The sequence below is a fragment of the Artemia franciscana genome, chromosome 4 (assembly GCF_032884065.1).
Source record: "Artemia franciscana chromosome 4, ASM3288406v1, whole genome shotgun sequence".
NCBI classification, from domain to species: domain Eukaryota; kingdom Metazoa; phylum Arthropoda; class Branchiopoda; order Anostraca; family Artemiidae; genus Artemia; species Artemia franciscana.
In genome coordinates this window covers 22,954,826-23,177,953 of record NC_088866.1, presented here as the reverse complement: position 1 = coordinate 23,177,953, position 223,128 = coordinate 22,954,826, and the positions used below count along the sequence as shown (strand labels likewise).

At 34.6% G+C, this 223,128-nt stretch overlaps 3 protein-coding genes across 11 annotated transcripts in view; 1 reads left to right on the top strand and 2 right to left on the bottom strand.

The window, feature by feature from the left end:
• LOC136026169 (RING-type E3 ubiquitin-protein ligase PPIL2-like) overlaps positions 1–33,959 on the bottom strand; it is a 90,467-nt gene extending 56,508 nt beyond the window's left edge. For all 3 annotated transcript variants that reach the window (XR_010617223.1, XM_065702486.1, XM_065702487.1), the window contains exon 1: positions 33,857–33,959. Coding sequence is in view for 2 of the 3 variants with exons in the window: in XM_065702486.1 (XP_065558558.1) it covers positions 33,857–33,888 (32 nt within the window). In the remaining variant the exon portion in view is untranslated. The remainder of the gene's footprint in view (positions 1–33,856) is intronic.
• A 9,432-nt stretch (positions 33,960–43,391) lies between these two features.
• Positions 43,392–93,445, top strand: LOC136026166 (transport and Golgi organization 2 homolog). Its single transcript, XM_065702482.1, has 7 exons — positions 43,392–43,415; positions 58,253–58,530; positions 61,553–61,695; positions 77,861–77,975; positions 86,194–86,294; positions 89,547–89,657; positions 91,172–93,445. The coding sequence occupies exons 2-7, from the start codon at positions 58,258–58,260 to the stop codon at positions 91,308–91,310; spliced, it is 882 nt and encodes a 293-aa protein (XP_065558554.1). The 5' UTR covers positions 43,392–43,415; positions 58,253–58,257; the 3' UTR covers positions 91,311–93,445.
• Positions 93,446–93,650: 205 nt separating this feature from the next.
• On the bottom strand, positions 93,651–216,578 carry LOC136026164 (uncharacterized). Of its 7 annotated transcripts, none has more exons than XM_065702476.1 (16): positions 216,457–216,578; positions 207,663–207,839; positions 193,013–193,174; positions 190,440–190,617; positions 187,381–187,617; positions 146,038–146,641; positions 143,648–143,828; positions 136,670–136,743; positions 135,269–135,462; positions 131,189–131,392; positions 128,905–129,046; positions 126,322–126,462; positions 123,851–124,024; positions 104,670–104,909; positions 94,964–95,134; positions 93,651–93,853 (listed from the first exon to the last, which is right to left on the bottom strand). In XM_065702476.1, exons 1-16 carry the CDS (start codon positions 216,561–216,563, stop codon positions 93,753–93,755), a joined length of 3,087 nt encoding a protein of 1,028 aa, XP_065558548.1. In that variant the 5' UTR covers positions 216,564–216,578; the 3' UTR covers positions 93,651–93,752. The 7 variants fall into 7 exon arrangements, with proteins under 7 accessions (XP_065558548.1, XP_065558547.1, XP_065558550.1 ...); XM_065702475.1 differs by lacking the exon at positions 128,905–129,046 and adding an exon at positions 128,713–128,857; XM_065702478.1 differs by having other exon boundaries at positions 190,455–190,617.
• Positions 216,579–223,128: the final 6,550 nt, after the last annotated feature.

Sequence of the window (223,128 nt, the reverse complement as noted above, 5' to 3'; positions counted from 1 at the left end):
GGATGAAAAAAGCTTCAGGATCATGTAAGTAAGTTTCAAATCATTTGAAAACAATTGTTCTTTAGCATACAACTAATATTTAGTATTTGTCTCTTTCAGGTTCCCTTTTGAGTCAACACGGATGAAAAAAGCTTCAGGATCATGTAAGTAAGTTTCAAATCATTTGAAAACAATTGTTCTTTAGCATAAAACTAATATTTAGTATTTGTCTCTTTCAGGTTCCCTTTTGAGTCAACACGGATGAAAAAAGCTTCAGGATCATGTAAGTAAGTTTCAAATCATTTGAAAACAATTGTTCTTTAGCATAAAACTAATATTTAGTATTTGTCTCTTTCAGGTTCCCTTTTGAGTCAACACGGATGAAAAAAGCTTCAGGATCATGTAAGTAAGTTTCAAATCATTTGAAAACAATTGTTCTTTAGCATAAAACTAATATTTAGTATTTGTCTCTTTCAGGTTCCCTTTTGAGTCAACACGGATGAAAAAAGCTTCAGGATCATGTAAGTAAGTTTCAAATCATTTGAAAACAATTGTTCTTTAGCATAAAACTAATATTTAATATTTGTCTCTTTCAGGTTCCCTTTTGAGTCAACACGGATGAAAAAAGCTTCAGGATCATGTAAGTAAGTTTCAAATCATTTGAAAACAATTGTTCTTTAGCATAAAACTAATAGTAATATTTGTCTCTTTCAGGTTCCCTTTTGAGTCAACACGGATGAAAAAAGCTTCAGGATCATGTAAGTAAGTTTCAAATCATTTGAAAACAATTGTTCTTTAGCATAAAACTAATATTTAATATTTGTCTCTTTCAGGTTCCCTTTTGAGTCAACACGGATGAAAAAAGCTTCAGGATCATGTAAGTAAGTTTCAAATCATTTGAAAACAATTGTTCTTTAGCATAAAACTAATATTTAGTATTTGTCTCTTTCAGGTTCCCTTTTGAGTCAACACGGATGAAAAAAGCTTCAGGATCATGTAAGTAAGTTTCAAATCATTTGAAAACAATTGTTCTTTAGCATAAAACTAATATTTAGTATTTGTCTCTTTCAGGTTCCCTTTTGAGTCAACACGGATGAAAAAAGCTTCAGGATCATGTAAGTAAGTTTCAAATCATTTGAAAACAATTGTTCTTTAGCATAAAACTAATATTTAGTATTTGTCTCTTTCAGGTTCCCTTTTGAGTCAACACGGATGAAAAAAGCTTCAGGATCATGTAAGTAAGTTTCAAATCATTTGAAAACAATTGTTCTTTAGCATAAAACTAATATTTAATATTTGTCTCTTTCAGGTTCCCTTTTGAGTCAACACGGATGAAAAAAGCTTCAGGATCATGTAAGTAAGTTTCAAATCATTTGAAAACAATTGTTCTTTAGCATAAAACTAATATTTAATATTTGTCTCTTTCAGGTTCCCTTTTGAGTCAACACGGATGAAAAAAGCTTCAGGATCATGTAAGTAAGTTTCAAATCATTTGAAAACAATTGTTCTTTAGCATAAAACTAATATTTAGTATTTGTCTCTTTCAGGTTCCCTTTTGAGTCAACACGGATGAAAAAAGCTTCAGGATCATGTAAGTAAGTTTCAAATCATTTGAAAACAATTGTTCTTTAGCATAAAACTAATATTTAGTATTTGTCTCTTTCAGGTTCCCTTTTGAGTCAACACGGATGAAAAAAGCTTCAGGATCATGTAAGTAAGTTTCAAATCATTTGAAAACAATTGTTCTTTAGCATAAAACTAATATTTAGTATTTGTCTCTTTCAGGTTCCCATTTTAGTCACTACGGATGTAAAAAGCTTCAGGATCATGTAAGTAAGTTTCAAATCATTTGAAAACAATTGTTCTTTAGCATAAAACTAATATTTAATATTTGTCTCTTTCAGGTTCCCTTTTGAGTCAACACGGATGAAAAAAGCTTCAGGATCATGTAAGTAAGTTTCAAATCATTTGAAAACAATTGTTCTTTAGCATAAAACTAATATTTAGTATTTGTCTCTTTCAGGTTCCCTTTTGAGTCAACACGGATGAAAAAAGCTTCAGGATCATGTAAGTAAGTTTCAAATCATTTGAAAACAATTGTTCTTTAGCATAAAACTAATATTTAGTATTTGTCTCTTTCAGGTTCCCTTTTGAGTCAACACGGATGAAAAAAGCTTCAGGATCATGTAAGTAAGTTTCAAATCATTTGAAAACAATTTTCATTAGCATAAAACTAATATTTAATATTTGTCTCTTTCAGGTTCCCTTTTGAGTCAACACGGATGAAAAAAGCTTCAGGATCATGTAAGTAAGTTTCAAATCATTTGAAAACAATTGTTCTTTAGCATAAAACTAATATTTAGTATTTGTCTCTTTCAGGTTCCCTTTTGAGTCAACACGGATGAAAAAAGCTTCAGGATCATGTAAGTTTCAAATAATTTGAAAACAATTGTTCTTTAGCATAAAACTAATATTTAATATTTGTCTCTATCAGGTTCCCTTTTGAGTCAACACGGATGAAAAAAGCTTCAGGATCATGTAAGTAAGTTTCAAATCATTTGAAAACAATTGTTCTTTAGCATAAAACTAATATTTAATATTTGTCTCTTTCAGGTTCCCTTTTGAGTCAACACGGATGAAAAAAGCTTCAGGATCATGTAAGTAAGTTTCAAATCATTTGAAAACAATTGTTCTTTAGCATAAAACTAATATTTAGTATTTGTCTCTTTCAGGTTCCCTTTTGAGTCAACACGGATGAAAAAAGCTTCAGGATCATTTGAGTAAGTTTCAAATAATTTGAAAACAATTGTTCTTTAGCATAAAACTAATATTTAGTATTTGTCTCTTTCAGGTTCCCTTTTGAGTCAACACGATGAAAAAAGCTTCAGGATCATGTAAGTAAGTTTCAAATCATTTGAAAACAATTGTTCTTTAGCATAAAACTAATATTTAGTATTTGTCTCTTTGAGGTTCCCTTTTGAGTCACTACGGATGTAAAAAGCTTCAGGATCATGTAAGTAAGTTTCAAATCATTTGAAAACAATTGTTCTTTAGCATAAAACTAATATTTAATATTTGTCTCTTTCAGGTTCCCTTTTGAGTCAACACGGATGAAAAAAGCTTCAGGATCATGTAAGTAAGTTTCAAATCATTTGAAAACAATTGTTCTTTAGCATAAAACTAATATTTAGTATTTGTCTCTTTCAGGTTCCCTTTTGAGTCAACACGGATGAAAAAAGCTTCAAGGATCATGTAAGTAAGTTTCAAATCATTTGAAAACAATTGTTCTTTAGCATAAAACTAATATTTAGTATTTGTCTCTTTCAGGTTCCCTTTTGAGTCAACACGGATGAAAAAAGCTTCAGGATCATGTAAGTAAGTTTCAAATCATTTGAAAACAATTGTTCTTTAGCATAAAACTAATATTTAGTATTTGTCTCTTTCAGGTTCCCTTTTGAGTCAACACGGATGAAAAAAGCTTCAGGATCATGTAAGTAAGTTTCAAATCATTTGAAAACAATTGTTCTTTAGCATAAAACTAATATTTAGTATTTGTCTCTTTCAGGTTCCCTTTTGAGTCAACACGGATGAAAAAAGCTTCAGGATCATGTAAGTAAGTTTCAAATCATTTGAAAACAATTGTTCTTTAGCATATGACTAATATTTAATATTTGTCTCTTTCAGGTTCCCTTTTGAGTCAACACGGATGAAAAAAGCTTCAGGATCATGTAAGTAAGTTTTAAATAATTTGAAAACAATTGTTCTTTAGCATAAAACTAATATTTAATATTTGTCTCTTTCAGGTTCCCTTTTGAGTCAACACGGATGAAAAAAGCTTCAGGATCATGTAAGTAAGTTTTAAATCATTTGAAAACAATTGTTCTTTAGCATAAAACTAATATTTAATATTTGTCTCTTTCAGGTTCCTTTTTGAGTCAACACGGATGAAAAAAGCTTCAGGATCATGTAAGTAAGTTTCAAATCATTTGAAAACAATTGTTCTTTAGCATAAACTAATATTTAATACTTGTCTCTTTCAGGTTCCCTTTTGAGTCAACACGGATGAAAAAAGCTTCAGGATCATTTGAGTAAGTTTCAAATCATTTGAAAACAATTGTTCTTTAGCATAAAACTAATATTTAATATTTGTCTCTTTCAGGTTCCCTTTTGAGTCAACACGGATGAAAAAAGCTTCAGGATCATGTAAGTAAGTTTCAAATCATTTGAAAACAATTGTTCTTTAGCATAAAACTAATATTTAGTATTTGTCTCTTTCAGGTTCCCTTTTGAGTCAACACGGATGAAAAAAGCTTCAGGATCATGTAAGTAAGTTTCAAATCATTTGAAAACAATTGTTCTTTAGCATAAAACTAATATTTAATATTTGTCTCTTTCAGGTTCCCTTTTGAGTCAACACGGATGAAAAAAGCTTCAGGATCATGTAAGTAAGTTTCAAATCATTTGAAAACAATTGTTCTTTAGCATAAAACTAATATTTAGTATTTGTCTCTTTCAGGTTCCCTTTTGAGTCAACACGGATGAAAAAAGCTTCAGGATCATGTAAGTAAGTTTCAAATCATTTGAAAACAATTGTTCTTTAGCATAAAACTAATATTTAGTATTTGTCTCTTTTCAGGTTCCCTTTTGAGTCAACACGGATGAAAAAAGCTTCAGGATCATGTAAGTAAGTTTCAAATCATTTCAAAACAATTGTTCTTTAGCATAAAACTAGTATTTGTCTCTTTCAGGTTCCCTTTTGAGTCAACACGAATGAAAAAAGCTTCAGGATCATGTAAGTAAGTTTCAAATCATTTGAAAACAATTGTTCTTTAGCATAAAACAAATATTTAGTATTTGTCTCTTTCAGGTTCCCTTTTGAGTCAAAACGGATGAAAAAAGCTTCAGGATCATGTAAGTAAGTTTCAAATCATTTGAAAACAATTGTTCTTTAGCATAAAACTAATATTTAATATTTGTCTTTTTCAGGTTCCTTTTGAGTCAACACGGATGAAAAAAGCTTCAGGATCATGTAAGTAAGTTTCAAATCATTTGAAAACAATTGTTCTTTAGCATAAAACTAATATTTAATATTTGTCTCTTTCAGGTTCCCTTTTGAGTCAACACGGATGAAAAAAGCTTCAGGATCATGTAAGTAAGTTTCAAATCATTTGAAAACAATTGTTCTTTAGCATAAAACTAATATTTAGTATTTGTCTCTTTCAGGTTCCCTTTTGAGTCAACACGGATGAAAAAAGCTTCAGGATCATGTAAGTAAGTTTCAAATCATTTGAAAACAATTGTTCTTTAGCATAAAACTAATATTTAGTATTTGTCTCTTTCAGGTTCCCTTTTGAGTCAACACAGATGAAAAAAGCTTCAGGATCATGTAAGTAAGTTTCAAATCCTATGAAAACAATTGTTCTTTAGCATAAAACTAATATTTAGTATTTTGTCTCTTTCAGGTTCCCATTTTAGTCACTACGGATGTAAAAATTTTCAGGATCATGTAAGTAAGTTTCAAATCATTTGAAAACAATTGTTCTTTAGCATAAAACTAATATTTAATATTTGTCTCTTTCAGGTTCCCTTTTGAGTCAACACGGATGAAAAAAGCTTCAGGATCATGTAAGTAAGTTTCAAATCATTTGAAAACAATTGTTCTTTAGCATAAAACTAATATTTAATATTTGTCTTTTTCAGGTTTCCTTTTGAGTCAACACGGATGAAAAAAGCTTCAGGATCATGTAAGTAAGTTTCAAATCATTTGAAAACAATTGTTCTTTAGCATAAAACTAAAATTTAGTATTTGTCTCTTTCAGGTTCCCTTTTGAGTCAACACGGATGAAAAAAGCTTCAGGATCATGTAAGTAAGTTTCAAATCATTTGAAAACAATTGTTCTTTAGCATAAAACTAATATTTAGTATTTGTCTCTTTCAGGTTCCCTTTTGAGTCAACACGGATGAAAAAAGCTTCAGGATCATGTAAGTAAGTTTCAAATCATTTGAAAACAATTGTTCTTTAGCATAAAGCTAATATTTAGTATTTGTCTCTTTCAGGTTCCCATTTTAGTCACTACGGATGTAAAAAGCTTCAGGATCATGTAAGTAAGTTTCAAATCAATTGAAAACAATTTTTCATTAGCATAAAACTAATATTTAATATTTGTCTCTTTCAGGTTCCCTTTTGAGTCAACACCGATGAAAAAAGCTTCAGGATCATGTAAGTAAGTTTCAAATAATTTGAAAACAATTGTTCTTTAGCATTGAACTAATATTTAGTATTTGTCTCTATCAGGTTCCCTTTTGAGTCAACATGGATGAAAAAAGCTTCAAGATCATTTGAGCAAGTTTCAAATAATTTGAAAACAATTGTTCTTTAGCATAAAACTAATATTTAGTATTTGTCTCTTTCAGGTTCCCTTTTGAGTCAACACGGATGAAAAAAGCTTCAGGATCATGTAAGTAAGTTTCAAATCATTTGAAAACAATTTTTCATTAGCATAAAACTAATATTTAATATTTGTCTCTTTCAGGTTCCCTTTTGAGTCAACACGGATGAAAAAAGCTTCAGGATCATGTAAGTAAGTTTCAAATCATTTGAAAACAATTGTTCTTTAACATAAAACTAATATTTAGTATTTGTCTCTTTCAGGTTCCCTTTTGAGTCAACACGGATGAAAAAAGCTTCAGGATCATGTAAGTTTCAAATAATTTGAAAACAATTGTTCTTTAGCATAAAACTAATATTTAATATTTGTCTCTATCAGGTTCCCTTTTGAGTCAACACGGATGAAAAAAAGCTTCAGGATCATGTAAGTAAGTTTCAAATCATTTGAAAACAATTGTTCTTTAGCATAAAACTAATATTTAATATTTGTCTCTTTCAGGTTCCCTTTTGAGTCAACACGGATGAAAAAAGCTTCAGGATCATGTAAGTAAGTTTCAAATAATTTGAAAACAATTGTTCTTTAGCATAGAACTAATATTTAGTATTTGTCTCTATCAGGTTCCCTTTTGAGTCAACACGGATGAAAAAAGCTTCAAGATCATTTGAGCAAGTTTCAAATAATTTGAAAACAATTGTTCTTTAGCATAAAACTAATATTTAGTATTTGTCTCTTTCAGGTTCCCTTTTGAGTCAACACGAATGAAAAAAGCTTCAGGATCATGTAAGTAAGTTTCAAATCATTTGAAAACAATTGTTCTTTAGCATAAAACTAATATTTAGTATTTGTCTCTTTCAGGTTCCCATTTTAGTCACTACGGATGTAAAAAGCTTCAGGATCATGTAAGTAAGTTTCAAATCATTTGAAAACAATTGTTCATTAGCATAAAACTAATATTTAATATTTGTCTCTTTCAGGTTCCCTTTTGAGTCAACACGGATGAAAAAAGCTTCAGGATCATGTAAGTAAGTTTCAAATCATTTGAAAACAATTGTTCTTTAACATAAAACTAATATTTAGTATTTGTCTCTTTCAGGTTCCCTTTTGAGTCAACACGGATGAAAAAAGCTTAAGGATCATGTAAGTAAGTTTCAAATCATTTGAAAACAATTGTTCTTTAGCATAAAACTAATATTTAATATTTGTCTCTTTTAGGTTCCCTTTTGAGTCAACACGGATGAAAAAAGCTTCAGGATTATGTAAGTAAGTTTCAAATCATTTGAAAACAATTGTTCTTTAGCATAAAACTAGTATTTGTCTCTTTCAGGTTCCCTTTTGAGTCAACACGAATGAAAAAAGCTTCAGGATCATGTAAGTAAGTTTCAAATCATTTGAAAACAATTGTTCTTTAGCATAAAACTAATATTTAGTATTTGTCTCTTTCAGGTTCCCTTTTGAGTCAACACGGATGAAAAAAGCTTCAGGATCATGTAAGTAAGTTTCAAATCATTTGAAAACAATTGTTCTTTAGCATAAAACTAATATTTAGTATTTGTCTCTTTCAGGTTCCCTTTTGAGTCAACACGGATGAAAAAAGCTTCAGGATCATGTAAGTAAGTTTCAAATCATTTGAAAACAATTGTTCTTTAGCATAAAACTAATATTTAATATTTGTCTCTTTCAGGTTCCCTTTTGAGTCAACACGGATGAAAAAAGCTTCAGGATCATGTAAGTAAGTTTCAAATCATTTGAAAACAATTGTTCTTTAGCATAAAACTAATATTTAATATTTGTCTCTTTCAGGTTCCCTTTTGAGTCAACACGGATGAAAAAAGCTTCAGGATCATGTAAGTAAGTTTCAAATCATTTGAAAACAATTGTTCTTTAGCATAAAACTAATATTTAGTATTTGTCTCTTTCAGGTTCCCTTTTGAGTCAACACGGATGAAAAAAGCTTCAGGATCATGTAAGTAAGTTTCAAATAATTTGAAAACAATTGTTCTTTAGCATAAAACTAATATTTAGTATTTGTCTCTTTCAGGTTCCCTTTTGAGTCAACACGGATGAAAAAAGCTTCAGGATCATGTAAGTAAGTTTCAAATCATTTGAAAACAATTGTTCTTTAGCATAAAACTAATATTTAGTATTTGTCTCTTTGAGGTTCCCTTTTGAGTCACACGGATGAAAAAAGCTTCAGGATCATGTAAGTAAGTTTCAAATCATTTGAAAACAATTGTTCTTTAGCATAAAACTAATATTTAATATTTGTCTCTTTCAGGTTCCCTTTTGAGTCAACACGGATGAAAAAAGCTTCAGGATCATGTAAGTAAGTTTCAAATCATTTGAAAACAATTGTTCTTTAGCATAAAACTAATATTTAGTATTTGTCTCTTTCAGGTTCCCTTTTGAGTCAACACGGATGAAAAAAGCTTCAGGATCATGTAAGTAAGTTTCAAATCATTTGAAAACAATTGTTCTTTAGCATAAAACTAATATTTAGTATTTGTCTCTTTCAGGTTCCCTTTTGAGTCAACACGGATGAAAAAAGCTTCAGGATCATGTAAGTAAGTTTCAAATCATTTGAAAACAATTGTTCTTTAGCATAAAACTAATATTTAGTATTTGTCTCTTTCAGGTTCCCTTTTGAGTCAACACGGATGAAAAAAGCTTCAGGATCATGTAAGTAAGTTTCAAATCATTTGAAAACAATTGTTCTTTAGCATAAAACTAATATTTAGTATTTGTCTCTTTCAGGTTCCCTTTTGAGTCAACACGGATGAAAAAAGCTTCAGGATCATGTAAGTAAGTTTCAAATCATTTGAAAACAATTGTTCTTTAGCATAAAACTAATATTTAATATTTGTCTCTTTCAGGTTCCCTTTTGAGTCAACACGGATGAAAAAAGCTTCAGGATCATGTAAGTAAGTTTCAAATCATTTGAAAACAATTGTTCTTTAGCATAAAACTAATATTTAGTATTTGTCTCTTTCAGGTTCCCTTTTGAGTCAACACGGATGAAAAAAGCTTCAGGATCATGTAAGTAAGTTTCAAATCATTTGAAAACAATTGTTCTTTAGCATAAAACTAATATTTAGTATTTGTCTCTTTCAGGTTCCCTTTTGAGTCAACACGGATGAAAAAAGCTTCAGGATCATGTAAGTAAGTTTCAAATCATTTGAAAACAATTGTTCTTTAGCATAAAACTAATATTTAGTATTTGTCTCTTTCAGGTTCCCTTTTGAGTCAACACGGATGAAAAAAGCTTCAGGATCATGTAAGTAAGTTTCAAATCATTTGAAAACAATTGTTCTTTAGCATAAAACTAATATTTAGTATTTGTCTCTTTCAGGTTCCCTTTTGAGTCAACACGGATGAAAAAAGCTTCAGGATCATGTAAGTAAGTTTCAAATCATTTGAAAACAATTGTTCTTTAGCATAAAACTAATATTTAGTATTTGTCTCTTTCAGGTTCCCTTTTGAGTCAACACGGATGAAAAAAGCTTCAGGATCATGTAAGTAAGTTTCAAATCATTTGAAAACAATTGTTCTTTAGCATAAAACTAATATTTAGTATTTGTCTCTTTCAGGTTCCCTTTTGAGTCAACACGGATGAAAAAAGCTTCAGGATCATGTAAGTAAGTTTCAAATCATTTGAAAACAATTGTTCTTTAGCATAAAACTAATATTTAATATTTGTCTCTTTCAGGTTCCCTTTTGAGTCAACACGGATGAAAAAAGCTTCAGGATCATGTAAGTAAGTTTCAAATCATTTGAAAACAATTGTTCTTTAGCATAAAACTAATATTTAGTATTTGTCTCTTTCAGGTTCCCTTTTGAGTCAACACGGATGAAAAAAGCTTCAGGATCATGTAAGTAAGTTTCAAATCATTTGAAAACAATTGTTCTTTAGCATAAAACTAATATTTAGTATTTGTCTCTTTCAGGTTCCCTTTTGAGTCAACACGGATGAAAAAAGCTTCAGGATCATGTAAGTAAGTTTCAAATCATTTGAAAACAATTGTTCTTTAGCATAAAACTAATATTTAGTATTTGTCTCTTTCAGGTTCCCTTTTGAGTCAACACGGATGAAAAAAGCTTCAGGATCATGTAAGTAAGTTTCAAATAATTTGAAAACAATTGTTCTTTAGCATAAAACTAATATTTAGTATTTGTCTCTTTCAGGTTCCCTTTTGAGTCAACACGGATGAAAAAAGCTTCAGGATCATGTAAGTAAGTTTCAAATCATTTGAAAACAATTGTTCTTTAGCATAAAACTAATATTTAGTATTTGTCTCTTTCAGGTTCCCTTTTGAGTCAACACGGATGAAAAAAGCTTCAGGATCATGTAAGTAAGTTTCAAATCATTTGAAAACAATTGTTCTTTAGCATAAAACTAATATTTAATATTTGTCTCTTTCAGGTTCCCTTTTGAGTCAACACGGATGAAAAAAGCTTCAGGATCATGTAAGTAAGTTTCAAATCATTTGAAAACAATTGTTCTTTAGCATAAAACTAATATTTAGTATTTGTCTCTTTCAGGTTCCCTTTTGAGTCAACACGGATGAAAAAAGCTTCAGGATCATGTAAGTAAGTTTCAAATCATTTGAAAACAATTGTTCTTTAGCATAAAACTAATATTTAATATTTGTCTCTTTCAGGTTCCCTTTTGAGTCAACACGGATGAAAAAAGCTTCAGGATCATGTAAGTAAGTTTCAAATCATTTGAAAACAATTGTTCTTTAGCATAAAACTAATATTTATATTTGTCTCTTTCAGGTTCCCTTTTGAGTCAACACGGATGAAAAAAGCTTCAGGATCATGTAAGTAAGTTTCAAATAATTTGAAAACAATTGTTCTTTAGCATAAAACTAATATTTAGTATTTGTCTCTTTCAGGTTCCCTTTTGAGTCAACACGGATGAAAAAAGCTTCAGGATCATGTAAGTAAGTTTCAAATCATTTGAAAACAATTGTTCTTTAGCATAAAACTAATATTTAGTATTTGTCTCTTTCAGGTTCCCTTTTGAGTCAACATAGAAGAGAAAAGTTTCAGGATCATGTAAGTAAGTTTCAATTCATTTGAAAACAATTGTTCTTTAGCATAAAACTAATATTTATATTTGTCTCTTTCAGGTTCCCTTTTGAGTCAAAACGGATGAAAAAAGCTTCAGGATCATGTAAGTAAGTTTCAAATCATTTGAAAACAATTGTTCTTTAGCATAAAACTAATATTTAATATTTGTCTCTTTCAGGTTCCCTTTTGAGTCAACACGGATGAAAAAAGCTTCAGGATCATGTAAGTAAGTTTCAAATCATTTGAAAACAATTGTTCTTTAGCATAAAACTAATATTTAGTATTTGTCTCTTTCAGGTTCCCTTTTGAGTCAACACGGATGAAAAAAGCTTCAGGATCATGTAAGTAAGTTTCAAATCATTTGAAAACAATTGTTCTTTAGCATAAAACTAATATTTAATATTTGTCTCTTTCAGGTTCCCTTTTGAGTCAACACGGATGAAAAAAGCTTCAGGATCATGTAAGTAAGTTTCAAATCATTTGAAAACAATTGTTCTTTAGCATAAAACTAATATTTAATATTTGTCTCTTTCAGGTTCCCTTTTGAGTCAACACGGATGAAAAAAGCTTCAGGATCATGTAAGTAAGTTTCAAATCATTTGAAAACAATTGTTCTTTAGCATAAAACTAATATTTAGTATTTGTCTCTTTCAGGTTCCCTTTTGAGTCAACACGGATGAAAAAAGCTTCAGGATCATGTAAGTAAGTTTCAAATAATTTGAAAACAATTGTTCTTTAGCATATAACTAATATTTAAAATTTGTCTCTTTCAGGTTCCCTTTTGAGACAACACGGATAAAAAAAGCTTCAGGATCATGAGTAAGTTTTAAATCATTTGAAAACAATTGTTCTTTAGCATAAAACTAATATTTAGTATTTGTCTCTTTCAGGTTCCCTTTTGAGTCAACACGGATGAAAAAAGCTTCAGGATCATGTAAGTAAGTTTCAAATCATTTGAAAACAATTGTTCTTTAGCATAAAACTAATATTTAATATTTGTCTCTTTCAGGTTCCCTTTTGAGTCAACACGGATGAAAAAAGCTTCAGGATCATGTAAGTAAGTTTCAAATCATTTGAAAACAATTGTTCTTTAGCATAAAACTAATATTTAGTATTTGTCTCTTTCAGGTTCCCTTTTGAGTCAACACGGATGAAAAAAGCTTCAGGATCATGTAAGTAAGTTTCAAAATTTGAAAACAATTGTTCTTTAGCATAAAACTAATATTTAGTATTTGTCTCTTTCAGGTTCCCTTTTGAGTCAACACGGATGAAAAAAGCTTCAGGATCATGTAAGTAAGTTTCAAATCATTTGAAAACAATTGTTCTTTAGCATAAAACTAATATTTAATATTTGTCTCTTTCAGGTTCCCTTTTGAGTCAACACGGATGAAAAAAGCTTCAGGATCATGTAAGTAAGTTTCAAATCATTTGAAAACAATTGTTCTTTAGCATAAAACTAATATTTAATATTTGTCTCTTTCAGGTTCCCTTTTGAGTCAACACGGATGAAAAAAGCTTCAGGATCATGTAAGTAAGTTTCAAATAATTTGAAAACAATTGTTCTTTAGCATAAAACTAATATTTAGTATTTGTCTCTTTCAGGTTCCCTTTTGAGTCAACACGGATGAAAAAAGCTTCAGGATCATGTAAGTAAGTTTCAAATCATTTGAAAACAATTGTTCTTTAGCATAAAACTAATATTTAGTATTTGTCTCTTTCAGGTTCCCTTTTGAGTCAACACGGATGAAAAAAGCTTCAGGATCATGTAAGTAAGTTTCAAATAATTTGAAAACAATTGTTCTTTAGCATAAAACTAATATTTAGTATTTGTCTCTTTCAGGTTCCCTTTTGAGTCAACACGGATGAAAAAAGCTTCAGGATCATGTAAGTAAGTTTCAAATCATTTGAAAACAATTGTTCTTTAGCATAAAACTAATATTTAGTATTTGTCTCTTTCAGGTTCCCTTTTGAGTCAACACGGATGAAAAAAGCTTCAGGATCATGTAAGTAAGTTTCAAATCATTTGAAAACAATTGTTCTTTAGCATAAAACTAATATTTAATATTTGTCTCTTTCAGGTTCCCTTTTGAGTCAACACGGATGAAAAAAGCTTCAGGATCATGTAAGTAAGTTTCAAATCATTTGAAAACAATTGTTCTTTAGCATAAAACTAATATTTAGTATTTGTCTCTTTCAGGTTCCCTTTTGAGTCAACACGGATGAAAAAAGCTTCAGGATCATGTAAGTAAGTTTCAAATCATTTGAAAACAATTGTTCTTTAGCATAAAACTAATATTTAGTATTTGTCTCTTTCAGGTTCCCTTTTGAGTCAACACAGATGAAAAAAGCTTCAGATCATGTAAGTAAGTTTCAAATAATTTGAAAACAATTGTTCTTTAGCATAAAACTAATATTTAGTATTTGTCTCTTCAGGTTCCCTTTTGAGTCAACACGGATGAAAAAAGCTTCAGGATCATGTAAGTAAGTTTCAAATAATTTGAAAACAATTGTTCTTTAGCATAAAACTAATATTTAGTATTTGTCTCTTTCAGGTTCCCTTTTGAGTCAACACGGATGAAAAAAGCTTCAGGATCATGTAAGTAAGTTTCAAATCATTTGAAAACAATTGTTCTTTAGCATAAAACTAATATTTAGTTTTTGTCTCTTCAGGTTCCCTTTTGAGTCTACACGGATGAAAAAAGCTTCAGGATCATGTAAGTAAGTTTCAAATCATTTGAAAACAATTGTTCTTTAGCATAAAACTAATATTTAATATTTGTCTCTTTCAGGTTCCCTTTTGAGTCAACACGGATGAAAAAAGCTTCAGGATCATGTAAGTAAGTTTCAAATCATTTGAAAACAATTGTTCTTTAGCATAAAACTAGTATTTGTCTCTTTCAGGTTCCCTTTTGAGTCAACACGAATGAAAAAAGCTTCAGGATCATGTAAGTAAGTTTCAAATCATTTGAAAACAATTGTTCTTTAGCATAAAACTAATATTTAGTATTTGTCTCTTTCAGGTTCCCTTTTGAGTCAACACGGATGAAAAAAGCTTCAGGATCATGTAAGTAAGTTTCAAATCATTTGAAAACAATTGTTCTTTAGCATAAAACTAATATTTAATATTTGTCTCTTTCAGGTTCCCTTTTGAGTCAACACGGATGAAAAAAGCTTCAGGATCATGTAAGTTTCAAATAATTTGAAAACAATTGTTCTTTAGCATAAAACTAATATTTAATATTTGTCTCTTTCAGGTTCCCTTTTGAGTCAACACGGATGAAAAAAGCTTCAGGATCATGTAATTAAGTTTCAAATAATTTGAAAACAATTGTTCTTTAGCATAGAACTAATATTTAGTATTTGTCTCTATCAGGTTCCCTTTTGAGTCAACACGGATGAAAAAAGCTTCAAGATCATTTGAGCAAGTTTCAAATAATTTGAAAACAATTGTTCTTTAGCATAAAACTAATATTTAGTATTTGTCTCTTTCAGGTTCCCTTTTGAGTCAACACGGATGAAAAAAGCTTCAGGATCATGTAAGCAAGTTTCAAATCATTTGAAAACAATTGTTCTTTAGCATAAAACTAATATTTAGTATTTGTCTCTTTCAGGTTCCCTTTTGAGTCAACACGGATGAAAAAAGCTTCAGGATCATGTAAGTAAGTTTCAAATCATTTGAAAACAATTGTTCTTTAGCATAAAACTAATATTTAATATTTGTCTCTTTCAGGTTCCCTTTTGAGTCAACACGGATGAAAAAAGCTTCAGGATCATGTAAGTAAGTTTCAAGCATTTGAAAACAATTGTTCTTTAGCATAAAACTAATATTTAGTATTTGTCTCTTTCAGGTTCCCTTTTGAGTCACCACGAATGAAAAAAGCTTCAGGATCATGTAAGTAAGTTTCAAATCATTTGAAAACAATTGTTCATTAGCATAAAACTAATATTTAATATTTGTCTCTTTCAGGTTCCCTTTTGAGTCAACACGGATGAAAAAAGCTTCAGGATCATGTAAGTTTCAAATAATTTGAAAACAATTGTTCTTTAGCATAAAACAAATATTTAATATTTGTCTCTTTCAGGTTCCCTTCTGAGTCAACACGGATGAAAAAAGCTTCAGGATCATGTAAGTAGTTTCAAATAATTTGAAAACAATTGTTCTTTAGCATAAAACTAATATTTAGTATTTGTCTCTATCAGGTTCCCTTTTGAGTCAACACGGATGAAAAAAGCTTCAGGATCATGTAAGTAAGTTTCAAATCATTTGGAAACAATTGTTCTTTAGCATAAAACTAGTATTTGTCTCTTTCAGGTTCCCTTTTGAGTCAACACGAATGAAAAAAGCTTCAGGATCATGTAAGTAAGTTTCAAATCATTTGAAAACAATTGTTCATTAGCATAAAACTAATATTTAATATTTGTCTCTTTCAGGTTCCCTTTTGAGTCAACACGGATGAAAAAAGCTTCAGGATCATGTAAGTTTCAAATAATTTGAAAACAATTGTTCTTTAGCATAAAACTAATATTTAATATTTGTCTCTTTCAGGTTCTCTTCCGAGTCAACACGGATTAAAAAAGCTTCAGCATCATGTAAGTAAGTTATAAATCATTTGAAAACAATTGTCCTTAAGCATATGACTAATATTTAATATTTGTCTCTTTCAGGTTCCCTTTTGAGTCAACACGGATGAAAAAAGCTTCAGAATCATGTAAGTAAGTTTCAAATCATTTGAAAACAATTGTTCTTTAGCATAAAACTAATATTTAGTTTTTGTCTCCTTCAGGTTCCCTTTTGAGTCAACACGGATGAAAAAAGCTTCAGGATCATGTAAGTAAGTTTCAAATCATTTGAAAACAACTGTTATTTAGCATAAAACTAATATTTAATATTTGTCTCTTTCAGGTTCCCTTTTGAGTCAACACGGATGAAAAAAGCTTCAGGATCATGTAAGTAAGTTTCAAATCATTTGGAAACAATTGTTCTTTAGCATAAAACTAGTATTTGTCTCTTTCAGGTTCCCTTTTGAGTCAACACGAATGAAAAAACCTTCAGGATCATGTAAGTAAGTTTCAAATCATTTGAAAACAATTGTTCTTTAGCATAAAACTAATATTTAGTATTTGTCTCTTTCAGGTTCCCTTTTGAGTCAACACGGATGAAAAAAGCTTCAGGATCATGTAAGTAAGTTTCAAATCATTTGAAAACAATTGTTCTTTAGCATAAAACTAATATTTAATATTTGTCTCTTTCAGGTTCCCTTTTGAGTCAACACGGATGAAAAAAGCTTCAGGATCATGTAAGTTTCAAATAATTTGAAAACAATTGTTCTTTAGCATAAAACTAATATTTAATATTTGTCTCTTTCAGGTTCCCTTTTGAGTCAACACGGATGAAAAAAGCTTCAGGATCATGTAATTAAGTTTCAAATAATTTGAAAACAATTGTTCTTTAGCATAGAACTAATATTTAGTATTTGTCTCTATCAGGTTCCCTTTTGAGTCAACACGGATGAAAAAAGCTTCAAGATCATTTGAGCAAGTTTCAAATAATTTGAAAACAATTGTTCTTTAGCATAAAACTAATATTTAGTATTTGTCTCTTTCAGGTTCCCTTTTGAGTCAACACGAATGAAAAAAGCTTCAGGATCATGTAAGCAAGTTTCAAATCATTTGAAAACAATTGTTCTTTAGCATAAAACTAATATTTAGTATTTGTCTCTTTCAGGTTCCCTTTTGAGTCAACACGGATGAAAAAAGCTTCAGGATCATGTAAGTAAGTTTCAAATCATTTGAAAACAATTGTTCTTTAGCATAAAACTAATATTTAATATTTGTCTCTTTCAGGTTCCCTTTTGAGTCAACACGGATGAAAAAAGCTTCAGGATCATGTAAGTAAGTTTCAAGCATTTGAAAACAATTGTTCTTTAGCATAAAACTAATATTTAGTATTTGTCTCTTTCAGGTTCCCTTTTGAGTCACCACGAATGAAAAAATCTTCAGGATCATGTAAGTAAGTTTCAAATCATTTGAAAACAATTGTTCATTAGCATAAAACTAATATTTAATATTTGTCTCTTTCAGGTTCCCTTTTGAGTCAACACGGATGAAAAAAGCTTCAGGATCATGTAAGTTTCAAATAATTTGAAAACAATTGTTCTTTAGCATAAAACAAATATTTAATATTTGTCTCTTTCAGGTTCCCTTCTGAGTCAACACGGATGAAAAAAGCTTCAGGATCATGTAAGTAAGTTTCAAATAATTTGAAAACAATTGTTCTTTAGCATAAAACTAATATTTAGTATTTGTCTCTATCAGGTTCCCTTTTGAGTCAACACGGATGAAAAAAGCTTCAGGATCATGTAAGTAAGTTTCAAATCATTTGGAAACAATTGTTCTTTAGCATAAAACTAGTATTTGTCTCTTTCAGGTTCCCTTTTGAGTCAACACGAATGAAAAAAGCTTCAGGATCATGTAAGTAAGTTTCAAATCATTTGAAAACAATTGTTCATTAGCATAAAACTAATATTTAATATTTGTCTCTTTCAGGTTCCCTTTTGAGTCAACACGGATGAAAAAAGCTTCAGGATCATGTAAGTTTCAAATAATTTGAAAACAATTGTTCTTTAGCATAAAACTAATATTTAATATTTGTCTCTTTCAGGTTCCCTTCTGAGTCAACACGGATGAAAAAAGCTTCAGGATCATGTAAGTTTCAAATAATTTGAAAACAATTGTTCTTTAGCATAAAACTAATATTTAGTATTTGTCTCTATCAGGTTCCCTTTTGAGTCAACACGGATGAAAAAAGCTTCAAGATCATGTGAGCAAGTTTCAAATAATTTGAAAACAATTGTTCTTTAGCGTAAAACTAATATTTAGTATTTGTCTCTTTCAGGTTCCCTTTTGAGTCAACACGGATGAAAAAAGCTTCAGGATCATGTAAGTAAGTTTCAAATAATTTGAAAACAATTGTTCTTTAGCATAAAACTAATATTTAGTATTTGTCTCTTTCAGGTTCCCTTTTGAGTCAACACGAATGAAAAAAGCTTCAGGATCATGTAAGTAAGTTTCAAATCATTTGAAAACAATTGTTCTTTAGCATAAAACTAATATTTAGTATTTGTCTCTTTCAGGTTCCCTTTTGAGTCAACACGGATGAAAAAAGCTTCAGGATCATGTAAGTAAGTTTCAAATCATTTGAAAACAATTGTTCTTCAGCATAAAACTAATATTTAATATTTGTCTCTTTCAGGTTCCCTTTTGAGTCAACACGGATGAAAAAAGCTTCAGAATCATGTAAGTAAGTTTCAAATAATTTGAAAACAATTGTTCTTTAGCATAGAACTAATATTTAGTATTTGTCTCTATCAGGTTCCCTTTTGAGTCAACACGGATGAAAAAAGCTTCAAGATCATTTGAGCAAGTTTCAAATAATTTGAAAACAATTGTTCTTTAGCATAAAACTAATATTTAGTATTTGTTTCTTTCAGGTTCCCTTTTGAGTCAACACGAATGAAAAAAGCTTCAGGATCATGTAAGTAAGTTTCAAATCATTTGAAAACAATTGTTCTTTAGCATAAAACTAATATTTAGTATTTGTCTCTTTCAGGTTCCCTTTTGAGTCAACACGGATGAAAAAAGCTTCAGGATCATGTAAGTAAGTTTCAAATTATTTGAAAACAATTGTTCTTTAGCATAAAACTAATATTTAGTATTTGTCTCTTTCAGGTTCCCTTTTGAGTCAACACGAATGAAAAAAGCTTCAGGATCATGTAAGTAAGTTTCAAAGCATTTGAAAACAATTGTTCTTTAGCATAAAACTAATATTTAGTATTTGTCTCTTTCAGGTTCCCTTTTGAGTCAACACGGATGAAAAAAGCTTCAGGATCATGTAAGTAAGTTTCAAATCATTTGAAAACAATTCTTCTTTAGCATAAAATTAATATTTAATATTTGTCTCTTTCAGGTTCCCTTTTGAGTCAACACGGATGAAAAAAGCTTCAGGATCATGTAAGTTTCAAATAATTTGAAAACAATTGTTCTTTAGCATAAAACTAATATTTAATATTTGTCTCTTTCAGGTTCCCTTTTGAGTCAACACGGATGAAAAAAGCTTCATGATCATGTAAGTAAGTTTCAAATCATTTGAAAAAAATTGTTCTTTAGCATAAAACTAATATTTAGTATTTGTCTCTTTGGGTTCTCTTTTGAGTGAACACGGATGAAAAAAGCTTCAGGATCATGTAAGTAAGTTTCAAATCATTTGAAAACAATTGTTCTTTAGCATAAAACTAATATTTAATATTTGTCTCTTTCAGGATACCTTTTGAGTCAACAAGGATGAATAAACCTTCAGGATCATGTAAGTAAGTTTCAAATCATTTGAAAACAATCGTTCTTTAGCATAAAACTACTATTTAATATTTGTCTCTTTCAGGTTCCCTTTTGAGTCAACACGAATGAAAAAAGCTTCAGGATCATGTAAGTAAGTTTCAAATCATTTGAAAACAATTGTTCTTTAGCATAAAACTAATATTTAGTATTTGTCTCTTTGGGTTCTCTTTTGAGTGAACACGGATGAAAAAAGCTTCAGGATCATGTAACTAAGTTTCAAATCATTTGAAAACAATTGTTCTTTAAGCATAAAACTAATATTTAGTATTTGTCTCTTTCATGTTCCCTTTTGAGTCAACACGGATGAAAAAAGGTTCAGGATCATGTAAGTAAGTTTCAAATCATTTGAAAACAATCGTTCTTTAGCATAAAACTAATATTTAATATTTGTCTCTTTCAGGTTCCCTTTTGAGTCAACACGGATGAAAAAAGCTTCAGGATCATGTAAGTAAGTTTCAAATCATTTGAAAACAATTGTTTTTTAGCATAAAATTAATATTTGATATTTGTCTCTTTCAGGTTCCCTTTTGAATCAACATGGAAGACAAAAGCTTCAGGAGCATGTAAGTAAGTTTCAAATCATTTGAAAACAATTGTTATTTAGCAGAAAACTAATATTCAATATTTGTCTCTTTCAGGTTCCCTTTTGAGTCGCATAAAACTAATACTAATATTGTCTCTTTCAAGGTCCTTTTTGAGTCAACATGGAAGACAAAAGCTTCAGGATCATGTAAGTAAGTTTCAAATCATTTGAAAATAATTGTTCTTTAGCATAAAACTAATATTTAGTATTTGTCTCTTTCAGGTTCCCTTTTGAGTCAACACGGATGAAAAAAGCTTCAGGATCATGCAAGTAAGTTTTAAATCATTTGAAAACAATTGTTCTTTAGCATAAAACTAATATTTAGTATTTGTCTCTTTGGGTTCTCTTTTGAGTGAACACGGATGAAAAAAGCTTCAGGATCATGTAAGTAAGTTTTAAATCATTTGAAAACAATTGTTCTTTAAGCATAAAACTAATATTTAGTATTTGTCTCTTTCAGGTTCCCTTTTGAGTCAACACGGATGAAAAAAGCTTCAGGATCATGTAAGTAAGTTTCAAATCATTTGAAAACAATTGTTCTTTAGCATAAAACTAATATTTAATATTTGTCTCTTTGAGGTTCCCTTTTGAATCAACATGGAAGACAATAGCTTCAGGAGCATGTAAGTAAGTGTCAAATCATTTGAAAACAATAGTTATTTAGCATAAAACTAATATTTAATATTTGTCTCTTTCAGGTTCCTTTTTGAGTCAACATGGAAGACAAAAGCTTCAGGATCATGTAAGTAAGTTTCAAATCATTTTAAAATAATTGTTCTTTAGTATAAAACTAATATTTAGTATTTGTCTCTTTCAGGTTCCCTTTTGAGTCAACATGGATGAAAAAAGCTTCAGGATCATGTAAGTAAGTTTCAAATCATTTGAAAACAATTGTTCTTAGCATAAAACTAATATTTAGTATTTGTCTCTTTCAGGTTCCCATTTTAGTCACTACGGATGTAAAAAGCTTCAGGATCATGTAAGTAAGTTTCAAATCATTTGAAAACAATTGTTCATTAGCATAAAACTAATATTTAATATTTGTCTCTTTCAGGTTCCCTTTTGAGTCAACACGGATGAAAAAAGCTTCAGGATCATGTAAGTAAGTTTCAAATCATTTGAAAACAATTGTTCTTTAACATAAAACTAATATTTAGTATTTGTCTCTTTCAGGTTCCCTTTTGAGTCAACACGGATGAAAAAAGCTTCAGGATCATGTAAAGTTTCAAATCATTTGAAAACAATTGTTCTTTAGCATAAAACTAATATTTAGTATTTGTCTCTTTGGGTTCTCTTTTGAGTGAACACGGATGAAAAAAGCTTCAGGATCATGTAAGTAAGTTTCAAATCATTTGAAAACAATTGTTCTTTAGCATAAAACTAATATTTAATATTCGTCTCTTGCAGGTTCCCTTTTGAGTCAACACAGATGAAAAAAGCTTCAGGATTATGTAAGTAAGTTTCAAATCATTTGAAAACAATTGTTCTTTAGCATAAAACTAATATTTAGTATTTGTCTCTTTCAGGTTCCCTTTTGAGTCAACACGGATGAAAAAAGCTTCAGGATCATGTAAGTAAGTTTCAAATCATTTGAAAACAATTGTTCTTCAGCATAAAACTAATATTTAATATATTAGTTCTTTAGCATAAAACTAATATTTAATATTTGTCTCTTTCAGGTTCCCTTTTGAGTCAACACGGATGAAAAAAGCTTCAGGATCATGTAAGTAAGTTTCAAATAATTTGAAAACAATTGTTCTTTAGCATAAAACTAATATTTAGTATTTGTTTCTATCAGGTTCCCTTTTGAGTCAACACGGATGAAAAAAGCTTCAAGATCATGTGAGCAAGTTTCAAATAATTTGAAAACAATTGTTCTTTAGCATAAAACTAATATTTAATATTTGTCTCTTTCAGGTTCCTTTTTGAGTCAACACGGATGAAAAAAGCTTCAGGATCATGTAAGTAAGTTTCAAATCATTTGAAAACAATTGTTCTTTAGCATAAAACTAATATTTAATATTTGTCTCTTTCAGGTTCCCTTTTGAGTCAACACGAATGAAAAAAGCTTCAGGATCATGTAAGTAAGTTTAAAATCATTTGAAAACAATTGTTCTTTAGCATAAAACTAATATTTAGTATTTGTCTCTTTCAGGTTCCCTTTTGAGTCAACATGGATGAAAAAAGCTTCAGGATCATGTAAGTAAGTTTCAAATCATTTGAAAACAATTGTTCTTCAGCATAAAACTAATATTTAATATTTGTCTCTTTCAGGTTCCCTTTTGAGTCAACACGGATGAAAAAAGCTTCGAGATCATGTAAGTAAATTTCAAATCACATGAAAACAATTGTTCTTTAGCATAAAACTAATATTTAATATTTGTCTCTTTCAGGTTCCCTTTTGAGTAAACACGGATGAAAAAAGCTTCAGGATCATGTAAGTAAGTTTCAAATCATTTGAAAACAATTGTTCTTCAGTATAAAACTAATATTTAGTATTTGTCTCTTTCAGGTTCTCTTTTGAGTCAACACGGATGAAAAAAGCTTCAGGATCATGTAAGTAAGTTTCAAATCATTTGAAAACAATTGTTCTTTAGCATAAAACTAGTATTTGTCTCTTTCAGGTTCCCTTTTGAGTCAACACGAATGAAAAAAGCTTCAGGATCATGTAAGTAAGTTTCAAATCATTTGAAAACAATTGTTCTTTAGCATAAAACTAATATTTAGAATTTGTCTCTTTCAGGTTCCCTTTTGAGTCAACACGGATGAAAAAAGCTTCAGGATCATGTAAGTAAGTTTCAAATCATTCGAAAACAATTGTTCTTTAGCATAAAACTAATATTTAACATTTGTCTCTTTCAGGTTCCCTTTTGAGTCACCACGGATGAAAAAAGCTTCAAGATCATGTAAGTAAATTTCAAATCACATGAAAACAATTGTTCTTTAGCATAAAACTAATATTTAATATTTGTCTCTTTCAGGTTCTCTTTTGAGTCAACACGGATGAAAAAAGCTTCAGGATCATGTAAGTAAGTTTCAAATCATTTGAAAACAATTGTTCTTTAGCATAAAACTAGTATTTGTCTCTTTCAGGTTCCCTTTTGAGTCAACACGAATGAAAAAAGCTTCAGGATCATGTAAGTAAGTTTCAAATCATTTGAAAACAATTGTTCTTTAGCATAAAACTAATATTTAGAATTTGTCTCTTTCAGGTTCCCTTTTGAGTCAACACGGATGAAAAAAGCTTCAGGATCATTTAAGTAAGTTTCAAATCATTTGAAAACAATTGTTCTTTAGTATAAGACTAATATTTAATATATTAGTTCTTTAGCATAAAACTAATATTTAATATTAGTCTCTTTCAGGTTCCCTTTTGAGTCAACACGGATGAAAAAAGCTGCAGGACCATGTAAGTAAGTTTCAAATAATTTGAAAACAATTGTTCTTTAGCATAAAACTAATATTTAGTATTTGTCTCTATCAGGTTCCCTTTTGAGTCAACACGGATGAAAAAAGCTTCAAGATCATGTGAGCAAGTTTCAAATAATTTGAAAACAATTGTTCTTTAGCATAAAACTAATATTTAGTATCTGTCTCTTTCAGGTTCCCTTTTGAGTCAACACGGATGAAAAAAGCTTCAGGATCATGTAAGTAAGTTTCAAATCATTTGAAAACAATTGTTCTTTAGCATAAAACTAATATTTAGTATTTGTCTCTTTCAGGTTCCCTTTTGAGTCAACACGAATGAAAAAAGCTTCAGGATCATGTAAGTAAGTTTCAAATCATTTGAAAACAATTGTTCTTTAGCATAAAACTAATATTTAGTATTTGTCTCTTTCAGGTTCCCTTTTGAGTCAACACGGATGAAAAAAGCTTCAGGATCATGTAAGTAAGTTTCAAATCATTTGAAAACAATTGTTCTTCAGCATAAAACTAATATTTAATATTTGTCTCTTTCAGGTTCCCTTTTGAGTCAACACGAATGAAAAAAGCTTCAGGATCATGTAAGTAAGTTTCAAATCATTTGAAAACAATTGTTCTTTAGCATAAAACTAATATTTAGTATTTGTCTCTTTCAGGTTCCCTTTTGAGTCAACACGGATGAAAAAAGCTTCAGGATCATGTAAGTAAGTTTCAAATCATTTGAAAACAATTGTTCTTCAGCATAAAACTAATATTTAGTATTTGTCTCTTTCAGGTTCCCTTTTGAGTCAACACAGATGAAAAAACTTCAGGATCATGTAAGTAAGTTTCAAATAATTTGAAAACAATTGTTCTTCAGCATAAAACTAATATTTAGTATTTGTCTCTTTCAGGTTCCCTTTTGAGTCAACACGGATGAAAAAAGCTTCAAGATCATTTAAGTAAGTTTCAAATCATTTGTAAACAATTGTTCTTTAGCATAAAACTAATATTTAATATTTGTCTCTTTCAGGTTCCATATTGAGTCAACACGGATGAAAAAAGCTTCAGGATCATGTAAGTAAGTTTCAAATCATTCGAAAACAATTGTTCTTTAGCATAAAACTAATATTTAGTATTAGTCTCTTTCAGGTTCCCTTTTGAGTCACCACGGATGAAAAAAGCTTCAAGATCATGTAAGTAAGTTTCAAATCACATGAAAACAATTGTTCTTTAGCATAAAACTAATATTTAATATTTGTCTCTTCAGGTTCCCTTTTGAGTCAACACGGATAAAAAAAGCTTCAGGATCATGTAAGTAAGTTTCAAATCATTTGAAAACAATTGTTCTTTAGCATAAAACTAATATTTAATATTTGTCTCTTTCAGGTTCCCTTTTGAGTCAACACGAATGAAAAAAGCTTCAGGATCATGTAAGTAAGTTTCAAATCATTTGAAAACAATTGTTCTTTAGCATAAAACTAATATTTAGTATTTGTCTCTTTCAGGTTCCCTTTTGAGTCAACACGAATGAAAAAAGCTTCAGGATCATGTAAGTAAGTTTCAAACCATTTGAAAACAATTATTCTTTAGCATAAAACTAATATTTAGTATTTGTCTCTTTCACGTTCCCTTTTGAGTCAACACGGATGAAAAAAGCTTCAGGATCATGTAAGTAAGTTTCAAATCATTTGAAAACAATTGTTCTTTAGCATAAAACCAATATTTAATATTTGTCTCTTTCAGGTTCCCTTTTGAGTCAACACGGATGAAAAAAGCTTCAGGATCATGTAAGTTTCAAATAATTTGAAAACAATTGTTCTTTAGCATAAAACTAATATTTACTATTTGTCTCTTTCAGGTTCCCTTTTGAGTCAACACGGATGAAAAAAGCTTCAGGATCATGTAAGTAAGTTTCAAATAATTTGAAAACAATTGTTCTTTAGCATAAAACTAATATTTAGTATTTGTCTCTTTCAGGTTCCCTTTTGAGTCAACACGAATGAAAAAAGCTTCAGGATCATGTAAGTAAGTTTCAAATCATTTGAAAACAATTGTTCTTTAGCATAAAACTAATATTTAGTATTTGTCTCTTTCAGGTTCCCTTTTGAGTCAACACGGATGAAAAAAGCTTCAGGATCATGTAAGTAAGTTTCAAATCATTTGAAAACAATTGTTCTTCAGCATAAAACTAATATTTAGTATTTGTCTCTTTCAGGTTCCCTTTTGAGTCAACACAGATGAAAAAACTTCAGGATCATGTAAGTAAGTTTCAAATAATTTGAAAACAATTGTTCTTCAGCATAAAACTAATATTTAGTATTTGTCTCTTTCAGGTTCCCTTTTGAGTCAACACGGATGAAAAAAGCTTCAAGATCATTTAAGTAAGTTTCAAATCATTTGTAAACAATTGTTCTTTAGCATAAAACTAATATTTAATATTTGTCTCTTTCAGGTTCCATATTGAGTCAACACGGATGAAAAAAGCTTCAGGATCATGTAAGTAAGTTTCAAATCATTCGAAAACAATTGTTCTTTAGCATAAAACTAATATTTAGTATTAGTCTCTTTCAGGTTCCCTTTTGAGTCACCACGGATGAAAAAAGCTTCAAGATCATGTAAGTAAGTTTCAAATCACATGAAAACAATTGTTCTTTAGCATAAAACTAATATTTAATATTTGTCTCTTCAGGTTCCCTTTTGAGTCAACACGGATAAAAAAAGCTTCAGGATCATGTAAGTAAGTTTCAAATCATTTGAAAACAATTGTTCTTTAGCATAAAACTAATATTTAATATTTGTCTCTTTCAGGTTCCCTTTTGAGTCAACACGAATGAAAAAAGCTTCAGGATCATGTAAGTAAGTTTCAAATCATTTGAAAACAATTGTTCTTTAGCATAAAACTAATATTTAGTATTTGTCTCTTTCAGGTTCCCTTTTGAGTCAACACGAATGAAAAAAGCTTCAGGATCATGTAAGTAAGTTTCAAACCATTTGAAAACAATTATTCTTTAGCATAAAACTAATATTTAGTATTTGTCTCTTTCACGTTCCCTTTTGAGTCAACACGGATGAAAAAAGCTTCAGGATCATGTAAGTAAGTTTCAAATCATTTGAAAACAATTGTTCTTTAGCATAAAACCAATATTTAATATTTGTCTCTTTCAGGTTCCCTTTTGAGTCAACACGGATGAAAAAAGCTTCAGGATCATGTAAGTTTCAAATAATTTGAAAACAATTGTTCTTTAGCATAAAACTAATATTTACTATTTGTCTCTTTCAGGTTCCCTTTTGAGTCAACACGGATGAAAAAAGCTTCAGGATCATGTAAGTAAGTTTCAAATAATTTGAAAACAATTGTTCTTTAGCATAAAACTAATATTTAGTATTTGTCTCTATCAGGTTCCCTTTTGAGTCAACACGGATGAAAAAAGCTTCAAGATCATTTGAGCAAGTTTCAAATAATTTGAAAACAATTGTTCTTTAGCATAAAACTAATATTTAGTATTTGTCTCTTTCAGGTTCCCTTTTGAGTCAACACGAATGAAAAAAGCTTCAGGATCATGTAAGTAAGTTTCAGATCATTTGAAAACAATTGTTCTTTAGCATAAAACTAATATTTAGTATTTGTCTCTTTCAGGTTCCCTTTTGAGTCAACACGGATGAAGAAAGCTTCAGGATCATGTAAGTAAGTTTCAAATCATTTGAAAACAATTGTTCTTTAGCATAAAACTAATATTTAATATTTGTCTCTTTCAGGTTCCCTTTTGAGTCAACACGGATGAAAAAAAGCTTCAGGATCATGTAAGTAAGTTTCAAATCATTTGAAAACAATTGTTCTTTAGCATAAAACTAATATTTAGTATTTGTCTCTATCAGGTTCCCTTTTGAGTCAACACGGATGAAAAAAGCTTCAAGATCATGTGAGCAAGTTTCAAATAATTTGAAAACAATTGTTCTTTAGCGTAAAACTAATATTTAGTATTTGTCTCTTTCAGGTTCCCTTTTGAGTCAACACGGATGAAAAAATCTTCAGGATCATGTAAGTAAGTTTCAAATAATTTGAAAACAATTGTTCTTTAGCATAAAACTAATATTTAGTATTTGTCTCTTTCAGGTTCCCTTTTGAGTCAACACGAATGAAAAAAGCTTCAGGATCATGTAAGTAAGTTTCAAATCATTTGAAAACAATTGTTCTTTAGCATAAAACTAATATTTAGTATTTGTCTCTTTCAGGTTCCCTTTTGAGTCAACACGGATGAAAAAAGCTTCAGGATCATGTAAGTAAGTTTCAAATCATTTGAAAACAATTGTTCTTCAGCATAAAACTAATATTTAATATTTGTCTCTTTCAGGTTCCCTTTTGAGTCAACACAGATGAAAAAACTTCAGGATCATGTAAGTAAGTTTAAAATAATTTGAAAATAATTGTACTTTAGCATAAAACTAATATTTAGTATTTGTCTCTTTCAGGTTCCCTTTTGAGTCAACACGGATGAAAAAAGCTTCAAGATCATGTAAGTAAGTTTCAAATCATTTGAAAACAATTGTTCTTTAGCATAAAACTAATATTTAATATTTGTCTCTTTCAGGTTCCATATTGGGTCACACGGATGAAAAAAGCTTCAGGATCATGTAAGTAAGTTTCAAATCATTCAAAAACAATTGTTCTTTAGCACAAAACTAATATTTAGTATTTGTCTCTTTCAGGTTCCCTTTTGAGCCACCACGGATGAAAAAAGCTTCAAGATCATGTAAGTAAGTTTCAAATCACTTGAAAACAATTGTTCTTTAGCATAAAACTAATATTTAATATTTGTCTCTTTCAGGTTCCCTTTTGAGTCAACATGGAAGAGAAAAGCTTCAGGATCTTGTAAGTAAGTTTTAAATCATTTGAATACAATTGTTCTTTAGCATATGACTAATATTTAATATTTGTCCCTTTCCGGTTCCCTTTTGAGTCAACATGGAAGACAAAAGCTTCAGGATCATGTAAGTTAGTTTTAAATCCTTTGAAAACAATTGTTTTTAAGCATATGACTAATATTTAATATTTGTCTCTTTCAGGTTCCCTTTTAAGTCAACATGGAAGACAAAAGTTTCAGGATCAAGGAAGTAATTTATGAATTATTTGAAAACAATCATTCTTTAGCATATGACTAATATTTGTCTCTTTCAGGTACCCTTTTGAGTCAACATGGAAGACAAAAGCTTCAGGAACATGTAAGTTTTAAATCATTTGAATACAATTGTTCTTTAGCATATGACTAATATTTAATATTTGTCTCTTTCAGGTACCCTTTTGAGTCAACATGGATGAAAAAAACTTCAGGATCATGTAAGTAAGTTTCAAATCATTCAAAAACAGTTGTTCTTTAGCACAAAACTAATATTTAGTATTTGTCTCTTTCACGTTCCCTTTTGAGCCACCACGGATGAAAAAAGCTTCAAGATCATGTAAGTAAGTTTCAAATCACTTGAAAACAATTGTTCTTTAGCATAAAACTAATATTTAATATTTGTCTCTTTCAGGTTCCCTTTTGAGTCAACATGGAAGAGAAAAGCTTCAGGATCTTGTAAGTAAGTTTTAAATCATTTGAATACAATTGTTCTTTAGCATATGACTAATATTTAATATTTGTCCCTTTCTGGTTCCCTTTTGAGTCAACATGGAAGACAAAAGCTTCAGGATCATGTAAGTTAGTTTTAAATCATTTGAAAACAATTGTTCTTAAGCATATGACTAATATTTAATATTTGTTTCTTTAAGGCTCCCTTTTGAGTCAAGATGGAAGAAAAAAGCTTCAGGATCATGTAAGTAAGCTTTAAATCATTTGAACACAATTGCTCTTTAGTATATGACTAATATTTAATATTTGTCTCTTTCAGGTACCCTTTTGAGTCAACACGGATGAGAAAAGCTTCAGGATCATGTAAGTAAGTTTTAAATCATTTGAATACAATTGTTCTTTAGCATGTGACTGATATTTAATATTTGTCTCTTTCAGGTTCCCTTTTAAGTCAACATGGAAGACAAAAGTTTCAGGATCAAGGAAGTAATTTATGAATTATTTGAAAACAATCATTCTTTAGCATATGACTAATATTTGTCTCTTTCAGGTACCCTTTTGAGTCAACATGGAAGACAAAAGCTTCAGGATCATGTAAGTTTTAAATCATTTGAATACAATTGTTCTTTAGCATATGACTAATATTTAATATTTGTCTCTTTCAGGTACCCTTTTGAGTCAACATGGATGAAAAAAGCTTCAGGATCATGTAAGTAAGTTTAAAATCATTTGAATACAATTGTTCTTTAGCATATGACTAATATTTAATATTTGTCTCTTTCAGGTTCCCTTTTAAGTCAACATGGAAGACAAAAGTTTCAGGATCAAGTAAGTAATTTATGAATTATTTGAAAACAATTGTTCTTTAGCATATGACTAATATTTAATATTTGTCTCTTTCAGGTACCCTTTTGAGTCAACATGGATGAAAAAAGCTTCAGGATCATGTAAGTAAGTTTTAAATCATTTGAATACAATTGTTCTTTAGCATATGACTAATATTTGATATTTGTCTCTTTCAGGTTCCCTTTTAAGTCAACATGGAAGACAAAAGTTTCAGGATCAAGTAAGTAATTTATGAATTATATGAAAACAATTGATCTTAAGCATATGACTAATATTTAATATTTTTCTCTTTCAGGTTCCCTTTTGAGTCAACACTGATGAAAAAAGCTTCAGGATCATGTAAGTAAGTTTCAAATCATTTGAATACAATTGTTCTTTAGCATATGACTAATATTTAATATTTGTCTCTTTCAGGTTCCCTTTTAAGTCAACATGGAAGACAAAAGTTTCAGGATCAAGTAAGTAATTTATGAATTATTTGAAAACAATTGTTCTTTAGCATATGACTAATATTTAATATTTGTCTCTTTCAGGTACCCTTTTGAGTCAACATGGATGAAAAAAGCTTCAGGATCATGTAAGTAAGTTTAAAATCATTTGAATACAATTGTTCTTTAGCATATGACTAATATTTAATATTTGTCTCTTTCAGGTTCCCTTTTAAGTCAACATGGAAGACAAAAGTTTCAGGATCAAGTAAGTAATTTATGAATTATTTGAAAACAATTGTTCTTTAGCATATGACTAATATTTAATATTTGTCTCTTTCAGGTACCCTTTTGAGTCAACATGGATGAAAAAAGCTTCAGGATCATGTAAGTAAGTTTTAAATCATTTGAATACAATTGTTCTTTAGCATATGACTAATATTTGATATTTGTCTCTTTCAGGTTCCCTTTTAAGTCAACATGGAAGACAAAAGTTTCAGGATCAAGTAAGTAATTTATGAATTATATGAAAACAATTGATCTTAAGCATATGACTAATATTTAATATTTTTCTCTTTCAGGTTCCCTTTTGAGTCAACACTGATGAAAAAAGCTTCAGGATCATGTAAGTAAGTTTCAAATCATTTGAAAACAATTGTTCTTTAGCATAAAACTAATATTTAATATTTGTCTCTTTCAGGTACCCTTTTGAGTCAACATGGAAGAAAAAAGCTTCAGGATCATGTAAGTAAGTTTAAAATCATTTGAATACAATTGTTCTTTAGCATATGACTAATATTTAATATTTGTCTCTTTCAGGTTCCCTTTTAAGTCAACATGGAAGACAAAAGTTTCAGGATCAAGTAAGTAATTTATGAATTATTTGAAAACAATTGTTCTTTAGCATATGACTAATATTTAATATTTGTCTCTTTCAGGTTCCCTTTTGAGTCAACATGGATGAAAAAAGCTTCAGGATCATGTAAGTAAGTTTTAAATCATTTGAATACAATTGTTCTTTAGCATATGACTAATATTTGATATTTGTCTCTTTCAGGTTCCCTTTTAAGTCAACATGGAAGACAAAAGTTTCAGGATCAAGTAAGTAATTTATGAATTATATGAAAACAATTGATCTTAAGCATATGACTAATATTTAATATTTTTCTCTTTCAGGTTCCCTTTTGAGTCAACACTGATGAAAAAAGCTTCAGGATCATGTAAGTAAGTTTCAAATCATTTGAATACAATTGTTCTTTAGCATATGACTAATATTTAATATTTGTCTCTTTCAGGTTCCCTTTTAAGTCAACATGGAAGACAAAAGTTTCAGGATCAAGTAAGTAATTTATGAATTATTTGAAAACAATTGTTCTTTAGCATATGACTAATATTTAATATTTGTCTCTTTTAGGTTCCCTTTTGAGTCAACATGGAAGACAAAGGCTTCAGGATCATGTAAGTAAATTTCAAATCATTTGAATACAATTGTTCTTTAGCATATGACTAATATTTAATATTTGTCTCTTTCAGGTTCCCTTTTAAGTCAACATGGAAGACAAAAGTTTCAGGATCAAGTAAGTAATTTATGAATTATTTGAAAACAATTGTTCTTTAGCATATGACTAATATTTAATATTTGTCTCTTTCAGGTACCCTTTTGAGTCAACATGGGAGACAAAAGCTTCAGGATCATGTAAGTAAGTTTTAAATCATTTGAATACAATTGTTCTTTAGCATATGACTAATATTTGATATTTGTCTCTTTCAGGTTCCCTTTTAAGTCAACATGGAAGACAAAAGTTTCAGGATCAAGTAAGTAATTTATGAATTATATGAAAACAATTGATCTTAAGCATATGACTAATATTTAATATTTTTCTCTTTCAGGTTCCCTTTTGAGTCAACACTGATGAAAAAAGCTTCAGGATCATGTAAGTAAGTTTCAAATCATTTGAAAACAATTGTTCTTTAGCATAAAACTAATATTTAATATTTGTCTCTTTCAGGTTCCCTTTTGAGTCAACACAGACGAAAAAAGCTTCAGGGTCATAAAATTATATTTCTGATTGTTTTTAAATAATACCTGGAAATCTGACACTCTCCATGGGAATTCCTTCCCTCACTAAAAATTTCTCTATAGAAAGTTCTTCTTACTTAAAATACCTCCTACACCAGGAAAATTCCCCCAAACAATTCTGTTCTAACTAAAATTCCCTAAGGAAAATTTCTTTGCAGAGGATTTCAGGTAAAAAATTGTTCTTGGCATGCTTTCATTTGAGAAAGCATCACAATTTCATGGAAATTTATCATGCAAATACCTGCCTCTAAATATAACATTACTTCCATAACTTTTTAGGGTAATCAGTTTGGCAATTTTTCAAAAAAAATTGAGTATTCTAATGGAACATTTCTTTAAAAGATGTTTTTAGACTGTAGCTTCTTGTTTTATGTCTAATAGCCAACTACAAAAATAAAATTCTTATATGAAGCAAAATCTAAGCTTCATTAAGTTACAACTGCTATGCAAACATTAAACCTGATATATATCTGTTTAATAGGTCTTCTTTTGACCTAAAACTTGGCATCTCAGTACACTTGGCATAGGCCTAACATGTGAAACAATTTTTTGACTGTAGAAACAAGAATTGTTATAAAACATTCAAATTTGGCAACTTTAGCTCTTTAGAAGCAGACCCTAGGGTACCTGGAGAAATCTGGGGAAGGTAAACAGGAAGGGTGTGCGAAAGCACAGGATGGTTGGCCCCCAACCCCCCATTGCACTTCCTGGCTGAAGGGCCAAGAAACGGAGATCAGCACCGCCGGTAGGGACTGTAAAGTCTAATGCCGTATCCTTTACCTTTTTTTTTTTTTTTTACCTTGATATATAGTTTAGACCCTGTATTTGACCATTAAAGGGGTAAGTAAAGGCATACATTTGATCTCTAGGGAGTAAATTGAAATGCATTTAGGAAAAATAAATGTAAGTAAGATACCCCTGGGCAATGCGTACCCAACAATTGTGAGTTCAAAGGCTTGAAATGGAATTTGCAAGGGTAAAAACAGCAATGAGTTGCCTAGGCTTTTGGAAATATTACTAGGCAAATGAAGTAATATATTCTTCTTTGAGCAGCAACTTCATTGAAAAATTTTATCTGATTATTTTTAAAGAAAGATGTCATCTATGATTCTCACAGTTTGTCCTTTTGATGTTGCTTCTTTCCCATTTTTGTTTAGAAACAAATAAGCTGTTAAAATTGTCTTATGCAAATACTAATTGTCAAAAACTGCCATCTTTAATTAAAAATTAATTTCTTTAGGTAGCGATAAATACCTTGAATTTCAGAGGACGAGGTCCGAACAACCCTTCATGCGTCGGATAAGGTTTGAAAGTCGAAAGTAAGCTTACATGTCAGTAAAGCAATTATCGGGCTATCACGAATAATTCCTATATAAACTCAAATTAAGTCTTTTTTAATTGCCCTAGACTACTTTGTCAAAAATAGTTAAATCCGAAAACAAATTCCCAACATTGTTTGGTGACTATGCGCTAACTCTACTCAGTGAAGTGAGTTAAGGATATTCAACTAGTGTTCGATGGTCAAACCATCATCAAGCTTAAAGACCTAGGCGTTGAGGAGGGAACAATTTCTTTCATTTACGGAGCAATTTCTGTTAGTTTTAAGTTTTATGTTGCTCCTTAACTTCAGTAAAAAAAACTTGTTCAATTATTTAATTTCTGAACGTTTTTCGACCAATTTCGAATTTCACTTCCCGTACGTAAAAAATTAAAAGGAAACTTGCATATTAACTTTGACATAGGCTATTTATTCTTCCTGTGAATGGTCGCTCCCTTCTCAATATTTTACTATTTACGTTAAAGCTGTTAGCACTTTAAAAAAGCTTTTAATTAAACGGTCCCGTGTCTCAGTAGCCGCAACCACTCTTAAGAAATTGAGACAAACAGCCAAACTTTAGCGTAAAGAGCAAGGTATTGAAGAGGCGGCAACCCTTCTTATTTGGAATAATTTATGTTTGTTTTTACTTTTAATTTTTCTCCTTATATTCAGTTAAAAAATATGTGTATTTTTTAATTTAATTTCTGACCGTTTTTCAAATAATGTTTGTAAATCTGGTTCGTCCTCTATGAAATATACCACCTACACCCCCCTCAAGGAAAACACCTGTGGAAATTTCATCCAACTTAAAGTTCAGCCCCCCCCCACCGTCAAATCCTTCCAGATAGTCCCAACATCACTAACCTCGCTGAAAATCCTCTTTCCCAAAAAATTGCTTGTGGATGATTCAGCCTGAAAATTCTGCTTAGCGCTCTTTCATTTCGATAAGACTTCATGTTTTAATGTCTAATCGATCTCTTGATCACACCAGAAATGCCCTCTTCCGTGGAAATTATTTTCCCACAATCAAAACACGGAGGAAATAGACCCGAATAAAGCCCCCGGAACAACTCCGCATAAAAGATTTGGAAAAGAGAATGTAAGACAATTACAGTTTTTTTTTCAAAAAATAATTTCAACAAAGAAAGAATCGTTAACAAAGACAATTAAAAAGAATTTCATAATTTTGTCAAATCACACCCCATTGTAACATTGCCCCTGAAAATTAATCCCCCGGGAGTTTCCTTTCAAAAGGAAATACTCCCTATAGAAATCCACCCCACGCACATCCTCCCCCACCCCGAAAATGTCTATATACTTCCCAATAATAAATACTAGACGTAAAAAATTGGTAGATTTCATATTATACTAGTCTCTCCCCATGGACTCAGGGGTGTCATTTTACACGTAAAGACATAGTCACTTGATTTCTCAACTGCTCTGAACAAAATGGTTGTCTCAAAATTTTGATCAGATAGCTTTTGGAAAAAATGGACGTAGGAGGGGGCACAGATGCCCTCCAATCTTTTTGATCTTTTTACAAGTGAATTAGAACTTTAACTTCTGTTCAAATGCAACCTCTCCCGATGTTTAAGGACCATTATTTCAGTGCGTTTATCCATGGGAATAACACACATATATATAAAAAAAATAAACACGCACCAGATCTTCTTCTGGCAAAAATATCAAAATTCCACCGTTTTTTTATTCAGGAGCTTAAAAACTTCTACAGCTGGGTTCTCTGGTATGCTGAATACAATGGCGTGATTTTCATTAAAATTCTGTAGATTTTAAGGGGTTTTCCTCCTATTTTAAAAAACAGGAAAATTTTCCAGGCCTCGTAACTTTTCATGGGTAACACTATACTTGATAAAGCTTATATATTTGGAATTAGCATTATACGCTGCTTATTTTGATTAGATTCTTTGAGAGTTTCGATTACTATGGAGCCAAGTTGCTCCTTACTTACAGTTCGTTACCACGAGCTGTTTGATTATTGTTTTTATACTTTGTTTTTGTTTTCTTTCTGAAAATAAGTGACACAAAGGTCTCGTTTTCGAGCTAACAGAATAAAGCAACAAAGGTAATGTAAGACCTAAGCCAATAGAGTTCCTGAGAGTCATTCAGCCATTTTTTTTTGTTTGAAAATAAATTTGAAGCTTTTGCCGCAATATCAGCTATAGATTCCAATCCCATGCTATGGCTCTATAACATACTCTGTAAAAGGCTTGACTTACAACGCTAATCAAAGCCCTTCTTGAGCCAAGAAAACAACGCTAAAAACAATTTTGGCTCCCAGATTTTCGCAACGAAATTCCATTTTATTTTTCCCTCAAAAATTCCCAAAATCTTCAAGACTTGTCCCCGAAAACTCCCAGAATTTTTAAGACTTGTCCTCGAAGCTTAAAGTCGAGAGTTGAAGCATTGTTTATGTCTCACAAATGCAGTGTTTCCACTTCTGCTGATTTATCGGTAGATCTACCGATTTCGGACCTTTCTACCGAATAAATTTCAAGCCTACCGAAATTCCGATTTTCTACTGAATTTAGGCGGTTTTTCGCCGGATTTTTTTCTTTAATTGAACGTAGTAGGTGTGACTGCGAACAGCGCCATTTAGCGAAACTTCAGAACCATTCATATCCACTTTAGTCAATGTGCAAAACGAGTGAACTCATTGAAAGCTTACCAAGACTTCTTAGAAAATGACAGTCACTATATATTGTCCTCTGGACAAACTAAATGGTTATCTGTACAAAGCTGCGTCAAAAGCATTCTTGAGCAATGATCTGCTCTGACATTATAATTTACTGAGGCTGTGCTTGATGATCCTACGCATGGAAACGATTTAGAACTTGGTGGCTTGAAAAACCCTTTTATGAGAATAATGATGATATTCTTGTCCTATAGTTTGGCCATGTTGGCTGACTTCAATGCTCTTTTCCAATCACAGTCCCCCCTTTTCCATACATTTAAATTTAAAACAAAAATACTTGTTGTAACTCCCTCCAAGAACTTTCTTGACGTAGAGTATGTAAATGGTTTGAAGAATCCACTAGATGTTGATGTAAATGATGACAATTAATATGTTGCTATCCAAAATATTTATCTTGGACTGAATGGCCAGCTCGCTATTTCAGAGCTTGTAGAGCGTGACCCTAAGGTGGACCATAATAAAGAGATGAAGGTATACCTCACAGCAAGAGAATTTTACAAGGAAGCTGTTGCAAAGATCAAAACCGGGCTCGTAATTGATGATGATTTGTATGAGATGTCCAGTCTTGTAGAGCCTTCAAATGCTGCTAAGCTCAATCTTTCTAGTCTTGCACCACTTCCAGTTAAGTATTTTCCTCCTTCATGTTCTAGAGCTGCCATTTACTCGGAATGGCGTGAACAAAGCTCTGTTGATATTCCGAAGGTAGAATATTGTAGATTCGTTTTTTCCATTGTTACCCCAAGTGGTCGACAAAGGTTTATAAATCTAAGGCAGGTTATTTACTTTTTCTTTTTGCTGCCTTTTTCGAATGTTGTTGCAGAACGTCTTTTCAGCACTTTAAAAGAGGTGAAGACTGATAAACAAAATAAATTGTCGACACTGACCGTATCTGCCATCTTGCGTACTAAATGCGGGACGATGAGGATGAATATGCATTCTTCATCGCTTCATCCCCCTTGCGAGTAAGTCTCGTTTCATGTCATTCTAAGCAAATTCAACAGCTATTATAGCAAGAATGGTGGTAACAGAGGCATTCGTGGAAAAGATTTTGAAGGAGGCCGTCGCTAAACTTGATTCCAGGCTATCTGCAATCTCAGTGAGTCAGACAGCAACAAAAGATCAGTTATCTGCGGAAATTGCGTCGCAATTCAATCAGCTAAAATCGGAAATCGTAAAACTGAAGTCTGAGATTGAAGAAAAGGACACAATAATCGCTGCGCTTCAATCTACACTAGATGTTCAAATAAAAGCGACTGACTCGACCAACCAGAGACTTTTGGAGCTAGAAGTACGAGATCGGAGGCTGAACCTGATATTACACGGACTAACGAAAGAAAAACATGGCGAAACTCTACAAGCTAATTTCGAAGAAGTCATGAAAAATAACCTTGGTCTCGAAAACAGCCCCAAGATAACAAGGCTATTCCGAATTAAACAAAGGTTCGACAATGTGTCTGTTCGTGCATCGAATTCCACCAAAAAGGCAGCACCGCCTGTTATGTTCTCGTGCCTGAATGAATGTGAGGTTCAAACTGTACTAAAATCTGTTGGGAAACTAAAAGGATCGGGCATGCGGATATGCACTGACCTGCCTCCTGAACTCAACGCGCGAAGAAACCTGTTACTGGCAAAAACAAAAGAAATACGCGAGTCGAAGTCTTTTGCATTCGTTCGACTTAAGCAAAATGGTTCGTCTTTAAAGTTGGAAGTGAGAAATGCTAGCAATGATCAATGGATTGCATACGATGATGTTGCTGTATCTTAAAGGATAACAAAAGCTGTTGAATTGAAGTAAACGCACTGAGTTAAACACTGTGATGGGTGTTTCTGTTGAACGTTCTTTGTGCTTTTTTCTAGACCTAGTAGTAGTAGTAGAAATAATCAAGTTCCGTTTCTGTCCTGGTTCTTATTCTTCAGTGTCATCACATGTCTTTCTGTTTGGTACACAGTCTCGTGTAAGTAACCATCCATCCAGATTCAAACCCCCGGATTCTCTGGTAAGTCATTATATTTAGTAATTTAAATGAGTTGGGAAATACCGCTAAAAAACTACTCCGTCTCCAAAAAAGTCCCCTGGATCTTGCAAAGCATTTTTCAAAGCTGGGAATCCATAGTAAAGATGATCGTGATTTTTTTATTGATAACCTCCCTGAAAATAATTATTTGTTACCGGAAAAAGTCCCTAAATACCGACCTACGCCTGGAAGTTTAAGAATCGCTTCCCTTAACTGTAGGGGATTGTTAAAAAGCCTTGACCAATTGTCGTTGTTCCTTGCTAATCACGGAGTTGATATTTTTGGGGCTTGTGAGACATTCCTTTCTGAGTCGTCTGCCCCCCTCGCTCGTATAGATGGGTATAAACATTTATTTAAGAAAAGAGAAACACGGAAACACGGTGGTATTAGTATGTTTGTTAAACATGAACTGGCAACTAAAATTATTACGGATTTTGATAACCTTTATGAAGAAATGCTTTTTGAATTTATCCTTGTGGAAATTGGAACTAAGAGTGAAACTCTGCTTTGCTGTGTGTTATATAGACCGCCTTGTGGGTCACCAGCCAAATTTTTGGATTCTCTTGATAAACTGTTATCTTCCATGCTAAGTCGGTATAAAAAACTACTATTTATGGGGGATTTTAACATCGACCTCCTTGCTCCGTCTAAACTCAAACAAGCTCAAAATAATTCTAGCTTAGCAAATGAATTTATTTCTTCATTCCTTAGTACTGGAATGCTTCCTGCATGCCGTATCCCTACTCGCGTCACAGACACTACCGCGTCTTTAATTGATAACCTATTCACCAACCTGGATCTGAAAACATGTGATGTGATTATTTATGATGATTCTGATCATTTTTTAATCCTTTCAGAAGTTACACTTCATAAGCCAAAAGTAGAACATCCTGAACGGAAAACTCGAAAGCTTGATGGAGAATCGATTGAATCTCTTAGAAACCAATTAAATAATATTAACCGTAGTCCGTGTTTGGATAATCAGGGTGTTGATCAAGCAACTAATTATTTTATACAAGAATTTGAAAAGGCTTTTGATCGTGCGTGTCCTGCGAAAACAAGTAAATCCAGACGCCAAGAGCCAAGAAAACCTTGGATCTCTAAAGGGATTGTCCGATCAATTAAAATAAAAAATCAACTTTATAAAATCCGAATAGAGAACCCAAGTGAAGATAACAAGGAAAAATTCAGATTATATAAAAATAATTTAACTAAAGTGATCCGTGCAGCAAAAGCGTCACATTATACGAAACTTTTTGCAGAAGCTTCGGGTTCCCCCAAAAAATCTTGGGAGATTATCCATGGAATTATTGGAAAGAAAAAAATGTCTAAATTTCCTGAATCTATAAATCATGGTCCTGAACTGGTGTCTGATAGACCTGGTATAGCAAATGTGTTTAATAAGCATTTTGCCAATGTTGGTGTACGTACGGTAAAGGAGTCTTTAGCTGCTAATAATTCCGAACAAAGAAATAAGTTTGAAGATTACCTACCTCCATCTTCTTTGTCTTCGCTATTTTTAACGCCGACTTCAAAAGAAGAGCTGATAAACATAGTTAATCTTCTAAAACCTGGTGGAGCTGAAGGGATAGACGGTTCATCTACCCGACTGTTAAAACTAATTATTGCTAATGTAGCTGACCTCCTTGTGCATATTGTGAATATTTGTTTCAGGAGCGGGAAGTTCCCATCATGTTTGAAATCTGCACGTGTTATTGTTCTGCACAAAGGAGGAGACCCTAAAGACCCATCTAATTATAGACCTATTTCAATCCTTTCCGCGTTTGAGAAAGTTATTGAATGATGCATTTACAAGAGAGTAAATAATTTCCTAGATAAACACAAATACTTTAGTAAGTCACAGTTCGGTTTTCGGAAAAGCCATTCAACGGAATAAGCTATCCTAGCGGTCACGCAATATATTCATGATGCTCTTGATCGAGGTGAAATTCCAGCATCTATATTTATTGACATAAAAAAGGCATTCGATACAATCTGTCATAAGATTTTACGGAGAAAGCTTGAGAATTGCGGTATTCGAGGACCTGCTAATAACCTGATCATGTCATTTCTGTCTGAGAGAAGCCAGTATGTTGATGCTGATACTACGAGATCTGAACTGATCTCTTTGGATGGACAAGTCGGAGTTCCCCAAGGGTCAATCCTTGGTCCCCTTTTATTTTTAATTTATATTAACGATATTGATAATTCTATGAAAGATCTCGGCCTCACGGTTCTATTCGCGGATGACACAGCCCTCAATATTAGTGGTCCTACTGAACTTGTACTACGTTTAAAAATGAAAGAAGTTTTTACATATCTGCTTGAATGGTTCGCTGCGAATAATTTATGTATTAATACATCTAAAACCAAATTCCTGATTTTCTCTCGGATTTCAAAAGCATTGCCAACTTTTAATTCCCTAACAATTGAAAAATGTGATACTACGATCAGCAGAGTCCACCATCTTCGGTATCTAGGAGTGATAGTTGATTCGAATTTAAGTTGGAAGGAGCACATAAATTGCCTGAGGGTAAAGGTTGCAAGGAACGTCGGTATGATCAGGTTTCTTAAACCTTTTCTCCCTTATGATGCCCTGCGGTGTATTTATTTTTCGCTAATTCATTCTTACTTAAATTACTGTCCTCTTGTATATTTGAATACTTTTCGATCGAATATATTACCATTGATAAGGCAGCAGAATAAAGCTCTCCGAATTCTTAAGCTTTTTGTACCATCTCCTGATTCTTGCCCTAATAAGTCGTCAACTAAAAGTCTTCCTCTTTTTTTGAACATTTTGCCCCTTGAATCTTTTATTGTTTTTCATTCTATTTTATTTAAGAAAAAACATCATTCAAATTCCCTACCTGAATATTTTTATGAACCTGATCTATTTTCTGGAACTAATTCCGATCACGACCATAACACGCGTAATCTTTGTAAAGCCCGGCAACCCTTGATAATTTCAGAAAGATCAAGATTTTCATTGAGAAACACAATATTGAGGGTATGGCAAAGTTATCATAATGTAATCAAACTTGAACTTTCTATTAATATGCTGAAAAACAAAATAAAATCAATGCTCATAGAAAATGTTTAAAGTAAAATGAAAAAAATTAAATAATAAATGTGTGGTTTATAGCGGTAAATCCCAACTCAGTCTGGTGGTTTGAATCTGGAACCTGGATGGATTATGGTTAATTTATGATATTATTTTATGTTGATGTAGTTATAGCATACAGTTTATTTAATTGTCTGCCATTTGGCCTCGAGCCCTCTCTCTGCCAAATTGGCTTTTTATATTGAAATTATGTAGTAATAAACAGAACTTGAAATTGAACTTGAACATGAACTAGAGAAATGGCTAAAGGAAATATGGGCATCTGCGACCGTTGAAGAGTGTATATGAGTGAATAAAGTTAGTCTATAATAGCAAAAGTTTCTGTTTTGTGTTGCATTAGAAATGTGAAACATCACTGTTCCAAAGTGTGCTTTATTGATTTATTATGATGAAAAGTGCCTAATTAAGTAGATTAGAATTCAATTAACGTATTTATTGATACGATTCTAGGCTAAGGCTTCAAAATGTTAATGATATATATCTACGGTGGAAGAGCAAAAGTTTCTGTTTGGAGTTGCATTAGATGTTTGAAACTGCCACTGTTCCTGAATTGTTCATTGAAAACCAAAGTGTGCTTTGATGAAAAGTACCTAATTAAGTAGATTAGAATCCAATCAACGTATTCTACTGATGCCATCCTAGGCTTGATTCCTTCGTTTGCTGTTGCGTATCAGTAGCTTTAATCATTTGAATCCAGTGTCTCATTTGTTGTTTGATGTCCAATTTTAAATGCTTTACTATGATGAACAGTACCTGATTAAGTAGAATAGGATTCTATTACTAATAACTAAGGATATTGAAAGTGCATTGTTTAAGCCTCGTTCTCATGCATTTCTAGCTAAGCATCTGTGTTTACACGCGTGCCGGGCAATATATTCGTGTCTAAACATATCTTGTTCCCACGTAGGCATAAACACCAAATTCCAATTTAATTAATACCCGAAAATCGTTCTTTCCTTATGTGAGAATTCGGATTCACAGGGGCTGCAGATTTGCGGCAACTACTGCAAATACCGCGTTTGCAACATTTTAGAATCGCCACTAGCTCAAGAGTATACCATATTAGTATACTAGCGATTTACAAGAACCACTGTAAACGCTGCATTTGTAACGACTGCAACATTTCGTAACCGTCGTTATTACAACGAGATCAAACAACGCCCCATTACTCTTTTGCGGTTTTAAAGAAAACATTGCTTTGAATCGTCGTATGATCAGTCGTAAGTCGATACACCGTTGTAGAGTGGTTTAATTCTGAATTTATCTAGGACTTCAGCAGAAAATTGAGCATTTTTGCGAATTTAACGTGCACTTAGAGGGTTTTGACATGTCTTGAAATTCCCTACGGATTTTTCCACCGTATTTTAGGCACGCCGTACCGATTTTCGAAGCACACTGATTTGAAACACTGCGCAAATGGCATAAAACTTAAAAACTAAGTTTCTGGTCCTGGAAATGACCAAAGTGAAAAAAATCTAAAAGGTAGTCAGATCTTCTCAGTATACAGGTCTGGTAATGGTGTGAATTGGTGTTCTATCACAAGAAATTGTATAGGCCTAACATTGATTAAAACTGCACAATCAAAAAGCCTCATGTTGGGCTATTGTGGTTTCATTAACTTTTACCTCATTGAGTTTATAGCCATTTTTGTTATAGCCGGCCTCTTGGCCTTAAACTCCTGGGGACAAGCAGCTCAAGTATTCGCATTCCCCCAAACCAAACAAAAGAGAATAGAGGATGAAAAAGAAGGATTGCTAGTGCCATCTTGAAGTCAAAGGGGTGAAAGGACTGTATGCAGTCTGTATACCCTTTTACAAATTCTGGAAATTGGAATTGGGAATGAGCAAAGTGAGCAAGATCTAAAATGTAGTCAGATCTTCTCAGTATACAGGCCTGGTAATGGTGTGAATTGGTATTCTATAACAAGAAATTGTATAGGCCTAACAATGATTAAAACTGCACAATCAAAAAGCCTCATGTTGGGCTACTGTGGTTTCATTAACTTTTACCTCATTGAGTTTATAGCCATTTTTGTTGCAAATAATTTGAATTAGTCAGCTATTGAGCCAAGGAATCTAAATTTCTTACCATTCTCTCCTTTTTTTGTATTTACTGTATTTACTAATTGTATATACTCAAACATAAATAAAAAAACAGCCACAGTGCCCCTCCCCCAGCCATGGTGCCTGGGTAGCTTGTCCTAGTTGCCCCCCTCCTATGAATTTTCTTGCTCCCAGTAAAATATCCAGTGCCTTAAATGACAATAAAAATGAATTCTGATTTAGTAAAATTCTAGTTATTGACTTCTTGCTATATCAGAAAAGGTTTAGGTTAGGAAAATGAAACTTTCAGGGATGAACCTACAGACTAAAGTATGTCCCAGGAAGGTATTTTGAAGCAACTACCTCCACTTTGTCTCCCTCTAGAGGGCCCTGACCTTTGATGACCTTTAAAAAAACATATGTTATAAAAGTGAAACCTTGCAAAATAGATCTTCTGCTTCATTAAAGTACAACAAAATTGTTTTCAGCTATGGCCCTTGTGATTCAAGGGTCATTCTTAAAGAATTGGAACGAAATTTAAGCTTTAGTGTAAAGAGCAAGGTATTAACAAGGGGGAAAACCCTCTCATATACGTAATAAAAATAAATGAATATAGAATTTTGTTATGTAGGTTACATATATTTTTTACTAATAAAAACGTTCGTAAAAAATTATAAGTTCTAGTTGCCTTTTTAAGTAACAAATGGAATGGAGGGCAACTAGGCCTCCTCCCCCACCCCTCTTTTTATCAAAATCGTCTGATCAAAACTAAGGGAAAGTCATTGAGAAAAAAAAAAAAAATATGCAAGTTTCGCTTTAATTATTTATGTGTGGAGAGCCAAAATCAAAAATGCATTAATTTGAAAATGTTCTGAAATTAAATGAAAAAAAGTTTTTTTTTTTTTTTTTAACTGAGTAAGGAGAGAAATTACAACTTCAAACGAACAGAAATTACTCCATATATGAAGGGGGCTATTCCCTCCTCAATGCCCCCCTCTCTATGCTAAAGTGTTTTACTGTTTTAAAAAGTAGAGTTGAAAGAAAGAATCAAACTTTAGCGTAAAGAGCGGGGTGTTGAGTAGGGAAGAGCCCCTTTCATATACAGAGTAATTTCTGTTCGTTTTAGGTTTTAATGTTGCCTCTTACTTTCAGTTAAAAAACCTTTTTTTTAAAATTTAATCCCCCAATAGGATTGAAATTGTGCCCGACAGTTGCCCATCAGTTCTTTTATTGGCTGTATGGTCACCTACACCAAGCTGGCATAGGAGCACCTGCCTGATGATGTGGTCATTGGGTCTTCTCATAGTGCACAATACCATTGTGCATGCTAATACAACACAAGTGACTCCATGGATAATGTTCCAGTGGGATTTTGTAATGATTCAACAAGTAAAACTATAATAATATGTGAGAAGAAAACTTTCACATTCAAATTATTTAGGTGTTTAATTAAAAAAAAAAAAAATAACGTAATTTCTAGTGTGCTGGTGCTGTTTTGGGCCTATAGTAATATCTAACGTTATGGCTTGTACCAAAAGTACATATAATAATAACTTTATTATTGCAGCAATAACTAAGTGCTCAACATTCACTTTGAACCCCATTTGATAGCTATAAATTTAGGGAAACATCTTTTCCGATCTTCTTCTTCTTCTTGAAATGGCAAACCTTCAGGAGTCCACATCAGTCTCCTTTTGGCTTCACGACAGTTTTCAATATGCACGTGATGATAGGTAAGGAATAAGTCTTGCTACCATCTTTGTGATCTACTCGCAAATATCATTTTGTCTTAGGAAATAAAAAATACTTTTATATAGAGGTCTTTCAGTTTTAGCTGGTAGGCTTGAGAGTAGCAACACGTTGATATCAGGCTGGAGGTATGCCTCCCTGAAGATTCTCCTAATGTTGCTTACTTCCTTCTGGATTCATTGACATTCAAAAATCAGGTGGTTCAAGGATTCTGAAATAGAGTTGCAAAACCTGCAATATGGATTGGCTTGTTTGTGCCAAGTAAACTCGTCTTTTTTATGCTAAGTAAACTTGTCTTTTCTCAAGATCAAAGATTTGCTTTTAATTCTGTAATAAAGAATATTATCCACCTTAGAATGAAATAAAGATGGAATAGGCGTTTTAGTTTTGGAAGGAACTTTTCTTCTGACTATGTCTCTGAAGGTCTGGGCTTCAAATTGGGGTTTTTTGGATTATACAAGGAGCCACCTGCTAGCTGGTCTGTAATCTCATTATATTTTAATGCCTTGGTGGCCGGGGATATGCTGGAACTTGACTATAATAAGGCTATTTTGAAGACTGATTAAATGATCTCTGATAGTCCTCAGGTCTGTATCCTTGGTACTCCAATGGATATTATCAATGAACTGAAGGGCGCCTTTGGAGTCGGAGAACAATAGTACTCTTTTGGAAACTGACTGGTTAATATTGATGTCCTTTAAAGCCTCTTTTATTACCGATAGCTCTGCTGTAAGGATGGAAGTATTATCAGTAAGTCTTGTTTTTGCATTCAGTGAGTAACTTGGGATAACAGATGCAGAGCCGCATTTTCTGCCTTTAACTGAGCCATCAGTGTAAATTTGGAGAGAATCTGGATACAGAGTGGTCATTTTCTCATGAAAAAGTGCCTGAATTTGGATTGGCAAGTAATTTATCTTTTGCAAGGGTATTAACTCCAGTGAAACACTTGGCGGTGACATTAGCCATCCTGGGGGGACAAGAAAATGACTGAAACAGGGTGAGTCAAGTTTCCAAGATGGGACAAGCTCGTTCAAAGTTTTCCATGATTCTATAGATGCCAACTATGCGAGATACCGTCTTTGGCAAAAGTGAGCTTAAAAATATCGTGCTCGTGACCTATAGCTTGTATCCTGCTGTAATATTCAATGATCAGCGTATTCCGTTATTCTATAATAGAGGGCATATCGGTTATGTGCTTCACTTTATTAGAGGGGCACTGAGCATGAAGCCCTAGGGCAATTTTGCTAGCCATGTTTTGGATTGTTTCTAATTTGGCAAGATTAGTCTTACTATATTTTCCATATGATTCAATGGGATACTCAATCTTCGAACAAGTAAATCTCTTTTAAAAGTCAAAGAGTATGACTTGGGAATTAACCCACTTTGAACCCGCCAGTCGCTAAAGGATGAGCTACCTTTGCAGACATGAATTTTTTACACTGTTGATTTGATTTTGCCAAGTCAGTCTTGGATCAATGTATACTCCTAGAAATTTAGGTGCTACAGCATATCATATTTCCTCATTGTTGACTAATTGTTTTGATGGTGAGATGGACTTTTTGTTGTGGAATATGATTGCATTTGTCTTATTCTTGGAGACTAGTAGGGAGAATGCAGCAGAAAAGGTTGATAACTCCTCTAGAGCTAAACTAATATTGTTGGCAATAATATTTATACCTCTACCTGTGGACCAAATAACTAGGTCGTCTGCAAGTTCAAGCTTGGATACTAACTCGCTGCTGAACTGAAGCTCACTTAAAACTAATAAGAATAGTAGGGGACTGAGTATGGACCCCTGTGGGAGACCAGCATGCAATGCTGAAATACTGGATAGCTCATTTTGCACCCTCACTTTGTAGCTTCTATCACATAGATACTTGAAGAGGAACTTAATGACTTCATCTGGGAAGTCCATTCCTTTTAGAACTTGACAAACGAGATTCTTGCAAACCTGGTCAAAAGCCAATTCTAAGTCTACAAGGACCGCTATCATGATATCACCTCTGTTTATGGCATTTCTTGCGGCTACTTCAAGCTGGATTATATTATTTACAGTGTTACGCCCCTTACGAAAGCCAGCCTGGAAATTAGGTAGAATTCTATTAGTTTCCGTAAACCATTCTAATCTCCTATGGAGCAATTTTTTCAAAAAGTTTACCAAATACTGGTAGTAGTGAGATAGGTTTGTAAGAATTGATTTGATCTTGAGGTTTACCTTGTTTTCTAATTGGGATTATAATGACCTGTTTCCATATCCTTGGAAATATTTTTGTAGTCCATATGTAGTTATATTCATAGAGTAAGGTGTCATGGAAAATATCTCCAGCATTTATGATACATTGGATGTTTATTTTGTCTTTCTCCTGATGTTGAAAAAGAATTGGACGACCTTAAAGCCGCCTTTAGCTCGGATTTGGTAAATACACATACAAATTCCTTCTTGAAATCTGTCTTCTCATGCAACTTTAACACTCTAGGCCTTCCTCTATGTACTGTGGGAACTTCTTTTTGGAAATGAACGGCAAAAGCTTCGGAAATGTCGTTGTCGGTCTTTAAAGTGGTTTTCGTTGTTGTAAAACTAGGGATCCTTGAGTTTTATGTTTTATTATTTCCCGCCATTCGATTTATAAACGAATGTAGTTTACTTGAAGGAACATTATGGTTAATCTCGGCTGAGAAATCATTCCAGACTGAGCGTTTGGCCTTCAAAGCTGTTTCCTTCACTGAAGTTTTAGCCATCCTGAGAGCAATGAAATTTTCTTGGCTTGGATGCCTCTGGAAGGTATTTCTTGCTTTCTTTTTACATAAGTCTGCATTTATGCAGCCTTTACTCCACCAGTTTCTGTTAGATTTCTTTAACGATGAAAGGGGCATTTGGCCAGAAAATTTCTTGATTGAGTTTTCTGCTGCTGTTAAGAGAGTGTCACTTAGTTTTTTGGCTTTAATTTCAATATCTTCCTCTAGGTTGACAATAAAGTAATCAGTGTTATCTAATTGGTTTTTGAAGAGGGTCCAGTTTGCTGTCTTTAGATTGAATCTCATTGTTTGGGGAACAGGAGTGGATTTTGCTGCATGGATTTCGATAAGGGTTGCAGTCTGGTTGGTCAGAAGATCTAGAACAAGAGAGATTTGGATTTCAGACTCAAGTCAGGTTGAACCAATCTGCAAATCAGTCGTTAATGAGGTATTATTCCTGATATTGTAGTAGGCGGGGAGACCATGCAGAGTTAGAATTGTGAAATTTTTAGAGGTGAGGATAAATTCTTCTATGTTCTTAGCTGCAATTTTGGAGTGTACAATATTTTCCTATGTAGGGCTATGAGCATTAAAGTCACCAACAATTACAGTGTTTTGTATCTGTTGTTATATCTTCAAGCATGGTTTTAATATCATTGCTGCCTTTAGGATTGTAAAAGGATTAGGCTTTTAAGGGATGTCTATCTTGGAGATTTAAATTCACACTGACCACATTGATCTTATTCGGGTACTCTCCTGGGGCTATTGCCGAATGTGGTATTTCCTTTTTCATGAAAATTGCTACTCCCCCTTCTTTCCTTCCGGTTGATCTGTCCTTTCTATAAAGATGGTATCCAGGTATGCCTGAGACTACGTAAATTTGTTTCCTGTAGGCAGACAAGATGGATAGTAATGGCTTTTTATGTTTTTGGTCAGTTCATTTACTTTTAAACTATTTAGAGACACAATGTTCCATTGAAAAATCGTGAAACTATCCATGGCTGGTAAATATTTCCTCTGTGTTTTCTTCTGAAGACATAAATTTCGTATTATCATCACTTGTCATGGAGGGAACATAGTCCTTCTGTAGTTTGTTTGTATTTTTGGATGTTTCTTCCTTATGACCAGAGTAATGATGACTTGAGAAGGTTTGGTTCTTTGTCCTGTCTGGACTTGTACTATTTTTTCAGAACCAGGGGGAAAGGCCACTTCATTCCTAAGTTTTTCAAATTCGGTGTTGGCTTGTCTTCAAACTTCTTGGTCTAAAACTGGGGTAATTGCTTTCCTGGTTAGAATAGCTTCGACTTGCTCAGATTGCCCAGAGGTCGTCGGGATGAGATGATTTAGGGTCAAAAATGTGCCCAACTTTTGGAATTCAGAGGTATTCATCCGATCAGTAACTTCAAATGTGGGAGCTGAGTTTTTTTCATTTCTCTAGGTCTTACTTTTGGCCAAATGGGTGACTCCTAGAACATCTGCGTTATTGTTTTTACCTGTGAGGGCGTTTTCATAGGAAGTGATTGCATAATGATGAGCTTGGATTTTGGTTTTTTTTTGCACCTCTTTAATTTGGGAGGGGACGGCACTTGGCTTTGGAGTCTTAGGTATTTTAGCTCAACGATTGAAAAAGGAATGTTGTGCTCAGTTGAGATTATCAAAATGTCTGCACCTTGATGGTGGGTGGGGCATAGATCTTTTTCAAAAGGACTGTGTCCTTTGGTCTTACAGTTTTTGTAATATGGCTCAGGAGCAGGACAGGATGTCGAGTTGTGGTTGTCTTTTCTGCGTTTGTAGCAGGAGGGATTTATTTGCTGGTAATTGTTTTTAGTCTGGCCATGTGCATGACGTTTGATGCACTATAAGGGCTTGGCCTTGTAGGACTTGAAAGATATTTTTTGCCCATATAGGTATAAATCATGATTGAGCTCAGTTTTCATTGCAACCAAAACTGACTTACTTGGCGTCAGGCTTTCTCGATTTCTTTTGTTTAGCCTAGTCATATTTGTGATGGAAAGAGTTCTTCCTGAAGAGTCTAATAACTCAGATTTGATTTCTTGTGTCTCCAGAGAAAGATCAATCCCATAAAACACATATTGGAATTCTTTTCTCTGATGAGTTTTGCAGCTTCAATTCCTGAGTTATTGAGCTGAATTAAGCTACAATTTTGAATTACTTTATCAGCTCCTAGTGCATCTTGGAAATAAAGTTCTGCTGTACCTGATTTTTGGACACTAAAATCAAAGTTGACTCTGACTACTTTAAAAATAGATTTTCTGAGTTATACATGATCATCTACTACAAAATGCGTTCCCTTTTTCTTTCTAATTGATACAATATGATAATTTGGAACGATTGTGGATGGAGGAAGCTATGAAATTTTTGGTTTTCTTGATGGTGGCTCAGTTTGTTGATTTATAACATTTCCTGGGATTGATTTTATGGATCCATTTCCTTGGTTTTTTTGCTTCTTTTGGGGCTTGCTGGTGCTTTTGGTTTGATTTTGGAGGCGAGTTCCGATCACATCCTTGAAGTACGAATTTAAAGTATAACAAATAAATAACATAGACAGTTATGTTTTGGAAAAATAATAATAAACAAAACTGCAAAGAAGGATCATTCATTATTAGTGTTTATTTCTGTATTTTTCTTTTGAAGGAGCCGAGAGACTAATTCTATATTGATCTGAAGGCTTAATGAGTGCTAGGATGTTTCGCCTGAAAATGCACTCTTTGAGGCATGTGGCCCCTCTCCCACCTTCAAAATGATCCACCATCCCTCATTCATGATAGCTGATGCGCACTTACACATTATTGCATATAGTTTTATGAAATATGAAGCATATTAATTTAGTTACATAAAGCTTAAAAATAAACATCAAAAAATTCTTCTCCAATAAGAAGGGAAGTATCATCCTGCAGGACCCTTATTCAGATCTGGTCTAAATAAAGGGAGATGAGAAATAAATGCTTACCAGCCCCATACACCATCCTGTATTCATCTGAATGCTGGTGGAGGTTGAGACAATTCTGGCATTGAAATGAGCTCGATTGGGCACCTGACACCCCTACCTTTCTGCCTTACCATAATTAATCACCGCTTCTCCTTCATAATAGCTGATGTACACTTATAACCTTTTATTGTTTCTTTTTTATTTGTCTTAATTTATGTTTTGCTGCTCAATTTTACATGTGGGCATAGTTTACCAGAAAATTTTCAGGGGAAGGAGGGGGGAGATGAGCCAGACCCCACGAGGGTAATTTGATAAATCCTGCTACAATGATACAAGCTATGCTCTAACACAAATTTTATTTGAGAAATAATTCCAATAGCTAAGTTAAGTATTTTTTGGCATTTAGGAGAAAGATTTCTCACATGTTCAATTCCATAAGGATCAAAAACTGTAAGAGAAATTTACCATAAAGTTGTTTTGAGAAAGATAAAAACCGCTATAATTAAATCAAATGATTATCGTAGCCGTTGCAGGAGTATATCTCATACTATTCCACGTGTGCCATTGAGGGGGGGCGTGTTGGAAAAAAATGCTCCTCTCCCTTGATTTTGGAAAATACATTTTTTTCTGCATCTTCCTAAAAAAAGAAATACCCTCAACCCTGTTAGTTTCCAACCTATTAGTGTTTCAACTCATCACGGTTTGGATAGGAATAAAAGAGACGAAAAATAAAGTAGATTGAAAGTAGAAATACTTATAAAAATGAGTAGAAAATTGAAAGCTAGATAAACAATATTTAGTTAAAGAAGAACAGGTTAGAATAGCCTCATGGTACTCCTTCCAAAGCTTCATTCTTGATTGACAAACTTATAGATGGCGGGACTCTTCAAATTCATTCTGACTCCTGCTCTGGTAATGGGTTTCTGGTACTGACGACAGAGTAAAACGGATACACGGAGCGAAACGAAAAACCGAAACGAATCTATATACTAAAGAGGAATAACACATGTGTTTGCTTGTTTGAAGTTGACGCTACCAAGCGAGGAAAGAAAATCTTTCAATTTTGAGAAAGGTATCTATCTTTGTCCCCATCATTTTGCCGATTTTAGATGGTTTATAGAATGTGAATATGGCAACTATAAAAAATAAATTCTTAAAACTTGGAAGTAGGAGTGTCGAAAAGTAAGCATTCTGCTTGGTGAATAAGTAGAAACGGAAACACTCCAGCTTATAAAGGAAACATTTCAGGCTTTTGTCATTGGTGGTCTTTGTACTTGAATCACGCATCACGCTCTGGAGAAGTGTATTTTCCACGCAGTTCTGTTGCATATGATTTTGTTATGAGACAAAGTATTTGGTACAAAGTGCATGATCACGGTGTAAAATTTTGTTGCTGTCTAACGTCAAAAATGTTACAAAAAATATGTTAAAATGTTAAAAAATGTTCTAAAGTGTTAAAATGTTGAAGGTTGTTAAAAAATGTTAATCTGTTAAAAAAAAAAATGTTAGAAAACGTCAATGTCAAAAAGTTGCTATGTAATGTTGCCGACTCGCAAGCAAGGAGCGGAGTAAGGCGAAAGAAAAAGAAATTAACTGAAAAATATACAGGAAAAAATCAACTTCTAAACATGGAAAATACAAAATTAAAATAAACAACACTCGTAAACTAAATGGCATAAAATGAAAAAAATGAGTTATATTTATATCAAACACATCGCACTCTACGTAATTAATGATATCCAAAGGATGAGGAATAGAATACTCTGAAAACTAGAATTTACCTCACCCTCACCCGTTGGTGCATTACCTGCTATCTTAATCGATTCTACCACTCTGTTGTCCCAATTTGATTGGCTGGGGGTTTCTGATTGTTGACATGTTTATTTCCATATCTGCTCTTTGTTTCAGGAACTTAATAACCTTTGCTCACTAAAAGCTACAAAAACGAAAGTCGTTACCTAAAACATACTTACAGGAGGGGAGAACTTTAGCCCCCCCCCCCCCCCAAAAAAAAACAACAACAACAAGAAACAAAAATCATGATATGTTGAGGATTCTCTGTACATCAACTATTTTGTGGGTACTTGTATGATATACCCACTACCTCTCAAGAAGTGAAGTTAGGTTAATCCTAATAAAATATACCTAAGTGTGGTAAAATTAATACTTTAGAGACAAATTTGAGCTGTATATTTGCACATTAGGGGGGAGGGGTAAAGTACAGCGGATGTGCATGCAAAATGTTTTACCTACAATTATTATGTACATAATGAAGTAAGAATTGTTTCTCAGGATTCACACTATCCAAATACTTTACCCAATCCCCCCTAATGTGCAAATATATATCCCAAACTATATATTTCCCATCTATTCTGTCACTTCTTTTTGTTTTTTGCTCACGCTAAGGTGAAAGAAATTAGTGAAAGAAACCGGTTACAGTGCGTAAATGCATGAACAACTGAAGCGGTAGTGCGTATGTCATACAAGTACCTTTTTGTGTTTTTCAAACTTGCTCCTTCTCCCCCCTCTCTTTTTGATTTGTATGTCCCGTTAAAAGAAATTACCGTTTATTAATCTGTCTGCAAGAAATACATTTTTATAATTTATCACTGGTATTGGTAAATATTTCTAGATGTTGGAGTGTACACGATTTTCAAACAGTTCGTGATAACGAAATGTAGTAAGGAGCAACCCGGCTCAATAGTAACCGAAACTCTTAAAAACAGAATTTTGATACCAGTAGTTACATCAAAAGAATCGCATTTTAATGCTGATTTTAAATATATAAGTTTATCAAGTTTAATTTTACCCATCAAAAGTTACAAGCCTGAGAAAATTTTCCTAATTTTAGAATATAGGGGGAAACACCCCCTAAAAGTAATACAATCTTAACGAAAATCACACCATCAGATTCACTGTATAAGAGAACCCTTTTGTAGAAGTTTTAAGCTCCTTTCTACAAAAATGTGGAATTTCGCACTTTTTGCCAGAAGACAAATCACGGATGCGTGTATTTGTTGTTGTTTTTTGTTTTTTTTTTCCAGGGGTGATCATATCGACCCAGTGATTCTAGAATGTCGCGAGAGGGCTCATTCTAACGGAAATTAAAAGTTCTAGTGCCCTTTTTAAGTGACGCTCATTGTTTTCTCAAAGTCCACGGATCAAAACTCTGAGATAGCCATTTTGTTCAGCATAGTAAAAAACTATGTCTTTGGGGACGACTTACTCCCCCCACAGTCCCCGTGGGAGGGGCTACAAGTTACTAACTTCCACCATTGTTTACACATAGTCACGGTGATTGTGAAGTGTACATACACTTTCAAGGTTTTTTTTGGATGGAGGGGGGTTGAGAGGAGGGGTCTTGCGGGAGGAAATTTCCATGGAGGAATTTTGAAAGGGGGAAGAGAATTTCCATGAAGGGGGTGCAGGATTTTTTAGTATTTTTAGGAGCAATTAAAAAAAAATACGAAAAAGTTTCTTCAACTGAAACTAAGGAGCAGCATTAAAACTTAAAACGAACAGAAATTATTACGCATATGAGGGGTTCACCTCCTCCTAATACCCTGCTCTTTACGCTAAAGTAATTTTATTAATTTCAGATATTTATTCTACGGCCTTTGTTATTCAGGGGTCATTCTTAAGGAATTGGGACACGATTTAAGCTTTAGTGTAAAGAGCAAGGTATTAACGAGAGGGCGAACCCCCTTATATATGTAATAAAAACATACGAATTTAGAAGTTCGTTACTTAAGTTATTTTCGTAAGTTAAGTTAATTTTAATTAATAAATATTCGTAAAATTAAAAGTTCTAGTTGCCTTTATAAGTAACCAAAAAATTCGAGGGTAACTAGGCCTACTCCCCGGCTCCTTTTTTTTTATCAAAATCGTCCTATCAAAACCATGAGAAAGCTATTTAGCCAAAAAATGAACTAATGTGCAAAGTTCATTTTAATTATTCATGTGCGGAGAGCCAAAATCAAAACATGCATTAATTCAAAAATTAATGAAATGAAATAAAAAAAAATAGTTTTTTGTAACTGAAAGTAAGGAGCGACATTAAAACTTAAAACGAACAGGAATTACTCCGTATATGAAAGGAGCTGTTCCCTCCTCAACGCCCCGCTCTTTACGCTAAAGTGCTTTACTGTTTTAAAAAGTAGAGTTGAGAGAAAGAGTCAAACTTTTTTTTTGAGAAGTTCCAGGATTCGGATATTTTTATCCTCGTTTTTGTCTGGGTCCTGCCACTTAGAATTTGTCATCTAAGCCTTTTTGTAGTCAACTAGATGCAGTTTTGTCGAAGGGTTTTAAATTCGTTTTCCAACACCAATTTCTTATTCAAAAATAATTTCTATGGTAAAGTCAGGAATTTATGGCTTCTATTGATAAAGTCGATGCTCCTCAGGAGCTTAGAGCCGAGATTGTAAGGAAACTAAATACTTTTAACATGAGAAAAATTGAAAATGATATCACAAAAAGTGACATTAAAATACTTTCTGATTTGAAAAAGGATAACGTCCCTACTATCACTAGGGTAGACAAAGGCAACACTATTGTAATTATGGACACGGATGATTATGATCGTAAAATGAATACAATTATTTCTGATACCACTACTTACAAAAAACTGGATTTCGATCCTACGGATAAATATGTAAAGTCGATAAGAAAGGAATTGAAGTCGCTGAAAAACAATTTACACATTGCCCCTAAATTTTATCATAAATTTTATCCTAGAGGTTGTCCCGCATTCAAGATCTATGGTCTACCCAAAATTCGTAAGACGGGAGTCCCCCTCCGTCCTATTTTATCAACTTTCTCGTCACCTGTTTCAAAATTAGGAAAGTGGTTGTCGATGGCTTTGCATCTACTCTTAGGAGCACAAAAATCATATTTAAAAAATTCCACTGATCTTAGTAGTAAGTTGAAAAATTTCAAATTGGAGGACAATTCAATTCTCGGCAGTTTTGATGTGGTTTCCATGTATTCGAATTGTAATGTGAAAAAGTGCGAGGATATATTAAGGATTAAATTACAAAATCACTTTGATTTGATACAAGATGTGACCATGGCTAGTTTGGAGATTGAAGTCGTTGTGAGGTTAGTTATCCTTTCAAATGAATATTCTCTTTATTTTGGTTTTAGAGGTGAATTTTACAAACAGGTGTTTGGTTTGGCTGTGGGGGCATCTCTCTCTCCTTTGTTAGCTAATCTCTTCATGGAATCTATTAAAACCTCCGCTATACATAGTTTTAGGCTCCTTGTTTCTGGTGCAGATTCATGGACGATGTAGTTTCCATTTGGAAACACGGTTTATAGTCCTTAGATCTTTTCCATAAACATTTAAATAGTTTTGATAAAAATGTAAAATTTACAGTGGAGTTTGAAGAAAATGACAAACTACCTTTTCTGGATATCCTATTAATAAAAAAATGATTTCCATTTACTGTTCTCAATATATAGAAAGTCTACACACAGTGATAGGTATTTGAACTTTCATTCATGCCACACTATTTCAGTGAAACGAGAGTTGTGATTGCACTGGCGAATATAGATTTCAGAATTTATTCCCAGGAGTTTTTAGATTCTGAATTGTTGTATTTGAGGGATATTTTATTTTGTAATAGTTATCTGATTAAATTCATTGATAAAATAATAAAAAAATAGACGGATTAAACATAACAATGGGGTTATTGGAGTTTCAGAGTGTACATAATTAAATATGCCGAAAAGTTTCATTTCTTTGCCTTATGTACTTATTTTGGGGGAGAGGCTTTAACGAATTTTTCGTTAACATAATATTGATACATGTTTCCAATCAGTGAGACCATTAGGTAGTTTCCTTAATTCCGGGAAGGATTTAACCCGGGGAGATTTATTTAGTGGAGTGTATAAAATTCCTTGTTCTTGTGGAAAGTTTTATATTGGTAGAACTCAACAACAATTTATTGAAAGTTATATCGAGCATCGCAACTCAATAGAAAAAACCCTACAATTAAGAAAGCCTCCTGAAACTTTTGTTTCGGCTCTGGCTGAACCTAAATTCTTTCATCCTGAACATTTTATACAATTTGATGAGGCCACAGCTATTTCTAATGACAGGATTTTCTCCGTGGGTGAGGGAGGCTACAGAAATTAAAAAAAAAACATATGTTTGTCAATCTTTCAATAAATAGAGACACGGGGAATCCAATATTGACCCAATTTATGATTGTCTTTTGAAAAATGAGCTAATAGTCAATAAGGGAATTAAAATTTTACATAATCACCAGGGGACAAGGTTACCTACTGGACCAAAAAAGAGTTGCTTCAATATTAGCTAACAAGAGGATTATTTCGCAACAGAATAGTTAAATTAGTTTCAGTTTTGATAATTTTCCCTCAGTTGCTTTGATGTTCTCATTCAAATAACCCTAATAGCTTCTTTTCCCTACGTGGATCAGTAGCGACAGTTGTATTTATTATTATTGGTGGTGGTTTTATTTGTTTTTAGTGTAGTGTTTTGTCTTGTTCTGAGGGCGCCTAGTTTAGATAGAGGCGAAATAACGGCGTTATTTTAGTCTTTTCTCTCTACTGGCCACAGTCTCGTTTGAGGTGTTGTTGTTGTTGAGTTTTATCTCTCTTTGTTGTTATTTTAACATACTTCTCTTACTCACTTAGCTTACTTTCCGACCTTTTATCTATCTATGATCTTGTAACCTTAATCAAAGAGACTTACGATAAAGGCCCCTTTCTTTATTTCTGTTTACGCGCTTGTTCCAAGATAGGAGATTCTTTTGTAGATTCTCTTTGAATTGAACTTTGATTCTGTCTTATCTTGGTTTCAATCTCGATCTCAGTTTGACGGAAATTCTGTTTCTTTTCTTGTAGATACGATGTGTATAGTATTTTTCTCAGCTGGATCCAAAGCTAAACAGCATGGCTATAGATTAATACTTGTCTCAAATCGTGATGAGTTTTATTCCAGAAAAACTGCAATCTCTTCATGGAATGAAATACACAAGCTGGAGGTTACAGGTCGATGTCTTCAAATGATATCTGGAACAGATCAACAAGAAGGCAAAGAAGGGGGAACATGGTTAGGGATGACCAAACAAGGGAGGATAGGAATACTGTTGAACGTGTTTCAAGGGAATAAAAAATTACAGGTACTGTCTCTTTATAAAGAATATATATATATATATATATATATATATATATATATATATATATATATATATATATATATATATATATATATATATATATATATATATATATATATATATATATATATATATATATATATACATATATATATATATATATATATATATATATATATATATATATATATATATATATATATATATATATATATATATATATATATATATATATATATATGTACAACGTGTTAAAAGATATATATGGTTAGAAAAAAACTGAAGAGAAATAAAAAGGATGAAGAAAAGAACTTTTTTCCTACTTTAGCATTTGAGGTAAATAAGCACTTGAACAAGGTCTTGACCTTACTGACCTATCCAATCACCTAGGAAAAATAGCACAACCCAACAATTAACTGAATAGAATTCCCCAAATAAGCATAAGCATCTCAAATCTAATGAAATATTCCTAGGGCTCCTCAGGGGAATACACATCTGCCTATAGGCCTATGGGTTTTGGCGCATTAAATTCCTTACCTAGGCCAACTGGAGCGCCTGCCATAAGATATGTATTGTATCCCTTTGTTTAGTCCCAGTTGGGAATTATATGCAAGTTATTAAAATTATAAAAACTATACATACCGAATTTGATTCCAACCGTCCCTATTCGAGTCTAGCAAACAGCTGATTAAAAGTAGCACTGAACCTATCCAAACACTCACAGCCTGGAAATTTACCCTATTTATTTGCATATTCAAAATCAGTATGTCAAATTCCGCCAGAAATTCCCGACTCCCTTCAGTGAAAACCCTTCCCAGAATTTAATTAAATCTACACACACCTAACTAAAAGCTTACTTAGGCCGAAAAATTCCCTATTTTATTAGTTTTTGGAAATAATTATAAAAAAAGAAGAATTACAACAAAATGTGCTTCAATATTTTTAGATAACTTTTTCTATATTTAGCTAAAGCTAAATTACTTGGGCAGTACATTGGATAAACGGGAAATGTTGCACTGCTTTCTAGTAAACTTCACAGATAGAAAGGTTAATCGTAATCTGGTGACGGACACTGTACACTAAGTTTTAGTACGTATGCCTAAAAGAGAGGTCGTACTTATTGGAGGTTACTTTTAATTATTTACATAGAAAATTGGCACATAATCTGATCCCTTTAACTGACTACAAAAGTACTGAAAGCCCTGATTTCAGGCAATTTTATGTATATGCCCGTGCTCTTTGAAATACAAATGGTTTTCAGTAAAGTTCAAATGACACTACCCTTTAAAGGATTTTTAGAAGCAGTATTCCTAGCCATATTTTGGTAATTTTAGTCCGTCTATGGTTTGACTTGAATGCTCATTTTAGTTTATGTCCTTTTAGGTTTCATTTACTCATCCTTAGTAATATCTATTATTTTTAAGTTTGGCTTAATCATTCATTTTAACTTCTGTTCGTTTTAAGTTTTAATTATTCATTCATAGTAATTTCTGTCCGTCCTGAAGTTCACTGCTATATGATTTTATTTCTGCTCCTTTTAGATTTTAGTGTTTCTCTTTAGTTTAAGTTTTTGAAAATCAATTTTAGAAAAAGTTGAAAAAAAAAAGAGTGTGTGATCTTAATGGAAACCATTAATCAAATCATATCTATGTAACAGACCCCCCCCCCCCTGTATATAGTGTTATATGCGTTTGTTTCTAGTTTTAACATCGCTATTTCTGTCTTGAAATTTTTTTTTAAGTCGAGTTATATGTTAACTCGTCTGATTCAAATGAGCAATTCAAGTCGTGAAGGTTCAATAAAGAATGTGTTCTTTCTTTTTTCTATTTTTTGATTTTCTGACTTTTTTGAAAAGTCTCATTTTGTACCTTATGTCATTGGTAAAAAGATTGGTCTAAATTAAATGTACTTATTTTTTTTCCAATTTTTTTCCATTGAGTTTCTAATGACCTGTTGTAGCCTCATGCATGCATATCTATACTCTTTTTACTGGTTATTTTCTGATGAGTTTTAATGGCCCGTTATGACTTCAAAGATTCATATCGCTTTTTTAGCGACTATTTTCTAATGAGTTTCTAATGGCTCGTTATGGCTTCGTAGATACGTATCTTTTTTTTTTACCGGCACATTATCTAATAAGTTTCTAATGGTACGTTATGGTCTTGTAGATAAATATTTTTTTTTTACCGGTCACTTTCGAACACCCCGTTATGACCTCATAGATACCTATCTGGCTTTTCTTACCAGTTATTTTCTAATGAGTTTTTAAAGGCCTGTTATTGTCTTATAGATACATATCTGTTTTATTTTTATCGGTAAATTTTCTCATAAGTTTCTAATGGTCCGCTATGTACTTATAGATTCATATCTGTTTTTTCTTACCGATTGTTTTCTAATAAGTTTCTAATGGCCCGTTATAGCTTAATAGATAAATTATCTGGGTTTTTTTAAGGGTAAATTTTCTGATAAGTTTCTAATGTTCCGTTATAGCCTTATAGATACATATCTCTTTTTTTTACCGGTTACTTTTGAATGGCCTGTTATGACCTCATAGATACCTCTGGTTTCTCTTACCAGTTATTTTCTAATGAGTTTCGGATGGTCCGTTATGGCCTCGTAGATACATTTCTGTTTTTTTACCGGTAGATTTTCTTATAAGTCTCTAATGGTTTATTATGGCCTTATAGATAGGCCTACATATATTTTTTTACCGATATTTTCTTATGATTTTCTAATGTCGCGTTATAGCCTCATAGATTCATATCTATCTTTTTTTTTGACTGGTTATTTTCTGATGAGTTTCTAGTGGCCCATTATGGCCTCATAGATACATATCTGTTTTTTGCCAGTTAATCTTTTAGTGAGTTTCTAAAGGCCCGTTACGGCCTCATAAATACATATTTTTTTGTTAACGGCTATTTTTTAATGAGTTTCTGATGGCCTATTTGTATCTGGTTTCTATTCTGTTTGTCACTGTAGCGTGTTATTATCTATTTATTGATTCTATGTATTTTCTAATTTGTAGGAAGGATCTTGCAATGTTGGGGGAAGGGGCTTTATCATTTCAGACTTTCTTAAATGGAATGGAAGTCCAGAAAGCTTCTTGATGCAACTAAACGAGGAAAAAGATTCTTATCAGCCTTTCCATTTAGTCACTATATCTTTGAGGTAATATCTTATTCATTGGTGTATATATATATATATATATATATATATATATATATATATATATATATATATATATATATATATATATATATATATATATATACTAGCCCAACACCTAGTTGGTGGGGGCGCTTCGCGCCCCCCAAGCCCCCCGCTCGCGTAAGTCGTTACGCGCCATATTAGTTACGCGCCATTGTAGTTGTGTCCCTATGTCCCACCTGTGATATATATATATATATATATATATATATATATATATATATATATATATATATATATATATATATATATATATATATATATATATATATATGTTTTTAACTACGTAAAACTTGCGAATATACAACATTCTATGCTGTCCCATTGTCTGTGCATATAAATAGAATATCAGGTTTAACGACTCTTGAACATGCAACATATAATGGTCCATGGGAAAACAATCCGTATTCAGATCTATACCTCATGATTCTAATGATTGCCCTTGAGCTTTGTTGATGGTGATTGCTAATCGACGATTCCCTGTGTCGCCATCGTCATTTATATATCCCCCTGAGCCCCCCGGCGTCCCTGTTGTAGTTGTGTCCCTGTGTCCCGGTCGTCATGTCCCGGTGTCCCGGTCGTCATTTGTGTCCCGGTCTGTATATACATTCGTTTTTGAATTGGTCTTTTTTTTAGGTTTTAGTTTTTTACCTTTTTTTAGTTTTTTTTTTTTTAGTTTTGTTTTTCTCCTTTATTTTTCATTTTTTTTCCTTTTTCATTTTATTTTCTTTTTTAGTTTTTTTAGCTTTTTAGCTTTTTTAGTTTTTTATTAGTTTTTAGTTTTTTTTCTTTTTAGTTTTTTTGTAGTTTTTACCTTTTTTTTAGTTTTTAATTTTTTTTTACTTATGTCCTGGTCGTCATTTATACTCCCTGTGTCCCGGTCGTCATTTGTGTCCCGGTGCTTTGTTGATGGTGATTGCTAATCGAACATTCCTTGTGTCCCGGTCGTCATTTATATTCCCTAAGTGCCGGTGTCCCGGTCGTCATTTGTGTCCCGATGTCCCGGTCTGTAATTTCGTCAGTCGAAAACATGACGTCAGTCGACACAGAAACATGACGTCACCAGACAGATCCACAGACAGACAACTTATTTTTATATATATAGATATATATATATATATATGTTTTTAACGACGTAAAACTTGTGAATATACAACATTCTTCGCTGCCCCATTGTCTGTGCATAAAAATAGATTGTCAGGTTTACCGACTCTTGAACATGCAACATATAATTGTCCATGGGAAAAACAATCCATATTCAGATCTATACCTCATGATTCTAATGATTGCCCTTGAGCTTTGTTAATGGTGATTGCTAATCGAACATTGCCTGTGTCCCCGTCGTCATTTATATATCCCCCTGTGCCTCCCGGCATCACCGTTGTAGTTGTGTCCCTGTGTCCTGGTCGTCATTTATATTCCCTGTGTCCCGGTCGTCATCCCGGTGTCTCGGTCGTCATTTGTGCCCCGATGTCCCGGTCTTTATATACATTCGTTTTTGAATTGGTATATGATGAAATAATTTTTTAGTTTTTTTCCTTTTTTTTCTTTTTAGTTTTTATGGCACTTGGTATTAACCAAGTGACATATAGCAGTCGCCAATTCTGTCGGTCTGTCGGTCTGTCTGTCTGTCGGTCCCGGTTTTGCTACTTTAGGCACTTCCAGGTAAGCTAGGACGATGAAATTTGGCAGGCGTATCAGGGACCGGACCAGATTAAATTAGAAATAGTCGTTTTCCCGATTTGACCATCTGGGGGGGGGGAGTGGGGTCCCGGTTAATTCGCAAAAAATAGAAAAAATGAAGTATTTTTAACTTATCAGCGGGTATTTGGATCTTAATGAAATTTGATGTTTGGAATGATATTGTGTCTTAGAGCTCTTATTTTAAATCCCGACCGGATCTGATGACATTGGGGGGAGTTGGAGGGGGAAAACCTAAAGTCCCGGTTTTGCTACTTTAGGCACTTTCAGGCAAGCTAGGACGATGAAATTTGGCAAGCGTATCAGGGACCGGACCAGATTAAATTAGAAATAGTCGTTTTCCCGATTTGACCATCTGGGGGGGGAGTAGGGGCCGGTTAATTCGGAAAAATAGAAAAAATGAAGTATTTATAACTTATGAGCGGGTGATTGGATCTTAATGAAATTTGATGTTTGGAATGATATTGTGTCTCAGAGCTCTTATTTTAAATCCCGACCGGGTCTGATGACATTGGGGGGAGTTGGAGGGGGAAACCTAAAATCTTGGAAAACACTTAGAGTAGAGGGATCGGGATGAAACTTGATGGGAAAAATAAGCGCAAGTCCCAGATACATGATTGACATAATCGGAACTTATTTGTTCTCTTTGGGGTAGTTGGGGGGGGGAGTAAGTCTTAAAAATCAGAAAAATGAGGTATTTTCAACTTACGAACGGGTGATCGGATCTCAATGAAATTTGATGTTTAGAAGGATATCGTGTCTTAGAGCTCTTATTTTAAATCCCGACCAGTTCTGGTGATGGGGGCGGGGAGTTGGGAGGGGGAACCTAAAACTTGGAAAACACTTAGAGTGGAGGGATCGGGATGAAACATGGTGGGAAAAATAAACACAAGTCCTAGATAGATGATTGACATAAACGGAACGGATCCGCTCTCTTTTGGGTAGTTGGGGGGGGGGGGTTAATTCTGAAAAATTAGAAAAAAGAGGTATTTTTAACTTACGAACGGGTGATTGGATCTCCATGAAATTTGATTTTTAGAAGGATATCGTGGCTCAAAGCTCTTATTTTAAATCCTGACCGGATCTGGTGACATTGGGGGAAGTTTGGGGTGGGGAGACCTAAAATGATGGGAAACGCTTAGATTGGAGGGATTGGGATGAAACTTGGTTGGAAAAATAAGCAAAAGTCTTGCATACGTAATTTACATAATTGGAACGGATCCGCTCAATTGCGGGGGGGGGGGGGGTAATTCTGAAAAATAAGAAAAATAACGTATTTTTAACTTACGAAGGAGTGATCGGATCTTCATGAAACTTCATATTTAGAAGGACCTCGTAACTCTGATATCGTATTTTAAATCTCAACCGGATCAAACGTAATTGGGGGGGGGGCAGTTGGGGGGGACCGGAAATCTTAGAAAATACTTAAAGCGGTGAGATCAGGATGAAACTGGATGGGAAGAATAGAAACCTGTCTAAGATACGTGACTGACATAACTGGACCGGATCTGCTCTCTTTGGTGGAATTGGGAGGGGGGGAGGTAATTTTGAAAATTGAGGTATTTGTAACTTACGAAAGGGTGACCAGATCTTAATGAAATTTGATATTTAGAAGGATCTTGTGCTATAAAGTTTAACTTTAGGTTCTGACCTTCTAACAAGTGCCAAATGAGCTCTTGGCTCTTGGCTCTTCCGACCTCGTACCATATGAGCTCTCGGCTCTTCCGACCTCGTCCAAATGAGCTCTTGGCTCTTGGCTCTTCCGACCTCGTACCATATGAGCTCTCGGCTCTTCCGACCTCGTCACAAGTGCCATATGAGCTCTTAGCTCTTGTTTTATTGGTTTTTACCTTTTTTTTTTGGCTTTTTTCGTTTTTTCCTTATTTTTTAGTTTTTTTGAAGTTTTTTTATATTTAGTTTTTTTTTAGTTTTTTTATTTATATTTTTTTAGTTTTCTTTTTCTCCTTTATTTTTCAGTTTTTCCTTTTTTTAGTTTTTTTACTTTTTTAGTTCTTTTAGTTTTTACCTTTTTTTAGTTTTTTATAGTTTTTTTAGTTTTTTAGCTTTTTTTAGTTTTTCTTATTAGTTTTTAGTTTATTTTATGGTTTTTTCCTTTTTTTTAGTTTTTTACCTGTTTGTTAGTTTTTAAACTTTTTTAGTTTTTTTAGTTTTTTTTTAGTTTTTTCTGTAGTTTTTACCTTTTTTAGTTTTTTTCTTCTTTTATTTTAATGCTAAAGCCAAGGTTCGAACCTGCAACCTCTTGAACCTTGAACCTGGAACATAACGCCTTATCAACTCAGCTACATCGGCTTGAATACATTCGTTTTTGAATTGGTATATGATGAAATAATTCAGACGTCATATTATATGATGAAATAAATTTTTAGTTTTTTTCCTTTTTTTCTTTTTAGTTTTTTTATTGGTTTTTACCCTTTTTTTTAGCTTTTTTAGTTTTTTTTCGTTTTTCTTTTTAGTTTTTTTTATAGTTTTTATCTTTTTTAGTTTTTTTAATTTTTATTTATATTTTTTTAGTTTTCTTTTTCTCTTTTATTTTTCAGTTTTTTCCTTTTTTTAGTTTTTTTCTTTTTTAGTTTTTAGTTTTTTTAATTTTTAACCTTTTTTTAGTTTTTTTATTTTTTTTTTTAGTTTTTTAGCTTTTTTAGTTTTTTATTGGTTTTTAGTTTTTTTTGTAGTTTTTGCCTTTTTTTTTAGTTTTTTCAGTTTTTTTTTGTAGTTTTTACCTTTTTTTAGTTTCTTTTCTTCTTTTGTATTAATGTGAACTAATTCAGACGTCATATGCGGACAAACACGACGTCACTCGACAGACAGACATAACCCACAAACAACTTATTTTTATATATATATATATATATATATATATATATATATATATATATATATATATATATATATATATGTATATATATATATATATATATATATATATATATATATATATATATATATATATATATATATATATATATATATATATATATATATATATATATATATATATATATATATATATATACTAGCTGTTGGGGTGGCGCTTCGCGCCACCCCAACACCTAGTTGGTGGGGGCGCTTCGCGCCCCCCCCAAGCCCCCCCGCGCGCGTAAGTCGTTACGCGCCATAATAGTTACGCGCCATTGTAGTTGTGTCCCTATGTCCCACCTGTGAATATAGATATATATATATATATATGGTTTTAACTACGTAAAACTTGCGAATATACAACATTCTTTGCTGTCCCATTGTCTTTGCATATAAATAGATTGTCAGGTTATCCCCCTGTTTCCCCCGGTGTCCCCGTTGTAGTTGTGTCCCTGTGTCCCGGTCGTCATTTATATTCCCTGTGTCCCGGGTCCCGGTCATCATTTGTATCCCGGTGTCCCGGTCTGTATATACATTCGTTTTTTAGTTTTGTTTTTCTCCTTTATTTTTTTCCTTTTTTTTTCTTTTTTAGCTTATTTAGATTTTTAGATTTTTTAGTTTTTTTTATTAGTTTTTAGTTTTTATTTCTTTTTAGTTTTTTTGTCCCGGTCGTCATTTATATCCCCCTGTTTCCCCCGGTGTCCCCGTTGTAGTTGTGTCCCTGTGTCCCGGTCGTTATTTATATTCCCTGTGTCCCGGTCGTCATTTGTATCCCGGTGTACCGGTCTGTATATACATTCGTTTTTTAGTTTTGTTTTTCTCCTTTATTTTTTTCCTTTTTTTTTCTTTTTTAGTTTATTTAGATTTTTAGATTTTTTAGTTTTTTTATTAGTTTTTAGTTTTTTTTTCTTTTTAGTTTTTTTGTAGTTTTTACCTTCTTTTTAGTTTTGTTAATTTTTTTTTTTACTTGTGTCCTGGTCGTCATTTATACTCCCTGTGTCCCGGTGCTTTGTTGATTGCTAATCGAACATTCCTTTTGTCCTGGTCGCTTTCTCTTTGAGTGTCGTCATTTATTTTTTTCTTTTTTAGTTCTTTTAGTTTTTACCTTTTTTAGTTTTTTTTTAGTTTTTAGTTTTTTTAGTTTTTTACCTTTTTTTAGTTTTTTTAGTTTTTTAGCTTTTTTATTTTTTTTATTAGTTTTTAGTTTTTTTGTAGTTTTTGCCTTTTTTTTTAGTTTTTTGTCCTGGTCGCTTTCTCTTTGAGTGTCGTCATTTATTAGTTTTTTCCTTTTTTTTTTTAGTTTTTTATTGGTTTTTACCTTTATTTTAGCTTATTTTTCAGTTTTTTCCTTTTTTTTAGTTTTTTTTTATTTTTTATTTTTTTTAGTTTTTTACCTTTTTTTAGTTTTTTTAGTTTTTTTAGTTTTTTAGCTTTTTTACTTTTTTTATTAGTTTTTAGTTTTTTTTTGTAGTTTTTGCCTTTTTTTAGTTTTTTCAGTTTTTTTTTTAGTTTTTTATTGGTTTTTACCTTTATAGTTTTTTTAGTTTTTTAGCTTTTTTATTTTTTTTATTAGTTTTTAGTTTTTTTTGTAGTTTTTGCCTTTTTTTAGTTTTTTCAGTTTTGACGTCACCTAATCCAGTTTTTTCAGGTGACGTCACCTGACACATCCATCCACACATCCATCCACACATCCACAGACAGACAACTTATTTTTATATATATAGATATATATATATATATATACTAGCTGTTGGGGTGGCGCTTCGCGCCACCCCAACACCTAGTTGGTGGGGGCGCTTCGCGCCCCCCCCAAGCCCCCCCGCGCGCGTAAGTCGTTACGCGCCATAATAGTTACGCGCCATTGTAGTTGTGTCCCTATGTCCCACCTGTGAATATAGATATATATATATATATATGGTTTTAACTACGTAAAACTTGCGAATATACAACATTCTTTGCTGTCCCATTGTCTTTGCATATAAATAGATTGTCAGGTTATCCCCCTGTTTCCCCCGGTGTCCCCGTTGTAGTTGTGTCCCTGTGTCCCGGTCGTCATTTATATTCCCTGTGTCCCGGGTCCCGGTCATCATTTGTATCCCGGTGTCCCGGTCTGTATATACATTCGTTTTTTAGTTTTGTTTTTCTCCTTTATTTTTTTCCTTTTTTTTTCTTTTTTAGCTTATTTAGATTTTTAGATTTTTTAGTTTTTTTTATTAGTTTTTAGTTTTTATTTCTTTTTAGTTTTTTTGTCCCGGTCGTCATTTATATCCCCCTGTTTCCCCCGGTGTCCCCGTTGTAGTTGTGTCCCTGTGTCCCGGTCGTTATTTATATTCCCTGTGTCCCGGTCGTCATTTGTATCCTGGTGTACCGGTCTGTATATACATTCGTTTTTTAGTTTTGTTTTTCTCCTTTATTTTTTTCCTTTTTTTTTCTTTTTTAGTTTATTTAGATTTTTAGATTTTTTAGTTTTTTTATTAGTTTTTAGTTTTTTTTTCTTTTTAGTTTTTTTGTAGTTTTTACCTTCTTTTTAGTTTTGTTAATTTTTTTTTTTACTTGTGTCCTGGTCGTCATTTATACTCCCTGTGTCCCGGTGCTTTGTTGATTGCTAATCGAACATTCCTTTTGTCCTGGTCGCTTTCTCTTTGAGTGTCGTCATTTATTTTTTTCTTTTTTAGTTCTTTTAGTTTTTACCTTTTTTAGTTTTTTTTTAGTTTTTAGTTTTTTTAGTTTTTTACCTTTTTTTAGTTTTTTTAGTTTTTTAGCTTTTTTATTTTTTTTATTAGTTTTTAGTTTTTTTGTAGTTTTTGCCTTTTTTTTTAGTTTTTTGTCCTGGTCGCTTTCTCTTTGAGTGTCGTCATTTATTAGTTTTTCCCTTTTTTTTTTAGTTTTTTATTGGTTTTTACCTTTATTTTAGCTTATTTTTCAGTTTTTTCCTTTTTTTTAGTTTTTTTTTATTTTTTATTTTTTTTAGTTTTTTACCTTTTTTTAGTTTTTTTAGTTTTTTTAGTTTTTTAGCTTTTTTACTTTTTTTATTAGTTTTTAGTTTTTTTTTGTAGTTTTTGCCTTTTTTTAGTTTTTTTCAGTTTTTTTTTTAGTTTTTTATTGGTTTTTACCTTTATAGTTTTTTTAGTTTTTTAGCTTTTTTATTTTTTTTATTAGTTTTTAGTTTTTTTTGTAGTTTTTGCCTTTTTTTAGTTTTTTCAGTTTTGACGTCACCTAATCCAGTTTTTTCAGGTGACGTCACCTGACACATCCATCCACACATCCATCCACACATCCACAGACAGACAACTTATTTTTATATATATAGATATATATATATATACTAGCTGTTGGGGTGGCGCTTCGCGCCACCCCAACACCTAGTTGGTGGGGGCGCTTCGCGCCCCCCCCAAGCCCCCCCGCGCGCGTAAGTCGTTACGCGCCATAATAGTTACGCGCCATTGTAGTTGTGTCCCTATGTCCCACCTGTGAATATAGATATATATATATATATATGGTTTTAACTACGTAAAACTTGCGAATATACAACATTCTTTGCTGTCCCATTGTCTTTGCATATAAATAGATTGTCAGGTTATCCCCCTGTTTCCCCCGGTGTCCCCGTTGTAGTTGTGTCCCTGTGTCCCGGTCGTCATTTATATTCCCTGTGTCCCGGGTCCCGGTCATCATTTGTATCCCGGTGTCCCGGTCTGTATATACATTCGTTTTTTAGTTTTGTTTTTCTCCTTTATTTTTTTCCTTTTTTTTTCTTTTTTAGCTTATTTAGATTTTTAGATTTTTTAGTTTTTTTTATTAGTTTTTAGTTTTTATTTCTTTTTAGTTTTTTTGTCCCGGTCGTCATTTATATCCCCCTGTTTCCCCCGGTGTCCCCGTTGTAGTTGTGTCCCTGTGTCCCGGTCGTTATTTATATTCCCTGTGTCCCGGTCGTCATTTGTATCCCGGTGTACCGGTCTGTATATACATTCGTTTTTTAGTTTTGTTTTTCTCCTTTATTTTTTTCCTTTTTTTTTCTTTTTTAGTTTATTTAGATTTTTAGATTTTTTAGTTTTTTTATTAGTTTTTAGTTTTTTTTTCTTTTTAGTTTTTTTGTAGTTTTTACCTTCTTTTTAGTTTTGTTAATTTTTTTTTTTACTTGTGTCCTGGTCGTCATTTATACTCCCTGTGTCCCGGTGCTTTGTTGATTGCTAATCGAACATTCCTTTTGTCCTGGTCGCTTTCTCTTTGAGTGTCGTCATTTATTTTTTTCTTTTTTAGTTCTTTTAGTTTTTACCTTTTTTAGTTTTTTTTTAGTTTTTAGTTTTTTTAGTTTTTTACCTTTTTTTAGTTTTTTTAGTTTTTTAGCTTTTTTATTTTTTTTATTAGTTTTTAGTTTTTTTGTAGTTTTTGCCTTTTTTTTTAGTTTTTTGTCCTGGTCGCTTTCTCTTTGAGTGTCGTCATTTATTAGTTTTTTCCTTTTTTTTTTTAGTTTTTTATTGGTTTTTACCTTTATTTTAGCTTATTTTTCAGTTTTTTCCTTTTTTTTAGTTTTTTTTTATTTTTTATTTTTTTTAGTTTTTTACCTTTTTTTAGTTTTTTTAGTTTTTTTAGTTTTTTAGCTTTTTTACTTTTTTTATTAGTTTTTAGTTTTTTTTTGTAGTTTTTGCCTTTTTTTAGTTTTTTCAGTTTTTTTTTTAGTTTTTTATTGGTTTTTACCTTTATAGTTTTTTTAGTTTTTTAGCTTTTTTATTTTTTTTATTAGTTTTTAGTTTTTTTTGTAGTTTTTGCCTTTTTTTAGTTTTTTCAGTTTTGACGTCACCTAATCCAGTTTTTTCAGGTGACGTCACCTGACACATCCATCCACACATCCATCCACACATCCATCCACAGACAACTTATTTTTATATATATAGATATATATATATATATATATATATATATATATATATATCTATCTATCTATATATATAAAAATAAGTTGTCTGTGGATGGATGGATGGATGGATGTGTCAGGTGACGTCACCTGAAAAAACTGGATCAGGTGACGTCAAAACTGAAAAAACTAAAAAAAGGCAAAAACTACAAAAAAAAACTAAAAACTAATAAAAAAATAAAAAAGCTAAAAAACTAAAAAAAACTATAAAGGTAAAAACCAATAAAAAACTAAAAAAAAAACTGAAAAAACTAAAAAAAGGCAAAAACTACAAAAAAAACTAAAAACTAATAAAAAAAGTAAAAAAGCTAAAAAACTAAAAAAACTAAAAAAAGGTAAAAAACTAAAAAAAATAAAAATAAAAAAAACTAAAAAAAAGGAAAAAACTGAAAAATAAGCTAAAATAAAGGTAAAAACCAATAAAAAACTAAAAAAAAAAGGAAAAAACTAATAAATGACGACACTCAAAGAGAAAAAAAAGGCAAAAACTACAAAAAAAACTAAAAACTAATAAAAAAAATAAAAAAGCTAAAAAACTAAAAAAACTAAAAAAAGGCAAAAACTACAAAAAAACTAAAAACTAATAAAAAAGCTAAAAAACTAAAAAAAATAAAAAAAAGGCAAAAACTACAAAAAAACTAAAAACTAATAAAAAAAATAAAAAAGCTAAAAAACTAAAAAAAAACTAAAAAAACTAAAAAAAGGTAAAAAACTAAAAAAACTAAAAACTAAAAAAAACTAAAAAAGGTAAAAACTAAAAGAACTAAAAAAGAAAAAAATAAATGACGACACTCAAAGAGAAAGCGACCAGGACAAAAGGAATGTTCGATTAGCAATCAACAAAGCACCGGGACACAGGGAGTATAAATGACGACCCGGGGGAAACAGGGGGATATAAATGACGACCGGGACAAAAAAACTAAAAAGGAAAAAAAACTAAAAACTAATAAAAAAACTAAAAAATCTAAAAATCTAAATAAGCTAAAAAAGAAAAAAAAAGGAAAAAAATAAAGGAGAAAAACAAAACTAAAAAACGAATGTATATACAGACCGGGACACCGGGATACAAATGACGACCGGGACCCGGGACACAGGGAATATAAATGACGACCGGGACACAGGGACACAACTCCGGTACACCGGGATACAAATGACGACCGGGACACAGGGAATATAAATGACGACCGGGACACAGGGACACAACTACAACGGGGACACCGGGGGAAACAGGGGGATATAAATGACGACCGGGACAAAAAAACTAAAAAGAAAAAAAAACTAAAAACTAATAAAAAAACTAAAAAATCTAAAAATCTAAATAAGCTAAAAAAGAAAAAAAAAGGAAAAAAATAAAGGAGAAAAACAAAACTAAAAAACGAATGTATATACAGACCGGGACACCGGGATACAAATGACGACCGGGACCCGGGACACAGGGAATATAAATGACGACCGGGACACAGGGACACAACTACAACGGGGACACCGGGGGAAACAGGGGGATGTAAATGACGACCGGGACACCGGGACAGGGAATGGTCGATTAGCAATCACCATCAACAAAGCTCAAGGGCAATCATTAGAATCATGAGGTATAGATCTGAATACAGATTGTTTTCCCATGGACCATTATATGTTGCATGTTCAAGAGTCGGTAAACCTGACAATCTATTTATATGCAAAGACAATGGGACAGCAAAGGATGTTGTATATTCGCAAGTTTTACGTAGTTAAAACCATATATATATATCTATCTATATTCACAGGTGGGACATAGGGACACAACTACAATGGCGCGTAACTATTATGGCGCGTAACGACTTACGCGCGCGGGGGGGCTTGGGGGGGGCGCGAAGCGCCCCCACCAACTAGGTGTTGGGGTGGCGCGAAGCGCCACCCCAACAGCTAGTATATATATATATATATATATATACTGTCTTTATAAACAAACAATAATTGTAAATATATAATATCTCTATTAGTGAGCAATAATTGTGTATGTATGAATTTTTTCTCGAAAGCAGCTCCATATTTTTTCGGAAAAATTGGCATGGAAAAATTGGCATCCTGGGACATTTTGGCCTAAACAAGACGATCTAGATAGGTCAGAAGTTTGAGAAAATTTGTTAAGAGCCTTGGAATTTTGGAAGAAAAGAAAATATTTGCATATATTTTAACAAGGGATTACAACAATTCAAAAACCTTGAAAAAGAAAACAAAAAGTTTGGAGCCTAGTAGAAATCTTTGTTAGAAATCGGACTTGCAATAATAATTAAATACCACTTAATTGACTTTAGTGGGAAAGATATTAAATTGCGTAAAGAGAAAAAAAACTAGTAACTGCAAAAATATCTGTATGTTTTAATAAGCGATTAGAACAATTCAAAAACCTTAAAAAAGAAAAACAGAAGTTTGAAGCTTAGTAGAAATCGTTGTTAGAAAAACATCATTACTGAGTTTCTTTTCTTATAAGAATGCAATGTCTTTTTAAGGCATGAAAAAAAGTTCAAAAAATTTTAAGTTCAGTTCAGAATCGCTGAAGTTATTATGTAAACTGCAAAAATATTTACATTGCCAGAGCAATAATTTAAATATTTCAATTCAAACTAGAAAAATACCTGAATATTATTTTTTTGTGTCAGGTAAAATCAAATCACTACGTGATTAAATGATAGTTGTTTATGTAATGATTGCGAACGTGATAAGCTCGTTCGCAACTAGTTATACTAGTTATACTAGTTATGTCAGTAGGAAGGCCCAAAAAATGAAAACTTGCAATTATCATAAATGATGGTTCTCTTTTTTGACAAGGAATTACAACAAGATACTAGGGTATATAGGAGTGCTGTTATTGATGTTAAAAGTAAAGATCACCATCTAGTAGTGTCTAAGGTTAATTTAAAGCTGAAATTTTGGAAGGATAAATATCTCCCGGGAAGTTATGATGTTGGTAGACTCAAGGATGAAAATTTGAGAGAAACTTTCTAGGAACAGATGAATACTAAACTTGAGAGTTTAAAATTTGAAAATGTGGAAGATGGATGGAATAATTTTAGAAAAACAATTTGTGAAGAAGCTGATGGTGTCTCTGGGAAGAAAGTTTAGACTGCAGCTAGGAGTATTAGAGAAAAAGCTTTATGTTTAATAGACAGGAGAAGGGGTTTGTACAAGACTTATATGAGTGAAATATAAATAATATGAATGAAATTTAAATAAGAAAGTGGAGAAAGCACTAAAATCTGAAGTAAGGAGGTGTGAAGTGGAGGCCATGGATCAAATTGCCGAGGATATGGAAGATGCAGCTAGGCGGCATAATAGTAAAATATTGTGCTGGAATAAATTGAGGGGGAGAAGTTAATCTGGATTTGTCCCAGTTAAAGATAGGAACGGGGCCACAATTAGTGATGAGGAAAAAGTTAAAGAGAGAGGGACAGAATGTTTTGAGAATGTGCTAAACCAAGATAGAGTTGCAGGAAAGGATATAGAGGAAAATGAAAAATTTTGTGATACCTTGGATTTGAAGAAAGATTTGTCTTTTGAGGAAGAATTAGTAACAGTACTAAAAGGACTAAAAATAATAAGGCTCCAGGTACTGATAGTGTGGTAAATGAGTTTCTTAAATATGGTGGCTCTGAGGTTAGAAATAAGTTACCGAAGATTATGAATATGATTTTTGAAAAAGGAAGAAGTACATGATGATTTTAGGAAAACCTTAGTTAAACTACTGTATAAGAAAGGTGGTAAGAGTGAGTGTCGTGATTATCGAGGCATTAGTCTGGTCTCTGTAGGTAGAAATCTACTTAGTAATACGATATTTTTAGACTGAGAGATGCTGTAGACAAAATTTTAAGAGAAGAGCGGTGCGGTTTTAAAAAAGGTAGAGGATGTGTCGACCAAATGTTCACCGTTAGGCTAATAATTGAGAAGGGCCTTAGTTGTCAAACGCCATTGGTTTTCAGTTTTGTATATTATGAGCAAGCATTCGATTCTGTTGATAGAGAAGCATTAGCAAAGGTCTTATCCAGATCATATACCAGACAATTACATTTAAGTGATTTGTGTTATGTACGAGAATAATACTGCTGCGGTTAAAGGAGAAAATGAGGTTAGCAGCTGGTTTTGTATTAAATAAGGAGTCAAGCAGGGTTGTGTTCTATTCCCCCTTTGTATGGACATTTTGATGGACTTTGTCTTAAAATCTGGAATTAAATCGGGAGGAAAAACTGTCTTGGATTTAGATTGTGCTGATGATTTAAGCATCCTAGATGAAAGTGTGAGCAAAATGAATGAACTTTCAGGGTGTTAGAATAGGTTTGAAAATTAATATTAAGAAGACGAAGTCACTAAGGCTAGGAATAAGTGAAGATAAGAAGTTGACGTTGGACAACGAAAAGATAAATCAGTTGGGCAGCTTCATTTACCTTGGTAGTATTATTAGTAAAGATCGTGGGAGGAGTGAAGATGTTAAAAGTTGAACAACCAAGCTCAGGGTGTTTTTGTCACAGTTTAGAAAAGTTTGGAAGAATAGGAAGATAAGTCTGCAAACCAAGATTAGAATATTAGAAGGTACAGTGATGACAGTAGTCAAATATGGCTCATAAACATGGGCGCTCCGAAAAGTGGACTAAGATTTACTAGATGTTTGCAAGAGAAATTTCCTACGGATTGTTCTGGGTATCCGGCTGACTGACCGTATTTCAAACAGTAGGCTGCACGAGGGTTGTGGTTCAATCCTGCTTTCTGGGGCTGTGATGAGAGAAAGGTTGAGATGGCTAGGGCGCGTTCTGCAGATGACGTGTGACAGATTGCCGAAGATTGTCCTTTTTGGCCAACCGTCTCGGGCTAAACGGACACCAGGTCGTCCTCGTCTAAGGTGTGAGGATGTAATAAAGATTTAAAGGAAATGGGATCTTGTTGTGAGGGTGTAAAGAGGAAGGCTTTGAATAGATTGGAATGGAGGAGGAACGTGCTTAGCTGTGTTGGCCTCAGGCGGCTTGGTACTTCGGGGAGTTGTTAGTAGTAGTAGTAGAAGTATTTTCAAAAACCTTAAAAGAAAACCAAAAGTTTGAAGCTTTGTAGAAATCGTTGTTAGAAATTTAACTTGCTTCAACAATAAAAAATAGTTGAAAACAGTGTCTAAAGACATTAAATTGTGTAAAGAGCAAAAAATGGTAATTGCAAAAATATTTGTATATAGAAGGTATTACAGCAATTCAAAAACCTTAAAAAAGAAAACCCAAAGTTTGAAGCTTAGTAGAAATTGTTGTTAGAAATTGGACTTGCTTCAGTTATCAAATATATTTGAAAAGGACAGTATGAAAAGACATTAAACTGCGTAAAGAGCGAAAAACTTGGAGTTGCAAAAATATTTGTACATATTTTAACAAGGGATTACAACAATTCATATATATATGTATATATATATATATATATATATATATATATATATATATATATATATATATATATATATATATATATATATATATATATATATATATATATATATATATATATATATATATATATATATATATATATATATATATATATATATATATATATATATATATATATATATATATATATATATATATATATATATATATATATGTGTGTGTGTGTGTCGATATTTTAATATCTTATTCTTAGTGCAATTATTTTTTTTATTTATTTCTTCATTCATTTATTATACTTAAAAGGAGAAAATTTCTTTGTAGAGGAAGAGGATTGAAAGCACAAGAAGTGTCATGCCACAATGTGGAATTTTTTATATTTAGAGTGATCTTAAATGACGAGATGACTTTGTTTTCAGCGCTGTATATAGAGAGAAAGGTCCTGGTTTGAACACCCTCCCCCGGGTGGCATCATTGTACGCCACTTTCAATGCGCATCTAGGTTGCAAGCTTTGCCCACTTCACCAACAAGCAAGATTTGCCATTGTTTTTACTCAGAATTCTTTTCTAGCCTAAAAATTTGAGAGTGCTAAAAAATCTTGAGGATAACTTACTGAAAGTAAAAGCTAATGAGTTAGAGCAAGCTTAATAAATATAGGCAAATAAATACAATTAATGAATAATAAATTTAAATGTTAAAAAATTAATATAAGTTTTGCAATTTAGATAAAAATTAAAATAATAAAAATAGTCTAATAAATTCAGCAAACTCAAGTCGTGAGAACCATTGCAGAAGTGAAGGAGCAGACATTTGCTGCAAACGATCGGTTTAAAAGATCGATTAAGAAGCAGAGTTGAGAGAAAGAGTCAAACTTTAACGTAAAGAGCGGGGCTTTGATGAGGAAGCAGCCGCTTTCATATACGAAGTAATTTCTGTTTGTTTTAAGTTTTAATGTCGCTCCTTACTTTCCGCTAAAAAAATTTGTTTTTTTATATTTAATTTTCAAAGAAATTGATTATAAAAATAGAATTACTGTAAAACCTTATTTTTATCCTAGCTGCTGTATTGAAGCTGAAACATTCTTGGAGAGAGTATTGATCTTGGTGCTGCTGCTTACCTTTGTTATGCTAATACTTTATCACTACTTTTTTTGTCATTGATTTTGTAATATTTACTGTGAAATTATTGCTTTGGCATAGAAATTTAAATTTATGTTAACTTCTTTAATCATACTTTAAGCAAGAATGAAGAAAAAGTTCATCATTATTGCAATACCCCAGACTACCAGCCCCAAGAATTGAAATCAGAAATAATAGGAGTTGGCAATCATTTACCAAACAAATCCTGGAAAAAGGTATGTAAACTCTATATTTGGTAGGTTTGTTTGTTGTTGTTTTTTTCATGGTGCCTTCAGTGGTAAGATAATATGCCGTTAGTATTGGCAGTCATATTTACCCAGTCGTTACAAAATAAGGCAAGCATTTAAAAAAATTTATGAGTTAGCGTGGGTAATAATAGGAGTTGGTAATCATTTACGAAATAATTCCTAAAGAAAAGTATAAAAATGCTATGTTCTGGGGATTTGGAGCAATCATTAACAAAATCATTATCGAATAAGGCAAACATTTACGAAATATTGGAGTTGACAATATTTTACCAAGTAAATCCAGGGAAAAAGTATGCAAACGGTACGTTTAGCATTTTTTTTTCTTTGGGGGGGGGATTCATGGTGTCGTTAGTTGTAAGATGATGTGCCGTTAGTACGGGTAATTATGGGAGTTGGGAATTATTTACCAAATCATTACCAAACAAGGCAAGTATTTACCAGATATAGGAGTTAATTTTTTTTTAAAGAAAATGTCTAAATCAAGTAATTTCTAAATTATAATCTTCAGATCTACAGTTCAGAGTAATCTATAATAATAATAATAATAATAATAATAATAATAATATTTATTTCAACAAAGCGACTATCACAAGCCCAAAAGGGCCGAATTCGCACTTCAGCGTCAGTACAACATCATAAATTGCAATCAATAAAAAGTCAAACGATAAAAACTCGTAAAGTTAAAACAGGGAAAACAAATTTAAACAAAAATGTAGCTAGCAAGAATTACAAAGTTTGCAATTGCAAAATAAACACTCAAACTATAAGATAAGAGTGGAGTGAGAAAAAAAAGGGGGGGGGGTATTAATTTAAAATTTCAACTATATGAGGGATTAATGTTCTTAGATAAGATAAGATATTTAATTTCAAAAAATAACTATCACAAGCCCCGAGGGACGCATTCCGGAATTCGCATTCCAGAGTCATAAAACCATAAAAATAAAAACACATCATAAAAATAGCACAACAACTAAAAAACTGGTTAAACAATGTCAAAAACAACTAAATCAGAAAGGCAAAGCCATTCATTTGTCAAAAAAAAGAAAAAATTAAACGGCAATATGTCAGAAAGTTGAAAAGGTAAGTCGTAAAACAAAACTAAAAGAGTGAGATAAAATTAGCGTTGAAAAGGTTTAAAAGAGAACATATAAACAATTGGTGGGAACAAACGAATCAAACGAACGACGACATAAAGCACCTCACATGAAAGAGAAAAAAAAAAAAAAAAAAAAAAAACTGGGAGAGGCGAAACTAGTTGGCTATTTTATTTATTTTTTCTGTGAAGAAGGGGACAAAGGTTTTTTTATATCTGGAGGTAACGCAACGAATGGGGGACAAAACTGGGATGGGCTCAGAAACAGCTCGAGGCTGTCGTAATCTGGATGGTGAGTGACGTTTGGGGAAAATACTTGCCGTCCGAGGGTTCGTTATTGCATTTTTTGAAAAACGGAGGCACAACGACGACCTCCTTCGCTCAAGGGTTTCCAAACTAGCTTTTTTTAGGAGCAGAGAGTAAGGCACCTTGCCTTCTTTGAAAATTATTCGCAAGGCTCTTTTTTGTATTGACTCAATTTTGTCTGATTCTTCACGGGAGATGCCAGGGTGCCAAACTGGACAAGCATATTCAAGATGCGGACGGACAAACGACGTGTACAACCTTAAGGAGTGAGAAGGGGGGACGCTATATTTATTTAGGAGCTTAAGGAGGGCGATAGACGCATTAGCTTTATGGATGATATCTTTAACGTGGATATCCCACTTTAAATTTGACGAAATTGTGACTCCAAGTAATTTAACCGAGGATGCATAAATTTCAGGAGGGATAGGATTAAGAAAACAGGGCGAGGGTTTGAGGAAACAAATCGGCATTATCATGGACTTAGAGGGGTTTACGGTCATATCTAGGTCCAAAGCCTCACTTCCAATTTCATTGAGAATACTCATAGGGTCGCTTATTAAATTTCTGAAGCAACTTTCAACAATCGTTAGGTCATCAACAAATTTTCAACGGTCAGGAACTTCCTTCGCAAGGCTGTTAACCATGACTGAAAAAAGGAGGGGGCCTAGGAGAGTTCCTTGGGGTATGCCATTGTAGATAGGGAGGGGATTTGAGTAATGGTTCTGGTATTTAACCACCTGTGATCTATTTGTTAAAAATGAGGCAACCAATTTTACCAGTAAGGGATCGATATTGAACTCGCTTTCTAGTTTCTCAATTAAAATATTGTGGTTAACAAGATCAAAGGCTTTCTGAAGGTCAATGAAATTAAGTTTAGCCAGGAATTAGGTTTTTCGAGGATTTTCCCGATGTGGTCAATAAGAGAAACGAGGTAGTGGGAAGTAGAAGTTGATTTTAGGTTTCCAAATTGTTTCAGGTCAGTAAGAGGTAGGATTTTTTCCTTTAGCAAATCTGCAAGGAATCCTTCATACAATTTTGAAAAAATAGGAGTAAGCGTAATAGGCCGAACACCATCAAAGCCAGGCTTTCCATTTTTCTTTTTCAAAGGGGTAATAAAACCCTGTTTCCAAATTGTTGGAATTTGCCCAGACTTAGTAATTTCGTTAAACAGGACAGACAAGGGCTTAGACAGGAAGTCACCGAAGGCTCTAATAAGGGGAAACGGGATATCCAAAGGACAAACACTTGTCTTTCTTAGTTTATCAATTCTTCTTTCAATCTCAGACGGGGAAACAGTCGGGAAAAAGGGGGATGGGGCTCCTGTTGATAATTGGATTGGCAATGCTGGAAGGCTCTGGACAATGGAAGCAAGAAATTTATTTAGATTATTTGCAGTAACATCAGGGGGCTCTGGTAAGTTGAAATTAAGCTGGTCAAGACTCCTGCCACATAGCTTTTTAACCTCGGAATACCAGTTTTTTGGCTTATTAGTGAACAATTCTTCGATCTTATTTTTGTAGTATGATCGTGCCAATTTACGAATTTCTCTTTTAATTGATTTTCTTAATGTATTGGCTTGATCGAGTTTACCATTCTTAAACAGCTTCAATTTGGTTCTAATTAGTGTTTTTATTGTTTGATTAATAAAGGGTTTGTCACTTGAGCACCTTTTAAACCTTTTTTCTGGGAAACAAATTTGATATTTATCAATTAGCTTTCTATGAAACGTGGCTGTTTTCTCATCAAGGTTTTGTAAACTATAAATGTCGGACCAATCTTCAGTACTCAGCCACATACCAAAAGAAAGAAGACCAGAATTTTGAAGGGGGCGGTAAGTGCTATAAGTCTTTGAGAAAGTATGCTTAAAAGTTGAGGAGGGGGACAAAAGAATGGAAAAATGATAACTCCCACCTAATGGGGGAAAAGTTGAGGGAGGGCTGTAAAAATTATACATATTAGTTAAAATAACATCAAGAGAGGTATTTCCCCGAGTCGTCGGTGTTTTAACAATTTGCTTTACTTTAAGTGAAGCACAAAAGGAATCCATTTTAAGGTCGTTGGCATCGCCAACTAAAAAAAGGCCAGCATTGGGGTACTTAGAAATAACAAAATCAGCACTTGCCTGTAATTGCTGGACAAAATTACGTTTTGACTCGATATTTTGATTTGGGGAATAATAGAAAACAGCTATTGCAATAATACTAAATGGACGAGGGAGTACTTTTGGTCTAACAGTTAGCCAGAGGATTTCATCATACTCGGATAAATTAGGGACTTGAATAACCTTTGGGTAAAGGTGACTCTTAGTAAAAAACAGAACTCCGCCACCTTTTTTCCCGAGTGGGTGGTCTGAAGGACGGAGTTTAATAAACTCTGAATAATTTGTCAGGTGTAGGGACCCTGGGTCATGGGATTGAACTTCAGTAACAGCTATAATATCTATCAAATGTGATTCTGAAACCACCTCGAGTTCAGTAAGCTTTTCAAAATTAAGACTTTCAGCATTAGTAACTAAAAGTTTAGGAAAAACAAACCGATTGGGGAATCGCGACAGGGAAACTTGATGGGTTTGAGAATTTCCTGGGGGGTAGGGTTTTAATTTAATTTTATTATGCTTTGGAGAAGAGGGGTAAGAGAAGGATTTGCTTTGGGGATTTGGATGTGGGGGGACGGGCAAGGATATGGACGATGCACGAGGACTTATTATATGACAATTATTGGACGCAAAAAATCTCAGACCTGAGTCACGTTTACAGGGTAGGCACGAGGGATAAAACGAATGGGCTGGGGTTTCGTAAGGTGCTGGGAAAGGGGGGCTGGGTGGGAATAGTGATTCATGTCCGTCAAGAAATTGCTGGTTTGCGGCGGAGTAGGGAGGGTATGGGGCAGCATACTGTAAGGGGGAAGGAAATAGGACTTCTGTATACGGAGTCTTTTATCCTTAATCGTATAACCCGGAGGGCTCTAAAAAGCGAGATTAATAGCTGGTTTGTTGTTGAATCAGGGGTTACACTGTTATTTTGACACGAATTATTTCGATAGATTTTCGCAAGGAACATAGTAAATGTGTGGGATACCATGCTTTTAAAGATGAAGGTAAAATTCTACTACATTTGGGATATGCAGATTATTTGATTGTCATAGATACAAATATTAATGAAATGAACCACTTTTCTGAGGTTTTGAAAGTTCAGTGCGCTTTTTAGCCATCCACCTGAGGCCACACGAACAGTAAATCGCCCCTATATGAGAAAGGAAGAGATAATGAGGATTCGAAAAGAAATTGTAATTTTATGGGAGGGAATGAAACTTTAAACAGATTGTGGTTGTGGAGGGGGAGCGTACACAGCTGTGTTGGTCACAGACGCCTTGATACTGCCGTGACTTGTTAGTAGGAGGGTGCCGAGAATTGGTTTGGTTTGAAAATAAGTTGGAAGTTTAAGTTGGTTAAATTCAGAATAAACCAGGTCAAAGAGGTTATGTAAAGTATCGAGAGGACAGACATAGTGGATATGCTCATTCACCCAGGTAGCATCCTAGGGGTGGTGCAGTTGAGACAATTCATAAAATCTAAGAGGGGGGTGGGAAAAACGTATTTTTCAATATTTTGGGGGGAGCGTATTATCAGTATTTTTTTTTTTTTTGGGGGGGGGGCAAATGTGTTGTTTTCTTAATGAAATTACGAACAAAAATATATTTTCATTGAAAATAGTCCAAATACTCGACAATGACGAAGTAAAAGTCTGAGTTTGGAGAAACTGAGAAAGGTGAGCTAGATGTTTTCCAGAAAGTTTTCTTAAACAGTGTCATTGAGTATTTTGGGGCTATTGCCAAAGACTGAAGAACAGCATAGACACCACCAAATAAATGAATATTAGGTGATCCCAATGCGGGTTGTGTTGCGAGAGCAACACTTTGGTTATGTCCGTTTTTTTGTTTTTTTTTTTTCCTATGCCGCCGATCTCAGCTTATTCCTGGAAACTGGTAAGGGTCTAACCTGTGCGGTTTTTACGGAAAGTGTGGACCTCAGGCCGGATTGATGAATATGACATTACATTTTGAAAAGCTCCGCAGAACTCTTGCCTGGGGCCATAAAGGATGGTTTTTGCTTGTCCACGAGCCAGAGCCTATGGTGTGCGAAGTGAAGTGCAGTTATATAGCCTATGTCAGAGAGGAGTATCTGAAGTTGTGCAGCCAAGCTTTCGTTTCATCAAACCATGTTTCTGCTGTCGAGTGGAAAGCTCTGTTCTAGCAGGTAGGCACCACTTTCAAATTGAAGATGGACTAAAATCTATATGTGTTAAATATATGCGGCAGTTACCCGGCCCCACAGCCAATATATCTTCTTTGAGTGATTAATAGAAAATTTACAGAAGCAAAAATGTGGCATTTTCCCACAGGTCCGAAAGTGCTGCCATCTAATGTTTCCACCTATTTCTGTTCGTGATTTCAACTGAGTTTATCATTCGGTTTTTCGGACTTGGGATTGCGGTAGAGAAATGGTATCAGATGTGCCTAATAAATTTTAAAAGTTCTCTCATTGGTAAAGAAATTGGAGCTTATCCTTTGCTCCTTTCTAAGTGGTGACGTTAGAAAGTTGGCCTACAGAAAAAAAAAATCAACTTTTGAACTAAGACAGATAGAATTTTTTTTCGACGGCAGTCGATACCTCTTGATGAGGTTGTCAAAGTATATGACATCCATTTTTGGTACAAAAATTCCTTCATGAGGTATACCAGTTTGAAAGTTTCAAGGGGTTGACAACTTCAGTAGTAAGGTACACACTGAAACGAAATTTCCGGTGAACTTGATGCCTATCACAGGAGAGGGACTTATAAGTAAGAATCGCTTCACTTTGGGCGAGAAACGGCTGTTAGCTCATAATCATCTTCGGCAATGAGGGGTTTGCCACTTTTGCTAGTTGGTGTATCTATTATTTGTTTCCGGTGTATTTGACGGTTAAATCAATTTGGTCCAGTGGTAAGACATATAGGGGACTTGTAAGTAATAAACGACTGTTGAGCTACAATCATCTTCAGCGATGAGGGGTTTGCAACTCTTGCTAGTTGGTATACCCATTAATTTGTTTCCGGTGAACTTGATGTCTATCACGGGAAAGGGACTTGTAAGTAAGAATCTGTTCACTTTGGGCTAGAAATTTGTGCAAATTGGTGCACATTGTATTCGATCTCTTTAAATCTGACAGAATTAAGTGTTTAAGCAACGGGTACAAACGATAACGTAAAACGATGAGGTAGTTTGGTAATAATTAGTGTCACCTATGGTATGTTAATCCTGAAAAGTTACGGATAGCTTTATAATACCAACTAGATTATATAAGAAATTGTTCCAAGTTTTCATCCGTTACGATGTCTACGATTGAAAAGGATTAAGTACAACTGGCTGCAAAGTCAATTTAGTCCCTTCTTTCGATATTATTTTGTAGTTGTTGTTTTTCAACGCTGAGGAATAGCCTTTAGTCATGTGATAACTGATTGCGTTCTTGTTTGAACATACCGTTTTAAAAACTTCGATAGGCTGACAACTTCATCATTTAACCGATAGTGAAGAAGCAAGCAAAAACGAGAATGTAAAACAATGAGATAGTTTCTTAATAATTAATAGAATGTCTTCTATGGTATTTTGATCCTAAAAAGTTAGGGATAGCTTTATAATACCAACTAGATTATATAAGATATTGTTCCTAGTTTTCATCCGTCACGAGGTCTACGATTGAAAAGGATAAAGTTCAACTGGCTGCAAAGTAAATTTAGTCCCTTCTTTCGATACTATTTTGTTGTTGTTTTTTCAACGCTGAGGAATAACCTTTGATCATGTGATTACTGGTCGGTAGCGAAGAAACAAAACCAAAGTGTTGCTCTCGCAACACTTTAGTCGGCGAAGCCGGACAAAGGTTGCCACAACACTTCACGTTGCACGAGCAACGAAGGTCTAGTTTTCTTTGTGTACAGAATTCACATTATGCCATCTACTAAAACCTTGGCAAAAAGTAGAAAAATAACTTATTAATGGGATGAAATTAATGGTGCACTATTTATTTATTTCCCTCTGAATATAGGAGTATCTAAAATATATAAATGAAATTAAAAAAAATAATTCAAGAGATAAACAAAGCATTGATTTACAATAGGCTTAATACTGCTACTACTAATAACTCACTGCACTATCAAGCCGCCTGAGTCCAACACAGCTACGCACGCTCCTCCTTCAACCTAACCTATTCAAGGCCTCCCTCTTTACACCCTCCCAGGAAGCTCCCATTTCCTTTAAATTTTTATTTTTGACATCCTCCCAACAATACAACAAAAACAAGACAATCTACAAATCCCCACAAAGGCTTCATGGCTTGTAGGAGGGGCATGGCTAATTAATCAATGAAAAGCCATTCAAGGCAATAATTTCTTTGTACTCTATATCAAGATGTGCATGATGTGCACACAATTTGATTTTGTGCACACAAAATCAAAGTGTATTTCCTGGGTTGTCCAATTCGCCAATCATTTTCAAACTAACAACAGCAAATCTTCAAAATCCCTTCATCTGCTTATGCCTTTTTGTGTTAAGGGAGAGGGGAGACGATTGTTTTCTCTGGTTTTCGCAAAATAGCATATGCCACATTTTTTTTCTGGTATCTGATAAGTTCTACGGTGAGCCTCGAGCTATCTTTTGCTGATTGTTGCAGTCTTCTAGTCAAGGGTTTTAATTTTTACATAAGGCTTTTGGTTATAGCTTACCATAAAAGATTGCAGTTTTTTTATTTTTAAGGTAGAAGCTGGAAAAGCTGCACTAGATGATGTAATTCTAAAGAACTACCCTAAAGAACTTCTAGTTGAAAAACTTTTTGAAGTAGTTTCGTCCAATGAAAGGTAAGGTAACCTTATTTGGTTTTTTATTCTTTGACAGCAATGTGTAGATCAAGTCTGCTCTCTGCACGTGGAGTTGTCCCAAACTCGCGGATACGTCGGGAATGTGGCAAATATGTCGCAGAACAATTAAATGACAATGCTTTCTTTTAATTATATTTGGATATGTTTGGTACAGATGTTTTACTTTGTTTTGTGGCTTCTAAAAAAAAGTGTAGTTTATGGGTTGTCGTAAATATTACGAGGGAAAAGTATAATAGTCTCCAAAAAAGCTAAATCCCAAAACTAATCATTCAAAATTGCGTCGTATATAAAAATATATCTAGTTGTCAAGCTTTCTTTCGAATAGTTTATGAATATATTTTGATCTTTCACACCAAATTTCACACATTTCATGAATCTTACGTAAATTTCGTGAATATTTTGCGTAAATTGCGCAAGTTTCAAACTGCGTAATTCGTAGTTTTTCTCTTTTTATTTTTAGTCAATTGCTACATTGAGAATTTAAATCTGTAATTTTTCAAATTGGTCTGTACTGACAAATGTAAGATCTGTCCAAAGACAGTTTCTGTAAAGTTACTTATCAAACATGTATTAAGACCAAAGCAAGAAATGGGTGTTCTTTTAGATTTCTTTTCTTACTTGCCTATACTTAGATCCTCCCACGCCGGTTGGCGCATAAGGCAACAACGGTGCATCTCCACGACAACCTCGGAAGAGTTTGTGCCAAAGGTCTACCAAAGATTTACCCGCCAATGAAGCCTTCCTGTCAAGGCTTTGGCCGAGCCATGCTGTTATGCCGTTCTCACCTTCTAATTCAGGGGAGGGGGAGGGGACCAACACCAGACATCACTGAGTAATTGAAGAATTCTATTCACTGTTGTTTTTTCTTTTTGGACTTGATCAAACTGGCTTTTGTATGCTTCAAAAAGATGTAAGTGGATCCCAGTTTATCACTATGATTGTTCAATTGTTTCTAGTCACAATGGCTGACTTGTAGAAGAACTTAGTACACTATCTGAATTCTGTCAGTCACTCAGGCTCTATAATGTGCTGCAATTATATGAAACCTTTTGGCCATAATTTAGCCAAACTATTTTTATGTCTTTTACCATTATTCATCTTTTACCATAATTCATGGTAAATTATTTTTTATGTAATAAAATAACGTGCTGCAGTTATGTGAGTCTAATTTCCTTTGGGCTATCTTTTTTACTAAATGATTACTAAATCTATGCTAATTCGTAGATTTGCTATGCAATTTAACAAGTGTTTTTCCATAAATTTATAATGTGCTTCGAATTGCTTGAAAATAATTAAAAAAAACCCACACAAGTTAAATTAGCAATTATAGAAACGAAAGTTTGGTGGATGGGTTACTTTTATAGAAGATTGGTGAAAGGGGCAGATCTTATTAGGCCTAATAGCAGTGTATTTTTTCTACCCTACCTCCCTCCCATGCTTCCTCACTATGGCGAGGTGCTTAGTAATAGTAGGCATGTAAATAGCGATTTTTTCGGGGGTGAAAGACAAGAAAAAACAATTTAAATTGAAATTTTTGGATAATAAATGCTAAAAAATTCAAGGAAATTCTTGGTTTTAGCCCTCCCCTCCCTCCACATATGTCGCTGATTAGAAGTTGTGGCGGAATTCATAAAAATCTTTCCATCTGAACTTCTTTGATTAAATTGTTTTAATCATGAAAACGTTGCATTTTTATTTTTCTTCTTGCATGCTCCCCCTCCCCTCTTCACGTAGATTTTTCTTTTTTAATATAGAATAATAAATTATTTACGATAGGTCTTAAATTTCAATCTTCTTGAAATACAGTTGTTTTTGGTCATTTAATCTTTAAATGAACAAAGTCCTTGAATAGTATTGATTCAAAATGAACATTTTCTGGTCACTATTTTTAGTTGGATGTGTGTTTTGTTTCCTTAATGTTGATTGATGCGTTATTAGTTTTTTTTTTATTTATAATTAGTATTAGTTTTTCAGGAGGTGGGGGCTCTTTGAACAGATTGTGATTTTGAGGGATATCCCTTCTGGGGGCAGCGAAGTAGCTAACTAGCCCCCAATAGGGTGGCAGAATAAAATCGATGTTGATTGTTTTTGGACTTGTGTTAATTCGGCAGTTGTACATGGCCTTTGTATGAGTAGTTTTTTTCTTACGTATAGTTGTGTTTTTTTTTGTGAAACTTAGATGTAAAGTAAAGCTCTTGAAAACATGCATGTTTTATTGATAAGTTGCTCGTGCTTACAGCGTTTGAACGTTGGTTAAGTATAACCATCTGACATGTGCATTTCTTGACTGCTGAGTTATGCCCTGAAGTTGCTCCTGAGCATTTATATTTCTTGTTTTATGTTTCACGAGTCTTTAATTGAAAATTTGTGTGGATCCAACGCTAAAACAGATGCAGAACAGAATTATTACAAGATTAGAACCTTCCCAGAACCAGATGGAGATCCTAACCAAGCTTTTGCGAGAAAAGAAATTTTCTATTGACAGTTAATAATTTGATAGATGGTTCTGAGGAATTTTTCAGAAACTTTTTTTTTCGTCTGGCACAATGAAAATTTTGAAAAGCGTGCAGCTCGGTAGTTATTGCTTTCTAAGGAGCTTAAGTCTGTACAAAAATGTATAAGATTCCTGAAGAACTTCAAGTCTGTCTTAGACTTTCTTTATATAAGTTATTTATCAAACATGTGTTAAAATCAAAACCAATAAATATTTTTTTTAGAACTCTTCAAGTTTTAAGCATATTGCTTGTTTTAAGGACTTGACCCAATTGGCTTCCGAACGGTTCAAACAAGATACATTTTGATGCCAGTATATCATGGTGATCGCATAATAGTTTCTGCCTATAACGAACAAAATTCTGACAGGTAGATCAAATTATTAATTAAGATCTTTGAGTTTGAAGGGAAAAACGTTACCCGCGTTTCTTTTTTTTTTCTAATTTGGCGTCCACTACTACCAAAAACACCAAATTTTTCCTAATTTTCAAAAATATACGTTTAAAATAGTTTGTTAAAGTGTAATGTAAGTCTCCACTTGACCAATTTAAACAATCACATTCCTTGGCACTTTAAGGGAATGAAAAGTAAATGTAAATTTTGCAAAAATTTAGCATAATTCGTGTTGGGTTGTCACAGAAGGCAGTTTTTCCTCTTCGTACAACCTGGTACTAGTCCCTTCATTACCGAGAAAAAAAAGAATAGTGAAACAACTTAATTTTTTTTTTCAAATTTTAGACATTTTCCTGATCATGAATTAGAAAGTCAGGGTCTTTTGGTAGAAGAATCTATCTTACAAGGAATTAGCTCTATATTTGTGAAGTTGGACAATATTCAGTATGGAACAAGGTAATTATAATTTTTTTTCATGTTGAAATTTATTTGTTGATAATTATTTTTGGCCAATTTTTGCAATGAATATGATATAATATACCTTTTTTATTGGGCCCTGCCATCTAAACTGTGTAAGCGATACCAATTATTCCTTTGGATTTTTCTTACTATCTGTAATCTTTTCTTTCTTAATTCTTTATTTTAGAAGTTTCTGAATTTCTTTTGCGTATCGGCAATAAAATAGCAAATTTTGATTCTCTCAGCAAGTCATAGATTTTTGAATATTATTAGTTAGTCTTTTTCGGTAATAAACTCGTTCGGTCCGGAGTTCGGCAGCAGGGGAATGAGGGGAGGGTAGGTCTGTCCCTGCATCATTTTTTTCGGTGTTGTCAAGTATTATTCCGTCGTATTTTTCAGTCTTTTTGATCTTGATTAAAGACTGAGAAGCGTGAATATTATGGAGTTAATGTATATTATAGAACTAGCGACGTTATTGTGATTTCTTTTTAGTTAAGGTAGCTTGGTGATAGAGTAGGCTCTGGGTGACAGAAGGCTGCTTTTTAGACCGAACACATTTGTGTTGTGTCAGCTGCCCGTTATTCGGCGCTTGCAGATGTCAAGAATAAACTAAAAGCTGGTTAAACTAAAATTGTTATTAATCGTGGCCTATATTCCTATAAAACCTTAGCTAGCTTTTATTCAACGTTTTGAATAAAATGGGTTATATCATAAATGAGTTTTGTGTTTACGCAATTTCAGGTATTCATTGCTTTTGCCTTGGTTAAAACCAAAAGTTTGTTCACAAATTTGGTGCTACTGACATTATGATATCTTTATAAAAATCAGATTCAAAATTGAAAGAAGAATCTTTTCTGTGATTAGGTCTCAGTGGCATCCATCCAAGAAAATTTAGGGGCGGGGGACAAAATTTTTTTTTCAGAACCAAGGGGAGGTGGACTTTTTTTTTGTTCATTAATTTTTTTCAGTGCAAATACGGAAAAAATAGAAAACAATTTTCATTGAAAATACCCAAGGAAAAGTATTTTTTGAAATCTACGGGGAGAGGGGAGTCGGAGGTTGGCCCATTCCTTCCCTCTCCAAATTGACACCACTGTTAGGTACTTACTATCCTTTTTCGGTTTTACTTAAGGGAATGTTTTCTTTAACCTTCTCATCTTCTTCTTGTTATTCCACTTCTCCTGTTTCCGTAATGTGTTATAAACGGATTGTTGTTATCAGGAACTAAAAATAGCAACAATATTTAAACTGGTAAAATGTGGGACTATAGATCTTTTCGTCAAATGTTTTAGGACCTGGAACTTAGTTGAATGTTCTGTTGCGTGGCCTGCTATACGCTGAATGCATCTTTTCAAGTTGAAAAATAACTTTTTTTTTGCAATTGAATTTCGAATCACTAATGAATTTTAAGGCTTCCCTTTTATATCATCCATAAATTGCAGAATAAGCAGCAGTTATAAACCAACAAGATATTTTTTTTTTATATATTTATATCCTGTTTCTTCTTATAGGACACAGACAGTAATTTTGATCGATGAAAATGATGAAGTAACGTTCGTAGAAAGAACATTCGATTGTACGGAAAAATTCTCGGCCTTAGACGACGCCAAGGTCACGATGGTACAACATCAGTTTAAGCTTAATATATAAAGATTTTGATGTTAGATTAAGCAAGAATATTATGTGATTATGGAGTACATTTAGTTAATAATATTTTTACCTACAAATTTCTTGGATTTTATCACGATTTTCAGCGTTGCTTTGATATTTGAATAATATAGGCATCTCCGCACCTGAATTAGCATGCAGGCGCGCACTTACACATCTATTACAAAGGATTCCATATTGGGAGAGGAATTAAAGAGGAATTAAGTGATAGTAGGGTACATGATGTTACAGTTATGTTTGAGCCAGGGAACGTTTTGCGGACAAAGGATGACAGATTGCCGAAGATTGTCCTTTTCGGCCAACCGTCTAGGGCTAAACTGAAAGCAGGTCGTCAGCGGTTGGTGTGGGAGGATTTCATAAAGAAAGATTTAAAGGAAATGGTAACTTCCTGGGAGGGTGTAAAGAGGGAAGCATTGAATAGATTGGGATGGAGGAGGAGCGTGCGTAGCTGTGTTGGCCTCAGGCGGCTTGGTGTTCGTTTTGGATTTCATTTATTCTTTAATAGTAATTTATTTCTGCTATGTTTAATTTTCTTTGATAAAACTTTTTTCAGAAAGTCTTTTTCAGTTAATTTCTGGTCGTTTTTGATTGTCAAAATTTTGGTTTGGTTAATATAATGAATATTTTCAAGTTTTTCATGTCTCTGACGTAAAAATTAATTATTTAGTACTAATTTAATAGTTGTAGCTAGTGGCTTGTGATTTATTTCAACACCGCCTCAACATTCCCCGACATTCTCTGAAAGTAGTCATAAGTAAATGTAGTACCACTTGTAAGTAGTCACAGTCGCAAGTAGTCACTGCTGTAGTCGCAACCAGTCACATTTTCAGCCGCAACAGTAGTATTAGTAGTGAAAGTTTCAAGCTAATACCTTTCCTAAGATATTGCAGATATTCCTTTTTCATAACTTGGATACAGAGTGTCTTTTGATTTAGCTCAGCATAGCCCCTCAACATTCCCTAAAATTTTACTCAATACCCTTAGTCTTTTAGGACACACACCGGATCATACATTCCCCCCTTTCCTAATGATAAGTCCTACATTAAAAAAGACTAATTGCGTAATTTACTATCATTGCCCGGGAGCAGTGGGAGGATGGCATCCGTGGGGGCAAAGCCAATTTAGACCGTATGAATATTCTGAATAAAATGGCTTTTTAATATTTCTATCCGTGAAAAGGGAAACATCTAAAAAGGCAAGAGAAAGATGGGGGGTGGTGGTGGTTGCTCTCCATTCCTTCTTCGAGTTCCCTCTCAACATGATTTGAAGTTCCAACTTAATCCCCTTAGCCATTCCTTAGATATCAGTATTATACACTTTGACAACCCCCCGCATATAGTGTGTTTTAATCTTTTTTGACATTTTCCTCAACAGCTTTCAAAACCTTTTACCCTTAGCCTTTGTTTCAAAAGCTTTAACTCCTTTGTCTTTTTAGAGACTGAGGATCAAAGTTGCCCCCTTATATATAAATAAAAGACGACTTTTGTAGTACAACATTTCCCCTGGGGCTCTGGAGGGTTTTGTCACCCCTGGAAGCATAGCTATTTGATTTTTCGACTATTTTGAACAAGAGGGTTATTTAAAATTTTTTTTATCAGATGTCTTAGGGAACATTACAGCTAACAAGGGCGTGAGAGGGGGGCTGTTTATCCCCTCAACATGCACTAAAAGTTTAAACTTAACACCTTCAGCCGTTCTCGAGATATTGCAAATACATCTGTTTAGAAAACTGGATGCTGGCGCATTGGGTGTTTCAGTCGCTGGGTCTTTTGTTTTACAGGGATAAGTAGCAAGCCTGTTGCCCAACCTTGCTGCAGCTGGGATCGATCCCTAGATCCCAGATTGTCAATCGACAGGGTATACCAGGAGGACAGAAGTCAAAAGTATACATAGATGAAAATAAGGGAAGAGTCTTCGTTAGTCATTTAGCAACATCCCCCTCCCCCAAGAACCAATAACGTTATAAAAGTAAAATATCTATTTTCCGTAGAAAGTACAGATGTCGGCTCTGCCTTAAACGCAGGAAGTAGTAATCATGTCATCTATTTTAATTACTGGTTTCCAAAGGTATATCTATTTATTGTATCTATCTATTAATTATATTTATGTTATACTTATTTATATTTAATTTATAGATATTTTATATTTATTGGTTCAAATGTTACCGGGACTAGGAAGTTGCTATCCCAAGCTTAGATGCAAAAGATCACCAGGCCCCAACACTTAGGTTTTGAAGAACAAAACACTTAAGTAGAACAACTTTGGTGAGAACCATTAATAAACTCAAAATTTCTTGAGGTTTGCCTATTAAGCCCGAGAGGGTAGAAAAAATCTATTATTATTGAAAAACTTTCCACATCTTAAAAAATCAGCTTGCAAATAAATTTCCAACCTCTTCAGATATCTTCCCAACCTCTCAGTTGATCAGCTTATGGCTAACTTTCCAACCTCTCCAGGTAGACTGGTCCGAGGGTATAGCTTGTCAATAACATCTTTATACTTGTCCCTCAGGCTCTCCAAAGATTCTGAAAACAAAAGACTAGTGCTTCAAAATAAAATTGAAAAAAATAGCCAGTTCTTAAAACCATACGCCCAGTTCATAACAAAAACCAGCACGTAAATCACATCATTTGGGTTGCTATAACTCTCTTATGCTAACCTCAATTCAGTGTACTCCATTTTATGTATGTTTTATTTTTATTATTATTTTTTTTTGTCTCAGCGCATGGTTTAGCCCACCAAACTCTTCATCTTGTTCATGTGTTCTTTGGTTATACAACATATATATCTGTTACTGCTACAACTAACAACTCATTATAATATCAAGCCGTCTTAGGCAAACTTATCAGTGGGTGCTCGCACAATTTTCACCCCAATTTTTTCAAAGATTCAGTCCTTATTCCCTCCCCTGAACTTTCAATTTCTTCAAGTCGTCTCCAACCAACAGATTTATTGGCCACCACAGGGCCAACCAACGCAAATACATACATTTATTTACTCTTATACACACATACACTAAAGTGAAGCTGGGTTATTCAGCTAGACAGTAGCTCTGACAGATTTCTGCTTATTTAAATATTCTAAAATAAAAAAACCTTCCATGCCTCATACAACCACCGATATTCATTACTAAAAAAAGATTTCACATACACCCTCGTGTTCATGGCATAGTAATTTATTGTTTGGATATTAATATCTTGACAGTCAAATCGTTAAAAGAAAATGTAATTAAACATTTGCAATAGCGCAACGCAGCCCAATCTTTTTTTTACGTTTGCATTCCCAAATCTATTTTTTTAGGGGGGGAGGAAGACAAATGCTTCAAAGAAGTTAATAGGCAAGCGAAAGGACAATAAGGAAGATTTCGACATGAACTTGCCCAGAGCTTTCCCTTCCTAAGAATATTAAGTACCTGGCCACCTCCACATCGTGTTTGACCAATCAGAAAGCATATGATAAAACTGCGGCGAAGAATACCAGGATTTTACTACTTTTGCCGCAGTGTTGCCAGTTTCATTGTAGCTTAACGAATTTTTATTAAAATATCCGTTTTATTGTAAAAAGTCGTCAAAACAACCATCCAGTTAGAAAATCTGTCGGTGAAATCAAATGAAGCTTTCATGTGTGTCAAGTACCTGAAACAGCTGTACGAGTTTTTACATCTTCATCTTTAAGGAAAAGAGCCATAATTTTTATTTTCCCTTCTATTTCTGGCACTGGCTCAGACTGATTGATTAAAACCGCTGTCACCTTTGCAGCCAGGCCACGGACTTCCCAAGACTTGTCATTCAATCGACTGACGACACCTAAAATACAAACTGACATTACCTGCTAATTGGCCAGCCAAAAGAACATAAATAATACTTCAGGATAAATTCGTTTTGCAGTCTTAGAATAATACCTTAGAACATACCTAAGTTAAATCGGATATTTTATGAACTCCTTAAATCAGCAAGCCCCTTTTACCTCAAGAATTGCTCAAATTATTTCAACGCTTGGATATAAGCCTATTATGCAATAAAATCCGGTTAATTTGGACTTTTATTTTGGATACTAAATTTTACTCTCTTGAATTATTACTCACATATAAAAATCACATAGATATAGCTATACAAAATGCAGTAATTTGTTTTTAGACTTTTAACAAAAAAAAATTTATGGTGTTTTAAGAATCCAGGTTAGAGCGATAGCTAGCAATCTAGTAAGAGACGGTCATGTCCAATACAAAAAAAATACGATACCCCATAACTCCTGAAAACATTGTCAGATCAAACAAGAGGTACTAGATTAGAACCACCTTTTTCGAAATCCCTATATATAAAACTTACCGTCCCTTGGCTTGAATAACGGGGGAAATCTATTGCCTTGAAAAACAAGATAAGTTGCTTGAACTACGATATCTGCATAAACGGCCTCTTTTTTCCATCTGTTCCACTAAGATAGCAGGGCATTGGAACATCATAGTGAACTGTTTAATGGTTCATTTTGAAGAAAATTGCCACGTCTAGTGCCTTTTGTAATAAATTTTTTTTTAATAGATGACATTTTTTTTTTTTACAAAAACCACATTTTTCATGTACAAGATTGATGAATGACATCATAATCGTATGTTATTATATTAAAAGACGACCATTAAAAAAACCAATCATTGCATATATTGGACTTCTTTGGAACAGTAAGAGACAAACTCCAAAGAATCTGGCAACTAACTAAATCCAATACGCAATGATTGGTTTTTCTAATGGTCGTCTTTTAATATAATAACCTACGATTATGACGTCAAAAGGTTTGGGTTACAGCTAGCGCTGTAACCCGAACCTTCCCCCCCCTCCTGCCACGCGTTGCTGTGGCGCTGCACGCCCCAGCAAGACGTGGGGTGTCAGCTAGTCAGTCGGCACGCAGACTGACCCCTGCCACGCGTTGCTGAGGCGCTGCCTGCCCCAGCAACACATTGCAACACCCCTGCCACGGGTGCGCGCCACAGCAACATGTATGCAAGATGCTGATTTTTATCTGCATATAGTTTTTTTTTTTATTTTCTTTTTTAGTTTCTTTTTTCAGTTTTTTTAGTCTTTTTTTTCTTTTTTTTTTAGTTTTTTTCTGTTTCCTTTTTTTAGTTTTTTTTTCTGTTTTCTTTTTGTAATTTCTTTCTTTTCTTCTTATTTTTTTTAATTTGTTTTTCTTTTTTCTTTAGTTTTTTTTCTCTTTTTTTTAGTTTTTTTGTAACATATTGTAACAAACAAACAGTGTATTTTTATATAGATAGAAGATTACTATTGGCTAGAGTTCGTTCTTTATTACTCCAAACTAATACAGTTAAAACTAAAACTAAACTAACCGTAAAAATTCTAATACTTACTACGTCATTTGCGCTTTAGTGAGAACAAATGAAATTGTGAGCTTTTTTCTGATTTTACAACGTTGGAAAATGAAATACACTATCATAACCGCCTTGTTCAATACCCATCTAAAGGAAACTAACTCTCCATTGGCTCGAATAACTAGGAATATATATTGGTTTGAAAATCAAGAAAAAGCAGCTAGCAGGGCACAGGAACATCAGAGGGAGTTGTTTGATGGCTCATTTTAAAGGAAATTGATACATTTAAAAACATTTCCTAATTTACAAAAATGATTTTTAAAATAAAATTAATTTTTTACGAATAACTATATTTTCATATACAAGATAGATGAATGACGTCATAATCCTAGGTTGTAACCATATATGGCGTAAAAGTAAATACGATACTAATGTTAGCTATAATTGCGTCAGTACAGAATCGCTAATGTTATTATGCAAACTGAAAAAATATATATGGTGTCTGAGCAATAATATTAACTTTTTAATTCAAACTAGAAAAATACTTGAAAATTTTAAATTAATTTTTTTTTATTTAAATCACGACAGTTATGTTTCATCTCTCACTTCAAAGTTATAATTCTACTGGAACCAAACTTTTTTTGGTTCAACTTCTAAAGCGTGTATCTCTTGTGCTGTATTTCGGTAGAAAAGAAATCCGGGTTTCAGCAGTAGCTTGCAACATTGTAAGAGACGATCCCATCCTATATAAAAAAACCAAATAGACTCCTCAGACTAAAGTCAGATTAAAAGAAGAGAAGTACACTATAAGAACCACCTTGTCCAATACCCCTATATAGAAAAGTAACTGTCCCTTAGCTTGAATAACAAGGAAAATATATTGGTTTGAAAATCAAGAAAAGTGGGTGAAACCACGATATTCTGCATCGACGGCAAATTCCTTCTTTTTTTCATTTCTACATATAGTTTGGCACTGGAACATCGCAGAGCTGTTTAATGGCTCATTTTAAAGGAAATTGTCACGTTCAGGACAAGTTTGTAATTAAAAAAAATAATTGTTAAAATACAATAAATTTTTACGAAAAACTTCATTTTTCTATCAGGAATCACCGGATTCATCGGATCATCGCTCGCGTGACAAGCGGGGATGCTCACCATTAAATCACTGGAGATCTAATTCAAGCCAAGGAGCGGTGAGTTTCCTATATAGGGTTTTCGAAAAAGACGATTCTAATAGTGTACTTCTTGTTTTTATCTTACGCTGTTTTTAGGAGTTATGGGCTATTGTGTTTGTTAGCATTGGACGTGATCGTCTTTTACTCGGTGACGAAGTACCACTGCAACACGGATTGGTGCTCCTAAAATTCCTGAACTTGGGGCAAGTAACTCAAACACTCAACAGTCTAAAGCTTATAATCATGCTCCTTAGTCACAAATTTCCATAGTAATAAATACCATATCGATTTATTAAATGTGTCATTTCTCATTTCCCAAATTCCAAAATTATTGGTGTAAACTCACAATGGACATCCTGAGCTGTTTCATCTAAACGAATAAGTTGGTTAATTTTGAAAGATGATTGTATTTGCTTTTACATCCTATGAGGCCTTAAAGTGCACGCCCTTTTGATTTTGACATGAATATACAATGGATAACACTGAAACAAAACCGCCGAAAAAATATCATCAGGAATTTGAAAAATATTTACAAGCCAATTGGCGACACGATTGGAAAAACAAATACCTTAACTATGGAAGCCTTAACCGAAGAGTTGAAAAGTCAGATAAATTAAAAGGCACTGAACTTAAAACAGAAATGGACCAGTTTTTTTGCGATTGCATAGAAGAACTAAAAACTGTAAACGATTTTTTTAAAGAAAAACTAGAAGAACTCATAGGCAAAAAAGAAACGCTAGAAAAAGAAGCATTAGAAATGAAAGAAAAATGGACAGCAGTAGAAGAGAGAAAATCATTACGTTATGATTTTCATCTTCTCTATGTAGATTTTATGATGCTGAACAACTATCAGAAGTTAAATTTCGTTGGATTTCGTAAAATCTTGAAAAAGTTTGATCATCACCAGTTGAAAAGTCACAAGAAGCAGTGCACTGATGGTGAAAAGTGGAGAGAAGACAACGTCGAGAATGCTTATTTTTACTCTTGCAACAAAATAGGGCCCTTAATGAAAGAGATAGAAGATTTTTATGCATCAATTTTCGACGAGGATAAAGATACGACAGTGAAACGATTGTTATATTTCCATTCTGAAAAGACACAAAAGATAATATACTTAATTCCTAGTGTGTTTTTGGTGATGATAGTTCTTAGTGTAGTATTAATGATCTTATATAACATTTTTCCAATTCCTATTAAAATCCGATGTCCTGATACAAGCCAAAATGATAAAACTTTTAACTGGAATATATTGTTAAAACTGTATCGGGGACCTCTTTGGGTTGTTTTGCATCAATTTCTAAATGGTCTTAATATTCTGCTATGGAGAAAAAGAAATATTAACTACATTCAAGTCTTGGGTATCGAGCCCAGATCAGATTTTTCGGGGAAAAAGTTTTGCTTGCTTGGAGGAATAAATGCGTTAGTATGGTGGCTTAGCATCATCGCTTTTTTCTTTGCACCAGCTTTAGGTGTTTCCCACTTCATCTTTCATTTACTTATGGCAATTCTATTAATTCTAACTATCCTTATACCTATCCCATATTTAACGTTTATTCAACGATGGTTACGATGGCACTTATTTCGTGTAATTTTAGCTCCATTTTTTGATGTGGGGTTTTGTGATTTTTGGCTGGCGGATCAAATAACTAGCTTGTCCTTGGTTTTTGGAGACGCGGCTGACATAATTGCTTTATACTCTCAGACACATTGGTACGAGCAAAAGTGGACGTGTATTACAAGGTTCACCCAGATTTGGTGGTTGAAAATGGTCTTACTATGCTGGCCTTACAATATCAGGCTTATTCAGTGCTGTAGAAGAGCAATAAAAGAAAATAGTAAACGGACGCACTTATTAAACGCGTTAAAATATGTCACGGGTATATCGGTAATTATATTTTCCATGCTGTACGGAGCCTACCATCTTCCAGTGCTCAAGATATTATGGATAATTCTTTCAGTTGTATCAAGCATATATGGAATAATTTGGGACGTAAAAATGGACTGGGGGTTAGGAAACAAGAAAAATAAATTTCTTCGTGAAAAGTTGCTTATTGGTTCATCTTTGTTGTACTATGTCTGCATTTTGTTAAACATCATACTTCGTTTCACATGGACATTTTCTTTGTCAATAACTGAAGCAGAAATTTTAGACACAGAAATTACTACCACAATTTTTTCAGCCTTAGAGCTCTTTCGAAGGTTTATGTGGAATATTTTTAGAGTTGAGAATGAGCAAATAAACAACTGTGGTGGATTTAGAGACCCAAAAATCAAATTTGAACTTTTCAACGTAGATTCTACGGGTAATATCTACCCAATGGACATGAAAAGTGATACAGTGTGAAATTGAAAAAATAAAATTATATGCTCGTACACGATAGTACGCGGTAAACACAGACCAAACCCCAAAGATATGACGTCAAATAAAACACAGAAAACCCAAAGATATGACGTCAAATAAAAGTAAGAAGTGTAACATTGAATTTAGCATAGTCTAAAAATCTTAACAAGAGAATTAGTCACTTGTTAAAATCTTAACAAGAGAATAGAGTCCTTCTCTATTAACAACAAGAGAGATGACGTTTTTGCAAAGGCAGCATTCATGTGTCTCCTTTATTTTTCTGCTTTTTTCAACAGGTGTAATCTTATTATCTTATAGAATCACTTTTTTTGTTTGGCTTTATAACTTTTCGTGTGTTTTCATGCCCCGTGTTTAAAGCGCGGTTTGACAAAAATCGTTTTTAGGTTCTCTGTGTTTTTTAGCCAGCCAAAATTTTAAGCGTTCTCATCTTACGAGTTCCAAGCGTTTTGGACAGGGGTTCTTCAAAATTTTAACTCTTCAGTGTAGCATGGTCGAACTTGGGTTCTGAAAAGACCCAAAACCGTGTTGAACACGGCATCCAAAACGACAATCTGTACAATCCGTTTTGAATAGGGGTGGCCTGAAAAGGGAGGTCTTGTAATTTCCCTAAAATTTCACTTGTGACTCCCGTCTCTTCCCAATTTCATGGTTGTAGGAATAGCCCCAACCTAGCAAAAGCTTACAAAATGCACTTTCAAAAATGCATTTGCCTACTCAGAAAAAATTGGCTAGTTTACGTTCATTAAGATATGACAACTTTTTCTAAGATATATTTCCTTTCAGTCTTTACTAGTGGTTATAAATTAAAAAAAAGAAATAATGCCACTTGAAAAAACAAAGTTGTAGAGTTTCGACGTGTAAAACAGTTAGTATTATTTGTTTCTTCAGGAAAAGAAAATGAAACACTAATTTATTTGTTTATTTTAAGCAGCTTTAATTTTTAGCAATTCATAACTTTTTTCCATTTGTTTGTTTATTTTGAAGCGAAAAAATTATGTTAAGCAGCTTTCAAACCAAACTCAGGTCGATTTTTCTTGTATTTTCTATTGTATTCCCGTCTTAGAGAACCTCATTTTTAAAAGACCACGCCATTGTGCATCACAAAATTTAGCTTGGTATATTACATTTAGTATGTGAGACAAAAACCCTATATATTTTCTTAACCAAATAAAAACTGGTTTGGTATTTGTTGACCAAATAACGGATGTCTCTAGCACCAGGGCAGGATATTAACAAGATGAACATGATTTTTCAAGGCCCTATTATTAGCGTTAGCTTGAACTTGGTATATTAGCATCATGGCCGCGAATTCGGGGGGCTGGCCTTACCCCCTCCTCTAAATTTTGAAAAAAAAGATTTTTTTATGATTTTATTAAAAAAACAAAAAAGTCACCACCCCCTAAATAAAAAAGAAAACCCCTTTTTATTTCTTCATAAAAAAATGAAACAAAAATCCGGGCCCCAACCACTACATTTTCGTAGATTGGCGTCTCCTGCTTAGCCTCAGAGTTTAGCCAATAAAATGTTTACATCAGTGATAAACAGTTGGCGAATAACACAGCAATGCTGTTTCAGTGCGTCGGAGAATTTTGTTCAACACTTCCTCAGTTTATTTTCAGAATGATATCAGTTACTTACCATCAATGTCCCCTGCAGTCCAGAATTTTTTTTTACCAGGAATCTCCCCCCCCCCTTCCGCGTTGGTTCTTGCTGTAGCGATGGAAAAAGACAACTGGTAGTAATTATTAAATGTTAAAAAGGTTGACAAAAACAAAGAGAGAAAAAAAAATTTCGTGATGAAGAAAAACAAAGGGGGCTATGACCTGTAGAAGGAAAAGACAAACTAAAATGACGAGAATATTCGCATGTATAAAACAAGGCGTCTTCAACGCTAAGAAACAAAGATAAACTCTAAAATAATTTGTAAAGCCTAATATTTGTTTTTGTCGAGGCTGGTCGGTTCGGCTTTCGATCTTTCAAAAAGGCTATTGGTAAGTTTTCTGTTCTTTTTTGTTTTTTTACTTCCCTGTTAATTTTACATCTTATGACCTGACCCCACTGAATTATCACAGTCGTTACAGATTGTAATTTTATGAGTTCTATATTATGGGTATAATTTTATGGGTATGATTTGTCCTTTTTTTTAAAAAGTGCCAAAACTTATCATTTCCTTTTCCCCCGATGTTTCAGATATCTTAACTTCGAAACCAAGCTGAAGAAACTTTTACAATGTAAATATAATTTTCAAGATAAAGATAAAAAATTTTAATTTTTAATACTCCCCTTTTTGGATACTTGGCCTAAAGCTAAATAAAAACAAGAATGAACAGGAAAAACCTTATTATCTCATTATCCAACAATGTTCAACTTATCCTTTGTTGGAGAAACGAAAATGTCTATGCTGTCAATTTTCCAGTTATCCACGATTTTCATGTCTAGTTAAGCCCTTGCCTTCCCCAAACCCTTTAAAACGCAGAGCTGAACTTCGAAGGTGAGTTAAATTTAAAAACGAAGTTTATAGAGATGAAAACAAAGAGCGGCATTGAAGCTGAAAAGGAACAAGGACTATGTATATGAGAAGGCTGTCACCCCCTGAAATCCACACTCCTTTGACTAAAGCTTAACTCGTACACCTTAAGGGTGCTAGAATATGATATTCGTTTTATGATAATTCTAACCGTCTACCTTTTTTTTTTTATTTTACCAGAAAATCACTTTCTGAAATGCATAGAAGTTATTTTATCCCCCAAACCTCAAAGAAATTTTAAACATATGGCGTAAAATTTTGCGCTCAAAATGTTTTTCTTCCTATTTCCAATTATGACTAAAGGTTATTTAGAGAATAGGATGGTATTTCGGCATTACCCGTTTGAAACGGTTGAATTACCACCTGTAACAACTAGAAAAATGTAGAACATTGAGCAACAAATCAAACCAAATGACTTATTAGTCTGATCGAATGAGCGAGTTATTAGTAAGTACAAATTACTCCGCTATCATTGGAAATGAAGTAATGATTTTATCAACTCAACTGAACAATATTTCAAGATTGCAATGAAATAATAAGCCCTTAACAGACGGATCAGTTTGTTACTGTAGGGCGTATCAAACCATAAAAACTGAATAAATCCAGAATTTAACTCTTCAACACGAACACAAAAGCAAATGAATAAAATAAAAGATGAAAACAAAAAAACTTGTTGAACTTGGGGAGTATTTCCCATCAAAAGGTTCATAAATTTTTATTTGGTTTATATTTAAACATGATTTATCGGCTTTAGCCATTTTAGACACTTGACAAATTTTGCTTTTAAACGAAATTTTAGGCATTGAATATTACGCTGGGTTGTCCCTTAAAATTACATGGGAAATTTTTTAATTTACTCAATCCTTTTATATCCTTTCGATCATAAAAAAACTCTTCATTCAGATTTTGCAGTTATTAGTTTCATGTGGGTGTTCCCCACAAATGAAGACTTAAAATTAATTTTAACAGGCTCATAAGCCCCACCCTTCCCTCACGAGCAAATCATAGTTTCCGTTCTTAAGCAACTTGCGGGACACCTTAATGACCAAATGCTTCTTCTAAAAAAAGAAAACTGAACTGAGCACTTTAAACCCAATTATTGTGAAAAGATGAGCTTTATAAAACATATGTCCAAAACCAAGATTTCATTTCGGCAAAACAATCTTGCCTTCCAACATTGCAACGAGCCTCCAACAGAATACCAAGCTCGCTATTGTTGGACATAACAAAATGAGAATTTAACTCTTCAAAATGGGCGAAATAATACAATGGATAAAAAAAAAAGAAAAAACGAAATACAAAAAAAAAAAAACTAGAAGAAAAGGAAAACCTCGAGAGATTGCGATATGCTGACTTGACTTACGTCCCAGACGTCCTCATGGGTCGTGTTGGGGCCATTTTCTTTTCACGTTCATATATCAGTTTCTTATACGGTGCTCGGTTACCAGCTTGTTTGAAAAGGTGCAGAAGGTCACCTCCATGTTCTCTTGCCATCTCTATATCCATGGCATAAGTTACTGAGCAGTAAAAACGGTGTGTTTTTGGAAATTACTTAAACCTCATTACATATCTCATAACAACGGCAGCATTTCTTGTCATGAATTTAACGGATTAGTTTTGCATATGTACTTTCATAGTACAACATAGCAACACTGATGAAAATGCAGCACTGCTGTAAAAACTTCATACTTTTAAAAGAAAAAAAGTAAAGTTTTAGAAAATTGCCGTGTTCAGAGATGGATAGATCTAAGGGCGCAAGGAGAAATTTGTTTTTCATGTTGGTGTCTTTAGTAGTTTAAGGTGTCTTGTATTATACAGAAAATGTTTTTGGAAAAATTTCGGTCGCTACTCTTTATTCCAACAATAATATTCTGTTTGCAATAACTCAACAATGCTACTTCACTCCACCACAGAAAAAATGTATTTTTCACTGAAAAACCTGCAATCTCCTACTTACCAGAAATGAGACTGTATCTTTGAGAGCTATTCAAACCTTCGCCAATATCTCTTGTCAAGAGCAGAATTTCTTGCCGCACTAGATCTGAATCATCTTCAATCGAGTCCAGCAAAGCGGGAGATAATTGTTTGTAGTCCTTCTCCACGAAGCGAAGTGCCTGACGGAGACATCTAGCAGCCAACATTCGTATATGTCTAGATAGGACTTCTTGCTGCCATTGGAGAATATGGAGAAACTTTTCTATAAAGAAGTCCTTATTTCAATTAGTTTTTTAATTCAGAAACTCGTAAGGCCCGTTCCACCACAAGGTTATAAATGCCTGTTGAATCTTCGAAAGAGAAAGAGTAACTTTATAAGAGTGGAAACTGGAAGCTAGTGTAAAAAAAAATCAACACCACTTGGCGTCTGGCGACACTTCGCATTTTTTTCAAGATTTGTAATAATTTTTCTGTCATGAACTGAGATCAGACACTTATTACTACCCTAATTTTACCAATTGTACTAATTACATTAATCATTCCTACTGTTACACTGAAAAAAGCCAATTGGCACCAAACATAGGATGGCGTTGATAATTTTTTTTATCGATAATAGCGCCAGTTCCGACTCTTCCAAATTACCCATACTCTTTGGAATCTGCTTTTGAAGGATTCGACTGAGAAACTCCCAGGAAAAATGTGCACACCACGATAGTTCCAAACTGAAGTGAATCATCAAACAAAGCTGTTCTTCAAGTACTCTGTTTCCAGTGTGTCATCCTAAAGAAATATGGACCAAGCTGTATGCCTTCGTGTCCTTCTTGTCAGTTGAAGAATGGGAGGGGGACAAAATATGAGAAAGGTCTGGAGATAGAGCTGAATCCATCTACTTTTAAAAATTAACTATCGAAGCTGCATCAAACGTTTCATCCTTAGTCATAATAATCAAACAGTTCGTGGTAACGAACTGTAGTAAGGAGCGACCTGGCTCAATAGTAAACGAAACTCTAAAAAACGGAATTTCGATGCTAAAAGATATATCAAAAGAATCGGATTTTTATGCTGATTTTAAATATATAAGTTTCATAAAATTTAGTCTTTGTCATCAAAAGTTACGAGCCTGAGAAAATTTGCCTTATTTTGGAAAATAGGGGGTAAAATCCCCTAAAATTCACAGGATCTTAACGAAAATTCGTATTTTTTTTTTCGTATTTTTTGCCAGAAGACAAATCACGGGTGCGTGTTTATTTGTTTGTTTGTTTGTTTTTTTCCCCAGGGGTCATCATATCGACCGTGGTCCTAGAGTGTTGCAAGAGGGCTCATTATAACGAAATTGAAAAGTTCTAGTTCCCTTTTAAAGCGACTAAAAAAATTGGAAGGCACCTAGGCCCCCTCCCACGCTAATTTTTTTCCCAAAGTCAACGGATCAAAATTTTGAGATAGCCGTTTTGTTCCGCATAGTCGAAAACCATAATAACTATGTCTTTGGGGATGACTTACCCCCCACAGTCCCTGGGAGAGGGGCTGCAAGTTACAAACTTTGACCAATGTTTACATACAGTAATGGTTACTGGGAAGTGCACTGACGTTATCAGGGGGATTTTTTGGTTTGGGTGTGGGGTTCAGGGGAGGGGGCTATATGGGAGGATCTTTCATTGGAGGAATATTTCATGGGGGAAGAGAAATTCAATGAAAAGGGCGCAGGATTTTCTAGCATTACTATTAAAAACAAGAGCTAAGAGCTCATATGGAACTTGGGACGAGGCAAGAAGAGCCAAGAGCCAAGAGATCATATAGTATCAGCTCTAACAAAATTCTATGAATCAATAGATTGAACTAAAAAGGAAAATAAGAGGCTTAATGCCGGTCAGGATTTAAAATAATAAGAGCTCTGAGTCACGATGTCCTTCTAAATATCAAAAAAAAAAAAAAAAAAATTAAATATAAATATCATTAAGATCCGATCACCCACTCGTAATTTATAAATACCTAATTTTTTCAAATTTTTCCTCTCCCTTTAGCCCCCCAGATGGTCGAATCTGGGAAAACGACTTTATCAAGTCAAATTGTGCAGCTCCCTGAAACGCCTATCAATTTTCATCGTCCTAGCACGTCCAAAAGCACCAAACTCGCCAAATCACTGGACATTTCTTTATTCTATCCACCAAGCTTCATCCCAATTCCTACACTCCAAGTGTTTTTCCAAGATTTCCCCCTCCAACTCCTCCCAATGTCAAACGATCTGGTCGGGATTTGACATAAGAGCTCTGAGACATGAAGTCTTTCTAAAAATCAAATTTCATTAAGATCCGATCATCTATTCGTAAGATAAAAATACCCCAATTCTCACGTTTTCCAAGAATTCCGGTTTCCCCCTCCAACTCCCCCCAACGTCACAGGATCTGGTCGGAATTTAAAATAAGAACTTTAAAGCACAAGATCCTTCTAAATATCAAATTTAATTAAGATCTGGTCACCCTTTCGTAAGTGACGAGTACCTCAATTTTCAAAATTACCCCCCCTCCAATTCCACCAAAGAGAGCAGATCCGGTCCGGTTATGTCAGTCACGTATCTTAGACAGTTTTTTATTCTTCCCATCCAGTTTCATTCTGATCTCACCGCTTTAAGTATTTTCTAAGATTTCCGGTCCCCCCAACTGCCCCCCCCCAATCACGATTGATCCGGTTGAGATTTGAAATAAGAGATCTGAGTTACGAGATCCTTCTAAATATGAAGTTTCATGAAGATCCGGTCACTCCTTCGTAAGTTAAAAATACGTCATTTTTTCTTATTTTTCAGAATTAACCCCCCCCCAATATATTGGATCCGTTCCAATTATGTAAATCACGTATGTAAGACTTCTGCTTATTTTCCCCACCAAGTTTCATCCCGATCCCTCCAATTTAAGCGTTTTCCATGATTTTAGGTTCCCCCACCCCAAACTTCCCCCAACGTCACCAGATCCAGTCAGGATTTAAAATAAGAGCTTTGAGACATGATATCCTTCTAGATATCAAATTTCATTGAGATCCGATAACCCGTTCGTAAGTTAAAAATACCTCATTTTTTCTAATTTTTCAGAACCAACCCCTCCCCCAACTACCCCAAAGAGAGCGGATCCGTTCCAGTTATTTCAATCATGTATCTAAGACTCGTGATTATTTTTTCCACCAAGTTTCATCCCGATCCCTCCACTCTAAGTGTTTTTCAAGTTTTAGGTTTCCCCCTCCCAACTCCCCCCCCCCCAATGTCACCAGATCTGGTCGGGTTTTAAATAAGAGCTCTGAGCCACGATATCCTTCTAAATATCAAATTTCATTGAGATCCGATCACCTGTTCGTAAGTTAAAAATACCTCATTTTTCTAATTTTTCAGAAATAACCCCCCCCCCCCCCCCCAACTATCCCAAAGAGAGCGGATCCGTTCCGTTTATGTCAATCATGTATCTAGGACTTGTACTTATTTTTCCCATCAAGTTTAATCCCGATCCCTCCACTCTAAGTGTTTTCCAAGATTTTAGGTTTCCCCCCTCCAACTCCCCCCAATGTCATCAGATCCGGTCGGGGTTTAAAATAAGAGCTCAGAGACACAATATCATTTCCATCATCAAATTTCATTCAGATCCCATCACCCATTCATAAGTTAAAAATACTTCATTTTTCTATTTTTTCCGAATTAACCGGCCCCCCACTCCTCCCAGATGGTCAAATTGGGAAAATGACTATTTCTAATTTAAGCTGGTCCCGTCCCTGATACGCCTGCCAAATTTCATCGTCCAAGCTTACCTGGAAGTGCCTAAAGTAGCAAAACCGGGACCGACAGACAGACAGACAAACAGACAGACCGACAGAATTGGCGATTGCTATATGTCACTTGGTTAATACCAAGTGCCATAAAAACAAAAAAAAAAACAATGAAAATATAAACATGAAAAAGTTTTTTCAATTGAAAGTAAGGAGAACCATTAATACTTAAAACGAACAGAGATTATTACGCATACGAGGGGTTCTAAAAATACTTTAGCATAAAGAGCGAGGTATTTAGGAGGGGATAAATACTTCGCTCTTTATGCTGAAAATTTTTTAAGTAATTTCAACTATTTATTCTACGGCCTTTCTGATTCAGGGGTCTTTCTTAAAGAATTGGGACAAAACAAGATTTAGTGTGAAGAGCGAGGTATTAACGAGGGGACCAACCCCCTCATATATATATAATCAAAAATATAAGAATATAAAAGTTTGTTACGTAAGTTAATTCTTAAGTTACGTATATTTTTTTACTAATAAAAACATTCGTTAAAAATTAAAAGATCCAGTTGCCTTTTTAAGTAGCAGAAAAATTTGGAGGGCAACTAGGCCTCCTTCCCCACCCCTTATTTCTCAAAATCGTCTGATCAAAACTAAGGGAAAGCCATTTAGCCAAAAAAAAAAGAATTAATATACAAATTTCATTTTAATAATTTATGTACGGAGAGCCAAAATCAGACATGCATTAATTCAAAAACTTTCAGAAATTAAATTAAAAAAACAAGTTTTTTGAAATGAAAGTAAGGAGCGACATTAAAACTTAAAACGAACAGAAATTACTCCGTATATGAAAGGGGCTTTTCCTCCTCGACACCCCGCTCCTTGCGCTAAAGTTTGATTCTTTCTCGCAACTCTACTTTTCAAAACAATAAAAAACTTTAGCTTAAAGAACGGGGTGTCGAGGAGGAAAAGCCCCTTTCGTATACGGAGTAATTTCTGTTCGTTTTAAGTTTTAATGTCGCTCCTTACTTTCATTTCAAAAAACTTGTTTTTTTTATTTAATGTCATAGGTAATGGTTGAGCCTATCCTATGGGCCCTATTATGGCTCTTTTGAAATGGTTCCAAAAGAGTTTTTGGAGAACAAGTATACAACTGGCATCTATATTTCGTGCTGGGCCTAATACACGACTTGTAAAATGAGATGCTCAACTTGTGAGTAGTGGAGGGTCAACAGGGGCGGCACTTAGAGCATGAGGCTCTAAAGCTTATAGCCTTATTACATTTACCATGAACCTTATTAGCATACTACACAGGTCACATCATTAGTATATTCCAGCCGGAATCTTATTTGCATATACCCCGTCTGGACATAATTAACATATATTCAACTTTCACTGAATAAGAGGAATGACCATTTTAGTACATATAGACATCTGGACATAATTAACCTATATTCAACCTTCATGAAAAAGAGGAATGACCACTTTAGTAAACCGGTTTATTTGAATTCAAATGGAATGGTAGAATCGACGTAATCAGAGGAACGACCGCTTCAGTAAACCATTTTAATTGATTTAAAATTGGACTAATAGAATTTTACTTGACAGCATATTGGCCTTTACTTGAAAGCATATATTAACACAGGCATAGTACAACCGCTTCAATCATCAAATTCACGAGAATGAGCGCTTATATCAAAACTTTTTTAGAGGGAACTTATGGTCATCCATCTCTCACCTCAAAGATACCCTATCCCGATTTCTTGCCCCCTTTTTTGAAATTAGAATTTTTTTGAACTTTTTAATTTATTTTTTACTTAGAAATTTTTTCACTTTTTTGGGGGGGGATTTATAAATAAAATTTACATGTCTTAAAATGAGGTTGAATGTACTTATAACATCCGAAATTCACAAGATGATATACAACAGCACAAACACAGAAATGAACATAAACCATAAAAAAAGAGAAGAAAGACAGAAGGAGAAAGGAAGACTATTTTCCTACTTTAGTAATTAATATAAATCAGTATTTGAATGAGGCCTTAACCCTACTCATCCATCCAATTACATAGTTCATACAGCATAGCCATACACAATCAACCGTAAAGAATAATCCATGGGCAGGTAGTCGTGTCGTAAGTATTAAGTCGTCATTTACCAAATATTAAAAAACAATAAGAAAGAGAAATAAATCAGAGGCGACGACCCAACACAAGAGCTCATCAGGAGAATACACACCTGCCTACAGGGTTTCTAGTCGTGAAGTTAATATTGGAAAAATTATGTTTGCAGTGATATTTATCTTTTTTTTGACTTAGTTCTAATTAACTCGGAAATTTTTTCAACTTTTTTTTCCAGTTCTTAAAATGACACTATATGCTTATAGTAAAAGAAATCCACATGATATATTCAAAACACGAAACGAAAATTATATATTTATATTAGTCGAGATGTTTTCTTTCATTTAATGTTGTATTTTTTTTCTTAGTGTTTTGCCTGGACATCATTTGTGCAAAGGTTTTAACCCTAAGGCACTCTTAAGGACTATCAACTTTTGCACGATCGATTTCTATGGTCTCGAGTGTTAGTTACGAAATAATTAACCCTGAGGCACTCTTGACGATCAATAAACTCTAGCACAATCGATTACTCTTATCTAGAGTGTGGACATAAAAGTTCGATGGAGAGTTACTTGGTATCACAGAAGTTTCAAAGATGTTTGGCATTTTCGATTGTGAAAATAATGGTTTAAGAAAGTTCTCGTATGGCGTAATTTTCGAGTGTTCGTTTTTGTTGCTCAATATCGACTTTAGTAAAATGTCGTGCTATCACTGGCTATCACTGAATTATGATATGCACGACTTACTAAGACTTGTGGAGTACTACATTACGGCATATGAATAGACTAGATTTCTATGACAGAGTGATTTCCCCATTCTGTGAAAGTGGAAGGAACTGAATACAATTAAAAAAAGCCAAAGAAATATACAAATTCTTTTAGTTGAAGCGTTGTTTGTTAAGGGGAATGTGCCTAAAGATAAACTTTGTAAGCAAAATATTGCCAAATTCAATTTGGAAGATGTTAAGTGCCCTGCATATCTGCATAGAATATATAGCCCCGAGGACCAGATACGATTCTTGGTGCAGATTCCAAGATACATCCATTCTTGGAATATATGAAAAAGATATTCAAGGAAGAAGAAAAACGGAAGTCGTGACATAGATTGAGAACACACCAAGTGGGTAATTAATGGTGATAAATAGAAAATTTTGTACGTAGATATATGTTTTTACTATTAATATTAAACATGTTTATTATAAAACGCCTTATTCTCAAGCATATGTTACCCCTCCAAAAGTGTAGGGGTATTTTTCAGGGGGGTCTTTTTAAGGTGGGTGACAATTTTTCGAAAGCCACAAAAATCATATTTTTCCAAAGAAGAGAAAACCATGGAATTTATGAAGTTTCGGTCAGGCACAAGCGCTACTACAGGCTCACAAGTGGTATACTAGAGTATGAAATAGGTGAATAAGGTTTTTACCGAAATCTGGGAGAGATGAATCGGATTCTTTTTAGAGTTGGAAACACATGAAGCGGGAATTAATCAAGATTCAGAAGCAGGTGGGTGGGAATTTTTCAAAATCACGCACATAATATTTTCCCAAAGAAGAGAAAACCACTCAAGAAGAATACAAACATAAAAATAATAGTTGACGACGAGGGGGAAACATCTTGATTATTTTTAGAGTTAGAGACATATGAAATGAAAATTTATCAAGATTCAATCAGACACAGACACTACTGGCCGGGTCACAATCAGTGCACTAGAGCCTGAAAATAGTGAATCAGGATTTTACCCAAGTCTCGGACAGATGAATTGGATTTTTTTAGAGTTAGAGACATATGAAGTGGAATCTATCAAGATTCAGAGGCAAGTAGGTGACAATTTTTCAAAAAGTCACACACATAACATTTTCCAAAGAGAAGAAAACCATGAATTTTATAAAAATTAAATAAACTTCTTGATTATTTTTACAGTTCGAAACATATGAAGCGACAATTTATCAAGATTCAATCGGACAGAGACACTGCTACCAGGTTCACAATTGGTGTACTAGAGCCTCAGATAGCTGATCTAGACTTTTACCTAAGCGAGAGAGATTTGGATCAGATTCTTAAAAAACACAACCTTTAAGAAAACAAAACAAATATAAAAGCTTATAAAGGATGAAATATAAGAAAATAACTTAAATTAAAGAAAGGTGGGAACCCTACCAACCATCCCCATGGAGTGGGTTGTCATTGAAGATACGTTTAAGCCATATTCAGAGGTATTTCTGAGAAATCTTTATGAAAATGTCATGTTTCTATTTCTCTATTAGACGTAACTGCAAGAAAAAGCGACACATTTTTTTCATCTGTTTTTTTCTGAGAGGATTTAATAAAACAGCCACGCTTCTTTGAGCCAGGACAATGAATATTCACGCCACAGTGACAATATTTGGCTAGCCCACCCTAGCAAGCAATTCCAGAGGGCGAGGGTTGTTATTAGAGGTAAAGTTTACATTTACCCTTTAGTTCTGGTTTTACAAAGCTCTTATAAGCAAAAAAAGAACTTTCCGTTTTTTGCTAGAAGAAAAATCACGAATGTGTGTGTGCTTTGGGACAGTCTTTTTGGCTAAAAGAAATTTCCATGTTTGCCGTTTATCTTTTAGGACTATCAGCACCTTTAAAAAACGAATGTGCCAAAAAACGTTTAAAAAACAAACCGTACAGCATTACTGCCTCTGAAACTCAAGGCTAAATATGCCTATAGATTTCAATAATTCTAAATCAATTGACTATCTCAGAATTTTCACTCAATAAATTTTAGCCCTCTTTTGGCTGAAACTGTTGTTTTGCACCAAAAAATGGCTGAAAGCGTTGCTTTGCTGTGTGACAGTCTTTTTAGCCAAAATAAATGTCTATGTTAACCGTTTATTTTGTAGGACTACCTGCACCATTACAAATGCACCTTTTAGTACTTGCATCTTAAGAAACGAATGCTCTACCGAACGTCATTACTGCTAATAAAAATCAAAGCTGATTTTAAATCAGTGAACTATCTCAAAGTTTTCAGAAAATAGTATTTTACCGTTCTTTTGACTAAAATTGTTGTTTTGCACCACATAATGGCTGAAAATACCACTTTGCTGTGGGGGATAGTCTTTTTGGCTAAAATAAATGTCTATGTTCGCCATTTATTTGTATCAGATTAACGACGCTTCTTGACTACTAAGGTCCCTGCGCCGGCCCTGCGGTGCATTACAGCCATTTAATTCATAGGAGTAGCTCCACCTTTTTAAAACGAATGCGCTACGGTACGGCATTACTGCCGCTATTTTCGATAGTTCCAAACCCATGAACGATCTCAGAATTTTAGCACAATAGCACTTTAGCGTTCTTTTGGCTAGAATTGTTGTTTTGCACACCAATATGGCTAGAAATACCACTTTGCTGTGGGACAGTCTTACTGGATAAAATAACTGCCTATGTTAGCCGTTTATTTTGCAGGAATACCTGAACCTTTTAAAAACGAATGTGGTACCGAACGCCATTACTGTCTCTGAAACAAGAGGCTCAATACACGTATGGACATTCGATAATTCTAAATCAATTAACCATTTCAGAATTTTCTCGCAATAGCTTTTTGGACTTCTTTTGGCTAGAATTGTTTTTTGCACCACAAAATGCCTGAAAAAACCACTGCTGTGTGACAGTCTTTTTGGCTGAAATAAATGTCTATGTTAGCCGTTCGTTTTACACAACTATTTGACCTTTTAAAAACGAATGCGCTACCGTAGGGCATTACTGCCACTGAAACTCCAGGCTCATATGTGAATAGATTTTCAATAGTTCTAGATCAATTGACTATCTCAGAATTTTTACATAAAATCTTTTTAGCACTTTTTAGACTAGAATTCTTGTTTTGAATAACAAAATCCCAGAAGGCACCACTTTGCTGTGGGACAGTCATGGCTAAAATAAATGCCTATGATAACCATTTATTTTGTAGCCCACCTGCACCTTTTAAAAACTAATGCACCACCGTACGACATTACTGTCTTAGAAACTCAAGGCTCAAAACACCTATAGAATTTAAATAATTCTAAATGAATTAACTATCTTGGAATTTCCACACAATAGCATTTTAAACTTCTTTTGACTAGAATTTTTGTTTTACACCAAAAATGGCTTAAAACGCCGCTTTACTGTTTATGTTAACCGACATTACTGTTTATGTTACACCAAAAATAAATGTTTATGTTAACCAATATTTTGTAAGAATACTAGCACCTTTTAAAAAGAATGTGCTACCGTATGACATTACTGGATCAGACACTAGAGACTCAATATGCGAATAGATTTTCAACAGTTCTAAATCAATTAACTATTTCAGAATTTTTACACAATAGCTTTTTTGATTACTTTTAGCTAGGATTATCGTTTTGCACATCAAATGGCTGAAAACACCGCTTTGCTGTGGTAAACTCTTTGTGGCTAAAATAAATGTCTATGCTACTGGTTTATTTTGTAGGATTACCTGCACCTTTTAAAAACAAATGCGCTACCGTAGGGCATTACTGCCACTGAAACTCTAGGCTCAATATGTGAATAGATTTTCAATAATTCTAAATCAATTGACCATCTCAGAATTTTCTCACAATGGCTTTTTGTATTTCTTTTGGCTAGAATTGTTGTTTTGCACCACAAAATGCCTGAAAAAACCACTGCTGTGGGATAGTCGTTTTGGTTGAAATAAATGTCTATGTTAGTCGTTTATTTTGTAGGACTATGTGACCTTTTAAAAACGAATGCGCTACCGTACGGCGTTGCTACCACTGAAACTCTAAGCTAAATATGTGAATAAATTTTCAATAATTCTAAATCAATTGACTATCTCAGAATATTTACACAAAATCTTTTTAGAACTTTTTCGACTAGTATTCTTATTTTGCATCACAAAATGCCAGAAAACACCACTTTGCTTTGGGACAGTCATTTTTGGCTAAAATAAATGTCTCTGATAACCATGTATTTTGTAGTATTAACTGTAACGTTTAAAAACTAATGAAACACCGTACGACATTTCTGTCTTTGAAACTCAAAGCTAAATAAGCGCATGGATTTTCAATAATTCTAAATGAATTAACTATCATGGAATTTTCACACAATAGCATTTTACCCATCTTTTGACTAGAATTTTTGTTTTACACCAAAAAAGGCTTAAAAAGCCGCTTTACTGTGGGACAATCGTTTTGGCTAAAATAAATGTCTATGTTAACCGATATTTTGTAGGTATACCAGTACCTTTTAAAGAGAATGTGCTACCCTATGGCATTAATGCATCAGAAACACGAGACTCAATATACGAATAGATTATAAATATTTCTAAATAAATTAACTATCTCGGAATTTTCATAATATGGCTTTTTTGATCACTTTTGGCAAGAATTGTTGTTTCTACACCTTAAATGGCTGAAAATGCCACTTTGCTGTGGGACAGTCTTTAAGGCTAAAATGTATAAAATTTTGTAAGACTACCTGCGCCTTTTCAAAACGAATGCACTACACTCTGGCATTACTGCCTCTAAAACTCGAAGCTCTATATGCATATAGATTTTCGAAAATTCTAAATCAATTAACAATCTCAGAATTTTCACAAAGCAGCATTTTAGCTTTCGTTTGGTTAGAATTGTTGTTTTGCACTACAAAATAAATACAAGAGAAAGACAAAAAAAAACACGCATAAAAACACAGATAACAAATAAACACACAAAGATAGACATAGAGACAGGCAAACACATACTCAAACACACAGGCACAGTGAGAGAAAGAGCCAAAAACAAACAAAAAAACAGAATCAGCAACACAGCCACACAATGATAAACAGTAAACCACTAAATATACCCCTCCCATAGCATGGGTACCTGCAACCCATCTATAACTAACCCAGGCACCCGCAACCAACGTCTTTTACCCCTGGTACCCGCAACCGACCTGTCTTAACAGCTAGAAAAAGGCTCTGGTCTGGTCATTGGAGGAAATTTCTGGTATTATATTCGAATCCTAATGCAGACAAAAAATCTTTAGATTACAAAGGTTCCCGGAGAAAAAATACCTTGAAAGAAAATAAAATCTCTTAAAGTATTATGTAACACCCCACGTGTACATAGTCTTAACGTAACATCCCACGTGTGTATCCTCCTCACCTACAAACGGGATTCCCAACAAGCCCTGAAGTCTAGCATGTTACACAAGATCGCGTCATCCTTAACATAAGTAAACATTCCCCAATTACATAAAAACTAAAGAAATCCTGAATAGAGTCTTGAAGAAAAATGTCTTAAGTAACGTCTTGAAATGCCTTGAAGCGTGTTGAAAGTCGTCTTGAAGAAAACTGTTTTAAAGACGTCTTGAAACGTCTTGAAAAACATCTTGAAGAAAAACGCCTTAAAAACAACTTGAAGAAAAATGTCTTAAAAAATGTCTTGAAATGTCTCGAAAAACATTATGAAGGAAAATGTCTTAATAAAACTCCACCGCTTGACTAGTGAAATCTAAGATGCCCTATAACCTAACAATAAAAATACTATTAGGTAACAACCAAACCCTATTACATAACAGCCAAAGTAAACGTTCCCTATTATGTAATATGCACCTGCGTCTTGCCCTGAGGGAATCGCCTATAAACCTTCTTCATGATTAACGACGAAGAAGAAAGGAGTAGCGCCTACGGGCGTTGTCGGATCCACAATGCTGTCACATTTACAAACATTTTTGAAAAGCGAGAGGTCCGCACCCTCCTTTGTCTTTCCTCTCAGGTCTGTGCGAATCAATTAGCGGCTTAGTGCAACGCGATGAACCTCCACCACTTTTTGTCATCGTAGACCTCCCGAATGCACCATCATTTCCAAATGATGCTGCTGCGATTATGGCTTCACGCTTAAACGAGTGTTTCCTTATGCAAAATTTCTAAGTGGAAAAACAAGAAAAGTGCTCAGAGGTAGCAGTTTCAATTGTCTGGCCATCAACGACACCACATCAACCACCCACTGTTCCTGTCGTGCCAATGAACATTCCAGCACATATTAAAGTACATAACCCGAAAATCAGCGTGAGCCTGTGCAGAAAATTGGTTGCTCAGATAAAGTAAAGCACACAGTCAGTCGAAAAAAATATACGTCATGCATTTGATCGATGAAGAGTCAGCCACTGCAGCAGTTGCAGCCATCACCTCACATTAAAAATTCGTGCCAGAGTTATTAAAACTGAGGATGCTGGTAATATCAAGATCCCGATTATGTCTCCCAGATTCCAGGGCTTGATGGCACCGTTCTAAGTGCGAAAAGGTATGGAAGCTCTAGAATAGTAGAACTGAACGCTAAAACTGAAGAAGAGCTTGATATCACAATCATGTTTGGTATCAAGGTGAAACATTACCTATTCCGAGTGACTCTGCTAATTAAGAAGCCTAAGCAGTGTCTCAACTGCCAAAGATTTGGGTATTTCGCAAGCGACTGTAAGAATCCTTTAAATGTAATAAATGTGGAGATGATCACACTAAAAAGGATCAAGAATGTTCAGCTCAGATTGTTAAGTGCACTACTTGTGGAGGAAATTATAGTAGCAATAGCTTGGTGTGTCCGTAGCTTAAGAAGCACCTCCGCGTTCGAAGGGCCTCAGGAAGATTGAACTCATCTGCCCGTGTTTAATCTTTGAGTGATGATGATTTCTAACTGAATTGTGTCGTTATTTTATCAAAATTTTAATGGTGCTCGTGACAATCTTGAAACTCTCGAAAGGCTTTTTAGTAGTTAAAGAATTGTGTGCACCACCGAACATCTTCTAAGAGCTTACAATGTCTCACAGCTAGAGCTCTCGTGTCACCACATATTCTTTTTTTGGGCCGCAAACCTGACATCTGGTCATCCTACCGACGGCCGAGCAACTGCAGTGAATAAGAAGTTTTCTTGCTCTCTTTTTGAATTTTCCGATGATTTTCATTTGATTTTGGTACTTTTGTTTTGATGTGTATTTATATGCCAACGAACTAGCGAAATGAATCCTTTTATCGTAAATTTGCCGCAGCTTGTGCTTTGCCTTCTAAATACATTCATAGGGTTCGGTCATCAAATAAGTCAATATTTATTTTTCGCGATTTTAACACGGATCTAAAAAATGAGAATGCACCGCTTACTCGATTATTAGTTTCGTCCCATCCTAGTGGCATTTTTCAGCTACCACAATCGTAGCCGTTTTCTTATGTGCACAACTTGGGCTCCATTTCCGATTTTGCTTTCATTCTAACAGATGCCCACGAGATGCAGGGCTCCATGGTTGACATTTCAAGCGACATCCTAAAAAGCGATCATTTAAGTTTGCAGTTTCGACTTACCTATTCTCTGCCTCTTCATATGCAAAAGCTTAAGTGGTTTTTTAAACGTTGCTGGAATCGTTTTGACCTCTCTCTATATCATAGAACATTAAATTCAATGTTGTCAAAAATTCAGATTCCATTTCGTCTTCAATCAAAGTCGCTGCTTCAGTCTCTCTTCCTTTAACGAAAGTTTGAGTTGGGACATGTAAAAAAGGGTGGAGTGAAGACGTTGTACTTCAGTGTGCTAAACCTCGACACATGTTCTGGCTTCGTATTTGACCCGACTGCAGTTATCCAAGGTCAGGTAGTTTATTTCAAATATATTAGCTTCAATTTCAGTTTCAAATATGCTAGTTTCAATTCTACTATTTTTAGTAATTCTACTGATGACGATCGCTGTATATGTGATCGAAATATCGAAACTTTTCTTCCTGTTTTTTTCATTTTGTAATTAAATCGATTTATCCCCATCTGAAAATTTATTTGTTCGTCATAGAAAGGCTGTGTGTCCTAAGAGAAGAATACCTAACTTAAGGTGTTACGTCGAAAACACGTCGTATATATGGGAAAATGAGACCAACCAAGTGAACAACTATAAACGCAACATTGCGTTGGTAGAGACAGAAGGCTTTGCCACCTTCATATAAATTTTTTATACTTTTGGACAAGATTAAAGACGGAAATTTTACATCAAGACTTAAAATGAACTTTTTAAGTGAACTGTCTCTGAAAATGATCTAGTGAATAATCCAGAAGTTTATCATTTTGTGAATAACCCGAAAAGCTATTTATTTTTTGTGTGTATAAATATGATAGTTTCAATTATATTATTTTAGTCATTCTACGGATGACGATCGCTGCATATAAGACAACAAAAACACACTAAAGCAGAGTATAAGAAAATTAAAAGAAAAACAAAAAGGGCACAGATAAAAATCACGCACAATTCTTGACAATTTAGCTTTCAAACAGTCGTTCAGTATCCAGTTCCAATTCTAAAATTTGTGTAAGGGTATATAGACTACTTAATTGGCCCACTCACATCTTTGACTCCACAAAATATCTTCAGATAAAAATAGAACTATCATCCAATCAGCTAACGATGGGTTTTCCTTATGTAATTACTTAATTCTGATGATGTGTTTGTGTTTGATGTACTTGAGCTGCCTGTCCCCGGCAGTTTAAGACCTGTAGGCCGGCTGGTACCTAGTACCTATGCGGCTTTTCCTATCTACTCCTGCGGTCTTCCATACATTCCATAAATATTACCGAATCAACCCCTTTTCCATTGCCTTTTTCATGCTTTAGTACATGATTCAAATATTATAAGATCTTACAACTAGCGACGCTAGGTACTTGATAGAAGGCAATTCAGTGGAAAATCCTTAATCGCTGTCACGATCTACGTGACAGCTCGTCCATTTTTGACAAATCTCAAAACACCCTACCGTCGTGAAATATAACTATTATGAGCTTAAACTGGGATAGTAAGACAGTACTTGCAGAGCCTAAAGAACAGCGATCGGATTTGCTTTTTATCAGATACAGAGAAAAATTTCCAAAAAGGTGTCAAAAACAACACATGCGGTGCAAAAAACGCATTATATACCCGACCAGGGGTTCTCTTATCAAAATAGCCCTTCACTCTGGTGAGAAGACCATAACTTTTTCTTAGTTTCTCTTTCAAAGAAACAACTATTCTAATTGAAATGATCTAATTGAAGTTCGAAATACCTAAATGAACTGGAAGATGATATTGTGGCGGGTCCAACTTGGATTGTATTATTGGAGGCAACATCCAGTCCAAAGACAAGAAACTGTGTTATGGAAATAGCAACTGAAAGACCGATTTCTTTCAGTCCGGAGCAAACAATACCAACAATATTCTGGAGTGCCTTAAAATTATCAGTCACGATATGAATGTCATCCACATAAGACAAGTGACTTGCGTCGTTATATGGCTCAAGTAAGTAGGGTGGAATCTGTCGAGTGACTGCTCTAATTGTTATTAAATATTGCCGTACTAAGAACAGAACCTTGCTAAACACCACGGCGCAAACGAATACGATTACTAACAGTACCTTGCAAACATACCCGGATTGAAGAATTCTGGTACCACTGCCACAGGTAGGTATACACAAAGGGATTAACTTCCACTTTCAAAAAAGAACAGAATTGCTTGCGAGTGAAGAATGGTGTCAAAAGCCTTTGAAATATCAGCGGCACAAAGGTAAAGGTTAATTTTTGCCTTTTTATGCCTTTCACGAATCGCTAGAAGAGTTGCATGGGCGTTCTGCACGCCAAGACCTTCCGAAAAACCCAACTGGTTATCGCCATGATCGCATTTCGTGCTATTTTCATTATAGATAAGCTTCTCAAGAAGCTTGCCAATCGTTGAACATACAGTAATTGGTCTATATGCGTTACAGGATTTCAGGTATTTATTTTTCCTAAAAATGCGTGTTACTAGACCTTACAGAGCGCATCAGGAGGATGCTGCTGGGGGATACAAGCCTGAAATAAAATAGCAAGATGTTCGAACAACTTTACTGTCCCGTATATCAGATGTTTGGGTTGCAAGTCGTCTGAACCCGATGCTTTACCTGTTTTAAGACGGTGAACATGTGCCAGAATAGATACTGGCGTGATAGTGACATAGTTTTAGCATGGTCTAAATTTGTAAAATCACCCAAAATTATAGATCTAAATGTTGTGTCAAGAGGAGGTGGATCGTCAGAAAATAATGAGGGAAAAAGACTTTCCCAAGAGCCTAAATCAATCGAATTGTCCTCAGATGTAAACTTTGACACGTGACTATCATCGGAATCATCGGAAGATTCAAAAAGAGAGCAAGAAAACTTCTTATTCACTGCAATTACTAAGCCGTCGGAAGGACGACCATATGTCAGTTTTAAGGGCCGAAAAAAGAATATGTGCTGACGCGAGAGCTCTAGCTTTGAGATATTATAAACACTTCGAAGATGTTCGCTGGTGTACACAATTTCGTAACTACTAAAAGCCCTTTCGAGAGTTCCAAGCATGTCACGAGCACGATTAATAGTTCGATAAAATAATCGATTACTCATTCTCCTGAATAGGATAATACAAGCGGTTACACTAATGCTATATTAATATATACTGTCAAGTAAAGTTCAATATTATATCATAAGTTTTATTAGACCAATTGGAAATCAAAAAATGGTTTACTCGAGTGGTCATTCCTCTGATTAAGTCGATTCTACCATTCTTTATGGCACAATAAAGCACACAACACCCTACTTTAAGACAAACAACAAACAATTTTTTTTTTTTTTTTAACTTCAGTTTGACCAAGAAACCTTAAATGTGGGTTAAAAAGAATTTGAATTTGAGAGTTTAAATACCAACACCAAACAGGACAAAATTCGCTCCCACCCTGAATGAGGTGGGAGGGTAGAAGTTGTTTCCATGACCTTAAAATAGTGTTAAAAGTGCTGTTTACGAAAATGGCAAAGGCTATTTTAGAGGAAATTTTTTTTTACTTCAAAAATAAAAGTAAAACTCTTTTTGAAAAAATTCTACAGAGGAATGAAAGGAAAACTTGGTTTTTAGTTTTAAATTAATTCTTTTAATTAACCCTTTTAATTCTTAAATTGAAACCTTTAATACAGCAAATTCATTTGAGTTAAACAGTCATAATACACGCATAAAAATAGAATTAGCTTGGACTAGTGTATTGAACCTAATCCAAATTCAAATAATATAGCCTTTAAATCTTACGATGACAGGAACAAACACTACTAGACATGCATTCTCTAATAAAAAACAATGAGATGGCGCTCTAAGTCTAGGGCCGAAGATAGGAAATGCGTATATAGGGTATGAAAGTGTTTACGAGAGATAAAGCTATTTTCAGATCCTAAGAAGACCATAAATTCTTGATATTCCTCTCTAAATGAGAAATTACACCGACTTTTGAATTAAAAAATCAAATAGAAAAAAATAATTTTTTATGCATTTGATAATCAAGCTGTAAAAATATATTTATGGTAGATTAAATGATATTATATATCACTGAAATACTAAATTATCAAATATCATATCTTAAAACAATAAAATTGCTCATAAGAAATTTGTTGGGCCAATTTGCCAAAAAGACAAGAAAGGTTTGATGCAAAAGCCTAAATGGCTAAAATTGTGCTGTTTTCATTTTAAGTGTGCGCAAACTAAGCACACAATGCCCACAAGCGAAACGCACATTGTGCGCAAATATTTCAGTTCAAGCTCAAAATTGATTGCACACTTTCTGGAAACTAACTGTACTTTTTCATTAGAGAGTATGTCATAAAATATAACCTGTCTTAATGAAGGTAAAAATGTATATTATAAAGTGAGATAAAATGCATAATCAAATAAAATATAATTAAAACTTAATAGACATGAAAAAATATTAATTAGAGAGTTGTCTAGATTTGACAACATGAAAAAGCTTAATAAAAGAAAAACTAGAGTGTCTCTTACAGTATACTATTTTCGTATTTAATGTGTGTAATCACAACTTTTTTTTAGTTTAATGTTCAAAGTCTTTGCACGCTTTCTGACGACTATGTGTATATATTGCCTTAGACTTACCATAACCCAATTCTTATTGATTCATAGCTTTCTAAAACAGTCTAAAAAACAGTCGACTTGCTGTCCTTCGATTTATTCGTCATACACTAATTAGAAAGCAGCCTATATCTGTTAGAAAATATCTTATAAAATAAAACCTTGTGTTAATAAGACAAAATATATATATTATGATTATATATATATTATGATATAAAGTATGATAAAATACATAATGAATTAAAATATAATTGAAACTTGATAAAAATAATTACAGATACATTATCACGATTTAATAAAACAAAAAGAGAAGCCTAACACAAAGCTAGAATGTCTAACAATTTACTTTTTTCGCAGTTAGTGGGTGTAGACACAAATTTTTCAGTCCAATATTTATACAAGTAGCATACTTTCTGACACCTAAGCCTACATATTGCCTTAAACTTACCATAAGCCAATTTCGAAAGCAGTTTCAGCAAGTTTTCGTCTTTGATTGAGTCACAGCTTTCCAAAACAGCCTCAAGAAAGGTTAGCCCGGCTTGCTGTTCTTCGATGTTTTTGGAGCTTATCAATTTAACAAGATTATCTTCCAAATCGAGCAATAGATCAATCATTTGTGGGTCTAAAAGGACAAGTGCTGCTATAAGAAATACAAAAATATCCCGGCACTTACAGAAATGATTATGACGTATAATAAAGATAGTTTCAACTACAGTGTACTAAAACTCAAAAAGTAGGGTATTGTCTTATAGCGAAAAAAAAAACGCAAACCGGTGAAGACAACATTGCCTTCTATTTTTTGTTACAAAATAGATCTCGCTCAAATTGATCTAAAACGTGTAAACTGTTAAGAATTGCACCAATAGTTTTCCGCATAAATTTCCTTATCATAAATCTAGATCTTTAAATTCCTATAATTTACTTTAGAAAACAACATTTTACTATTAAGACTAATCGAGATAACAGTTACCATTCCTGATTCTGCTAGAAATAGCAAACTTTCCCCACTTCCAGTTTTTCCAATGGATTTTTAATTTTTGGTTACTATGGGCCGTGGTTCGTTCATTACTAGGTGCAGCTACCATGATAAGAGGGGATTTAATCCTAAGGAGGTGACAAGAATGACAACAGTGGGATGAAAATTTGTAGACAATAGAATCTTGTTAGCTAGAGAGATTGGCTTAGAATTTGAGTTCAATTTATATGCTCCTTTTTCAATTTCTAAATTCAAAGTGTCTTAAAGAATGGTCAGTAAAACATCAAGTCTCGCTATCCTAAGTTGAATGATAGTATCCATGGAACATTTGATTTTACACGGTTTATTAGTTTTAACAATAGAGCTAATCCCAGGTAAATAAAGTCGTTCTTGAACCTATATATAAATAAATTACCAATTAATTTATTTTGATTACAAATCTAAAGAATGAGAAAAAGATATGCAAATTAAGTTAATTTTAATACGAAAGGTCCCACTCTCCGCAGAAATCCCATGGAGAATTAACACAGACCCCCCTCCAGCAAGGAATTACTCCGAATGGTCCTGTTCATTAGGGAATCAATTCCTTAGATCGAAAATTCACAAAAAAATGATAATGCACTGAACCGACCATGCTTTTTTTCAAACGTCGTGCTTTCCACAATAGTTAATTTCACGCTGAATAAAGTTCTGGTTTACCATACATTTATATAAAATACCTAATTAATTTATTTTGGTTACACATACAAAGAGTCATGAAAAACATGAAAACCCAATCCATTTAAAGTTATGGTTTACCACACATTTATATAAAATACCTAATTAATTTATTTTGGTTACACATACAAAGAGTCATGAAAAACATGAAAACCCAATCCATTTTAATGCAAACACCCACCCACCTCCCCTCTCTCAAAATCATTCCCAAATGTAAAATAACATAAGTACTTTTAAATTTGAAAAGTATTGCTGAATACCAAATTTTAGATATCTCACTGAAAAAGTGATCTAACAATTCCAGAACTATGTTAGATGGTGGAATTAATATTCAACTAATATGGTAATTGAACAACCAGACGACGTGAATAAATTTACCAGAAGTAACCATCAGTTATTTGTGGTTGGGAATCTATAACTTAATCAAAAAGAAAAATAGTCAGAAGTCCTCGGGGAGACCTAAAACCTTGATGAGAGTATACTCAAAGACTTGTTAAATTTTCTTGGCGATCAGATGATCAATGTAGTGATGCATAAAGGACAGGAAAACAAATACACATATATATGACTTTATATATATAGATATTAAACTACTAAATTAAAATTGCTAAGATCGTTCAGTCCCTGGTTGCAGATAGAAACAAGTGTGCCAATTACTACTCTTTATTTATTTTATTTTTTAAAGTGGGTACGCCACACGGAGCTCCCAATCTGTCAAATTGCTCAAATGGTATTTCCTTTCAGCTGACTTTCGACACTTTCTTAAAAAGTATGCTAAAACATTTTTAGGGACTACCCTTTCTTGAACTTTAAAAGGAAAATTCTGCTCCGTTGAATAAAATAAAAACAATTACACTTTGTAATGGTTTAATTTTAATTAAATCTGAATATCTCTATCTCTGGCATAAAACAGAAGAAGTTAAACGGTTTGTCCACGATTTCTGAGAAAGTAGGTCTGGCTGTTTGTTTTCTGTCGTGTATTCGAATCTCTTATCCAAGCTCTACAAGCTGAAAAAGTTTATAATGAACAAGGCGGCGATATTTGTATGTACCAAACATGCATTAAATAAAGCAGCGATCTCTCTTAAACGGACTGTCGATGTGGTTTGAATCGAATCTCTTGAAGCAAGATAATTAACCCAGGGTTTCAATAAACCAAACTAGACTTTCAAAAATGGAAAACAAAGCTAGCCTTATAAAACACGGCTAAAAATATATTAACTTGCCTTTGACTGATGCAGCAATCTCCCTTAAATGAACTACTTTCGCGGTTTCGCTCAAGCCTCTTAAAGCAAGATAATTCAGATACTCAGAATAATAGCTTTGCGAAGAGTCCAACCATGACATAATCGTATTTCTCAAGCATCCTTAAAAAATATTACATTACGACAATGCCCTTAAATACAATTCCTAAGAACAATAAATTGAACAGATACATGCGGCTAAAAATTAGCCTGTGACTTTTTACCTATTAGTTAATATTAACCGCTTCAGAAAATGCTGGCGTGGGAGTTGAACCCGAAGACCCCGATGACTAGCCGAGAAATGCACATTCAACTCTTACACCAGAAATATTTTCTTGAAGCATTTTTCTATAAATGCTAGAGAAATCTTATAATGGGAGCCAGCGTTCCCTCCCCTTCTTTCATGGAAAATTCCTTCACACTAAAAATCGAGAAGCAAAAGAGAAAATATAACATACATACCTAAAAGAGCACATTTCAACGTTCAAATTATCTATTCTCCATGAATCTTCAGATAAATATAGAAAATGCTCTTGGGAGGATAGGAGTTAATCGATCATCTCTCTTCATTTAGACTAAGACTCAATATGAGTCCTGCGGGAGATGGGTCTCATTTTATTACACAAAACGTTTCTTAGATTTATTTTTAAGCTTCATTTAACTAAACTGAATGCCCATTGATGCGTAAGTGATGTGTAATGTTATGTGCAGTGACGTGCAAGTACACATCAGTTATATGACGAAGTGGTGAGAGGCCAAATGTTTAATTGCCCAAATGTTCTCACTCTCATTGAATCTTCATATATAGAACAAGTTCTGGGGAAGGAAAGGGAGGTAGAAATTGATATCTAATCTCTCTTGATTCCCGGGAATTTTTTGGTCTACATCTTTTTTATTGGTACTGGGGGTGGGGTAACAATGTCACTCTCATTACTGTAATCTTTTTTCTGTGTATTATAGCTATTGCATTCACATACCTACCGGCACAGAGGGGGAATAACGAGGCAGGGCATCATGAGCCTTGGCAGAAAATTCTTGGGGGATGGAGGGTGACAAGTACCACCAAGATCTTTGTTTTCATCGATTGTAGGAGACAATTTGTCTCTTTTCGTGTATTAATCATTAAATTTATTTAAACATACGTTTACAACGTATTTCAACATCCGAAAGCCCTATTGTGAAGGTCGAGACAGGTTCAGCGACGTAGCAAGACCAAGTCACACAGAACTTCCATCCACATGAACAACAACACTCGTTTTGTCAACTCAAATTTCTTAAGTAAAGTTACTATTAAAAAATTATTCAACAAAACTACTGTTCATCGATATTTTGACTAAATATTCAAAAGTTGTCAGAATTTTACTTACAATCCAATGTTTGAATTCACAATAAGAAAACTGAAAAAGCGGGAAGCTACCAACTAACACACCAACTACACACTAACTGGTACACACACTTAAAAAGTAAGAAATTGTGGGTTTATTGGGATGGTAGCCCAGATCATACCTTGGTATGGTATGATCATGCCAGGGCATGATTTGAAAAACAATCAGAAATTAAATAAAAAACAACCTTTTCAACTGAAATTCAGTAGCAACACTAAAACTTAAAATAAACAAATATTCCGAATATGAGGGGGGCTACTCCCTCCTCGAAACATCATTCTGTACGATAAAGTTGGAATTTCTGTCAAAATTCTTTAAAAACAACTGCTGAGACATAGGGGACGTTCAACTGGAATAAGAAACTTTTTAAAAACACTATATGGTAACAACTCATTCGGTAGCAACTGGTTAAAAAGCAGACTAGATCTTCAAAAAGAACTGGAGCTTTCGATTTCCAAGTGAACGAGCACTTTTCAAAGTTTATTCGATCCTACTTTCTAATAAGAACCAATAAAGTATCTAAACAATAGAGAAATTGCATAGCTTACAGTACTTGCCACTGGGGCCATAAGGGGGGTTGTCAAACCAGGAGGCATGGTGCGTTACCTTTGGACTATTTTATAACACATCCATGCTTCGAGAACACCCATTCAAAGGCAAAACCACTGTTTTAAGCCATGACGACAAAAGTTTGAGGCTACGTTTGGCAGTTTAGGATTTAATTGGGGTTGTAGACCTACTAAGACACACGGAAAAGATTTTATTTGGGTGGAGGTGGGAATGACATAGGAAATTAAAGAGATTTTGCTGAAATATGAAGGTTTCACAGGGGCAGGGGACATAAAATCAAAGACACATTCCCCTTCTTTACTACCCAAGAATTGACAAGCACCAACAAATTAGTGAAACTGGTTTTGAAAACAAACCCCCCCCCCCTGAAAAAAAAAAATCAAATCAAACTACACTCAGAACAACAGGCGAATCTTACCTCTATAAGTCAAATTTTCGACATTACTGAAAATGTATCTTAGCAGCGAGAGGGGGCATAAAATCAAAGTCACGTTCCCCTTCTTTGCATCCCCAAGAATTGCCAAGCACCCACAAATTAGTGAAACTAGTTCTAAAAACGAACCCTACAAAAAAAAATCGAACTACTCTCAGTAGAACAAGCAAATCTTACCTCTATAAGTCAAATTTTCGATATTACTGAAAATGTATCTTAACTCCACAATTAAAAAGACTAAGAGAAAGCCGGACTGCTTGCTTAGGCTTTGGTTTGTCAATATATCCAAGCTGTGGCTAACTTGGTTGTGGTACTTTCGCTAGAAAACGATAATGAACCAAAAGAAACCAAAAAAGAGTAACACTGAAAACATTCTATACCGGTAATCCGAACTTTTCCAAGCAGAAGCAGGAAGAAACACAAATATCAATCTGTCCAGAATTAAACTGAGCGAGATCTTGCAAAAAAAAAAAAAAAAAAAAAAAAAAGCAAAGCCAATACCATACCAAGCAAGGCAAAGCCAGAAACAAGAAACTTCAACAACAAAGAGACCAATTTTTTTTTTTAGAATTTAGCAATGCATATTAGTTTAACTCCATGCAAGGAAAGAAAAGAAGGCAAAGTTAAATACTGTTATAGAGCATAACACGCTTAATTTTAAGAATAAAAATTCCAAAAAAAAGTTACAAAAATATTTGCAATACCAAACAACATTAAATTCAAGAGATAATCATAAATCCTGCTGAGTAAAATCATAAAAACAATAAATAAAAGGAAATGAAGTTCTCAGACGGGATACAAGACACAAATTTAAGTTCAATCTAAAATTAGACTCCAAACAGAATCGGCAGGTGGCACATCTTAATGAAATATCCATTTACAAAATATACAAAAATATAAAATATAAAAATATACAAAGTATACAAAAATTTACAAAAATATCCTTAAAATACTTATATGGCAATATCAAAATTTAACTTGCAGATCACCAATAAATCATTCATTCAAATCAATCCTTTTACAGGTTTTGGTTGTTTTTGGCTTTTCTTAGGTGGCCGTTATTTGGCCATGAAATGAAATGGAATGAGAATGATAGTGACAAATCCCCCTTACAATTTATCACGATCTGCCAACAATATATAACTTTTTGTTGTTTTTTTTTTTTGGCAGCCTGGTTTTTGCATATCAACAAAGAAAGCATTTAAGCTCACCTGTAACAGCCGAAACTCAACCATGAATTGAAATCTCATCCCTACGAGCAGTCGTGTCAATTCACGAAAATTTAGAGGAGAGGGGCAAAATAGATTTTTCAAAACCTTGACGGAGGGGGGGGGACTTGTCGTTTTTTCAACTTTTGCAATGAAAATGAATGAAAAAAGGAATATCGCCATGAAAAAATTCCCCAAATAGGTATTTTAAAATCTAAACTGGGAGAGACAGAAAACCCTGGGGATGGTACACGTCCCTTCTCCAGCCCACCTGCCAAATTGAGGTCACTGTCTATGAGTATTCTACCTTTGCGGTGTCATCTCCAGACATGTTTAAGAGTTTGAATCCAAACTGTCTTCCAAACTGTTCAGACAAACGTAAATTGTTTCGAAAGAAAATTTATATTTCAATTCCAGGAAATTCACTTCTGATTTTAGAACAGCAATATATTACGTTAATATCCAAAGCGTCTTTTTCCTTTTACTTACAAAAGGAAGTTTAAACACACTTAGCTGCAAGCTTTAGCCCATTGGTAGCACATTCAGCCCATTCAGTCCATTGTAGTCGCAAGAATATACTATTTGAACGTTATCTTTTCAAGCCGAAAGTTATAATTTAACTGTTTTACTGTTTAGAAAATTTTTACATGGTTTTTGTCTAATCACAAACTTGATTTCTCTTAAATATTGACTTCTTATTCTATGTTGCTTATTTGAGCCTAGCCAATGTGTTATTTTTTCAAAAATCAAATAAGACATTCAAAAGCTCATTTTTTAATATTTTTTAATTAACACACTTTCCCCTTTTCCAGCCACAAGAATGTTTTATATGAATGTGGATTAACTCCAAAACAAACCGTACCATAGTCAGCTGTCAAGTCTATTTAGTAGGTAATTTCACATTAGAGGCCAATTCATTTGTATCTAATTTAGAAGCCAAAATCCTGATAGATTTTTTATTTTCAGAGAGGGACATGCCGCCTCAAAACACCGACAGTTTTAATTTTTTAGAAGGCTCTTGCATGTCACACAGAATTCACTTTTTTTCCAGTAGTCAAGGAAATGGGCAAACAATCAATTATGAGAGACATTGCTTTTCCCCTAACGATTGGTACATTAAAACCGAAACCTAATTTTAAAAAATTTTTAAACCAAAAAAATTAAATTTATCTCTTTTCCTCTCTAGTTTTCTCCACTAATTTTTTTATGGATATGATCAAACTGGCCTGTGAACAAACAACAAGAACACTTACATCTGAATATATCCTGTCTCGTATATTCTCTATTAAACTTAAGCTTTTGGAAGCAAGCTCCTCCAGTTTGTTACATGACGCACTACCTTCAATAACAGTACAAAGAATGAGGAGGGTTGAACAGCTGTATTCTTTGTCTGATATATAGTCCAAGGCCATTCTACCATACCCGGAGGATACCACAGAGGATATGACATCTTTACTCTGTAATCAAAGAGTATAGGTGAATTTTAAGAGTGGAAAATGACGCGTGTCAAAAAAAAACGTCATCTAGCGTCTGGCGACACTTGGAATTTTTTCAAGCTTCGTAATCGTTTTTCAGTCAGGATCTGAGATCAGACACTTATTACTACCTAATTTTACCAATTACACTATTTAAACTGATTTTTCTTATTGCACTGGAAAAATGCCCCGTGTTGTCAAATACTAGGTGGCGATGATAGTTAAATCCATAACGAATAGGGTAAATAATTGCTCCTCGGACAATACTTTCCTTAATATTCAGCCAAACTCAAATAGTGGGCAGAAAAATAAAATCGGAAAGATTATATAAACCTTAGACGTACACTTTCTAATAATCAGTAAGATTTAATGATACTCACCTTAAACACTTTTAACGACTCAAGCCAGGATTTAGTTTCATACTATTTGGCAGAAAATTTAGTTACTGATGATCAGATCATTATGTAATGTACAGGTGGTAAAAATTGACTAATAATCAGATAATTTAGCACAATGACAGTTTAATTTGAAAACTAATGTAGCCTATATTTTGGACTATAATCTAGTATAATCTTGTGCAAATGTCCGAAATACAGTCATACCAATACAGTCTTGTGATGGGAGTGATGGTGATCGCACTCTAAGCGATCATTTGGATATTTGCCTTAGAATTGGGTTAAACCATGTTCCGCTGAAGCGTCAAAGCAGCTACAGCACAAAAAGATCGAGCGATAGAAGACGAACGCTCAGCTTTACCGAAAAAGTTGTGACGTATTCCTAAACAGAATCAAAGGGCCCTACCAGTTACTTTCACACGGTGTAACAGATTCTACAGCATTGGACATGTAAAATAAAAATGATAAAGATCCTCCAGGGCCATTGCTGGCGCATAGGGTATCGAATCTACGTTTCAGGCGCTGAATCTTCTTCACAAGGATAAGTAGTAAGCCTGTCGTCCAACCTTGTGGCAGCGGGGTTCCACCCCCAGGTCCTGTATTCCTTTGCTGTGGACTACGGTTTGCCGCAAACCGTATCCAAAGTCTTTGGTATCCAAAATCTTGAATCAGAGTATTTAGATTCTTGACAGTTTAATTAGACAGCTAATTTAGCGCCAATTTCTATAGTAAAGCATACAATTGAGGATAAAAATATACAACATATTTTTATGCAAAAGGCCAAATTAACCTCTATTTCTTTAGAGAACATCCAACAAGAAACAACAAGATAAAGTAAAATCCCTAGCAAATTTTGCTTCATTTATAATTCAATGAAAAGGGAAATCGAATCTAATTATTAAATTAATAAGTAAATTAAGAAAGAAATTTCAGACTTAAGATTTCAGACTAAATTTCATCATAGAATTGTCCGAAATGTGGTCGCGTCATTTCTACTAATACTTCAGCAGGCTTTCAAACCAGTAATGGGGCAGTATTAAAATACATGTATTTGAAATACGTACTTAAATGCGTTCCATGTATTTCAAATACATATTTAAATACAATTCTGGTTGAGTATTTGAAACATGTTTTAAGTACTTTTTTCTTGCATTTGAAGTACAAAATACTTTGACCAACAGCGTCAAATACCATCCTGCCATAACATAACAAATTGCATTTGACTAGTGGGTCAAATGCATGTCATTCTGGACAAATTCGGAAGGATTTCTGCTTATTCGAATAATGAGCAAGTTTGACTTACAAAGATGACAAAAGTTTCAGTAACTACAATGCTCGACAGAAAACATTTCGAAAATGAGACAGTTCTACCTTCATCTTACTTTTGCCCTGGAAAGCAGTTTATAATAGCATAAGAACTCTAGGCACAAGTTCTAAAAGATTATAATACATCATAGAGTCCTTAGGAACAACCTTTAAGTAAAGAGTTAGAAAAAATTTCTAAATAAAAGGAATTTAAAGAACCATTAACACACCGAAAGAATTGGGTTTTGATACGGATTCAGATAAGAAAAACCCCATCACACACTTTCCCACGGCAGGGAACATAGCAAAACAGCTAATTAAACATTAGTGTTTTATTAGTGTTTTAAACGAAAATGCTATATTCGAAGGATGTTTAACAACTTGAATCTCTGCAGTTTGTGTGCTTTAAAAGAGTTACCGTCTTTCAAAAGGATTCGAGTAGTTAATGTTCAACGAATCTTTTTGTTAAAAATTAATAACTGGCCCAGAAGTCAAATTTTCAAGTAAATAACATAAATAAAATACACAAAATAGAAGCACAGAGAAGATTAAATTTTGTAACAGAGTTCTGCTTAACATCATTCTTAAGCTGCTTTCATGATATTAAGGGGTTATAAAATTCGACAATTGCTTTTTTCCCCTAATGAGTTAAGATTACAGACCTCTGTGCTTCCAATCCAAGAGTTGTATGGTAACGACGAACTCTTTTCAGCGTTTTTATTTACCTTTGTCTCAGGGGCGTAATTTTCCATGTACATCTTTCCTTTTATGATACTTTACGACTCATTTCTCAGTTTTCACTGCCATTTTCGCTTAATTTAGGAAAATTGGCTCCGACTTTGCCCTCCCCCCCCCCAGATTTTGAAAAAAATGAAGCAACTACTTCGTCTACTTGTGTCAAAGACGATCAAACCTTCAAAGAAAATCTGGTAATTGTTAAAAGTAATGCGATGATTTTAGTTGTTTTCAAATAAAATAAAATCTTCAAAGAAGATTAAATATCTGTTTATAGGTAATTCTATTGCAACTGGTTATTTGAACGATGTGTAAACGTAGTCTTACGATGGAGAGTATAAAAAGAATCATTAATAATTTCTTAGACCACGCTGCTTTTCCATTTACAAAAAATTAAGAGAGGCAGGGGTTTAATTTAAAGTGATACAAAACAAAAGATAAAAAAAAAACACAAAACTTTAAGTAATAAAACAAATCTGAATATTTCAACTCCACGCCCGGAGCCTTTTTAAACGGAAAAAAATAAAGCAAAAAAAAATCTTCAAATAAAATCACGTGAAGAAAGCGACAACTAACACCCAAGAGAAAATACAAAGAACAAACAACCAAAAATAAACATAAATACAACTCACAATCTGGAAGTGTTTGAAATTTGAGCAGTCCTTATTAAAATTATTTTTTAGCTCCTAAGAGACATTGAGAACATTTATCAATTTACATCACTTTTTTTCAAAGTTATGTCTCTATTAAAAACCTTACCTGTTTTTAAATTTTCATCTCATTTCAAGTATAAATGGAAAGGCAGAATGGTGTCGGATATTGTTTCCTTGTTTTTGCCTCTTTGGTTTTCTTTGTTCTATTTTTTTCTTTTGTCTCCTCTTACTTTTGCTATTCTTTCTATCCTTCTTTCTTTTCCCCGTGTTACCTGTTTGTCGTTATCAATAAGTGTAACAGTTCTTTCGCACCAGCTAGTTTTGCAGTAGTTTTCGGACAACAAAACTCACAAAGTTAAAATATTCAGTGTTACTCGCAAAAAATTTTTTTAATGTGAAATAATTAGCAATCTCATGTGAATTTTGACTTTTTCAGAAGCTAGCCTGGTGTTGAGTCTATTTAAAAATTTTATAACCCCCTATACTACCCCCCCCCCCATTTTGAAACAATACCTTTTCAGGGAATTTTCACTGGGAAAATTGAAATAGGACGACTCCCCCACCCTTCCACAGATTTCGAAAAATACACTTTGCTCCCTATTTTTCATCTCCTCCGTATTTTCAAACGACAAAATTGTTCCTCCTCCCCTAGATTTCGAAAAATAAACTCTACGCTCCTAAATTTTCCTGGCTTGGTATACCAGCCTCAATGAAACCTTTCTCGTCAGATACTTTGTCAAAATTCTCTGGAGAAAACCAAAAAAACTTACAAATTGTATAAGCTCAGGATCGCCTGCAAGATATGTTGCAAAATCCAAGATTCGATTTATTTCTTCTTCGACCAGAGGGCATTTTATAGAGAGAAGACCCAACACGCACTTGGCACCAAGCGTTCGGATATTACCTCTCCAATCATTTAAAAACACCTCTGTCTTGTCCAGCACCTGTCTCCTCACATCTGTACCTAGAAGCATATATTACCTGAATAGATACCAGATAATAAAGAAAAAACTTTGCAACACACGAAGCGGTAAATACCCAACAATAATGGTGGACATCAAAGATATTATACAATTACAACTAAATAACCAATTTTTTCTCTTTCAAATATCATTCTGGAAGGACGAAAGAAAATCACAAGGAAATGGGATGGGACGGGGCCCCACCTAGATTTTGAAAAATACTTGGTCTTATAAACTCGGTAAAAAAATAAATAAAAAACCAGAAACATCCCCTTCCAGATTAAGAAAAATCTTTTTTGTTTTGTCATTAAAAAAATGAAAATAAATCCGTGTCTCCCCCACCACTACTTTTTCGTCCATTGACACCCCTGTTTCAATTTATTATACTAATGGGTCTATTCCTAGAAAGCGAAGAAAATAGGTGACTGAGAACGTGATTTCGGTTTTTTAGCCTCACCTGACAAGCAGGACACTGAAACTACTAGCGCAAATGGTGTCTGGCGACTAAAATTAAAAAGCAAAAATTCTCAAAGCAAAATGGACAAGCGGTATAATTAATATGATGTTATATGTTATAAGTTATAAGTTATAAGATTAAGATAATATTAATATGAAAAAAATTGCTCTTTAAAAGATAATCAATCATCATTTTTTCAAGATTTTTTTTTCTTTCAAAATCGAGTATACAAAAAGGCATAGATTAGCTTCAGAAAACGTTGACAGGTTAGGTAGGCTAGTTGAATTTGGGTTGGTAGACCTTCTAGTGACCTAAATTTCCTATATTTTAAAGCACACGAAAAATAGAGTGTGGAGCAGTTTAGAATATGCTAAAAAACAAAAAAAGTCACCAAACACTAAATAGCACTGGTGGTACACTTCCAATAGACCCATTTTAACTAGTAAGTTCAGGTCAGATACACCTGAAATACATAATCCCATTTGGTAAAAACGGTAGCTTTGCCTGGAAAAAATAGCGATAATTTTTTTCAATTAGAAAACATATTTAGGTAAATACTCTGGCCTGTCTTGAAGAGAATATATCCCGATGAAAATATGCTAGGGATAATTCAATTTGAATAAATTATGGGAGGGGTAGTTAACTCATTCTATTTCATGACGCACTCAATACATTATTTTTCATAATTTTCATCAAAGGCCCCCCAGAAATATTACAATAAGGTTAACACGTTTAGATTTTTCGGTACGTACTTGTAAATAAAACTCTAACTTCTTTAAGAGTGGACGATGATATCTCAGCTATTTCTTCATATTCATCGAGCGAACTATAAAATTATGATCTGATTAATTACACAAAAAAATAGCACACCCGCTTTTCATTGCAGCAAATTTAGAACGTAACAAAAAGAAAAGCAATTAAAACAGAAGAAAAGCATGTAAAACCAAAATATAAAACCCAAAACCGAAAAAATAGCAGTTCACCTTACCTAAAAAATTTCATTAACAGCACAGTACAAGGAGAAAAGAAGGTCAAATAAAACAACAAGGCCAGACTTACAAGAGAATAAAACCTGAAAACCCAATGAAATTAAACCTAACTTATGCCAATCAGCCTGTTCAACGGTTAATTATAATTAACGGTTGACCATAATCATGCAAGGACAACAGAGATCCCTAACCTAAGATATTTCCTTAGCGGAAGAAATGAAGAGCAAATAAAACAGCAGGACAGCAACTACCAGACGAAAAACCATCGAAATCCGAGAGCTTCCACCTAACCTGCTCTGTTTACCCTGGACAATTAACTGTACGAAAAGAAGTGCCACCTGAGCTAAAATATTTTTTTCGCTGTACGATGTGACAATAAACAAGAAAAAGAGACTAAATAAAACAGCAAGCACTATAGACAACAAAATAGAGAGCCTAGAGGAACAACCAAACCTACCCTGGTTGCCCTAGACAATTATTAATAATATAAAACTAGCAGATCATATAATCTTAACAATTTCCCTAGCAATATAACAGTAAAAGAAGCAATGAATGCCATGAAGCAAATACATGAGAAGGAAACCAAAAAAAAAACAAAAAAAAAATCAATAAAAAAATACCCTGACCCCCCCCCCCCCTGACATTATGTGACATTCCCACGAAACTACGGCACAAGAAAATTATTGGTATGTGTGCAAAAATGTTTCACTAAAATTTACCATAATTTCTGAGAGAGGAGGGGGTTATCCTCCTCTTCATGATCATACATTTGAATAGTTTCTGGCGTCCTGAAATATCACAACTTTGTACAAATTCTTCTTAGGAAGAGGAAAAAGCCAGAAGAGCTCAAGTCAGGCCAGCAAAGGGGTTAACAAACTTCAAAAATATTTTTGGTTGCTAAAAACTATCTTATTAAACCGACCATAGGGCAAGGAGCATAGTCATAATTCAATACCCATGCGCTCTAGGGGTTTGGTATCATATTCATGACCCTGTTTTGAAATTGTTTAAGAACTTCTAGTTTAGTGTCGGTGCACTTCAGGGAGGACAATTTTTCTATGGATGAATCCTAGGTTAGTAGAAAGCAAACGAGCATGCTTTTGATATTGTCTCACTCAACATGAATTCTTGTTCTTGGTACTGCTGAATTATGCCATTTTTGCCGCTGAAAATCTATTTCCACGTAATGCTAAAAAAAATCACGACACGTTACTAGTATTAGTAGGGTACGTGTAATAGCACGTTCCAAAAAAGGGCTTTCTGATTGGCCCCAAAAAGAATCGAGCCAACTATCTCCTGAGTTGTCCTTTTGATCTTGCTAAAAAGCATTTCGTAGCCATTTAAAAGCGGTTTTTCTCATCCTGAAATCATTGATATAAACCTGATTAACTGAGCTCCAGTTTTAACCGTCAAACGACTATCAGATCAGTCAAGATTCCAAAATCTGGCGATTTTTTTGTAGCTCTTTGCACCTGACCACTTCCCCTTCCCTCCGTAATTTTGAGCCCCTTCCCTCCGAATTTTTTTTTCTCAGTTCAAAGTTACACTGAAGAGATATTCGAGGATTACCTACAAATCATTTCAAACGCAGTAATACTATTATTATTAGCGTCTCGATTGATATTATTTTTATTGGTGTGTTAGTAAAAAAAAAGGAGATGAGAATGAGGAATCTGTGAAGACAGTGAATAAAAAGGTTGTAAAAGCTATTATAACATTTTGGCTATGCTCAACAGCCGTCATCAGCGAAACACAATATAAAGCAAATAAAAAGAAATTACTCAAAAAATAACATCGATAAAAAGTTTGTTTTTAAACTATATTCATAAATTAAATTTATTTAAAAGAGTCTAGGCTTCCTCACCTTACATAGTTTCAGCTAAGACTGACAAGTCTTGTTATTGTTTACTAGTGCATTAGTGTCATTATTAGTGTTATTTATAATGCAAATAGTGTTTCAAGATATCATACTGGATAGAAACAAAGCCGTATACAGCGGAGGGGTTAGGGGGTTTGAACCCCTCACCCTGAATTGTTTGTCCGACTCATAAAAATATAACAAAAATACATAAAAACAACTTTTTGATGCGTTTATTAAAGCTTTTTGCGTAACCCTATCCCAAACAAAAATCCCGCATACGGCCCTAGATAGGGGTTACGGGTGTTAACAATTTACAGAGAGAGCATAATTCTTAAGGCTCATTTACAGTAAGATTGCTAACGCCAAGATTGCTATGGCCAATGCGGATATTTAATTAACGCTGAGGTTTAGCAGACAAAAGGCTTATTTATTATCAAGTTTAACTTGATTCTAACTTGATAAGCCAGATTGCGTTTCCGGGGAAAATTCAACAGTGTAAAATGTATGAAACAGTTCGTGGTAACGAACTGTAGTAAGGAGCGACCCGGCTCAGTAGTAAACGAAACTCTAAAAAAAAAGGAATTTTGATACAAATAGATAGATCAAAAGAATGGGATTTTTATGCTGATTGTAAATATATAAGTTTCATCAAATTTAGTTTTACTCATCAAAAGTTACGAGCCTGAGAAAATTTGATATTGTTTTGGAAAATAGGGGAAACACCCCCTAAAAGTCATAGGATCTTAACGAAAATTACACCATCGCATTCAGTGTATCAGAGAACCCTACTGTAGCAGTTTCAAGTTCCTGTCTAAAAAATGTGGAACTAAGTATTTTTTTTTGCCAGAAGACCGATCACGGGTGGGTGTTTATTTGTTTGTTTGTTTTTTGTTTTTTTCCCCAGGGGTGATCGTATCGACCAAGTAGTCCTAGAATGTCGCGAGAGGGCTCATTCTAAAGGAAATTAAAGGTTCTAGTGACCTTTTTAAGTGACCAAAAAAACAGGCCCCCTCCCACACTCATTTTTCCCAAAGACAACAGATCAAAATTTTGAGATAGCCATTTTTCTCAGCATAGTCTAAAAACATAATAACTATGTCTTTGGGGCTGACCTACTCCCCATAGTCACCGGGGGAGCGGCTGCAAGTTACAAACTTTGACCAGCGTTTACATACAGTAATGGTTATTTGGAAGTGTACAGACCTTTTCAGGGGAATTTCTTGGTTGGGGGGGGGTTGAGGGGAGGAGGCTACGTGATAGGATCTTCCCTTGGAGGAATTTGTCATGGGATAAGAGAAATTCCATGAAGGGAGCGCAGGATTTTCTAGCATAATTAAAAAAAAATGAAAAAATAAATATGAAAAAGTTTTTTCCACTGAAAGTAAGGACCAGCATTAAAACTTAAAACGAAAGGAGATTATTACGCATATGGGGAATTCATCTCTTCTTAAATACCTCGCTCTTTACGCTAAAGTATTTTAGTAATTTCAACTATTTATTCTATAGCCTTTGTGATTCAGAGGTCAATCAAAGAATTGGGATAAAACTAAAGCTTTAGTTTAAAGAGCGAGGTATTAACGAGGGGGCAAACCCCCTCATATACATAATAAAATATACGAATATAAAAGTTCGTTACGTAAGTTAATTTGTAAGTTACATATATTTTTTACTAATAAAAACGTTCGTTAAAAATTAAAAGTTCTAGTTGGCTTTTTAAGTAACCGAAAAACTAAAGGTCAACTAGGCCTCCTCCCCAACCCTTTTTCTCAAAATCGTCTGATCAAAACTAAGAGAAAGCCATTTAGCACAAAAAAAATTAATACACAAATTTTGTTTTAATTATTTATTTACGGAGAGCCAAAATCAAACACGCATTATTTCAAAAACGTTCAGAAATTAAATAAAAAAAAAAAAAATTTTAACTGAAAGTAAGAAGCGACATTAAAACTTAAAACGAACAGAAATTACTCCGTGTATAAAAGGGGCTGTTCCCTCCTCAATGTCCCACTCTTTGCGTTAAACTTATTTACTGTTCTAAAGTACAATTGAGAGAAAGAGTCAAACTTTAGCGTAAAGAGCGGGACGTTGAGGAGGGAACAGCCCCTTTCATACACGGAGTAATTTCTGTTCGTTTTAAGTTTTAATGTCGTTCCTTACTTTCAGTTAAAAAAAACTATTTTTTTTTATTTAATCCCAGTATACACTCCAACCAAACACACGTCCATGACACAAGCAATGAGTTTTATCAGAGTATTTAAAATACTCTGATAAGCGTCCGAAAGCACTGATCATAATTGGTGGTGGGTTTAATGTTTATATCGGAAGGAAGCAAACCCTGGATTAACGATAGGTTGTTCCAAATTGGCTGGGAATTTGATATTTAAGAAGCATATTTCTAATACAGTTAACCACGCATCATAAACTGGCAGTAACCAACGCATGGTTACAACACAAATCATACCATAGCTTCACATGTTATGCAAGAGATGGAAGATATCCCAGATTTACTGCTTCATGTTGTCTTCAAAATGAAGATCGTTGGTTCTATGCTCTAGAGTGCAACGAGGGGCGGATGCGGATTCAAAAAATGGAGCTGACCATTAGATGATTAAACGAAACCAAATATAAACTTCACAGACAGACACTGAACTAATCTTCCCCGTCGAATTTGACATCGATAAACTTGAGGACCTAAACATTATAAAAAAATTCTACCTCCAACGGTCAAAGCAATTCAAACCTCTCTCATCAGAATATCTATCTCTTGAAAAGAAAAGCGTGTAGGTTGCCTGGTCAGATCTCCAAGACGTCTTTAAGGACATTCCTGCATTAGTACAAGGGTGCAAGCAACAAAAGCAAAATCAGTGTATTATCATTGCTTCAATTAATATCACCACAAAAAGCACAAATATTCGGTGAAAAGGGACACAAAAAATCAAAGTGGTTAAGGAAGCAGTGCCACTAGGCATCAGGTAAACATGGTCAGCATAATTCGAAAGCCGTTGCAGACAATATGCAAGCAATAGCTACACATTCAGATTTGAGAAACCTATACAAGCTATTCAGAGAAGCGTCAGGTAAGTCTACAGCAGAAGCTGTTAAATATCATATTGGAGATTTGGTATCGAAAAAAGATGTGGTCATAAAATGATGACAGAAATTTTTTGAAACACTTCTCAGTTCCATACCAGACTTGTTAACAAATTCTACATCGTTAAAATACACCCAGTAAACCATGACTAATAACTCATTCCTGACCAGGAGTGGATATGAAATAATAGACTGTGGCTCCCCATCCCTCACGGAAGGCCAGAAGCCCATTGAAAGCTTTAAACGTAACAAAAAGCCTCAGATAAATGGCATACCTGCCAAAATTTTCAGTCTGCTGTACCGGACTGACTATTCGTCTACACGCCAAAAATTGCCAAAAATCTATCACGATATCAGGATTCAAGAAAAGTGAAACGTCTACAATATCGAATTACAGGGGTATCCAAGTCATTGAAACTGCTATAAAAATTATTTTCTTATTAATTCCGAGATACTTTTCACAAACAAAAAATTCCAAAAATAGACCAAATGAGGTAGGATTTTTCTCTCGAGTAAGAGCTATGGAGTTTAGCAAGGATGCATACTCTCACCATTACTGTTTAATTTCGCGCCATTGACTGGTAATGTTCCGGGCGCCAGTGACATGCCAAGGAGTTGATGTATCTCCAGACTCTACCATGACATGCCTCAATCATATAAACGATGTAATGTAACCCTACTTACTGAGTCAGATGTAAAAGCACAGAAATTTCTAATAATTCTACATCTCTTGGTTTTATAATTAACAGTACCGAAACTAACACATGGCGAATGACTTGCATGCAACTACCCCAATAATTGTTCTTGACTCGATAGAAACCGAAAACGTAATCATTTTCAAGTAAGTAGGTTCAGCGATCGACAAGCATGGTAACTGCAAATCTAGAATCAGAATAGAATAGCATCAGCAGCGACAAATGAACAAATACCCGTGACGTAAACGCCAAATTTATCTCCACACCAAAATTCTAATTTACGAAGGAATGGACAGATTAGTACGAGCATATGGAAGCGAGACATGTACTATGAAGACAATTGATGCTGAAACACGAACTCTTTAACCACGGATGCCCATAGAGAATCCTTAGAAACTTATTGATATGGTTTGGAATATAGAGATAAGAAGATGATGCTTCCACGACGTAGTTGACATTAAAAGAAAATGCAGACTCACATGTTTCGGGCTCACAAGCCGCCAGCCCGAAAAAAGCTTAACGAAGAAAATACTACTAAACTCAGTGCCACTGCCCTGTTGAACAAATCCCCAGGCAGTCAACACAAAACCAGGTCAGCTAAAATTAAGACCAATCTGGAGCATGCAGTTTTCGCTAGTAGTTGGTGCCAAATCAGAATAGAATATATTACACAAGAAGCTTAAGAATTTGTAGCTTTCCTTCGAAGGTGTAAATACCTTTAGTAATCAACAGATTATCGACGTTTGAATTTTTACAGGCGAAAAATCTTATAAATTTCAACTTGGTAGATATGATTACTAATTTTTATGGCTCAACATGGCCACTTTGACGAAAATATAGTAGTATCAAAAACATTCATAATTTTATGGTAAGCTCAACATTCAAGCATAATTTTAACAAAGCCATACAAACATAATTTACCCTACACAATATACAAACATAATTTTGTAAGGGAAATCTTTGTTTTCAGGTTTGAATAGGCCTAACATAGGTTCAGAGAGTAAAAAAATTTATCTGCTTGGATCTACTTCATACTTTCAGCCTGAAGTTTCCACAAACTTTCCCCATAACCTATAAAATTAGTGAAAAAAAAACCTGATAAGAAGATAGGGAAGAAAAACACAGAGGTACTGCCCAAGCTCTTCCCATGATATCAACCAGTCACGAATTAGCTTTGTTGATTCAAGTCGCACTTGGAAATTCTGGTCAGCAACGAGTTTTACCAAAGATTCCTCGTAGTCCAATGGTAAGTTATGATCTATCGTAACTAATTTACCTAAAAATAAAGAATAATTGATACTGTTCATTATTAAGCATATACCTTATTTTTTTTAGTTGAATATCTTTAGTTTTAGTTTTGAACAACGACAGAAAGGTTAAGAGATTACGAGAAAATGTTTCACGGATAAAGGATAACAAATTAACCAAAGATTGTCTTTTGTCTTTTCTTAACTATCCATCTAGGGCCGAATCCAATGCTTTCTTAAATGTGAAGGAATGAAATACCAATCCTTCCTTTTACCCATTTTTTGCATTCATGTTTAATATTCGTAAAACAATGCTTCAAGAATGACAATCATCCATGAAAAAATGCATCCCTCTAAAAGTTTATTAGGACAGAGGGGGGAAGGGATGCGATCCAATGCAGGCAACCTGGGAGAAAAAAAAACCGAAAAAACACGGATTTGCTATCTTTATTTTCCAAAAAAGCACAATATTAAATTATTGTAGATAGAAGCGTTGAATTCTTTGGATGTATGCAATGTTATCAGAATCCCTTTTTTCAGAATTTCAGTTAATATAAACCCTTGTCGCTCTTACTTAAAGTTCGTTACCCCAAACTGTTTGATTTGCAATATATTCACCCTGTTTTAGTAGGTTATTTAGCCCATTTCCCCTCTTTTTTATTACCAGCTTTTGCATTTTTAAATACTATTTTTAGCATTTACCTAAGCATTTTAGCATTTAACTATATTACCTAAAAATAAAGAATCAGTTGATTTTATGCATTTTTTTAACATATACTTTTAGCTTTTTAGTTTAGTATATTGCATTTGGCTTTAAAAAAATAAATAAAATAAACGTAATTAAAAGTTTTATGATTTTTTTCTTTTCTAAATTCACCTTATAGACAAACCATTGATAAGAATCTGATAAAAGCTGCTTACCAGGAATTTCCCTTAAGATTAGTTAATCAAAAATAGCCAACACGATGTTCGACTGTTTGCCCTTTTGTTTTTAGTTCAACCAAAATTCTCAATGGACCTATACAATTTAATGACTTTCAATCAGTTTTTAGTCAGAAAATGATTAAAACTTGATAACTACAGTTAATTTGTTAAAAGCTACCAAATTAATGGTTTCAAAAAGAGGTAAAATTTTTATGAAGTTGTTGGGTAGGAGGAGCCCTTCGACCTTCTTAGAGAACTTTTTATCCAACAGTAATACTACTTGTTCAGACACTAAAGTCCATCTTACCCAGGTCTACGAGGTTCTGAATGGACAAAGAATAAGATTTCAAAAATACCCATATTATAATCCTACATTTAGTTTGGACCCAGCCAGACCCTAGGGGCTTCAGCATCCCAATGAATTCTATGTTAATCTGCCTAAACATATAAGGGGTATTTACCAATCAAGATAGTATCATGACAGAGCATCTATTCTGGCTTAGGATACCAGCAGGCTCTAAGGCCTTTGATTGAGTCGGTCCTATTGCCTGAAACTCGTCAGTTAGGGCAAAGATTGCATCATCCTGAGTTTAACTTTATAATCATAATTACCTTAAGATCAAAACTTCCTTAACACATAAGTCTCTTTGATCCCCCCCCCCCAAACCCACTCTAAATGATCTACATTGAAACATAAAATGTTTTTGAAATTAAGGTCATTCAATTATTGAAAGAGTGTTTGGCGTTAAAGGCGAGGCCTCCAAAAACTCAAAGACCATCACATATTCCACTTGAAAAATCCTGAATTTATGGAATCCCCACATCAGGTATTCCCACGATTAAAACCCATCAGAAAATGTAACATTATTCCGATTCGCCGTAAAAACATAATTTTTAGTTTTTTCGTCTTTTTTATATCCACTTTCTTTCTGAAAAGAATCTGTAGACATTAGCAGTGTTCTGTAGACATAGCGCTTTTTATGAATCAAAATGATTCCACGAAAGGAAATCTACTCTCTTAGGCACTTTAACAGCAGACCAAAATCTTGCTTTTTGTCATAGATATAGTATGCCTCTATGGAATTAAAATGATCCCAGAAAAGAAAATCTACTCTATATCAGGTACGTTAATGTCCTGTATTTTCCCAGAATCTCAGCAAGACTTTGAGCTTACTTACTAGGAGATGTAGAGCATAAATTTTAAGCTCGTAAAAAAGTTTTCGGGTATGAAAAAGGCAATAAAGACGAAGAATAAATAGTGATGTGAAGATGAATTGTGAAACACATGCAAAAAAAATAAAAAAGAGGTACTACCGAAAGTGCAACAACAAGCTTTCCTAACTTTGCCTTGATGATGATCTAACTGCAGAACAAGTGATTTTACAATTTTCTCCTTCTGGAGATTCAAATGTGTCCCAAAAACTTCAGCAGCATTGTCAACAACACAACATCCCATGAGCTTCAGATCAGGAGATTTAGTGTGGATAGACCAATCAGCAACATCAATGATATCTTGCATGCAAGGCAAAAGCTGTTTCTTGTAGTCTTTGTTGTAAACTATGGTTTTAAGCCGCAGCAACGATATATTAACTGTCTCAAGTAGAGATTCTACAACAGTTTCAGATTCTTCGTTGATTATCCTATGTCTAATACATGTGAAAAGTTTCATAAGTGTTGGAATGTCATCTTCTGTAATCAAATCTAAACTTTTTAGTAATATTTCTAAAGCTATTTCTCTGCATGATTCAGATGGATCTTTTGTCGCTATTTCTAGCAGAACCAGGAAACATTCCTTCCCCAATTTCCTTAGAGGGGTTAATGTTTCTTTAGCCTTAAGAAGCTTTGAGCGCCTCTGAAACTTGTTTTCCGTTGACTTAACATCCTGAAGTACTGCCACAACTTCACTGAGTTCTTCCATCTGAAAAAAAAAAAGGAAATCAAGATTATTTATCCTTATTGGTTGAACCTAATGTCGGCTATGGTACTACTAAAGCCATTATGCAAATTTTTTTGACCAAACTAATTTTGTTATCTACATATTTGAGTCTGCAGGTCTATCGATTGGTTCATTCCTTTTATATGGATTTTATTTGGTTCTGAAGTCTTTTTTTTTTCAGAATAGAATATCCCAAAATCGTGAGTGCACTAATATTTAGAGGATGGGCCCCTTATCTCAAAGTCCTTTTTGACTTAGCTGTTCAAGGCATCTAAAACATATAGAATACATCTTGAACACTGAAAAAATTCATTAACTACAACACAGGCCCATTAATTCATAAAGGACACAAAGAAAACATGCTTTGCAAACTCATAACATATTTTCTTGCATACATACAACGACTAAAGGTAGCAGTAGATGTCAAATGACAAGAAAATATAACACGAAATAAAACAGATTAGTATACAAATGAATCATCAAAACTTAGATAGCATTTTCAAGAAGTACAGAACAAAGATTGATAGACACCGTTTTAATGCCTATTGATGTGGAGGACAAAGAAATTGGCATAACAAAGTGAGTCCTTTCCATGTTTTAGGCCGACTGGTTTTGTGGTTCTTGAAAATCCGGTAGAATTTAGCGACAACCATCAGAGTTCAGGCAATTTTTTCGAAAACACATCTTAAAATATTGGCGCCCTAAAGACAGCTTCTGAAGCCTCAGTGTCTGCAGCCTATCCTCCCATAATGGGTAATTTATCTCAAGCAATAATTGGCATGCCCACTTCTGAGTATTTTCAAGCTTTTTGGTTTGGATAGCAGATATATCCACTGTTGTGGTTCGGTCTCAAATTTAGACCATTGTATCTGCTATTATTCATTACAAACTTCAGCAGTACATGTTGATGAAGATGAGAGAGATTATGATCATTTACCTCTGTATTTTGATATTATGGTTACTTCTGACATATACTCGAACCAACCCTCAATGTCGCATGAGCGGTTTGAAAAACGTAATTGGTCTAGTGCGAACATGCCTCTTTACGTTGCTACACTTGGAGCTCTACTGTCCACCGTACGTGTCCCTTTCCATCTTCTTTGCACAAATGCGTATCCTATTATTGGCAATGCTAGTGCTGATTTGAAACGCTATTATCGTGACATTATCAAGGAGGCACACTCGTGCCTCTATAAAGAGGCGAACCACGACAATGTTAAGCGATCTTCGGTTCCAGTGGTCGCAGAGGGATGGGGAGGGATGTATTTCGTAGCCCGAGCTCCAACTAAGAAACCTGCCAAATTTCATCCCCCTCCGACTTTTCCTTCATGGGGAAAATCTGGCCGAAAGTTTCAACCCACCAACCCCAGCCCCCCGTTAACGTTGGGTTGAAATTCACAAGTTAAGGTCCCCTAGGGTCCAGGAGCTTATCCGCGAAATTTCAGCTCGATCCGATAACTCCTTCCCTGTTTTCCAGAAACCACGCATAGCCACTTAATTTTCATGTTCTTTTTTTTCTGCCACGCCTACAGGTCACAGCCGACATCGTATCTGGGTGTACGAAGACTCATTCGATGCGGAATTCTCCGAGTAAGTTTCCTTGAAAGTTTCGTTGGAAAATCTTAACCCCCCGAAAGTTTCGACAACCAACCCACCCCCCCTTTAACGTTGTCCGATCGGGCTGAAATTCAAAAGTTAAGGTCCCCTACGGCCCAGGAGCTTATCCGCGAAATTTCAGCTCGATCCGACAACTCCTTCCCTGTTTTCCAGAAACCACGTATTAGCCACTTAATTAACTCATTTCTCCATAAGAGCCCATGTTAATTTGAAATTTTTAAAAGGTATTTAAAAGTTATATTTACACCCACGCAGGTGGTTAGCTCAGTCAGTAGAGCGTGGGAGTTTTAATCCTAAGGTCAAGGGTTCAAGTCCCTTATCGGGCGGTTTTTTTTCACAAAATATGAAAAAACTTCGTTTCAAACAGTTCGTGGTAACGAACTGTTTCAAATTTCAATCAAACAGTTCGTGGTAACGAACTGTAGTAAGGAGCGACCCGGCTCAATAGTAACCAAAACTCTAAAAAATTGAATTTTGATATCAATAGCTACATCAAAAGAATCGCATTTCCATGCTGATTTTAAATATATAAGTTTCATCAAGTTTAGTCTTACCGATCAAAAGTTACGAGCCTGAGAAAATTTGCCTTATTTAGGAAAATAGGGGGAAACACCCCCTAAAAGTCGTAGGATCTTAACAAAAATGACACCATCAGATTCAGCGTATCAGAGAACCATACTGTAGAAGTTTCAAGCTCCTATCTACAAAAATGTGGAATTTTGTATTTTTTGCCAGAAGACAAATCACGGGTGCGTGTTTATTTGTTTTTGTTTTTTTTCTTTTCCCCAGGGGTCATCGTATTGACCAAGTGGTCCTATAATGTCGCAAGAGGGCTCATTCTAACGGAAATGAAAAGTTCTAGTGCCCCTTTTAAGTGGCCGAAAAAATTGGAGGGCATCTAGGCCCCCTCCCACGCTCATTTTTTTCCCAAAGTCAACGGATCAAAATTTTGAGATAGCCATTTTGTTCAGCATAGTCGAAAACCATAATAACTATGTCTTTGGGGATGACTCACTCCCCCAAAATCCCTGGGGGAGGGGCTGCAAGTTAAAAACTTTGACCATTGTTTACATATAGTAATGGTTATTGGGAAGTGTACAGACGTTTTCAGGGGGATTTTATTTTGTTTGGGGGTGGGGCTGAGGAGAGGGGGCTATGTTGGAGGATCTTTCTTTGGAGGAATCTATCATTAGGGAAGAAAAATTCAATGACAAGGGCGCAGGATTCTCTAGCATTACTATAAGAAAACAATGAAAAATAAACATGAAAACGTTTTTTTCAAATGAAAGGAAGAAGTAGCATTGAAACTTAAAACGAACAGAGATTATTACGCATATGAGGGGTTCTAAAAATACTTTAGCATAAAGAGCGAGGTATTAAGGAGGAGATAAATACCTTGCTCTTTATGCTAAAGTATTTTTAGTAATTTCAACTATTTATTCTACGGCCTTTCTGATTCAGGGGTCATTCTTAAAGAATTGGGACAAAACTTACGATTTAGTGTAAAGAGCGAGGTATTAACGAGGGTACAAACCCCCTCGTATACATAATAAAAATATAAGGTTATGAAAGTTTGTTACGTAAGTTAATTCTTAAGTTACGTATATTTTTACTAATAAAAACGTTCGTTAAAAATTAAAAGTTCTAGTTGCCTTTTTAAGTAACCGAAAAATTGGAGGGCAACTAGGCCTCCTTCTCCACCCCTTATTTCTCAAAATCGTCTGATCAAAACTAAGAGAAAGCCATTTAGCCAAAAAAAGAATTAATATACAAATTTCATTTTAATAATTTATGGGCGGAGAGCCAAAACCAAACATGCATTAATTCAAAAACGTTCAGAAATTAAATAAAAAAAACAATTTTTTAGCTGAAAGTAAGGAGCGACATTAAAACTTAAAACGAACAGAAATTACTCCGTATATGAAATGAGTTGTCCCCTCTGCAATCCCTCGCTCTTTACGCTAAAGTTTGACTCTGCCACAATTCTACTTTTTAAAACAATTTAAAGCTTTAGCGTAAAGAGCGAGGGATTGCGGAGGGGACAACTCATTTCATATACGGAGTAATTTCTGTTCGTTTTAAGTTTTGTCGCTCCTTACTTTCAGCTAAAAAAATTGGTTTTTTTTTTATTTAATTCTTAAAGAGTTAAAGAGGCTGCGTCCCAAAGTCGAACCTTAAAACGTACAGGTATTAGGAGAGACAGTCCTAATTCCTGTACGAGGAGTACAGGAATTATTAAATTACATCCACCATGGATTGTAGAAAAACGTACAGAAATAATATGAAAAAAACTTCGTTTTCTTACAGAGTTAAAGAGGCTGCGTCCCAAAGTCGAACCTTAAAACGTACAGGAATTAGGAGAGGCAGTTGGGGGGGCTGCCGCCCCCCAAACCCCCCGCTTTTAAAGACTCTTTTGTACAGGTTTTTTGTTTTGTTAATTAAAAGAGGGCCTTTTCCGAAGCCAAGAGCGGGGGGTCAGGGGGGCGACAGGGCAGCCCCCCAAAACAAAAAAAACCTGTACAAAAGTCTTTAAAAGCGGGGGGTTTGGGGGCGGCAGCCCCCCAACTGCCTCTCCTAATTCCTGTACGTTTTAAGGTTCGACTTTGGGACGCAGCCTCTTTAACTCTTTAAGAAAACGAAGTTTTTTTCATATTATCTTATGTATAAAGCAAGCTGAAGATGTGGCCATCCCGCTGATCCGTGTCAGGCGGAATACCCAAAAACCAATTTGGAAGTGTGATCCTTAGCTGAAAAAAGTCAAGAATAAGGTCAAATTCTGGTTAAGAATCTGGTCTGCCTGTGGTCGACCTTTTCGGGGTACTGTGTTTGATCTAAAACAAAAGACAAAACTCGAAAATAAACGCCATCTTCGTGCCGTTCGTTACTCCGGTGAAACTTTTCCGAAAAGTAATAGTGAGTGGCGAAAAGTGTTAATTCTGCCAAGTTTCCGGATGCAAGTTCTAGTGATATTATATCTCGTACATCTTGGATCAAACATTATTCAAAAATATTTTCGAAAGTTAATTATGCAGTGCATAAGCGTTACTCATGTCTGCTCAAAAAAAATTTGCCGTCACGTTTATGTCAGAGACATGTGATTCCAGTTGAAAAGTGGGCTATTGTTAAAGGTATTAAGGGTTTAAAATAAAAATCTTTGGATATTGATGGGATTAGTGTTTTGAATCTTGTTCCGAATTCTTTTGAACTGGTATCTCATCTCCAACTGTTTTTTCAAATGTGTTTGAGTAGTTCGTGTGTGCCCGACTCGTTCTTATGCGGTAGCGTTACGTCACTTCTAAAAAATGGAAAAGATCCGGTTTCTTGTAGTTCTTATAGGCCCATAACGGTAGCTTGTACTCTTAGCAAGCTTTTTGAACACCTCCTAATACCTTATATCACTAAGCTTGCTCTAAATGATGATCCCTGCTAGGACCATCTGATATCTCATATCTGGCTTATGCGGATGACCTTCTTCTGATCAGTCAAACTGAGCCTGGTCTTGCCCGTTCAGTGAAGTCAGTTACTTCTGCTTTCCGCGACATCGGCCTGTACCTAAATATTAACAAGTGCGAGTTTCTTGTTTTCAACGGTAATAATTGTTCAAAATCACTATACTGTGGTGGTTTTAGTATTCCTCTTGTTAAATCGTTTCGTTGGCTTGGTATAACACTTTGCGATTCTATGAGTGCTCTCTGGTCTCGTGCTGTCAATGATATTAATGATAATCTGAGGCTTGGTTACTTTAAGATTGTAGCAAATCGTGGACACTATAGGAGAAGAGCGCTAACTCGACTTTACTCAATTTTTTGTGATCATTCTGTGCTCTTCTGTTCTGGTATTAGGCCACTTCTGTTGACTGGTGATCTAAAACGTATTCGCATAAATTATTCCCGGTACTGCAAATTTCTTTTATATCTACCTCGTTCTTACCAGAATACAAAACTGGTTAACAAGTATTGTGCGACAGGTATTACTGGTGCTTTCGAAAAATTATCTGCGAAGCTAGCTATTGAAGAGCTTTATAGGCTAGCGATGAAAACATCCCCTTATCCGTCTTTTTTCTGTATGTGATTAAATTTGTTTCTTTTGTATTACTTTTGCAGTTTTTCTTTTGTATTTTACTCCACTTAACCTCTGTTTTGTGAAGTGGGTGATAAATAAATTATTATTATAGAACTGGGTGCCAAACAGGATAAATATGTTTGATTGATCAGAAATACATTCAGTATAGACGGCGCATAATGATAATGAAGTTGTTAGAGCAAATGAAACACGGAAATTATTTTAGGCAGAGGGAAGCTAATGGTAAATAAACTTTATATGTAAATCCTGTTTTAGGTTGCGTTTGGAAATTACTTCTAGGTTTTACATTTCATCTGTGGTTGCAAGTCTGACGTCTTCTTTAGACAGAATTGGGGTTTTTGTAGAAGCAACCACGCAGAATATGGCTCTATGTTTCACTTACTGAAAGGATTACACCTCCACGATCATGCTTTAGCTGGTGAAGAAGTGATTTCCTTGGCATCACTTGCCAAAATGTTTGAGAGGGGAGGAGGGGGGAATACTATAACTAAATAATTAGAATACTACAAATAATAATAAATCGCCACAGCACCCAGCCACCTGAGGCCAACACAACTCTGCATGCTCCTCCTCTATCCCAATTTATTCAACGCCTGCCTCTTTACACCCTCCCAGGAAGTTCTAATTTCCTTCAAATCAATCTTGATGACATCCTCCCACCCCAACCGTGAACGACCTGCTTTCCTTTTATCCCTAGACGATTCGCCGAAAAGGACAATTTTTGGCAATCTATCATCCTTCATCCTTAGAACGTGCCCTAGCCAACTTAACCTTTCTCTCATATAGCCTTAGAAAGCGGGACTGAACCACATTTTTCACACAGCCAACTGTTTGAAATACAGTCAGTCAGCTGAATACCCACAGCAATCAGTGAGCAGTTTCTCTGGACAACATCTAGCAAATCTTCATCTGCTTTTCTAAGTGCCCATGCTTCAGAGCCATACTTGATAACTGTCATCATTGTAGCTTCTAATATTCTAGTCTTGGTTTGCACACTTATCTTCTTATTCTTCCAAACATTTTTAACTTTGAAAGAACAATTGGCTATTCTACTTTGAATGTCCTTACTGCTCCCACCGTCTTTACTGATAATACTATCAAGGCAAGTGAAGCTATCCACCAGATCTCACAAACCCTCTTAAAGTTCATTCATTTCATCTAGTTCAAAGTTCTCATTTCAAAGTTCATTTCATCTAGGATGCTTAAATCGTCAGCATAATCTAAGACCAGGAGAGTTTTTTCTCCCCATTTGATTCCTTGGTCTCTTATTGCCTTTCCTGTGCTTCTTAAGACAACATCCATCAAAATGGTCCAAATAAAGGGGGATAAAACACAACCTTGCTTAACTCCTGATTGAATACGAAACCAGCTGCTGACCTCATTTCCCACCTCAACCGCAGCAGTGTTATTCTTGAACATATGCTACTAATGACTTTAATATATTTGCCTAGTATACCATACAAGGTATACACCTTTGCTAAAGCTCTTCTATCAACAGAACCGAAAGTTTACTCATAATCTATGAAACCGAGGACGAAAGGTGTTTGATAATTCTGGCACTTCTCAATGGTTAAACTAAAATTGAGAATTTTGTCGACACTTCCTCTGACTTCTCTAAAACCGCGCTGTTCTTGTCTTAAAACTTTGTCAACAGCATCTCTCAGTCTAAAAAGTGTCATATTGCTAAGTAATTTGCTATCTACAGAGACCGGACTAATGCCTCGATAATTACATACTCACTCTTATCACCCTTCTTTTACAGTGGTTTAATTAAGGTTGTTCTCGAATTGCTTGTGCTTCCCCCTTTTCAAAAATCATATTCCTAATCTTCGACTTCTAACCTCAAAGCCACCCTATTTAAGAAACTCTTTTACCACATCTCTGTTTAAACCTCTGTTACTAATTGTGACCCCGTACCTATCTTTATCTGGGACACGTCAAGATGATTCCTCCCTTTCAATTTATTAAAATGTCAGTATAATATTTTACTATTATGCCGTCTAGCTGCATCTTCTAGATCCTCCGCAATTTTATCCGTGGCCTCCACTTGACATCTCCATAATCGATATTTTAAAGCGTTCTCCAGTTTCTTTACATTCCTTTTGTTTTCATGTGATCTATCCATCAGATAATTCTTGAACAAGCCCCTTCTCCAACATTAAACATGAAGCTTTTTCACTATTATTCCTAGCTGCAGTCCTAGCTTTCTTGTCTAAGACACCATCAGCACCTTCACAAATTGTTTTCCTAAAATTATTCCATCCTTCTTCAACATTGTCCAATTTTTAACTCTCCAGTTTAGTATTCATCTGTTCCTGGAAAGTTTCTCTCAAATTCTCATCCTGGAGTCTACCAACATCATACCTTCCCGGGAGGTAGTTATCCTTCCAAAATTTCAGCTTTAAATTTACCCTAGAAAATACCAGATGGTGGTCTTTACTTTTAGCATCAATAACAGCACTGCTATATGCCCTAGTATTTTGTATTGATCCTGCCAGTCTTCGGCTTAAAATAAAAAAATAAATAAGGTTTTCTGTCTTACCATCACGTGAATACCATGTTAACTTATGGGCCATTTTATGACCAAACATCGTATTGGTTATAACTAGATTGTTATACTTAGAAAATTGCAAGTCTGTAGCCATTGCTGTTTTTTGTTTCTTACAGCATATTTACCTAGGTTAGGATACCATCTATCCCTATTTCTTACAGCCTTGGCGTTCAAATCTCCTAATAGAAATACCATACCTGGTATGAAAAAATACCTATAATAAAATACCTGGGGAGCTGTCTATTTGCTCCTTTACTGTAAATAAAATTTATCTGAGTCACTAGTATCTCTATCAGATGGTTCTGCAGGGGCATATACTAGGCTGATATCCTAAACTTTTAGTCATAGAATGAGCAATTAGTATCCAATTATTAATGCCCATCCAGCAACTACATCAAAAGACAACATCTCTATCCAGATTGTCAAAAAGACGTATATACAAAATCTCAGGAACAGCTAAGGGTATTGTGTTGGAACTTTTAGGGCATGTTTTTGGGGATGTCAAACTATATAATAAAAAAGAATATGCATCCAAGGTCTTAAGAGGGCATATCTGCTATACCTAAGGCAATGCTAAGTTTATTAAGTTTAAACTTTCAGGACATGTTAAACTAAATTAAACAAAATAATGTGCATGCAGGTTATTGAAAAGGGTGTATATGCAACATCTTGGGAATAGTTAAGGGTATTGAAACTTTCTGGGCACATTATAAAGAATCAAAAGACACATGGATCCAGACGGTCAAACGTAGGACTCTTAAAAAGCTCTTAGGTTGTGCTCCAACATATAAAAAGTGGGGTAGCATAGGAGCAATCCTACTTGGTTGTTTTCGTGGCCTAGTAAAACTTATTGGCAGATCTTGTCTGAAAATACAGTGCTTCCACTATCCCCGAATTTTTGGGGATTTCTCCGAAAATCTGTCTTCTTAAAAAAAAAATCGGTTCCCAGAAATCCCCTTTCGTAGAGGGTTGCCATCCCCAGTGTTTTATTACTAGTGATCCATCCCTAGTATCTATAACTTTCGCTTAACTTGACATGATTTTTCACTACTTTCCAATGTTTTTGTATCGATTATTTACAACACATCCAAAACCAGACATAGATCATTGAATTGCTGACCTTTCTTCCTATGCTAGTAAAAGCATAAGGTTCATAAGACTATACCATTTTACCAAAGATTCTCTTGTGACTCCTGGTAAAGAATTTCATTTGAACACGTTTACGGACCGTGTAATTCTGATCATCAACGAAAACTGGGTTATTTTTGACACCTGGACCGTGAGTTTTTTTTTTTTTACTATTCTGTTTAATTTTCAAAGGTCTTAAAATATAAGAATGTTAGATTGAAAGATTATTTTAAAATGAGATAGGGAAAGCATGGTATCTATGCAGAGAAGGGGGAGAGGAGTTCCTGATAAATTTGGTAATATTTTCATTATCGAGCAATAAATTAAATGAGCATACCACTCGAGACCTTTTTTATGTTCTTTCAAAATGTAACTGTCGTTTTCCTTGGAAATTTAATGGACCCTATAAGATGATACCTTTTTCTCTTATTTTCTGCAATTTAGTTTGAGTCTTATTTTCTTTTACTCTAGGTTTTGGGCATAATATATATAATAATTGAACGCGTGGTAGATATAAGGGTAATTCTGTATTATACTGCCAACACTCACGTTTACGCTGTGTAAAACTTGATAACAAATCAGTTTGATCTGTCTGTATTAAGAAACAATTAGCTTGCGCTCAGTGAACGACGGGTGACAGAATAAATTGGGAATATATAATCTGGGCAATATATTTGCGCATTAGGGGTAAAGTTTAGGTTAGTTTAGGTCTGGTCAGGTTATCCCCCTCCCCTAATGTACAAATATATGGCCCGAATATGTTGCTAAAGTATTATATATTCGTCATGTTTTGGTATCTCTCATCAGGATTTATCTACCTTCACTTCTTGAGTGTTGGCGGTGTAATACATAAATATCGATTAAAGGAATTGATCGTTTTGCCAAGAATGTTCACCATTTAAAAACTTGTTGAATCTTGCTTCCTTTGGTGTGTAAAAATTAAGTGCTTTTCTTTTTCCCTTGAAAATTCTTTTTTTGCATATAACCTTTATACCTTCAAGCGTATCCTCCTCCCTCTCCTCTCAACCTTGCTACTCTAGTGCCCTTCTCCTGCAATATTTTTGTTGGACGTCATGCTTGATTGAGAGGTTTAATTGCAGTCTAAGATCTTTTTATGGTCTTGGAAAGTTGTTAAGTAAGCGAATGAAATTTTACGTAATAGATATTCTGCTCAAATTAGGATCGAAAATTTTCAAATACATAGGCCCACCTCCACAAATTCTAATGCTTGAGCAATTATTAACCCTGTATGAAGGTTAATTATGAGATAAAGATAATAGAATAAAAACAAAATGTGGTAGAATTGGATTTGCCATTCAAAACTTCCTAAATATAAACGCCTTACCGCAAAATTGCAGCCCCTCCCCTCTGTCCCTCTGAATGAGAAAAATTAAGCTATATATTATATTCAAAATCAGGGAATAGGTTATAAAAAAGGAAGCGACCCCAAAACATGATTCACAAAGTTTGTATATCGTAGCCGAAAATAAAAATGCGGTCATTATTTCCAAATTGTTTTCTTGTAAAGTTTTAGATTATTTTCAGACACTTTTTTTTTTTACAAACGTTTAGTCTTTATTTCTTACTATGCTACATGATATCTGTGTTTGAAAATTGATCAAACAGTCCGTGGTAATGAACTGTAAGTAGTTCAACCCAACGGGAATCAAAACTCAAAAACAGAACGACTACAAAACAAACAAGAGCTAAGAGTTCATATGGCACTTGTGAAGAAGTCGGAAGAGCCAAGAGCTCATATTGTATGAGCTCTAGCAAAATTCTAAGAATCCATGGATTGATTTAAAAGGAAAATCAGAGGCTTAATGGTGGGGATTTCAAATAAGAGATCCAAGACACCAGGTCCTTCTAAATATCAAAATTCACTAAGATCCGATTACCCAATCGTAAGTTAAAAATACCTTATTTTTTCTAATTTTTCCTCTCGCTTCAGCCCCCCAGATGGTCGAATCGGGGAAAGCGACTTTATCAAGTCAATTTGTGCAGGTCCCTGACAGGCCTACCAATTTTCATCGTCCTAGCACGTCAAGAAGCACCAAACTCACCAAAGCACTGGACCCCCCTAAACCCCAAAAGAGAGCGGATCCAGTAAATTTACGTCAATCACGTATCTACGACAATTGCTTATTCTACCCACCAAGTTTCATCCCGATCTCTCCACTCTGTTCGTTTTCCAAGATTTCCCGTTTCCCCTCCAACTCCCCCCAATGTCACTATATCTGGTCGAGATTTAAAATAAGAGCTCTGAGACATGAGTTCCTTCTAAATATCAAATTTCATTAAGATCTGGTCACAAGTTCTTAAGTTGAAAATGCCTCAGTTTTTTTGTTTTTTCAAATTAACACCACCCCCTCCCCAACTCCCCCAAAGAGAGCAGATTCGGTCCGGTTATTTCAATCACGTATCTAGGACTTATGCTTATTCTTCCCACCAAGTTTCGTCCCGATCTCTCCATTCTAAGAGTTTTTTAAGATTTCCTGTCACCCTCCAACTCCCCCAATATCACTGGATACGGTTGGGATTTAAAATAAAAGCTCTGAGACACAAGTTCCTTCTAAATATCAAATTTCATTAAGATCCGATAACCCATTCGAAAGTTAAAAATACCTCTTTTTTCATTTTTTCCTCTTCTACCAGCCCCCAAGATGGCCAAATTGGGGAAACGACTGTTATCAAGTCAATTTGTACAGGCCCCTGGCACTCCTACCAATTTTCATCGGCCTAGCACGTCCAGAAGCACCGAACTCACCAAAGCGTTGGAAATACCCCCAACTCCCCCAAAGAGAGCGGATCCGTTCCAATTATGTCAATCACGTACCTAAAACTTGTGCTTATTCTTCCCATCAAGTTTCATCCTAATCTCTTCACTCTATGCGTTTTCCAGGATTTCCAGTTTCCAAGATATCTGTCCCCCCCCCCCCAGCCACCTATGTCCTGTATCCGATTCGAAATGAAAATTGAGCATCTGAGACATAAGATCTTTCTATATATCAAGTTTCACTAAGACCTGATCACCCATTCATAAGATAAAGATACCTCAATTTTCACGTTTTCCAAGATTTCCGGTATCCCCCTCCAACTCCCCCTACTGTCACCATATCTGGTCGGGATTTATAATAAGAGCGCTGAAGCACAATATCCTTCTAAACATAAAATTTCATTAAGGTCTGATCACCCGTTTGTAAGTTACAAATTCCTGATTTTTCTAATTTTTACGAATTCCCCCCAACTCCCCAAAAGAGCGCGAATAGGGTCCGGTTATGTCAGCCACGTATCTTAGACTTTTGCTTATTCTTCCCACCAAGTTTCATCCTGATCTCTCCACTCTAAGCGTTTTCCAAGATTTCCGGTTCCGCCCTCAACCCCCCCCCCCCATGACACTGGATCCGGTCAGGCGTTAAAATAAGATATCTGAACGAGGTCCTTCTAAATATGAAGTTTCATTAAGATCCAATCACTCCATCATAAGTTAATAATACCTCACTTTTTCTAACTTTTTAGAATTAACCCCCCCCCCTAACTCCCCCAAAGAAAGGGGATCTTTTCCGGTTATGTCAATCACGTATCTAGAATTTATGCTTATTTTTCCCACCAAGTTTCATCCCAATCCCTTCACTCTAAGTGTTTTCCCAATGTCACCGGATCGGGTCGGGATTTAAAGTAAGAGTTCTGAGACACGATATCCTTCTAAATGTCAAATTTCATTAAGATCCCATCACCCTTTCGTAAGTTAGAAATACCTCATTTTTTCTAATTTTTCCAAATTATTTGTCCCCCCACTCCTGTCCCCCAGATGATCGAATCGGGGAAATGACTATTTCTAATTTAATCTGATCTGGTCCCTTATATAGCTGCCAAATTTCATCGTCCTAGCTTATCTGGAAGTGCCTAAAATACCAAAACCAGGACAGACTGACAGACCAACAGAATTCGCAATTGCTATTTGCCACTTGGTAAATACCAAGTGCCATAAAAAGACCTATTTTTGTTTTTGATATTCTTTTTTTCCGTGTCATGTATTTCTTCTAAGAAATCTCTTCTCACGGAATATATGTATCTCTTCTCCTCTCCAAGAAGAGGTGTATCTCTTCTCACTCTGCTACTTTTTATAACTTGTTCAAACTCAAAGCTCATTGAGCTTAAATGTCGCTATGAGAAAATTTACTTTAAGTTGCTGTTATCCTTCATCCTTGTGGATAAGTTTTTACTTGCTCATCTTCTCTTCAACTGAAAGTGAATATTTTTCCCATTCTCGCACAAATAACCAAATTCTCTCAGAGCTGTTTATCCGTCAGTTGAAACAATCTTAAAAGGGCTTGTATCTATCAAGGTGGACATACAGTTAAATCAAGTAATGGGAAAGCTGGAATATGGAAGATTAGTAGCCTAAACCAGCCACACTGCAATCTAGCACCAATTCTCTGTTTATTCTGGGTATTAGATTAGGACAAATCTAATATCACTTCTTCATAATGCATGTGACTGCCAGGCTGCCAAGCCATATAGTAGTATAGTGATGAATGAGCATCAAAAATGCAGTTGGGTATGCATTATTTTTAAATACCAATAGTATTGAAGTGTAAACTCCATCCATAAATAACAGCAGAAAGCTGCTTACAGTATACTTCAGACTTTGAATACTATACTCCAATAGCAGCATTAGAGTAAATACGATATAGCACTTTTAATATAATGGTACATATAAAAACATAGAGCAAGATATTTATGGCTAGTATATGGTTCACCACTGAATTAAATTACATTATTAATTGTGATTCAGAAAACTATTGATATTTCCAACTTCAAGCTGTACTAAGTTACATTTGTTACTTTTCTGCAAATCTTAAACATAAAAATATTTTTGACTCAAAGGAAAGCTGTCAAAACACAAGTTGTGCTGCTAAAGTGTCGGCAGCTTTTATAATTCTGCTACCGGCAGCTTTGGAACTTTCTGCACACCTGGCTGAAAACTCCTTTGCGTGATACAGAAAAGGGTGAACAGCATAGATACTTCTAAGCAAGTTGTGCCAGGATCTTGAAACGACTGTTGTTATTTCACCACCCCTCTAATGGACACTTTTTCCCCGTTGATGACAGCTTGCTCTTGCACCTTTCAGCATGTTAACAAACTTGTTGTGTCAGCTATCCTTCAATCTGGGTTTTCCTCCTCTTCTGTTGTATTGACTAATTTTGTTTCTTCCAATGTCTGACTCTGTGTTTCTACTTTTAACCAACTTTTAGTGTTACTGAGTGCTTCTTGATTTAGGGGTTGGTGCTTGTATCTGGGATCCAAGACACAAGCCAGAACAATTTCTCTGATTGCATATTCTTGAACTCATCATATATTTTGAATTCTAATACATCAGGTGTGCATTGACAATAAATATGCTTTGTCTTCATTTGACTCACCTCTGCTGCTCTTCCCAACATGGGAAGACTCAGCTGGTGGCTCTGCCCCCAAGGACTGGACAAGCAAAAATTACCTGAAGAAATTTGTGCATAAAATAAATAAAAATTTTAAAAATCGGCTGACTTCTGATATTTTTTTCTAACATCCAATAATGACACTGACCCTCATATCAGCTGTCCAACATATCAATTGAGCCCTAGTCAAAAAGATGCATCTACAATATATCAGGAACAGCTAAGAATATTAAGTTAAGACTGTCAGGACAAGTTGAGGTATATGTTGAACTAAATAAAAAGATGCAATATGAATTCAAGATTATCAGTAGGGCATATCTGCACTATATCAAAAACACCACAAGTAAATAAGTTAAAACTTCCAGGGCATGTTAAGAACAACAACCAATTAGGATTTACCTACACTCAGGGTTGTGACATGAAGGCAGTAAGAATGGTTTCAGTCCTATAGGAGCCTAAGACTATTCAGAATTTCAATCAATTTATTTCACTATTATTCCACATAACAATCCATCCAAAGCTCTATAGAACAACTATTATTAGGGTTTTGCACAATGTATAAATAGCAAGCCAAAATCTTGATTTTTAAATTAAAAAAAAAAGCTTAAGCTTTACAAATATCCTTTCTATTAACCAATAGCCAATATAATATTATCAAACAGAGTAACTAGCTTCCACCAGGAAATGATCAGAGGGCAACTAGCCCCCATGCCCTTTTTCCAAAATGCATCAGACAATTTTTTTGAGGTAGCAATTTTATTAAAAATAGTTCAAAGGTAATATAAAAAAAAACTCCAGTGTCAGCAAAACCCCCAGGGCCCAGGGAAAATCGTTGTAAGTTATGCCCTGGGAGCATATATGATTCCTATGGAAGGGAAGCTCGTATAAACTTCAGAGAGGGCTCTTTTGATTAGAAATTGGAAGTTCTAGTTCACTTTTTAAGAATCAAAAGAGATCCAAGCGCAACTACCCCCCCCCCCCCTAGTCCTTTTCCCCAAATCTATCCAATACAAATTTTGAAATTCATTTTTTTTAATAGTTCAAAAATAAGATAACAAAAACTCTGGGGTCAACACAACCCCCCAAAACCCAGGGACAAGGTTTTTAAGTTATGCCCAGGAGGCGTATAAGGTTTTTATGTAAAGGGTGGTCGTTTAAACTTCAAAGGTGGCTCATTCGATTGGTTACTGAAAGTTCTAGTTACCTTTTTATGAGTCAAAAGTTAACAGAGGGCCTCCACCCCCCCTCCAACACAAACACTCTTTCTTCCCCAAATGCATCAAACGAAAATTTTTAGGTAGTAAGTTTGTTTCAAATAGTCCAACGACAAGATAACAAAAACTTCATTGTATAGACCCTGGTGGTAGCTTCCATCTTCCTGGGGGTAAACGTTTGTTTTATGAGCCCTGGGAATCGGTTTGCTTTACCAACTTGAGCTCATGTGTGGCTGTGGAACTCAAGGTCATCATTAATAATAATCCCCAGGTCCTTCTCCTCACTTACAGCTTCAAGTAGGTCATCTTCAATATGGCAAGGTCATCTAGGGTCGTTGTGTCTAAGATACAGGACTTTGAATTTAGACAAGTGGAATTGCAAACCCCACTCCGATGACGCACCTAGATAATTGATCTTCATCCTCATCCATTGTTGGTTGTTTAGGGCTAACTTGGGCCTGTCCTAGGAGCTTGTAATAGTGTCAGTGGGTTTTTTAGGTGAGTTGTACAGTCATTAATATAGATGCCTGTAAATTATTGTTGTTCAGCATATACATGTTGAACAACACGGGCCCCAGGATTGTGCCCTGTGAAACTACACAAAGGAAAGAAATTTCATCAGAATAAGAAGTTGTACTGGTGGCATCATATAAACTACTACCCTCTGAGTACTTCCAGTAAGAAAGGCTTCAATCCAGGCAGCTATCTCCTCACGCACCCTGTATACTTCCAGTTTCAGGAGAAGAAGTTGATACTGTACTTTATCAAAGGCTTTTGCTTGATAAAGCAATATGACATCCACTAGAAGGCCATCTGGTCATAAAATCATATGATTCAATGAGATTTGTGTTGATTGAGCAACCTTTACAGAAACCATGCTGAGTTTTTGAAAGTGACCGATTTCTTTCAAGGTGAGTGACCAGTGCAACATTTATGATGCTCTCAAGAACCTTGCATACAACGGAAGTAAGACTTATAGGGTGATAATTACTGTTTTGGTCCTTTCTTCCTTTCTTGAAGATGGACTCGATGTGGGCCTGCTTCTAGTCAATAGAAAGCACTTTGGAAGGGAGTGACATCCCAAACATCACTGCTACTGGCTCAGCGAATTTTCCAGCTGCTTCTTTTAATAGTCAGGGCTGTAAGTTATCCAACCCAGCAGCTTTATTTGCATACTGTCTTTTCAACCGTTTCAGATTATTCCTTGTCATGTTTCGGAACATCAATTTGTCATGTACATTTGTTGCTGTCATGTACATAAAGTAGGTGGAGGGTTAGCAATAGGCCGAGTGGAAAAATTTGTACTAAAGCAAGAGTTAAGAAAATCTGCTTTTTTTAGACTCTGTGTCATTGTCTTCAATGAGGTCTGGAATACCATGTCTATAGGGACTAGCTGCTGAGGTATGGTGCCAGAACTCCTTTGGATTCTGCTTTGCATCAGCTGCAATTGCCTCCATGTGGTTTTCTGCAATCTTCCAAGTCAAATTTCCTAGTCTGTTTCTGCATTTCTTGAATGTGTCATAGTAGTTAGCACATCTGCAATTTACATATTTGGTCCATCCTCTTTTCTTCTTCCTTATAGCTCTTTTGACTTCTTTAGGTAATAAGGGGAATGTTTTTCATGAGAGCAACGAGATTACCTGGGTAATGCCTCCCAGCTTTTTTTTATGTTACCATTGTTAACCACACTCTCCCATTTTACCTTTGACAGGCCCTGCTGTATTAATTCATAAGCCATACAGTGAAAGATACAAATATGGCCACTGCTTCCAGTTATGGGGTGATAGGAAGCAGAAATACCAATTGAGAGTGATAGGTTTGTAAAATGATTCAAGATACTCTTTCAAAGGTTGGAGTAATTATTTAAGAAAAATAGTTCTTTAGAAAATTGTTTATGAAAGAAGGCAAATAATTATGGGTTCATTTTATTATATCTAGCCAGTATAGATAGACCTCTGAATTCCCAATTTAAATAAGTAGAATGGCATCAGTTTTTTTTTCAAACATTTAGGCCTACTGATGAAATGTTGGAAAAAAGTGGAAATCCACCACTTGAGTTCAATACACAAACAAAATGCAACTACAATATTACTTCAGAATTTTCCCCTTCTCAATACCAACCAGTAATAAAATATAGTTATATTTATATATAAGGACTGCATATATTTGTACATAAAATTGTATATACTACTATATAAACAGCTGAGGATATTTATAATTATTTTGGTACATACCATCCTATCCTATTTCCACCATTAGTTGTCTATGAATCACAGTTTTTTTCAGGACAATTCTCTTACTTAATATTCTCTTATTAAGTAAATACTAAAATAAATTATATTCTCTTAATAAATGTATATTAATGTTCACTTATGAAGTAAATAATAATTCTCTTACTAAGTAAATAGTAAATTTGAATTATTGTGGTCAACAGACATATCAAGATTTAAAAGTTGGACTTGCATATCTAATAATTTCAAAATTGAAAAAAAAAAAATTAAGAATCTACAATAGCTTGAAACCCTGAGAGTTTAAATCAGCAATCTATACCTATCAAATACAAAACTACCAAACACATAGTTTATTTTGAGGAGTATTCTGAATCATATTCTTAGCTTGAAGCACATACCTACATTCATCTTTATTAGAGCTCACATTTCTTCTGGATGAATAGACAAATAGATTGGGAAATGTTTTAGGATGAATAGAAAAGGAAACATTAACAAAGACCTCTAAACTAACAGAACTAGCCATTATAAATATTTACCAAAATATTGAGTTAGACATCAACTGTGTAGTAAAGAGATGTGACAAGAGCAGAAAGAGAAAAACATATTGTTCTTATAAAATTGAGGATACTGTAATTTAAGCAAACTTTAAAAAGTGGAAAGATACATTTTGTTATGGAAAGTGAAATTAGTAAATTTTTGAGAATTTGTAAATTTTGACACTATATATTAAAACACTATTTTTAAAGAGAAATAGTATTGATGTTAATAGATAGTTTATGTTTTATTGCCAATGCTTAAAACCCTTATTGTAAATGTGTTCTATATATTTCTGTCTCTTTGTTCAGTGTTTGTTTTTACACCCCTTAACAAACTAGCATTTAATGTTTAATCTTTTATGTTTATATGATTGTATCTTGATCCTCATTACCTTCTCTTCATTACCACCATAATTACTAAGCAATGCTATATAGTTAGGCAACATATTAAATGGTTTGATCTATACAAATAGTCACAAAGAATACATGATTCCAAAATATGGTTCAAGATCAATTTTTTTTACATTCAAAGCTTAGATCACTGGCTATAGTGGTCAAGAGTGCCAAGGCTAAAATTTATGCAGAAAATACTTAATATTAAATTTTCCATAGATGGTTAACAGTTTTTTTTTCATGGCAGGGTGGTTTTTGAAACTTAAAATTTTTGTATCAATATTTTTATATTATTTTAATGTGAACAGATTTATTAGAATTCTAATCCTCACCAGATTCAAATTTACTACCATTTCCACTACCTACCTACAACCAGGGTTGTTACTAGGGGGGGGCACAAGAGATTTTACTAATCTGTTCATTTAACCAAATGCAAAATTGTGGCAACATCTGTAAAGTCACTTCATGAGTTGATAGGACTGCTATGTTTACCAACCAAGTTTCAAATTTATGTAGATAACATGTCAGTATTTTTATTGTCTTGATTAAACCAAACAAAGGATTTTAGCAGAATTGGGAAATTTGTGGTGTGGATCACCACAACTATGCCAACTTCTTTTTTTACCAAGTGACCAAAAATATGCCCCCCTCCCCCCATAAATGACACCCTGCCTACAAAGTATAATTGTTGAGGTTGCCTTTAAATTGATGATATTTCCTTGTTTACAAGTTTATTGGAGCAACCTATAATGTAACACACACTACAATCTGCCCCTAGGCTCTTTGTCATTAAATTATTTAGAAAAGAAAACAGTGACATACAAGAAAATAGGCAACTTAGAAAATATTCAATTTGAACTATACACTGGCATATTAGGGATGTGAGGTAAGTAGGCAAAGTATGTATTTAGGATCTTTCCAAAATTGTTTATAGAATTTTACAGTGTTTCCTTCTGAGTAAGGCTATCTGTAAACTGGTATCAATTATAGTATTTAGAAAGAGAAAAAAAAAACATTGAGTGGACAAGTGTACTCATCCTATCTTTACCTCAGCTATGGATATTGTACATATTTACCTAAGCTATGATGTAAAGGTAGGCAAACTTTAGTAAGTTAAAATCTTGATCAATATTTTTCTTAGACCAGTCACTTAGTCATAACTAACCTAGTCCCATCCCAATAGCCAACCTCAACTAGGCTATCTGAACTATGTATTTTATATCCCACATTACAGTGGCAGTTCAAGCTAGGCCCATGCAAGGGGCAGCTGCATCCTGGTTTTTCTGACATATGAAATTAATTTTGTTTTATAGAAAATAAAGGTATACCTAACTCCCTAGATTATGAGGCCTAAAACTGCTAATAGGACTAGAGAAGGAGCCTAATGTCTACATTTAGGCCTATTAAAGATAGCCAACAATTTCATTTAAAAAAGGGACTGTCTAGTTGCTGAGACTATGCTTAGTATATTCACTAAAATGTAAGATTGACCCACACATTGATAATTTACCAAACGAGCAGACTAGTCAGCACTGTAATTTGCAAGATTTTCTGAACTGCATAGAAGCTAGAGATACATTCATAAGAAGAATGAGCAAATGTACCCTAAAAAACTATTGCAAACTGTCAAAGCCTTTCTTTCTCAACACGAGAAATACATTTTAACAACAAAAGTCCCGACGACCAATGTCTCAGATTTTCAAATTATATCATATACTCTTGTCCAAAGCGCTACTTTCTTTGAATTTCCATTTTGCTCAAAAATCTTTTCTCTCAATAACTTATTTTTTATTGTTTTAAAAACTAGAGTTGTGAGAAAGAGTCAAACTTTAGCATAAATAGCGGTGCATTGAGGAGGGGACAGCCCCTTTCATGTATGGAATAATTTCTGTTCATTTTAAGTTTGAATGTCGCTCCTTACTTTCAGTTAAAAAAAAACTTGTTTTTTGAACGTTTTTGAGTTAATGCAGGTTTTGATTTTGGCTCACTGTACATGAATAACTAAAACAAAATTTGTATATTAATTCTATTTTCTGGGTTAAATGGCTTTCTAAAAGTTTTGAGAAAAAAGGGCTGGGGGAGAGGGCCTAGTTGCCCTCCAATTTTTTTTTAAAGGCCACTAGAACTTTTTCTTTTGAACGTTTTTATTAGTAATACTTACACGTAACTTAGAAATTAACTTACGTAATGAACATCTATGTTGGTATACTTTCATTACTTATATGAGAAGGTTCGCCCCCTCGTCAATACCTCGCTCTTTACACTTATTTGGAATTTTGTTCAAATTCTTTAAGAATGACCCCTGAATCGCAAAGGCTGTTTAATTAGAATAAATAGGTCTTCTGAAATTACTAAAAGTACGTTAGCGTAAATAGCGAGGTATTAAGGGGGACACACCCCCTCATATGCGTATCGATTTCTGTTCGTTTTGAGTTTTAATGTTACTATTTACTTTAAGTTAAAAAACTTGCTTTTTTATTTAATTTATCGTTGTTTTTTAAATAGTGGTTTAATGGAAATTCACTTCCCCCATAATATAGTCCTTCATCAATAGATCCTCTCACGTAACACCCAACCCCTCCCCACCACCACCAGGAAGTATCACTGCTGAAAACGTCATTATACTTCCCAATAACCAATAGTATGTGTAAACGATGAGCTAAGTTCATAAACTGCTGCCCTTCCCCCCGGGGACTATGGGGGATTAAGTCGTCCTCAAAGACATAGTTATTAGACTTTTCGACTATACTGAACAAAATGGCTATCTCAAAATTTTAATTCGGTAACTTTGGGAAAAAATAACCGTGGAATGGGGCCTAGTTGCCCACCATTTTTTGATCACTTAAAAAAGGCACTTGAGCTTGCAATTTCCGTTAAAATAGGCCCTCTAGCGAAATTCTAGGCCCACTGGGTCGATACAACCATCCTTGGAAAAAACAAAACAAAAAAAAAACAAATAAACACCCATCCATGATCTTTCTTCTGGCAAAAAAAATTACAAAATTCCACATTTTTGCAGATAGGAGCTTGAAACCTCTACAGTAGGTTTTTCTGATACGCTGAATCTGAGGGTGTAATTTTCATTAACATTCTATGACTTTTAGGAGGTATTTCCCCCTTTTTGAAAATAAGGGCAATTTCGCAGGCTCGTGAATTTTGATGGGTAAGACTAAACTTAACGAAACTTGTATGTTTAAAATAAGCATAACAATCCCTTTGATATATATATTGGTATCAAAATTCCATTTTTTAGAGTTCCGGTTACTATTGAGCCTGGTCGCTCCTTACTACAGTTCGTTACCACGAACTATTTGATAGAATTGAACATGCTTCGAGGGGAAATAAAGTTGAGATGACGAGGATTCAGTTCAACAAGATGGAATTGAATACAATCAAGTTAATAGAGTTGAAAGGGATCGCTTTTCAACAAAGTAGATCAGAATGGGCTGGAGTTGAGGGCAAGTTAAGTGACACGAGGGTGAAAGTAATGAAAATTAGATTGAATAAGTGTAAGTCCGACTTAAACAAGTTTGGGCTAAAAGTTTACCCTTCATAGTTATCCTTATTCATATTCAGTGCAAAAGTTTGAAAACAAAGACCTTATTTTTTTCACAGAAACTGAATAAAAGTTATCCAAAACACTAAAAACTTGTTGTTCAAGCTAACTATTCCTTATGATGAATAATTTCTAACTTTCAACAGAACCTTTGATTGACTCCCAGAAAGTAATCAGAAGCTTTGTCAACGTAATACGAGTAAGCTTGAACAAAAAGATTATGGTGCTGAGATAGGCTTCCAACAACGTGCCAAAATGACGGCACAGCAATGAAAAGCGTCAAGGTCAGGTACTTCAGTTCGCTGGAAATTTCCTGCGCTGAATTACTTTTTTAGATTACTCTTTGAACTAAGGAGAAAATATAAAGCAGAATTCACAACCTAATAGTGCACGCAAAAAATTTGGATTCCCCTCAAAAGCGTTTAAAATTTTTTCATCTAAAATGAGCTATTAATTATCTTTTAGTTATTTATGTGTTCTTTAGCCAGAACTTGACATTTCCAAGTTTTCAATATTTGTTTAAATATTTTTCAAGATTTCAAGCGAAAGCTATGCTTTTACACTTTAAAATATTCAAGATATATTAAATTGACGAAGGCTTGAACCTTATTGATCGTCCACTGAAATGAAGAGTCTTTGCTCGTTATAGGGAAGATACTGGTATTAGGGTTTGGATATTGAGTTCGAGGGTCATACTAATGACGTTAAAAAAGAATTGTGGATCCCAATAGCTCAATCTTAGAAGGAAGAAGAACTTCCGATAAGCCCCGATGCAAATTCATTTTTCAAATAAAAAAAATAGGCAACAAATATTAAGAATTGAACAAACATCGATCAGTTTTCGACGTTGTGCTGCCAAGAAATTTTTCAGGCTAATAATGACGTGCCACACATATTTGGCCTCTACCGTCCCCAAATTAAAATTTGCGTCGACATTAGGGAGTAATTTTGAAAATCTTATACTGAATTTTGGTGAAAAAAATATCTTCTCAGATTTTTAAGATCAAATTGACCAGGGGCAGTTAAAAAGAGTAATCATATAACCAAAACCCATTCAACTCTGATTTTTTACTGAAACTCCAATCAATTGAATCCCATTGATTTAATCCTTATGCAACTCAACTCCCATTCAACTTAAGCCCTGTCCTAGTAGAAGAAAAAATTTATGACAGTAAGTCACACTGATCCTCTTTCGGTAACCATAAATCAAGAACAGTTGGATCACAGCAGCAGTTCCACATACCTTGGCTCCCAGCTTTGTACTGAAAGATATTCAAACGCTGATGTTCAACAGTTATTATAGAAAGCATAGATGGTCTTGGCCAACCTCAGAAAACCATTGTGGAACCGGCGTGAAATATGTGTACGTACTAAAGATCGAGTCTACCTGGCTTTGGTTCGAAGAATCCTTCTTAACGGATGCGAAATATGGTCAGTGAAGCGACTACATGAGAATGCACTGAAGGTGTTTGTTATAGCTACGTACTTTCCTCAGGATATACCTGAGAGATCGCATATCAGACGCAAATATACGATGAATATGTAGTATCAAGAGCCACTGGGATCCCGGTAATATATATAAATATATTATATACAATATATAAATATATTGTATATATACAATTTTGTAGTTAAGTTATTTTGCCTGAATTCTAGAGTCAAGAAGGTACAGCACGAGAGTATTTTATATACCTATTTAACGAGTTATTTGAATTATGTATTTATTTGACAAGAACACAAATTCGGTCAAATGAGCTTATTAGCACCCGTCTTGAGATAAACATTGTTTTAAAACAAAAATACAAGATAAACTGAATCATTTATTTTGTTCCCTAATTTAAATGCAAAATCACTTTACTGTTTAATTAATTTTTTGATTTAATCTAATTCAAGATTCGTAACTTAAATAATTTCTTTAATTATTTACCTAATTTATCATTTTTTATACAACCGGTTTTAGTTCAATCTTTGGACACCGTATTCCAATCTCTGACGCGCATCTTTTAAAGAAGAAGTAGAAAAGAAAAAATTAAATTTTTTTTTTAAGTTTTCAATATAAAATCATAAGTATAGAAATATTCAGCCAAGCATCAGAATAAATCGATAGAATAGTCCTTGTATTTCAAGCAAGTACAAACGTCAATTTTCGAAGAGGATCCACCAATGAGCAAAGCCTATAAGACAAATGTTTGCATTAAAAAATAAAATTGGTAAGAAAAAAAAAGATCAATTTTTATATGAATAGACCCTTCAAAAAGGACTATTCCTAGTGTCCAAATTGGTGCTGACATTTGGGACGATGCCACCAATGAGCAAAGCCTAAAAGAGAAATATATGCTTTAAGAAAAATCAATTTCTATGCGAACAGATCCTTCAACTTAAGGAATACTTATTGCACCCCAAATGGTGCTAACAATTGGGACAGGGGGCTAAAATTGGAGCAAACAGCTAGGACAGAGCTTTCAATAAGAAAAGCCTACAAGACAAATGTACGCAAAGAAAAAATCTATACGAATAAATCCTTCTACTTAAGGACGAATTACAGCGTCGTTCGAATTGGTAACAATTGGGACGGAGGGTTAATATTGGTGCTAACAATTTAGACTCAGGCACCAACGAGCAAAGCCCATAAGACAAATGTAGTCAGTAAAGAAAACCAACTTCTATGTGAATTGATCCTTCAGAGGCAAAGTAATAGCTACTCGGCGTATTCCCCCCTCCCACAGAAAATCCTCCTAGACAATTACCCTCACGAAAATCTCCTCTGGAAAATTCCTCCCACAGAAAATTCTCACCAAAAAATTCCCTTACATGCAAATTGAGCAATAAGGTATGACAAAGAATAAGAAAGAGGAACAACAAGGATTTTGGAATATTCTACCTATTCCAAAATATAGGCAAAATTTATGGTGTATATCCAATAGTATTTATTTCTACATTCTTTTTTCTTTAAATATTTTTTCACACTTTAGGGATTGAGTTATCGTAGCAGAGTAAGTTAGGTCAGATAGGTATCATAGCAGGACAAGAAACTAATTTCTCACATGAACAGATAGCGTCCCAATTGGTGCTAACAATTGTCTGTTAGTTATCGGAAAAAAATTCTTTGCAAACATTTAAAAATGGGACTTAATTTCTTCAGAACAAATGCATAATACAACTGTAGAACAAAATTCATCTACAAAAATGTATAAAAATTAAGCCTCGGCACTATTTCCATCTGTATTTCTGTTCCTTTTTTGTCTGAGCTGTTTCTGTTAAAAAAAAAAAAAAACTGTTCTGTTTTTTTTCTTAACCTGTTCTTTCCGTTTTTGTTTTTAAACCTGTTTTCAGTTTGTTTGTTTTTTATTTTACCGAGCTCTTGCGTTTTCACTATTGTCTAGCAAAATTTCGTACTGATATTTAGTGGCGAAAGGTCGGAGCGTCTGTTTAACAGAAGAAGAAAATGAAAAGAAAAGAAACAAAGTCAAGGGGAAACAAACAAACAAACACAACACAAGAGCAACACTTTAAGAAATTTATAAAAACAATTTCTTGTGAATATTTATCTCAATTTACCAGCAGCCAACCCGACCCATCGTGCATCAGACCATCTTCTGGACCACACTGTGTTGTTTTTTTATGGATGGTGAAGTCCTCCCTTCACAAGCGTACAGATGGTCTGATATTAAAATTTCTTTTTGCTAGCATTAAACCTTATTCTAATAGGCAATGCATAGAACACCCAACAAAAAAGTCCGCCCGGTCAAAAAGTCTAGTGCTGTTATACTAACACATAATGGGTTAAATTCAATGGATAACACAATGGTGGAGGTGGGGCTTTTGTCACTATCCATGATGAAAATGACTTTCAAGAGGTCCTTTCCACAAGCTCAAAAAACATCTCCCCAATCAAAAATAATTCCCCTCCCGTTGCTCCAACGCCTCCTTCACAAAACCTTGGAATAGACTTGAAAATTTCTCCTGATACCCCATTTGAGATAAATAAGGTAACTCTAATAAGAGTCCAAATTTTCAAATTGTTAAAATCAAAGTTTTCTTAACATTAACTGTGATGGATATTTGCTAATAGCTCTCCAAGATTCTAAATCAGCACATATACTACTTAAAAACCCTTCTTAATATCCCAATATCTCTCTGACAGAACTGGTAGCCGAATCCCAGTTCAGATGTCACCCAACTGGGCAAACCAGATGCAAATATCCAAGAGTCAAACAAGTCTTTCGTATTCACACTTAGAGAAAAAAACAATATTCCAGACAAGATATTACTCTTTGGACAAATGAAACTTCACAAGCCCTACAGGCCAAAACCATTCCAATGCCAAAAATATCCAAAACTAAGACACACAACAAACAAATGCAGTGAAATCTTACAAACCTACAGTAAATGTAAGAGCTGCCATCCCAAAGGAATGGCAAATTGTAAAGATGATCAGCGTACATCTATAAACTGCAAATGCTCCCATAATTCTTCCAATAAAACACTATGCCCTGCAATAAAAAACGAGACTAACACTCCAAATAGCAACAGAGAAAGCTATACCTTACCTATTTGCAGCTCTGGAAGCAAATGCAGCCCAATCACAACAAACTATACCCTTTATGAAAATACCCAATACTTTCACTCACAGAACACCCCAACCTACTCGAAGCAACAAACAGCCCCCAACAAGACTCTTTCCTCAAAACACCCCAGTTCACATTCTTATCAGGGAAAATCACAAAGGCCAACTAAGATCCGCATCTAATGAGAAGGGGTTTGTCTAGCCAACCCCCCCCCCCCCAAGCAGAAATGAATCAGAAGCATTACCAGGAATTAATCCTCTAATTAATGACAAGCCGGATGAACAACCAATTAACACCTAATATACGCCTCTTCATATTAAAGTCGAATGCAATTTAGTCCATGAACCTAGAACAGCCACAGATAGCAAAGAACCATAAATGAATTGGCAAACATCTACCTACCCAATCACATGTTTATTCCAGCAAAAAAGATCTTGCTTTACTCCTAGCAAAGCTAAACATTGACACACAGTCCTTTGAAAACTAAAGCAAGAAAGCAGCACATCTCGATACTTCAATGGAATGTAAGATCACTTTCAGAAAATAAGTTAAATGAAATAATATATTTTATGAATAATAATTATATTGATATCGCTTGCCTTCAGGGAGCCCATTTGACCAAATACCAACAAATAAAGTCTCCAGGATATATTGTCCTGAGAAGGACAGGTCATCAGAGAAAAGGAGGTGGCTGTAGCTTTAATAATAAACGATAATATCAATTTTCATGGCATTCATTTTCCAGATTTTTTAAATGATGTTGATACAATTGGAATTAATGTTGGCTGAATAATACAGAAACTTACATAATAAGCTTTTATAGCCCTAACGGCCAGACTACAGGTGCCATGAAATTCCTCAGTTATATAAGTAATTCTAATATGCTTAAAACATAATTATTTTTGGAGATTTTAATAGCCACAGCCTTTTGTGGGGACATAAGCCAGCAAATCAAGTTGATAAGTTTATAGAAAGTTTTATATCAAATAATACTGAATTAGCAGTTGCTACCCCTCCAAATCTAAAAACATATCTTAACCCCAAAAGTTGCAAATTTTCGACAATCGACCTAAAAATTGTGCCAATAAATATTTTGAATAAAATTTATATAAAGAAACCTTTGTACAGACCACTTTGCCATAATTTCTTCATTAAGTGAACCGGCTAAAATTCTGCCACATCCCCAAACATATTAACACTAAAGCAAATTGGACTAAGGACTATTATCTCACCCCTTATGCACCACATACACCCTACATGGAAGAATCTCACCCCTCCTTATAAACAGGCACTCCTAAATTGCTATAATCACACATGGGCTACAACCACATTCCCCAATATTTAAAAAGGTTCATCCCTCCTACCAATATTAAAGAAAAATAAACCCAAAATTACCCTGAGTCTTACAGACCTATAATGATTGCTCCTGTGTCAGTAAAAGCAATGGAGAAAATAATTTGCCATCGACTCCTTTGGGTCGTTGAGAAGAATAATATAATATCTCATACTCAAACTGGTTTCAGGAAAGATCACTCTTCGATAGATGCTTTTATATTGTTAACAGATGAAATAAATGAATCTCTATCTAAAAATAATGTCCTAGTTGCAGCATTCCTATCCTTTTAGCTGAACTTGCAAGTCTTGGACTACCCCCCCCCCCCCCAAAGCTAGTATCCTTTATAAAATCTTTCATAGAAGATGAAAGTTTCATTGTTTGCGTAGGTTCAGCCTCCTCACTCGAACTGCAATTCACCAATGGTCTTCCAAAGGGTGAAGTCCTGAGCTATCTCCTCTTCTCCCTCTTTCTCTGGGACATGAATCCTCCACACGCCAATTTACAATACGCTGATGATCTGGTATTATGGGAAACTGACAATACCTTTGAGATTGCGCATTCAAAGTTGCAAAAGTCCCTTTTTCCAATCTCAAAATCTAATTTACCCATTGCACACACCAAGTCAAAAATCTTCCAATTCTACCATAAGCGAAATAAAGTTAATCCAAAGCTAAATCTAAATGGAACAACTATTCCACAGTACAATCAAATAGATTACCTAGGTTTCATACTTGACGAAAAACTTAATTGCCACCTTCACATCACAAGCACAATAAATGATGCCATAGAAAAATACGAATGATAAAAAGACTTCTATCCAGACCACGGAATTGTAGTGAGAAAACTTTACTCCAATTTTATAAATCGCACATAAGACCCCATATTGATTATGAGCTCATTGTTTTTGGTGCTTGTGTAAAGACCCTGATGCAAGAAATTGAAAATAAACAAAATGGCGTTCTAAAATGCTTTCTAATTATTGCTTTCAAAAATAGCGTCGGTCCAAAATAAAAACTACACCATTGAAATCACCATGATCGAAAGCATCTAAACGGAGGAATACAGTCTCCCAGCCTAAAAATCAAAGAAGATCGTATTGTTCAGTCTTCAAAGTGATAACATCTCTTTTGGATTATTTGAACTGTGAAGCTTGCTTTCATCCTGAATTATTGCACCTGTTTTAAACTTGACCTGTCATGGCATTAATTAATTTAGTGCTTTGAACTAAATTTAATTAAGGAATTTTATTTCGTAAGATTTTTTATTAAATCCAGTGAAGCTTGCAAGAGCTCAGTGACTTGTGACCAGTGACCAGCAGTTTCTCGCTGGACTGTATGTTTCTGGACTCTGATTTCATTGTATTCAAACTGTTTTCAAGTGAGTGTTAAATTTAATCCAAATCATAGTGTGCAAGCCTAATGGATAATTTAACTTTACTGAAAACAAGCTATGGATAGTTTCCAATATGTGCACTGCCCTGTAGTCAACTTTCTGCAAAATAACTGAGAAGAAGGAATTCAAGACAATATTATTATTCAACATGCAATAGACTTTTTGAATGCAGTGTCATTGCTAATACAAAAGTAAATTTTGGGCGAAGGTTGCGCCAAATGATAATTGCCCACGGCAGATCACCACGAAAGCTTCTGTGGAGGTATTGACTGCGATTTATGTTATCAAGTCTCCTACCGAGGTTCCAACTCTGCTCGCTGTGGCTTACTCTATGCTTTCTACAAAGGTTACTCGTGTGAAAAAACAAAAAACCTCAAAGTAGTTGCAACAAAGCTGGATACTTCTGATTGAATTACCTGCAGCTGCTAAAGCCTACAATTCGTGAATCGCATGCTACTATTGCTGTGTCGAACCTTCGCCCTACTGTCTCAGACCTAGTAAAACAAAAGTTGTGATAGATCAGATAAATGATCATGAATCAATCGCTAATATATGTCCCGTCCGTGAAAAACTAATTATCAATATAGATAAGTCACTTGCCGAAGATTTCCGTTTGTCAGTAACTGGAGCAATAACTGGCTATTCTGCGAAAGTCTAAACCAAGAAGTTTACGGCTCTTGAAGGGAATTCCAAGCAATTTCAAATTATCTCACCTGATTTCCTGCCCTGGTGTTTTTGACGCCTCTAGGCTAGATAAATCCACAACAGTAAAATTTGAATTCTCTGATGCGAGAACATTCAGATACGGTCTTAAAGTAGGATACGGAAACCTAAGAGTTTATGAGTTCAAGGCGATTCTCCATTGTTGTAACATTTGCCGGTCCCCTGAACATCTCCATTCGTTTTGTTCCAGTGTAACACCAAAATTTGCGCGACGTGCCGATCCCCATGTCTTAGATAGAATCGCCTTGCAATTTGTCACCTAAGTATGCAAAAGGTGGAGGCAATCATGTTTCGTTTAGCTTCACATGTCTCAAACTGAAAGCAATGGCAAGTTTTAATTTGCCAAAGACCGATTAATGTCAGTATCAGTATCGGTCGTGTCTTTTATTATTTATGGGACAAAAACAAGGATCTGATTATTGATGAACTGAACATTAAGTTTGACATTGTCTGCTTTCGGGAACATCTTTTGGCAGGAAAACGTGTTAATTTCCTTCACCCCAGTGCTAATCACTTTGTTTTCACAACAAATGCTATGTCTACTTCTGGAAGGCCTTCCGGGGGCTTAGCATGTATTACAAAAAAAGCTGCGCTTTTTGTCTTCATGTTAATTTTCTAGCTAGAAGACTAGGCGAAACCGTTTTAACTAATACGTATATGCCTCATGATGGGAAGAATACGACTTCTCTGAATAAATTCACCAAAGCTTGCGCAAGTTTAAGAGCTCTCCTCCATACAATGATAAAAATGATGGTTACGAATTTATTAGTATTGGTGATATGAACACTGACATAAAGCTTGATTCTGTGCGTACTGTGAAACTTCTTGATAGTCTCCCTGATTACAAAATAATTACGAAGGATCTATCTTTTTCGTACACGCATAATTTTGGCAGCCTATCGAATATTGATCTGTGATTTGTTCCCGTTTATTGCATCTTCAAAAGTGCACGTCCATGAAGATGAGCAAGATATTGATCACCTTCCATTATCGCTCTACTTTTGGATTAGAACAAATAGAACAGCCCAGGCAAATTCCCCTGCCTCTAAATGGTTTGTTCGGAGTAACTGAAACAATCCTAATAAGTCACTATATATTTCAACCCTGATCATACTCCTTGGTTCTTTACTATTTACTCCTACTATTTACTTTACTATTCTTTCATTTACTCCAGCTGAGTGTTCGCTCTACAAAAAGCAATCATGAACTGAACCAGTACTTAAACCAAATTGTGTGCTGTTTAAAACGTACTGAGGAGGTCGCCGTCCCTCAGGAGCGAATTAGAAGAAGTATAAGGAAACCAGTCTGGTCGTGTGATCCTGAACTGAAAATCGTGAAAAATAGAGCCAAATTGTGGCTGCGGATAAGGATTGGTAACCGGTCGACCACTATCCGGAAATGTATTAGAAATAAATAAATAAATAAAAAACTAAGCGTGTGTTTAAGAAACATCTCCGATCAAGCCGATATAAAGGGTTACCATTCTTGTTGGTAGGTTACCTATCAACAAGAATGAATGGGACCAAGTGATTAATTCAGCTAAATTAAACACTTTAGCAAATCTTATCCACCCCATCTCACCAGCTGCATGGCCTGACCACTATTCAGTTATATTTTCTAAAGTGAATTAGGCAGTGCACGCGTTTCAGTCAAAATTGCTTGATTCGGTTCTCCCGTCTTCCTTGACTCAGGCACAAGTTCTACTCGTTTCTGTTAATGCTGTAATTACATCTGTTAGAAAATTGAAATCCAACTCCCTTGATGTTGACGGAATTAGTGTTTATCATCTTAAAATAAATTACCCGTCTTTGTTTATTCCATTTACAGTTGCCTTTCCAAATGCAAATTTGTTGTTCTCTTGTACCTGATAGCTTTTTGTGTGGATCTGTCACTTCTGCTCTTAAACAAAGCAAGAGTCTATTGGACTGTTCTTCTTACAGGCCCATGACGGTGCTTGTAATCTTAGTAAAATCCTTACTAAGTTAAAATCTCAATATATACCCTACTTCTTTTCATCAATTTGAATGCTAATTTTGAGGAGAACTAGATCAGTTTTCAGTATGGCATCGGTTGCCAGCACACTCACCGTGCTCTCACTTGGCTTCTTAAAGATGCTTCTGCTAAAGGGCATGGTCTTCACATTTGTGCCCTTGATCTTTCTAAGGCTTTCGATAGTATTGTACACAGTCAGGCTCTATGCTCTCTTTAAATTCACAGCATGAATCATTTGACTTATTTTTGGTATTGTAAAGTTTATCTTCGGATTAAAACTAACGATACCCTTTCTTCTTTTATTGTCCCTGTTCGTCGAGGCATACAGTACGACGTAGTGTTATCTCCAAGTATTTTTAAATTTTGTATTTTATGAAAATGTTTCTTCTTCGTGTTTTGTTGGGTTAACCGATATTTCATACCTTGCTTATGCTGATGATATTCTTCTAATTAGCTGGTTTAAACTCAGACTATCACAGATGGTTCTTTTATTGTAACCATTTTCATTAGGTTATCCTTTTACTAAAATTAGTTTTTCGCTTAACGTTTGTAAATGTGAGTATCCTTCTTAATTTTTCATTCCCTCCTAAGCCTCTAAGTTCTAAAAAATTTTCAACCCTCGTGCAGATCCGATACGGTGGTTGAGTATTACTACTACTACTACTGCTACTACTACTAAGAATAGCTCACTGCAGCACCAAGCCACCGGAGGCCAACAAAGCTACACACGCTCCACCTTCATACTGATCTATTCATGGCCTCCCTCTATTCAAGGCTATTACACTTACGAAAAATCTTAAAAGTTTTCGTGAGCGTGCCGTCCGGGATGCTAAAACAAAGATCCATATGGGTTATTCTAAAAATGTACCCAAATATAATCGTATTGCCCTTGGAAAGCTTTATTGTACTTTTTCAGATAATTCTGTTCTTTACCTTTCCTTTCTTTACCCTATATTTTGGAATAAGAATTTCAGTGATATTCGATTGGCTTATTTCTGTTCCTGTAAATATCTTCTCTATCTTCCTCTTTGGGATAGGAATCGAAAAATATTAAATAAAAATTTATTTTCCGAATATTACTTGGAAGATGACTGGTTTACATGAAAAGCTTTCAGAAACAGCGTATCGGCGTTTGTCACCTCACCATGGTTTAATCTGTGTGTTTTATTAATTTTATTTACTTGAAGTTATTGTTTTTTAAATGTTATTGGTGATTTATGCCTTTTTTATGTAATGCTACTATAGATTTTCGTTTTTGAGTCACATTTTATTGTGTATTTACTCCACTATCTATTTTGTGATGTAAGTGGGCTATAAATTAATGTTATTATAGCACTGATGCGTCACATTTATCTTTTTTTCTGATTCTTCTTTTCCCCCCAAGCGACTACAGGTCACTGGATGGTCGTAGAGACGATTGAGGGCTCTTTCGAAAAATTTCGTTTACAGTTAGTGCCCTTTTTGTAAATTGAGATCAATAGCGCCAGTTTAAAATGTTTTTTTAACATCCCACTATACCACTTACCAGACTTGTTGTTTTTTAGTCAACTGATCCGCTTGACTTCTAAAGTCGAAATCACATCCCGCAGCTGAAAGAATATGCTCTCGATCATCTCGTGCTCCTTGACACGAGTACACCCAATGAGCCGAGATTTAGTGTGGCTTGCTACGCAAGCAATGTGCGAGTACAACTGACAGAACCCGTGAAATAAGAATTTTTCGAAGTGACAAGTTCAAAGTTTGAACTTGTGGATGAAAAATGTATTGGTCATATTGCAGAGTGGAAGTCAGCAATGAATCATAGTGTACCTTGTTTCCCATTATATTCGAAGCTGTTGTGGTTTTATATTTGAAATAAAAGCTTGTTCCTTTTATTTTATACTCCGTTGTTCAACACATTTTGACTTGGCAAGAATGAAATCGTGCTGTGATCAGGTCCTCTAATAGGTGTTTGAACCAACTGTATAGTCAAGGTCGTATCGTATATGCATGTGGTAGATTAAAAAAGAGACGGATAAGTGGATTTGGGATGGTTTCAAGGTGGATTATTTATGCTAGCTTAGGAATTGTAGCATAAAATTCTGCCCAGTATAGATGACATGGAGCGACATCCTAAAAAAGAGAAAGACAAGCAGAAACAAGAGCTAAGAGCTCATACGGCACTTGTGACGAGGCATGAAGAGCTAAGAGCCAAGAGATCATATGGTATGAGCTCTAACAAAATTCTATGAATCAATAGATTGATTTAAAAGGAAAATAAGATGCTTAATGCTGGTCAGGATTTAAATAAGAGCTCTGAGTCACGATGTCCTTCTAAATATCAAAATTCATTAAGATCCGATCACCCACTCGTATGTTATAAATACCAAATTTTTTCTAGTTTTCCCTCTCCCTTTAGCCCCCCCAGATGGTCGAATAACGACTTTATAAAGTCAATTTGTGCAGCTCCCTGACACGCCTACAAATTTTCAACGTCCTAGCACGTCCAGAAGCACCAAACTCACCAAATCACTGAACCCCTCCCCCAACTCCCCCAAAGAGAGCGAATCCAGTACGGTTCCCTCAATCACGTATCAAGGACATTTGCTTATTCTATCCACCAAGCTTCATCCCGATTCCTCCACTCAAAGTGTTTTCCAAGATTTCCCCCTCCAACTCCCCCCAATGTCAAAAGATCTGGTCGGGATTCGAAATAAGAGCTCTGAAACATGAATTCTTTCTAAATATCAAATTTCATTAAGATCCGATCACCTATTAGTAAGATAAAAATACCCCAATTTCCCAATTCACGTTTTCCAAGAATTCCGGTTTCCCCCTCCAATCTCCCCAATGTCACAGTATCTGGTCGGAATTTAAAATTAGAGCTTTAAAGCACAAAATCCTTCTAAATATCAAATTTCATTAAGATCTGGTCACTCTTTCGTAAGTTAAAAATACCTCAATTTTCAAAATTACCCCCCCCCCCAACTCCACCAAAGAGAGCAGATCCGGTCCGATTATGTCAGTCACGTATCTTAGACAGGTCTTTATTCTTCCCATCCAGTTTCATCCTGATTTCACCGCTTTAAGTATTTTCAAAGATTTCCGGTACCCCCAACTGCCCCCCCCCCCCAATTACGCTGGATCCGGTTGAGATTTAATATAAGAGATCTGAGTTACGAGGTCCTTCTAAATATGAAATTTCATTAAGATCCGATAACTCCTTCGTAAGTTGAAAATACGTCATTTTTTATACATTTTCAGAATTAACCCCCCCCCCCCAATAGAGCGGATCCGTTCCAATTATGTAAATCACGTATCTAAGACTTCTGCTTATTTTTCCCACCAAGTTTCATCCCGATCCCTCCAATCTAAGCGTTTTCCACCATTTTAGGTTCCCCCAGCCCAAACTCCCCCCAATGTCACCAGATCCGATCGCAACATAAAATAAGAGCTTTGAGACACGATATCCTTCTAAATATCAAATTTCATTGAGATCCAATCACCCGTTCGTAAGTTAAAAATACCTCATTTTTTCAAATTTTTCAGAATTAACCCCCCCCCCCACTACCCCAAAGAGAGCGGATCCGTTCCGGTTATGTCAATCATGTATCTAGGAATTGTGCTTATTTTCCCCACCAAGTTTCATCCCGATCCCTCCACTCTAAGTGTTTTCCAAGTTTTAGGTTCCCCCCCAATGTCACCAGATCCGGTCGTGATTTAAAATTTGAGCTCTGAGACACGATATCCAAATAAATATCAAATTTCATTGAGATCCGATCACCCGTTCGTAAGTTAAAAATACCTAATTTTTTCTAATTTTTCAGAATTAATCCCCCCGCCAACTACCCCAAATAGAGCTGATCCGTTCCGGTTATGTCAATCATGTATCTAGGACTTGTGCTTATTTTTCCCACCAAGTTTCATCCCGATCCCTCCGCTCTAAGTGTTTTCCAAGTTTTAAGTTTCCCCCTCCCAACTACCCCACCAATGTCACCAGATCTGGTCGGAATTTAAAATAAGAGCTCTGAGACACGATATCCTTCTAAATATAAAATTTCATTGAGATCCGATCACCCGTTCGTAGGTTAAAAATACCTCATTTTTTTCTAATTTTTCAGAATTAATCCCCCCCCAACTACCCCAAAGAGAGCGCATCCGTTCCGGTTATGTCAATCATGTATCTAGGACTAGTGCTTATTTTCCCCCCAAGTTTCATCCCAATCTCTCCACTCTAAGTGTTTTCCAAGTTTTAAGATTCCCCTCCCAACTCCCCCCCCCCCAATGTCACCAGATCTGGTCGGAATTTAAAATAAGAGCTCTGAGACACGATATTCTTCTAAATATAAAATTTCGTTGAGATCCGGTCGCCCGTTCGTAAGTTAAAAATACCTCATTTTTTTAGTTTTTCAGAATAAATTTCATTGAGATCCGATCACCCGTTCGTAAGTTAAAAATACCACATTTTTTTCAGAATTACCCCCCCCCCCCTCAACTACCCCAAAGAGAGCGGATCCGTTCCGGTTATGTCAATCATGTATCTAGGACTTGTGCTTATTTTTCCCACCAAGTTTCATCCCGATCCCTCCGCTCTAAGTGTCTTCCAAGTTTTAAGTTTCCCCCTCCCAACTACCCCACCAATGTCACCAGATCTGGTCGGAATTTAAAATAAGAGCTCTGAGACACGATATCCTTCTAAATATAAAATTTCATTGAGATCCGATCACCCGTTCGTAGGTTAAAAATACCTCATTTTTTTCTAATTTTTCAGAATTAATCCCCCCCAACTACCCCAAAGAGAGCGCATCCGTTCCGGTTATGTCAATCATGTATCTAGGACTAGTGCTTATTTTCCCCCCAAGTTTCATCCCAATCTCTCCACTCTAAGTGTTTTCCAAGTTTTAAGATTCCCCTCCCAACTCCCCCCCCCAATGTCACCAGATCTGGTCGGAATTTAAAATAAGAGCTCTGAGACACGATATTCTTCTAAATATAAAATTTCGTTGAGATCCGGTCGCCCGTTCGTAAGTTAAAAATACCTCATTTTTTTAGTTTTTCAGAATAAATTTCATTGAGATCCGATCACCCGTTCGTAAGTTAAAAATACCACATTTTTTTCAGAATTACCCCCCCCCTCAACTACCCCAAAGAGAGCGGATCCGTTCCGGTTATGTCAATCATGTATCTAGGACTTGTGCTTATTTTTCCCACTAAGTTTCATCCCGATCCCTCCACTCTAAGTGTTTTCCAAGATTTTAGGATTCCTCCTCCCAACCCCTCCCCCCAATATCACCAGATCCGGTCGGGATTTAAAATAACAGCTCTGAGACACTATATCCTTCCAAACATCAAATTTCATTAAGATCTGATCAACCGTTCGTAAGTTAAAAATACTTCAATTTTTCAATTTTTTCCGAATTAAAGGGCCCCCCACTCCCCCCCCCAGATGGTCAAATCGGGAAAACAACTATTTCTAATTTAGTTTGGTCCGGTCCCTGATACGCCTGCCAAATTTCATCGTCCTAGCTTACCTGGAAGTGCCTAAAGTAGCAAAACCGGGACCGATAGACAGACCGACAGACAGATCAACAGAATTTGCGATTGCTATATGTCACTTGGTTAATACCAAGTGCCATAACAAAAACAGCTGTTTTTTGTTTTAAAAACCGACTGTTTTTTTTTAACAAACTGTTTTACAAAAACAGTTTGTTTTCCGTTTTTCCAAAAAAGAACAGAAAGCAGAAGCAGGTAACCTGTTTGAACAGACTTATTTTTGTTTTGGTTTTTTTTTCTGTTCTGTAAAATCTTGCAGACATTCAAAATGTATAATGTAAATGCGCCATTTAACCCATTAGACAAAACATTTTGATTTAATTAATGAAGATATAACAGACTGCCTAAGATCAAATTCGGCTAAGTTTGACACTTACAAAATTGAAGAAAACACTTACTTTACTCTGAATTTCTAAATATTCTAAGGCATAAAGCTTTATCATTTTTAGACTTCTGACAAATTCTTCAGACGGGTCTTTGACAATGAACAAAATTACCATCAGAAGAAAAGAAAGAAAAGAGAAAAAACCTCATCGCAGCACAAACAAGTCTTTGCTGCACAAATACTGTGTCAGTTTCTGCTTATTTTACCTTGGTTTCAAACAGTTCGTGGCAACGAACTGTAGTAAGGAGCGACCCGGCTCAATAGTAACCAAAACTCTAAAAAATGGAATTTTGATGCCAATAGTTACATCAAAAGAATCGCATTTTAATGCTGATTCTAAATATATAAATTTCAAGATTAGTCTTACCCGTCAAAAGTTACGAGCCTGAGAAAATTTGCCTCATTTTAGAAAATAGGGGGAAATGCCCTCTAAAAGTCATACGATCTTAAAGAAAATCACAACGTCAGATTCAGCATATCAGAGAACCTTATTGTAAAAGTTTCAAGCCCTTATCGACAAAAATGTGGAATTTCGCATTTTTTGCCAGAAGACAAATCACGGATGCGTGTGTTTATTTGTATTTTTTTGTTTTTTTCCCAGGGGTGATCGTATCGACTCAGTGGTCCTAGAATGTCAAGAAAGGGCTCATTCTAACTGAAATTAAAAGTTCTAGTGCCCTTTTTAAATGACCAAAAATTGGAGGGCACCTACGCCCCCTCCCACGCTCATTTTTCCCTAAAGTCACCAGATCAAAATTCTGAGACAGCCATTTTATTCACCATAGTCGAAAAACCTAATAGCTATGTCTTTGGGGAGGACTTACTCCCCAGCAGTCCCCGTGGGAGGGGCTGCAAGTTACAAACTTTGACCTGTGTTTACATATAGTAATGGTTACTGGGAAGTGTAGAGACGTTTTCAGGGGGATTTTTTTTGGTTTGGGGGGAGAGTTGGGGGGGGGGGGGGTACGTGGGAGGATCTCTCCATGGAGGAACTTCTCATGGGGGAAGAGACTTTCAATGGAGGGGGCGCAGGATTTTCTAGCATTATTTAAAAAAAAACAATGCAAAAATAAATATGAAGTTTTTTCTACTGAAAGTGAGGAGCAGCATTACTACTTAAAACGAACAGAAATTATTACGCATATGAGGGGTTTACCTCCTCGTAATACCTCGCTCTTTACGCTAAATTATTTTTAGTAATTTCAACTATTTATTCTACGGCCTTTGTGATTCAGAGGTCATTCTTAAGGAATTGGGACAAAATTTAAGCTTTAGTGTAAAGAGCGAGGTATCGACGAGGGGTGAGCCTCCTCATATACGCAATAAAACATACGAATATAGAAGTTCGCTACGTAAGTTAACTCGTAAGTTATGTATATTTTTTACTTATGAAAACGTTAGTAAAAAATTAAATGTTATAGTTTCCTTTTTATGTAATCAAAAAATTGCAGGGCAACTAGGCCTCATCTCTCACTCCTTTTTTCTCAAAATATTCCAATTATATCTATGAAAAACCCATTTAGCCCAAAAAAATTAATATGCAAATTTCGTTTTAATTATTTATGCGCGGAGAGCCAAGATAAAAAAATGCATTAATTTAAAAACGTCGCTCCTTACTTTCATTTAAAAAAACTTGTTTTTTTTTGTTTAATATCTCACTACATCTAGAGGATCTTGCGGTTTTATCTGCTGCAGTTTCACATCTACTAATATATCAAGCTTTTTTTTATAGCCTGTGTCGTTGGCTCAGTAGTTTTAATTGCCTCTCAGAAAATTATTGATATTCATCAAGGAGGCTCCAAGGTGACAAGAAGTAAAACTTCTCTCAACTCGCCATCCCCCACCCCGTAAATAATACTTTTTAAGAAGACTCCTTTGTCAAGCCTTCCCCCTGAAAGGGTTATGCTAGGCTGACAGCAGAAAATATTTGTGCATGCCCATGGGACCTATGCCGTGGTGGATGCTTTAGTAGTTCTACACTTAGAAAAACCTTGGCTTAGTTTTCGATACTTATTATAAAATAGAAGAGGATAGAAACTCACTTTGTTCTGTTTCTCTACATATTCTAAGGCAAAAATACAGCTTGATGACGTCGGGATTTTGGCTACTTTTTCAGATGAGAGCCTGTGACGATAAACATTACCATCATTACCACCTGAGAATATATCGAGCTCTGCTATTTTTATAGCCTGTGTTGTGGATTCCTCACAGTCGAATATCTGTATCACATCATTGTATCTTTGATGCCACATGCTTAAGACTGGGCCACCTCCACAAACCTAAAATAAATAAAAAATCAAACTAAAATCAATACAAATCCTTAGAGAGAGGATCAAAAGACTCGAGAGTAAGCAATATATTTCTTTAAAACTGGTTCTATGGAAACAGACCTGAAAAAAAAGGATCTTGAACAATTGCATTCAGGGAATATACGAAATTTCATTGGACAGATAGACAGTGAACCGGCTGAATTTTCTGTTTTGATATTTCCTGACCTATTGTATTTATGATTTTTATTAGGGTCGTAGGCCTTTTGGGTGTACCCTCTTTTACAGTATGTACAATTTTCTCTGCTAATAGTTTTTCTTATAGGTAACTTAAAACCTTAACAAACCACAACTTTATATATTTGGAATAATGTAAATTTAAATACATAATTTAAAATTACATAATATAAGTACTATATATTATATAAACACAGATGTATATTCTAGTAACACGTTATTTTTTATCAAATAGTTCGTTGTAATGAACTGTAGGTAAGACGCGATCCTTCTCTGTAGTAAGAAACTTTAAAGACCGGAATTTGGATACCAATAGATATATTAAAAGAATCCGCTTATTGTGCCGACGTCTAATATATAAAGTTTCATAAAGTTTAGTTTTATCCATTAAAAGCTACGAGCCTGAGAAAATTCACTTGATTTTTGAAAAAAAAAGTGGGCAAACACTCCCTAACAGTCATCGAATTTTAACGACATTTAAACTATCAGATTCAGCGTATCTGGAAACACTGATGTAGAGGTTTCAAGCTCCTTCCTGCAAAATATGGAATTTTGTATTTTTTACCCAAAGAAAGATCACGGATGCGTGTTTTTCTTTTTCTTTTTTTTTCCTCAGGGTGACCGTATTGATCCAGTGCCCTAGAGCATCGTGAGACGGGTCATTTGAACGGAAATTAAAAGTACAAGTACTTTTTTTTAAGTGACCAAAAAAGAAACTTGAAACAAACAGAAATTATTACGCATATGAAGGGGATTACCCCCTCCTCAACACCTCGCTCTTTACGCTAAAGTTTGAATATTGTCCCAATTCTCTTACAACGGCTCGTGAAACACAAGGGTCGTTTATTTAGAAAAATAAGAAGCTTTTTGAAAAGGACTTAAAAGCTTTAGCCGAAAGAGCGAGGCGTTGAGGAAGCGACAATCTCCTTCATATACGTAATAATTATAGTTTGTTTTAAGTTTTAATGTTAATCATTACTTTCAGTTGAAAAAACTTGTTTTTTTGTTTCATTATTTATATAAAATGATTATTCTTTGGTTGTGTCCATTGTTGTCAAATTTTGGTTTGGAAGATTTTGATTATTATTGGTAAGAGCTACTGTTTATTTACTGTTAGTAACCATCAGTCTGACCTGCAACCATCAGTGCCAAATCGTAAAAACACACGGGGGAAGGAGTCACAATTTATTTTCCGAATTTAAGAGAGGATAATTTTATCATTTTTTCAACGAAAATGCAAAACAAAATTATTTTCTAATGAAAATATCCCCCAAAAAGGTACTTTTCAGAATCAAAGGGGGAGGGTTAATGCCCTTTTCCCTCTAAGGGTGGCAACCTTTGATGTAAAAATATGATTTCCTTGGGTTTTATGATTTCAAAGGGGATGGTGGACAGAACACCTTCGTTTAAGAGCTTTCCAACACCAAAACTTTACTGCTATGCTTTTTATTTCAATTCAACGACCGTTTTCAAGAGCTTTGAAGCTCTTTTCGAAAATTTCCATTAATTTTTTTCTTGTTACTTTTGCTTTTAAGTTTACTATGGATGATAGTTACCATTCCTGAACCAAATGGTCATTATTTTACATATAAAAATGCACTCAAAAACACGTTAATTTTTGGTTACTATGGGATATGGTTCGCTCTTTACTAGGATGCATCGTTTGCTGCAACCGCGAAAATGCATGAAATAGCTTTTCAGTGTGCTAACCTCAGGCTGCTTTGTTTTGCGACAAGTTTCAAGAAATGAAAGGAGTAGTAGTAGACTTGGGAGTTTTTTACGAACTATAACTACCATAATCCGCTATTACTTAGATTGCTATTACTGTTTCAATCGGTTAAGTAGAAATTGACAAGCATATACGTCTGATAAAATTAGGAAAAATCGGGGTATTTTTAATGAGATAGACCTTTATATACAGCTATTGGTTCGATAGTAGCAGGCTCAAAATAAAAAAAGAAACTATGGCGAAAAAACAGCAAAAGACAAGTCACGCAGCTTTCTTTAAAGACGATGCTGCATTGGGAAATCAACAGATATTATTGTTTGTGAATTTTTGCGGACGAAAAGTCTTTCAAATTTACCTAATTAGTTTTGCTTATTTATTTTCCTGGTTGAATGTGGCAACACTGATAAATATAAGGTACTGTCCTCAAAACTTCATAATTCTGAAGCAAACACAGAAAAACAAAGCAAAAAAAAGACATAAAATTAAAGCATGAATAGACCTAAGCCCAGATAAGGTAAGTACTATACTATACTTAAAATCTACAAAGACCTCCTAAGGTTGGGCGTGTAAATAATAGGACATAAACAAGACAAGATCTTTTATTGACCGCATTACGTAATAAATAATTTTCTAAACTGGACAACGGCGAGCAGCGTTCGATGTTTCGGCCATAAAACAGAGGTAAGAAAATGCCGCAATAACAAAAAGCAAGAAAAAAAACAGAAAGAAATTAATTGATCTCCGTACTAAATTGTCTGTCGTAAGCCTAAATTAGTCATTAAACTAATTTTCCACTTGGTAACACCATACTGGAAAACCGGTGTAATCTGCATCTACGTTACAAAACACCATACAGGGAAACTTATACATATAAAATTCCTACAAGCCAGTCCTTTTCCAGGGCAACAGCTCCAATCCATTTACCAAATTTAGGCCTAGCCAGCTTGCTGTCCTTATAAGGTTCTATCGTAGACCTGCAAGTATTGGTCCTCAGGTCCCAAAGACGGACGCTACCATCTTCAGAACAGGAAGCAAGGGTACCAGGCCTATAAATAGAGGATAGAATAAGGGAAAAATTAGAGGTTCCATGATGAATAAGACATAAGAAAAACAGGCTAAAAAGTCCCAAAGACGTACACTACCATCTTCAGAACAGGAAGCAAAGGTACCAGGCCTACAAATAGAAGCTAGAATAAGGGATAAGTTAGAGATTCCATGAGGAATAAGAAATAAGAGAAACAGGCTAAAAAGTCCCAAAGACGGACGCTACCATCTTCAGAACAGGAAGCAAGGGTACCGGGCCTATAAATAGAAGCTAGAATAAGGGAAGAGTTAGAGGTTCCATAAGAAATAAGAGAAACAGGCTAAAAAGTCCCAAAGACGGATGCTACCATCTTCAGAACAGGAACCAAAGATACCAAGCCTATAAATAGAAGCTAGAATAAGGGAAAAGTTAGAGCTTCCATGAGGAATAACAAATAAGAGAAACAGGCTAAAAAGTCCCAAAGACGGACGCTACCATCTTCAGAACAGGAGCCAAAGATACCAGGCCTATAAATAGAAGCTAGAATAAGGGAAAAGTTGAGGTTCTATGAGGAATAAGAATTAAGAGAAACAGGCTAAAAAATCCCAAAGACGGACGCTACCACCTTAAGAACAGGAAGCAAGGATACCAGGCCTATAAATAGAGGTTAGAATAAGGAAAAAGTTAGAGGTTCCATTAAGAACAAGAAATAAGTGAAACAGGCTAAAAAACACCCATAGATCTAAGCACAATGGTTGAAAGCAATGAATGCGTTGATAGGCTTTTATCTTCGATTAAATTCCACAGTAGTTTCCAAAATCATTTGATTCGGTCCCTCCCACGCTAATTTTTTCCCAAAGTCAACGGATCAAAATTTTCAGATAGCCATTTTGTTCAGATAGTCAAATACCATAATAACTAAGTCTTTGGGGATGACTTATTTCCCTACAGTCAAAGGAGGAGGACTGCAAGTTACAAACTTTGACCAGTGTTTACATACAGTAATAGTTATTGGGAAGTGTATCGACGTTTTCAGGGGAACTTTTTTGGTTTGGGGTGAAGGGGTTGAGGGGAGGGGGCTATGTGGGAGGATATTTCCTTGGATAAATATGTCATGGGGGAAGAGAAATTCAATGAAAAGGGCGCAGGATTTTCTAGCATTACTATAAAAAAAAACAATCAAAAAATAAACATGAAAAAGTTTTTTCAATTGAAAGTAAGGAGTAGCATTGAAACTTAAAACGAACAGAGATTATTACGCATATGAGGGGTTCTTCTCCTCCTAAATACCTCGTTCTTTATGCTAAAGTATTTTTAGTAATTTCAACTATTTATTCTATGGTCTTTCTGACTCAGTTGTCATTCTTACAAAAAATTGGAACAAAACTTAAGCTTTAGAATAAAGAGCGAGGTATTAACGAGGGGACAAACCCCCTCATATATGTAATAAAAATATAAGAATATAAAAGTTTGTTACGTGAGTTAATTGTCAAGTTAAGTATATTTTTTTACTAATAAAAACGTTCGTTAGAAATTAAAAGTTCTAGCTGCCTTTTTAAGTAACCGAAAAATTGGAGGACAACTAGCCAAAAAAAGAATTAATATGCAAATTTCATTTTAATAATTTATGTGGGGAGAGCCAAAATCAAACATGCATTAATTCAAAACCGTTCAGAAATTAAATAAATAAAACTAGTTTTTTAACTGAAAGTAAGGAGCGACATTAAAACTTAGAACGAACAGAAGTTACTCCGTTATGAAAGGGGCTGTTCCCTTCCCAACGCCCCGCTCTTTACGCTAAAGTTTTTTACGGTTTAATAAAGTAGAATTGACAAAAAGAGTCAAACTTTTGTAACAAGTACCAAGCAAGTTACTGAAGCACCTTATACTTATAGGCTAGGGTATTTCATAGCCCTATCCGTCTTTTTTCTGTATGTGATTAACTTTGTTTCTGATTTTTTCTTTTGTGTTTTTCTTTTGTATTGGCTCCACTTGACCTCTGTTTTGCAAAGTGCGTGATAAATAAATTATTATTATTATACATTGTGCATGTAGTCAATGGTTGAAGCATCTTAACACATACAAGGCCGTATTATCCAATGGGGCCCCTAAACATGACGAGCCTTCTCATACTTTATTAATGCAAATTTTATTGCAAAAAAAAAGAAGAAAAAAACAGTAATTTCAAAAGAGAACTTTGACGCATTAGCGTCTCCAAATAATCCAACAGGAGGAAGCAAGCATTGCCTATCTTAATACCTGAAATAGCCAATCAAAGAAATCTCATTGTGAATGTGTCTAGGCTGGACATAATCTCAGTGAACCTAAATCTTAGTTTTTGATAAATATTGCCCTTAGCTACTAAATCGCTTTGAATTATCCTAGAGCCTTGAAAAACAATTAAATAGTATGCTTACTGAACAGAAAGTGCATGAATGAACTGAGTATGACCAGACAGTTTCGATATAATTTGTCCTCTCTCTAAATCAATTGTCTGAATCTCACCATTGTCAATCGCAGCGTGCACAATGCCATCTTCGTCAACAGCTAAGCTGCTTACAAAACCACGCGGGCTATTCCTAAGAAAGACAGGACAGGATCTGATGTAGGGAGGCAAATATCGTTAATGGTAATTACCTATCTATTGTTTTGTATTGAGTATCTTTTAATAAAGGATTTTAATTAAGAATAATTAAGGACTACGAATAGTACCAGGTCACCATTTTCGATTGTAGTTGACACAAAGCCATCTTCATCGACAGCTTAACTGCTTACAAAGCCATGCGAGCAACTATATAAGCAAGGACAGGGTGAAACATAGGGAGTATTCCAGAAACCAATTATCGTAAAGTGAAAATAAATGATTCCAATTTTTGATTATGGAGCTTAAGTAATGTTTTTTAACAAAGGATTTTTTAAATAAAGGATTTTAATTCAGGGTTACTACTACAGATAACTAGCAACGCTTTCAAAAGGCTTACAGAACAAATTTGCAATCTAGTCCATCTTTAAAGAAATACCAATGATATCTGATGTTATAGAAGAAAAGTAAGAAGAGACAAAAAAGACAAGCAAGGATACAATAAATTACTGTAAGATATAAGATACTTTGGTTAGATTATAGAATATTTCTACTGAAATAATGTTATACAAAATCATCCTAAAGAGACCCCTTTTGAAATATATAACATAGTGCTGAAGTTACCTTGATCTAAAAAAAAGTATCTTCAATGAAACGTGTATCAGATACAGGAATTCAATCAATACCATTTGTATCGTACTCACGTTTTTTTCTTTTAGTTTAGTATGTCATTGTTGCAGCGGCAGCTGCAACCTAACCAAGTCAGAAACGACCCATAGTAACCGAAAGAATAGCCGGAAACCCTTAAGAATGGTTTCAGATGCAAACAAAAATACACCATTAGAATTACCTGAACATGGAACATACATTCCCTTGGCTAGAACAAAAAAAAATAATGGTTTGAACAATAGGGAAAAACACTTTTCTTGCATGGGAAGCATCTTTTTTTTTCTCTTTTTTTTCTCCGATGCTAGTGGTGCACCGGGACAACACAGAGAGCTGTTCAAGGACTTATTATAAAGGAAAAATGCAACATCAGTAGTGATCGCCCTTTGGATTCCACGATAGCCATAGGGGGTGTACAAAAGGAGCTACTAGTCCCTTAAGAAGTTAATACAAGTGCATCTGTGTCTTAAGCAATACTTTAGCGCACATGTAACGGTATAGTACACCTATGTCATAGGGAGTGTTTACTTTTGGTTGTTACGTAATAGTTCCTTAGAGTGTTTAAAAAACCTACAAGACCCAGGGCATCTTTATTGATATCCTTGGTTTTTACGTAATAGGGTTTGGGTTTTACCTAATCGAGAGTGTTTAAACCTACGAGGGACAGGGAAAAACCTTCATTAGGGAACCTTCAAGACGCCGGACCCTAATCTAACCTAAAATTTAAAATTAGTAAAATGCATTCAATTTCAACGAGAGCCCTAGCAACAAATTCCAAAGGGGGCCTATCATTAAATTCCATCGTGGTTCCTAGTAACTAATTTCACTGGGGATCCTAGCATCCAATTCCAACAGAGGCCCTAGCAATCAATTCCAATGGGGGGGGGCTAGCAGTCAGTCCCAACTGAACCCCAGGAAGCGATTCCACCAGGGGCCCTTGCACCCAATTTCACCAGGGGAGAGGGCATAGAAACCAATTTCACCGACAAGACATTTTTCAAGGAGTTCAAGATTTCTTTAAATGTTATGTAATGGGGGAATGTTTACTTGTATTAAAGAAAACATAATCTTGCCTGACATGCCAGAGTTCAGAAGCTGGTGGGGAATCTCTGCTTGAAATTGAGTACGGCATCCAAGTGAGTGTTACGTAATGACAATGCACACGTGGGTTGTTACATAATACTTTAAGGAGATTTTTCTTTTTTTCGGACGCGTTTTTACAGGGGACCTTTATAATCTAAAGATTTCTTGTCCGCATTAAGATTCGAAAGGGATTCCCCCTCAATGGAATGGAGCGCTAGAGAGGTGGACCATGAAATCCTTTCTAATACTTTTATTCGGTGAATACTTACTGCATGATAACAGATTGCACACAGAGGAGACTTCCCTGCCCACCTTCTAGAACGATTAAAAGGTTCGCATGTTCCCGGCCCTTTCCTCATAAGAGCACACACGCATGTCAATATCATTGATTTTTGCTTTATTAGATGCATTTGCATCTTACAGTGTTATTAATTTTCTAAGTGACAAGACAGATTAAGTTAGCTACTGAATCAATGAGATATTATATAGCATAGGGTTTAGATGTTTTATGCATAAATGATTACGTATTGAAGATCCGTCCTGGAACAAGAAATCTAAGGAAGGAAGGTTTCTGTACATAAAACTTTCACTAATAAAAATAAATTTACAAGACTTATCAAAACACAGAAAAAAAATTAAAACACAACAAACGAAATAACAAGACGCGAAAAAAAGCTTATAAAGATTAAAATACAATCAAAAAGAACCGTAAATTACAGATAGGTGGGAGTCTTAGCGATCATTTCCAGGTGGAGCGTTGATATTACAGATATATTCAAACCAATTTAAGAGGTATTTTTAAGATGTCTTAATGACAATGCCACGTTTCAAATGCTCTATTAGATGCACTTGCAAGAAAAAAGAGAAATATTTTTGTATTCGGTTATCTCTGAAAAGTTTTAATGGAAATGCTACGTTTCTTTGAGCCAAGGCTATGCATATTCCCACCACCGTCACAGTATGTGGCTAGCCGATCCCCTAGCAACCAATTTCGAAGAGGGGGAGCTGTTATAAGAGGCAAATTTTTGTTTACACTTTAGTTCACATTTTACAAAGCTGCTATAAGCAAAAATGAAACATTTTGCATTTTTGCTAGAAAATAGGTTTCGAATGCGTGTGTGCTGTCGGAGAGTCTTTTTGGCTAGAATAATGTATCTGTTAACCGTTAATTTATAAGACTGGTTGCACTTTTGAAAACGAATGCGACACCGTGCTATATTACTGCCTTTGAAACTCGAGGCTCAATATGCGCACAGTTTTTCGATAATTCTAAATCAATTGACTATCTCAAAATTTTCACACAATATCGTTTTGGATTTCTTTTGCTAAAATTTTTGTTTTGCAACACAAACTGGCTCAAAACAACCTTTTGCTGTGGGACTGCGCTTTGCTTGATTTATGTCTTCAAGAAACTTGTTATATTTTTATTTCTTCTACATGAAACTTGTTGCAAGTTGGTTTTTCTCTTCGTGAGACTTGTACATAGATTTTTCTCCTCGCGAAACTAGTTTTGCTCGTAAATCTATTGCAGGCTGATTTTTTTCTTGTGAAACTTAATTTAGCTTGATTTATTCTTTACTGAAAATTAATTTACCATGATATTTTTTGCTCGTAAAACATGTTATGTGTTGTATTTTTATTCGTGAAACATGGTGCATACTGAGTTTTTTTTAGTAAAACTTGCTGCATGTTGATTATTTCTTCAAGAAACTTGAATTGAGGTTTTTCTTCAAGAAAAATTAATTGAGGTGAAACTTGTATACTGATTTTTCTCCTTGTGAAACCGGTTTCGTTTGTGGAACTTGCTGCGTGCTGATTTTTGTTCGTAAAACTTGATTTACCTTGCGTTTTTCTTCTTCAGACTTGTGTTATGTTGATTTTTTTTGTGAAACTTAATTTATCATGATAAATTTCTGCGTGAAACTTGTTGCATGTTGGTTTTCAAACAGTTCGTGGTAACGAACTGTAGTAAGGAGCGACCCGGCTCAATAGTAGCCAAAACTCTAAAAAATTGAATTTTGATATCAATAGCTACATAAAAGAACCGCATTTTAACGCTGATTTTAAATATATAAGTTTCATCAAGTTTTGTCTTACCCATCAAAAGTTACGAGCCTGAGAAAATTTGCCTTATTTAAGAAAATAGGGGGAAACACCCCCTAAAAGTCCATCGAAAATAAAACCATCAGATTCAGCGTATCAGAGAACCCTACTGTAGAAGTTTCAAGCTCCTATCTACAAAAATGAGGAATTTTGTATTTTTTGCCAGAAGACAAAATTTTTCTTTTTCCCAGGGGTCATCGTATCGACCAAGTGATCCTAGAATGTCGCAAGAGGGCTCATTCTAACGGAGATGAAAATTTCTAGTGCCCTTTTTAAGTGACAAAAAAAAATTGGAGGGCATCTAGGTCCCCTCCCACGCTCATTTATTTCCCAAAGTCAACAAATCAAAATTTTGAGATATCCATTTTGTTTAGCATAGTCGAAAACCATAATAACTATGTCTTTGGGAATGACTTACTCCCCCACAATCCCTGGGGGAGGGGCTGCAAGTTACAAACTTTGACCAGTGTTTACATATAGTAATGGTTATTGGGAAGTGTACAGACGTTTTCAGGGGGATTTTATTTTGTTTGGGGGTGGGGCTGAGGGGAGGGGACTATGTTGGAGGATCTTTCCTTGGAGGAATCTGTCATGGGGGAAGAAAAATTCAATGAAAAGGGCGCAGGATTTTCTAGCATTACTATAAGAAAACAATAAAAAATAAACATGAAAACGGTTTTTCAAATGAAAGGATGGAGTAGTCTTGAAACTTAAAACGAACAGAGATTATTACGCATATGAGGGGTTCTAAAAATACTTTAGCATAAAGAGCGAGGTATTTAGGAGGAGATAAATACCTCGCTCTTTATGCTAAAGTATTTTTAGTAATTTAAACTATTTATTCTACGGCCTTTCTGATTCAGTGGTCATTCTTAAAGAATTGGGACAAAACTTACGATTTAGTGTAAAGAGCGAGGAATTAACGAGGGTACAAACCCCCTCGTATACATAATAAATATATAAGATTATGAAAGTTTGTTACGTAAGTTAATTCTTAAGTTACGTATATTTTTTACTGATAAAAACATTCGTTAAAAATTAAAAGTTTTAGTTGCATTTTTGAGCAACCGAAAAATTAGAGGGCAACTAGACCCCCTTCTCTACCCCTTATTTCTCAAAATCGTCTGATCGAAACTAAGAGAAAGCCATTTAGCCAAATAAAGAATGAATATACAAATTTCATTTTAATAATTTATGTGCGGAGAGCCTAAACCAAACATCCATTAATTAAAAAACGTTCAGAAATTAAATAAAAAAACTAATTTTTTTTAGCTGAAAGTAAGGAGCGACATTAAAACTTAAAACGAACAGAAATTACTCCGTATATGAAATGGGTTGTCCCCTCCGCAATCCCTCGCTCTTTACGCTAAAGTTTGACTCTTTGCCACAATTCTATTTTTTAAAACAATTAAAAGCTTTAGCGTAAAGAGCAAGGGATTGCGGAGGGGACAACTCATTTCATATACGGAGTAATTTCTGTTCGTTTTAAGTTTTAATGTCGCTCCTTACTTTCAGCTAAAAAAAATTAGTTTTTTTTATTTATTCTTCATAAAACATGCTGCTTGTTGATTTTTGTACGTGAAACATTTAATAGGGATCATTTCTTCAAGAAACTTAATGTATCTTGACCTATGTTTTTGAGAAACTGGTTATATTTTTTGTCTTCTTCGTGAAACTTGTTGCATCTTAATTTGCTCTCCGTGAAACTTGTAAATTGATAGTTTTCTTCGTGATACCGATTTTGTTCGTGGAACTTGTTGCGTGCTGAATTTTCTTCGTGAAACTTAATTTATCTTGATGTTTTCTTCGTGAAACTTATTGTATGTTGATTTATTCTTTGAGGAAACTTAATTTAACATGATAGTTTTTCTTCGTGAAACATAATGCATGCTAATTTTTGTTCATGAAATTTATTTGCATGTGAATTATTTCTTCAAAAACGTAATGTACCTTGGTTTATGTCTTCGAAAAACTTGTTATGATGTCATTTTTTCTTCATGAAACTTGTTGCATGTTGATATTTCTCTTCGTGAAACTTGTACATTGATTTTTCTTCTTGTGAATCCCGTAGAACTTGCTGCGTGCTGTTTATTGTTCGTGAAATTTAGTTAAGCTCGATATTTTTCGTGAAACTTGTTTATCCTTTTATCCTTTCATGAATTGCATGTGGATTATTTCTTCGGGAAACTTAATGTGTCTTGATTTTTGTCTTCGAGAAACTTGTTGTGTTTTTATTTCTTCTCCATGAAATTTGTTGACTGTTGATTTTTCTCTTCGTGTAATTTTTACATTGATTTTTCTCCTCGTGAAACCGATCTTATTTGTTGAACCTGTTGTGTGCTGATTTTTGTTCGTGGAGCTTGTTGCATGTGAATTACTTCATCAAGAAACATAATGTATCTTGATTTAGGTCTTTGAAAACCTTGATATATTTTTATTTCTTCTTCATGAAACTTAACGTAACTGACCTACCCTACACACGGTGGGTTAGGTTAAATGGTGCAACATCAAACCTTAGCTAACGTACCGCATATAGGTTTAGTTATTTAGGTTAACCTAACCTACTAGCATGTAAGAAAAAGGCGTACAAGTTTCACGAAGAGAAAAATCAAAATGCAACAAGTTTCATGAAGAAGAAATAAAATATAGCGAGTTTTTCGAAGACATACATCAACCTACACAGATTTCTTGCAGAAATAATCTACATGCAAGAAGTTTCATGAATAAAAATCAGCATGCAACAAGTTTCAAGAAAGAATAAATCAACACAAAACATGTTTCACGAAGAAAAATATCGAGATAAACTAAATTTCACGAACAAAAATAAACAAACAACAGGCTCTACGAACAGAATCGGTTTCATGAGGAGAAAAATCAATGTACAAGCTTGACATAGAGAAAAATCAATATGCGACAAGTTTCACAAAAAAAAGAAACAAAAATATAACAAGTTTGTTGAAGACATAAGTCAAGACACATTAAGCTTCTTGAAGAAATAATACACAAGCAACAAGTTTCGCGAACAAAAATCAGCGTGCAGCAGGTTTCACGACGAAAAACCAACATGTAACAACTTTCACGAACTAATAAATTAACATAAAACATATTTTATAAAGAAAAATATCAAGATGAATTAAGTTTCACGAACAAAAATAAGCACGCAACAGGCACGAACAAAGCTGGTTTCATAAGGAGAAAAATCAAAGTGTAAGTTTCACGACGAGAAAAATCAACATGCAACAAGATTTGCAAAGAAGAAATAACATACAACAAGTTTGTCGAAGAAATAAGTCAAGATACATTAAGTTTTTTGAGGGAATACTCGACATGCAACAAGTTTCATGAACAAAAATCAGCATACAGCACGTTTCACAACGAAAAACCAACATGCAACAAGTTTCACGAAGAAATATATATCATGATAAATTAAGTTTCACGAAAGAATAAATCAATATGCGACAAGTTTCACGCAGAAAAATGTCAAGATAAATTTAGTTCCGCGAATAAAAATGTCAAGATAAATTAGATTTCACACAGCAAAATCAGCACGCAACAAGTTCCCCAAAAAAAACAGTTTTACGAGGAGAAAGATCAACATGCAACATGTTTCAGAAAGAAGAAATAAAAACACAATAGGTTTCTCGAAGACATAAATCAAGATACATTAAGTTTCCTGAAGAAATAATCCACATGCAACAAGTTTTATGAACAAAAATCATCCTGCATCGTGCTTCACGAAGAAAAAACCCAAACACAACAAGTTTCACAAACAAGAACATCATGATAAGTTAAGTTTTACGAAAGTATAAATCAACACAAATCAAGTTTCACGAAGAAAAATACCAAGATAAATTAAATTTCACGAACAAAGATCAGCATGCAACCAGTTCTACAAACAGAACCGGTTTCACGAGGAAAAATCAATATATAAGTTTCACGAAGCAAAAAATCAACATTCAACAAGTTTCATGAAGAAGAAATAAAAATATTAGAATTTTCTCGAAGATATAAATCAGGATACATTAAGTTTCTTTGAGAAATAACCCACATGCGATAAGTTTTACAAACAAAAATCCGCATGTAGCATACTTCACGAAGAAAAACCTAACAGGCAACAAGTTTCATGAAAAAAATATTATGATGAATTAAGTTTGGCGAAAGAAAAACTGAAGATACAATAAGTTTCAAGAATCATATAAAAATATCAAGATAAATTAAGTTCCACGAAGAAAATCAGTTTCACGAGAAGAAAAATCATTATACAAGTTTCAAGAAGAGAAACATCAACATATAACAAGATTCATAAAAAAGGAATAAAAATACAACAAGTTTCTAGAAGACATAAATCAAGATACATTAAGTTTCATGAAGAAACAATCCATACACAAGTTTCACGGACAAATATCAGCATGCATCATGTTTTTAAGAAAAAAACAACATTCAACAAGCTTCACGAAGAAAAAATATCATGGTAAATTAAGTCCCACGACTTTTCCACTTCTCTTCTTTTGAGAGTTGGATAAACTCAAAAGTTTAGTTTCATTGGTGGCTGAAATTGCCTCCCGTGTCTGGTTCGAGTCAGAGATTCCTCTGCTGGTGCGCTATCTTTGACGGAGTTTTGGCTACTGGTGATACGTGGCAGGGTTGTTTTATTGGATGAGGTGATGCTGGATGATGTAGTAGGCGGTGTCTCATGTGCACGATGTAAATCAGATGTTGGATTGCTCGACCGTGGAGTGACTTTATCCAGCCCACTGTACTGTCTACTTATAACTGGTGGCGATGGCAAGGCATTTGACATGTGCTTGCAATTCCTCTGTCGCAGGGTTCCAGCTTCGGTTTCAATATGGAACGACCTGGGGCGAGCTGCTGGCGTTACGATGGTAGCAGTACTTCACTGACCATCTGTTTGTTTCTGGTAAGCCACAGTGTCGTCCGAGTGGAGTATGGGCTGAGACTTCGCATATTTTTCAGGCTGCCATTTCTGTCTTGATTGGGCCTCTTTCCTCTTCAGTAGGTATATGCTGATTGGAACCACCTGCTTCCGCAGATGTTTCTCTGTGCATGGTGAGATGGAGCATAGTCAGCAGCTCATTAGTAGCTCACCAAGAGCGGTGTAGCTGTCTATGGGTGTATTCCTGTATTCAAGGAAACCCAAGTAAGGGTCGCTCCTCCTTCAGCTGCCTTGGCGAAGATGTTCTTGCATATGAGAGCAGACTTTTCTGCCAACCCGTTGGACTAGGGGTAGATAGAGCTGGACCTCTTGTGAGTTATACCCCAGTCCTTTACACACTGTTTAAACTCAGAGGATGTGTACTGTGTTCCATTGTCGACATGACGATACGGGGGATGCCATTTCGGGCAAAATGTGTGTTTGAGTTTGCTGATGACTTCCTTGGATGTTAAGTTTCACAGCCTGTCGACTTCGAAGAAGCAACTGCAACAGTCAACTGTTATGAGATATTTTCCTTTGTTCCAATCAAAAATGTCCGAGGATACCTGCTGCCTTGGTAATAATGGAATCTGTGAGTTTATGAAAGATTCTTTCTGATTGTGGTAAGTATGTTTCTGGCAGGGCTGGCAGTTTTTGACTAGTGCTTCAATGTCACTGTTTATCTTTGACCAGTAAACAAGCATTACGTCTTTTCCGTACCAAGGTGGGATACGTGAAGCTGCTTGAGGATGTTGGTTCGTAGCTTTAGAGGAGAAACAATTCCTTCGCCCTTGAATATGATGCCATTTATATATTACAATTCATGCTGAAGGTTCCAGTATGCAAGGACATATGCAGGATATCGCTTTCTAGCACTGGGCCGCCCCCTTGGATAGCTTCCTTGAGACCAATCATGTGTTTGTCTCCCTTGGTACGGAGTCGTATTTCCTGTATTCTTGAATAACTAACAGGAAGAACGCGTGCAATCTGCTGCACATATACTCCGATTTGTCTATGGAGTTTCTCGTCAACGTCAGGGAGATCCAGCCTTGATAGCGAGTCCGCAACTGCGATTTCTGTCCTTGGTCTGTATACGAACTCCAGATCACAGGGTTGAACCTGGATTATCATTCACTGAGCTCTGAGAGGTACTTTTTGAAGTGGATTTCGGATGATGGTCTCAGGTGGACCGTGGTCTGTTGCTACTATGACATGCCTGCCATACATGAAATGGTGAAAGTGCTTGTAGTTGAAAGTTATTACATATAGCTCCTTCTCCAGTTGTGAGCATTTCTGTTCAGCTTTGCTGAGAGAGCGTGATGCATATGCGATGACGTCACCATCTCAGGAGATTTATGTTCCTAGACAATGCGATGAAGCATCCACGGTGAGATCGATGGACCTACATGAGTGGTCAAAGCGTGGTAAGTTCGAAACTGTTGAATCTTTGATGTTTTTCAAGGCTTCATCATGTTCCATGGCCCATGGGAATTCTGCAGATTTGCTGAGGTCAAGCAAGATTTTCTTCTGTGTTGAGAAGTTTGGGATGTATTTTGCAACGTAGTTTAACATTCCCAACAAGGTTGCAAGTTCTTCTTGGTTTGATGGCGTAGACACGTTTTTGATGGCTCCGAGTTTGTCAAGATCTGGCTGCATTCCTCGTTCACTATTAGCATGTCCAAAGTAGGTCATACTTGTCAAACAAAAGTGACATTCCCTTTGTTGAATCTGATGCCCTTTTCTCTGGCTCTCTCGAGTAGCTGTCAATCAATTATTATGTTCCTTAAGAATAGACCCAAAAAATAAAAGTTCATCAATACGTTGAATGGGGTTAGATCCACAGATTCATCATCTTAGACTAGCGATCCGTACCCTGATCTTGCATCCAACTTGCTCAAGTACTTTACTCCATGGAGTTTAGATGTTACAACTTCCAGTGAGGGAATGGGGTAGAATGTTCTTTGGATTAATTTTTTTAAATATACAGGATCGATGCATATTCGCAGACTGCCATCCTTTTTTTCTACATCAACCATCGAATTAATCCAGTCAGTGGGTTTGGAGTTTTTTTTTCCAATTATACCTTGTTCTTCCATGCAATTAAGTTTTGCTTCTAGTTTCCTTCAAAGTGGTGATGGGATTCTTCTTGCTGGGCATGCTATAGGGACTGCATCTATCTTCAAGTGCGCTATAGCACTCTCTATCTCGCTTTCCAATTCTTTGTAAAACGTCTTTGTAGTTGCTGACTATGTCATCCACTTCTTGCGTGTTTTTGCAAGTGTTTGCCTCAACTTTACTGACATTCAGGACCGGAATTCAAGAATAGGCTTTGAGTCAGTTTCAACAATAAAAATGGAAAGGTTACAGTTTGGCTTCATTTTTGCTTTCAGATCAGCTGGCATACGCCTCTGACACCAAATTTGGATCCACAGTAGCTAGTGAGTTTCTGAATACTTTGTTTTAGTGATGGCGGGTGTGGTAAGGCATCGAAATACTTGGTAGGTAAAATGTTTGCTTGTACTCCTGTGTCAACTTTGAATTTCACAGGTAGGGAGTGTTTCACTTCAAATGTAATAAAAGCCTCATCCCTGTCCTTATTGGTTTCGTTTTCTATGCCATAAAGGAAGACACTGTCATCTTCATCACTGTTGTTAGTTGGACTATCCTTGCATTCAGTCAAAGCATTAACTGATGTGTTGCTTTTGCACGCACATGCAAAGTGATTTAACTTTTTGCACTTTCAGCAAGTTTTGCTCTTTGCAGGAAAAATATGGCTAGTTGAGTATGTACCTCCAAGGAAATAGTACTCCTTAGTTTTTGCCACTTACTATTTTGTCTCGAGCCATTACATCAGCAATAGTATGCTTGCAAGCTTTTACAAATATTTTCGGCTCTGTCATGTATTTTCCATACTTTCTCCTTCAAATTGGTCACATTTTGGAATACATACCGGGCAAACACACTGTTGGTGACCAGAGCAACATATTCACGGAATTTTCGCAGGTAACTGTCTATGTAGTTTGTTTCTTCTGCAGTGAGGAGAAAAATGTTGAATATCTGCCGCCATTTCCCTCCTGCCCAGATGAGAAGATAGGCACATTTGCCTTCCTCTGTTGTTCCAGAAAGAGGTCCCAGAAACCAAAGTTTTCCATGTTGTTCACAGGGTTTCCATTCATCACTGAGGGAAGTTGAATCCAAATCAATACTTAGTGGCTTCCTTTCCATCATCTGGCACAATGTAGTTTTCTACTAGATTATTCATTTATTGAAAATCTGGGCATCTAAAACAAGGCGACCTTTAGCAAAAATCTTCAAGAAATTACTAAAGGAAAAAGTTGTCCCCTCTGACTGAAAAAAAGCTACGTCATACCATTACACAAGAAAGGCTCCAAAGAGAAAGCTAAAAACTATAGGCAAATAAGTCTAAAATCAGTAATTTCAAAGATTCTCAAGGGAATCATAAACGATGTTGTCACTAAGCACTTGACATACAACAACATCATGTCTCCAAATCAGCATGGTTTCCGAAATGACCATTTCACGGACACAAACCTAATACAGTCATACAATGAAGTCACCAAACTACTGGAAAAAGGGACATCTGTGGACATGGTTTTGTTGGATCAAGCAAAGGCATTCGACAAAGTCGCACACCTAAGGCTAAAAAGAAATCTTCAAGCTTTTCAATCCACTCGGACATCATTGAATGAATTGTAGAGTTCCTGGGAGAACGAACCCAAAGAGTTGCTGTTGCTAATGATATAGGAGTACGTGTGCTATCATCAACTATACCTGTTCTAAGCAGAGTCCCAAAAGGAACCGTGCTTGGGCCATCACTTATATATATATATATATATATATATATATATATATATATATATATATATATATATATATATATATATATATACATCACATATATATATATATATATATATATATATATATATATATATATATATATATATATATATATATATATATATATATATATATATATATATATATATATATATATATATATATATATATATATATCAATGATGCTCCTGAAATACTCCAAAACCTTCTCACACTCTATGCAGATGATTCTAAGCTCATCGGGGCAGCATCATCTTGGGCGGAGGTTGCCTCAATCCAAGCCAATCTCGACAAGACGAATGACTGGCCTAGACAATGGCTGCTTAAATTTAATTTAAGCAAATGTAAAGTTTTACATTTTGGCAATAAAAATCAAAAATATATTTACACCATGCAAAACAGAATAACTGGTCAAATAGAACCCCTAGTTGCAGTTACAGAGGAAAGAGACTTGGGTGTCATAGTTGAGTGCCAGTTAAAGTTTCGAAGTCATACTGAAAAAATTGTAGCTAGCTCGAACCGTGCTTTAGGGACAATTAAACGAACATTCACGACTAGATCCACGAGCAATCACCAAGCTCTACAAGAAAAAGACAAAGTTTTGTCAGACAAAGGCTAAAAACTGGCATGTCAATTGCATCTCCCTTTTACAAATTGTACAAGGATATGATAGAGAAAGTACAGAGGAGATCAACAAACATCAACACTTACAAATAGATTCGCAACAATCCAATTCATGGTCTCTTCTTCATCGATTCATCACAACGAACGAGGTGTCATTCTAAGAAGCTCATAGAGATCAACGCTCAGAGGAAGGAATGCTATCACTTCCTAACCAACCAGGTTGTAGACCTGTGGAACTCCCTGAGCGATCATACTGTACCCAGTAAGACCGTCGAAGAATTCAAATTCTCATTTGACAAGGAGTGGAGCAATAAGGAATGGAGGCTGGAATGGGACACCTAGGAGTCCCAGATAACAGTATAAACCCTAGTCAATCAAACCAACTTAATATTCAAGACAATTCCGAATCGATCCACATGGCAATTTTTGAAGAAATGCTGAGCAATGCTGCAGGATGGAAAATCCTTCAATTGCTCCAAGTTGCAATTTAAGGTAATTTTAAGGTAAGGCATAATAAGCAACTGCAAGCATATACTTGAATATTAATGAATATTATATATAATAAGATTAGAGATTAAGATTAATTACTAGATTAAGATTAATCTAACGCTTAATAATTAATATTAAGCACTAGAAGCATAAGCACAGAAGCAATATAAACATTGAACCAATATAAGCATACAAGCCATCATTTATAATATTATATCTGCTAAGGGATTTTGCAAAATACCCCTCTGTCACAGGGCATGTCTTCAATGGTGGCACCGAAAATACAAAATTCGACTATTGCTCTATTTACAATGGATTCTCTTACTCCAAAATTATTCCCAAATACTTTAAATTCATCCAAATAAAAATATCATATTTGCAACATTTCACACAAAAATATGCTTCACAATAGACCAGATTCTGATTTGCATTTTTAACTACTTAATTCAAATAATTTTGCAAACAAAATTCCCACAAATAATCAAAACACAGATTAATTCAAAGCTGATTTAATCATCAATGTTTTATGAAAATCTTCATATTTAAAAATCATTGAAAAACTGGACTGAATAAAAAAAAATTATCAGCACTTTCTTATAGAAAAAACCTTGCAAAAATAATAAATAACATCATGATTATGAAAAAATCGAAATTTTGAATAATTTAAACAATGAATAATTAACTAATATAACTAATTAATATTATTACTAACAGTATCAAGCCTTACTTCACATCCAAATTTATTGACTGAAATTTTTTACAGTGCGGGAGCTCTGACCACTGAATACACTGTAGTACACGTTTGCAGCCAACCAAAAGGCAACCCTTGACTAAAACAGATGATCTTGCATTTTCTATACTTCTCACTAGTGAGTGGGTATAATCTTGGGACTGGATTGAACATCTGTAACAAGCAAAAATAAAAGCATTTAAGGACACTAATTCTTTTGTTCACCTCATCCAGGGAAATTGTTTCTTTAAAAGACCCAAAAAATATTCAGTATCTTCAGCATTGGAAATAAAAAATGGTGAAGGTATTTCATTGACCAGACATTAATGATAAGCAGATTCATGTTCACAGTGAGCTGTCCAAAAGTCACTACCTTTTGGGCATGTATCTATCGGATATCAGTTTATAAAGCAAAACTGAAAAGGAAAAGAATCAGGACACTTTTTGTATGCACCCTACGCCTATGCTATACTTGGCCTCATTAAGGGAGCTAGAATACAATTATAGAAGTAGCAATTGTTTTATTTGGAACAAGCATTGAAATGATAATCTAATGATGCATGTTTCCAGTCTTGTTTCTGCCTTAGCCTAAGTGATCTTGTTCATTTTTTTAACTGGCATCATGAGGTAATTTTTGGTGAGGATCATTTTAGAAAAAAACAATACGTTAAATTTCTTCATGAGAGAGTTTTTGCTATCTTGGAGGATAGTTGACTTACAAGAATGGAACTTTTAGGAATGCATTCAGAATCTGAAGTCCTCAATGGGAAGGTGTTTACAGGATGTTATTTCTACTTCTTCCTTACCTCTGAGGCTTAGAAAATAGCAAATAAAATTGGTCTATACCTTTCTACACTTGATAAACCTAGTTTCATTGATTTGAGTAGGATTGCAAGCCCTGCTGAAATTCTGTTTAAATTTAATACAGATTTTTCAAAGGTAAGAGTCTATACCAGCAGCTTCACAAAAGAAAACGGCTGAATAAAATCAAAATAATACCAGTATATTTTACTTTTTATGCTTATTTCAAATATAACTAGGCTTAAATCACAGTTTAGACCAAAACAAGTATCTTTATCCTCATTACTTCAGCAGGATCTCGGGTTGCTTGTTATTTCCTGGTCGAGGATTCAGCTGCCTTCTGGTTATTTCTGACAATGTTGGACTTAACTTGGTTTTGCACCAAGCTAGGACAAAGCTCATTTCTGCACCAAGTCAGGATTTAGCTTATTTTACACCAGGTAAACATTTTGCTTGCTTTTGTACCAATTCATTCTGCAGCTTAGATATCACTCTTTTCTGCATCACATCATCACAAATTTATTGTTAGCGATATATCTGACCATTTGCCAGTTTTGTCAGATCTTTTGTTGCCGAGTATGCAGGCTCCACGGTTTAGCCCCTCAACATCGCCTTACTTCGTTACGATAAGAACCTTGAAGCCTTAAAGACCAAACTGCAAGAATGTTCATGGGAATTTATAGATGAAAAAGATGACTTGGACTCTAATTTTGACAAATTTTACTCTAAAGTAAAATATTGTTTTATAGAATGCTGCACCAGAAGACCTTCTAATCAGCCTCGAAGAAAAAATCAACCTTTTAACCCTTCGATGAAAGAAGGACTTCTGACAAGCTCCAGCCGCAAACTCTACTAATGGAAAAGATACAAAAGTTCTCCTATAGCTCGTCACCTAAAAGAATTCAAAACTTATAAGAATTTATTCAAATCATAGATTCGCAGAGCTAAAAGCTCGTATTATGCGTCAAAGTTTCTTGAGTGCAAAACAGACATGAGAAAAATTTGGAAAGTCATCAATTATGTCATTGGACCATCATCTCATAGTCCTGAAATTCCAACGAAGCTTGATGTTGACGGGATACTGATCGAGGGTCCTTGTGAGATAAAGAGCTCCCTTGCATCATATTTTGCTTCAGTTGGCGAAAAGACTGTCAAGAGACTTGGTGGAAGCGCGATTTCTCTCACACAAGATCAACATCTCATGTTCATGAAAACCCCTTGCCTTAAATCTATTTTATAGAGCTTGTATTGGAATCAGAGGTGGCAAGACACATTCAAAGTTTAAAAGGTGCATCATCATCTGGCCCAGACTACATATCAACTAAAGCTGTGCAAGCTATATTCCCTTCAATTCTGGGCCCTTTAACAAAGCTTATCAATATGTCGTTTGAAAAAGGAAAGTTTCCAAGGTCCCTAAAAACTGCGAGAGTGATAGCTCTATTTAAGGGTGGAAACAGAAGTGACCCGTCAAATTACCGACCAATTTCCCTTCTTTCAGTGTTTTCAAAAATATTTGAAAGACCGATGCAAAAAAGACTCACAAGTTTATTACAATCTGAGGAGTTTTTGCACAACCATCAGTTCAGATTTCGATCGAAACATACAACAGAGCAAGCGTACACTACACTCATCAGTTTTCTTCATACCGCTTTAGATTCTGGAAAAATACCAGCCGCTATTTTCCTTGATGTGCGGAAAGCTTTTGATAGTCTTAGTCATAAGATCCTTCTTGATAAACTGTCTCATATAGGAATACGAGGTTCAGCCCTATCATGGTTCCATTCTTATTTACACAATAGAACGATTTCCATGGACCCTGACTCACCGAACTCCATTGGTGTAGATTATGGAATACCACAAGGATAGATTCTCGGTCCTACTCTGTTTTTAATATACATCAACGATTTATTTATAACGGTAAAGAACACGATTCCTTCTGGGTATTGTACTCTATGTCACGAAAAGAAAAATACGGTGGCATCTTCTGATATTCTGCCATCCCCTCATGAAGATTTAGTTGCCTTCGCTGATGACAGCAATATCCTTTGTGCTGAAGACACGGAACAAGCTTTGAAGGTTAAACTTCACATGCTTATGGAGCGGTATTACCACTGGTTTGATACTAACCGACTTGCCTTAAATATCGCTAAATCACACTTTCTCATATTTTCTAGAACTGGCAAGGTATGCCTGTCCTTATCAACTATATCTACCTCGAAAGGACATTTGTCTCGACCTAACGTAAGATACGTGCGTTTCCTTGGAATTTTGTTGGATGAGAATCTTTCTTTTAGAAACCACATCAAGATGGTCCAAGCAAAAATATCATGTAATCTTGGGATTATTTGGAAACTTAAACACATTTTTCCTGAATCTATTCTTTGGACCCTGTATTTTTCACTCATTCAGCCATACTTAACTTACTGCAACTCGATTTGGAAGTCTACTTTCCAGTCTCTGCTCCATCCGATTAAAATAATTCATCAAAAGGCTCGCCAGTTAGTTAACGAATTTAATAAAGGACATTGAAAAGTGCTTTTGAATACTTATGCACTCTATGTCATCTCTTGCTCTTCAATGATTTTCAAGTATTTTCATGGTGAACTGCCTTGCTGTTTAATTCTTTCTTTCATAGCTGTGGGGCTTTGTTGGTTATGTACCCTTGGAGGCAAATTTTTGGGCCTCTTGACCATTCTGAGCAAGACTGAAAAAGACTCTTAAAAAGCAGACAAGAACCTTCCATTTCCTATCAAAGTTCCTGTGTCCATCAGTTCTATACAAAGTGGCAAAAGAAAAAATATACAAGTTTTTGTATATACATGCAAATAATTCTAATTTTGGTCAATAATGACCAAACTTTAGTAAAAATTATATAGCATAAAATCATAGATTATCCATAAGAATATATCAAACTCTGGAAATTCCAATTTAAAAGAGCATAATTTTGGATTAAAGTTTAAACCAAATGTGGAATTTTCAAAATGACGAAGTTTGAGAGTGACCTTGGTCTCTACACATTTATGTATTCATGCCTTAATAACTAATTTCTCTTGCAACAATATTAATGCTTGGAAATATGCTTTGCTCCAATGCAAACAAAGGGGAGTTAAGAACCAAGGCCCTCTCATTTAAGACCTAAAATTGATTTGCATAGAAAATAATGAAAACTTGCGCAAATTAAATTAACAACAATCAAAACAACCGAAAATTGTATCTAAGAAACAATTTTTTCCATGTGAAAGTAAGAAATGGTGGTAACACTCCAATATACAAAGTAGCATACTGTCCCTTGAACTCCCTAATCAAGGGATTCCCAAAAATTTAAAGGGAAGAGGGCTGAACAGAAGATCTCTGTCACAAATATGCCAAACCTTTTCTGGATTTTGTAAAATTATACACACTGCATGTTCTCTCAAAATCTGTGTAGATTTCTGTTTTTCTAGGAGGGGGAGGAAGGCCCTTGATTTCCCTTTTGTATATGGTTTTCCTGCTGATGTACTAATATGTAACTCATGCTATACTGGAAACTTATTACATTGCAACTAATGCAACCAGCTGCAGATTGTAAGTGAGTTATTTATAAAAAAAAATGCTAAAACTGAAATTAAATTGATAGAAATAGGACTTAACTGGAAACTCTGTATGTTGCAGGATTCCAACTATACATGATTGAGCATATTTGTTTTTGTGTGCATGGTTCCTATTTATGAAAAAAATGTCTTTTTTTTAAATATGTGAGAAATAAAGCCTATAATTTTGATTATACATTTGCAGAATTTTGTAGTGCTTCCTTTTAAGTAGCACTAACTGTGAACTAATGCCAGTAAAGGTTCCTTCTAGTTTGCTAATTTTGTTCTTTATGCCTTTTTGACAACTCCTCCCCAGCCTTCTACCCCTTAAGAATCTCATAAGGCTCAAGGCTATAGAAACAAGAGCTAAGAGCTCATATGGCACTTGTGACCAGGCAAGAAGAGCTAAGAGCCAAGAGATCATATGGTAAGAGCTCTAACAAAATTCTATGAATCAACAGATTGATTTAAAAAGGAAAATAAGAGGTTTAATGCTGGTCAGGATTTAAAATAAGAGCTCTGAGTCACAATGTCCTTCTAAATATCAAAATTCATTAAGATCCAATCACCCACTTGTAAGTTATAAATACCTAATTGTTTCTAATTAAACCTCTCCCTTTAGCCCCCCAGATGGTCGAATCTGGGAAAACAGCTTTATCAAGTCAAACTGTGCAGCTCCCTGACACGCCTATCAATTTTCATCATCCTAGCACGTCCAGAAGCACCAAACTCGCCAAATCACTGAACCCCTCCCCCAACTCCCCCAAAGAGAGCGAGTCCAGTACGATTCTTTCAATCACGTATCAAGGACATTTGTTTATTCTATCCACCAAGCTTCATCCCGATTCCTACACTCCAAGTGTTGTTCCAAGATTTCCCCCTCCAAATCCCCACAATGTCAAAAGATCTGGTCGGGATTTGAAATAAGAGCTCTTAGACATGAATTCTTTCTAAAAATCAAATTTCATTAAGATCTGATCATCTACTTGTAAGATAAAAATACCCCAATTTTCACGGTTTCCAAGAATTCCAGTTTCCCCCTCCAACTCCCCCCAACGTCACAGGATCTGGTCGGAATTTAAAATAAGAAACTTTAAAGCACAAGATCCTTTCAAATATCAAATTTCATTAAGATCTGGTCACCCTTTTGTAAGTTACAAATACCTCAATTTTCAAAATTATCCCCCCTCAAATTCCACCAAAGAGAGCAGATCTGGTCTGGTTATGTTAATCATGTATCTTAGACAGGTTTTTATTCTTCCCATCCAGTTTCATCCTGATTTCACCGCTTTAAGTATTTTCTAAGATTTCCCCCCCCCCCCATTACGCTTTATCCGGTTCAGATTTAAAATAAGAGATCTGAGTTACGAGGTCCTTCTAAATATGAAGTTTCATGAAGATCCGATCACTCCTTTGTAAGTTAAAAATACGTCATTTTTTCTTATTTTTCAGAATTAACCCCCCCCCCCCAATAGATCGGATCTGTTCCAATTATGTAAATCCTGTATATAAGACTTCTGCTTATTTTCCCCACCAAGTTTCATCCTGATCCCTCCAATCTAAGCGTTTTCCATGATTTTAGGTTCCCTACCCCAAACTTCCCCCAACGTCACCAGATCCATTCAAGATTTAAAATAAGAGCTTTGAGACACAATATCCTTCTAAATATCAAATTTCATTGAGATCCGACAACCCGTTTGTAAGTTAAAAATATCTCATTTTTTCTAATTTTTCAGAATTAACCCCTCCCCCAACTACTCCAAAGAGAGTGAATCCATTCCAATTATGTCAATCATGTATCTAGGACTTGTGATTATTTTTTCCACCAAGTTTCATCCCAATCCCTCCACTCTAAGTGTTTTTCAAGTTTTAGGTATCCCCCCCCCAATGTCACCAGATCTGGTTGGGTTTAAAATAAGAGCTCTGAGCCACAATATCCTTCTAAATATCAAATTTCATTGAGATCTGATCACCTGTTTGTTAGTTAAAAATACCTCATATTTTCTAATTTTTCAGAAACAACCCCCCCCCCAACTATCCCAAAGAGAGCGGATCCGTTCCGTTTATGTCAATCATGTATCTAGCACTCGTGTTTATTTTTCCCACCAAGTTTCATTCCAATCCCTCCACTCTAAGTGTTTTTCAAGTTTTAGGTTTCCCCCTCCCAACTCCCCCAATGTCACCAGATCCAGTCGGGATTTAAAATAAGAGCTCTAAGACACGATATCCTTCTAAACATCAAATTTCATTGAGATCCAATCACCCATTTGTAAGTTAAAAATACCTCATTTTTTCTATTTTTTTAGAATTACCCCCCCCCCAACTACCCCAAAGAGAGCGGATCCGTTCCAATTATGTCAATCATGTATCTGGGACTTGTGCTTACTTTTCCCATCAGGTTTCATCCCAATCCCTCCACTCTAAGTGTTTTCCGAGATTTTAGGTTTCTCCCCATTCAACTCCCCCCCAATGTCATCAGATCCAGTTGGGATTTAATATAAGAGCTCTGAGACACAATATCATTCCAAACATCAAATTTCATTAAGATCCCATCACCCATTCATAAGCTAAAAATACTCCATTTTTTCCAAATTAACCATCCCCCTCCCCCAGATGGTCAAATTGGGAAAACAACTATTTCTAATTTAAGCTGGTCCCGTCCCTGATAAGCCTGCCAAATTTCATTGTCCTAGCTTACCTGGAAGTGCCTAAAGTAGCAAAACTGGGACCAACTGAATGACCAACCAACAGACAGACCAACAGAATTGGCAATTGCTATAAGTCACTTGGTTAATACCAAGTGCCATAAAAAATAACAATTTCTTATGAATCATGTTTTGGCATTGCCTCCATTTTAATCAACTATTCCCTGAATTTCAATATAATCTATAGCTTAATTTTGCCTCATTAAAAATGGCAGAAGGGAGGGGCTGCTATGGTAGCCTAAGAATATTATATCTAGGAAAAGTTTTGAATGGCAAATCCAATTGTGGAGGAGGGGAATACACTTGAAGATAAAAGGTTATATGCAAAATAAAATTCTTAAGGAAAACAAAAAGTACTTAATTTTTACATACCAAATGAAGCAAAATTCAACATACTTTTCAATGATGAAGATTCCTGGCAAACAATCAATTCTTTTAATTGAAATATACATATTATACTGCCAACACTCAAGAAGTAAAGTTAGATTGACCTAATGAAAAATACTATGATGAAAATATAATACTTTAGAAACAAAATTTGGGCTACATATTTGCACATTAAAGGGGTGGGGTGGGGAGGGTAGTCTCACATAAACTATCCTATTCTCTTCTCCCCTAATTAATGTGGAAATGTATAGCTCAAATTATATAATTCCAATATATTCTGTCACCCACCACTTGTTTTCCATTAACCTTAGGCTAATTGTTTCTTAATACAGACAGATAAAGCCAATTTGTTCTCAAGTTTTACATAATGTAAATAGAGTGTTAATGGTATAATAAGCTACTTAATTTCCCTTTAATCAATCACTTATTCAATTATTGAACAAAACCTAGAGTAAAAGAAAATAAGATTCAAGCTAAATTGCAGAAAATAAGAGAAAAGGGTATCATCTTAAAGGGTCTAATTAATTTTTGAGTAAAACAATGGTTATATTTTAAAAGAGCATAAAAAAGCCTTGAGTAGTATGTTCACCTAATTTACAGCTCAATAATGAAAATATCTCTAAGTTTATCACAAAATTCAGTAAAATTCTAGTTAACTGACTTCTTGCTTTCTCAGAAAGGGTTTAGGTTAGGAAATTGAAACTTTCAGGGATGGGTCTACAGGCTAAAGTATGTCCTGGGAAGGTTTTTCCTGGGAAGAATTTTGACAAAATGACATTTTACCTTAAATTTCAGTTACTAGTTGCTTTTTCTCTGCTGTAAGTTCTGAAAATGCAATTCCTGTCATTTGAGTAGAATTCTGAGCCATATCAATGTTTTTCTTTTCAAAATTTAGGAAATGTATTTGCATATCTTTAAAACCTTATAAATTGGGTTTAAGCAAAGTTGTGAAGCTGAAAACAATTTTGTTGTACTTCATTCAAGCAGAAGATCTATATCACAAGGTTTCACTTTCATAACACACATATTTTTAAAGGTCATCAAAGGTCAGGCCCTCTAGAGGGAGAAGGAGTGGATGTAGTTGCTTCAAAATACCTTCCCAGAACATACTTTAGTCTGTAGATTCATCCCTGAAAGTTTCATTATCCTAATCTAAACCCTTTCTGAGATAGCAAGAAGTCAATTAACTAGAATTTTACCTAAATTACTTTAAACTACATCATAAATGTATGAAATAGCCTAGGCCTAGTCTACCTTTAAAACACCCTTTCAGGTGGGCTGGCCAGACTTTACAGGGTCAAAAGAAATAAATAAAGGTAAATTCAAAACCTCAGATGATATAGCTTTCCATTTTCAGTTATTACAACAAAATCAGACGGACTCAGACAAGTAATCCAGATTATTCTTGTATATTCCTTCGAAAGCACGTTTTCCATGATTTTCAACTTGAAAATTGCGCTAAAAATCCATTTTTCAGGAGGTCTGTTGTATATAGCCCGATCGCTTTTTATTCCTTACTTTCTATGGTTTATAAAAGAAAGATGTAAACTATAAGGAATAGGCAAACTAATTACGTTTTATCAAGGAATTCTCCCCTTCCTATCCCACTAGGTTAAAAATATTTTTTTATTACTGTCTTTTCACTTGGTCTATTTTATGGAAGTTAGTTATTGTAGAATATTTGGCAGGTGGCTCATTTGGCACACTGATTTGAGATTTCCTTTTTGATTAGGTTTGTTTATAATATAATTTCAACAGAAGAGCTAAATTCTTATTGCCCAGGCAGTAAATTCATGAAAGGTAAAGTTTTGGTCAAAATTTGTTTTTGGCCAGTTCACTTCGGCTATTGAAAGGACAATGATACCCAAACGCCCGTTGATTTGAAGTCTTTTTTTTATATCAGATTGGACAGTGTCATTTTGGAGTACACCCCAAAACAAGCTTTCTTTGTGTGAAAATAGTGATTTTGTTTTTTTTCTATTTTCAGTGTTCGTTTATAAGCTTCGTTCATACAAGAGAATGTTTTTTTCGGAGTAGAAATTAAATAATAAGTAAGTTATTTCTGTAACTGCTTGATATTATTTTTTCCCAAGCCCTGGCGGGGTAGGCGAAGAGTTTTTGAGAGTACCGCTATTACAGTATTGACAGGAGTGTCTGGTTCTCCTCCGAAAAGATTGTTAGAGAGATGTCAGCGGTGACAGAGATCGTGGCACCTTTGGCAAAACTATTTAGTCTTTACCTCCTCCAAAGGCAGTACACTTTTTGAAACCCACAGTAATTGTAACATCAGTGTGGGAAGAAATTGTAGAACCCTTTTAATTGCTCGATCGGGATACTATACCCTAGTGGCACCATCAACGGCCCTGGTGTGGTGAAAGGGATCAAAGAACGGCGGCCACAAAGGTATCCTATCAAATAGCGGCGGCAGCTACTAAGGAAAGCTATCAAGAGCACGGATAGTGAATAAAATGCTCGTTTTACAAAGATCCGGGTTAATTTAGCCTATACAGTAGCCTACTGTATTGGTCTGTAAAGAATTTTGGGGGATTAAACAAAACTAATTAAAAACTGCAAATTAAAGTCTAAAGGTTAATTGGAATTTAGCGATGTACCACAAGATATTACCGAAAGTGAGTTTCACCATTCGAGAAAGTACTGTGATTTGAATAGAAATTATTACGTGTCGTTTATATTTCGAAATAGTTTATTGTATATGATCATTCTTACTTTGTGGCAATTACTGAATTTACCACGATAGATTAAGTGATGCTAACAGCGTAATATTACTAACACATATCGTGCTTATTTTGTATTCAGTTGAGACAATATTTTTTAAGAGAAATAATGCCATTTGAGCTTGAAAATGTCCGATTTACGGAAACACAGAGATCAATAAAGGCAAGAAAGGCCAGTATAAGATGTAAAGGAAGAGAAGAAAAGACTGATATGCAGGTCATGGGCAAAGTATCCAATATCGGGCGCATGGAGGCCAACTAAACCAAGAAATGTTAGCTCCAGATCAAATGTCCGTTTTATGATATTTAGTTACCAAGATCTTCTTGCAAGAATCTCGTCTAACGGCATTAGTTATGGCGATACGGAAAATTTTAGAAAACTAGATCAATTCAACCGGCCTAGTAAGGTGGAATGTATTGATTTCGAAGACCTTATGGAATCCAGTAAAATGCTTTTACAATTATGTGAAGAAATCACAAATGAAAATAAAAAAGAACGGTTGGCATTTATTAAAAGAATTCAAATTCATTGTTGCAGGTTAAGAGGTGATAAATGAAAGTGAGATAGAAAGACTGTTCCTAACGGTCAAAAGATTTCTCAAGATCTATTTAATGAATTAGATCTGATTCGTCAGTCTAGTGAAGAAGAAAACATCGTTTAAGAGGCTTACTAAACAGCGCTCACAGTAAATTTCCAATCCGATGAAGAGTTAAATAAGAACTGACAACTTTCAGATGAAAATAATTGCCAGGGTTCTTCTATTAAATAAGAAAACTTTAGAACATGGAAAACATACACCTCTAACTTCTGTGAAATAAGTTAGAAAATATAGAGGAGGAAAGAAGGCCCATTGGGAGGCTGCTAAAAAATTTACCAATATTTTACAAATACAATTGACAGGTGACAAAACTCGTTGGGGAAACTTGGAAAATGTTATTTCTTTACAAGTAACTTAAAAGCAATCAAATGGCCATAATAACTTGTTTAAGGATCAAATGAGAAAAAAAGAATTATTAGACACTAAACGCTAAGAAGGAAAAACATACTACTTCGTTGACTAGGGAAGAAGCTGGACCGACCCATAAAACAAAAAGGGGAGGCTAAGCTACCTTGTCTAAAAAACGAAATGCCTGATAGCATAGTTCGAAAGGTAATAATTTGGTAAAATGTAAAAAAAAAACAGGTAAATTTACGAGAAATTACCCCATGAAAGACAAAGAAGTAACCCATAAAAGAACAAAATTAGGCTACAGCTCAGAGTAAAGGAAACACTGATAAGTATTCGAAATTTTACATAATAGAAGGATAATTAAGTGGAAAATTAGCCAAAATGGTAATTGACCTAGGTAGTAAAAAACTTTTGTACGGACGGACCTAATAAATAAGATAAAGATAAACTATAAAGATACAGTTACACTTATATGTCATTGTGAAGACAAATACCCATGTCCTTCGGCTTGGGCTAGAATAGAAATTGCAGAGAACGACGGATCAATCCTAAAAAAAGTAAAAGCAGGCTTTGCTCCTTCTCTAGCAGTAGATGTTGTAGAAATGAATAGGACATTTTCTAAGGGAGGATATAGTCGTAAAGACAACTTTAATAATAAACGAGACGCATAAAAGTGATTTCCGGGGAATATTTTAGAAAAAAAAGAAAACATCAAAACGCTTATCCTGAATATGAGACACCGGCAAGTAGACACCAGGATGAAGTTTGGCAGAAAAAAACGAATAGAAATTTATCGTGCGTGCTTTTCCTCGTAAAGTTCGAGAAATTTTGTTTCAATGTGAAAAGCCAAATATCGGAATCCAATTCCCATTTAACGAGGATTTATATACTACTCAGAAAAAAGTCAAGAAAACTAGAAGAGAGAAAAAAGATGCCAAGTGAAACTACAATACAAGAACTAAATTCTCATTCAGGGACAATTTAATAAATATTACTATCAAAGAAAAGACAACTAAAAAGAAGAAAAGAAATATTAAACTCAAGTACTATAAAGAAATACAGCCAATGATGGTGGACATAGGAGTTCTATTCACATTTGATTATGATTTATATTATACGTGTAGAAAATTTGAGAACAATAGCAATAAAAGGGTAACAGCTAAAAAAAGACAAAATTTGCAGATTCAGTCTGCAGTTGCGGAGGATAAAATTTTGAGTCGATTCAAATGAGCTTAGGGGAAACAAAGAGGTCCCGGGCCCTCTGGGAGTAGAACAAGATGATCATAAAATAGAATATTAATGAACTAGGAAAAGTCGAAAAGTATTGAACTTAGGGTTAGATTGGAGATGCTTGGGAATGAATCTGAGATTCGTCATATCAAATCTAAGGAAAATTTGTCTCCTTTGGGAGATAGGAGCCCCTCTGGGAGGAAGTCATAAGTGATGAACGGCTACCTCAAAAGATAACAGGCAGACCAGTTTTGACCCTGTTGCTGAAATTTTGCCTAATCTCGGTTTTCTAATATTCGGTCTTTGGGAGACACTGTCTCCTGGTCACTTCATATTTTGCCCGATCCTTTGCCCTGAAAACTTATTCGCTATTTTAGATTGAAATCCAATAATTATTTCCTGCAAACCTTGTTCCTTGAGCTATATATCCAAGTTACTTTTTTTATTGGCATCAAAAAGCATTCTTCATTCGATTATTCAAAGGGATGGGACCCATATTAAATTCATTACTGGTTTGCTAACACTTGTACCTGATTTTCCAGTACTCTTATCGTCTTCGTATGCCCTTGTATTTTCGGCCATGGATGAAATCTATGGCCGAAAATAATGAAATCAATGGAAGTAAGAATGCAAATAGAAATCTTAAAATGGACGTTTGGTGTTTTATGTTGGTAAAGGTGGACCATCGTGGCACGTAGGTGGCCATTTATCTTAAAGAGAGAGGTTTTGAGGTTCTACCCCTTTTTCTTTTTTCACATAAATGACCGTTTTCTTTTTGATTAAATTTGCTTATAGAATAACTTAAAACGTCAAGCTAAATTCTCGTTGCCTATGCAAAAATTTCGTAAGAAGTATAAAATTGAAGAGAAGCATAATTGAATTAGTGTATTTATTTCAATATAATTACGATTTGTGAAATAAAAATGCCAGTGAATTTGAATAACAATTTCATTGTTAAAGTACTTTAGAATAGCGGGCAAGGGGCCATTCTCATAAATGGAATAATTGTTGTTTATTTTAAGTTTTAGTGTTGTTCCTGACTTTGATTTGAAAAATTTGCTTTTTGAATTTAATTTCCTACTATTTTTAAAAACAATTCGTAAAAATCCCTCTCCATTAAGTATTCTCCCTAGCAGTAAAAAATCCCTCCCACGTAAATCCTTCCTGCATTAAGCCACTCTTACACGGTTAACTCTGCATCAGATGAGCCCTTGTGATCACTCTACTGGCAAAAGAACATAGATTTTCATGAAGCATCAAGAAAATCAGCTTAGTAAAGTAAAAATTTGTAATAAATGTCTGTATCAACCGTTTATGTTGCATGAGCTTTTGTCAATTTAGGAGCAAAAAAGCAAATGTGTGGCACTATTTCCTCTACAACTGAGATTTTCAACACTTTGAAATCGACTGGTTACCTCAGAATTTTCAATCTATAGCGATTTGGTCCTTTTTGGATCAAAATCGTAGTTCACAAAACTTTTTAGAAAACTACTATTACTACTTCTGCTTTTACAATTTAAATCAAACAGTCCGCAGTAATCAACTGTAGTAAGGAGCATCCCGGCTCACCAATAAACAGAGCTCTAAAAAAACGGAATTCTGATGCCAATAACAAATCTAAAGAGTTCGATGTTAATGCTGATTTGAAAAGAATAAGTTTCATCATGTTTAGTCTTACCCATGAAAAGTTAAGACCCTGAAAAACGTGTGTCTTATTTTCGAAAAAAGGGGGGGAGCACCCCCTAAAACATCCCCCCTTATTTTCGAAAAGTCATTGAATCTTAATGATAATCACACCATCAGACTCAGTGTATCAGAGAACCCTATTGTAGGGGTTTCAAGCTCATATCTGAATGTTTTATTGTTTGTTTTTATTAGTAGAAGTTAGTTAGCAATATTAGTCTTGTTTGTTTTTATATACGTAACTTATAAATTAGCTTACGTAACGAACTTTTGTATTCTTCTGAATACATATCTCATATCATTCTCTCATATCTGAGAAAATATGGAATTTTGTATTCTTTGCCAGAAGAAAGATCACAGATGCGTGTTTAGTATTTTTTTTGTGTGTTTTTCCCTCAGGGGTGATTGTATTTACCCAGTGGTCATAGAATGTCAAGAGAGGGATTATTCCTACAGAAGTTAAACGTTCTAGTGCCCTTTTTAAGCGACCAAAAAATAGAGGGCAACTAGGCCCCTTCTCACGCTCATTTTTCCCAAAGTCACCAGATCAAAATTTTAAGATAGCTATTTTGTTCAGCATAGTCCCACCGACTTAATCCCTTACAGTCCCCGGGGGAAGGGCTGCAAGTTATAAACTTTGCCCATTGTGTACATATAATATTGTTTATTGGGAAGTTTACAGACGTTTTTAGGGTTGATTTTTCCTTGTAGTGGGGGTCGGATAGAGGGGGTTACGTGGAAGGATCTTTCAATGGAGAAATTAATCATGGGGAAGAGAATTTTCATGAAGAGGGCGCTAAATTTTCCAACATTACTTAAAAAAACAATGAGAAATTAAATAAAAAAGTTTTTTCAACTGAAAGTAAGGAGCAGCATCACAACTTAAAACGAACAGAAATTATTACGTATATGATGGGGTTCGTCTCCTCCTCAATACCTTGATTTTTACCCTAAAGTATTTTTGGTAATTTCAAATAAGCTATTTGTTCTAATTAAACGACCTCTGTGATTCAGAGTTCATTCTTAAAGAACTGGAACAAAATTCAAATTTCAGTGTAAAGAGCAAGGTACTGACGAAGGGGCAAACCCTCTCATATACGTTAAAAAAATATATGAATAGAGACGTTCGTTACATAAGTTAATTTGTAAGTTACGTATATTTAATACTAATAAAAAAGTTTGCGAATAAAATTAAAATTTCTTTAAGTAACCAAAATTTCTTTAAGTAGCCCTTTTAAGTAACCAAAAAAATTGGAGGAAACTAGGCCCCCTCCTCCACCTCTCATTTCTCAAAATCGTCCGATTAACACTTTGAGAGAGCCATTTTGCCAAAAAAGCAAAAACTAATATGCAAATTTTGTTTTAATTTTTAATGTACGATAAGCCAAAATCAAAACCGGCAT

What these genes read in the sequence shown, in the direction of transcription:
- LOC136026166 (XM_065702482.1), top strand. Translation starts at nt 58,258, where the DNA reads ATGTGTATAGTATTTTTCTCAGCTGGATCCAAAGCTAAACAGCATGGC. An exon ending in TTAGTCACTATATCTTTGAG is followed by an intron (nt 61,696 to 77,860) that starts GTAATATCTTAT and finishes TCATACTTTAAG; the next exon opens with CAAGAATGAAGAAAAAGTTC. An exon ending in CAAACAAATCCTGGAAAAAG is followed by an intron (nt 77,976 to 86,193) that starts GTATGTAAACTC and finishes TTTATTTTTAAG; the next exon opens with GTAGAAGCTGGAAAAGCTGC.
- LOC136026164 (XM_065702475.1), bottom strand. Translation starts at nt 216,563, where the DNA reads ATGGAAAACGTGCTTTCGAAGGAATATACAAGAATAATCTGGATTACT. An exon ending in TCAATAAATTTGGATGTGAA is followed by an intron (nt 193,175 to 207,662) that starts GTAAGGCTTGAT and finishes TGTCTTTCTTAG; the next exon opens with GAATAGCCCGCGTGGTTTTG. An exon ending in ATCCTGAGCTTATACAATTT is followed by an intron (nt 131,393 to 135,268) that starts GTAAGTTTTTTT and finishes CTTTGATTACAG; the next exon opens with AGTAAAGATGTCATATCCTC.